Raw genomic sequence first — 288,358 nt, forward strand, 5'->3', positions numbered from 1 at the left:
TCATCTTTCCATATACCAGGTTGATTCTTTCGTCCAAGGTGCTATTTAAGAAGCCAAGGAAATGTTAGCAGTGGAAACTGCAAACATTTCCATCTCAGGTGGAGAAATAGAACACGGTTTGACTGAAGGAGTAATCTGGAAAATTCTCCAAAGGGACCAGCTCACACTCCCCATGGTATCATAAGAGCAATAAGATGGTAATAGTCTCTAAACATGGCTCTGCCTCTCCCCACTTTGCCTTTGTCCGCAAAGGGCTAACATGCATTCAGGACTTCGGGTCCTGTTGAGAGCTTGCGATGATTATGACGCAGTAACTGAGGTCCCCTGCTCCTGGGACCAAGGTTCTCAGGTGTTTCCCCCTCCCTCCAGAAAAGAAGAACATATAAGAATGGACCTCTGGCGTAGGAGCCTCCTGCTTTCCTGGGATGGCAAGCCCTATGGCTGGCCAACAGGAAAAGGCCATCTCCAGCTTTCCCTGTCCTAGCAATTGGCCTCCTCTAGAAGCAAGCCCAGCTCCCAGAGTTACAGCCCTGGAAACACCAAAAGCCAAGCTTTCCAACCCCAGTTCTTTGGCTCTGGGAATATATTACAAATGTGGGAATATTTGTGTATATGTGTGTGTGTTTTTTTCTCAGAAAATAAATGTGGTTTTGTTCCAAGAAAATTGGACAGCCCAAGGAATGTTTCTTAGCTGTGTTAGAAGGACCCCTTTCTACCTCACTCCCCTTCCCAGATCTGGGCTCTCATTACGTCCCCTGCCTCTCAATGCAGGCACAGTTGGCAAGACTTCTGACTGAGCCCCTTGCTCTGCTATTGACTGGGTTATGCTGAAAGGTCAAACCACCTCCCTGAGTCCAGTGCCTTTCACAATGAAAAAGGCCTATTCACTGTTCTCTGAATATATTTTATGTTCATCATTGCGTAACATTTTTCTCCCTCTTTGGAATTCTGTTCCCACTTTAGTCCTTCTGACTCTTTTCTCCAAATCCTAAATTCTTCAAGGCCAGATTAACCGGCCCCTTCTTCACAAAGTCTTCCCTGCCTACCCCAGCCCACAGCATCTTTCCCTTCTTCAGTATCTCTCATCCATTGCATGACACTTTGTATACACTATATGACGGGTGGGTTCTGGTCATTTGTGCTCAGGTTTTACCTTCTCTATGGAGCTAAGAATTCCTGGAGGACCCAGACTGTGTCTTACTGTTCTCCTTCTTGTCCTAGAAAAGGAAAATTAGTGGATTCTCGGAATAGAAGTAGCCTGCTATGGTGGGGAAGTGGGAAAAGAGTCTCTGAGTTTAAATTCCCTGTATAATTCCTGACTTAGAATTTGTCTAGCCTTCAGTAAACTACCTAGTGTCTCCGGACTCAGTTTCCTGGTGTGAATAATAAGATAGCTAATCTGTAATCATAGATAGATAACTAGAAGAAAGCTGAGATTTCAACTCCCCTCTCAACAAATGAAGAAACTGAGAGCAGAGGAAGTTGAACATTTTCCCCAATGTTATTCTGACATTATTAGAAGATAGAGCTGGAATTTGAACCCAGGTCCTTTACAATTCCATATGATCTGATGAAATGCCTGTTGAATGAAAGAATAAATGAGCAAAGTGGATTGAGATGGTGATTCTGGGCTCACAGTGAGCAGAGGGAGTTTCTACTGCTGAGAGAAGCCCCCAAAGTTTGTTTTTTGGACTGTTTTACAGAGTAGTCACGAAGCCTGAGCTCTTTCAGGAGGGATGGAAAAACCATTCTCTGTAAGATGACATCAGTTTGTAAAAATGCATGCCTGGTGTTGCCGAGCAAACCCCAAGAGGAGAGGGGGAAGTGACTCCAGCAAGAGAAGGGGGAGAGAGAGAGAGAGAGAGAGAGAGAGAGAGAGAGAGAGAGAGAGAGAGAGAGAGAGAGAGAGGAGAGACAAAAAAGGAAGGGGGGAGTGGACTCTAGCCATGATGGGAAGGAGGGGAAGAAGTACAGGAAGAGTAAAAGGAAAAAGAAAAGTAAGGAAAGAAGAAGGGAATGAGAAGGAGGGGAAGAAAAAGGAAGGACAAGGAGGGGAAAGAAGAGGAGGAGGAAAAAGAAAAAGAAAGAGAAAGGTAAAGGAGAGAGGGAAGAGTGAGAGAGAAGAAGGGGGAGTGGATTCTAACCATGGTGGGGAGAAGGGGGAAGCACAAGAAAAGTAAAAAGAGAAAGAAAAGTAAGGAAAGAAGGAGAAAGAGGAAAAGGGAGAAAAAGAGACAAAAAAAGAATATGAAATGGGGAAGAGGAAGAGGGGGGAAAGTGAGAGGGAAAGGAGAAGGGAAAAGAGGGTGAGAGAAAAGGAGAGAAAAAGGAGGGAGGGAGTGAAAAGAGAGAGAAAGAAGAAAGAGAGCAGGAGAGAAGAATAGTGAAAGAAAAAAGAACAAAGCATATCATGATAAGTTCCAGGAGGCATCCTGAGCTTGAGAGGGTCCCTTAGTGGGACAGGAGGGGGGAAGGCTGATCTCTTAGAGAAGGAATCATCCAAGAGGAAGCCATGATGTCAGAAAACCTAGATTCAGCTCTTGCCTTTGCCATGAGCTAAGGATAACATGATAAAATGCAAAAAGTACTTTATGAACTAAGTGACCCTAGGCACTAAACTTCAGTTTCTTTATTTATAAAACGGGGATTAAAAATAGTTATACTTCCCAATTCACAGTATTGTTGTGAATGTAAAACTTAGTGTTACAGGAATAGTCTCTTGGTCACCAGATGATACTAGTTCTGATGATATCAGTTCCAGGGGTCAGGGCTTAGATAAAGCTTTTTTCCCTCTTGTGGGTTCTAACAAAGGTTAATCCATCTACTTTTCCCTATTTTTATTTTAAACCTCAATACAAGCCCATTTAACTTGATACAAAACGTAATCCCCAAAATGCTCAAGACCTTCATTCCTTTAAGTAAGTTGAACATGTAAAGCCAGCCTAAGGACTCTTCATAGCCCCAAGTTTTCAGGATCTCTCTTGGGTACTTTTTAGGTGTCTTTTGTTCGCATATACTGAATCTCATAGTGCTTTAGGATCAGTAATTACTCCTGGAAGAAGTTTGAGCCAAAGGAAGTCTTAGGGGCTAACAATTGGCCTGATTCTAGTGACAATAGGGAATTGGGGGTCGAGGGGAATCGACTTTCCTGAACAGAGCAGCAAAAAATTGCTTTCTGTGACTCAGGAGATCAGTATTTTTGTCCCAGGATTTAGTCCTATTATCTGTGTGACTTTGGTCAGGTTCTCCCTCTTGGGATCTTTGTTTTTTCCAACATAAAATAACAGTTTTGGATTAAGTAGAAAAGAACAAATCCTAGAGCCAAAAGGCCCGCGTTCAAATTCTGGGTATCTCTCACTGCCCATGTGCCATTGATCAAGTCACTTTGATCCAATATTTATCAAGCTCCTAATATTTTTAAGGCACTGCTCTGTTCTAGGTGCTAGAAATACAACAGTGAGAAGAATTCTAAAAGAGTTCGCCATCAAATGAGGAAGAGGGAAGGAGATAAAGAAGACACAGAGAAGAAGGGGAGAGGGACAACAGATGGGATATAGTCCTCACAAAGTTCTCTAGGGGAGTTTGAGGTAGGAGAGAAAAAATGGACTGGTGAGTAACTAAGGCCTTTTAGAGCGCTAAAATGCAGAGGAAATAAATAAAGTACATGGTTTTCTCCCTCTTCTCCCAAATAGGTAGCTTTTTAGCACTATGCATTTACACAGTAAACCTTCTGTTCAGAAATTTAATTTCACCTCTCTTTAACAATGAGATGATTCAAACCACTTCCAAATGTTCAGTGTTGAAGAGAGTCATCTACACCCAGAGAAAGGACTGTGGGAACTGAGTGTGGCTCACAACATAACCTTCTCACTTTTTTTTGTTGTTGTTTGCTTGTATTTTATTTTGCTTCTTTTTTTTACTGGTTTGATTTGATTTTTCTTATGCAACATGATCATTGTATAAATATGTATGCATATATTGGATTTAACATATATTTCTACCATATTTAACATATATTGGACTACGTGCCATTTAGGGGAGAGTATGGGGAAAGGAAAGGAAAATTGGAACACAAGATTTTGCAAGGGCTAATGTTGAAGAATTGTCCATGCATATGTTTTGAAAAATAAAAAGTTTTAATTAAAAAAAAGAAATTAAATTTCACCTTGGCTGCTTTCAAAATGGTCCCTAGTTTCAAATGAGTCTTTTATTGCTCATTAAAAAAAAAAATTTTCACAGTTTTCAAAACACTTTTAAATTCAGTAATTATATCTGTAAAAATACCAAGGTATACCAAAGCTTGATTTTGAATAAGCCCACAAGATGTGCCTAGATCTTAGTTTCTTTAGCTGTAAAAATGGTAGACAGTTGGACTCAAAGCTTCTTAAACTGTGGGTTGCAACTCCATATGGGGTCTCATAACTGATTGTGAGGGTCATGAAATTATGGGTTTTTTTATTATCAATAAATGTTTAATTTACTCATGTTTATATACTCATATACCTGAGGTCACATAAACATTTCTCAGGTGAAAATAGTCACAAATGGAAAAAGTTTAAGAGGCCCTGGACTAGATAGTCCCTAAAAATGCCTTTCAGTCCTAAATCTATGATCAGTTCACTAGACTGGGAGCTGCATAGGACAGAAGCCATGTCTTAGTCAAACTTTGCACTTCTTGTCTTTTTTTTTTTTAAGTTACTTGGAGTTAACTGACTTGTCCAGGGTCACACAGCTATTGCCTGAGCCTGGATTTGAATTCAGGACTTCCTAATTCCAAGGCCAGTACTCTGTCCACTGCACCCTTGCATTTATTTTTATTTCTCAATACTGTAAAAGTCTGATAAATGTTTGTTAGATAAACGAATGAAACATAACCGCACTTGATTTTTACAAAAGTTCTCTGAAGTAGACAGCGTAGAGAGTATTTGTCCCACTTTATAGATAAGAAAGCTAAAGCTCATATAGGAAATTTAATTCCTAAATGCTGAGATGCTTACTTTAGGCTGGAAGAGCCTATAAAGTACGCATCTTTGCATTCTGCTAGCAGCATTACTAGAGTGTTTCACTTTCTTCAAGATTCTTTCCTAATTCCTTCCACTGTGAGTGACCAACTTTCGAATCACTTTTCATTTGGCGTATACCCTAGATTTGCCTAAGAACACGTTGTACTTCCCTGACCCAACCCCAGGAGAAGGTAATCTCTTTGAGAGCAGGTATTGTCTTGACTTTAGATTAGTATCTCTCAGGGCCTGGATCTGTATAGGATGCAGTATTACTAGATTATTAGGTATTAAAGCTTTTAGCTATAAGCTAATAAAGGTGCAGTATCACTAGTATAACCAGGTATTACGACTTCAAGCTATAAGCTAATAAAGTATGAGATTTCACTGAGACTTTGGGGCCAGCCAGTATAGAAAACGGCAGGAGCGATCTTCCTCTGCCAATGTAGTCAGAGGTTTCACAACTTGAAGTCTTAGAGATTTGTGTAGATTGCAGCGCTTCTTAAGCTTTTTCCACTTGTGACCCTTTTTGCCCAAGAACTGTTTACATGACCCTGAATATTAAGCACATAAAACAAGTATATAAATCAAACATTTACGCTTAACAAACCGTAATTTTGTAAGCCGCACATTCAATTGCAAGACGCTATATGAGGTTGTGCCCATAGTTTTAGAAGCTGGGGTCTAGAGCTTTAGATGGGCAGCAGGGGGGTGTAGTGGGTGGAGCTGTGGGCTGGGGATCAGGAACACTCATCTTCCTGAGTGTGAATCTGGCTTCAGACACCTGTTAGCTGAATGATCCTAGTCAAGTCACTAACCCCGTCTGCCTCAGTTTCTTCATCTATAAAATGAACTGGAGAAGGAAATGGCAATGACCTATTTGCCAAGAAAACCCCAAATGGGGTCATGAGTTATAGAGGAAGTTAAACATGGCAGTATGAATCAGAGACTGAACTTGAGCCCAACCTTTGTCTCCTTAACTTTACCTGGCATTTAGTGGGTGTTTGTTTAGACTGAATATTAATTAACTCATGGGGAAAGATCGGAGAGAGGAGACTTTCCCCGCCTGCTCCTCCTGACACAGGGAGGGAGGGTCCCAGCACTAAGTCGGGTGCAGGGTTATTGGAGGGGATGTTGAGATTTGAGGGAGTGGACAAGGATTCTCCTGAGCCAAAGCTTGAGGGACACTCTCTGCTGAGGCAAGCAGGGGGAAAAAGTTTTCCTTCTAGAAGGGAGAGAGGAGATTTTTATTTCTGTCCAGGAGAGCAGGGAAAGGAAAAGCTGAGCCTGAAAATAGAAAGCAGGAAACCATGATTCAGCCTGGGCAACGCTGGCTTGCGGCTTGGCAAAGCAATTTGGCCATCGGGGCCAAGTGTAATAGGAGCCTCAGAGGCCAGTGAGAAAGGTTCTTCCTCTGAGGCCGCTCCCCCAGCCAGGCGTTCACTGTCCTGGTGCCAGGAGGCCGCCACAGGGCAGGCACTTGTCAGGGACCCACCCAGCCCTGCACACCTACCCTCATGCCCCTTCCCCAAGGCCCCAGGAGCAATGCCAGGACCTATCAGTTCCACCCTCTCCCGGCTCCACGGGACAACAGTGCTCAGGCCAGGACTTCTGGCTCCTGCTGCCATGGGGCTCTCAGGCCAGGAGGAGCTGAGCTGGATGCTTCTCGTCCCATTGCCCCTCCTATTCAGAATCATGGAATCAAAGATCTAGAGCTGGCAGAAGGAACCTCAGAAGCCATGGGAGTCTGTCCATCTCATTTTACAGATGGCAAAACTGAGGCTCAATAGACTAACAATACCCATAATGCTTATACTCACAGAGCAATTTACTACTTACCTTATTGCTTATTTATTTTTACCATTTATTATGTCAGGAACAACAGGACTTAAAATATGGCTTTAAGAAAGATAGGCTTTACATTTTTGATTTCCTTCCCAGGCTAATTGTGCACTATTTCAAAGTCTGATTCTTCTTGTGCAGCAAAATAACTGTTTGGATATGTATACTTATGTTGTGTTTAATTTATACTTTAACATATTTAACATGTATTGGTCAACCTGCCATCTGGGGGAGGGGGTGGGGGGAAGGAGGGGAAAAAGTTGGAACAAAAGGTTTTGCAATTGTCAATGCTGAAAAATTACCCATGCATATATCTTATAAATAAAAAGCTATAATAATAATTTTTAAAAAGATAGGCTTTTCTCTCTGGATTACCAGCATCATTTGCAGAGAAAGAAAACTGAGGTCCATTTAGGCAATTGATTAAGACAAGATCACACAGTGAGTTAGCAGCAGAGGCAGGACCAAAATTACTCTCAGATTATATGCCCCAAACTCTAAACTCATTCCCAGCCTTCAAGATCTACTAGTGAAGAGGGTCACAGACAGTGACCTTCAGCCCAGAGGGAACCTGCTGACAAAGTCTGGTTTGGCTTTCCAACTCCCCTTGGGGGGTCTCACTCTTCCAGAGAAGTCAGGGAAGGACTTGTATTCTGCTTGAAGCAAGGGAGACTTACAATAAGAGGCATTTACATTTCAACAGCGGGGTGCTTATAGCACTTGCACAGTGGGATGTGGTGATGTAATGGTTCTCTAGTTGGCACATGCTCAGTGTGCTGTATGATGTAATCGTACTAAGGTATTTAGGGGCTGAGAGGACTTGAAATAAACGGACTCCATCTTTGACCATCCTCATGGGTCTCCTGCCTCATCACTCCTCCACTTAGACCAAGGATTCGGGCTGGTCCCAAGAGTCTCCAGAGAGCTAGTCCGGATGGTATATTTTTGGCACCCCAGTGTGGGGGCTCTAGAAAGCATAACACATTTTGGCACTCCAATTTAGGGCTCTAGAAAGTACACTACATACTAGGATACCACAAATCCCCTTTTTATTCTGGTTTTACCAACAAAATTACACCATTTCCCATGGTCCTTCTTCCTACTTCTCAGAGCTGTCCCATCTCCTCCTTCCTACATTTTAAGTTGGGGGCCAGGAAATAGGAAGAGAAAGGGCAATATTATAATAACTCCTATTTTTATGATGCTTTTCGTAACAGCTCGGTGAGGTAAGGATTTTTTCCTTCCCATTTTACAGTTGAGAAAAGTGTAGTCCTAAGAAGTAGAATAATTATCCCTTGGTCACAACTGCAAAGTGTTGGAGGCTAGAGTAAAACAAGTTGTTTTTGAAGCTTTCCTAAGTTCTAGGGAACCACCTTTTCCACACTGCAAACAACCAGAAATGTTTGCTTTGTGCATTTCTTGTTATCTCTGGGAACACGAGGGTTTCTGTGTCCTAGCCCAGCTTGACATTATGTCTTCTCAGGGCACTGGGCACATCTGGCAGCCTCACTCCCAGTTCAGGGGGAAGCACAACCCTCATTCCAGCAAGGAACAGGAACGTACGAAAAACAAGGCATTGCGAAGTCCTATGTTTCATGGAAGAATATCAAGATCACAGATTCAGAGCCAAAAGGAACCTCAGGGACCATCTAATCTGCTGTCCCAGTTGGGACTCCAGAATAATGGATGACTCAGAGCCTGGGGTAAAGATTTGCAATTTCTTTAATAAAAACATATTAAGCAATCTCCATGTCAAAGCAATCCAAAAGGTAGTCAAAACAACTGTATAGATGGTGCCTGGAATATAGCAGGTCCCCTAATTAATACTTGTTGATCGGTTAAAGAGGAACATATAGTGAAAAAAAGCAGAAGCCAGAGAACATTATCTTCAATGACTACAGTAATGTCACCGAAAGCACCATCAAGAGACAGCTGAACTCAGAATAAAAACTTAACCTTGGTCCTGGAGGACAATGTGAAACATACTTCTCTCCTTTTGGGATAGAGGCAGGGGACTACAGGTGCATATGCTTTTAGACATGGCTACTTTGTCGTCTGGGTTGTGTTTAGCCTTTTCTTTATTACAAAAGAAAGTTGGGTTTGAGGAGGCAGATTGAGAACTGGAAAAACATCAGTAAGCAGTACAACTTCTGATGGAGGGAATCCCAAAAACAGTGAAGTTTCCTGGAGCTTCTGTGCATCCCACCCCAGCATCCTAGAACTGTCTTTCTACTCCCTGCCCATGTAGCCCACAGCTAAGTCCCAGATCAATCCCCCTGGAACAAGGTTAAGACAGACTGCTGTTCCCTCCCACCCTTCATAGCTCTTTCCTCACAAGATCTAAGTGTTTTGGTGATAGTAAGAATAGGGGATTAATTCAAACTGCCACAGTTCCAATAAAGACCAGGCCCACAAACTATGGCAATTCACATACGGGGAAACTAATAGGCTCCAGTGAAGTGATCTGCCTATGGTCACAAGTAGTATGTAGTAAAGCAAACCTATGAACCCAGTTCCCTCAGAATCCAGATCCAGTCTTCCATCCACTGCATCCCTCTGCCTCCAAGGAACAACCTCCCCAGGGAGAAGGACAGATGAATGGACAGTACATAGAAACTTCTCCCGATGCTCAGTATCCTCTCAAAGCTTGGAGAACAAGGAATGAAAAAGCAATACAAGGGATCCCTCTGGGAAATCCCTGTTAGAGAAACTTAGGGAAATACTAAGTGCCATGCTATAAATAGGACTCTGGGGCCCAGAGAGGTCAATGCTTTCTCCAAAGACACACTGGAAGGGAGGCATCTTGGCTATGTCAGGATAGTCAAACAAATGGTCAGGAGGCCAAATCCCTGAGCTGTGCTAGGTCATAAATACAAAATATTCCATGCATATTATTGTTCTGTAAGAAATGACCAGCAGGATGATGTCAGAGAGGCCTGGAGAGACCTACACAAACTGATGCTGAATGAAATGAGCAGGGCCAGGAGATCATTATATACTTCAACAACAATACCATATGATGATCAATTCTGATGGACCTGGCCATCTTCAATAATGAGAAACCAAACCAGTTCCAATGGAGCAGTAATGAATTGAACCAGCTACACCCAGAGAAAGAACTCTGGGAGATGACTATGAACCACTACATAGAATTCCTAATCCCTCTATTTTGTCCGCCTGCATTTTTTATTTCCTTCACAGGTTAATTGTACACTGTTTCAAAGTCTGATTCTTTTTGTACAGCAAAATAACTGTATGGACATATATACTTATATTGTATTTAGCTTATACTTTAACGTATTTAACATGTATTGGTCAACCTGCCATCTAGGGGAGGAGGTGGGGGGAAGGAGGGAAAAAGTTGGAACAAAAGGTTTTGCAGTTGTCAATGCTGATAAATTACCCATGCATATAACTTGTAAATGAAAAGCTATAATAAAAAAATATATATTCCATGCAGGTCTCCTTCAAACAGTTCCTTATCTCCCTAAGGAACTTAAATATTTGTCTATAGACTATTCATTAATGGTGGGGAAAAGAAATTAAGGAAAGAAGGAGTCACCGAGTTGTTATGGGTATAAAAGGAGGGAAAAATCAAACAAGGGAATGGGACATGGTCCATCTCTATCATAATCACCATGGTCCCAGGATGACAATGATCTTAGGACCTTAGATATGACCTAGAATCAGAAAAGCCTTTTCTGACCCCCTCAACAGCTAGTGTCTTCTTTGTCCTTACACACTTTATATTAATTTTCCTTATATTTACATACATTCTTGTATGTCTCCCCCTTAAGAATGTAAGATCTTTGTGAACAGGAATTGTTTTATTCATTGCATCTGTTATCTCCAGTGCCTTGTACATAGTACCTACTATGTTTGATTGGAAAGAGCATTAGATTGAAATCAGAATCTGGTTTGAAATCTGAACTTTGTAACTCCTTACCTGTGTGCTTCAGTTTCTTCATCTGTAAAAAGAGGGGATTGGACTGGTTAATTAGCTTCCATGAACGGTCCATCCCTCTCATTTTACAGAGAAACACAGACTGTCAGAAAAGAGTATTCAATTGTTGTCTGTAAGAAATGACCGACAGGATGATTTCAGAAAGGCCTGGAATGACTTACAGGAACTGATGCTGAGTGGAATGAATAGAACCAAGAGAACATTGTGCACGGCAACAAGAAGATTATGTATGATCAATTCTGATGGATGTGGCTTTTTTAACAGTAAGGGTGATTCAACCAATGGTGTAGTAATGAAGAGAGCACTCAGAGAGAGCACTGTGGGAACTGAGTGTGGATCACACCACATTAGCATTTTCACTCTTTTTGTTGTTGGCTTGTTTTTGTTTTCTTTTTCATTTTTTTTCTTTTTGATTTGATTTTTCTTGTGCAGCAAAATAATTGTGGAAGTATGTACAGAGGAATTGCACATGTTTAATATATTGGATTACTTGCTGTCTAAGGGAGGGGGTAAGGAAAAGGGAGGGAAGAAAAAACATTTGGAATACAAAGTTTTACAAGAGTGAATGTTGAAAACTATGCAAGTTTTGAAAAGAAAAAAGGCAAAAAAGAGTATTCATACAACCTTAAAGATAATCAGATCTAACTCTTCACTTTATAGATGAAGAAATTGAGATTCAGAGAAGGAAGGGGCTCACTTTAAGTCTTCCAATGAGTTGGTTCACCCTGCCCCTACATGGTCTTCACAAGTAAACAGGAGTTTATTTTCTAGTGAGTTGGCACAGTCCGAGGTCTGTGGTTCCAAAGGCCAACAGTTTGCTCAATGGACTTCACTGGGGATAATTTCACCCAGTACCCACTTTGAGACCTTCATTAATATTGTTTTCTCTTGATCAACAATTTGGCTGGAGCATGTGGAAGACTTTAATAGGGGCATGTGTGAAGGGGTCATATGATTGCAATTGGTTTTGATTGAACAGAAGCTCAAAAAAAAAACCTGAATATTTTTAGGGGAAGGGGAAAAAGAAACTTTTTTTATCTCTGTCCCAACAACAATGACTCAAAATGAGGCTTCTTGCCAACCCTCTACTTTCTTTTTGGGAGTAGATGCCCAAGAAGGAACATTTCTTGGTAAATATGGTACTTTGGTGGAAGTTGATGAGATCATGCAAACAGCAGCAAGAACAGATAGGCATGCATGAAACCCATGAAAGCACATGATTCTGACATCAATTAGGAAATAATTAAGAAAAGTAAAGAACAATGAAAATTCAATGGAGAACTTAGAAATGTAGACTCATAAAATGTTAGGCCTACAAGAGCTCTTAGCACATAAAAAGTTAAAAAATGGAAGGGACCTTAGGGACCACCTCATTCAGGCACAAAGGGGTCAAATTTGTCCAAAGTCAAATTTTGAGTGAGGAGAAAGCTGGGATTAGGACAGAAGTCTTGCCTCCCCATCCAGCATTCTCATGTTGGCATCATGTGTGGAGTTAATAACTTATAGCCTTTATTAACTTCTCCTCCAGATAACAAGCATTTGAGTAGGAATAGAGTGTATAAAGTTTTGGATTTGGAATGTAAAAGACTTGAGTTAGAATTTTACTATCAGCAAGACTATAGGCAAGTTACTTAAGTTTTTTGGGTCTTGATTTCCTCTTCTGTAAAATGGGAATAGTATTGTCTACAGTATAAGGTTGTTGTGGGGAACAAATGAAATAGTAATATACACAAAGCACTTTGCAAACCTTCAATGCTATATAAATGCCAACTGATTTTACCTGCTGGATACAGCAACAAGAGATGAACACTTCCCTTAAAGAAGTTAACAATGTATTTGGAAAGATAAAACTAAGTCTTAAAGGACAATGTGGGAATCTTTGAGGGAGGCAGTAAGTAAGGCTGCTGGAGTAGACCTGGAACTATCTCCCAGCCTTGCCATCTCTTTGCTCCTGTGGACTGTTTTGGGGAAGAACTGGTATTTCTGGGCTCTGTGGCTAGAATCCAAAGTACCTTCCTCTCTCTCTGATCCATTTCTCTCAGTGCTGCTTCCTTCCTTACCAGCTTTGTCACAGAGGGACAGATCAGGAACAGAGAATGGGAAAACCTCCAGTTGCATTCTGCCCTTCCGGGGAAGTTTAGGAAGCTTGGACCCCCGACGAAGGGAAGATGTGTTTGTTGGGGGTCACTGGGAGTTACAGCAGCAACTTTAGTTAAAATGAGATCGTCTCCCTTTTCAGCAAGCAATCCTAAAGAAAAGGAAACCCCAAGCCTATGCCCATGGGTTTCTAGAAAGCAGTCAGAGGCACTTCCCCAGAGCAGATCGGAGAGGGAGAATTGTGGAGGGTAGCCATAGGCTTGGGCCATCACAGAACCCCCGTCCTGGCCTTGCTCCAGTGACTGGGGACATGAACTTTAGCCGAGGCTCCCTCTCTGGGGGCTGCTGGACAGCCTGTTTGCCTAGGCAGGATTCAAGGCAGCAGAGCCTGCCTAAGTGCTGCTGACATGACAGGCTGACCTTGTGATTCTGGGACATTACTGTAGCACAAGAAGGGACTGCGGAGGTCAGTCCTCTCGTGTCAGAAATGAAGAAGCCCGAGGGACCCATCTAACCCAAATCAGAACTTATCGTTAACAGCAGTTCCCCACCCCCCAAAGACAGTAGTTTTGTCCAAAGGGACACATCAGGTTAACAGCTAAACTAGGATTGCCAACTTTCCTCTGTGCTGTGAGGAATAGGGCTGGGAAATAGGAACGGAGCCGCTATGGGTGAAGAATTTTCACACTAGGTGGGACAGTATCATGAGGTGGGAGTGGGGTGGAGAGAGGGAAGGGAGAGCTAGCCAGTGCAGGGAGCAGGGCAGGGTCCCGAGACTAGGAAGCAATATGGAGCCTGGGCCTTAGATCTGAGACAAGCTACACTTTGAGACCAGAGTACTCGAATCTGCAGAACCCATGCCTGAGTTTGAGTTCAGGACTGTGGTCACCAGCTTAGCACTCACCAGTCCTCCTCATTCCTGACTCAGCTTCCCATGAGCCAGACTAGCACCTGGGCTCCTCAAGGCTCCCACCGTCGCAGGAAATCCAGGAACAAAGGGTTGGGACAGAAACCTTCCTGCGACTCAGCTGGAATTTCATTCATCTTTTCCTCCAGCATACTATATAGGCGCATCAGCATCTAATCTGCAGAGAATTGGCCCTTTCTTTGAACTGTCCCTGAATAAGCTGGTCTTCATATGATCATTCCTTTCTATCTCTGGACCTCAGTCCCCCAGAATACTCTGTGGGATCATTGTTCTCCCTTCTGCTTTCAATGAGAAACATTCTGCCCAGAGGCCAGGAGTGCTGGGAACTGGGCTCTCCCTCAGCTAAAAATAACCCCAGCCAGCCACAATTGTTTGGTTCTTGCTCCCTTATCTGTCCCCCTGGAGGTCAGAAGCCAACTTCAGCCCAGAGCAAAAAGTGCCGTCCCTGACTCTCTGGGCAAAGACATTCCACTGCACTGTTGAATTACATAGCCCCAGTCCCAGGCTCCAGCCTGTTCCCAGCTAGGAGAAAGGCAGCTGGCTCTGGAGTTGAATATCATCTCCTGTGAATATCACTGATGTGGGCCAAGTCACTTTCCCTGTCCAAACATCTTATGAAAATTATTTCTTTCTAATGAATATCCTCCTTCTCTATAATCCCCTCTGCACGCCCCCCCCCCATACACACCCATTGAGAAAACAAGAAAAACAAAATTCTTATTACAAATATGTTTGGTCAAGCGAAAAACTTTTTTTTTTCATTGACCATGTCCAAAAAAAATAAGCTAAGAACTAAGATTATTTCATTCTCTAAAGATTAAGGGGATCGGACTGGAGATAATTTAAACAGTGTCTGGCACATAGTGAGTGCTTACTAAATGTTTATTGACCATTTCATTTCATTTTTCATTTTCCTTCAAATTACTCTTAAGGGAAACTGACGTCCAAGATAGTATATATAACTCAGCCAGCTCCAGGATTCTAAGGTACCAAGACATTATTGAATGCCCCTTTTCAGGAAATGGATTTCATTTTAACAGGGTCTTTTTGGAGACCATTCTTTAAACTTAAAGCTGAGACCCCAGGGAGGTCAGGCCTCTCCCTTCCCTCAATTGCAACTGGAGGTCCAGTCCTGGTAGCATGACACGTACCTTCCAATATCACACTTCAGATTTACTACAGTCAGGGTCTTTAAATGAGGAATGCTATTAAGAAAGAACTGGGTTTTTTTTTTCCATTTCTCAAAAGTTCTTTATTTTCTTTGAGTAACCTAAAGCCAGAGGCCCCGTGGTTAAAAATAACCTGGAACAGCACTAAATTGATGGAATCAGAATTACAGAGTTGGGGGAGGAGGGGCAATGTCAGATATGATCTCATCCAAGCTCTACCCAAAACATGAATCCTGCCTATATTCCCCCTGACATCCAGATGAAATGACAGGAAATGCACCAACAAAGTTCCATTTGGGGGAAGGTTTTAAAAATCAGGGCAGAATTTCCTTCTTTTTAAAAGTTAGGAGCTAAAATCTCCACTACACTCTAATCCCTTCTCCTTCTTTCCCCATCCCCTCCTTACTCTGCAAATTCCATCCATTGACCCCTTATGGCACTTACTCTCCAGGACCACGAAAGCAATGAATTTCTCTTCCACGGGACCTTTCACACATCTGAACACAGCAATTTTCCCTGTTTCTGCTAATTAAGGCTTCTGTTTTAAACTGGCCCTGTTATGGCGTGGTTTTAAGATTCCTTTCCATCCTTCCTTGGAAATGCTCTACCCTGTCATGTCTTCCTGAAATGCTGCACCCAGAAATGGACATGCTGTTCTCTCTGATTTGGCCAGGCCAAGAACAATGGGATGATCACCTCCCTTGCAATGGCTGCTGGACTGCTATTAATGCAGCCCGAGATGCTTTTCTGACATCGCCCCGCTGGTCTGTATTGATTTGACACCACTAAGCTCCCAAGGATATTCAAGCCAGAAGGGACTTCAGAGCCCATCCCCTTCATCTTACAGTGAAGGCCCAGAGGGGGCTGATGTTATCCAACCTCACAGTGGTTCAGTGGCAGAGCAGGAGCTAGAATCCACACGTCCTGATTTGGGGCTAGTGCTCCGTTATCTCACCGTCTCAGGATGGCAGCTATTTCAAAAAAACAATAAAAATCAAAACTCAAACCAATTACCTCCCCACCACTTACATTTGCTGAACAATCCTGATAAAGAGCCATCCTGAGGGTGGGAACGAAGGGGGAGGGAGGAGAAGAAAGGACGAGTGAGTGCACTACATGCTTCTCTTTGGGGACTGTTTTTAATTTCATTCCTCCCTTCCCCTGAATTGTCCAAGGACCAGCTGGGGCCGAAAGCCTAACAGAAGCAGGGCTTGACCCTTTGGTTTGAGCTGATGAAAGGAATGGGGAGCTGGAGGGAGGCTGATGGGCACATGCATAGAGGGCCATGAAGGATGAATCAGAGCGGGCTCAAGGAGCATTTGTGTACGGAGTGATCTCATTTCAATGCCCTGAAGCATGAATGACAGCAAGGCTGCGGGCAGATGTAGGGAAAGAACCCGCTTAGGTGGGTCCTAAAGGCCCTCATTGAGCTTGATTCTGAAGGAACCAAGCCAAGATAGTTCTGCAAGTGAGGGAGGCTGAGCAGGACAGAGTGGACGGGAGTGGAAGGGGAAGAGTTAGGAATGACAGCGCTGTAGCCGGAGAATGGCATGAAGCTGGAGCTAGAGCCCGGGAAGAACAATGCTCAGAGCCAGGCCAGGGCCCACTAGGCCCTAGCTGGAATCTCCTCACCCATCCCCCCAAATCATAGGAACTCAGGCTGTGATACAGGTGTTTGGAGCTGAAGGTACACAGACAACGAGCTGAAAACATAGAATATCAACAATAAAAAGCACCTCAGATCACTGAATGCTAGAACACAGAACCGTGGAATCTCAGAACGAGCTTGTCTAAGGTGTAGAATCGATCTAGATTCCCTGCCCTCCACTACACCTGACCCGTACTGCTCCCCTCCTGTGCTCCCAGACTGCCCCAGCTGGGCTGCTCCCCCCCCAGGCCTGAGGGGGCCACGAAGAGAGCCAAAGATGGGACCTCGAGAGCAGTGTCCTCACAAGGACATCCTGAGCCCTAACCGCCTCAGTCTTCTCTCATTAACAGCTAAACTTTCACCTTCCTAGGCCTGCAGAGTGTGGGCAAAGAGGTGCCGCTCGATTGCCAGACATACTCATCCTCACAATAATTGAATCTGCCGAGCCCTCTGTTAAGACAAAGTTCTTTCCTATGGGGTCTTGTCTCACACAACCCAGGGAGGCAGCAATATTCCCAGTTTACAGACAAGGAAACCGAGACCCGATGAGATTGTGTCTCCCAGCTGGCCCGTGACAGAGCCCGGGACCATGACCAATGGCTCCCAGCTCCCAAGCCGGCATTCCTTCTCCCAGCCACACTTCCTTCTGGAATTTCAAAGTTGCCTCTCCAAACCTGCATAGTCTGAAGGCCGGCCTGGAAACTAGTATCTTTCTCCTAACAAGTCCCTGGGGATGTGGGACAAACAATGAGATCCGCTCTTCCCCCTTATTGGGGTCAGAGGACACAGTATCTGCCTCCTTTAAACTCACTCAAAGGTGGCCTCCCCCTGCCCATTCCCAACCCCCACCCTGACCATCCACGGTTGACCTTTAGGTTCCCATGGAAACAAACCCCAAAGGGAATATAAAGCCAAAGCAGTCAGAATTCAATTTCTTTGAAGCCAGCTGCCCCAGTTCCATTAATCCCACCCTGATTTCTTTCGAGATGCTGTGTGGAGAACCAGAGATAATATTTTATAATGCTTTGTTCGTGCCCTCTCAGGTGTAAATCGGTCATGTACGTAAGAGGCATCAGGATGCAGAAGAGAATTTATAGCAGCCAGTTACACCAGGCAGAGGAGGCCTGGCTCCTGTTCCCAGCTCTGCCACTGACCCAGCGACCTTGGAGCTCTATGGCCTCGGCTGCTGCTCTGTAAAAATGAAGACCTTGCACTGGGTGACCTTTAAGTCTAGAATTCAAAGTTCTAAGGGGACTAACTTCAGAATTGTCTATCCCCAATTTTCGACAAGTTCTCTGGTTCTGAAGCTACCTCTCTAAAGTGTGGCCTCCTTGGGGAGCAGAGAGAATGTTTCTCCTTGTCTTTTTCTGCCTACATTCCCTTCCCAGAGCTTACAAGTGGAAATTGTCTGGAGAGGAAGCAAAGAATTGGATCAAGAAACCCTACTTCCTGGTTTCCTGGAGGGGCCAAGGCACATGATCCCAATTAGAAGCTGCTTTCCCTCAATCAGCGGTAACTGGGATGTTGCTCCAGAACAAAGCTCATGCATACATTCTCTGTCCTACAGCTGACTGTGATTCGGGCTCAGGAGGCAGGGAGTGTGAGATTCACCTCCTCTGCTTATATTTTCAACACTATTAATTCAGCAATCGTTTATTAAAGTTCCTATTATGTACTAGGCACTGTGCTGTTAAGGAATATCCCCAGTAGAATAAAAGGTCCTTGAGGGCAAGTTTTATTTTTCACTGTCTTATTTTTCACTAATTTAATATTAGGTGATTTAATAAGCATTTATTGGATTGGATTGGATTCTTAAGACAGTCAAGTCCCAGGGGACAGAGACAGATCCAGGCCAAAATACTAGTCCCTGATGGGAAGTCAGAGGGCATGTGGAAAATAAGTCTGTCACTGGTCATCTAGCAATGGGATATGTAACAAGTTTCTGAGCACTACTGTCTGCTGACTGAATACAAAAGTTTTGTATTCTTTTCAAGACCCTGGTCTCTGAAAAACCCTGTACCAAAACCTAGAAAAGCCTCCTGGAAGATGGGACTTTTGAAGAAAAGGTCAGGTGGGAAGAAGGGGACAGGAGACATTAATAGGAGCGAGAAAGGGAAAAATCCAAGGGTCTCACTGCAGGGGAGCAGCAGTCAGACAAAGAATCTAACCCACAGAGTTTCATTGCTTCCTGCCCAAAAGACAGGCCTAGGACTCCCACTAAAGGAGGATACAGGGTAACTCCATATGATGGAAGGTGATACCTGGGTCCTCACTATCCCCTAGTTACAAGTAAAGTCTTCAGGACTTGGAGAGAGTGATTGGGGGAGGGGGGGAGGTGGAGGGGGGGTAGCCTGTTAAAGAGTCATCCATCTTACAGCTGAGACGAAGCTCTGCCTCTTATAGGAAGCTTCCCAGATAAGTCTTACCCACAATGTTCAAGTCTAAGATTCAGTACTGCACAGGTTAGCTCTGAATAGTTCTCAGACTTTTCTCTCCTTTAAATGCAGACTTTTCTCTCCTAGGAGGCAAGGAAGCAGCCGAGGTGGGGAGAGGTGAAGGGAAGGTCCTGTGCTGAGTGGTCTCATCCACAAGGCCCAAGCAGAGGCTGCTTCCTAAGGATCCTATTCTGACCCAGGAGAGTTAGTTTACAGAATTAGACCTGGAAGGGCTTTGGGGCCACATCACATAGGATCAGTGCAAAGTAGCAAGGGCCAAGCCCTTCATTCTGTGGATGACTTCCAAGATCTTGAAGACCCCCTGGACCACACTGAGTTGGCTTTGGGCCCCACTGCCCTTTGGACTCTCCCAAGCAGCCTCTCTCACTAACTAGCTGTGACCTCATGCAAGTCACCCCCACTTCATCGGGCAGTTTAACCAGTGATGCTTGGGTTCCTTTCAGGTCTGTGAAGGCTCTGAATTCTTACAGTCCCCGTTATCTAATAAGATTCTTAGTAAGATTAAAGGGTTAATCCTGGAAGTGACAGCTTAAAGGAGCCAGACAAAAAAGACAGCAACCATCAATAGAAGTCCCATGGGCCTTTTATTCATTCCATCACCCGGCTATGTGGATAGTTTGGGAACCACAGAAATGGCTCTCAAGGACCAAATGTGCTGTCCCAGAGCCAGGTGGGCCCCTTCAGAGACACTGTCCCTCTGCTCTGAGGGTCAGCCTTGCACGGCACTTTGTTCATATTATCCAATTTAAGATTTTCAACATATGTACATCCAGGGGCCCCAGCTGCCTGCTGCCAGGGCCCCTTGGGCAAAAACCAACCCTCCCTCCCACCCCAACTTATAAAAGTGTGTACACCTTCTTAAAATAGAACGGTCATTCTGCTTTGTAGCTTCCCACGAAAACATATTTAAAATATTGCACTTGTAAATTAAGAAAATAAAGAGGCAAGGATTTCCTATTACAGAACAATGCATCAAGCATTCGGCTACAGTGTTGAAATAAATAAAATCCTGAGGCCAGGGCCCAGGGTGGGGGACATCAGGGCACTGAGCACTAGGGCCCCAAGGGATGGCACCTGGAGGTCAAAACCTACAGGACAAGCCGCCTGAGCACTTGCCACCTGGCCTGGGGGATACCTTCCCCGTTCCCACCTTCTGCTACCCAGTTCTTTCAGGGCCTCCATCAGCGAGAAGTGACCCAGAAGGGGGAGCAGGCCTGTGCTGGGGAATGCTTGGTGGAGCTCCCAAGTGAGAGGTAAGGTTCTGTACTGGTTGGTCCCCTGTGCCCCCAGCTTCCCCCCTTCCCTGGCTACCTGCTGCCTGGACAAGACCCTTTCAGCCTGTACCAAAGCCCTGCCTAGGGGCCACGCCCGTAGGCCCAATCCTGGGGCAGGCGTCGTCGTACCACAGTGGCACTGGGGAGGGGGCGGGGTGCCAAGACACCTAGCACCAGCCCACTGGCTTCTGGAGTCCCCAGGGACCCCGAGGCCTCAGACTTCTTCTATGTCCACGGGCCAGTCCAACAGAGACGTGGCTTCGAGGAGGCCCCGGTAAGAATGGCCCATCCTCTCGGCCATCCTCTGGAGAGCGGGGAGGGAGAGAGCAGGCCATCGCTGGGCGGGCTCCATGTAAACATTCGTCTCTCCCGGGCTGCCCGGAGAGGGGAGGGGAGCACTCCTACAATGGAGGGCTCAGCTTCTTCTGGTTAATGAGGTCTAAGTAGAGCTCTGAGCGGAGGAAACGAGGATAGGAGTCTTTCTCCATAAGCCCATAGATTCGCTTCTGAGCCAGGTCAAAGCAGCCCCTGGTGACATTCTGTAGGTTGTCCTTGGTGTGTTCCCGTGTGTAGGAGTCCAGGTTCACCTGGGGGGAGAAGCAGATACAAGATCAAGTCCTTGACCTGAAAAATGGCTGGTGAGCCCTCAAGGTGGAAGGCACCCAGGAGACCAGCGCCGGTCAAGGACTGCCCTTTCTCACCAGAGTGTTTCGAAAGCTAAGTCTGCACTGGTATATTCACTCATCTCCAAGCCCCTGGAGACACAAGAGCTACCTCTTTGGCTCTGCTATCTCTCCATCTTGGGGAATTGGTCTAATCAGAACCCCAATGCGACTTGTTTAATTTCCTGTCAATTCCCAATGTTTTCAGTTCATGTTGCTGGGGACAAAAGACTAACTTTCTCTCCTTCCAGTCTCCCAACTGTAACAAGGCAATAAAGACATATGCCTCCCTTTAACTCCTATAACCCCCATTAACCAGTAAGGCAGAGCAGTGAGGGAGGATCCTATGAGAAAGAACTAACAACTCAAGATGAAGTACTGGGGGGTTCCAAGAGCAACCTGACTTAAGGCCTGGGGGGGATCACTCCTATAGTAGGGTCAATCAACCAACCAGTAAGCATTGTAGGAGTAAAACTCCTACAAAGTGCCAGACACTGTGTGAGGTGTCGGAGATACAAAGACAGAAACAAAGTAGACCCTGTCCTCAAGGAGCTGATGTTTTCCCAGAATGAAGAAGCAGGTCCGCTCCTAAGTGACAGTGCCCTAAACCATAGCACTGGGCTACAATCCAATCCTACATTAATGTTATGAGCTCCTACTATAAAATGGGCTGATCAAGTTTCTATCCATAATGTTGCTCCAATGGAACTACCTTCCCCTGGAAAGTTGTTTTGCCTACAGCTGTTTTCACATAAGCAGTTATTGACACTGGGTTAGGGAATACGCAGTCATACATAAATGGGTTACCTCTTTACACGCCTGGATGGCAATATATTCTGAAAAGATCTTCTTTGCCTTGGATGCCATCTTAGATTGCGACTTGACTTTCTTGAAGTCCTCACATGCCAGCCAAAATTCTAAGTTCTCTTCACTGAACTCTGTTCGGAGGAAGGCACGAAACACTGCTAGTCCATCTGTCAGAAGACAAAGAGGTCAGGTTACATTGAGAAGGGATAGCCTAGCACCAGACTGAGATCCCTCCCAGCCCCATCGTAGGCCCCATCATGAAGAAGAGAACAGAACAAACCTCAGAAACCTCCTCAGACTCTGCCCCGAGACTGTCCCAGAAAGCCAAGGAATAGCTTGGTATAGCAGAGCACTCACAGGGCTGGGGGTCAGAACAACTCATCGTACTATCATAGGCAAGCTAATTCACCATGCCCAACCTCAGTTTTCCATCCATTAAATGAAAGAGTTGGATAAGATCACCTTTAAGGGTCCTTTCCAGTTCTCTGAAAATTTGCTGTAAGACTCAATTCAATCCAAGAAACATGTATTAAATCTACTAAGTCTATAATACAAGGCACTGTTCCAAATATTGGGCATACAAAGGCAAAAACAGTGATTGTTCTCAAAGCTGCCCTCTCTCTTATCTGTCTCTTGCTGGTTGTGGGAGAGACCCATCTTGGCTTAATGCCTGGCTGTTGCGGGTACAAAGGTACAGCTAAAAAAGATTCCATCCCTCCTACCCTTTTTTGGGGGGCTCCCAGTTTCTCTGTCAATCAGAACTTCAGAGGAACATATAAATCCCCATCTGATCAGAGACCTCCACATTAGACTTTTGAAACAGCAATTCCCCAGGAGGGTATGTTGGGGGAGTCTGACATTCATCATAGAATGATGTGGGGTATTTCTCCTGCTTCCTCCTAGTGCCTGAGGGAGGACTTAAAACCCCCTGGAGATTGAGGACAAGGTTTGGGGCTGGGGCTGCCCAGAAAACAAAATCCTTTTCTTATAAACTCTAAGGGGAAGAATGCTACACAAGTACCTAAGCTGAAGACTGAAAAGGAGGTAGGAGAGAGAGACTGTGGGACTAATGGGAGGGGGGGAGAAATGGACCTCACAATACACATACTCACATTTGTGCAACAGCAGTTTCTCCAGAGACTCTCCCCACTTGAGTGCCTCCTCAGAGGTGGGCCTGCCAACAAACAGGAGAGACATGATGTGAACTCGGGCTGTGCCAAGGCTAGTGCCACCTGTCTGATTTGCTAAGAAGTAGCAACAGCTGCGCCCATCCAGGAACACAAGGGTGGTGGGAGCTGTGCTCCCTTGCCCTCAGGCTGGCCCTCGGGTCTGGGACTCTCCAGTAGATGGTCAAAGTTAACCAGCAAAGTCTTCGGATGCCTCCACCACCACTCCAGGGTGAAGGGGCTATAGGAAAATAATAGATTCCAGATCCCTGAACTGTCGGTGGGGGGAGGGAGGGGGAAGAGGGGGGTTGACCACAGCTGGCAAAAGTTCCCACTATTTCTGACTCGCTGCCAGGGGAGCAAGGATCTTCCAAAAAGAGCCCAGGTGTGGGTTAATGGTAAGGAGACAGGAAATGTGGGGGTAGAAGCAGATCTACTCAGGGTCCAGAGAAGAACTCACTTCAGGGACTTCATCCCTTTGTCTGCCTTGCCAGCCACGTTGCCCCCAGGAGAGTCATTTCTTCTCCGGAAAATCCCCAATCTGTTCTTCATATCTTTGGCCCTGAGAAAGAAAAGAAAGAGAAATCTTTAGTCTCAAGAAAGAAAAAGACAACCAAGCAGCAAGGAAGTGCCAGCTGGAGCCCATGGTCCAAAGATTTCTTGCTCCTGAAAGGGGGGTTCAGTCGCACGTACTCTTTCATCGTGTGTCTCCGCTGCAGGTTCCCACTCCGCGTTCGGTACATGCTGAGGAGCATCTCTGAGTGGAACTCTAGAGGCCCTGGCTTAGACAGATCTCGGAAAAAGGGCATGGCCCCGGAATCAAGTTGGTCCAATCTGGAGGGCCTCTTCGGGCAGACGAGAAGCAAACCACCCCCACAAAGCTCCTTCCACAACCCTGCCCTCGAGCCTGGACAGGCTCAAGCTGCCCTCACAGAAAACTCAGCCGGGCAAGGAGGCAGGAGCCAGGCTGGGTCAGTGTCCACTCAGAGCAGCGGGAATTCAGTGTCTGGGCTCCGAGCAGAGTCTGAAGCTGGGATTCAGACAGGAGGAGTCAGGAAGTAGGAGGGGCTGGGAAAGCAAACGAACAGAAAAAACACAAGCCAAGCCTAACAGCTAGTGAAAGAGGCATGTGTCTTCCACTGGGCTGGCCCGCTCCCACTGAGGCCCAGCCCCCACACTCCAGCCCCTCCGTGGGGCTGAGGCAGGAAGCTGCTCTGAGCTATTTGTGACCAGGCCTCCTCCGTTGCCATGACAGCAAGGGAAGGGAGAAAGAAAATAAGTCAGCAAATACCAGGGATGGGCATCAACACGTCCTGCCAGGATGGCAGTAATGGTTATTTTTAGAACACACTCATTTTTAGCACTTTCCCCCCAGAATGTCATTGGAAAAGGGAATGGCAGATTTCAAGATGGGGTACCCTTCTGGGGGAAAAACGGTATAAAAACAGCTGGCAGGGAAGGTTAGATAGACCATAGCCATTACTGCTACTTAGCCCAACTCTTACTCCCACCCCGAGCCTTGGCCCTTGGGATTAGGGGACTGGCCAAACTTGGGAGTGCCAAGAGATGGGTGCTAGATATAAGCATCTGTCTGAAAACTTTGCCCCCTCTGGGCTCTGGTTTCAATCAGCAGCACTGGAAGACTCCCAGGATCCAGCCATGCCCATGCACAAAGGTGCAAAACTAACAAACAAGGCAGCCAAGCCCTGTCGGCTCAAAGCAGAAGACTGGATTTGGGGCCCTATGGAAGGCTCAGCCCCAGACACATTGAAGCCCAGCCCAAGCAGTGCCAACCAAGTGAAATAACATAGGGTAGGAAAGCTCTAATCACAACGCAGAAAACAATCATTAGGACAGGGAGTGGGCCAGTGGCTTAGGAAGAGTGGTGAGCATTTCCTCTGCTGTTTACCTTCAGACACTTGGCTCTCAGGAGCTGCGGTGGGAAGGTGGGGAGGAAGGAGACTTTCATCTCAAGGAAAGATTTCAGATTTAGAGAGTCTAGAAACCCCCAATTAATAGTCTGCATCTTTAACCCTAGGTCCTAATTATGGATTTGATGTTTCAAAGATTAAATACTGGCAAAGTCATCTAACCCAACTCCCACATTTTTCAGATAGGAAAACTGAGGCCCTGAAAATAGGGAAATGGATATCCCTAAAATCATACAACTCTTCCAACTACCAATGCTTTTCCTACCATATCTTATCACTGGAACTTGAAGATACATACACAAATGACAGACAATTCCCAAAACCACTGAAAGTTGTGAACCTAAATCTCTTCCTCATCCTTTACCTAACATGTAAGCAGCAATTAACTGCACAAATATGGACAGCTGTTATTCTCCTATGGTAAAATAGTGATATTCATATTTGTTAGGAGGTTTTTTTTTCCTTTTTTCTGAGGGAGGGGAGGGAATGAGAGTGAGAAACAATTGTTTAATTCAAAAGAAATTAAATTGCAAAAAAAAAATTACTAAATGAGTTTTCCCTCTGTTCTCTCCTTCCCTTGCTCTCCTCAAGACTACTGTTCTAGACTAATTCTGCTCCTGGAATAAAGAAAGAGAAGGAATAGCCCTGCTGCAATTATTCATTCTCTGGAATGAATGAGCCCTGGCCCTTGGATAATTAAGAGATAACGCTACTGTTCTGGGCCTGTCACCAAGTGCCTACAGATAGAAGCCTGAATACTCTGCTGACCGTCTCAGAGGTCAAGAAGTATGCCAGCACCTAGAGATGCTGTCATTAAAGCACGGATTAGTGGCTCTTGACTCTCTGCCCAACCCCTGTGTCCCTTTCATCATATTACAGTTTCTCCTCGGCTATGTGACAGGTGATTATTCCTTCCATTCCCAATCAGAATGGAGTTGGATCTCCTTTTTGCTTCCAAAGTGGGAATGAAGCCAATAATATCTGCTCAGAGTGGGACATGGTGAAGGACAGAGCTTATAACCTGAGAAGAGACCTTAAGAGACCTTCTAATATAATCTATTCATTTTACAGTCAAGGAAATTGAAAACCAAACGGGTTAAGCCTCTTATGCCTAAGGTCACAAATGTAAGGCAATAGAAAGCCAGCTGCCTACCCACCCAGGGGACCTAGGCTTTATACCTTCTCTATCCCTGCCTCTAATGGGAAACAAGCCTCCCCTTTCCAATCCACTACTTTTACTCTGACAATGCTCTTCTCCCTCTTCCCCAGGTTCCTCTTTCTATCCTGGTAAGTGAAAGTATTGGGAATCCTGTGGGAAGGAAGGAGTCTGGAGCAAGGACAGAGGCTTCTGTTTCTAAGTCTTCCATTAGGTTGACCAATAAAAATCACGTTCTCTTCTTGGGCCAGAATTCATGTTCATTTTTGTTAATTCTCTCTCTCTCTCTCTCTCTCTCTCTCTCTCTCTCTCTCTCTCTCTCTTTCTCCCTCCCTCCCTTCCTTCCTCCCTCTCTCTCTTGCTGGCTCTCTCTGGCTCTCGCTCTCGTTCTGGCTCTTTCTCTCTGTAAAGGAAAGGTTAATGGGGTAAAGGGTTTTGAATTCCCAGGTTAGGTGTTAGGCCAGACCAGTAGAGCGGTTATTCCCTAATGTAAAGACAACATTAAGGATAAACTCCTTGACCCATGAACAATCAATATATATTCCCCCTTGGCTTGCTCCCATAGTAACCCCTCCTTTCCCCCCATACATCAACTTCTTTTTGAGTTTACAAGGACTTGGTATTTTTCTGCAACTCCAGAGCAGAATCTAGAACCACAAACTATGCTAAATATAGAGGAATATTGTAGCTCCAAAGTATATCCAAGTCTGTTCATATCCTAAGGTGTCTCTGCAGTCAACCTCAAATACCTAGCAGCCATCCTTCCAAACACACATTTGACCAAATGCTTGTCTTTAAGGAATGTCAAGATTCTCCCCCTCCAACCTGCCCCCATCCCAAATGCAGATTTAGTAAATTTTATGTCCCTTTCACCCACTACACTCCCTACTTTCTTGAAACTAATTAAAATCTTTTTTTAACCCAGAACTTAGGGCTGTTTATTTTTCTTTCATTTTTCAATTTAATTTAAAAGTTTATATATATGTGTGTGTGTGTGTGTGTGTGTGTGTGTGCACGCGCATGTGTATGTGCATGCGTGTGTGTGGAGATATATATATATATATATATATATATATATATATATATATAGCATTTTCATTTCCAAATATATCCTTCCCCAAAGTATAATCCCTTGTATAATAAATCATGAAAAATGACAAAAAAAAAAGTTGTTCAGACATACTAAACAGTAAATAAACCTAGTCTGGACATTTTATCAGCATATACAATATTCCACCCTAAAGTCCCCCAGCTCTGCAAAAAACAAAGAGAGGCATTTTACAATTGTTTTGTCAAAGAAAAAAAGGGAAGGGGGAAAATGTATGACACTGCCCCAGTTTATAAACAGTTAAAAATGATGTGGGCTTGGGTTGTACACTGTTTTTCCCTCCTGGAAAATCCAAATCGTTCCAGGCTGTCCATAGTGAAGAGCTTCCCCAATCTTTGCAGAAAACTGGAGAGAAAAAGAGGAAGGCCTGGATAGAACACGAAAGGACTGAAAAAAGCAGGGGCATCTTATAGCTGTGAAATTCTGGAAAACAGTGTATTGCCCACAAGCGTCCAATAAAGGCCTCCAGGTGATAAACAACCTTAGGTTAAGGGAGAAAAAACAGGGAAATGCTGCGGGCGCACCTTTAGGAAAAGCCCTCCCAAGCCCAGCTTCTTGCTCTCTTGTCCCTACCCCTCACACATCTGGCTTATCCACAGAGGTAAAATCACAAACTGAGGTCCTACCTTTCCAGATACTTTTCAGAAAAGTCGACCATAGTGTGGTACATTGGGGAGAAAGCGGTCAGTTAGAAGCAATGGGCCGGGCGCTGCACAAAAGTCGACAGGCTCCAAGCACAATAAATACTCCGAGGAGGCTGCCGGCAACCAAGCCCCTGCAGTCAGCCAATGGGAGGGCGCTCAGTCCCCAGGCTCCCCCGGGGAGGCCGGGAAGGCCTCCTGCTAACCGCCGGCAGGGCAGGGATGTTAAGGCAGTCCCACCTCTCCCCCACACCAGCTCCACAGTCATCCAGTGGATCTCATCTGAAAGACTATGTTGGGGGAGAAGGAAGGAAAAAATCTGATAAAGGCATCCTTAGTGCTGGGAACTTTCAGCGTGTTTTTTGCAAATATGATAACTACAAGGGTCCCGTTAAATCGAAGCTACTTTAAAAACCTAATATTGGGGGAGGGAGAACAGAATTGAAAAGGGGGAGGAGGGAAGGCACTTAAAAAAACGTTAATCAAGATGGGCTTTTGGTCTAGCCGCGCCACCTGGTGGCGATATTTAGGTAACTGATTTTGCAAAAAATTCTGGTTTGCACAAAGCTCTAATATTACGGATCTAGAACGGGAAAGAGCCTTTAGGGGTAATCTAGTTGACTCATTTTACAAATGAGCCATACACAGGCTAAGCCATAAATTGCCCAAGTTCATGCAAAGTGGTATAGCCAGATTTTAAATGCGTCTCAACTACCCCCACATAACTCCAGGGCCGGCCTCCCTCCGACCACAGGATTCAGAGTTTGGTGGGAGAGCAGAAATCATCTCTACCAACCCTTTCACTTTGCATGTAGCGAAACCGAGGAACAGAAATGTCAGGTGATTTACCTAGCGCTATGTAAAGTAATAAGAAAACTCTACGCATCTTCTTCTTCTCTCATTCTCCTCTAAAACGCTGGCTTCCGCCGCCCTCACCCTTCCCCTGAACCTGATCCCTTAATTGTCAGCTCTGAGGGACATTTCCCAGCCTCATCCTTCACGACCTCGCTTTCTCCTCTCTAGGACGGCCCGGTACTCTCCTGCCGTCTCTCTCCGGCTCCTATTCAGGCTCCACTAGATTGTCATTCCAGTCCTGTCCACTATAATACAGGGCCCCATGGGTCTGTCTCGGACCCTCTTCTAAACTATATGTGCTTTCTCACTTGGTGATCTCATCAGCGCGCATGGTTTCAATTTTTACTCTATGCAAATCATCTTCAGATGTATTTATCCAAGCCCTGATCTCTCCTAAATCTACTCTCACATCAACAACTGCCTACTGGACATATAGTATAGGCTTAAACTCAACACATCCAGAACAAAACTCAGACCCTTCCCCCGGGCTTTTCCCCCTTCTGAATTTGCCCCTTACATCAGGTTCACCATCACCTTGCCACCTGCTCAGGCTAGTAACCTCAATGACACTTCAACTCCTCACTAGTTCTAATCCCACAAATCCAATCTGTCACCAAGTCCTGTCACTTCACTCTTCAGACATGTCTTACACACAGGCTCCCCACCCCACCCCACCCCCCGAGGCCCAGCTGACCCACAGATGCAGGCCCTCATTGCCTCCCAATCCGACTATTTCAGTGGTTTACTCCAGTCTGTCTTCTACTCAGCTCCAAAGTGACCCTCTCAGCTCTGGCCATATTACCAGTTCCCCACCCTTTGCTCCCCTTCATTAAACTTCAGTGGGTCCCACTACCTCCAGGATAAAATACAAACTCTTCAGCTTTTTAACTCCTTCACAATTCGATCCCTGCTTGCCTCTCCAGTCTTTCATTTTTGTTCCTTTCATGTATGATGAATCTAGCAACACGGGCTTCTTTGTTCTTTGAACTGTTCATCTCTTTAACTCCACACTTTTTCACTGGTTGCCCCAGATACCTGTAGCACTCTACCAGAGCACTGTTGAAACTAGCCTGAATCAGCTCCAGAGAGCCAATTGTTAAATTTTAGTGTACACATTTATGCCCTGAAAATTGGCAAATAATAATATATCAACCCCAAATTTGTTTATGTATCTATATAAATTTTTTATATTTATATAATAAAAATGTTATTTTATTAATTGACTTAACAGATGGAAAAAATGTTAATAATACAGATTAATCTTTAAAATGTACCATTCTTTTCAGACAGACAGTGGTTAAATATTTACCAACATATACTGGCTTTCCTTCTTCATGTCTCCTCCCCCAGGCTTCCTGGTTTCCATCAAGATTGAGCTCAAATCCCAGGATTTCTGAGAAGCCTTTCCTAAATCCCTTCTTTTCCATCATCCCTGTTCCACTCCTATCCTCCATTAGTGCTTTGTCACTGAGATTTATGTTATATTGAATTATAGTACATACCATATTTAACACATTACTTAGTCATAAATACAGAGTTGGTTGCATTAGAATGTGGGTTCTTTTGGAGCAGGAACAATCTTTTCTCTTTTGTATCCCCAGCACTTAACACAGTGCTAGGCACAAAGCCTTTAATCAGTGCTTGTTGATGATGAAGTACAGAATTTAAACCTAAGCTTCTAAGACCCCTGGTGAAAAGATTACCTCACTCTACTGTATGCTGCTATTCTGGTCGAATCTTAAATGAAAAGGGCTCAGGTTGTATCAAGGACCATTGACTGACATGATGGAGCTAGGAGTGGACTTGTTCCTGTTTGCTGGCTGGGTATAAGATCAGCATTACAGAGGGGCTAAGCATAAGAGACTTAAAGAGCACCAGAAGGGTCCCCTTGTCTCCAAATCCTTAATAAAATCAGTAGAGTCATCTCACCTCATCTGAAAAATAGCTTATCCAACAAAAATCCTGCCAATTTCTCTCCATATTCCATATTCCTACTCTCTCTTCCTACTATCTTGTCTCATCTGAAGGGAAGATCCTTCATCTTAATCTCTCCACCTGTCTCTAAATGACCTAGCTCCATCAATCATCCCTTCCCTTCCATGAATCTTCAATTTCTCTTTCTACTGGTCATTTCCCTAAGGCTTACAAAACTACCCAGGTCACCTTTAGCCCCACGTGCTTTCCCTTCTCCTGCTGGGCCCTCCAGATTTCTCTTTCTTTTTACTCCTAAACTTCCAGAAACTAGAAGCCTAAACCACTGCCTCCAACTTCATTGAACAACCTTTAGCAAAGCCTTACATTAAGCATGGTACTAGGTGATACAGGAAGAAAAAACAAAAACACAGGGACTTTGTCCTCCACAAAACTTGGAGTCTACTGGAGGAAACAACACTTACAGAGATAAGTTATGTAAAAAATAACGAGGAGAGAAATGCAAACAATGAGGGAGATCAAGAAAGGTGTCCCATAGGCAATGACACTAAAGCTGAACCTTGACATTTAGAATTTTTAAGATGCTTTATTGATTCTCTTTTATTCATATCACTTTAAAACTTTCCACTAGCTCCAACAGTACAACCCTGCCTTATATATATTGGCCACGTGTGGACAGGCATGCTTGCACAGCTGTTGTATACATCTATGCTATAATGCAACATCTCTCTTTATGGAGGGGGGAAGTCATGAAGCTAAGAACTGTAAGAAGCAGAAGTGAGGAGGAAGTGTGTTCTACACATGGAGGGACAGCCTGTTGGAAGCACAAAGCCAGGAGATGGGATGTAGTTTGGTTCAGATGGAGACTAAGATATAACAATTTGAGAAAACTCAAGTTAAAATGTAGATGGCTTAAAATGCTAAGCCAAGGAATTAGTATTTTCTTTTGAAAGGAATGGGGATCCACCAAAGCTTTTTGGGCAGGGCAATGACAGATGTGTGCCTAAAGCAAACTGTTTTGTCAACAATGTGGAGAATGAACTAGAAGAGTGAGAAAAGCAGCAAGAGATTAACAAGAAGGTCACCACAACAATCCACACAAGCAGAAATATGGCACTGGTATATGTTAATGGCCAAGTAAACGAAGGGAATGCATAAAAAAGTTGCTGCAAAGAATCTCCAAGACATGAAAACCAATCCAATGTGAAAGGGCATAGGCAAGAGAAGTGTCAAGGCTGACTTTAAAGTTGCAGACCTGGGTGACTTCATTCCTTGTCACAGAAAGTCAGTGATCTTGGCTTTCTGTAAATTCCATTCAAAATCTTCCTTTCTGCGGGGACCTTCTTAATTCCAATGCCTGTTCATTTTTTATTTATCTTACGTATAGTTTGTTTTGTACCTATTTGTTTGCATGTTGTCTTCCCTATTAGAATGTAAGCTTCTCAAGGGCAAGGGTTCTATTTTGCCTCTTTTTGTATCCCCAGCACTTAGCACAGTGCCTGGGACATAGTGGATGCTTAATAAATTTTAGTGATTAACTACAGGAAGATGGCTGTGTCATTTACAGAAATAAGGAAATCCTGGAAGAGGAACAGATATAGGGGAGAAAATCATGAATTTTATTCATATTGAATTTGAGAGCTGATGGGAATATCCAGGTGAAAGTGAACAGTAGAAAGCTGATGATGTAGGCCTATAGATAATAACAGTAACTGATACAAGGTGCTTTATAATTTACAGTACACTTTACAAGATCTCTTTTAGCTTTATAATAACCTATTAAGGTAAATATTACAGGTATCATTATCCTCATTTCACATATGAAAAAGTTGAAGCTTTTTCCAGTGCCGCTAGTGGCTTTCCAGTGACCTAGAAACTACTCCCAGTCTAACATATTGTATTGCATACATCATGCTATCTCCTAAGGAACAGACAAAAGCCAGAAGAGAGAGATTTGAGAGTCTTCTGCATGGAGATGCAGGAGACAGATGAGCTCTTCAAGAGGTTAAGAGGAGAAAGGATTAGAAGGCATAGGGCAGCACTTAGGCAATACCAGTACTTAGGACAGGTAGCAGTGAGACCCGTTACTTATCCTAAGTCTGTTTCTGAGGTAAAAGATAAGAATTCGGATCTAAGATGGCCTCTAGGATCCCATTCTGAAAGGAGTGATAAGTTAGGTAAAATAGTCCCTTCATAAGAGCCAGGGAAGGAGAGAGCACTTTTAATAGTGCTTTTAATAATCAGAAGACAGATGCAAAGGATTTAGGAATGAGTGGGATGTAAAGAAGCAAAAGCCAGGACTACATAAAACTTTTTTCTAAAAGTCTGACTATAAAGGGAAGAAAAATATAGGAGGAGAGCTAGAGGGGATAACAGAGCCAGTGAAGCTCTTTAAGGCTGACAGAGACCTGGAAATATTTATCAGCAGTATAGCTAGAGCTGCAGTTAGTTAGAGTTTGAAAATAGGGGAGAAAGTGAATGATTGAAGAAGAAACTTCTAAAGGAAATGGGAAAAGAACATAATGGGGACACACGTAGGAGAGATAGATTTGGCAAGAAGAGTCCCTTCTTCCTCAGAGACTGGAACAAAAGAGGAGAGAATGGTGGGAGAGAGGCAGAGAAGACAATATGGGGGAGAAAGGAAGGGGGAACTCAGCAGCATTTTTCCTGGTAAAATATGAAGTGAGGTCATCTATTAAGGAGAGAAGGGAAAAGTGCTGATGGGACTCAAGGAAAGGAGAGATTTGAAATAGCCATTTTAGGGAGCGTGATAGTCATTCAGGTGGTGAAAAGCATCAGTCACCTCTTGATGATGAACAATAGGTATAGAATGGGGCACATATTTTCAGATGCAGCCACTGTAGATTTGTTTTGCTTGACTGTGCTTATATACTCCAAACAAAGATTCTACAGTGTGTGCATGTGATGGGGGAGGTCAAAGAAAAGTGAATAACATGGTTAAAAAAAAAGCATCAATTAAACTTTTTTCAGAAAAAAAAACAATTAGGGGAGATAAAAACATTATTGTGCAGCATTAGGACACATCTGAGATTATACTACATAAATTTGTAGGGGATCCAACTGAAAAAAGCTGTGTGACATTAGTGGCATTCAGTAGTATTTGAGTAGACTCAGAGAAAGTGGAAGAAGGCCCAGGACCAAGGTCTAAATTGGCTTGGACAATGATAAAACAAAAGGGCAATGGTGGAGCACAATGTTAATTGACTTGTCTAAGTAGGGAACTGAGAAAGGAATAGAAATAAAGGTAGGATTAGGGATGGAGACAGAAAAAGGAATAGAGATGGGGCTGGCAACAGGTTAAGGGTGGGCATAGGAAAAGGGATGGAAATAGGATCAGGAATGAGGATATGGTTAAGGATGGGGATTGGGTTAAAGATGGGATTAGAAATAGGGATAGGGATAGGAATGGGGCTAGGGCCAGAGACAAGATTTGGGACAGAGTTAGGGATAGGGATGGGCATGGAAACAGGTATAGGGGTTAGCAATAGGAATAGTGGATGAATAGATAGGGGGTAGGGATAGGGAAAGATATTGGACTGGATCTTTAATTTCTTATAAGGAACTTCTGATTAAGGAAACTCTTTCTACCCAGGAAGGCTGACACTACCTCTACAACAGCATGGGAGCCCTGGGAGCAATTTAATGACTTGCATGCCCAGAGTCACATAATTAATGTAGGTTCTAAACAGAACTTGAACCCAGTTCTTACTGACTCTGAGGTCAACTCCCTATCCATGAAAAAAACTAAAACAGAGAAACAGAAGTAGTGGAGGTCATTGTGAAGGTCAAAGAATAATTTTTGGAAGGGAAGAAGGAAACAAGCATTTATTAACTTAACTTACCATGTACCAGGCAGTGTTTTAAATGATTTATAATTATCTCATTTAATCCTCACAATAACCTTGGGAAGTAGGTGTCATTATAATCCCCATTTTATAGTTGAGGAAATTGAAACAGAATTAAAGGAGTTAGACAAAAATTGTGAGTGGTAGGTAGACAAAAATACCTTCTATCAAAAACAATGTCCTAGGCACCTATTCATTGCTCAAAACTTTGGCAAGATGGTTTCCATCCCCTAAGGTCACATTTGACTTTAGCATCAAATGAAGTGACATTTTTCCTGTCCTCATACTCCTTAACCTCTCTGTGACATAAGACTCTATGAACCACCCTCTTTCCTTGGTTTTCATGACATTCATTCTTTTTTTTTCCCTGAGGCAACTGGGGTTAAGTGACTTGCCCAGGGTCACACACTAGGCAATGTTAAGTGTCTGATCCAGATTTGAATTCAGGTCCTCCTGACTTCAATCCACTGTACCATCTAGCTGTCCTGACATTCATTCTTTATAATTCATCTCTTATTCTCTGAGTAATTTCTTCTCTATCTCCTTATGTACGTGTATGCTCTATCCCTAAAGTCCTTCTCTCTGTATATTCTGGCCCTTTCATGATCTCACCCACTTCAATCATCACGCTTCTAGCTAATCATTTGATACCTAGCAGCAGGCTGAAAGTAGGGACTGCAAAAGCAGAAAACCTGACCCAAGTGCCTAAAAGAGGAGTAAGGCCAGTAGAATAAGGGAAATACTGAAGTGCTAATGATTACTGAATGATCAGTTGATTGGAAAGTACAGGAGACATCCCTGAAACAGTTACTGGATATGACTAGACATGTCTGAAGTTTCTAAACAGGCCAAATGAGGAACTGCTTTCTATGTAGAGGTTCAGTTACCTTTGTTCTAAAGACACCGTGATCTGTGATAACTATGAAGTGTTCCTCTCAAAACAACTATTCAAGTGTGCCTCCTGAGACTCCATCACCAGCAGAATTATATGTCTTATCTTTCATATCCAGGGAACTGGTGCTTCTAAATCAATGTTCTGGGCAAGTCTTTGATCTATATCTGAAAAAAAATCAAGTCGTTTTTGACATTTTTCCCCCTCTTTCCTAAAATCAGATGGTCATCTGAATCAGCAATTAGATAAATAGATGTATCTATTTTATGCCTATTATTTGTGTTCTTCTATGTATTTGTTTATATTTGATGTTGTACACCTCCAAAGAAATATGATTGTGGCATACTATTGATCTTTGTCTCTCTGTCCTTTCTTCCAATCTTTTTCATATCACCTTGCACAAAATGACTTAATATGGAAATGTTTTATATGATTGCATATGTATAACCTATATCAGATTGCTTTACCATCTCAAGAATAAATAGAATTTGGAACTCAAAACTTTTTTAAAAAATGAATGTCCAAAAAATGTTTTTTACATGTAACTAAGAGAAAACAAATGTTTAAAAAAAACTCCAGGTAAAACATTAGGGAATACCAACTTTGCAAAAGATAAATGTTTTTTTGGTTTTTTCAAAGACTTTGGGAAATGGAAGAACCTCAAAGATCACATAGTTCAATCCCCCTCATTCCACAGATGAAGAAACAGGCTCTGAGTCACTGTCGTTTTCAAAACTGTCTCTGAACACATCAGTGCACAGCAAATTAAGGTGCAATAGCTCTAAGGAATTTATTTTCTAAACCTTACAACATAAAGATATTTTTAAAAGCATAAGTATTTCCACTATGAAATAAGCAAAGGATTAAATCTAATACCATGATGAAGGAAGAAAAGACCCATGGGAGCTGTATGTCATGGGAATTACTGTGACTCTCAAAGTTAAGTGGGAAAAGCTTTTTGGAGCAGTTGCAATTTCAAGAAGTGTCTGAATGATGAGAGGGAATTTAGCAAGGGGAATTATGGAATCATGCTATAACTACTGCATAGGAAGAAAGTAATAGGAGCAGGAATCAAAAGGAAATGAAAGGCCAGCAACAGGAGTTCCTGGTGTATAGGAGCTGAAGAGAAAAGGACAAAAAGGCAAAACGGAGGAGGGGAGCAATTCTCAGACCTTAGATGAAATTTCTTATACTAATAAATTGACAGTTAGGATTTCTTCTCCAATCCCTCCATATGCTTTCATTTGGTTGATCTTATCAGCTCCCATGGATTCAATTATTAGCTCTATGCTAATGATTCTTAAATATACTTATCTAACCCTAATTTCACTGATGACCTCAAATCTCACATCTCCAGTGCCGAATGGATATCTTGCTCAGATTGTCATTGTTAACCAAACAAAACGGGATTCATTATCTTCTCCCCACAACTATTCCTCCTTCTGAATGTTCCTATCACTGGAGTAGCCCTGATGTTTCAGTGGACAGAATACCGGGCCTGGAGTCAGGAAGACTATAGAGATTCAACTTTGGCCTTTGAAATTTTACCAACTGTGTGACCTAGAGAAAGTCATTTAACCCGTTTATCTCAGTTAAAAGTCCCTGCCTCCCAGAATTGTTGTAAAGATAAAATGAAATACTCATAGCAGAGTGCTTAGCACACAGCCCAGCACATCATAGGCATTATGTAAATGTTAGCTACTATTAGCTCTGACTGTTGAGTACTGCCACCCTACCAGTTAGCCAGGCTTGGCTAGAACCCATGAATCATCTCTATCATTCTTCCATGGCCAAACTGTCGCTGAGACCTGGTGATTTTGTCTTCTCTCTTCTAATATTGTCACCATATTGGTACAGGCTGCCTCACCACTTCATGCTAGAACTACTGCATAAGCCTGCTTGTGGGTCTGCCTGCCTCAAGCCTTTCTTCATCCCAACTGATGTTCCTAAAGTGCAGGTCTGACCATGTCTCTGTCTCTGTTTCCCTCTCTCTCTTGTCTGTCTCTGTGTGTCTCTCTCTGTCTTTCTCTGTGTTTCTCTGTATCTATGTCTCTCTCTGTCTCTCTGTGTCTGTCTCTGTCTCTCTGTCTCTCTGTCTCTGTCTCTCTTTGTCTCTGTCTCTCTGTCTCTGTCTCTCTTTGTCTTTGTCTGTCTCTCTGTCTCTCTCTGTGTGTCTGTGTTTCTGTGTGTCTCTCTGTATGTCTCTGTCTGTCTCTGTCTCTGTGTATTTGTCTCTATCTCTCTCTGTCTCTGTGTCTCTGTGTCTGTTTCTCTTTGTCTCTGTGTCTGTATCTCTCTCGGTCTTTGTGTATTTGTCTCTGTCTTTGTATGTCTGTGTCTGTTTCTCTCTGTGTGTCTCTCTGTATGTCTCTGTGTCTGTTTCTGTCTCTGTGTCTCTCTGTCTGTCTCTGTCTCTGTTTCTCTCTATGTGTCTGTGTCTGTGTTTCTCTCTGTGTATCTCTCTGTATGTCTGTGTCTGTTTCTCTCTGTCTCTGTGTCTCTCTGTCTCTGTCTCTGTCTCTGTGTCTGTCTGTCTCTGTCTCTGTTTCTCTCTATGTGTCTGTGTCTCTCTTTGTGTGTCTCTCTGTATGTCTGTGTCTGTTTCTCTCTCTCTGTCTCTGTCTCTGTGTCTGTCTGTCTCTGTCTCTGTCTCTGTCTCTGTGTGTCTGTGTCTGGTTTCTCTCTGTATGTCTGTGTCTGTCTCTGTCTCTCTCTGTATCAGTGTATCTGTCTCTGACTCTGTGTATTTGTCTCTGTCTCTATCTCTGTGTGTCTGTGTCTGTTTCTCTCTCTGTCTCTCTAAGTCTCTCTGTCTGTCTCTGTCTCTGTCTCTGTCTCTGTCTCTCTCTCTCTCACACACACACACACACACACACACACACACACACCCCCTTCTCTCTGCTTCTCAATCTCTGTCCCCACAATTCAGTGACACCGGCTTCCTTATTCCTTGAAGGAGACAATATCTTTTGACTGCAACTTCAATGGCTCATCTTCTAATAGCTACCTAACAATAGCCCTGACTTCTTTCAAGTTTTAGCTAAAATTTCACCTTCTGCTAAATGCTTTTCCCAATTCCCCTTAATGAGATTGCCTTTTCTGCTGATTACTTTCAATTTATGATAGACAGAATGATAGCTTAGATATATAGAGAAAGAGATAGACATCTTTGTGCACAGCTGTTTTCATGCAGTCTCCCCCGTTAGGCTATGAACTCTGAGATCAAGGTTTGTCTGTTACTTGCCTTTGTAACCTCAGCACAGTGCCCAACACATAATAGGTCCTTTAGAATTGCTTCTTAATTGACAGCTATTCTATTCTAGTGTGATTTCAAGTCCTTTCATCCTATGGACATTAATAGCAAAAACGAAAACCAATCACTAATTGCCTACTGTGCACAAGTCACTCTACCAGATCTGGTCTATGGTCACATTTTATAAATAACCAATGCTTGCCTGAGAGGTTTGAAAAAACAGTTATGGGCTAGAATGGAGCCTTAACAGCAGATACTGTTCCCTCTGCTTCTAGGAAATGGACCGGAGTTCTCCTTTTTTCAGCTCCATGTCTGCACCGGCACATGTAAAGTTCCTAACCAAGACTTTTTCCTTCTTTATGTCAGCAAAAATATAAACATCTGACCCTGCTGACTCTAAAATGGCATATTATGAGCTGAATATCAGCTATAAATTAGTCTATAAGAGACACTAAAAATAGTTGGTCCTATTACCAAAAACAGGTGAGAATTTCAGAGGGTGACTGCACAAGCAGCAAAGGCTGGGGAAAAGGGGAAAAAGCACAAGTTCTTGGCCTGGTATCAGAAGACATGGGTTCAAATCTCTCAGACACAGAGAGAGACAGAGACAAAAAGACAGAGAGACAGACAGACATATATCTTGGGGCCTTGATTTCCTCATCTGTAAAAGGGGGTCAAACTGAATGGTCTCAATGGCCTTTTCTATCTCTTGATCCCCCATTCCTCTGCAGGTAAACTCCTAAATAGCTCTTTCCACCTCCCCCTCCCTCTCTGCCAGGTTTTCAGCTCTCTGCCTATCTGCTGACTCTCTCCATTAGAGGTTTTATCTACAAACTTAGATTATCTAAAGCTGTGCTCACCAGCTTTCCTCCACAACGGCTGCTCCCTTCTCCAACCTCCTACCCACCCTTCCAGGGTTGTAATCTTGGAGTCTTCCCACTCTCACCCCACACATTCAATCAATTGCCAATTTTTTATCATTTCTATCTTCCCAATCTCTAATCTCTTTGATATTTGGCCCCTTCTCTGAGCTCTCCTTGAAATTATCTTAAGCTCACTCTAAGAGCCCTCAATCCCGTTTTCCTGCCTTCAGTCTACCCTCTCCCCTCTTCAACGCAGCCTTCATACTATCAACTAAAGCAATATTCCTAAAGCAACGTCACCCCTCTACTGAAGCGACTACCAAATAAATTATAAATTCCCATCCTTGGCATTCACGGCCCTCAACAATTTGGTTCCAAACAATTTTCCCACTACTCACACTCATCACTTTTCACTATACTACTCTCCCCGCCCCCACACTTGTTCTGTCCTTATCCACCCCCCTGTCTTTGTTCACAACATCCTCTATGTTACAATGGACATCCTATCTCCACATGTTGAGATGCTTTCTTTCTGGGCCAAATCAGTTCCCACCTCCTCCTTGAAGACTTCCCTGCTCCTCTTCAATGAAAAGTGATCTCTCCCATCTCAAATTTTTCATATTATTTTGTTTCATCTGTTTCATTCTCTCTCATATCACAGCAACATATACTTGCCCTCCTCCTCCTCTCCATGAGCCTCTAAGCCCCTTGGCATCAGAGCCCATGTTGTGTCTATATTTGTATGCCTCATGCACTGCAGGCATTTAAGAGATGTCTATTGAAACAAAGTCAGATGATTTTAGAGCTGGAAATATCCGAGATCTAGATCAACATCCTTATTTTGCAGATGAGGAAATTGAGGCATATAATGGGGAAATGACTAAAACAAAGTTTCCTGTTAATTTAATAGTAAAAACCTGGACTTGACCCCAGCCTCCTTACTCCCAGTCCCCTGTTCTTTCCACTGTGCCATGAGTCTAAGCACCTCCATATGTCAATAAGAAAACTAAGATCTAAAAACGGGATCTCAGACGGTCTCCAAGCAAAGCCAGTCACTGGGCCAGGCCATAGGTTGTGTTGTCAGGTAACCAGCATTATAATGCCCTTTCCATCTCGACCTCGGGCAGAGGTGCAGATAATGGGCTGAGAGGACTGATCTGGAAAGGAATTCAGTGAAAAGGAAAGCACCCCCACCCCCAAGTGGAAGAAATCTGAAAGGAAATGGAGAGGAGAGCTCCAAGGCCAGCCAGTCAGAAGCCAGGCCCTGCGCAGGGGGCCAGGTCCTTTTCCACTTACAGTTTTGTGCTCCTCTTCTGAGATGCCTCAGCGCCGTCCTCACAGCTCACCTCAGTGCCGCTCAGCTGGGGAGACAGGAAGATGCTCTGTTTATGCTGAGGACATAGAGCTAGGGCAGGGGAAGCCCAGAGGCCCAGCAATCTGGGGTGTTATTGCCCAGCCCAGCTCTCCCGCCCTGGTCCTAAGTCCATGGGGAAGGGGTATGTCTATAGGTCCCTACCAATGAAGTGATGCTTTGGGGACCAAGGCCAGCTTAGGAAGTAGAAAAACAGTTGGAAGGTAGGGGTGGGCACAGACTGCTTCAGCAGGCAGAGGACCTCGGGCTGAGGAGCCCACCTCCAGCTCCGAGTTCCCATGCCAAAAGAGGCACAGCCTGGGCTGCAGCCAAGATTGTGAAGCAAGGGCTAACTTGGAGGAATTTGTGATTGCTTTGGTCCCTATTGAAACTCTGACCTTAGTATCAAAGGTCACAGAATATATATGATAATGAAAGAAGTAGGGACTAGAACCCAGGGCTCCTGACCAGTCCAGCTGCAGTCACTCTACAATAGTGTTTGGCTTTTTTCTTTGGCCTTAAATTCATAATGGTTTCCCCAACCCTGCCTATCTAGTGGCATCTTGCTCTCCTCCTCATAAAGTTCATAGAATCATAGGATCTTTGATTTTAAATTGGAAGATACCTTGGAAGTTTATCCAGTCCAACCCCCTTGTTTTCCAGATGAGAAAGTGAGATTCACAGATGGCGACTGATTTGCTCATGGTCACACGGGTAGGAAGGAGCATTCTCCCACTACAGCACATCTATTTTTCCAGCCAGGCTACTCACGTCACAGTTCTAGCACGTGCCATATTCCCACCTTCTCACTTGTGCTTGTGGCTTCTGCCCCTCCTTTTTATCTAAACAATGTTGTCTGTTATCCTTTCCACCTAAATAAACCCTGCCCATCCTTTCAGGCCTTGCCCAGGCTCAGGCCCTCTCTTCCAGCCTTCCCGGCTCCCCTATAATGCTTACCTTTGTACTACACAGTTTAACATTTGATCAGATTCCATCCTGCACTGCTCTCTGACTGTGAAAACAATTACTCTTATCTCTCCAACTAGAACGTAAGCTTTTCTAAGGCACCAACTGTGTTTTCTTGTATTTCCCACAGCACTGGGCACAAAGTAAGGATACTTAATGAAAGCTTGTTGACTGACTGGCTGCAGAAGTAAATGTTCTGTACCTCTAGGATGGGTTCATATGCCAATCAGGTGGGCTGGTATTTTATCACTGAAGCTAGCTGATTCTTACAAATGTGTGGGTTATAGTATTTTTCTTTTCTTTTTTAATCTTGAGGAAAATAACTACACACATTAGTTTGTAGTCATGCTCTCCTTTGGATACAACTCAGTCCCCAGCCCGTCCATCAGGCATCCCCCCGCCCGTGGGAACGAGCACCTCTAGTCCCTCAGCCTGGCGCTGGGCTTCCTTCCATTATAACCTTAAGCTTCCGCAGTTTATCAGCCCAGCACAATGGTACTTTTGAGTCCCTCCCACTCCCCCTCCTCCCTCTACAGGAGTTGGGGAAATCAAAGCAGTTCAAACATGGGAAGAAACTTCCTTCCATTGTTGGGCAGGACTTGTCTAGATTCTAGTGTCTGCTGGGATCTGTCAGTCCCAACCACGATCATCACTCCCCAAGCAGAGCCTCAGACTCCTGAGGCTGGCCCTCACGAAAGCGGCCAGGACTCAAAGTCATCGTCAGAGCTGTTATTCCAACTCACTCCTTTGTACAAAAGGTCAGAGGCACCCTGATGGCAGAAGGGCACTGTCCAAGGTTGTACAGCAGGCTTCGAAGCTCAGTACTGTCTCCTCAACCTGGCCTAGATATAATCAACAGATTTATATAATCAACAGATTTGCTGAAGTTACTGGTACTTTGGACATGAACCTCAGAGCGCCTGACTCCCAGGCAAACAATCTTTCCATTCAACAAACTGGAATTTAGACAGGCCCAGGACTTTGGGAGTGGGAGAGGGAGGCAGAGATAAAGGGAAAGAACCCTGGAGAGGGAAAAAATATCACTTGTTACTCTACTCTATAGGTAGATAAAGAGAGGGGCTATAAATTGAAGTTATGCACCTAAAAATGATTCCGGCAGTCCAGATTCCCAATTCAACATCAAATGGAAATGAACTGAATCCCAGTCCAGCTTAATGAAAAGGTCTTGGCAATAAGCAATAGTTTACCCCACCCTGCCTCTCTTTTCCTGGCTCCAACACCATTCTTGAGTGCAAGGAGTGAAGCCTAGTCAAGGCTGCAATCTTCCCCAGAGCAAAAGTCTAAGACTGGGAGAGCCACAGGAAGGTTAGCAGGACAAGCTAGGGACAGGTGCAGAAACTACCTCGGCTCAAGGTGGGGCTAGAAAATCATTAGTGAGTGGAAGGGAATGACTTCCCATGTTAAGAGCCAGGTAGACATAGCAGAGTTTAATGATTCTTACCATCCTCACCTATAAAGGACTGAGCATCTTTCAGGCCTGGCCACGGACTGATCACTAAGAGAGACTCAGCAGAGCCTAGACAAGGAAGCTAAAAGCAAGAAAGAAGACAAGCTGCCATGGAGGGGTTGCCAGGGGAGCATGGTGCAGTGGAAAGACAGAATCTGGGGTCTCAAGACCTGGTATGGCAGAAAGAGTACTGGCTTGTGGACAAAGCATTTAGCCTCAGTTTTCTCATTTGTAAGCCTCATGTTATTTCACAGTGTCATTGTGAAAAATCAAGTTAAAACAACGTCTTCAAAAACACTTTGTTATTCATCTGTCATTTTAACATCTTTCTGCCTCAGTTTCTATATCTGCAAAATGGGGATAATAACTCAAAGGGTAGTCATAAGGCTCAAATGAGAAACAATATGTAAAGGGCTTTGCAGGTACCTTACTCTGGCCTTCAAAACTGGGCTCAAATCTTACCATCTGCAGCATGACTTTCTGGGTAGTCTTCTTGCCTCTTCCTGCTCCCTCTTCCCTCCCCCTTCCTCCCACTGGAGACTAACTTCCATTTCCTTTCTGTGTATCTTGTCTGCACATAGTTTTTCCATGTTTTCCCCCATCAGAATGTAAGGACAAAGACAGTTATTTTTGCTTTTCTTTTGCTTTTCCAGCAGTCGACACATGCCTGATTGTGGTAGGCATATAACAAATGCTTGTTGACTCACTGATCACAAATCATCATGAATAAGTTATTATTGTTGTTGATAATAAAAATCTAGACCTTACTTCTACTCAAGGGAGGATCTGATAAAGGAAAATCTGTGGGAAAGAGATCATTTGAAAGGTGAATATATTGATACAGAATTTTTTTCTATGCACAATAAAGAGTAGATCTAGGAAATCTATTCAGAAGTGTAGCTTATAGAAATTTTAAAAGAGAACTAACTTCTGTGCATACTTGGGCATGAAGGAAGGCAGGACTGAGAATCAGGAAACTTGAGTTTTAAAGTCCTGGCTTTTTCACTAACTTGCTTTGTGTTGATTTCCTTGAAGAAATCAATCACTCCCTGCTCCTCCCTTGCCACATAAAAGGTATTTTTTTAGGGTCCCTTCCAGTATCAATATTGTATAGTTCTAAGATAATCAGATTGTTTTCTTCTTGGCTAAAGGCATGTAAATTGAGGAAGTAGAATTCCTTTTTTGGAGAGGAAAGAACAGAAAAAAGGAAGGAAGGAGAGAGGAAAGATTTTAATGCATAGAGTACTTTGAAGTAATGGACAGTTAGGTGGTATAGTGGATTGCATGCCAGGCCTGGAGTCAAGCAGACTCATCTTCTTGAGTTCAAATGTAGCCTCAGATAATTATTAATAACTATGTGACCCTGGACAAGTCATTACATCCTGTTTGCCTCAATTTTTTCAAACTATAAAATGAGCTGGAGAAAGAAATGGCAAACTGCTCTGATATTTTTGTCAAGAAAGCCCCAAATGGGGTCAAAAAGTCAGATATCACTTTAAACGAGTGAATAACAATCACCTTTTGAAGAAGGGTTGATCTATTTGCCACTGTAGGTCAGTAAACAGACCATGAGTAAGGTTCACCCTAAGTTAGATTTGAGAGCTGGAAAACTAGGGACCCGGAAGACCATGATCTCTTTACTTCCATGGAACTGAAAAAAACAATCTGTCTCAGAAGCTCTGGCTGGGCCTCTCTCCACTAGAGGGCAGGGGTGATCCAGCTCTAGACCTATGTTCCCCAGATCCCGTTAATGAGCTTTCACTGTCGGGAGCCAACATTTCACTCAAAACCTAACAAATTCTTGGACCTGAAAGCTTTAAGGATTAATGTAAGCAATCCAATTCTCCCTGTGCAGCGGGAGAACTGTTCGGTTTTGCAAATGTGTATTGTATCTAGGATATATTGCAACATATTTAACATATATAGGACTGCTTGCCATCTTGGGGGGGGGGGGAGGAGGGAGGGAGGGGAAAAAACGAAACATAAGTGATTGCAAGGGATAATGCTGTGTAAAAATTATCCTGGCATGGATTCTGTCAATACAAAGTTATTATTAAATAAAATTAAATTAAAAAAAAAAAAGGATTAATGTAAGCATGGGCCCCACCCCCAAGTCTAGTTCTAACCTTAACCCATTCAATTTCACAAGCTTGTATTAAACGCCTGGTGTGAGAAAGGTGCTCGTTGTCATCTTCCAATCCCTGTGTGACTTGAGGTAAGTGCCCGCCCCTCCCTGGGCATCAAGTGTGCCACTCATCAGAGTGACCTCCCTCAGCTCCCAACCAAGTCTAGAAATACATGCTCATCAAAGCTTGGGGGCCAAGGCGTTACTCTGTTTTGCTTAGCTGCAGATCTCTGTTTTGAAAAGGGTACAAAGTGAGAGCCCCATAGAAAAAAAGTATGTCAATAAAATACAGATTTAACTCTAAATAAAATATCTCTGTAAGGCTTGAAACTCAGGATGCAGAGGGTAGAGTTTCTGTACTTCCTCAAGTTTGATCCCTCTCCACAAATCCTCAGCCTCAAATTCTCCTAAAGAAAATATTCCTTAAATTATGCCCAAAAGCAGCTACACCCAAAGAAAGAACACTGGGAAATGAATGCAAACTGCTTGCATTTTTGTTTTTCTTCCCCAGTTATTTTTACCTTCTGAATCCAATTCTCCCTGTGCGACAAGAGAACTGTTTGGTTCTACATCCAGCCATTCTGGAGAACAGTTTGGAACTATGCTCAAAAAGTTATCAAGCTGTGCATACCCTTTGATCCAGCAGTGTTTCTACTGGGCTTATACCCCAAACAAATACTAAAGAAGGGAAAGGGACCTGTATGTGCCAAAATGTTTGTGGCAGCCCTGTTTGTAGTGGCCAGAAGCTGGAAAATGAATGGATGCCCATCAACTGGAGAATGGTTGAGTAAATTGTGGTATATGAATGTTATGGAATATTATTGTTCTGTAAGGAATGACCAGCAGGATGAATACAGAGAGGCTTGGAGAGACTTACATGAACTGATGCTGAGTGAAATGAGCAGAACCAAGAGATCATTATATACCTCAACAACGATATTGTTTGAGGATGCATTCTGATGGAAGTGGATCTCTTCGACAAAGAGACTTAACTCAGCTTCAATTGGTTAAGGATGGACAGAAGCAGCTACACCCAGAGAAAGAACACTGGAAATGAATATAAACTGCTTGCATTTTTGTTTTTCTTCCCGGGTTATTTATACCTTCTGAATCCAATTCTCCCTGTGCAACAAGAAAACTGTTCGGTTCTGCACACATATATTGTATGTAGGATATACTGTAACCTAATTTAACATGTATAGGACTGCTTGCCATCTGGGGGAGGGGGTGGAGAGAGGGAGGGGAAAAATCGGAACAGAAGTGAGTGTAAGGGATAATGTTGTAAAAAAAAAAAAAATTACCCTGGCATGGGTTCTGTCAATAAAAAGTTATTTTAAAAATAAATAAATAAATAACAGATCCATTTCAAGGAACTCAACATGGGGGAAAAAAAAAAGAGAGAACTGTTCGGTTCTGCACACATATATTGTATCTAGGATATACTGTGACATATTTAACATGTACAGGACCTGCTTGCCATCTGGGGGAGGGGGTGGAGGGAGGGAGGGGAAAAATCGGAACAGAAGCAAGTGCAAGGGATAATGTTGTAAAAAAAAAAAATTACCCTGGCATGGGTTCTATCAATAAAAAGTTATAATAAAAAAATAGAAAGTATTCCTTAGACCAAAGATGACTAGAGAGAGAAAATGGGCCTTCTTTTCTGACATTTCTAGCACCAAGTCTAATGCTAATCACTCTACCTCTCTAGGCTCAGCCAAAGTCTACTCATTGTCTCTAAAACAAACCTGCCCTAGAGGCCTCTCTTCCTTTCTTCACATTATTTCTCTTTGCTCTGCTTTAGGGCCAATTTTTAACTGTCCTTCAAGGCCCTATTCATCTTCACTTCCCTAGAAAAATCTCAGCCTATTCCAAGCCACAGGGATTCAAGGGCCATCATCCTCTGAAAGCCCACAGTTTTCTGTAACACAAACTTGGAATTCAGCATCTGCTACTCTGGTACAGCTCACTGTTGTACTGATCATTTAATTTTCTAAGTATGCTTTGTTTCCTTAACTAAGTTTTAAGTGCTATGTGTGAAAACAAGGACTATTGTTTTAAACTTTCTCATTAGCCCCAGCAGTCCTATTTCTTCAGCCTCATAATCTAGGGCCCCTCCTGCTCTAACCCCTCTGCCCCTAAGCTCTGGCTGAAGGTGGGGTCCAGGCCACCTCGGGGATCACACAAAGGGCTGCTTGTCAGTTAAGGGAGGGGCCCGAGAGCCTGTAACTTCTCTGCGGGCACTTCCTCTTGAGGACACTCACTGGCAGGAAGCCCAGGCTCCTCAGGTGCCCATTGGCCACCCCCTCAGCGGGCAGAGCTCCCCTTGGCTTGGATCATTCTCAGTCTTCCTTGTTCCTAGACAAGTTTCCTACTCCTGCCTCTTACGGTCCTGCAGGAACATCTGACTTCAAACCCAGCCTCAGGCATTCCCCAGCTGTGTGATCCTGGGCAATCACTTAACCCAGTCTGCCTCTCTTCCCACTGTGTATCTCTGCCCAGAAACCCCAAACGGGGCTCAAGGCCAGGCCTGCCTCTGCTACCTCTCACCCACCACTCTGGGCCGGTCCCTTAAGCTCTCTGTGCCTCAGCCCCCTCCCAAAGGTGAGACTGGGTCTGCTCTGAATGCTGAGCCCGCTGCTTGGCGACCCCGAGGAGAGCACCCCCCAGCCCCCAGCCCCGCGGCGCCCGCACCTACCTTTCTGTGCCCTGTGAAGAACAGAGAGAGCTGGTGCATGGAGCCCCCGTTGCGGGCCAGCTCCTTCTTCACTGTGCAGGGGGAGGCCAGGCCCCAGCCACTCTTGCTGCCCTCGCCGTCCGAGCAGTTGAGGGTGGTGTCCGAGGTGAAGCAGTGGCTCTTGGTCTCCTGCAGGAGGCTGCCCTCGCTGTGGGTGCGGCGCCGCAGGGAGCTCTGCACCGTCAGCATGAAGGCCCCCGGCGGGCCCGAGGTCTCGATCATGCTGCACCGCTTGGGCTCGTTCCGCTCCAGGTAGCTGTCGTCGCTCTCCTCGTCCTCATCCTCGTACCCCTCCTCGCCCTCGCCTTCCTCCTCCTCTTCTTCAGCCTCATCGTCCAGGGCCCCATCCTGCTCTACCCCCTCTGCTCCTGGACTCTGGCTGAAGGTGGCGTCCAGGCGGACCTCGGGGATCACAAAGGGCTGCTTGTCACTTAACGGAGCCGCCTCTGTGGGCACTTCTTGAGGACACTCACTGGCAGGAGGCTCCGGCACTTCAGGTGCCCCATTGGCCACTCCCTCAGCAGACTGGGCAACCTCTGCACCCGGGGCCTGCCCTGCAGAGGCCTCCACTTGGGATGCGTGGTCTTCAAGAGGTTTATGCTCCTCAGGTGCCTCACTGGCCACCCCCTCCAGGCCTGCGGTCTTCCCTGCAAGTGCCTCCTTTTGGGAACAGATACTCTCAGGAGGCCTCGGTTCCTCAGGTGCTCCACTAGCCCCCATCTCAGTAGGAGGAGGTACCTCCTCCTCTGAAGGCATCTCTTTTTTTTCATCCACGTCTGTCTCAAGCATCTAGAGAGAAAAAGGAGAAGGGGGAGAGAGAGAGAGAGAGAGAGAGAGAGAGAGAGAGAGAGAGAGAGAGAGGGAGGGAGGGAGAGAGAGAGAAAGAGAGAGAGAAAAAAAGAAGAAGAAGAGGAAGAGGAGGAGGAGGAAGAGGAGGAGGAGGAGGAGGAGGAGGAAGAAAGGAAGAGGAGGAGAAGGAGAAGGAGAAGAGGGAGAAGAAGAAGGAGAAGAAGAAAAGAAGAAGAAGAAGAAGAAGAAGAAGAAGAAGAAGAAGAAGAAGAAGAAGAAGAAGAAGAAGAGAAGAAGAAGAAAGAAGAAGAAGAAGAAGAAGAAGAAGAAGAAGAAGAAGAAGAAAGAAGAAGAAGAAGAAGAAGAAAAGAAGAAAAGAAGAAGAAAAGAAGAAGAAGAAGAGGAGGAGGAGGAGGAGAGGAGGAGGAGAAAGAGGAGGAGGAGGAGAAAAAGGAGGAGGAGGAGAAAGAGGAGGAGGAGGAGGAGGAGAGGAGGAGGAGAAGAAGAGGGAGAAGAAGGAAAGGGAGAGAAGAAGGACAGAAGGAGAGAAGGAGGAGGGAAGGAGAGAGTACACAAGATCAGGTGAGGTTAAAGAACATCAAATTGTGAAAAAGTCCCAGAAGTCTTAGCTCATATATTTTGGGCTAATGGCCATAAGACCATTTTTTAAAAATTTATTTTAATTGAAAGAGCTTTTAGAGATTATCCAGATCCTCACAGTGATTTGCCTGTAGTAACAAAGGTATTAAGTAGCAGAGCTGGGATCTGAACTCAAGTCCACTAGAAATCCAAATGAAAAATTCTTCCTCTGGTCCTTCCAACCTGTCCACATCTCAAATGATAACTTGTTACCTGGACATTGATTTCCTACCCTTGAGAGAGCCCCATAGCTAGAGACCCCTAGAGCCAATACAAAAAGCCAATGCTAAGCATGGGAATCGCATTCACCAGGAGGCCCTTCAGATGTATGTAACAACAGTAGCTACCTTCCTAGCCCTGAATTGCATCTACCCATCTCATATGGCAGATTCTGACTGAGTCTGGCAGAGGACCGAGACAATACCATCATGTGAGATATAGGAAAAGAAAGAACAATAAAGTGAAAAGTAAAAGAGATATTTGACCAGTACCAACATTCTGGAGGACATTATTATGCCAGCCCCTTGGAGAGCCAAGAAGGATCAGTGTGTTAATTTTATGTTTGCCCTCTATGCATCAGGTTCCAGGGGCAACAAACCAGGGAGACCAATTCTACTTCCTAAGCCCTAGTGCCTCGGTACATAGATACACAGGAGTTAGTACCCTTAGTTGAATCTAGACCAGGGCTAGAAGACACTAGAATTAAGTCATCCCTGCTCAATTCTTACTTGGAGCTGGGACCAGGCTGTGAGTTGGGGAAGCTCTAGAATACCATCTGTATGAGCAATGACCAGCAAGAAAAATTCAAACTGGCTTCTGGAAAACACAACCGGTGAGACTCTCCCTACACAGGATGAAGTCTAGTAGCCCACAGACAAAGAGATCCATCACTCCCTCCCGCCAAAGCTAACACTGTCTCCTTGAGAATGTGACCCCCTTGCTCTTATGTCAGAATGTCTTTGTCAAAACCTGGAATGACAATTCTACCTTGACAATCGACAAGAATGTCACCAACTTCTTTGCACAGCTCTGAGCCATCCCTCTCCATCTCTCTGCTCAGACACTCTTTGCACTAGGTCCCAAGTTCTCCCTTTCTCAGGATTGTGGGTTAGTGGAAAAGGCATTGCAGCAGGAGGAAGAAAATCTGAGTTCAAAATCACACCTCTACCAATTTATTGATGTACAGGATTCATGAGGATTCATGAGATTCTCTCAAATAATACTCATGAAAGAACGAAGAAAACTTTCAGAGGCCAGACGCAGACAGGGAGATAAATGGAATCTCTTCCCCAGTTAAACCCCTCCCAATGCCTGAGAACTGAAGCCTCTGGCCCAGCGCCTCCTCCCCTGGCCACCCAGCACACACACTCACCCCGAACAGTGCCCAGGCTGAGAAACAAAGAGCTGGGCTTCACCTCGGCAGTTGGGGCTTTCCTACTGTCCCTTAAATGTGACTAAGACTGCTGCACCCGGAGAAGCGAGCTCATCACTCCCAGGTTTCAAATCCTGGCTTGCCATGTCACCCACCAAAGAAGTTCAGCAGCAAACCAGAATCCCCACTCTCCCAGACAATTCTCTACCTACTTCCTTGTGCCTCAGCAGAAAAAATGGTGGCAAACCGCCCCACGGTTCTCATCGGTAGCCAGTGCCACCACTGGCACTGCACCCCCAGATCTGCCTCTCCAGGGAAGTGACTAGCTCTGAATTTCCCCTTTCCTGGGGTGGCCTGGGGTGGGGTTCAGGAGGAGGGGTAGGAGTGGCTCTGGCCTGCCCAGTGGGTGACTCCTTCACCAACGCCCTGGTGGGCTGGGGGGCTGGAAAATACAGTGACAGACCCAGAACCAGAAATGCAAGTCAGGCAGCTCAGACCATTCCCACTGGCAGATTAGAGCAAAAACAAACAATGCTGAAAAAGGGGAAGTGCCTCCTAATCACCTCGGCCTCCTCCATCAAGGGGCAGGTTCTTCTTGGTTTCACCACAGGGGATTTCTATGAGAGATTTCCTAGCCAAAGGGCCTATTTAAGAGTCAATGGATGTCAGGGCAAGAAAAGGAATTAAAAGTCAGTCAAGTCCAAGCACCTCATTTTTAGAAAGGGAAGCTGAGGCCCACACAGAGAGAAAATCATAGGCTCAAGGGGACCCTTCTAGTCCAAGGTTTCCTCCTCTGACCACATGGTCACTTCTTCCCTGCTCCCAGTGCTGGCCCGCCCTTTCAGCTATGGGATCACTGGGGTTTTGCCTGGAAGTTTCATGCTGCCAGAGAGGCACCCTCACCAGGAGGCCAGAGCGCAGCCCTTTGGCCCAAGACTGGAAACTCCTGATCTTCTCCAAGGGGATGGGAGAGGCAACATGAGCTACAGCATCTGGCAGCTGCTACAAGCCAATTAGTCCCAGTCCTTCATTGTACAAAGGTTCTACGAGCCCCACTCTGATTCCCAGCCCAGTATTCTTTCTACTGTGCCAGACTGCCTTATAATACATACATACTTGTGGAGCTCTGAGAAATCCTAGAGGAAGGAGAACAGACTGAGACAACGTGTACACAATCCAATCACTTTCAAAAGGATCACAAATAATTCCTCACTTGCCCTTGGAGAGAGTCCTGGGCCTCCTAAATTCACTCCTACCTGGGAGGAAGGTTGGATTGGAGACACCCTGTTCCCAAGCCTCAGCTCAGCTGGACACGCCATTCTACTGGTCCCTGGTCCCTGAGCAGAGTTTGAAGACCTAGCAGGGAAGACAACCTTAAGTGGTATTAGAAGAAATTGGACAGCACCTTCTTATTCATTCTAAGCCTAGCATTTTCAGACACCTGGTTTTTCTCTCCTTCCAGGAAAATTTCTAGAACTACTCCTATCTTTTAACTTGGCTTAGCTGTAGCTTCATTTAATTCTGCCCAGTGCCCACATCAGATAACAGAGGAGCAGGAAATGAACCAAAAGGAGGCTCATTTTAGTATTTCATTAAATCCTCTACCAAAGTCAATCCAGGGTTTTAGGGCTGCAACAGAGTGAACAGCAGATAGGAAACCCAAAGCTTATCAGGAACTATCATATTTAACTTCTGACTTGCCCAGACTACAAGAGACACAGGCAAGCCTGGGTTTTTGAAGGATTGGTTAAGGCACTGGGATATACTGCCATGGCACCAGAGATTGAGCAGGTACTGGGGTAAGAGAAACATGGCAGAAGGATGACTTCTTGGTCTAAAAACTGAGACTCCTTCAGAGAAAGGAGAAACCCACTAAAGTATGAGTTTTTAGAGAATCTGGTAAGGGTATTTCTAGACTATACACTCTTTGAGGCAAGGGAAAGACCTGCTTTTCTTTCCCTCACAATACTTAACACACAAGTTTAGGAATACTAGTTGTAAGTGATTGATACTGAATAAATGAATGAGTAGTTGAGAATTTGGAAAGGCAACCCTTCTAGCCAGCACTCTTAAATGTAAATCTTATTTGCTATGGTGGACAAACAATTAAAAACAATCCATCCAGGAAAGCTGGTTGTGAGGTTGAAAAATTAGTTTTGACAGCCCAAAAAGAGTTAGAATCAAGTTCACTTTTTCATTTCTCAGTTCAATGACTCTGTGTAAAGGGTGGTTCCTCCCTTCTCTAAAAGAGAGGTTTGGACAAAATGAACAGTATGGTCTAAGATCTCAGCTCATACATTCTAAGTTTCCAGTGGACAAGATAAGATTTCAGCAATTGTATGGTTCTGTGAAAGCTGTCTTTTATAGTTTTACATAACCAGAAAACATGGTTTCTTCTATGTTCTTTCAGAATGAGTGCCTCCAGAAGGTTTGCCTACAGCAATATTTTAAATGTTTACTTACCCTTGTGTCGTACAACAAAAAGCCTCAAATTTAGAAAAGTTTCAACTATGGCAATGTAATTCAAACATGCCTAGGAAGAAATAGGCAAACATTCCCTTTTCTATTCACGTGCTCTCTACCTCCAAATCTCCCATTTCATGTCTACCTCCAGGAGGCAAATATCATTAAATGTTTCCCTCCTTTAGCTTTGGTAAGAGTCTTCAAAGAGACCCTCATTCTCTCTCATTTATTAGGAATATCCCCACATTCTAACATCTCAGAGCAGGAAAATTTTTGTATAGAGGAAATCCCTAAAAGAGGGATGGAACTAGGGGTGTGTGCTAGAACCAGCTCTCACCAGCCAGTAAGAACAATTTTAAATTTTCATTGTAAATTGATTTATTGTTTTGTCAATTGTCTGGACTTAATAAAATGATGGAGAAAATGTCAATAGTACAGATGAAACTTTAAAATTTGGCACTTTTTCAGAAACCCTGTTATTAAACATTTATTAGCATGCCCCTAGATGGAACCAGCAGACCAAACAAATGAGAGTGGGAAGTTGTGGAGAGTACATTAGGCCATATGACCTGGTCTGCAGATCTTGAATTTAGTCAGGCCCAGGGATGCTGATCCCTTCATCTCAATCTGAGATGCATGCCCAAGTATATAATCAGTGCAGCTCTTATCCCATAGATTGCTCACAAGAATCTACCCACAGTCAAAGGTCATCAAAACAAAGGCAGACATTTTCCATATATACATACATATAGGCCCTAACCATCAACCCACATAAACTATTTTCTTGCCCTGGCAGGAAATATATAAGGAACAACCCAGATCAAACTCTTCTTACATAGATATTAAGGTTTCTCCTATATGGAATCTGTAGGGCTCTTTACTCATCCTACCTATCTGGATTTTGGATCCTTTACCTACCTTAAGTTCAGTTCTGTTCCTCCTGAGGTTGGTGAATCCCCTGTTACTATTATAATGGGCTTACTCATCACTTTTTGTCACTACAGATTCCCTGGCCCTTCTAGACAACTGGATTCAGGTTTCAGAGTTCAGGTTTGCCTCCCACAAGTCCCAGCCATCATCTGAGTCTCCTAGTCCTATTCTCTAACTTGATGTGACACAATAACAAATTAACTTAGTCTTAAGTCAGGAACTCCCAGGATCCTAGAGATATGTATTATCCACCCTCATTCACCCTGTGTCAGCTTATCCAAGGGAAACCATCACATTCCTGTTATATGTCATGAACAGCTTTCCAAAAGAAATTGATGATGGAGTTAATGGATGTATTCTCAGAATAAAAGTAACAACAATGTAAAATTCTTAGAGTTGACAAAGTACTTTCCTCATATTAGCATTACAAAGTAAATAGTTTATTATTATTATTCCTGTATTAAGAGAAAGCTAAGGCTCAAATTCACAGAGAACGCTATGGGTCACCTGGGGACCAGAATCCTGACTCCAAGTTTATCACGCTGGAAAAAAAAAACCAATCCATTTCTTTTGGTCCTAATTCCTAGTTGTTCCTTCTCAGTATCCCTACTTGGATTTCCCAATAGAGAAAAGAGGAAGACATTACAAAACTACAGCTCTCCTCCACTTAGGGGAATTCCCCAGTGTCAAATGCCCAGAATCCTCACTCTTACTGGTAATACCCCTTGGCAAGGGTAAACTTTGTTCAGAGGGAACCCTCTCAGGTTCTCTCCAAGCCCTGGGGCAAGGACTACATCAAGAGCTCTCTTTGATCCAGTTTACACTTGAAAGACCTGAGGTCCATCATTAAGGCCCAGGCCATTCTGAAAGGAATGTATGATCAACATCAGAACACAAGAGAGGGAGTTAGAAAGGGTGTAAAAGCAATGCAAATATTACTATCACTGTCCTTCACTTATTATCACACATTTGCATCCTTTCTTAAAGGAAAACCCTAACATAGAAGAACTTGGTGGAATTCGGACATGACAGTCCAAGGGTCACATCTCCTATATATTTGAAGAAAAACACCACTTCTTATCTAGAGTATTAAGGATCCCAAATCGTGGCTATCATAATGAGGAAAATGGGCAAAAGAAAAAGGACTTGCACTAAACCCTACCAAGAGAATGTTGAAGATTTAGGGAGGAAGAAAAACAAATGAAATCTACTTTCACTTTTCTTTTCTTCCTTTAGGAAACTCATTGGCTGAAATTGTTAGAGGGGGAATATTATTTACTGAGGACCCCCAGTAGAAGGCTAGCCTTTGGAATCCCCATTTCAGTAGAATTCCCAAGGGAGTGATCTTACGAACTCCTGCGTGACCCATGGTCTCTGGACACTATCAGTCCCAGCCTAAGTGCCCTCAGAGGTTCAGAGCATTACAGGTAATCATAGTCACAAAGCAGGAACTTTCACATCACTCCTGGGGACAGGAAGCAAAATACTACGAATGATCCTGTGGCTCAGGAAAGCAGAAACAAGGGACCTTATGCACCTTCGGCATGAAAGTTAAAACTCCTCCCCACTCCCTGTGGTCAAATACCAACCATCACCAGGGATCACCAATGGAAATGAAGAAGCTGTCTGAGGACCCTTTGATATCAGGACTTCTATTCCTCCCTCCACAGAATCAAAATGTGAAGAAGAGTCAATAAGGAGCCACATTGAAAGAATGTGGCAGGTTAGGGCACTATCAGGACAGGAGACAGCATGGTGTAGTGGAAGGATTTGTTCTATTCCTGGCTTTACCTCTTACTATCAGTGTGAACTCAGACAAGCCAATTCATCTTTTTGTGCCTCAGTCTCCTCATCTATAAAATAAGAGGATGAAGTTAATGACACTTTAGCTCCCTTCTAGTTGTAAATCTATTTTCTTGTAATCCCAGATGCTGTGGGAAATTAAAAATAAAAAACAAAACAGAGCCAGTCCCTACCTTTAAGAAGTTTACAGCCAAGTAAAAGAAACAAAAAAGGGACAGGCCCCATAATTCACAATAGAATATGACAAAGGTATGAGAGAGACCTGAGATGCCAAGGAAAGCATCCATGTGGAGGGATTCAAAGGCAGCTTCATAAAGAGATCTTCCCAATTACATAAGTATCTCTGTTTCCTACATGTGGAGATAGGAGGAGCATCAGCTCCCAAAGCCAGCCCATGAAGCAGCTGATTGCTTAAAAACTCCATCAATCACTTATAAATTCCCCAGATTCTGCTTTAGACTCCCTTCCCTAGCCATTTCAGTACCACCAAATCCAAAACCAGAACAAAGCAAGTGGGGAATAGGCAAAGTTCAAAGTTGCTTTTCAGCACCCTGCCTTCCCTTCTTCTCACTTCACAGTCTTGGAAGGACCCATAAAACAAAAAATGTTATAGCACAAAATGTTGAAGAGGTAGGGCATTTAAAAATCTGGTTCAACTCCCTCATTTTACAAATCAAGAAATTGAGTCCCAGAAGGAGAAATTATTCCCTCACTCAAAAAGCTTTTAAGTAAAAGAACCTGAACCAGAATTGGGCCTACAGATTTTCAATCTAATGCAGTCTCTGCTAAGATCGTTTTTTGGGCCTGTGCAAAGAAATAACTCTAGTTAATGGAGGGCAATTTCATAGTGAACTCCTCAACTGAAACAGCTCAACGACTCAGCCAAGACTAAGTGGGTTAGAGATACCAAGAACACTAAGAGTTTAAGTGACTTGCCCAGAGTCCCACAGCTAGAATGTGGCTAAGGCAGAACTTGAACCCAGGTTTTCCTTGCCCTGAGTCCTCTCCACTGTGTCAATCTATCTAGTGCTAGCTAATTATCACCCTAAAGATAAGAGGTTCTGTTGAACAGAAAGTCTTGGGCTTAAGACCTGATATACGAATGGTACCTACAGCCCAAAGCCTGGCGGTTGTCACACAGCTAGAAATGTTAAGTGTCCAAGGCTGGATTTGAACTCCCATCCTCCTGCCTCCAGGAGTCACCATCTAGCTGCCCTCATATCAGGGCTTTTTCACCTCAGATCCAAAGGGTCCATGCATTTAGATGCAGGAAAATTCCATCTTTAGTTTTCCTTGTGATTTTTTTCCCCTGAGACAATTGGGGTTAAGTGACTTTCCCAGGGTCACGCAGCCAAGAAGTGTTTAGTGTCTGAGACCAGATCTGAACACCTCAGGTCCTCCTGACTTCAGGGTGGTGCTCTGTCCATTGTACCCCCTAGCTGCCCTCTCCCTTGTGATCTTATGTGTTTTATTTTATGCAGTTAAAAACATTATCTAGAAGGATTCACAGGCTTCACCAGAAAGCCAAAGGGGCTCAGGACACAAAGAAGGTTGCAAATCTTTGGTCTAAACCTCCCCTTTAATGGTTCTGCAAAGCTTTCTTGATTTGGGATTCTCCATCTGCTCTTCTCTCAAAAGCTGATAGGGTTCCCGCTTTGGGTCTGCATGGCTCAGGGCCAGCATTAGCACTCTTCCAACTACATTTTGGACTCAATAGGTCTTTGTGGGCTGGCTCAGGGACCTAGCCACCACGTACCACTGTTTCTAAAGGAAAATGTGCTCTGTAACCAAGATAGTTCACTTACAGAGGAACTTTTGGAATAGAACCTGTACTCAAATTGAACATCAGAAAAGGGCAAACTTTGAAGCTGTGTGCCAAGGCAGTATGCAAGGTCAATCTCAGGGAGAAGAGATGAATGCCATGGGAAGGACGTTCATGACATCTGGGTGAGATAAATTGTGCTCTCCCCCTTATCCACACATTCCACCTGATCCAGCACTCTCTGCTGTTGGAGTAAAGCTCTAAGACCCTTGTTAGGGAGCTCTCGTGTCCCCAAGGGCCCTGGACACATGGCTCAAGTTTTCTGCCACTTCTACATCTAGGCCCGCTGCAGCTGTACCCTGCTGGCAAACCAGAACTCTTTTCCTTGGAGAAGAAGCTGGATCTGAGGAACAAGGCAAGTCGCTAGCTCACCCAGACCCACCCCCGGGGAGAGGCGCCAGCCTCTCCCTACTCCCTGGGACTGAACTGTAAACAAGCTTGTTTATTCCTGGGAGGAATAATAGCTTTCTCTGGAGTGATGACATCTTGGAAACAGCATAGCTTCACAAACAACAAACAACCTCTGGCCGCTTGGGCTTTCTCACAAAAGCTAGGGAAGGTTTTCCAATGAGAACTATTTGTCAGGCTCCAAAGAACTAAGAAGGGAATAGGGGCAGTTTCTGGATATGTACAGTTAAGGCTTCTATCTGCAATGGGTATCCCATTCTCTACCCACATCACCAGGGAGAGGGGGACAGAAGAGAATTCATAGTGGACCCTGATACTGTTCAAGCTGAAAGAAATATGAGAGCATAGAATGTTGTAGTCAGAACCTTAGAAAACATCCTGTCCGACACCTTCATTTTACAGAAAAGAAAACTGAGGCCAGGGGAGGTAAAGTAAATAGTGTCAAGTCACATAGTTCACCTTACTTTCCTATGCGGTAGCTATCTTCCTCAAGCTGCTCCTATCATATCCCTCACACCCTTCTCACCCAAGTTCTAGAAAAAAGCTGTCTCTCTGGATTGCCTCCATTTCCTCTCCTCTTCCTTACAAGAAGGCTTCCAACTTCTTTGCTCAAATTAACATACTCTTTCCTAATCTACTTATCATTAATTGCAAAATCTGGGAGTCTTTTCTCAGCCCTCATCCTTCTTCATTTCTCTGAAGCCACTGACTTTCTCCTGGAAACTCTCTCTTCTCTCAGTTTTCATGATAGCACATTTTCTATTTTTTCTCCTCCTTGTCTAACTATCCCTCAAGTTTCCATTAATGGATTATCCCCCTGCCTTAAACTCTCTTCTCTTTTCTTTCTAAACTCTTGGTGGTCTTATCAGTTCCCATGGGTCCAACTGCCATCTCTAAACAGATCACTCCCAGATCTATACACCTATAGACCCAACCTTAATCTCTCTCTTGAGTTCCAATTCCACATCAACTAAATTTTCAAAAATTTTCTATTTCATTTTCAACTTAAAATCCTATAGATATCTCAAACTCAACATACTCAAATAGGATTCATTATTCATCCCAAAAAAACAACTCAACTCCTCTTATTAACATCCTGTTTCTGTGGAAATAAGCTACATCCTTCATTTCAGAGATGACAAGAGTGTTGGGTCTGGACTTTAGAAAATCTGAATTCTGGACAAATCACTTAAGATCCATTTGCCTCAGTCTCCTCAAATGTAAAATGGAGATATAGCAGCATTCGCTTCATAAAGTTGCTGTGAAAAACAAATGAGGTAATATTTGTGTAAAAAAATTTTGTTTGGCACAGTTCCTGATACAAAGTAGATGCTATATAAATGCTTATTCCATTCCATCACTCAGGTTTAACAACTTTGACTTCTCCCTATCCCCCATGTCCAATCAGTTGCCAAGTCTTGATTCTCCCTCTATTTTTCTCCTATCCAGCCTCACTTCTCTATTCATATGCCCACCATCCTATTTTAAGCCATTAAACACTTCTTGCAAGAACTTCCTATTTAGCTTCCCTGCCTCGTGTTTCTTCTTTCCCTGTCATCCTCCAAACAGCTACTAAAGTGATATTTCTACACTTAGAATATGATCAGACCACACTGCTCCCTAGATATACATTATTCCCCTTTACAGTGTACCCAAACCATCCTCAATTCATTATTCTATCTCCAGTGTTGAACACCTCATACAATGCATGCCACAAAGCAAGCACTTAATAAATGCTTATTAACATAATAATAACTGATTAGCTGTTACAGCTAATTTGACACCAGGGTTTCTTTTTTCTAGGACTCAGTTTCCTTATTAGTAAAACAAGTAAATGAATAATCTCAAAAATCCCTTCCAAGTCTGCTAGTCTATTTTAAGTAACATTACTGATGTTCTCTGATGGAAGAAGCAAGAAGTGGAAAATTCTCAGCTACTGGGAGGTACAACTGAGAGTATCTGCAGCTTGGCATTCCAAGAAGCCAATTTCCTTCTGTCCCCCTGTCTTTCCACCTCATGTCCTTAACTAAAACTTTTAATTAATAAATGCCACTAAGTTGCTTTCTTCACAAAACATTAAACAAAATACATGTTTTACATCTAAAATATCAACACTCACTAGTCCAGTTGAATGTCCGTTGCTTTAGGAGCTGTGACAAGAAGCTAAAGCTTCAGTTAACAAGTCAGCAAGCATTTATTAAGTGCTTCCTATATGCTCCAGGCACTGTGCTAAATTCTAGGGATACAAAGAAAGGCAAAAAACAGGACAAAACAAAACCCTGTCCTCTTAAAACTTAGATTCTAAAGGAGGATATAATATGTAAACAACAAAGCACTTCTTACAAGTTTTATCCAGGCGAGCTTCCTACAACTCTGACCTACATGCAATAATATCACATCTGTCTGAGGGGCTGGAAGCACAACCATTACCCTGGGGCCCAGGAAATATGTGCAGTACCAACGATCAGTGTCTAGGCCACCTGGATTAGATAACATGATGAGCTACTAACAAAGAACATTGAATTTGTTTCACTTATTACTTCATCTGGGTTCCAAGAAACCAACAAATATACACATACACCAACACATTTTCAGGTCTCACTTGAATGCACCAAAAAGAACCTCCTCATAGACACAAGACTAACTAACGTATTTCTTCTCAATGGAATAAACACCACTAATGGCCATCAGAGAAGTCCTCATGTCTCCCTCCCCCACCATAAAGAACCGGAATTTCTCAGTTCTCAGCTCCCCATCCTGCCTAAAAACACTCCCCTCGTTCTGTAAATAGTTATGATAGAAAGCTGCTCTGGGTGGTATCTATAGACACTTACGTTCTGAAATCTCTTAACTTCTTGCAGGAACATGATCTCAATATATTGTCTAAAGCCAACAACTGCCTCCTTCCTACCAAGAGGAGACCCATCAAATGTCAATAGAGCCACCCCAGACAACCAGAGAACTGGCTGCCCGGTCTCAAAAGCTGTCCCACCTCTGGGAGATTTTCTTTGTTATAAATTGGCAAGGGGAAATGTAGGAGAAAAGGGAAGAGAACTTCCCTAACCCCTACCACACCTAAGTCCAATGTGCACTATGAAGTTGCGCAGCAAGTCCAGTGAAGCAAATACTTCTGAATGACTTTTCAGACACTTAAAGAGTTGGTGGCTTAACTGCAATCATTTTCTTTTTTCTTGTCAAGTTAAGGCACATTACGTGGAGAAAGCAAGTCATCCCCGGTAACCTGAAGTCACTGCTGGCTCTTGCAACAGCTTGGTAAGAGATTTATTCTTTGGCTTTTTCCTTCCTTCTAAGGTCCCTGAGTCTGGATAACTTAAGTGAGACAGCCCCACCCCTTGCAGAGTTCAGTTTGGAGTGGCCCTTCTAAAAGGCTGTCTCTTAAGAGAGGAATTAGAGAGGGAACTGTCTTAGAAGTGGGTTTGGGGAGGATCTGGCACATTTCATAAGTGACCCTGAGAACAGAGTGCAGAACAAGCTGCCCTCAACCTTAATACTTTACAAGTAGCTCATTATACATTTCAACAGAAGCAAAGTCTCCTGTTTAAAAGCCCATAGTTTGGTCATCACATATATTCACATTCACATACTTAAAATTGCCTAATCTCAGAAGTCTTTCTGCCCTCAAAACAAAGAGTTGTAACAGTTTGAAAGCGGCACTCAGCAGCATCACTGATGAAACCACAAATCCTCTTATTTACTGCCAGCTGGATCCCAACTTTCCATTCAAAGCTGCTGCTTTTAACCAAATAAGCCTGTTTGATTCCTACAGTCACAGGACACATTCTCTACACATTCCAACTCCTTTCCTCCCTCCCCCACCCCCAAAAATGACATGCCTAGTAATAAGTCAGAGACAGAGGCTGGGAAGCAACGAAGACTGAAACAGAATCTTAGATTCTCAAGAGCTTTTCTCCCTTTCCCCTCTTCTTCCTTTTCCCCAGAATTCATTCTCATTCTCATTCTCATTCTCTTTCTCTCTCTCTCTCTCTCTCTCTTTCTCTCTCTCTCTCTCTCTCTCTCTCTCTCTCTCTCTCTCTCTCTCTCTCTCTCCTCTCTTTTCCTTCCTCCTTTCCCTTCCCTCACACCCAGTCTTTTTCTTTTTCTCTACTTCACCTACTCTCCCCCCAGCCCATCCCAGTATCCAATACCACACCCAGCCAACTCACAGCAATATACACCATTCTCTCGGATTGCAACATCTGCATCAATGGCTGCCTTAGAGGAGATTTTTAAAAAGAAAAAGCACTTGGAATAGAATGGAGAGTAGCTCTCCCCAAAGCACCTACCCAGCACTCTGACGGGAATGAGCTGAGTTTCAAGCACAATGAGATCAATCAGCCCAGCTCCAGCTGCAATGATCCTGCAACAACAGGATCCCCAGGAACTAACGGCATGGGCACCCAGATCAAGCCTGAACCAGGATCCTCCAGCAGGCAAGCAGCTCCCAGGCAGGGCTGCAGCACTTATTAGTGGTCCGCGTCAAGTGGCTGCCCGAGACATGTGAAAGACTCTCCCCAGACAGAGTGCCTTTGTGTCAGCCGGGCTATTTATGGCACTGCCCAACTTCCCCGGGGGGACCATTACCTGCCGATAGAAGGAAAACCAAAAGACCGGCTTTCTGCTACACTCATCCGTGTCGCTGAATCCTTGAATCAGCTTTTCTCCTCCCCTTCTCTTTTTCTCTCCAAACTGTACCTCCCATCCTGTCTTTGGCAACAGAAGATGAGCGGTAAGAGGGGCTTAGTTGCTCCCACAAATAGAAAACTCTGCTAATTGCTAAACCACTCTTGCCTGTCTCTTGGACATAAGACCTCAATCCAAGGCTTCTCTGTCCTTGGCAATTATTGTACTTCCCAGCTCACCAGGACTGTGCATTACTTCTATCTAATCTTGGGACTCTCCAAGAGCCATAGAGGACAGCTGGGGAATCCCATTTTCCCTTCCCATAATGAAAGAGATTAAACTTCTTAAAAATTTCCAAACTTACAAACCCAGGTTCAGCTTCAGCTTCTCCAAATTTAGATCCCATGACAGAGCCCAGCCAATTTCTCTCTAAGGCTGGCTTAGGAGTTCCTCTTGACCCAGCTGGTAGGCAGCACAGGACACTACTCCATAGAAAGAGGTATCCATCCATTTTTTCACTCAACTGTCACCTGGAACATGATTAACTATTCCCAACCAGAATTAATTAGGCTCCAAAATTTCAGTACATCCTAGAAGGGCTCTGCTGGTCTGAGACAAGGTGAATAAGGAAGTATAAAGTCCCCTTCCCAGAGAAAGATCCAATCAACTTTGTATCCTTATCAACTACTCTCCTCCCCCATCCCACCATCCTACCCCTCAGTAATCTTGTTGGCAGAACATGCTGAACTCATTCCAGACTAAGAATACAGCCATCTCTAGGGTGTGACAGAAGAGGCCTTTCAACATCCTCAAAGCAATACAATTGAACAGTTTAGGACTCCTGTACTAAAAGAAAACGTGTAAATGGAATCTATGGGATGAGGAAGGAAGAGAGAGGCAGATAACAGTAACTCAAAGAGGTATCTTTCTAAAATCCTGAGTTGGGCCCAATGACTATACCATATTGGACCTCCTCCACTATGATGTAGACACAATTCCATTTAGCAAACATCTAGTAAGCACCTCTGGGCATACAAAGTCTGGCTGAGGGTTGGCTACAACAAAAATAAATAGAAGTATTTACCCTAGGATCTACAGTCATTTATTCACTTACAGGCTACATAGGAGAAAAGAGGCTGGTGTTAAATTAAGTGTTAGCTTCATACAGAAAAAAAGACTTAACTAAACAGTGACAATTGCTAGGATTATCCAAGAGGCTTCCTCAAACACATTAGCTATTCACAAATGCTTATTAATCCCTTGTCTTGTCATTAGAAGGCAGACCAAGAAATCATTTGTAGAGCCCAAAAGAGAATTAGCATTGGCCTAGCATGGACCAATTCTTAAAGGCAATTTGCTATGGCACCCTGCCCAGGATCAATAGGACCAGAGTCACCAACTTTCCTAGTTTGCTTAGGTCTCTCTCAGCAATTGGGAACAGTTATCTGTTAGTCACCCAGGGAGCAAGGTCTCTGCCTTTGGCTTAGGAGGTTAAAGTCAGTAAGACTTCTGGGAAAATGTCTCAAAATGATTTTTTTCTTGATGTTTGTTTGAGAAGATAAAAGGCAACACTCAAAAGTGAAGCTGAAGAGTCAAGTGACTGATGTTTAGTCTCTGGTTTTGGTATGTTCCTTGAGCTTGTTTAGCCAATGACTAAAGGTCCCTGACTCTAGTCCATTATGGCCAAACCTCCAGCTCATGTACTAATACAGTTATATGATATATTGAGTTTCTGATATTAATTCAACAGCATCTCTGATAAAACTGCATGGCCCAAGGTCATTAGGATCATAATTCTTGTAGAGCTTGTAAGAGATTTCAAAGATCATTTAATCCAATAGCTGCATTTTATAAACAAGGAAACCGAAGCCAAGGGAAATAAAATGTTTTGCCCAATATTATAAATATAGTAAAGGTCAAAAGTAGGATTTGAATTCAGGTTCTCTGAGTGCAGAACCAGAACTCTTTCTACCACACCACAACAAATTAAAGTTGCTCACAAGGCTGAAGAGAATCTCTTCTGTCTTGGGGAAAGGTCCTCTGAAGGGACCTAGCAGATGGAGATGGATAAAAGATGAAGCAGCATATCTGTGGGCTCCTGCTGGACCACTGACTGTAGAAGAGGCTGTTCCTTGAGCCCAGTGCTTGCACTAAAGCAATATTCTATCGTCTTTATTCAATAACAGTGAATTAAGTAAGTTAAGTCTGTGCCAGAAACCAGCCAACTCCAATGATCTTCATGGCTCCAGATGACAATCAATCAGCAAATGAGCAGGCAATGTTTTCTCTGTCTGTCTCTGTGTCTGTCTGTCTGTCTGTCTCTCTCTCTCTCTCTCTCTCTCTCTCTCGTCTCTGTCTCTGAATCTGTCTCTGTCTCCCTCCCTGTCTCCCTCACTCTCACACACACACACACACACACACACACACACACACACACACACACTCACACTCACTCTCTCTCTCTCTCTCTCTCTCTCTCTCTCTCTCTCAATAAATTCCAATAGCTTTCTATTGCCTCCCCAATACAAAAATGTTCTGTCTGCTATTCAAAATCCTTCATAAATTAATCCCCTCCTACCTTTCTAGTCTTTTTGCATCTTATTCACCAACACATACTAGTCTCCTGGTTGTTCTATAAACAAAACATTCCCTTGGCTCTGGGAATTTTCTCTGGTTGTTTCCCATGTCTGGAATGTATTCCCTCTTCTGATCTGACTATTCACCTCCCTGGCTTTCTTTAAGTCCTAATTGAAATCCAAACTACTACAGTAAAGCCTTCCCTCTGTTATTATTTCTTATTTATACTGCACATAGCTTATAGAATATATATTTACCCACATGCTGTCTCACATAACTTCTTTAAGGGCAAAAATTGTCTTTTGCCTCTTTATTTATCGCCAGAATTTAGTACAGTATCTGGCACAACATAAGTAATTAATAAAAGTGGAGTGGTTGATTGACTTGTGAAGCTTCTACAGCTAAGTACTTAACTCCATAAAATATACAGAAAACATAGAGAGGGGCAATTAAGGAAAAAAGACGAGATTGTTGAATGTCAAAAATTGTTGATATGAAAGCTGAAATCTTATTTTAGTAATCTAATAGAAATTAAATCTACTCAAAACCATAAACTAAGAAAAGCTCCAAATGTATTCATAATCTAGATGTAAAAGGTCACATCATTTAAAAAAAAAATTAGAAGTGCAGCCTGGAGTCAAGAGGACCTGAGTTGAAATCTCTCAGATACTTACTAGCTGTATGACCCTAAGTAAGTCACTTAACCTCAATTGCTTCCTCACAAAAAAAATAATAAATTCGAAGAATAAGGAAAAGTTTACCATTCAGATTTATGTAGAGAGAGGATCGTACAAAATAAAACCAATATTTTTGATTATGTCAAGTTGTAAAGATTTCAAATAATCTAATTTAGTAAAAACCAGATGGAAAACAGGTAACTGAAAGGAAATCTGTGCAACAAGTTTTGCTGATAAAGGTTCATTTCCAAGAAACATAAGGAACTAATTCAAATTTATAAGCCAAAAAGCTTCTTCCCAATAAATAGTTATGTGGTCAAAGGATATGAACAACAGGAAGGAATCTAAACCATCAACAATCATGTAAAAATGTTTTTATTCACTATTAGAGAAATGTAAATTAAAACAGTTGTGAGACTATTTCATACCTATCAGATGGACAAAGATGAAAAAAATGACAAATATGGGAGATGCTGCAAGAAAATAGGAAAACTGTGCACTGTGAGTGGAACTATGAATCAATTACTAGGCCTGACATTCTGAAAAGCATTTTGGAACTATGCCCAGAAAGTTACCAAACTGAACTTACCCTTTTAATATTACTAGGCCTAAATCTCATAAAATTCTTTTTAATTTATTTTTTTAATAACTTTTTATTGACAGAACCCATGCCAGGGTAATTTTTTACAGCATTATCCCTTGCACTCACTTCTGTTCCGATTTTTCTCCTCCCTCCCTCCATCCCCTCCCTCAGATGACAAGCAGTCCTTTACATGTTAAATAGGTTACAGTATATCCTAGATACAATATATGTGTGCAGAACTGAACAGTTCTCTTGTTGCACAGGGAGAATTGGATTCAGAAGGTATAAATAACCCAGCAAGAAAAACAAAAATTCAAGCAGTTTATATTCATCTCCCAGTGTTCTTTCTTTGGGTGTAGCTGCTTCTGTCCATCTTTGATCAATTAAGGCTCTCTTTATCGAAGAGGTCCACTTCCATCAGAATACATCCTCGAACAGTATCATTGTTGAGGTATATAATGATCTCCTGGTTCTGCTCATTTCACTTAGCATCAGTTCATGTAAGTTTCTCCAAGCCTCTCTGTATTCATCCTGCTGGTCATTTCTTACAGAATAATAATATTCCATAACATTCATATACCACAGTTTACTCAACCATTCTCCAATTGATGGGCATCCATTCATTTTCCACCTTCTAGACTAGGCCTAACTCTCAAAAAAATATATAAAGATGAACTATAACTAGCTTAATGATTTTTAGGTATAGTCAAAATAGCTATTTTATACCACTTTATTGGGGAGACACAATTAGGAGCATTGGATTCCAGGTAGGGTTCAAGGAAGGAAGCGGAAAGGAAAAAGAAAGAAGAAAAAGAGGGAGAGAGGAGAAAGGAACTAAGAAAAGTAATGGAAAGAAAGGAAAGGAAAAATGGGAGAGAGAAGAAAAGGAAGGAAAGGGAGAGGTGGGAAGAGGGAGGGATATTTGGTAAAGAAAACTTCTCAACAATTCCACCAAGTAGGATGCTAAGAAATTAAGGGATCCTTTTCACTAGAAGTCTTCAAGTAAAGGGTTGATGACTATGTGGTATATATGCTATTAGTCAGAACCAAACTCTGAGATTCTATGATTGTCTGAATGTCTATCATATGTTCCCATTACCTCAGAACATTTGTTTAATATCATTTCAAAATGGAATACAAGAAGGTAATATAAAATAGGCAGAAGTTACAATCTTCTTGTTTTTCTAGGCCTCAGATCAGCTTGAAAAGCATTTACAAAGAGATTTAGTAAGGATCATTAGAAAAAAATTGAATAAATATTATTGTCATGATTCTAAATGACTGTAATAATTCTGACAACTCAGATTACTGGTAAAAGACCATGACAAATCTCAATTCAAAAGCTCTCTTTTCCCTTAGAAACTGGAGCCAAAGTTTTGGCCACTGCATAATCAACTTTCCCATTTAAATCCAAGGACTGCACCATAGTTACCTGCCTAGCTTATAGTGGTTTACTTAGCTCACACCAGACAATTGTGGTTTCAATTTCCTAAATAGCAGGTGATTCTTTCACAGTCCCAGATTGCTTATCTAACCCCTAGTAGCTGTCTTGCACAGATATGCTAATAGTCACATAAAGATAGTAAGTAAAGGGGCAGCTAGGTGGCACAGTGGATAGCGCACCAGCCCTGAAGTCAGGAGGACCCGAGTTCAAATCTGATCTCAGACACTGTCTAGCTGTGTGACCCTCGGCAAGTCACTTAACCCCAATTGCCTCAGGGAAAAAAAAAAAAAAAAAGATAGTAAGTAAAGACTTGGGATAGATTCCAATGCATATGATCCAGTACCAATTACCATCATAGGAATTCAATAAATACTGGATCATTGGTATAAACTCCATTCACATTACTAGAGAAACAACTTCAAAAGATTGTAAATGGGACCATTTCCATAAACAAAGACCTAACCATTCTTCACAGTATCACCTAATAGGTTGATTGTAACTAGAATAGTACTACACAAGCTCTCAAAAACTCCTTGATAGGATGATTAGTCTTCTGGCCAAGAGTAAAAAAGCCAACCCCAAATGGAGCTATAATAGGGTTCATTTGCACAGTCCATTTACTGCAAGCTTTGTAAGGGCAGAAATCACATCTACTTACTTCAATCTCCCCCCATCACATTCACCAAAGGTTCAGTCCATGTTTGTTTATACCAAAGCTTGTACTGTTGTTAAGTGATTGATCTCCACTAAAGAATCAAAAGCCCACTATCTAGCTGAAGGAAAGAGAAAAAACTCAGGGGTAGGGGAGGGATATGTTCTTCCCATTTCTGGCTTAGGAGCCAAAAAAACTCCTGGGAACAAACCCAGGATGTGAATAGCAGAAAGATGGGGTAGCCATGCTAACCATAATCCTACCAGACTGCAAATGCTTAGAAAATGTATAACCCTTAGTCAGATTTTTCCCTAGTTCTCTGCAAAGGATTTTGAGGTAGAATTGCAGCAATGTCGAATGCCTGCCAGCCTGTATGTGCTTATTCAAACTCTTTAGAAACAAAGTGTATTCCTTGGTTAGATAGACTGCTATTATTTTTTTAATTAAATTTTATTTTCCCCCCAAATATCTGCCTTTCCCACACCCCATTAAGGAAGCAAGAAAAACAAAATTCCCCTGTTACAAACACAGTATCATTGAATAAAAACATTCCTGTATTGGCCACTTCAATCTTTTTAAATGTATCTCCATATTTGTCATTCTGTACAAGAAAAATCATACCAGAAAAGGAAAAAACATTAAAAAAAAAAGCAAGCAAATAAACAAAAGGTGAAAATGCTATGCTTTTTTTTTTTGAAAATTTAATTTTATTTAATAATAACTTTGTATTGACAGAATCCATGCCAGGATAATTTTTACAAAATGCTATGCTTTGATGCACATACAGTCTCCATAATACTCTGAGTGTGGATAGCATTTTCCATCCCACATCTTTTGGAATTGTCTTGATCACAGCATTGTTGAGAAGAGCCAAGTTTTCCATCACCAACCACATAATGTTGTTGCTATGTGCTATGTGGTCCTGCTCACTTTACTCAGCATCAGGTCATGTCTCTCCAAACTTTTCTGAAATCATCCTGTTGATCATTTCTTATAATATTCCATAACATCCTTATACCTTATATGAATAAGTTATCTTATTCAGCCATTCCCCATTTGATGGGCACCCACTCAATTTCCAATTCCCTGCCTTTTCTTCTTTCTTTGATTTTCTTTCAAGGCATATGTACTGGCATATATTGGCACCACCAGTCAAAGGGCATACATGTCCTAATACAATGCCCTCCAAAATGGCTAGACAACAGATCTACAAACATGCAACAATGTATCTGTATTCCCACAAACCCTGCAGTATCTGTCATTTTCACTTTTTTTTATCAACTCTTGTTAATATGGTGAGATAGAATTTAATTTATGTTTAATATAATTAGTGATTTAAAGCATTTTTATATGGTTTTTGATAGCTTACATTTTTTCCTATGGAAACTACCTATTCAGATCCACTGGCTATTAGGGAATGATTTGTATTTCTAGAAACTTGAATCCATTCCCTATTTATCTTTGAAATGAAACCTTAATCAGAAAAGCTGATTTTGAAAAGTCAGTAAAGATCTTTTCCCATGTACCTACTTTTCTTATTTTGGCTGCATTAGTTTTGCTTGTGCAAAAATGTTTAAATTTTTTATCATCAAAATTGTTCATTTTGTGTTCTGTTACCTTCCCAATCTTATTTTTTGTCAGGAAACTCTTTTCCTATCCATTGATCTGACACATAATTTCTTCCTTGTTTCTCTAATTTATGATGTCGCCCTTTCTCAGTCATGTACTCATCTGAAGTTTATCATAACATAAAATGTAAAAAATTGGCTCACGACACCTACTTTCTTCTGACTGCTTTCAAGTTTTCTTGACAGTTTTTGTTGAATAATGAATTCTTACCTTAATAGATAATAACTTTGAGTTTATCAGACAGTAAGTTACTATGCCCATTTGTATATTGTGTACCTATATTGTTCCACTGATTAATATCTATGTTTTTATAGTAGTATATATTGTATATGTGTTTATGTGTGTGTCTGATTTCTAATTTTTTAGTATTATTTGAGATTTATTGTTACCAGTCCTTTTCTCCTTTCTGCTTTTTTCAGTAATTCCCATGAGATTCTTGACCTTTCATTCTTCCAGATGAATTTTGTTATTTTTTTTAGCTCCTTACATTTTTGGTAGTTTAATTGGTATGGTTTTGAATAAGTAGATTAATTTAGGTAGTATTGTCATTTTTTTAATGGCTAAGCCTACCTATGAACAGATATTCCTCCTGTGATAAAGATTTTATTTGTTCAAAGAGTATTTTGTAATTGTTTCCTGTAGTTCCTATATGTATGACATGGCAGTAGACTCCCAACTATTTTATATTTTCTATAATTTTTAAAAATGGGATTTCTCTATCCCTGATAATTTTTTTTTCCTTTTTGGTCATATACAGAAATGCTAAAGGTATGTGTAAACTTTTTTTATATCCTGTTACTTTTGCTAAAGATATTGTTTTAATTTTTTAGTTGATCTATCCTACTAGCTGCAAAAGAAAGTCATTGTTTCCTTTTTTCTATGCTCATTGTCTTTTTGCTATAGCTAGCATTACTCATACCATATTTGATAATGGCATCCTTGCCATCTAATCTTTTTAGAAAGAATTCCAGTTTATTCCCAAGTTAGTTCTTGGTTCTAGAAAGATACTATTCATTGTATTTAGGAAAAATTTGTTTATTCCTATGCTTTATAGTGTTTTTAATAGGAATGGGTGTTTTATATCAGCAAAAATCTTTTCTAAATCAAGTGATTTTTTTTGTTCTTACCATTAACATGGACAACTATGCTTACAGTTTTTCTAATATTGGACCAGTCCTGTATCCTGGTATAAATTCATTCTGTTTATAGTTACTGAAGTCTCTATTCTTTTATCAAAATTTTTGTTATCAATATTCAATGGGGACATTGATCTACAATTTCTTTTGCAGTTTTGACTTTCAGAATAAAGACTATAATTATATCATAAAAGAAATTCCTTAGGATATATTATTTTCTAATTTTTTTCAGTTTATGTATTATCAGAACTGTTCTTTAAATGTTTGGTAGACTTCACTTTTAGTTCATTTGATTCTAGATTTTTTTTCTTTTGGTAGTTCCTTTTATGTATTATTCAATTTCTTTTTCTGAGAATGGGTTAAGTCCTATATGTCCAGTTTCTTAAACTGTGGTTCACAACTCTATATGGTATATGGGGGTCATGAAATTATGATTTATAATCAATAAACATTTGATTTATCTATTTCATATGCCTATATACCCAGGATCGCATAAAAATTTCTGAGGCAAAAAAAAGATGGTAAGTAGAAAAAGTTTAAGAAGCCTTGTTCTATGCCATGTTCTATTAATCTGGGCATTTTACGTTTTTATAAATAGTTCATTTAGAGTGGCATATAATTAGGGGAAATAGTTATTTGATCTCCAATTAATTTTAATTGTTTTTAAATGGCCCTTAATTGAATACAATTTTTATTGTACTGTTGTGCATAAAATATATGTTTAATATTTTGGCTCATGTTTATGGATTTAATGCTTTAAATAAATAATGGTTGATTCCCATTCAGTTATCTCCAGAATTCTATCATGTTTGATTTTTCTAAAATTCAGTTCAGGTCCTTCACTCCTAATTTGTTTGGTTTGAATCTGAACCTGAAAGAAGTGAATCCCCCACTATATAAGTATTGCTATTTCCCTTGTCATTCAATTAACATTGGCATTACGTATTTAAAAACAATGCTACTTGGCAATTTTCTATTGTTTTGTCTGAGATCATGACTTTTTTTTTTCTTCAGCTAAAGCTTAATAAATTTTGCTCCCTCTCTTCATTTTAACCGTGTGGACATCCTGCTATCTCAAATTATGTTTAAAAAACAATCTATTATTGGCTCAGCCTTTCTAACGAATTCTACCATCCTCTTCCATTTTGCAGGTATTACCATTCACATCCATGGTTGAGATTATTAACTATTATTACTTTTTATTACTTTTATTTATTACTATTATTTTTATTATATTACTTTATTACTTTTCCTTCTCTTTATTTCCTACTCCCCTCTTTATAAAGAATAAGTGGGAGGTTAAAAAGGGGGGTAAATTCAGCACCAGTGCTCTAGACTTAAGTGTAATCTGCTTCTGTGACCCTGTTCCTTTTCTTTCCTTCATCCAATAACTAGTACTAACCCAAGAGTGCTTATCCTTCCATTATTTTCTTTTAAATCCCTCTTTAGAGTTTGTCTTGCTTAGATAAATCCCTTCTTTACTCTATCCTATTCATTATTCCTACCCTCTCCCTATTTTCCTTTCTTTCTTGTTTCTCTGTTGAAATGCATTTCTATATACAAATCTGTATAAATTCCTGGGAGTTTCCATTTTGGACTTTCAGGCAGTAACTGATGGGATTCTTTATATTTCAACTTTGCCCTTTTGTAAAGGCATTCTGTAAGAGACATGAGCAGTTTTCTTTATTTTTTGTTTCAAGGAGTCATTAGCTTGTGTTTGGTCAAATCCAATTTTCAGGAAGTTTTTTACCCATTAAGTAAGGTTTTGTACCTCTTATTCCAGGCTGTTAATTCCTTTTTCCAAATTATTCTTCCATAGCTCTCATTTCTTTTCTCACTTTTTCCTCTAGTGCCTTCAGTTGATTTTTAAAATAATTAAAAAAAATTTTTTTTTAATTTTCTTCATTTTTTTCCAGGAATTCTGGTTGGATAGATGTCCATACTGTTTCCTCCTTTGAAGCTTTTCTTTGGAGTCATTCTCTTCTAAATTTATGTCTTAGGTTTTCTTCACTATAATAGCTATCAATGGTAGAATTTTATTTTTGTTTTTTCATTCTTCCAGCCTTCTTGGCTTCAGACTTTTTGTTAGGTCCAGACTTAAGTCACTTTCCGAGAAGAATGTCTGAGCTTTTGTCACCTTGGAGGTCCTGGAGCCATAGCCACACCACTTCTGTTTCTGAATTTGCTGCTTGCTTAGTACATAACCAACAGCACAGCTACCTCCCCCTGGCACACCATCTGCAAGCCAGTCTGGAGTAGCAAGTATCAAAGTTAGCCCCAGGACCTGAAGGACAGGATCCCCCCCCAGGATCTATAACCTCTTTTGGGCCTGGTCCACAGCCTTGGTTCTCCTTTTAGTTCCTATGGGCTAGAAGGCTCAATGCAGGATACTTCTGAACATATCCTCTCCTCAGGGTTCACAAGTATTTGGTCTACTTATTCTGACCTTGGTTTTTTTTTGTATTAATTATTAATTTCTGTATCAGAACCTGATCTGCTGTACTATGAGAAAGAGCTCAGCAGACAGGTAGGTGGCATAGTGGATAGAGCACCGGTCCTGAAGTCAGGACAACCTGAGTTCAAATCTGACTGCAGACACTTCACACTTCCTAGCTGTGTGACCCTGGGCAAGTCACTTATCCCCAATGGCCTCAGCCAAAAAAAAAAGAAAAAGAGAGAGAAGAGAGCTCAGCTGTCCTTCCTGCTATTCCACCATCTAGCCTCTACACCATGATACTATGATTTTCCTGCAAACTGCCATCAAAAAAGTTTCCTTCAATTTAACTTATTTTAATAAATAAATGGACCATGCTTCACTGGGGCAAAAGGATAAATAGAATTTCAACTTACCACAGAGTAAAAACTGCACCTGTATGTCTAGACATTTGGGGATAAGCATGAGGAGGTGAAAGCTCTTCATGGCTATAAAACCCAATAGTCTACTTTAAACCCATAATGGCAGGTCCTTAGAAAGGCTAATCCTGATGTAGCTCCAGTTAAGAGAATTCCACAGCTTCACCAGAATACCTTCTGTAGCAAGAGTCTGGCCTAGTGCTCAATTCCTAATTAATGAGATTTCCACCCTAGTCCCTAGAGAGTTCATTTCATAATCCAATTGTCTTCATCACCACTAGGAAAATGTGCCAGATAATCAGCTTGAGCTTTCCTTTAATTCTGTCCCAGAGCTCCTAGCTGTCCCAACTTGTACCCTACTAAATTAATGGTGAATGTGCCTCCAAGCTGCTACCAAAGGTTTTATTTGATCATACTATTCACAAGACAAATGTCTTGTTTTGCTATACACCTTTCAATCAATCAAATATTCATGGAAATCCTACATACAATATTACAGTCAGGTAAATCACAGTCTCCCCTCCTCTTAATTTCCTAAAAATAAAAGTGTTTGACTAGATCAGCAAAGGTCCTTCCAGCTCTAATAGTCTATAATTAATTCCCAGTGAAACACTATCCTAGGTAATAAGACATTCAAAGAAGAAAAGTACCATTATTGTCCTAAAGGAACTTACATTCTATTTGTGGGTGAGAAAACCTAAGCTGTGCATCATTAACTTATCATGTTATTTTCATATGAATGGATGGATCCCAAGCTGACTCCAGTTCTCAGAGCACTGATTTCCATCAAAGTCTCTAGGAACTCACCAAATAAAATCATTCTTATTTTCAAGCAGGCTAACCCTAGCACCGAAAAACCTGAAAAATTCTTAGGCTCTCATAGTTCACTGTTACATTATCAAAACAGTTCAGTTTTGTTCATTTGCTCATTTAGGATTTTACAGCTTACAAATGCCTGGTATTACATTAGAATTCTCATCTTTCAGTAAGGAATTGATAAGATCAACAGCAAGGTGAGGAAAAGTGGAAAATGACAATATGAATCTGGCTACAGAAGGAAGGAGGGGTAGAAGAGGGAAGTTATTAAATGCCAGAGGACTCTATAAACCTTAAAAATTAACATTCTTTGGGTAGCCCAAACCTGAGATTTCATATTGTGGGATCCAGAAGAGAAGCCTCCTGCTGATGCTACTAGATAAGACTATATCAAAGAGATATTAATGTTAACTCAAGAATATAAATTTCAAGGTCTGATCTCTCTCTTCATCTAACTTCATCTCAATTTTGTTGTGTGATGCTTCTTTTTAAGCAGCAGAAGGAAACGGAAAAGATTTAGTCTTCTCCTTCCCCAAAAAAACTTGTTCCCACTAAAAGCCAACATGTGACAAAGAACAATTAGAAAGCTGAAAAGGAAGTCTTTAAGCCTAGAAAAGGCCACTAGATTTCTCCCCAAGTTCCCACCAGATATTAGTCCCATCAAAGACTAATCTTCTTCCTCTCTCCTGATCCTAAAGCCTAGAGATGAAACAAGGCTCATCTAGGTAGAAGCACTATTTCCAAAAGCAAGTGAGCATAACTGGAAAGAAGGAGTTGAGCAGAAGTCAAGGCCAAAAGGACACTAGCCAGAGAACTAGGAGTCTGAAAGGCGACTCAAAGGAAGTATCTTCCCATCCGGCCCCCTGGAATTCCCAGGCTCTGTTTTTGTCCAGGGTCAATAAGAGACCCCACAAAGGAGTCTGCGTTCACCCTAATTGGGAAAAAAAACCAGGAAAAAACGTTTTTAAAAAAATTCTAATTCTTCCCTTCATTCTGCCAGGTCCCTTCTGGATAGCACTGGGGTACAGAGGGAATAGATTACAGTTCAGATAAAGGGATTTTCCAGGCAAGCTTCTGTGTATTCTAACCATGACCGAAGCAAAAGGGGCAGGAAGAGATTGAAAAGCCACTGCTCTTCCCAGGCAGGGCTCCACCTCCTCCTTAGAATTTTTCTATGATTGAAAACTATTTTTAGGGCAAACTTCACAGGGTGCTTCTTCACTAGTCCCATGTTTTCAAGGTCCAGGTGATTCATCTGGGTCCCACTCATTCTGTTCCAGCAAAAGCAGCCAGGAATTTATAAGTAAGCTAGTCAGCTAGGCCAACTCTTCCAGATTTGTTAGCTGATTTCTTATTATTTCCATTACAGCCTGAAATGGTAACTTAAATTTCCCAACAACATACTGGAATGCTGAGATGAGAAAGTAAAAAATTTATGTGACACTATTTATCCCTTCCACTCTGCCTGGCAAAGCTTTCAAAAATTATCAGTGACGGAGAGACAATGACGTATAGCAGAAAGAGCGCAGGAATGGTACAATAGTCCAAAAACTTGCATTATACAGATGCAGCTCTGCTGTATACCTGGTTATGTGACTTTGAGTAAGTCATTTTCTGCCCCTCACCCCCCAACTCTTCAACAATTATAAAATCAGGGCATTAAGACTAAACATTCTCTAAATTTTTTTCCAGTTCTAAAATTGTACAAATATACGTTGCACACCTCATATCTCACCACTTCCCCACAAGGCAATGGAGAATGAATGACTGAAAAGAAACATTTATTGAGCACTTACTATGTGTAAACACTATGCAAGGATAAAAACTACCCCTTCTCCCATTACTACTTCCCATTCATCTCAGTCCAAATCCCAATCCAGTTTTGCTTTCCTCTTTCATTGCAATTCTAACAATGTTCTCCCATTAACAAACTCCCCCTTCATCTTAAAACTCTTCCTTTTGTGCTATTATTATCTTCTGGTAGTCATAGGGACCTGGTTCTCCCCATAAGATACGGCTTCCCTGCTGATTCTCTCTCATGCCCTTTCCCCCTTCTGCAAGATAAACTGTTCCCCATTCTCCTTCCACATTCTCCCTCTGCCACCACCAGACAACCACCTCACCTCCTTATATCCTATCCATTCTATCTAGATACATTATTCTGTCCAGATCCTGATGGCATTTATCTAACGCTCCTCTAAATCACTGGCCATTCTTCAAGGAATTATTTCCCCTGCATCCTAATCCCTGCTCTTAACCTAGAAGATTTCAACATAGACAAAAATGTTTACTAAAACACTCTGCCCTTCCAACTCCTTTTAAAAAAATCTCAACTCCTACAACATATTCTTTCACTCCACCTTAGTCATACACAGGAATAGTCACAATATTGATCTCCCTATTATCTATAACTATCTCACTCCCATAAGCAAGAATTCTGAAATTTTTCCTGTCTTCCATCTTTCCATCTCTCCCTCTGTCTTGCTCCTCCATAGCCCATTATGTATCTTCACCATGACCTCTAATCTCTCCACTCCTCAGTAGTCTTCCAAGCCCCTCACCGTTCTAGCTTTACTTTCTTCACCATCTTAAACCCATAGTTAATTGATGAAGTTCAACTTCATGCTGTCTTTTTTCTTATCCCTCACACCACCTTGTACTATCCTCATTCATATCTTCCCAAACCTCATCTCTAAAGTATTTCACCCAACTTTCTTCTCTACTTCTGCTAATATAGAACTAAAAAGTCATGCTACTTATGCTGCCTAAGTCTCTAATAAGTTTATGGTTTCCTAACATGGTCCTCAACGATACAAAGCAAGGCTTTCTCACTCCCTAATTTTCTAATATATTTCCCCACACCAGCTGTTCCAAATTTTTCCTTCTTTCCTCCATTCTCCCATTATCAATATCTTCCCTGCCCCCTTTTAGAAGAGCACTTTCTTATTTTACTGAAAAAATATTCACCAGATTCACCATAAGCTCCCTTCTATCCCCTTCTAATAGATCTCAAAATCCCTTAAAATTATGACCTATTACCTCCACTTTTACTCTAGCCCTTTTTGTTGCCAAGACCACCTCTTTTATTTGCATCCCTGATCCCATTCCTTCTCATCTTCTCCAGCGGATTGTCCCCATGACCATCCCTACCCTCTCTTCCTCTTATCTTCAATCTCTTCCTATGTACTGGCTTCTTCCTTCTGCCTACAAATATTCCCAGCTCTCCTCTATCCTTTAAAAAAAAAAAAAAACTGTCACATGATCGTGCCGTCTCCTCAAACTAACATCCTATTTCTCAACTCCTTTTCATAGCCAAATTCCTAGAAAAAGCTAGGTACAGTCATTGCCACTACTTCTTTTTCTTTTCATTCACTTCTTAGCCCTTTGCAAACTAGCTTTTAACTTTATCACTCAACTCAAACTGCTCTCCAAAGTTGTCAGTGTCTTACTTGCTAAATGTACTGGCTTCTTCTCAATCATCATCCTTCTTGCTTCATCTTCTTTGTAGGATTTGACATGGTTGATCACCTTTTCCTTTGGTTACTCTCTCTTCTGTAGATTTTGCAATTCTGCTCTCTCATAATATCCTACCTATCAGGCCATGCCATATCAGTATCCTCTCTTAAATTATCATCTGTGTTCCATTCCTTAACCTTGAATGTTCCCTTAACATTGTCCAGTATCCTCGTCTTTCCCTATATTCTCTCTCTTTCCAATAATGAAAAAATATTGGTATTAAAAAGATGAACTTTCCTTTCAGTGAGAAGCTTCCTTTCAAGAACAAGTTATTAAATAGGCTTTGCAGTTTCTTATAGGAAATCCAGCTTGTTTTTCTCCTCTTACCTAATTTTGGGACTAATTCTCTGTCTCTTTACATGGACAATCCAAGGAATATATCTTGATAGACAAGTTCTATAAGTTGTTCATCAAACTGCATGTGACTCTAAACCAGGGCTTATTAAACTTTTTCCATTCGTGATTTCTTTCCACTTGAAAAATTTTTATATAACCTCAGTATATAGGTATATAAAATAGGTATGCAAAGCAACCATTTATTGATAATAAATCATAATTTCATGAATTCCACATTCAGTTACATGGCTCCTTAAGTTTAAGAAGCTTTGGTATAAAAATTAAGAAATGTTTTACCTACTTAAGTTTTTGCTGTGTGAACTGTATAATCTCTAAATCTGATCTCCTCTGATAAGTCTCCCTGGACCAAGCATGTGCCCCTTGTATATTCAGTTGCCCTAAATACACATACACACTCACACATTATCTGTTTATGTGTACAAGTTCCCAATCTAGAAATGAATTGTATTCTAAAACATTGTCAGATATTTTCCTACAGAAAATCAAGCCCATTTACCATATTACCCCACAATTCAAATCCTTAACTGTCCTCCTTTGCTCCAATTTTTGAAGAAAATATCTTTCTCCTTGCCAAGATCAATGTATCTATCTGTATCTTTAAGCAGATTCTTTCTCCCATATCCTCAAGAAGCTGAACCCATGGATCATTCATATTCTTTCTCATTTTTAATCTCTCCCTAACTACGAGTTCTTTTTTGCCTGAAAGCATACCCAGGTCTCATCTTAAAAGCTCTTCCATCAGATCTTTACTTCCTTTTCATTACTAAACACCTAAAATTATCTATAGTCACTATTTATACCTCTTTACCATTTACTTTTTAACTCCTAGGAATTTTGGGTCTCAACATCATCACTTAATTGAAACTATTCTTGCCAAGGTTATCAGAGGTTTCTGATGGGCTTTAGTTAATCTTTTATCTTCCTTGATTTCTCTGCATTTTTTGGATACAACTGATCTCCTAGACAATGCCCTCTCCTGAAGTATTTTCTACCTGTTTTAGCTATTCCTTTTATGTTTCTGTTACTTTAAGTATGGTTATCTTCCAAAGATCCATCCTGAGATCCTTTCTCTGTATATTTTCTCCTTTGATTTTATCAGCTTCTATAGGGTTTAATTTAATTTAATCTATATAGATTAAAGCTTTATCTCCTGTCCTAATCTCTCATTTAAAATCAAGTCCCACATCACCAACTTGCAATAGCTACCTAGATGCTTTGTCATCATCCCAAAATTATGATAGCTGTAACAGAACTGATTGTCTTATCTAAATCTGCTGCTAGCTGGCTAGAAACTGGAAAATGAATGGATGCCCATCAATTGGAGAATGGCTGGGTAAATTGTGGTATATGAATGTTATGGAATATTATTGCTCTGTAAGGAATGACCAGCAGGATGAATACAGAGAGGACTGGCGAGACTTACATGAGCTGATGCTAAGTGAGATGAGCAGAACCAGGAGATCATTATACACTTCGACAACGATATTGTATGAGGATGTATTCTGATGGAAGTGGATTTCTCTGACAAAGAGACTTAACTGAGTTTCATTGGATAAATGATGGACAGAAACAGCTACACCCAAAGAAGGAATACTGGGAAATGAATGTGAACTATTTGATTTTTGATTTTCTTCCCGAGTTATTTTTACCTTCTGAATTCAACTCTCCCTGTGCAGTGGGAGAACTGTTCGGTTCTGCAAATATGTATTGTATCTAGGATATACTGCTACATATTTAACATATATAGGACTGCTTGCCATCTTGGGGGGGGGAGGAGGGAGGGAGGGGAAAAAACAAAACATAAGTGATTGCAAGGGATAATGCTGTGTAAAAATTATCCTGGCATGGATTCTGTCAATACAAAGTTATTATTAAATAAATAAAAAAAATAAAATAAAATAAATCTGCTGCTAGCCCTCCTGTTGCTAAAATCCTCCTCAGGCCTATGCTAACCTGGCTGTTATTCCTTTCTGCTCCCAAACTTTCAGTATCAACCCACCCCTAACCTAACTCTAGACTATCTTCTACCTTTACTTCAAAACATTGCCTTTCACATACTCTCATTCCAGTCAAACTTCACATAGGCCACACCCCACTTCAGCAAAGTACTTTTTTCTTAGCTCTATTTTTTGGAATCTCTATTTTCCTTTGAGAATCCATTCAGGTACCACCTCTTCCTTGATTTAATTTAGTGATTGTTCATGTTCTCTTCCCTCCTCATATGTTCCTGTTTTCACTTATCTACACATAATTTTCTAAAATACATTTAATACATATCTTACATATCATGGTTGCATCCATATCTTATTTTTCTACTAAGCTGAAAATTACTCAATGACAAGGTTTATATATAAAGTTTCACCTTTGAATCCCTAGCACTGACCACTAGATAAATACTTAATGCTTGCTGAATTAATTGAACATATAATTTTACTCACATTTAACTCAAGAAATAACTTGGCTTTTCTTGACAAAAGTATCTAATACCATTCATTTATATCAGAATTAGGATACGGTCTGGAGGGGAAAGAATCACAAATGGAACAAAGGAGGACAAAAAAAAAATTTGCTCAAAAAAGATTTTCTTAATAAGAGATAAAAGAAATCAGAGTAAAGGAGTATATATTTATATGTATGAATATATATATACACACAATGTATATGGATGTATGAGAGCAAAATTAAGAAAATTATTGAGCTATGATTAGTGAAAGAAGAAAAAGATTAGGGGGAAGAGGGAATAACAACATACATACAGTATCTTGAAAAGGAAGAAAATAAATGATGGAAGAGCCCTTAGATTAGAAGCTCTAAATTAAGTAGTAGGTACTATCTTCATTTCAAGACTATTCAACTGCTGTCCAAGAGTTGGTTATCAGGAAGGAGAGATAATGAAGAAACTATCTTTTATACATATGATAAATGCATAAATTCAAAAAGTTTACAATCCAGGGTTCAATTTTACCTAAATGTTTATTTTTGTTGATAGTTATTCAGTTTAGAATAAAAAAAGAATTGCATTCAGTTATTCCCTAAGGACCACAAAATAAAAGAAACTTACTTGGGAAAAAATATCATGTTAAATGAAATGACCCAACAGGATGATTTCAGAAAGGCCTGGAGAGACTTACACAAACTGATGCTGAGTGAAATGAGCAGGGCCAGGAGATCATTATATACTTCGACAACAATACTATATGATGATCAATTCTGATGGACCTGACCATCCTCAGCAATGAGATGAACCAAATCAGTTCCAATGGAGCAGTAATGAACTGAACCAGCTACACCCAGCGAAAGAACTCTGGGCAATGATTCAATTACATTGAATTTCCCATCTCTATATTTTTGCCTGCCTGCATTTTTGATTTCTTTCACAGGCTAATTGTACAATATTTCAGAGTCTGATTCTTTTTGTATAGCAAAATAATGGTTTGGACATGTGTACTTATTTTGTATTTAATTTATACTTTAACATATTTAACATATATTGGTCAACCTGCCATCTAGGGGAGGGGGTAGGGGGAAGGAAGGAAAAATTGGAACAAAAGGTTGGCAAATGTCAATGCTGTAAAATTACCAATGCATATAACTTGTAAATAAAAAGCTATTAAAAATTTTTTAAAATGTCAATTGTATATTTCTGGTTGGGGCAACCTGTTATACAGAGTATTGATGAACACATATAGGTTATGGATATATACTGAGTATACAGAATTATTTGTGTAGTTTAGTCCCTCTCCAATGACAAATCTTTTTGTACCAGTGTCAACACTGGAATGTTTTTCAAGAATGTTGTCAGAGAGCTTTAATCTAGTTTTCTAAAAATCTTTAGAGCACACAAGTATGATTAGAAATGCTCAAATGCTTGTAAGTTGATTTCCTTTTTTTTTTTTTTTTTTTTTTTTTTTTTTTTTTTGCTGAGGCAACTGGGGGTTAAGTGACTTGCCCAGGGTCACATAGCTAGAAAGTATTAAATGTCTGAGGCTGGATTTGAACTCAGGTCCTCCTGACTTCCGGCTGGTGCTCTATAGACTGCGCCATCTTGCTGCACCTTGATTTCTTTTTGATAAACTGGATCAAATTCTTTCATCCCTAAATTTTTGTGGAAAGGAGAATTTTTATTTTCTTGAAGTCTTAAGGTCACTAGCTAGGCAAGAAACAGAAAGGAAATGCTCACAGAAATCTATAAGAAAATGGGGAACTATCCAAAAATTACAGGGAAGGACTGCAAACCCAACATCAAAAATGACCATGAGGATGGAAAGAGCTGTGGCTACTGCCTCAAACTATGCAGGTATGTTTTGAGATGAGACATCTGAAGACTCCTACCCAATACTCCCTCAATTGAGGGGTCTTATATATCTGCAGAAATGCTTTTAGAAGCCAAAACTTCCATTTGACATGGAAAGGTGATGGGAGAAGAAAAAAGGACAGGACTGGGGGAAAGAAGAGGTTTCTTTTTCTAGAACTGCAAAGCAAGCAACAAGACATCTACAACTGGAGGTAGGATCAACAATATCTAGGATTAAATTTCTGAAGTAATCTGTAACTTTACCCCAAATTCTACAAATACTTCTTCTCTATGCACTGAATTGGGAATGAATTTGGACTGGGAGCAAAATTTGGCAGAGCAAAAGGCTCTTCTTTAGATATTTCTAGATCCTTACTTTCTACAGCTCTAGAGGAGAATGCCAGCAGTACTTAATGCTTTTCAGGAAAATATTTCTACTTCCTTAGATGGAAATCTAAAATTCAGTTTGATTAAACTGACATTAGCTTGGCCATTTAGCGATACTTCTAAGAATTCTAGTGGTAACCATGACTGACAATTAAAATCTAAGCACAAAGAACAGGAAGAGCAGAGAACCTTCCATCACACTGAGCAAGGCTACTTTTTAAAAAGCCTTCTTTATGAGATTTCTGCTAAGTGCCATATACATATGAAATCAGAAGCCTTTTTTTTCCCTGCTTCTAACCAACATCAGAATATCAGAATCCTGCCCATCCAGTCCAGGACTTGTTCCTATAAAGAAGCAGAGAGAAGGAAATACTTGTCTCCTGTAACCAGGACCTAAACATTACTTAACATTTTTAAGATCCCACTATGAAGCTGCCATCCACAAATTTTTTTCAACTTTTTCAAAAGTTAGTTTTATCTTGAATTTCGATTTCTTCTTAGAATTAGGAGTTCTAGATTCCTCTTTCTTTTACTTTACCTAACTTTATTTATTTCAGGCTTTTAGGAAGGTCTCATGTCCCCACATCTGGTAAGTCTGGAAGAAGTTTCTCTTGCTCATAAAATACTTGATTAATTAACCAATCTGTTTGTTCTTTGTGATTGTCCTTTTAGAATAAAGAGTCCCGATTAATCACAAATAACATCTTTAATTTGTGCTGAAGAATCTTTTTCTTTTTCAGGTCCAGCCTTGTAATTTCACTGATGTAAAGGTTTCCAGATGAGCAGTGTGTCAGAGGTAGGACTAGAACCCAAATTTTCTCCACTCAGAGGCCAGGCCAGCCCTCTAGGCACTACTGTATATGAGCCATAGAGACTTTCTTGGCAGGATTTTCTTTTAAAAACACCCACAAAGATCAAACAGACAATTATAAAGAGAAGTCAAATGTTCTCCAAATACCCAGAAAAGAGCAAAACAACAAATAACCCAGTCATTACTGTCTATAGAAAAGGTAAAAAGTAACACTGTGAAAAGCCTGGCATCTGCTTACACATGAAAACCTTATCAAGTGCTTATCAGCGTGCCAGGGACTAAAATAATCACTTTGTGTTCAAACAGCACAAATAACCTCAACAACAAATGGTTGTGTTCTCTTCATCTTAACTATTAGGATTTAAGACACTGAACTAAGACAATTGACCAACTAGTAAAGATGCTGCTATGGAGCCTTTAAATGATTAATGGAGAAGAGAGGGGGTTGGTTCTTTGTTATGATTATGAATTTTAAATGTAATCCATTTTGATAGACTACATATCATGTCTAGACATTTGTGGTAGACTGAGATGATGAACAGCAAAGAATACCAGGTCATCTTTCCTCTTCCACAGCAAATGAAACAAGCAAGATTGGTTCATTGATTTTTGAGAGAGAACAGGGATGGTCTCTGCAGTTCTTGTATTTGGCCTTAACTACTAAACCCCTACTTTATTAGGAAGCCTCTCGTGTTCCCCTCTAGTCATTCAGCATGAGACAGCAGAATAAGCAACAAATCTGGAGAAGACCCAAGTTCAAATCTCATCTCCTCTGCTACTTCTTCTGTTTGACTTTTGGGAACTCATGCTCACTGGGCCCCGTGCACCTCATCTAACAAATGAGGGAGTTGCACTAGAATTGCACTGGCCACCAAGATGCCTTCCCATTCTTGATCTATGATGCTCTGATCCAATTAATCAGAACTACATGGAAAAGTTTCATGCCCCAGCTCAGTTGTGGCGAGGAATGAGGACACCAAACCTGGGGGTCCTGGAATATGCTCCCTTATTTTTCCAAGTCCTGACCAAGTCCTATGCCCAATGCTCATGAAGATTTTCTAGAAGGCCTCCACTGAGAAGCAAAGAGAAGTCATGGGGAGGCAGCCTGCTCCCTGCTTTCCCAGAAATACAATTCTCCTGAGTCTTACTCATTCCCTTTAATGTCATTTCTGCGCAGAATTAAATCAAAAAGCATCTTACTGTCTGTGCAGATCCTGCAAAACTTCTTTTAGAGATTTCACTGTTCAGTCATTCACCTGAAGCAGCTTAGCATTAACCCTGAACAGCTGGTCACTGGCAAGAGCTGGCTTTAATTTCTTCCCTGAGCCCATGGATCGACATTAACTTAGGCCCTAGTTCCCCAGAACAAGATCCTTATTATAATTCACTTTGTTCTTTCTTAGGAGATCAATCTCTCCTCCACTGTCACTGGGATTCCAACAGATACACTCATTTGAGCAAAGCAGCCCAAAGTTTAAAAAATAAATCAGGCAATAAACTAAGTAGAATCCTACAAAGAATGGACAACACAGGGCCAGCATTGTGCTGCATCATACAGAGAGAGCCAGGGATAATGTAATGGGTTGACAAAATGACATGCAGACAAATCACTTTATTTGATCTAAAACTTACAGGTTTATGAACCCTAATCAGATGGTTTGTGTATTTAAGTCCCAGAGACGCAGATTTTCTTTCCTGCTTTCCTCTGAGTTCTGGCCAGATAATTACAGTGAAATGCAAACAATAAATAGTTCCCCCAAATTTCATTAGCATTTTGAATAAGATAAAGGACAGCAGCAGGAGAGATGTCAGAGGCCATTATGGAAAAACACTCTTCTTAAAATATACCTATAAGGTAAATTGTTCTCCAAACTCAAAAGACTAACAACCAAAGCCTATAGCAAGGCATCTACAATCTGTGGAGCGTTTAAGTCCACTCATGATAGATAACTGAACCTTTCTTAATCCAAAAGGAAGCAAAGAGCTTCCCTGAAGTAGTTCCTGACCTCAACTACTCTACAAATGCTGCCATTTGTTTTTCTTTCTAAAATTCACTTTAATGACAATGGGAAAAAATAACTTCCTGCTAAGGCCTTCCTAAGGATAAATCACTCTCTCTTGAATATGAATAGATTAATTCAGTTCAGAGAACTTAAATGCACTTGAACTAAGTCAGCATATTTCCTACCTTCCATGACACTGACCATATTCTTTGTCAAAATATGGAAGGTTCAAAGAAAAATCCAAAAACCCTCTTGATCCATCTGCTGGTTGGAAACTGGGAGAGATATTTAATCTCTTCTGATCCAGAAGTCTCTACAATTTTCAATGCTTACATGATTTTTTCCCATATATCTAAATCCAGGCATTCAGAAAATGGTAAGCTTCCTAGAAGCTAACTACTCTGGATTATAAAGACACTAGCCATTTCCTGCCCTTCCAATAGAGAAGGAGATATCACAGGGAATGAGGAAGGATAGATGAGATTTTATTCATTTCTTCCTCATCAGAAAGCGCTCCATCAAGTCTCCTCTGAGTCTCCTCTGTTGTGGACCATTAGGTACCAATCTGCACAGTGCTTTGGAGGCCCTCTCTTGGAATAGCCCTGCACACCATCGAGGCCACATCTTAGTACTCCACATTGAGAAGACGTTATTGTGAAATGGAGGAATCTCAAGTGGAGGATACCCAAAAAAGGGTCAAGTTGTTAGAAGCAGAGTCCTGCCCTTGGGTTTGATCATCCAATGAGAGTTTGTCCTGGTGATGTAAAGCTTCTATGCTGAGTTTCACAGGTTGAGCTGGCTTGCGCTGTCTCCTGCTGGAAAGAGCTGTGAGGGTGGAGTTTCTGTGGAACCAGACAGAACTGGAATTAGCTTTCCGTCTACTTCAGTGAGTTCACTTCATCCCATCTGAATTTGCCTTTCTTGCTGATCTCGATTTTCTACAAATTTGTAACTAATAAGACTACTAAACATAAGCAGAAGGATCTGAGTAATTAGATAACAGTTATCATTCTCAATTTTCTCTTCCCTAGCTGCTGCAGGAGAATGACAAGATAATAATAGCCTCTTGATCAGACTAACTCAGAGGAAAATGAAATCAAGCCCTAGTATTCTATGTAGTTCAGTATCCTGTTTTGACATCGTGCATTCTCAGTTTCTCCACTTTTATCCAGATACTCAAAGATAATGATGCAGTGCAACAGGAAAAACATGGAGCTATCTATCCTTTTATTTCTGGGTTCAGGCTTTACCACAAATGTCTTCCCCAAATTAATCTTCTTATAGTGTCCTTTCAGCATGCTCAGAAATTCTCAAGACCCCTTGCTGCCTCTAAGAGCAAGCCCAAATTCTTTTGCCTGTCATTCCAGGTTATCTATAATCTGGTCACAATCCACCTTTTCCAGTAATATCTGTTTCCTAGTACTTCTATGTACACATTCACTATTTCAGCTAAATTAGATTTTGCCTAGTCATGCCTCTTATCATCCCAGCCATCTTCCTCTTCCAAAGTAGCCTCTCTCCTGGCCTAGCCTTCCAAGATCAACTCAAATCTTGCTTCCTCTATAAGATCATCTCTGATTTTTTTTCCCTCTTTTTAGCTTTTTTTAAAAAAAAACACTCATTATCTTTTCCAATTTATATGATACTTGTTATACACTGTTTTATCTCATTAGTTATCTTTTCACATTAACATCTCCCTAAATTATAAAGCTCTTTAATGCAGAATCCAAATTAGATTTCTTTTGTAATTCACATAATATCTGGAATAGCACCTTACATAGCATAAAAACAACTATCTGGTGACTGTCCAAAATAACAAATACTTTTCTATACTCACTTTACATTAAATCTTAAATTGATGGAGGGCAGGAAACTTTTTTGGGCAAAGAATTCCAGAGCAGTGATATCAAATTCAAATAGGAACAGAACCCACTAAACCTTACATAAGAAACCCCAGAGGTCACATACTAACTTGGAAAACCATACATATTTATTTATATAATTTCATTTTTCGTGAATACAATAAATTCCAAAAGGAACTGCAAGATTCATGCCACATTCAGAAACATGATGGGCTGCATTTCTGACATTTCTGTTCGAAGGAATATTGTACCAAGCATCATGAACATATGGGAATTTTATATGAGTTTTTCAAGAAAGAAAACGACATTTTCCAATAATAAGGTAAAAGAAAAAGTATAAAGGAGTTTAATGAGAGAACTGTGAAGAGAAGAGACTAGAACAGAAGGAAAAAAAAGCAAGGAAAAAAAAAAAAACTTACCCCAAACTATTAAGCAACTCCTTAACAAAGTACTAAATCAGAACCTGAGAAAAAGAATTAAGCCTCCTGAGGAAAGAGTCCCAGAGCTACCTAGGAAACGGGTATAGCACAATAACCTTGCACAGAGCTCCCCTTTGACTTTCCTCTCTTGCAGCCTCCCTAGATGATATGCTTTGTCATATCATCACACATCAATCATTTTTAAACATTTCCAAAAGGGAATGTAGCTTACAACCATTTGTTAAAACTGAGGCAGTTGACTCTAAACCTTTATGGAGACTCCTTTAAGCCTAATTTAGAGTCACTGTGTAGATCTAGAAAAGTACCTCCTAAGATCATCTAGTTCAATCCCTTCTTTTTACAAATGTTTATGATACGGAAATTTGTGACTAAAACTCAGACCTCATGACACTGACACTGCTATTTCCTTAAGTTTCACTGGCTCCCTTTGATTGATTCTTTTAATTTTAAGTTAATTTTTGCCATTGCCCTGTCTGAAATCATAAGGCCTACTTCTCTGCTTGTGTTCAACTGAGGCAAAATAGATTTTGATCCAACATCTTTAACTCTGTTAATCTTTATGTTTCTTTTTTTTTTTCATTTATAATTTTTTAATAGCCTTTTATTTACAGGTTATATGTATGGGTAACTTTACTAGTCTTCATGTTTCAAGTATGTTTTTTGTAAAATGACTTATCATTGGATTTTGCTCAGTTATGACAGTTATTTATTTCCTTCTTATTCTTACTTTTTTCTTCTCTGCTTTGCTCTATTTATTTCAAATTGTTATTTTTTTTTCTTTTAAGCTTCTCTTCACTATCCCCTCTCTGTTTTGTTTTTGATTAATTTCTCCTTGAATGTTATCTTCCTTCTACTACTTCTTTTCCCTCTTTTTGTTCCTATCTATATCCCTATAGGCCTATTGAGTGAATATATTTCTAAGCTAAATTCTTGTGTTATTTGCATTCTGTACTTTGAACCTGTTCATATGAAAGTAGTGATGCCTCTTCCCCCTTCTCATTCCTTCTATGTTCACATATATATATTCTACTCATTTGTATATTATGTGTTAAAAAGTTCCTCCATCTTTTCTCCCATTTTTTCCTATTGCATCCGCCTCCCCTTCTCTCATTTTCTTTTTCTTATAGCATCTTCAAAACATAAAAAATTAATAAAAATGTATAATTTCTTCTGATATTAGGATTCTGAAAGAACCCATTTAAAATCCCCCATAAATTAGAATGTAACAGTTCACTCTTATAAAGAACTTTCTGGTTGTCCACTTGTATTTACATTTTTTTTTCCTTTAAACTCCTGTATTTGTATTTCAGCATTTTCCTTTTCAGTTCCATTTTTTTTTCAGTCAGGAATATTTGAAAGTCTTCCATTTCACTAATGTTCTGTTTTTTCTTTCCTTGTAGGATTCCTTCATTGGATAAAATTATTCTTGGTTATATATCTTTTTTTTTTTTTTTGGCCTTTTGGAAAGTCATTCTTACTCCATGTTCTCTGCTCTTTTAAAGGCATAGCTATCAAATCTTGTATGATCTTGACTGTGGCTCTTTTTGAATATTTGCATTGTTGCTTTCTGACTGTTCTGACTGCATTATTTTTTCTTTTGTCTTGGAAGCTCTGAATTTTGGCAATGAAATTTCTGAGTTTTTATTTTGGTGTTTCTTTTAGGAGAATAGTGCTTTCTATATTCTATATTTTAACATATCTGTCATTTTTTGTTTAATAATTTCTTGAAATATGATATTCACAAAGGGGGTTTTTATTTATTTTTAAGGAGTTTGTTACCAGGATAAGATTTTTGTACCTCTTCTATTAAGCTGCTGATCCTTTTTTCAAAATCATTTTTACATATTTTTTTAAATTCTTTAATCATTTCATCAAAGAATTCTAATTTTTCTTGTGGGCAAGTTTTTTTTCCTTTTTTTTTTTTTTTTTTTGAGATTTTAATTGTGGGTAGTAATTTGAAGTTATTCTCTTCTGGGCTCATTTCTGGCATCATAAAATTTGTCCTTTATTCTTTTTTGCTTTGTTCATTTTTGTGGTTGAGGCCTCAAGAGTTTAATTCTAGATCTCCCAAGTCTGGGGAGATCTTACTTTCTTTAGAGTAGGATTTCAAACTAGATCTTTTCCTTTAAGAAATTACCAAAGTTCTCCCCTCCTAATCAGTCTTAGGTGAAGCCCTTTAGATGGGCTTTAGATGAGGAGAGAAAGGAAGGAGAGGCCTTTTCTTTAAAACTCAGTTAAATCCAAGGTTGCCCTCCTCTGGTAGAATAATCTAGTTGAAGCCTTTTCCACGAGGAATAGGAAATAGAAACTTTTTTCTTTATCTTGGAATATTAAGATCTACAACACACTAAGGATCATCCATTCCCCAACCCCCATCCCTTTTTTTTTCCTTCTCTGAAAAACAACTGGCAGACTGCATAAAAGCTCCCCCCCCCTTCAAAATAATAGAGCCTTTTTCCGTGTTAGTATAGTAGGAGATTTGAGAGTTTTTTATTTGCTTTTACCTTGGCTGAAGTCTTTCACTTTCATTTTTGTCTCTTCTTGGATACTGACCAGGGGCTTCTTTTTCCCTCCTCTTCATCCCCAATCCCCTTGACATTTCATTTGCTGTTTTTCTCTAGTCTCTAATAATAAAAGCAGTTCTCCTTCTCCATAAGACCAACCCCTTTACAGGTACTCTTGATCCTGTCTCTCTTGTCTTTACCACCAGACTGCAAGTTCAATCACCTCCCACCTCCAATCTTCAAACTCTGTCTACTGGTTCATTTCCTCCTGTCTTCAAACATGCCCAAATGGTCCCCATACATAAAGATGGGGGATTAGATCTATCATTCCTTCAAGCTATCATTCATCCATACCATTCACCCTTTTCTCACCTTTTTTCAATTAAGCTCTTAGATAAAGCTGTCTTTCTTCAATGTTTCTACTTTCTTATCAACTCTTTACAATTTGGCTTCTGACCTAATCACTCAACTGAGAGTGCTTTCCCTAACTCATCATCAATTTTTTAAGTACTAAATCTAATGGTCTTTTCCCACTGATCTCTCTGCAACATCTAATACTTTGATGACCATCCTATATATTCTCTCTTCTCTGGATTTTGGAGACACTACTTTTTCCTGGTTCTCCTCCTATCTGTACAACCACTTCCTCCCCAAGTCTCCTTTGCTGGATCATCATCCATGTCATCCCTCCTAACTATAGGTGTTCCCTAAAGCTCCCTCCTCTCTCTACACTTTCTCTCTTGTTGAATTAATCAGCTTCCAAAGATTTGTTGTTGTTCAATCATCTCAGTCATATCCAACCTTTCATGACCCCATTTGGGGTTTTCTTGGTTTGTCATTTCCTTTTCCAGCTCATTTTACAATGATCAAACTGAAACAAATGGAGTTAAGTGACCTACCCAGGCTCACACAGCTAGTAAGAGTGTCAAGGCACTTACTCCAAATATCCAGTTAGATCCCAAACCTTGTCATTTCTACTTCCACAACATTTCTTACATATGCCCCTTTCTCTTTATTCAAGTATCTAAGAGTCTTTCTGACTCTTATGACAGCAGGCCCAGCACTCTACTCTCTCTACTACATGACCTAACTATCATCTTTAGGCATATGTTTCAAAGAGCTACATATCCAGACCTTCTCTGTTGCCTAAGTTCCAGTTTCACATTACTAACTTATAGACATTTCAAATTACAGACATCTCAAATTCCATAATTCCAAAGCAGAATTCATTATCTACCCCCTCAACTGCACACCTCAACCAAATTTCCAGTTTCTATCAAAAGTACCACCATTCTTTCAAGCTCCCACATTCATAACTTCAACATCACCCTTAACTCTTCCCTTACCCCAAATATCCAATCAGTTCCCAAATCTTGCTGTTTCTACTTTCATAATATTTCTTACATATGCCTTTTTCTCTTTCCTGCCAGAGCCACCATCTTAGCTCACCCTTTCTGAACCACTGCAATGACTTCACACTGGTTTCCCTGTCTCACCCCAAACATTGTCCTACTAGCTGCCAAAGTGATTTTCCTTAAGATCCAACATGCCCACCCCTCTATTCAATACTACAGTAAAACTATTACTATTGTCTCCAGGATAAAATATAAAGTCTTCTATGTGGCTCTTAAAAGTTCTTCACATCCTGGTCCCAACCTATCTTTCCAATTTTATTACATAGGTTGTTGTTTAACTGTTTCAGTCATATCTGATTCTTTGTAACCCCATTTGGGATTTTCTTGACAGAAATACTGAAATGGCTTGCCATTTTCTTCTCCAGTTCATTTTACAGATATAGAAACCAAGATAAATTAGGCTAAACTGTATGCTCAGGATCATACAACTAGTAATTTCAACTCAGGCCTTCATGATTCCAGGTCTAGGACTCTTTCCGCTGTTCTACCTAACTTCCTTTATATCAGTTCCTTTTTCTGTACCCCATAATACAACTAAACTAGCCTTCTGTTTGTTCCTCACATATATGGTACTCAATCTCTCATCTCTATGCCTTTTCAATGACTATTTCCCTTGTCTAAAATATATTCCCTTCCTCACTTCCATCTCAAAGAATTCCTCATTTCCTTTAAGACAGAACTCAACCATCATCTTCTAGATGAAATTTTTTTCTATCCCTTCCTATTCAAGACTTCTCTTGATTTTATTCTGTATATGCTAATTCTACATATACTTGTATATATACATATTAACACCCCCAAAAGAATGTAATCTTCAAGAGTAAAAATTATTTCATTTTTTTTTGTCTTTGTTTCCTCAATACTTAGCTATCATTGTTCTTGACACATAGTAGGAACCTGATAAATATTTAATTGATTAATTCCCATGATAACTGGTTTGCTATATCTGAAGGGTCATGAGGTGGAAGTAGAGACAAACTTGTCCCGTGAGGCTCCAGAAACAAGAACTAAGACCAATGGGAGTTAAAGTTTGGTGGATTTTAACTCAATATAATGAAGAATTTTCTCACACTTAAAGCTATCTCCAAACAGACAGACAGGATACCAAGGGAGATAGTATGATCCTAATTCCTGATGGGCATCCAAGTAGTTGTTTGATGACTACCTTTCAGGGATGATGTAGGAAGGATTCCTAAACTGGATAAAAGGCTGGACTAGATGACATGAGAATGACATTACACAGAATTATAAAATGTCCGAACCAGAAGGGACCCCAGAAATTATCAAATTTAATTCCCTCATGTTATATATGAAGAAACTAAGACCATAGGAGCTAAGTGGCTTATCCAATATGAAAGTGGCACAACAAAGATGAGAATCAACAATTCCTGGCCTTTAGAGTCCCTTCTAATGTTGAGATTTTATGATTTTATAACTCCATAAGAGAAATTCTCAAGAAGTTGAATAACAGTTCTTTCCATACCCTGCTAGCTCTAGCCACGGTCACCTTCTAGGCAAGGTTTCCTATCAGATAGCCATGTCCTCATTATCACAGCCCTTTTTAGCATCCTACAGTTCTGCTGCCATGTGTATCTAATAGCTCAGAATGAGGCCAAGAGGACAACCTGTTAGCACTGGGACAATAAGGGCGGATAAGGAGATGGGAAGAGGGAGCCAGTGGAACTCTTGGGTGTTTTACCCAACTTGTCTCTTCACACAATTGCATCCTGCTGTCCTGTCCACGTGCCATCATCCTGGTAGGATGCCACTTTCTGACCAGCACAAGGCAAGTTAAAAAGTAGTTTTAGTCACATTTTGAAAGAAATGAGAAAAGGCTGATTTAGGAGAAGGGAGGTAAACTCCCTTGGATCTTTGAGGCATGTCAGTTAAGATGGCGCTTTTCACCAGCCTGGGAAAAAAAATCCTCCTATGGTAATTTTCCTTGTTTGTAATCACAAGCAAAATCCCCAGGATTAGTGGAAAAATTTGAGGCACAAACTGTATTAGAACTTAAAGGCTCTGGTTTCCTACACTGATAACTTGTCACAGAACACTCCTGTTTAAAACCAAAAACATTCACTACCCACTAGCTGGTGCATAAAAGCTCTACACTATAGCCTCTTTCTTTCAAGATTTCAAACCCTGTTAAGATATAGATCTTACTGAAAAGATATTACTGTAAAATACCATCAGACAGAAAGGAAGAGGAATGCTATACTCCTCTTAGGAGATGGGACAGAGGAAGAGATGCTACTCTAAGAGACAGAAACTCATTACACCATGAACAAAGAACATTATTCTACAGACTTGCTAGGGGCTATATTTTCAAGATTAATTGTTCAGACCAATAGTGTTCAGACCTTGTACCAGCTTCCTGTCCTTTCCAAGTCAAATGGCCTAGAAAAACCAGATCTGCTATGTTAACTATAATTATCATCAAGTGGACCAGGATAATCCAAAACAACCTCATGTATTTTTTCTTGTTTGTCTTTAACCCATGTTTGTCTTTAAATTATGTAATTTATTTTGTCACTGATTTATTCTTCAAATTACATTTGATGTAGATTAATATTACTTATTAAAATATGCTTTTCTGAAGATCCTCCTAAATACTGTTGAGTGAATGACCATGCAGTAACTGATGACAAAGAGAAGATGCATGCTTTTTTGGGAGGAGGTAAGGGGAGGAAATAGCAGAGGAAGTGGAGGAATGGGAAGGAAGGGAACAGAGGGAATCATCCCAGTTTAAATTCTGTACTAGATAATATACGTAATGAACAGAAAATTATTCCACTGTTTCCACACTGCACTTGCCACTTTGGGTCCACTAGAGAGTAGTGGGTTCAAACTTCTTGTGTGTAAGCATAGATAATCCCCTTCAACTGACTAATAAACCCCTAAGGGGGAAAAAAAACAATGAAAGCATCTATGCCAGAAACTAGTTTGGCAGATGTAAATAAATCCTGGAGCTCTGATCAGTTCTCCCACAAACTCAATGCTCTGGTTCTGAGAACTTCACAGTTAGATCAAGTACTTACCAATCTGTGACCAAGGCCATATCACTGCCCTGTGAAAGATGAGACAGCTGGGGAAAAGTAAAGTGAGGCATCCTTACCTTGCTCTCCTGTGGCGCTGCTGCCAGCTGTTGCTGCTTGGCAATGTTCTTGGACAAGCACCAACACACCCTCTTCTTCTGCTCTTGAGAGTAGGCTTCCAAAGTTAATAAGCACTCCGCCTTCTGACGTCAAGGAAAACAGAGAGAAGATCATCACTAATGCCCCGTTGCTGTTTAGTTCTTAGCATCTTAGACCCAGCACCCATCTCAGAGAGAGAATAGCAAGTGTCCGTTAAAAGCCATAAATGCACATTAATCTTAGTTGACCCAGAGGCTGGGAAGAGGAGTGGGGAAGCTCACTGATTCAGTGGCCAGCTGGCAAGTCCCTAGAAAAGGCTGGGGAAGGGGGAGAGGAGGGACAGCAGGGGGGAAGGGCTTTTCAGTTCCCCAGAGAGAAAAGCCGTATAATGAGGTAGAGAGCAAATGTCAATGAGGTCATACCATGTGACAGGGAGCACAATGGAGAAGGCTGCTAGAGCAAAATCTGAAGAATAAAAGTGCTTGGGTATTTTGTACCAATGTCATGAAAGGCTAGCCCCACCCCAGCCCAACAGGGATCTTTCTTGGTTCCTATAGAAGCCTGCTGTAATGAAAAGCCCAGAATCAGAAGCCAGATAGCCAGGATTCTAATTTCAGCCAACTATCTGTGTGACCTTAGGCAAATCAATGAACCTCTGAGAGCCTCCATTTCCTCACCCTCAACACAGATAATATCATCTAACTCACAGGTTGTTGTAAGGAATCAATGAAATCTACAGGAAAATATTATTTTGTAAACCATAAAGCACTATTCAAGTAAGGTTATTGTTCATCTTGCAACTTGTACATATTGTTATCACTATTTCATAGTTATGTTCTAATTACACTTTTCACAAATTATATATTTCTTTATCCCATTTCCTATCCCATTTCCAGCTCCTAATGTCAACTGATACCCTGCCCAATTAGGAACAAGGATGGACTGTGATGGCAACTGACTGAGAAGAAAACTTTTGAAATCTACAATGTAGATCCTAAGAAAAGAAGTTGGGAATCAGAGAAAAGGACAGAATCCTTCCTGTCTTTCAGCGTATCCTCTACTGTCTTCCACAGTATCCTTCCCTGACTGGATGTGACCTAACACCTAACATCTGATCTCCCCCATTTCCCTCTTGAGAACTAGTGCTCCCTTTTTTAAAAATTGCCTGCCAGAATTTCATGCAACTCTTCAAAATCCATTAAGCCTTCATTTACTGGGCAGTGCTAATATTCCTTACAGACTAGACCCTAAAGGGTAGCAGGAACTCAAATCATTTAAAAGAAAAATCAATAGAATCTAATAGGCTTAAGAACAAATGTAGAGTCACCTGGAGGGTTGTTGATAGTTTCATGCACAACTGCTCTCTAGCAACAAGTACCTGGCAGTTCCTTTTTTAGGGATGATATTGGATAACATTTCCTGGTCTCTCACAATAAGAATGAGTTTTATCCATTCTCTTGTACTTAATCAAAATGTATGTTCCAGTACTTGGAATGTAAACTATTAATTCAGGGAAACTATAAACTACTATTGCTCAGTGCTATGTTAATATGGTCTCCTTAAGATCCCACCTTCCAGGTCCATTCCTTGAAAATGCTATTTCTTCTGCTAAAGTCAAACCTGGAACATTAATTGAATTAAGTAATGTCCCTAATTCAAAATAATTCCAATACAATACAGTTCACTGTTACATTGTCTTTGATGGATAATATGACCAAATAATAAATGCATAAAGTTAAATCCTGTTATGACACATTTAGCCTATGATCTTAATCCAGCTACTGACACTAGCTTTGTAAAGAAGTTCCACTATATTCCTAAAGACATATGCAAAGGATTGGCCTTGCTCCCTTTGAATTGACAGGTTTTTTTTTTTAAGTATGTTCTGTATTTTTCAAGAACAAGAGAAAACTCCTAGAATTTTCCCTGGCTCAGGAGCAGAAGCTGCATTTTGAGTCTTAATGAAAACGTCCATCTCAATATGTGGGCCCTTCAAGCATGGCCATTCACAACTTGCTCAATTCATTGCTTAGATAAGGGAAATTAGAAGAATCTGAAAAGTCTCCAATCCCACTCCGACCCCACTGTTCCCAGATACAGGGGGACTCTTATCCTACAGAAAATGGGACAAGTGGTACTTAGTTGCAAAGCCTGGCAAGGGAAGAATCTGAATTTAATTCTGCTCTCAAGGACTCTTTTCTTCTGATGTACCATTAAAATCAAATATAATTTACTGAGATCCTAAAAATAGGCTAGAAATCATGCCATCAGGCAAGAAAAGTGAAGAATATATAAGAAAACATAAGAAAGAAGGAATTTATCACTACATACACACACACACACACACACGTAAGATTTTTACACAAATAAAATTAATGTAAAAGAAAAGCTATGGGTATGAAAAAAAATCTTTGCATTAAATATCTCTAAAGGTCAGACATCCAAAATCTATGGGAAATTGAAACATATTTGAAATATGAAGGACAATTTTCTAATATATGAGTATACAAGTAGGTCTAAAATATGATCAAAATGTTCTCAGAAGAAGAAATACAAACTATTAATAACCATTTGAAAAATTGTTCAAAATAATGAATAAAAATGCAAATTAGGGTCAATCTGAATATTCACAACCTTTGGAATATGCCAGAAAAAATATCAAATTAATCATCTCTTTGATGCACAGATTGCACTCTGGGACTATACTCCAAGAAGTTCTATCTATCCAACAAAAAACAAAACCAAAAAAATCATTCATAATAGTTTTATCATTACTACAAAATGGAAACAAAATATATATCCAATGATTTAGCAATATGTGAGCAAGAGTATGTGAATATAATGAAAAAGTACTAAAAATCAATTTCACAAAGAGTGGGTAAAATGTGAATAACTATCTCTCTTTTAAAAATTGGAGAGTTTTGGACTACATGCTCAAAAATAATTTAGTAATAAAATGTAACATACAAGAAAAGAGAAATAGTTTCCAGAAATAAGGAGACAATAGTTCCCCGTTCTCTGCTCAGTCAAGCAGAAATAGTAAGAATTGAAGGAAAACCAACAAACTAAACAGAAGGCTAGAAAAAAAGCTTACTGAAAGTAATTTTTTTTTCATTTTAGAAATTGAGAAAAAGCAAGTCTGTAAAAAATTAGAAAACATGGAATATGTTACCAAGTAAACAAAAACTCATTTTAACTTATAAGACTAGTTAAAGCAAGAATTCTTAATCTAGAGTCTGCATTTGTTTTTTAAATATTTTAATTATTATAATTTGTTTCTTTTGTAATTCTATGTATTTAATTTTATGCATTTAAACAGAAGCATGTACATCTTAGAAAAGAAACATCATAAAGGATTCTACATAGTAAAAAATGGGGTTCCTTCCTTTCAAAACACTCATCAGTGACAAACTGGGCATAAAGTTTAAAAAAATACACCTGTTCCAAAGGCAATATTATGATATTGTAGTGAATGCAAAACTTTTCCAAATCATTTCCTTGGTGAAAAAGGAACACTGATAAAAGATAAGACATTTTGTTGGGTCCACTTCAGTCTCCAACTACAAACAACAAATTCTATTGTTTGGAATTCTGAAGGTGGCAACAGCTTTGGTTGCCAGTATGTGTAATGAAACAAGTTGCAATTATTAAATACTGAAGAGGAGGATGCACATGATGCTAAGGGGACATCACCCATTTACCATTAGATAAAATGGTCAGTCACCAGGATTTCTCCCAGGTGTTCTATACTTGAGACTGTGTGCGTTTTTCAAAAACATGTTTTCCTAGAAACCTTCTCAATAAGATTAGAGATAAAGAAAGGAAGTCATTATCATCACTATTATTCAATATGGTATTAGAAATGCTAGAATTGAGACTAAAAGAACATTACACATTACATAATAGCAACGTTGTGATGATGATCAACTGTTAAAGACTTAGCTATTCTCACTGAAACAATGGTCCAATTCAAAAGGACCCATGATTAAAAAAAAAAAAAGTTATGCACCTCCAGAGACAGAACTAATGATTGCAGATTTTTTCACTTCTTGTTTTTATATGTGTTTTCTTTTGTAATATGGCTAATATGGAAATATGTTTTACATGATTTCACATATATAAGTGATATAATACTGCTTGCCTTCTCAAACAGAAAGATAGAGAAAAGGGAAAGGAAAAAATCTGGAACTCACAATTTTAAAAAATGAATGTTTAGGACAATTAGGTCCTATTAGGACCCAATTCCTTTTAGAATTAGCCCACCAGTCAATGCATAGTTTCTCTCCCAGAATAAGGCCATTTTTCCCCCTATCAAATATGACAGAATCTGCTTTCTACCAAATCATCATCATCAAGGAGCAATAACTCTTCATTTCCAGGGGCTCAGAAGGCTTCATATTCTCAAGTTAATAAAGCATTGGCTTTACAAACCTATAAATACTGCAAATTCTATGCCCATTTTACACGTGAGAAAAGTGAGGCTCAGGGGTGGTTTGTAAAACCTTGGCGCCAAGTTACACAATGAACAAATAGTGAAAACAGGACTTAAGCTCCCACTTCGGGTTTTCTAACTCCATGGGCAATGTTTTCCCCATTCTTTCCTTTGAGCACATTTTATCACTTTGGTAGTCAGTGTAATTCATCTTTATGGGCAACTCATTGTTGAGAAATTTCAGTTATGCTCTACTCTTTGTGACCCCATTTGGGGTATTCTTGGAAAAAAATACTGATAATGGTTTGCCATTTCCTTCTCCAATTCATTTTATAGATGAGGAAAATGAGACAAAAGAGGGTTAATTACCTGCCCAGGGTCACACAGATAGTAAGTGTCTGAGGCTAGATTTGAACTAGTGAAGATGTTCAGCTTGGTACTCTAGTCATTGTGCCACCTGGCCCCCCTTTAATTTAGTCTAATTCTCTCTTGTTCTGTCTTCCATAAAAATGAGACAACTGAGACTGAGGACATAGAGACTAGCTCTTTAGCATTCTATCCAATCAAACAATTTCAGGCAGAAGGGACCTTAGAGAGTATCTGGTCTAATGCTCTCATTCACCAGTGAAGAAACTAAGGCCCAGAGAGGGAAAGGAGCACCCAGGGTCACAATATTAAGTAGGAGATAAAGTAAAAATAATGCTTCCCAGTTCTTACTTTTCACAGTCTTTCTAGCATATCCTAAACTTCATCAGTTCTTTCCACAATTGCTTAGGAGTGACCCATTTTTAATAATAAGCAAATGAGACGACGTGTTTTAAACCAGAACAACATATGGTCATTGCATATTGTCCTAGGGAGTTAGTCTTATGATTAGTACTTATCAGAGACCAAAACATTCTTTCAGCCTTCTTGCAATCTGAAGCACTGTCAGTTTTGGGATTTTTTTTGTTTTTGTTTGTTTGAGGGAAGGGAGAGGGTTTTTTGTTTTTTGTTTTTTTCTATCTTGTTGCCATAGCTCTGAAGGTCACCAGTCGTGACATATTAAAAGAAAGTACTAACCTTACTCTGAGTTGGAACCCAAAATCCAACCACAGCATCTCTGACCAACTTCAATGAATGTATATGTATTATGGTCTACTAAAATTGGGCATAAAATTTTGCTTGTTTCCTGGGCTTGTGATGGCTAAAAAATATTTCTCCAATAGATCAAGACACAGGTACCTAAAGCACATTCAGGAGACTTCAACATACAACTTCTTGACTAGTAACAACTATCTTTGCCTCATACTAACATAAGTAGAATCTAATCATTTATTTCCATAATGGAAAAACATAGAATTTTATCTGTTTGACAGATAAAACTTCCAGTTTCTTCTACAAAAAATTAATCAATAAGCACTTAATTACTACCTACTATATTGCCTATTATACTAAGTAATGTAGATTCAAAGAAAAAACAATACTACCCTCAAGAATCTCATATTCTAACAGAGAAAACAATGTATACATAATATATATTAATATAATTACCAACACCAATTATGTTTATAATATGTACATTATATTAATAACAACATAATTTGCATATTATGTGTAGTAATTTATAATATATAGTACATAACATAGTACACACACAGAAAATACACACAAAGTAGATTACAAGGTAACCTTAAAGGAGAAGACACTGGCAGCATATTTATTACGAGAAGGTAGAGAAAAGGAGGGAAATTTCTTAATTGTCACTCTATGATAATATGTATGGCCACTTAAAACTACTATATAGACTAATTTGTAGGACTCTCAATGTAATTCACTTAATGGAAACTCTTCCTGGAAAATCCCAAGCAATTCATATGAGAGAGAGAGAGAGAGAGAGAGAGAGAGAGAGAGAGAGAGAGAGAGAGAGAGAGAGAGAGAGAAAGTGTGTGTTTGCCTCTTTCCCTTCCTTCCTCTTCCCTTTCACTCCCCCCTCCAAGTTCTCTCCCCTCCTTTTCTCTTTCTCTTTTCCTTCCCATCATTCTACCCTTCCCCTTTATTATAATTACTATTCCATTAAGAGAAAAGAGATTATTCTTCAGTCATTACAAAATTTCCATCCCTAATCCTTCTGTATCAGATCAGCAAAAATGCTTTCTGTACATCAGTGAAGAGAAAGGCCAAAACTAATATGCACTCATCAATCATTACCAGAGTGGCAGGCTACAGGCTCCTAGAGATCAATGACCCAAGGAAAAGTGTTTTTCTTTGTGAAAAACAAATTGAGTCCAACAGAATGGAATTTTGCTGACCATTAAAGAAATTAAGAATCTCTGTCCAGATGCTATCCAGGAGACTTAGAATTACAAAATCATAGAGCTGGAAGGAACCTTGAGAGGTATCTAGTCAAATCTACTAACTTCAAAAGAAAGTAATTCTCTAAACCACCCAGGAAGAATGGCTATCTTGAAGCTCTCCAGGGAAAGATTCTACACCCTCCCTTCACTATTTTATTGCTATTACCAAGCCATTAAAGAAATACACCATTTGGTATGACCCAAATCTCTCCTTTTTCATTTTAAGAACATTTCCTCTTAGAATCACAGATGTTAAAGCTCAAAGGCACAGTTAGAAGTAAAAGGCATAATGCAAAGAATGCCACTGGACTGGGAGTCAGGAAGACACCAGTTAAAATCCTGCCTCAGAAACTAGCTATGTGACCCTGTTCAAGTCATTTAACCCCTCTCAGCCTCAGTTTCCTTGCCTATAAAAGGGGAATAATAATAGCATCTACCTCATAGGGCTGTTGTCAGAATCAAATGAAATAACATACAAAAAGTGCTTTGTAAACCACAAGGCACTACATTAAAGCTAGCTATAATAATAGTTATTACTTACTATCAATTATTATCATCTTTAAAGGGACCTTCGAAAATATCTAGTTAAAGCCCTTTCTTTATAGAAACAGAAAATGACACCAAGAGAAGTGAAATTATTTGTTCAGTCATACATGCTTGATAGAAGCCAGAACTATCCAATTAACTAAAAACTAAAAACAATATAAATCAAGTCCAATAAATCAAGTATTTATTAAGCACTTACTATGTACCTGGCATTATTCTGTCCTTATATCTGAACATCATTAGACTTTTGAAACAATTTGACATCTATTATTATTTTATCCTATTATCACTTCTACTAGGAAGGCAAAGATTATTATGCCTTTAAAAAAAAAACTGAGGCCACAGAGGTTATACATCTTACTCATTCTTTGTATGTTTCTAAAGTGCTCTTCACCCTGCCTTTGAGTTAATGGAACTTTACAAGTTAAAAAAACAAACCCAAAAGCTCCAAAAAGGGAGAGACTTGTCTGTGAATGTCACAAAGGTAGGTCACACTGGGATTCAAACTCCTATCTCTTGTTCTACATTTAGTTCCTTTTCCACTGAACCATATTGCCTCACAAACATGCTGTGATAGCAGAACTGATGGGTCTGACTAAGATCCTGCAAATCAAAGGCACAGGCCACCCCACCATCATTGAAAAATAAAGGGCACTACTAACACGTTCCTGTTGCTCAAGAGAATGACCCCAAATAAAAAATACTTACCTCTGCCAAATAGAGTACACAGAATTTCAAGTCTTCTGCCAAACCTTTAGAGAGAAAAAAGAAAAGCTCTATGTTAGATGCCACTTAAGGATGCTATTATTTTTCCTTAAGGCAACAACGTCCCACAGCCTACAATGGGCAGCATTCTCCTTGTGTGCTTATGGTATATATAACTTTCAGTTGCCCAGATTTTCAGAGGAATAGCACTATGAGTGCCAAATGAACTATACCACAACATGCAATACCCATACCCCCTAAAACTAAAATGACATAATTTGGTCAAAGAAGAAAAACCAAAGGGAAGACAAAGGATATTATAAGTAGAAGAGGAAAAAAGAAACAGAAAAGACAACTACAGAGAGCAGAGAATGGCTATTAAGACATCTAAGTGTAAGGGTCTGACTTAAAAATTAAATAACAGACAAGATAAACTAAAGATCATAAAGGAACTCTTTGGAGACAACAGGAACACATATACCAGACCTGAGACTATTAGGACCATAGGGTTAATCCTTGAATCCAAGAAAAGGAGAGCTGACATAGTGGAGCATGTCAAGATGGCAACAAGATGGCCAAGGGAGAGATAGACAAGGAAACTGAGGCTGAGAGGGATTAACTGAACTCAAAAAGGTCCTCTTCTTTTGACAAAAATAATTCTGGAGAATGGAGGGGCATAAATTTTTAGGGGAGGATTAAAATGCTATTTGAGAACATCTAATTCCTTTCATTCTGAGTCAATTTTAACAACTTTCTGAACTGTCATTCAGATTTCCTGAATGTGCTGGCCCACCAAAAAGAATGTCTTATGCAGAATATTAGTCACAATTTGTAGAGATATACCCAACTATAAATTAGTGAGCTATCTTTCTGATACAACTGACTCTCATGAAAGAATGATTCAAAAACCTTTAATAAGTCTGTATTTGGAATAGGATTCAAGACCCTTCATAATCTGGTCCCTAGCTGCTTACAGGAACTCAACTCCATGCAGACTGATCTCTTCACTCTCCTGGGGTGGTCTTCCTACCTTTGTTTCATCTTTTCTTTGTACATTGTGTCTCTTCTCTATCAAAATCTAATCACCCTTCAAAACCCAATTCAAATCTAACTTCTGTGAAACCTTTCCTAATCACTTTGCCCATCATGTATTGTTCTTTCTTGTAAAATACCATGACACTCTCATCTCACACATAAGCTTCCCTGGTTTTTTTTTATTTTATTTTAATATGCTTTTGCCTTTATGTCTCCAACTAGACACAATCAGACAATAGTCATCTTGAGGGCAGGACTACGTCTTGTCTTTCTTTTTTATCACTAAATCTAACACAGGGAGAGAAAACATGGTATAATGGAAAGGGCACCAGCTTTGAGTCAGGAGTCAGTGAGCTTTGAGTTTGAATCTGTATTCAAACACCACATCAGATGCTTACTATGTAAAGATATGCAAATCACAACTTCTAAGGATCTTATTTTCTTCTACTGTAAAGCAAAGACAATAATACAAACAGTTGTAAGGGGGAAATTTTTAAGATCTTAAAAGTGCTTTTATATAAATGAGTTGTACATTAGTATTATATAAGTTAGACAAAAGAATTTTTAAAAACTTATTAAAGAGGATGACTTGTCTGTTACCCTCACCCCAGGAGAGTACCCAAGGAGGTAATCCTAGCCTAGCCTTTGAAAGTCCCAATCTTGGAAGGAGACAGAGAAATGGGCAAAGTAATAGGTGCTACACCTCAGAGATTCCAAGAGGTTGAAACTTGAGCCAAGTTCCCAGGCTTGAGCCCCTTTCTCCCCCCTAAACACACACATATACTCCCCCCTCCATGGGTGGAGCTCCAAAGAAACAGCTGGAAATTTCCCAGCCCTGTCCTAAGAAAATAGAAGCTCCATTCAAAGAAGCAACATTGGGGGAGGGGGAACAGAAAAAGTGGGGGCAGGGAAACATGGGTCAGCTCAGTCAGGCCTTAGAGACAGGAACACAGTGCATTGTGAGACAGATTTGCTCCAGCAACTGGTGTAGAGCACTGCAGAGACAGGAAACGTCACAATGGCTCTTTGAGAACCGGAGATGTCTCAATTGTTAGAGCCAGTCCTCCGCCTGTTCCCATTACAGCACTGCTCAGTCACTCAGAAGTCCAGGAGAAAGTGCTTGCCAAGTGAGACAGAAAGGTTGGACTAATGCTAGTGAAGACCAAAGTAACAAATGGCTCAAAGTTCAACTGAGCCCCATCTTCTTTTAACTCTCCTGCATATTCCCCCTTAAAGTAGTCAATCTGAAAGAGCAAGCGCCTCCAGATAGCCAGTAGGGCTAAGTGTATTTAGCAGAAAAACAATTAGCCAAAAATCTTCACTAAAACCTTTGGTCACTGGATTTCCTTTCCCTCTCACCCCTCCCTTCCAGTAGAAGGAAAAGCTCCATCTTAACAGCAAGGAGACTGGGTGTGGTATTCATCATCTTCACTGTATAATAAGTATTTTTAAAACAGATGAATAATTTGACCTTGTAATCCCAAGACTGGACTAATACACCAAGGATGTAAAATCAAGACCTTTCATACAAAACAAGATAGGAGCAGCATCAAGATACCCACTGATGAGGGAATGGCTGAACAAATTGTGACATACAAATTTAATAAATTTTGCACAGGAAGCAATCTGAAAGATGAGAAAGTCAAAAGAAACAGAAAAACTGCTATGTATGAAGTGATGAAGAAGGAAAAAAAACAGAAACAGAAAAACTGCTATGTATGAAGTGATGAAGAGGAAAAAAAAAAGTAGAACCAGAAGAATATCCACAATGAAATAAAAATGCCAATACAAGTCAATGAAACTCAGAATTGTTTCAAAGATCAATCCTAAAACCCGGAGAACAGATACTGGAACACATTTTCCCCATCTTGGGGAAGAGACTTGCATTTACGGAAACAAATATTTTATTTGCCACCTATGGCAGTTATTTTGTTAACTGTTTTTCTTTGTTCCAAAAGAGGATTCTATGGAAGGAAATATATTGGCAAATGACCATGAGGGCAAAAACATTTCCTTTTATGTTTGAATCCCCAACTCTGAACTTGGTGCCTGGCACAAAATCAGTGAATATTTGTTGAATTGAATTTAAAATGAACTGAGGTCAAGTGAAGTTAGGAAAGCAATTTATAGGGTAACAACAATATGTTAAAGAAAATCGACTTTGGAAGACTTAAGGACTCTAATCAATGTGATCAATGATCAACCACAATTCCCAAAGAGATAAGACTACTATTTGCTCCCTAACTTGAGAGGACCAAGATGCTAACTCAGACAAAGCCAAAGTAGAAATGTTTTGTTTGACTATGTGTATTTGTGACAAGGGCTTTCTTTTTCTTTTTTAAGGGAGGGAACAGATTGCTAAGGTAAGAGGGAATGGGGACAGAATATCCAAAAAGAGAGAGAGAGAGAGAGAGAGAGTGTCAGAGTCAGTCTGATGTACCTTTAAAAATGCAGAGAATGGAAAGAAGGTCAGAAAACACAAAGCAAAACAAGGGGTATGAAATATCTGCAGTTTCAAGTACAATTCTCTTCTGTTTTACCATATACATGCAACTGCCCATTTTATTTGGTGCTCATTGCAAAATAAATTGTGCAAATAGAGCAAAAATAGTACAAAATAAAACATTTTTTAAAACATGAACTGAACTGGAAAAAAGAGAGATGAAGGGAAAAAATCTAGTTTTGAGCAATATTAAATCAAGGAACAATTCTACCAATGTTTGTTTTTGCTTGAATGATACCGCAACAGCTCTGTATTAGGAAATTATCTCCTAAGTCTCTGCAGGGTACACTAACAGCTCCTGAGGTGAAATGGAGCAAGAAGGAAGAGGATACTGGAACTTGAGAGCCTGGTTCCTGATTCTCCTTCGTGGTTTTCAGGAAATGAGATGAGTGGAGTTCCTAGTGTCTCTGGACTTATTGCACCAGTCTCAGGAGATGTAGAGAAGGGGGAGGCAGTGATATTGACCAAAGACTGAACAGCAACATGAGAAATATTAACTATTAAGTGCTACATAAATGTTTAGTATCATCAAGTCATTTCCTCAGCTTTTAACTACTCCCCATCCCTCTAAGAGGCACTTTTCTAGTGTTTGATAAATGAAAGACTAAAGTGGGGCAGGATTCTTTGTCCAAACACAACCATGTTAAGATCTAATCTACTGTGTGCGAGCATGCACATGTGTGCACAAACACATACACATCACACTTCATGTGCTAAAATACTCTGTTGTTTATTCCTCCAGCTTCATACTATAGATTGACAAATTTACCTCTGAATCAAGCAGCCCTCTGAAACTTACCTCTACCTACCCTCACCTATAGGAAAAGGAAGTGGTCTCTAACCAAAAAGAGAAGTTACACATGCAAAGGTCACTTGAATTTACTTAGAATAGTGAAGGAAATGAAACCTCTCTCAGAAAGTGTTTCTTCTATCATGAATGTGTGAAACCCTCTTATCTCTCCCTTTCACCCCCAATACTTATGGGGTATATAATTACCAGATATTCCAATGATAGTTTTTATAACTAACACCTTTCATATTCAGCTTGAACCCAATTTTAGCCCTAAAGACTAAAAAGGCCATTAAAAGCAGCTATCACTGAACTTACATTGGCCCACTCAGGTTTTACAAAATAAATCCCTTTTAAAGAGAGATTGTCATAGAAGTGAACCAAGTTGAAACTTCCATCTACAATCTCCACCTCTGTCCTAGTGCAAGTCTGACCAATTTCTAAATAATTCTACTACTCCTACATGCTATCAGGCTAAAAGGATGGGAATAGGGCTAGGAGATAAAGTATGTCAAATGGGTTCAGCTCTGTAACCTACAAACAAAATTTATACCACTATGGTACATTCTTGAAATTCAGAAGTTCCAGTTGTAGGATTGAGTTTCTTGAAATTAATGATTGTCATACTTCTATTAACCAAGCTCCCACACTGGTCATTACTTACTCTTTGAATAACAGAACACCCAAAATGCCTCACCAATTCAATTACCAGTACAAAGGCCTCAATAAAAGAAACTCCAATTTCTTTCTTCTCTTCTCCTCCTAGGACTACATGGACTCCAAAGGAAAGGGTTAAAGGCCTGGGACTAGAGAGTTCTCTGCATCCTTTCAGTGGTGAATTGTGTCCCTCTCAGCTCTGGAGTGTGCATGATATATCAAGAACAGTTTGCCATTCTGTCTTACAATATCCAAATCTTATTCTGCAGCAAAGATCAACACCTAGTTAGAAACTACTAAGACAACTGATAATTGTCCTATATTGCAGATAGATTTTTTTTTACAATTCCAATTCAATGTCTACTTAATAAACAATAATTAAACTATATCAAAAACAGAAAATATGAAAAGACCACTAACAAAAATTAAATTAAAGCAATTCTTAGAGCTATTTGGTCCAATTACATGACAATAAATTTAACAATTTAAGTGAAATGGAAGAATACTTACAAAAATATAAACTGCCCAGATTAACAGAAGAGGAAATAGAATATCTAAATAAACTTATTTTAGAAAAACAAATTGAAAAGGCCATAAGTAAGATTCCTAAGGGAAAAAAATCAGGACCAGATAGATTTACAAGTGAATTCTACCAAACATTTAAAGATCAACTAATTACATTATTAAATAAATTATTTGGAATAATAGTCAAAGAAGGAATCATACCAAATTCCTTTTATGAAACAAATATGATGCTGCTATCTAAACCAGGAAAAACAAAAACAGAAAAAGAAAATTATAGATCAATTTTGCTAATGAATACTAATGCAAAAACCCGAAATAAAATACTAACTTAAAAGTCTATACCAATATAGCACAAAGATTATACATTGTGATCAAGTGGGATTTAAACTAGTAATGTAAGTTTGGTTCAATATAAGGAAAACTATTAACATAATTCATTATACTAATAATCAAATCAAAAAAATCATATGATTACATTGAGTCAGAAAAGGCTTTTGACAAAATACAACACTCATTCCTATTAAAAACATAAACATAAGTGGATTTTTCCTTAAAATGACAAGCTGCATCTATATAAAACTATCAGCAAGCATGGATAAAATTAGAAGCCTCTCTAATAAGAGTGAAACAAGGTTGCCTGTTATCACCAATATTATTCAGTTTTGTACTAAAAATACTAGCCTAGAATTAAGAGAAAAGAAATTGAAGGAATCAGAATAAGCAATGAAAACAATAAGACCATGTCTTTTTGCAGACAAGATGAAGTATACTTAGAAAATAGAGATACAACTAAAATGTTAGTTGAAAAAATTTATCTGAGCAAAGTCTCAGGATATAAAATAAACTTATTTAAATCATCAGCATTTCTATATATCAATAACAAAAAGCCCTTCAAGGAGAAATAAAGAGATATTTCATTTAAAATAATCATAGACAATATAAAATACCTGGGAGTAAAGCAGTACCAGATCTTAAACTGTATCATAAGGTGGTAATTATCAAAACTATCTGCTACTGGCAAAGAAATAGAATGGTATACAATATGTAAGAATAAATGATAATAAACTTTGTTACTTTGATAAACACAAAGATGTAAGCTTTTAGAATAAGAACTCACTATTTGGTTAAAAAATTGTTGGGAAAACTGGAAAGGGGTTTAGCAGAAACCAAGAATAGACTGCTATCGTATAACATTTATCAAGATATGGTTAAAATGATACATGAGTTGGACATAAAGGGAGATATAAGTAAATTACAAGAGCATGGAATCTATTACCTATCAAATTTATGGATGAGAAAAAATTTATGAATAAAAGATAGACCTTGTGGGAAGTAAAAAGGATAATTCTGATTACATTAAATTAAAAAGGTTTTGTATAAATAAAACCAATGTAGCCAAGATTAAAAGGAAACCAGAAAATTGAGGGGGTAGGGGGAATTTATAGCCAGTTTCTCAGATAAAGATCTTATATCTAAAATATATAGAGAACTATGCCAAATTTACAAGAAGATGAGTCACTCCCCAATTAATATAATAGTCAAAGAATATGAACAGACAGTTTCTGGAAGAAATCAAAAGTCATATATAATTATATTTTTAAAATGCTCTAAATCAGAAATGTAGAGAAATATAAATTAAAAACTCTGACTGTCATCTCACATCTATTAAGTTGGCTAAAATGATAAATGCTGGAGGGGATATGGAAAAATTAGGATACTAATACACTGTTGGTGGAATTATGAACCGATTTAATTCCTTTGGAGACCAATTTGGAATTATGTTATACAACTGCACAGACTCTGACCCAGCAATAACTATTAGATCTGTTTTCTAAGGTAATGAGAGAAAAAGGAAAATACCTATATGTTTCAAAATATTTGCAGTAGCTCTCTTTGTGGTGGCAAAGAACAGGAAATGAGAAGATACCCATAAATTGGGAAGTGGTTGTATAAGTTGTAGTATATGATTGTATTATTCGTCCTTCATTCTCTAAGAGGACCATGGCACCAGGGAGGTGATCCCATGGCTGTGTCTATGAACTGTATTTCAGGGAGGGAGGGCTGGGCAAGGTGACCAGCCTCACTTTTCCCTCTGGAGCCATCTGGGTCCAGTGTCAAGATATAGATCAAGACAACTGGAGATGGCCTCTTCGTGTGCTCTGAGAAACAATGAGCAGATTGGTTTTAGAAAAACATGGAAAGACTTGCATGAAATAGTACATTTTGTATGGTTCTAAATATATATGTGTGTGTGTGTGTATATATATATAGATATAGATATATATATATAGATATATATATATATCCAAATCAAATACTGGTCTTCTCTAATGTGGAGTTGAAGGGAGATAATTCAGAACTCAAAAGGTAACAAAAAATAAAAATAAAAACAATTTTTAAAACCTATTATAGGGGCAGCCAAGTGGCACAGTAGATAAGAGCACTGACTCTAAATTAGTCGGGATGATCTGAGTTCAAATCTAGCTCAAACGCTTGACACTAGCTGTGTGACTCTGGGCAAGTCACAAACACAACTGCCTCATTAAACAACAACAACAACAATTGTACTATGTCTGAATTTAATGACAATCCTAAATGAGTAGGCACAGACTCATTCCTCCTAGTCCTACCATTAGTTTGGGAAACTATTTGTCCAAAGTTTCCTTCTTCCTAATGTAGAGACCAGAAAAGAAACTGGTTTCCCCAAGAAAGAAATGGGATGGGGTAGAGGAAGGATACAAGAAAATGTGTAGAAAGAGCTTTGCTAGGAGAAGAAATTCTCTGGCTTTAGATAATTAGTTCTTGAATAACTGAGAGGATTCTATGAAAGATTCTTACAATCTGTGAGCAAATATTGGTGTCGTAGTGTCATGGTACTTTACAAAGTAATCAAATAAGGAAAAAATGTCCAAAAGAAGTGAAGCTGGTGACTTTTCACAGCCTTCCCTCACTTAAATCAAATTCACTCGCATGTCATGGCATCACCTCCCTGATATCACAGGGCATCTATGTCCTGGAAATCAACAAAGCTGAAAGTTCTCTGGCCAAGACAGCACATGTATTTGATTATTTAGAATTTAAGAGACTGAATGCAGTGATGGGAATCGTGGCCAAGAAAGGGGGAATGTCTATTCCAGATACAATTTAACTGAGGGAAAAGTTAAATCTCAAAGATTAAAAGAAAACTACATTATATTCTTCAAGGAACACCAAAAGCAGTGATAGGCACTGCCTAGGTGCCTGGGACAATAGGCAGAAGAAAGTCAAGGGAAGAAGAAAGACTACTTTCTTTCAAAGAAATATAAGTAGATTTTCCACACATTGACTGTATAGCTAAGGAGCAAAAAAACCTCAATCAACAACTACACAGGATGGGCTAACAAATATCCAGGAAGTTTTCCTGTAGCAACAACCATCAAAACAAAATTATTTTCACTTGGTAATATTTTCCTCCCATCTCTTGCCACTCTTATACAAACAAGTTTGTTGGTTTGGGGTGTTTTTTTTCTTTTAAATAATATGAAAGAGGAAATCAAGCCTCTTTACAGCAGAGACCTCAGGTGCCAAACTAAACTCAAAAGATATTCCCAGCTGGATCCAAGTTCCCAGATTATAGAAGGATATGATGGAAAGGTTGAACTTAATATCCATTTCACAGCCTCACACACTCACATCTCATTCCCCTCTTTTTCTGTTTCTCTCTCCCTGCCTTTAACTCTCTGTCTCTTCCATTTCTTCCTTCTCTCCACCCCTCCTCCCCCTTCTCCTATGGATCTTGGGACATGCCCACAGGAGAACAAGCCACAGCTTCTTTTCCCTCTCTTCTTCTCTCCTATAGTCCTCCTCTCATTAGAAACCACTAAACAGGCAGCCCTCTTTGTAGTGGCCAGAAACTGGAAACTGAATGGATGCCCATCAACTGGAGAATGGCTGAAGAAATTGTGGTATAGGAATGTTATGGAATATTATTGTTATGTAAGAAATGACCAACAGGATGATTTCAGAAAGGCCTGGAGAGACTTGCACAAACTGATGCTGAGTGAAACGAGCAGGACCAGGAGATCATTATATACTTCAACAACAATACTATATGATGATCAATTCTGGTGGACATGGCCCTCTTCAGCAATGAGATGAACCAAATCAGTTCCAATGAAGCAGTAATGAACTGAACCAGCTACACCCAGTGAAAGAACCCTGGGAGATGACTAAGAACCATTACATTGAATTCTTAATCCCTATATTTTTGCCTACCTGCATTTTTTTTATTTCCTTCACAGGCTAATTGTACAATATTTCAGAGTCTGATTCTTTTTATACAGCAAAATAACAGTTTGGACATGTATACATATTTTGTATTTATCTTATACTTTAATATATTTAACATGTATTGGTCATCTTGCCATCTAGGGGAGGTGGGAGGAAGGAGGGGAAAAACTGGAACAAAAGTTTTGGCAATTGTCAAGGCTGTAAAATTACCCATGCATATAACCTGTAAATAAAAAGCTATAATAAAAGAGAGAGAGAGAAATTAATATTTAAAAAAAGAAATCACTAAACAAAGCTCAAGGGAAGATGGGGCAGAGTAGGTAGATGGGCAGGTATAAAGGAAAGCTCATATAGAAGAAAATGAAATGATGAACCATCCAGTTTGAGAATTGTAAACTGCACCATTGACAGTTACCAGTGTGTACTTAGGAAGACAGACCCAAATGGCCCAAACTAAATTTTGTATTCATTGGTGCAACTATGCTCCCTGGCAGAAGAAAAAGAGAAAAGAAAAGTAGAGGAGGACTTCTCCCACACTTACCTTCCTGCAGTTTTATACTCTGGAGGTACAGTGGATTTCTCAGGACATTGCATCGTCCTGGCTCATCCTCCTTAGTGAAGAGCAACAGATCAGAATACACAAATAATGTCACCTGAGCAGGGAAAAGAACCACACAGGATAAGATGAAGAACTGTGGAAAGCACTTGCCAATAAGCAAAATCTCAGAAGGCCTTCTCAGTTACGAGGACAGGGACTGAGTCATATAAATTTTGTATACCTTTAGTACCTCATACAGTATTCTGAACACAGTAGGCATTTTATGTGGGCTGACTGAATTACTAACTTGTTGAACAGACGAGTGAATAAAAGTCATAATCTGACTTACTAGATTTGTTTCATCTAATTGAACAAAAGAGAAAAGTACAATCTCTTCAGCACTGTTATAAGCTGCTAACTATGAGATCACTATCCCTCTTCTCAATCCCTGGGCCCACTAATTATGATACCAGGGACAAGATACAGGTCTCTGATTCCTCTAACACCTCAAAGCATAAAACAGAGAAACCTTCCCTAATTCCAGGCCTTTTACCAGGTCATTTCTTCTATTCTGATAACCATGTCCACTGCCATGACAACCAAACTCCTCCAGCTGAGTGACAATATCAGAATATCAGAACTCCTGCGCTAAAGGAGCTTTACTATTATCTTTTATTTTGATCTACGCTATCTAGAGCTAAGCTAGAAGTCTCTCAGAAACAATTTTAACTAGCATTCATGCAAGAACACTTCTAGAAAAGCAATGGTATTCATCTGCTACATATGCATATTTCTTTTCAATCTGTGACACTCTTTCATATATATCATCTCATTTGATTTTCCAATAACCCTGTAGAAAAAGGCAGAAGAGAGGGTATTAGTTCTATTTTTACAGACAATGAAACAGAAGTTCAAGGAGGTCACCCAGCTGTGTCTCCAAAGACTTGGAACTCCCAGGACTATCCAAAACTAGTACAGTGTACTTTCCACTATCTTAGGTCTCTGGTTGCCATTTCAATTATTTACAGTCTAACAAAAACATGCATGTCACTTAGTTTCTTTTTGTAATGTTCACTTCAAAAATCAGCCCTCAAATTACATCACAATTAAACTGACTCAGCAATATATTTGATGGTTCTTTCTTATTAATCATTTTTGAAAGATTTAATTCTGAAAGTCACTCTAACCAGCCACATGCAAGATTAGGCTGCATATGACCTTTTCTTCTTTGGCCCAAAGCAACAAAATGTAACTAACCTAAGACCCTGGAATGAAAGCATTACTCATCACTGTGTGATGATACTCTGCCCCTCTAGTACTTGAACTTCTAGAGACTCTTCTAGGAACTCTAAAAACTGCAGGATTTACTCTCAATTATTAGTGCTTAAGAGACACATGAGCTGGTATTAGTAATATCTTGAACACATATATAATATTTTATAAATTTTATAGTTTATAGTATTATATTGGATCTTATTACAATTATCCAGAGGTCAGAGTTATCATCCCTAATTTAAAGATGGGGAAACTGAGGTTTGGTGAGGTTAAGTAGCTGCCCAAGGGCACACAGTCAATAGCAAATCTAAACCTAGACCACAGGATTTTTGACTCTTGGATATTCTGTGCTATGAGGATCCTTCTGTTTATCCTAATCATTTTCGCTAACATCCTAGTTCTCTACCATCTTAATCTTTACTTTTTTACTTTTACTTCTTAATCTTTTTTGAGTCCTGTTCTCCTTAGGCAACTGTCTAGTGATAGCTATAAGCCCCTTCTCAGAATAATGTTCATTTCCTGCATTCCTAATTGGAAGAAAAGCTAAATTTCAGTTAGAAACTAATAAAAGTAAACATTTCATTTCTGCCCCTTCCAAGTTCACAGACCCACTATGAATCTATTCATAGGTGCTTCTGGACCATGAATTCAAGGTTAAAACCTGCTTATCTGTAGCCATCTCTTTATTATTAAAAGACAAGAGCTTGGACTTAACCAGGTTTTCTAATCCAATGTGTTTACATCTATACCACCCTATTTCTGTTCAACCTAGCAGCAGCAAAAGAATCACATGATTATAGCCTTTTATAAGGCTATAACTTGTAAGGTTATGGTGGCAGAGGAAGTGGAAAAAATGATGAATATCATGAGTGAAGGAGGAGTATGAAAAGACAAGAAAACACACATGAATATAAAAAAAGATTTAGGATGAGAGGTGGGATGGAAGCAAGAGGTTAAGTTCCTTACATTTGAGGGTTTTTTCTGTTTTCTTTTTCCTCTGAGGCAATTGGGGTTAGGTGACTTGCCCAGGATCACACAGCTAGGAGGTGTTAAGTGTCTGAGGCTGGATTTGAACTCAGGTTCTCCTGATTTCAGGGCTGGTGCTCTATCCACTGCTCCACCTAATTTCCCAGGTTAGTTACATTTGAAAAAAATCCAACACACAGACACACAGACACAGACACAGACACACAGACACACAGACACACAGACACACACACACACACACACACACACACACACACACACACACCACCTCAATCCTTTCTCTCTCCTCTCAATCCAAGCCACAAATAGGCAGCAGTGGGTGATGGGTAGGATTAAAACACCTTCTGCAAGCCAAAAAAGTCATAGAAGAATAGAAGTGGACAGCAAATGAGGAAAAGACAGCAGGGAGATGAAGAGAGCTCAAAATTAGTTTATGAACTCTCCAGAGCCTCAAATTGGAAAAACATGGTTTTAAGAAAAATGTTAAAATTGTTAAAACAGGAATCACAGTATAGTCTAGACAGGAAATGATTAAGGACTGAATAAAGAATTTCCCCAAAGGTCAGGTCAGGGAAAAAGACAGAGCTGGCAAAAGTCTAGATATGGTGACAGAGAATGAAACAGTAGAAATAGAGTCCTTAATCTCACTTTCATCTGGCTAGTCTTGGTTGAAACCCCACCAAGGAGCCTCTGAAAAAAAGATCCAGGAAGAGACATAACAGACCTACCTTCAACCAAGCAAACTCTAGTACCTACCTCTAAGGAACATTAAGAAATACAACATTGCAACTTTTAAATAAGTCTTGACAAGATCTCCTTCCCCAAGGATCACAATGAGCTACAATTTCTTGTGTTCCCCCACCACTATTGCATCAAGAAAACATCTATTTACCTAATAAATAACTACAATTTTGTAAAGGAATGCTCTCGAAACTTAGGGATACACCCAGAATATCCCAACCTTCTCCTTGACCTTCACTACAAATCCATCATCTAAAAATTTATCTTAAGTTTTTCTCAAGTCGTTTTTATTTTAAATTTTGCAACTTCTTCCAAATTAATAAGTTCCATATATTTCCTACTTTGAATTTAAGCATATACTTTTTTCTTTTATATCTCAGTTAATCTTTTACAGGGGCCTTAATAACTCAGCATTTTTTAAAATTATTTTTAAAAATGACACTGGCAATGGAGTGAGAAGCTCTCGGTATATCAACAGTCTTTGAAAGTATGTTAAATTGACAGAAATCCTTAACAAAGGAATCGCCATAAAAGTAATGAGACTGGCAGTGTAGTCCGAAAAATAATGACATGAGAACCAAAAGGTTGAGGTTCTCATCTCTAACATTAGCTCACTGTATAACCCTGCTTTTCCCTTCTCTGAGTCTCAATTTCCACATCTGTAAAATGAAAAGGTTAGACTCGATTCTGAACAAAAAAAGACAACAACAATAAAATGCTCTAATTCCACAAAGATGAGGATAAGGATGGGACCAAGGGCACCACCATTCTTCCAGTTCCCTAGGCTCACAATATTAGTGTCATTCCTGACTCTCACCCCTATACATTCAATTCATTAGCAAATCTTTTTGCTTACAGAAAACATCTTTTTGGGATTAGCTAGGTGGCACAATAGATAGAGCACCAGCCCTGAAGTCAGGAGGACCTGAGTTCAAATTTGATCTCAGACACATGACACTTCCTAGCTGTGTGATCCTGGGCAAGTCACTTAACCCAATTCAATTGCCTCAGAGGGGAAAAAAAACTTTTTCTCTTCTGACACTCTTATCACTTTGATCCAGGGCTGGACTATTGCACATAACCTGTTGGTGGGTCTGCCAGGACCTAGTCTCTCTCTTCTCTAGCTCATCCTAACTCAGCTGCCCAGGTGACCATCCTTTAACTCAGGGCTGACCGTGTCACTCTCCAACTCAATGAGCTCCAACAGCTCCCTACCACTTCCAGAAGCAAAAATGAACTCTTCTGCTTAGTACTGAAAACACTTCCTAGTTCCTCAATCTTTTTCAGCTTCACTTCCCTCCTCCTATAAAGCACTGCATCTCATGGGCCTGTCTCTATACCTCTGCACTATTTGTGCCCCAGGACCAAATACTCTCCTTCCTCACCTTGGCCTCTTAGTTCTCCTGGCCTTTTGCAAAAGGCCATTCCTGCTCTCCTAAGATGCTGCTGCCTTCCTCTCTATAGCTGCCTTCCATCTAGTCTACATATATCTACATATGTACATATATACATACATGTATATCATATATTACATATACATATAAGTAGGTAGGGACTTATTTATGTGCTATTTGCCCCAACAAAATGTGAGCTCCTCAACAGCAGAGACTTGGCCTCCCTTTGTGGTACACAATAAGATCTTAATAAATGCTTATTAACAAACTAAAGGCCTGAACCTGAGATTTTTTTGGTATAAGAAACTACAAGATGAAAACGACTCCTTTTATCAATTCAAGTCAGCAGCTTCTCTGTAACTTATGGTCTTAGTTGCTTAGAGTGGAAGTGTCCGACATCTCTGCCCCCAAACCAGACTAAAATGTGAGCAAGCTGGAATCTTCATGTTGGCTTAGTAGACCCGGCTTCTATTTGAGTTTGACAAACTCAGGCCAGTTTGGCCTAGAGAACTGAGAAATTAAGTGAATTGCTCAGGATCACATAGCTAGCCAATTATGTGTCAGGGATGGGACTTGAACTCAGATTTTCCTAGCTTCAAGACCAGCTCTTTTTTTACTGATTCTATATACAGCTTATACATTCCAATAAATGCTGTCCTTCAAAGTAATTACCCAGAAGTTAGAGAAAAAAATGTACACTTAGTACAATAACACAGCCAATTTTTTTTCAAATATTTCTATATTCTTACTTTGGATACTGTAAGCTTGTCACACCTCATTTTTAAGACTAAGATAAACTGCTTGTCTTCTCAGGGAGGGGGGACTAAAAAACAGGGAGGACAAAAAATGTGAAACTCAAAATCTTGTAAAAAATGAATTTTCTATACACATAATTTGAAAAAATGCCATTTAAAAAACTAAAATAATACACCCCATTCTAATCTGACATTACTCACTAAAGTCAGCTCCAAATGAATTAAAAAAAAAAACACAAAATATTAGAGATGGTAAGTACCTTAGAGATTATCTAGTTTAATGCCCAATTTTATCTAGTCCATTTTCATCATTTTTAAAATGAGGAAACTGAAGCCTTAGCTTAAGACCATTTCCAAAAATCAAATCTATAGTCAAAGATTTTTTCACTGAAGGCATTCAAAATAGTGTTCTTCAGACCATAAAAGCCATTCCTAAAGAGCAATGCCCAAAATGTTCTAATGAAATTCATTACTAGGATGCATATTTTCCAAAATGGCCAATCCGAGAGGAGCAACATTCATTTGAATAGGCTATTTCGTTTTGTTTTTTCTTAATCTATTTTTACCTGAATAACACCAAAGGAAATACACAGAATAATAACCTCCCTTCACCAAAGAAAGTATGGCTAAAGTCCATCTCTAATTCCAGGAATGAAAACCTAATTGGTCCAGCAGCAAAGTCAAGCTCAAGATTTAATGCATGATGTAATGGGGCCAGAGTAGCTCAAAGGCTAAATGAGTCCCAAATTCACTGGTAAATAGACAAAAAACTTCCAACTCCCAGAAAAGCTCTCTTCTGGTAGCCATGATCAAGCTAAGCTTGATCTTGAGGCAAAAATGGAACAAGCTTCTAGAAATGAAACTTGCTATGCCCAATAGCATTCTAGGGATTTCCCTTTTAGAGAATTATCACTAATTGTGTTAGCTGGAAGTGATCCAGAAAATTGTGTAAAACAAGTAGAAATAACCGTTCAGCTATGGAGGATGAGAAGGACAAGCCAGTGTTGTGAATTTTATCTTGGCAGAACTAGAGCCCAACAGAAGTCAGAATCTACAAACATAGAGCAGATTCTAGATTTGTGCTAATATGGACAAGAGAAGTCTAGATAACCATTCTCTACATAAGCTAAAAACTCCATTTCAATTAATTGATAACTTCGATTTCTCCCCTCCTCCCAAACTTCTCAACAGAGTCAGTCTCAGTTTGTCCTCTTTTCTCTGTTTATGGAGATACCCCAAGTCTAGCAATGATGAGGGGGACAATCAGGCACCTCAATGGTTTACAAGAGAACTCACTTAAGTACCTTACCTTGGAAGTTTTGTTTCTCCCTTCATAAAGCATAAGCTCCTCAGCCAGCAGCAGAGTCCGAGCTGTGTTACAGAGATCTAGAGGCTGAAAACAAAGTAGAGTTTGAATTCACAGGGTAGGGATGAAGAATCCCAATGGGGACTGGGGAAGAAGGGAACCCCAGAGTCATGCTGCCCCACGGGAGCCTGGGAAAGATATGAGCCAGCTAAACCACCTGGGGACTCAATTCTTATCAGGAGGAGCGCTTGCTGACCAGTTGGCTGGAACGGAAGAGGGGAGAAACCACTCACTTGTGCTCAACGCTTACACAGCCCCACAGCCTCAAAAGAGAAGAAAAAATATAACCGCTGTCCTCGTGGGAAGCAGCCTGACAGACAGCCTAGAGCCAACTCTAATGAGGCTGCTTTCTTTGGGCAGGAAGCAAAACCACACAGCATGGGTCCTTTTGAGGTCCAGCCCCCTCCCATAGCCTGCCCGTTGCTTTGCCAGAAACACCATCAATGGCTTCGTGCCACATATAGTCCTACCCTCTTCACCCCATACAGGGAGAATCACAATGAGGATCTCTCTGGGAGTTAGATTAGCTCCTTCCACAAACTGACTGCTGGCAGTGTGTAATACCTACTGGGTTCTTTTATCCTCACATCTCCTGATCACAATCCAACAGATTCTTACTCCACTAGTTACTAGCTTTCATCCAAGAAGCCCTTTCTTGTACTCCCTGCACTTTCTTGATCAAACTGATTGATTCTCACAGGACTTCCCAGAGCATTCTCAGCCCTCTAGGTCAATGCATCACTGTGCTAACCACAGCTATCATACTTCCCCACCATGTCTCCTCTTAAGTCCTCTTCTTTATCCAGCCCAAATGAAGCTACATATGATAGGGACAATATATGTACTCATACTCATATAGCAATATTTATTGAGGCTTATCAATAGATGCTTAGTACTGGGGCGAGATTCTTAAAGAAAAACATAGGTTAACCCTAACATATTTATACCTTCCAGTCTAAAACAGATACTTCAGTATATTGAAACAGACATTTAGAAATGAAAAAAGAACATTCAGCCATATATAAAGATATATTTGAGGCTGATAAAGTTCAACGGACAGATGTAGACTATATGCTGTCAAAATGTGTTTGCATCCTAAGGTATATTAGACAGTACAGTACTAGGTCCAAAATAGATAACCAACAGGCCTGGAGAAATCTCGGTCAGAGGCAAGGGCAAGTAAGACTACAATCTAACAATGTCTAAGGAAAATGGCTAGACCCCATGTAAGACAATTTTAATCATAAAGTGGAGAAGCCAGGGGATCAGCTCAAATGAGAAGAGCAAAGTAGGAATCGCATTATGAAAGATCTCAAGGCTCCTAACTCAGTAATTTTCTAAAAGACAAATTACCCGTGCTCAGCACAGAAGCCAGAAGAATGAGAACCTTTAACATTTACAATGAGAAACATATGAAAGAACTGGCTCCCAAATAAGCATGAAATCATACTCTGCCTTTAAATACAATTGCTGGGCAAAAATAAAAATCCCCAGAGAAGAGGAATAGAGGCCACACATGTTGTTGCACACCGGCAAGCCCTGCTAAGGTTGGTGAATGGCTTGAAGATCCCTAAATTAGATTGGGCTAGGCTCATCAGGTGTCTGCACTAAGCCTGATACCAGGATAATGAGTTCCCAGATTCATCTGGCCCCCTGGTCCAAGTCAGAAACTGAGCAAGATAAAGCTCCTATGCTGATCAGCAATGGGATTCTGCCCATCAATAGCAACTTCATTTCCAACCTAGTTTAGATAGGGATATCTAGGTTTAAAAAAAGACATGCAGAAACAGATCTCCCAAAGAAATCATAAAAAAAGAAAAGAACTCACATGTACAGCAGACAAAACAGATAAGACAGTTTCCCTTTAGCAGTCAAAGTCCAATTCTCCCCACCTAATATCTCTTGCTTCTTTCCTTACACCCATAATAATATGAGCATTTCAATAAAGAAAAACTCATTTTATTTCCCCCATAAGGTACTTGAAATCGTTGGGGGTATTTGGATGAGAGTATCCAGTCCAATGCAGAATCTTCACTCACTAGTTATTATAGCCTTACACCACAATTTCATCCTTTTCAAAATGGAATTCTCAGGGACAATTCAGACCAAACTTCCAGACTGTACACACCAGTCCTCCAGGAGCCACCATCTCACCTGTACGAAAACCGGAAAGACCAGGACTTTGGGAGCCAGTGTCACATAGGTGCCATAGTTTGAGTGTGGGCTGTGGGGCTTCATGATGGTACAATTCTGGTAGTTACCACAGCCTTTTACAGTCTGCACTGTCTTCATCAGTCTGGATTTCTTCCCCAGGCCTGTGTGGGATTTTCCTTTGCTAGTGTTTCCTGTATCTGCAGGAACAAAGAGGGAACGAATGAGAAGGATATGAAACCTAAGATTCTATACAAAATTTACAAAGTATGGATAACAAAGTGAACTAGAGATCATAACATAAAGGCAATTTTGATGCCCCAGGTCTTAGTAAGATCTACTAGGATGAGAACCATGATAGGAATATGGCTCTGGAAAGGTGGCATGTCCTATTCAAAAGGAAAAGGTCAAAGGTAGGGAGAATTAGTTAACTTTGTATGTTAAGAAGATAAGACTTGTCCTATATCAAGATAAAGCTGAAATAGATATATAATTTAAACATAAAGGGTGATAATAATATAAGCTAATTAGGAGAACAAGCAATAGCTTGTTCAAATATTTACAAAAGGGAGGAATTCATGGCTAAACAAGACATAGAGAACATTATGAAATGCAAAACTGAAAGTCTTGATTACATTAAATTTAAAATTTTTTGCACCAAAAAACCCAATACAACTAAGAGAAACAGAAAGCTGGGAAACAATTTAACAAAGATCTGAATGCAGATTACAGCATACTATTTTTCACTTTCTGTACTTTTTTCCTTTAAGTTTATGTCTTCTTTTACAACATGACTAATATGGCAAAATATTTTGTATGACAAAAAACATATAACCTATATCAAATTGCTTATCATCTCAGGGAGGAGGAAAGTAAAGGAGGGAAAGATAAAATTTGGAATTCAAGATTTTTTTTTAAATGTGAAAGACTATCTTTACATGTAACTGAGGGGGAAAAAATTTTAAGAAGTGATAAGACTTGTGAGAAAATCTATGAACCAGTAAAGGAAGCATAATAAAGCTCAAAGATCATTTTGAATGTAAATCAGCAGAGACATAAACAAAAGTGATATTGTCATTTGAGCTTTGAGCTTACCACAAACCTTCTAGACAAGAAAAGGGCATAAATGAGGAGTTCAAGAAATAGAGCACAATTATCATCTCAGGGAGGAGGAAAGTAAAGGAGGGAAAGATAAAATTTGGAATTCAAGATTTTTTTTTAAATGTGAAAGACTATCTTTACATGTAACTGAGGGGGAAAAAATTTTAAGAAGTGATAAGACTTGTGAGAAAATCTATGAACCAGTAAAGGAAGCATAATAAAGCTCAAAGATCATTTTGAATGTAAATCAGCAGAGACATAAACAAAAGTGATATTGTCATTTGAGCTTTGAGCTTACCACAAACCTTCTAGACAAGAAAAGGGCATAAATGAGGAGTTCAAGAAATAGAGCACAACCTTGACACAGAAGCCTGATCTAGAAGTGATAGGAAACTTCAATTATCCAGATGTCTGCTGAACTTCAATTATCCAGTTATCTCTGCCAAAAGCAAATGATTTCTTGACTTGCTAAGGTAAGTAATAATTTCATCCTCAAAAGGTAGAGTAATCAACAAAAGAAATACCTATTTTGAATGTAGCTCTTATTAACAAGCTGGTTGCTAAAGTAGGAGTAATCAACACTCGAAAGGAAACTAACTATTCCTTAAATTTTGTGATAGAGAATAGGAAATCCAGTTGTGATTGTTGTTTGTCCTTTTTCAAAGGACCATGACATCAGGAAGGTGATACCATTGACATGCAAGTGAATTGGATTTTACTGAGGGAGGCTGTGCAAGGTCACCAGCCTCACTTTCCCCTCCAGAGACCTCAGGATCCAATGGCAAGATGTAGATCAAGATGCCTGGAGATGGCCCTGGATGCAAAGGGAAACCTTGGCCTTTTTAAACTAAGGCTTTCAACAGCTCTCAATTTAACTGAGTCCACACCATTCAGTAATTAAGGCTAAGTAACAATTGAGGCAAAAAATCTCTCTTTCACCTTGTCCAAAAGAAAAAAAAAATCTAAATAAATAAATGAGTGAATGAATCTGGGAGTAGAAGATCCTCAGGGTTTCTGGCCAAAGAAAGGATAATCACACATACACCCTAGATTTTGAGAGAACAGATTTCAAAGGGTTCAAAGATAGATGGGGATAAAATGGACCCAAAAAAAATTCTCTTGGGGAAGTTAAGTCTAGGAGGGATTTAGAAGTTCTTAAAGAAGGAAATTCTGGTCACAAAAGGAACCAATTCCAATGAAAAAGAAAGGAATGATTGCCTTACGTATGGATACAGAGGAAACCCACCAATTAATTTGCTTTTTAGAAAGATACCTACAAAAAATGGAAAAAAAGGACAAGTAACAAAATAAATGACAAAATGTGGTATATATCTGTTAGAATAGTGTCAGGAGTGCTCAAAATGAACTGAGGTTGAAAAGGAAAACTGAAACTAAACAATCTGCAAGTATTTATTGAATGCCTATTGTACTACATACAATGGATGCTGAGGATTCAAATACAAAGAATAAAACCATCCCTACTTACAATAAGTGTACATTCTTTAAGTCCCAACTAATATCCCAACTTCTACAGGAAGCCTTCCCAAATCCCTCCTAATTCTTTCATGTTGTCTTTCCCCTTAGCCTGTAAGCTCTTTAAGGGCAGGAATTCCCTTTTGCTTCTTTTTGTATCCCCAGGGCTTAGTACAGTGACTGGCACATAACAGTTATTTAATTTTTTTTATTGATTGATTGATTCTAATAGGGGATATAAGTACATATAAAAATACAGCATAAATACAAAGCTAATAAATACATACATGTATCTACACAAAGTTGTTAAAAACAAGATGGAAGAGGGCATTAGCAGTGGTAGGATCAGGAAAAGCTTCACACAGAAGATGGTTCTTCAACTGAATCTTAAAAAGAGATGGACTATTAAACAGAGGTAAGGAGAAAAGGCATTCCAGCCATGGAGATGGAACACAGGAGTTGCATGAGAGAACATTGAGAGAAGGCCTTTTTGGCTAGATAGCAGTGTGTGGGAGAAGTAATGTTCAATGAGGCTGGAAAAGAAGGCTGGGGGGCACGCTGTATAAGGCTTTAAGACCTAAACATATTTTACCCTAGAGGCAATAGGAAGTCACCATAGTTAGTTCAATAAGAGAGTAACTCGTTCAGACACATACTTAAGGAAAATGGACTGCACTGAGGAGGAGCTTGAAGAAGAGACCCCAGTTAGGAGTTTTCTAATCATCTAGCAAGAGGTAATAAGGGCCTGAATTTAGGTTCAGGAATGGAGAGAAATCTAAGCTGTTGAGCCAAATCCTATGAGAGAAAATTTAATATGGACTGATGTTGAGTTTTATATTCAAATTCAAAGTAACAGCTTCATAACTAGCCTAACAACAACTTATCTGGAAAAGATCACTGGGTTTGGGGGGATATAAAAAGCTCAATATTTTTCAATGTCTTATATGGCAGCAATCTTAGGCTTCACTGAGAGGCACAATGTCCAAAGCTTGAGATATGAGCAGTGATAACCTGGGCAGCATGCAGAGAGAGCTACCAGAATGATAAAGTGAAGGACCCTGAGGTCATGCCATAGAGGAACTAGTGGAATGTATACCATCACATACCTACTAGTTTTAATGCTCTCCCTTACCTCCACCTCCTGGAATTCTTAGCTTCCTTGGAGGTTCAGTTTCAGTACCACCTCCTATTGAAAGACTTTTCTTATTTAATTATTATCCTCTTTAATTAATATCCTCTTTCTCCTCGAATTATTTTGTATTTACTTATTGCAGTACATGTTGTATCCTACTGACCCATTCCATGCTCCAGTGTAAACTCCTTGTCAGATGAAATTATTTGTCTTTTTACTCTTGATCCCTAGTAGGTGTATAATAAATGTTTGTGAAACTGGACTGGATTATTGATCTTTTTTTAATATCTTGGGCATAGGAAATGGGAGGGACAGGAAGTGGGAGGAACATGACAGAAGAGGGATTAGACTTATTCTGCTTGGCCCACAGAGCAAAATTAGAATCAGTGAGTGGAAGTTACAAAGAGGCAAAATTAGATTTGATGTAAGGAAAAAGTTGATATAACCACAAAGGCATGGAAACATGCAATAGGCTGTCTCTTCATGGAGTCATTTAATCAAAAATTAAATTTGAAGATGTGAAGAAGATGATTTCTGTATATGGATCATACTATTTCATGTCTAAGAAACTTTCCACTTAAAATTGTGTTCTTTTCCTTATAGATATCACCTTTCAATGGCATTCTCCCTAGAAAGAGACAAAGAGCCCTAAATATAAAAAAAAGACTAGAATAACCTCCCAATAGTACAGTAGAATCTAAATTAATGTCCAGGGGAGTAAAGGCAGGAACTTGCCTAATCTCTCCTCCATACTGCTCCAAATTCCTTTAAATAATGACTTTTTATAAACAAATTTTAGAGCACCAGAACACTCAAAAAGAAGTAGAACATTTTCCAACTGAAGACAACTTAGAAGCTCAGCAGAAAAGGTTTGTGATATGGTGTGGCCCTGGACTCAGCCCTAGCCCCAGCAGGCTCAACCAATGAATCAGCAGCAGTGCCAGTGGCTTCCAGACCTCTCAGCTCAGAGACACCAAGGAGAACTTAGAAGGTCAGCATAAAAGATCTGAGGAACCAGGCCTAGTGCCTAATCCCAGCACAGACTTTCCCACCCCAGACCCAGCCTCAGCTGGACCCCAGAATCAGCCAGACCTCTGAATTGACAGCACTTCCAGACCTCTTGGCCGGGGAACACCATGGACGATCGAAAGGTCAGTGGAGACAGTCTGTGCTAATGGAGTAGGACTTTGGTGTGCAGTCCCAGCACAGCTTAGGCACACTCAATCTTACAGCTACGGTGGGGCAAGGACCTAACAATTTCAGGACAGAAAAGAGGGCTTGCAGTCAAATTCCTATAAAGATTTCTGAAAACAACTACACAAAATCCCTGAAGCCTGGGACAGTATACCTTACACCCTGGAAACAGAGCCCTACTTTAACAAAGAGTTAAAAGCTGAGTAATAAACTAGGAAAATGAAGAGAAAACAAAAAGGTTTTGACCACTGAAAGTTATTATGGTGACAAGGAAGATCAAAATGCACATTAAGAAGATAACAAAATCAAAGCTCCTATATCCAAAGCCTCCAAGAAAAATAAGAATTGGACTCAGGCCATGGAAGAGCTCAAACAGGACTTTGATCATCAAGTAAAAGGGATAGAGGAAAAATTAGGAAAAGAATTGAGATTGGCACAAAAGGAAACGCAAAAAGCTAATGAGAAGAATGCCTTAAAAAGCAAATAATGTCCAGAATGAAGTTGTGGTTACTGCTTGCTCTGGTTCTATCAGAAAAACAATGAATTTGGAATCTAAATACAACTGGATTTGAATCCTCTGGCTCTCTTAAATTACTTTCTTTGGTCCAGTAATTTCACTTCTCTGGACCATGGCAGCTTCATCTATAAAATGAGGGAGTTAATGAGATGACCTCTGAGGTCCCTTCAAATAACTCTCCACATCAAGTAATAAGGCAGAAAAAATAGGCCAGAAATTTCTTAGGAAGAAATTCCTAGTAGTACAAACTGCTAACCAACTGCCACCAGCAAGCATACAAGAAGAATAAGAGCGCTCACAGCTATCATCTGGGGAAATAATTTGTGTGAAAAAAGGGCCAATCCCCCTACCAAATGCTACATAGGTAAGCCAGCCGAACTGAAGCAACCAAGCACTCTGAGGGTAAGACAGCAGGCAGTATATGCCAGAAAAGTCAAACCACTATTACTCACCACCTTGACCATCTACTTCACAGCAATGTTAAGAGGATAAAATGAGATGATTATAAAATACTTGGCAAATCTTGAAGTCTACATAAATGCTAACTCTTATTATCATGACCTTAATTCCTCATTTCTACTCAGTGGTCAAGTTTTGCCAATTATACAATCACAGTGAATTTCAAATTCATACCTTCCACTCCATTCATGTGATCATTTGCCCTAAGTTCTGATCCTCATCATTCTTTTCTTGGTTCTACTGCAGTACCCTCTGAATTGGTCTTCCTTCATGCTCTCTGTCTCTTGCTGCTAAGACAAAATGCAAACACTTCTGCTTGGCTACTAAAATCCTTTAAATCTTACTCCAGCCTCCATTTCAGACTTACTGAATACATTCTAAGATTTGCTTCCCATTCCCTATATACAACATTCTATTCTCTCATCCTTGTTCTTTGTGAAAATTGTCTCCCTTGTCAGAGATGTTTCTCCCTTCTCCTCGCTTCCATCTCAAAGAATCCCTTGCTTCCTCCAAAGCTCAGACCAAGCACCATTTTCTACAGGGTACTTTCCCCCTCCCTAAAATTACTACATACAGAGTTTTAATTTAATTGTCTATGTGTGTGTTGTCTTGAGTAGAATTGAAAATTGAATAGAATTCTCTTGAGGTTAGGGTCGCTTTCATTTTTGTCTTTATATTTCTAGCACATATCACAGTTCCTGGCATAAGGTAGGTACTTCATAAGTACTTATTAAATCATGGCTGAATGAATAAAAAGGGGTTGGCTCATAGCTTTCAATTCCCTGATTCTAAAAGAAAACATGTCTGGCTGGAAAAAAAAGTTTGAGAAGTCCTATAAGCATTCAATGCTCCACCTTGACCAAGGATAAGTATTCTCATTTTCATTTTACAAATGAAGTACCTGAAGTCCAAAGAGGCTGCATAATTTGACCAAGTCACCCAGTGAATAAAGAGTCCAACTTTAGAGGAGGAAGGATGCTGTCATCCATTTATCCCAACAAAAAACACCATTTTTCATTTTTAAATCTTGGCATTATCAAATTAAAAAGCCTTTGTACAAACAGAACGAATGCAAACAAGATTAGTAGGGAAGTAACAAACTGGGAAAACATCTTTACAATTAAAGGTTCTGATAAAGGCCTCATTTCCAAAATATATAGAGAACTGACTCAAATTTATAAAAAATCAAGCTATTCTCCAATTGATAAATGGTCAAAGGATATGAACAGACAATTTTCAGATGAAGAAATTGAAACTATTACCACTCACATGAAAGAGTGTTCCAAATCACTTTTGATCAGAGAAATGCAAATTAAGACAACTCTGAGATATCACTACACACCTGTCAGATTGGCTAAGATGACAGGAAAAAATAATGATGAATGTTGGAGGGGATGCGGGAAAACGGGGACACTGATGCATTGTTGGTGGAGTTGTGAACGAATCCAACCATTCTGGAGAGCAATCTGGAATTATGCCCAAAAAGTTATCAAACTGTGCATACCCTTTGATCCAGCAGTGTTTCTATTGGGCTTATACCCCAAAGAGATACTAAAAAAGGGAAGGGGACCTGTATGTGCCAAAATGTTTGTAGCAGCCCTGTTTGTAGTGGCTAGAAACTGGAAAATGAATGGATGCCCATCCATTGGAGAATGGCTGGATAAATTGTGGTATATGAATGTTATGGAATATTATTGTTCTGTAAGGAATGACCAGCAGGATGAATACAGAGAGGCTTGGAGAGACCTACATGGACTGATGCTAAGTGAGATGAGCAGAACCAGGAGATCATTATACACTTCGACAACGATATTGTATGAGGATGTATTCTGATGGAAGTGGATTTCTCTGACAAAGAGACTTAACTGAGTTTCATTGGAGAAATGATGGACAGAAACAGCTACACCCAAAGAAGGAATACTGGGAAATGAATGTGAACTATTTGCATTTTTGATTTTCTTCCCGAGTTATTTTTACCTTCTGAATCCAATTCTCCCTGTACAGCGGGAGAACTGTTCGGTTCTGCAAATATGTATTGTATCTAAGATATACTGCAACATATCCAACATATATAGGACTGCTTGCCATCTTGGGGGGGGAGGAGGAAGGGAGGGGAAAAAACGAAACATAAGTGATTGCAAGGGATAATGTCGTGTAAAAATTATCCTGGCATGGATTCTGTCAATACAAAGTTATTATTAAATAAAATAAAATTAAAAAAAAAATCTTGGCATACCAGAACCAAGAGCCACATGCATACAAAGCTTTAAAACTTTTAGTTTGAAGTTTGATTTTTGTCTGTATGTGTTTTTAAACAGCAGCACTTTTCAACTACAGCTATCCAGCCTCTTCCACTTAGTGTACTCAACTCCTACTCAGTCTCTTTTCGCTGTAGAAATCTCTAGCTCTTTCCCTAAAACCCCAGATTACAAAAAGACTTTATTTCTCATCACCTGCTCCACTGGTCATATACAGTAATTACACTTCTCTCCTGCTGCTTCTGAATCTGACCTTGGCAGCAATACTAAATCACGTGTTGGGAACCTCAAACCAGGCATTTTCAGGTTAGCAGACAATGCTGAGGGTATGTTGCTACTCTTCTCCCTCCTGTACCCAGAAAACATAACCAAACAGCATGTTGTCCATGTGCCATGGAACAATTTGGGACTCTGTTCATCCCAAGAAATCTCTCACCACTGTATTCTAAATTAGCATTCACAAGAATGTGGAATGACCTAACTGGAAGACTGTAGATCTAGCTTTCAGGAACTTATTTATCAGTTCAAGCCTCAAGATGGAATATTTGGGCCCACTTCCAAATTCTATGCCTCAGTTTCCCCCAATCTATAAAATGAATCAAGGGCAAAAAAAAATTTGTTGTCCCTCAGGGTTCTATATTAGTAAGATTAATTCTGTCAAATATCCTGAAACTGCTCATATAAAAGGTATATAGAATGGGAAAGGACTGGTTCCCTGCCTACAAAGGTCCCCCTTAAAGAAACTAATTATAGATTTAGAATTGAAAGAGGCCCTAAAGATCATCTGGCCCAGCCACCTCATCTTACATAAGAAACAGGTTTGGAAAGATTCTATGACTTGCCCTGGATCAAGCAGGCAGAAAGCACAGCTAGGATTCACTCCCAAGGCCTCTAACTACACTTTCAGCCCCCTTATAAACTTGGGAGATCTATGACCTCATTGCTATAGGGACACACTAAGGACAAGATCCTTGTGTTCTACTCTTTTGTGATTACTGTCCATGCACTCCCACAGATCCTTCAGAAAGGATTACCCAACTTTCTGGAAGCCTTCTAGGCTTTTATGAATTTTCTGGGTTTCAGGGAGAACTCTCAGGTTGGACGTTTCATCCCCCATTCTCTTTTTCTAGTCAAATATTTTTCCAAAGGCCTTTGTACCACCAGATTTGTGCCACAGCCAGTTTGTAACCACTATGTATTTCTATATTTCCTTGTGGGTCATCAGTAACTTTTGATTCTTTGGATTATATTAACATAGATATTTAGAAGAAGGAACACAAGCCCCCTCAGGACAAGAAAACTATGGTCCAGAGAAGATGAGACTTGCCTAAGGGATTCTGTTGCTACTGCAAGATTCACATGTGAAGTTTCCAAAATGCAACCCTCCTCTGTTCTCTCCTATTCGATTCTGGATTCAGCTTATTTTCCATCTGCAATGCCTCTCCCAGATATATGCGCTAGTAGACCAACACAATGGAACAGCTGTTCAACAATACATCATAATCTGAACAATAGACAATTTTCATCCATTTAGTTTTTCCCATACAGAATGATAGGCCAATCACCTCTTAGAAATAATGGATCTCACTGAGTACCTCTAGGACCTAATGCATTCAGAACACTATCATCTGCAAACAGTAGCATCTGGACGACTTACTCCTAGAGGAAATTTCTCTTCCACTTGGATCTTACGCAAGACATCCTTTATAACAGTGCTCAACACACATCTCCCTGATACATGCTTCATTTGGCAATACTCAAAAAAGTTGCTCAACAGAACGGCTGTATTTATCAAGGAATCACTATTGGTCTTAATTTGTGCATGACAGACTCTATTGATACAAATATCTTTTGGCAAGCAATAAATATAACATTCTTGTATTTTCTGAACCTTTCAAATAATTTCATAAATATAGAAATGTGATCAGCTATAGAGAATTGATTGCAAAAGCCTGTCTTCTATTTTCATCAGATTATTCTCATAAAAATAACATGGTGAAAACTGGTGACATTTTAAGTTGGCAGTTATGTCTGTGATTTTTTTCCCCATTCCTTTGGTATCTTCCACTCTCCTAAGACACTTTGCTAAATGATCCCTCAATGCTTTCAAGACTATATCATCTCTGGCTCAGATGTCTTTAGTGGGTACTTAGTCTGATCTCAGGACTCACTGCTCTTCCTAACTTCATCAACTTAAGTGGTGTTTTTAACTTCTTGTAAGCTACATTAAGAACTGAGGTTCTGAAGATTCCACTGTCACTGCTGATGAAAATAGAAACACTGACAAATTTGTTCCGTTTGTTATTCTCCTGCCAGTTTCATCTATGAATGCTCTTCCAATGATGTGGCTCACTTGAATTTCATGCCAACTTTTCTATAAATTTCTTTTTGCTTCTACTACTTTTTGCTATTCTTAAATGGATACTTCTCATAATTTTCTTCTACCTTATTCTATAATGTTTTACAAATAAGTGTGAAATTCTATGTTGATTTTACCCTTTAGTGGATGATATGATTGCAAACAGAGGGCTAATATTTATATGACTTGCATTATCAGTAACTCTTCACTTCTTATCTGTTAAGATGCAGTCAGTTTCATTTCTACCATACTGCTTAGGGTTCATCAGGTCTAGCATCAAGACTCTTCTAGAAGAAAATTAATGATATATAGTTGTGAAGTCTATAATAATCCTTTGGCCTCTTTTTTTTCAAGTTTCTACCACTTTTTTAACATATCATTCTCCATCCTTCCCTGTGCTCACCTTCATATGTAAGGTCTCCGAGTATCAAAGGATACATTGGTTTGACTTACCAACTTCTTAAGTGATTTTATCAAATTCTTCACATATTTCTCTTTGCCGTCAGTCTTTGCAACAGATGTTAGTAGACAACATTATCCTATTTAGGGTACCTCCAATTAAGACCTTTACAAGCAATTTAAAAACTATATGACTCTTAGAACTTTCTTCTTTCTTTTCTACCATTCCACCCTTTTCCTACAGAAGCACAAAGAAGCCACACATGACTAAAGTTCATTTCTTGTTTTATTTCATGGATTACCAAATCCAAAGAAATCATTACCTTGTGATAGGCCTTCTAATGACAAACCTCTGAGCCCAAAGTCAAATTAGTCCTCAAATACTTAGATTCACTCATTCATAAAACCTTTCTAGCATAATGGATTGGCAAAAGCTAAAAAGAACTTTAAAGATCATCTAGTCCAACTCTCACTTTTCAAAAGAAACTGAAGTCCAATAAATTAACTTGTCCAAGATCATACACAACTTGGTGGCAAATTTGGAATTTCCTAATGCAATGGACTAGGAGCATTATAATATAACTTAATCATGAGCTGATCTGGCCAGGGAATTTGGAATTCCACTAACCCAGATCCAGAGTAAACATGAATTAACCATCACACAATCATATCTGCTCCTAGCAATAGGAGCTAAGACTTGGAAGGCTTTTACTTCAAGCATTAGCAACATCATCAATAAACTATTTGTATTCTTTGATATTTAGTATCCTTCCCAAGGCAAAAATTGTGTTTCATTTTCCATGCAAGTTAGGGAAAGGAAGTAAACCTAGGTACAGTCACTAAGTTGTCAGCTAATAGCCAAACCAAAACTAGAACCCAGGAGTTCTCATTTCAGTTGTAATTCAATATATACCTAGTTTCTTCCCTAATACTTCATTCATATTTATTACTTTCCAGTTAATCAAGTGGCTTATTTTCAGGAGGGAATTAAATTATGGTGAGCTGTATGTTGATGGCCTCCTAAAGAGATTTATGTGACTGGGGCTGGGGGAAAGGGGAGAGGGAAACAATATCTCTGGGATCTTCCTCTGAAACTCTTCAACTGCTTCACTTCTCTATCACACAGTGTCAAGCCACAATAGTCATCCCCACAGCACAATGACCCTATTGTGCTGAAAGGAGAAGACTTTTCTCTTGCTTTGCTCAATTTCAAACCAAGATTCTTTCTCCTTTCTGGTAAAATATAAGTTCCTTCAAGGAAGATATTGCTTCATCCCAATGACTAGCAGAGGGCCTTATACATATCAGGCATTAAAATTCTGAAATTTGCTACTCAAAACTTTTAAATCTTTTCAATTCAAAATGTACATCTTACTCCTCTCCTACATCTAACAAAAATTCATTCCTCTTACAAATTCAGGCTCATAGTGGCACCATCTTAGAAGGAAATGACATTTTCTGCTGAGTGATCAACTATGAAAGTTGGTTCTTCTCAGTGGTTCAGTGATCCAAAGCAATCCCAATAGACTTTGGATAGAAAATGCCATCTGCATCCAGAAAAAGAACTATGGAGATTGAATGTAAATCAACATATGCTGCATTCATTTCTTTTTGCTGTTTTTTTTTCCTCTTCCATGGTTTTCCCTTTTGCTCTGATTTTTCTCTTCCAACATGATTCATATATACATACATAAAGTAATGTGTATTAAAACATTAATTTTAAAAAAGAAAAAAAAAAGGAAGTGGCATTTCCCCTCATTCCAAAGACAGGTAATGTCTACTGTTATCTTTTCATGTCCAGTGAACCAAGGGAGTTTTTGCTTGCTGAACTGAACCAAATCAAACTGGGACCCTTAGATCTTCTATGGAACTTGAATTCATTAGCTGATTCCTGCCTTTGTTGATTGGGTCTTTCAACAAAGAACAATATCAGTTAATAGCACACAGGGGATGAGCTTTATATTGACCTAGCTAGCACCTTTCACCCATAAAATGGGAAAAGATTTTCCAATTGTTACCTAGAAATAAGTATTGTCTTCTTTTATAGGTAGAAGAGAAAAAGGCAGTAACATTGACAAAAAAGATAAAGGCACCTCCGAAAAAGGACAAAGGTCATTGTGAAGCTCTCAACATTTCAAATTCATTCCATGGGGTTAAATCTCCAAATTGTGAGTACTTTCTACTGTATTTAGGGATTCCCTTCCCAAAGTAATATAAGAAAGGATCAACCCTCTCAATAGGCTATAAGTCAATGACCTCTGCTGGAATCCCTGGACCTGAGCTTTTAGCCAAATTCTTCACCATATAAGAGCTGATATCTTAGGCTTCCTGGAAAAAGCAATTGTTTTCATAATACAGCAAACAAGTCCAAATTTGTCCTTTTGGATCCAATTCAGTAAGTAACATGATACCAGAAGGCCTTAGTTCTACTTCTATGGTAGGGAAAAGAAAGCCCAATTTTAAAAGATCCTCAGCTAGTAGCCAAATACAAAAATAATAATAATAATAATAATCACTCCCTTAAAAGTGTTTGTCAAATGATCTATTTGAAGAAATGAAGTGATTTACCAGCTCACAATAGTATATCACAACAGGACTTTATACTCGAAGAAAAAGCCAGCATGGTGCAATAGAGAGAAAACAAGACTAGAAGTCAGAAAGACTATTTGGCAAACAAGAAGATTTCTACTCTGCTTCCTGACTTTTTCAAATTGGCCAGAAGGAGCTTGATAGTCACTATAATAATTATCCAAATGGAAGGCTAGATAAGAAACCACATGATTCCCTTCTCTGTCAAGTTCCTGGCAGAAGTGTGGTATACATACAAACACATACACACACACACACACACACACACACACACACACACACCTATTTCTGCTCATATTCTTGCTATATTAAGCACAAAGGAAAATCTGAGCCTAGCATCTAGTTCAGAGGGTTCCAGATTCGGCTTTCGCACAATTCATCTATTTCAGGAGAGCAAGATAAACTTGAGAAGGGAATTTCTGCTTGCCAGTGTAGAAAGGACTCCACATTTTCTTCAGTTGGGAATGACGTCTGCTGAGTAAGCTCAGAAGAGAGCTAAGTGTCCATGAAAGCTCCGTGACATTCCCTGGCCAAAAGCAAAACTCATCAGGAGCTATTCTCCTCAGAATCTAGACAGTTATGAGGAAATTTGAGGTCAAGTCATGTGCATGTTTTCATCAAAGAACCTATGAAGTCAGAGCTAGAAGAAGCAGGGATCTTAAAAATTATCTAATCCCTATCTCTGCAATGGGTAAATGGAGAAACTGAAGCCCAGAGACACACCACTACTTCTAGTACTTCTAGTAGGACATATTGCTATTTAGCAACAGTCAGATCCAAAACTGAGGTCCCTCCCTCCTCCTCCAGTGCTCTACCCATACCATAGTACTTCTCCATGTCATAACCTGCATTGTCAGGGGAGTTTACCCAACTGCAGTGGAAGCCATTAATTTGGACAATTCCCTGAAGCAGTTCCTAGTCCTAGGATCAACCTGACATTCTTTATTCCTGTACTGTGCTTGTTCACATGTAAGGAAAAAGGCCTCAACACTTCCCAGAGGGACCTGCATATCCAACCATGGCCAGGTAAATAACACTTGAGAACTCAATGGTTCCAGAAACTGGACTTGAAGATACTAACTGGGAATGACTCCAGGCTTCCCAGGAGCAGCTGGTTCAACAAACCAGAGTCAAATTCAAGACTTCACCCCAGCATTGTCCTGATTCTTTCCTCTCACTCCATAGAGCAAAGGTTCAAAACGTTTTATGTTATAGAGCACAGCACCACACTTAAAGATAGTAAAAGATCTATCTTTTATGAAGGAAAATAAGTGGCTTCAGTCTGCAATGTTTCAAACCTTGAAGTTGCAGTCTCTTGGGAGGTCACCATTAACTGTTGTCCCAACAAAGGATTCAGATAGAAGCCTCCTCTGTATGAGGAAAAAGAACTGTCTTTGGAGAAGATATCTATTTCAATATGATTGGGAGAATTTACAAAGAAACAACAAAAATCTAGTAACTATGATTGGGCAAGGTGTAAAGACTAAATTATTCTAAATTTTTTTGTCACTTTCATTTACCCAAACTCCATTACGGTTGGTTAGTCTATTAGAGCTTAGTGGAAGTGAAGAGAAAGTCCCAGAAAGCTTTGTTCTTCATACTGCAACTATAAGAATTACAGAGAGGAAGTCACTAAGCCAGGACAAAGAAATAGTCCCATTTCTTTCCAGGGACCTTTATGGTAATAGAAACTGGCAGAAAACACTTACCCTCTGGGATACTGTCCTCTTGATACAAGGGCCTCAGAAGCTAAAAGGAAAAAACAAAACAGCACAGAATCACCAGCTTAACTATTGAAGCAAGACTTCCTGACTCCACCTCTACCTTTAACATCTTTTCCATCTCTTCCCTCCTCTCTTTCCCCATCCCCTAGCATCACTTTCTCTGGTCTATTACAATCACTTCTCACAGGTGTTCTAAGCTCTGTGTTTTCTTTCCACTCACCCCAAACCTAACCTGTTCTTCATAACATTACCAGGAAATCTTTCTGGTGCATAAAATCATATCTTTTGCTTTAAAGAAAAAGGCTTCAGGAACTGTTATTCAACTGTTAACTGAGTAAAATTCAAACTCTTTAGCTAGACATTCATTCTGTCTCCCTAAGCCATTTGTCACCCAATTGTCTTTCCAGCATTCTCCCACATTATCTCCTTCCTATTACTGTAAGTTAGAGCCAGGTACTACCACACAACCCTTTACCCCTTTAAACATTCCCAGGCCCTCCAGCTTCCATGCCTTTGTTCACATTTTCCCCCATGCCTAAAAAGCCTTTCCTTGCCTTTTCACCTGTTGAATTCCTACCCATTCTTTTAAGTTAAGCACAAAGTAGTTGCTACATCAACTAGGTAGACTTCCCTGATGCCTTCAGTCTTACAGTTAAAAACTTTCCTCCATAGACCCTACATAATATTGCATTGTACTCATCTCACTCACTTATCATGTGTCTTCTATTGTCTATGTTTGTATCCATTATATTTAAATTTCACAAGAGTAGGAACTCAAATCTTATCTAAACTATGCATCTCTGCTAGGACTAACACAATTTTCTGCACCTAATAAGCACTTAATAAAATATTTGTGGAACACATTAATGAGAAGAGAAGTGTCAATCAAGGTCTTGAAAGAAGATTCTCTAGGGTAAAAGTTTCAAAGAGAAAAAGACACCCCCTAAAACACCAAATAACTTGGTCAAGGGAAGAGAAACAAGATGGGTCAAATAATCAAAAGTAATTGGGATCCCAAGATGTGAAGAAAATAGATCTCATTACATAAAAAAAAGGGACAGGAAAAGAAATCTGACCCCAGAATCGAGGACCGGTACTCAAATCCTGTCTCTGAGGGTACCAATGTGCTCTGAAACAGTTCATTCATCCTGAGCTTCAGTTTCCTGTGTGTAAAATGAGGAATGAGTGGAGATGCCCTCTGAGGTCACTTCCAGCTCTAGATCCACAATCTATGCTATAACCTGGCCCTAACTCAGTGTGCAGCCCAAGTTTTCCTCTCTCTTCTCAACTCTTCTCTGGGACATAGCATCCCTATCAGGTAAAAGACATCTTCAGACCCTTCTTCCCACCCTCCTAATTGCAGTAGCAGCAGTACACACTCCTACCTGGCTCCCAGGGTTCAAAGGGGCTAAGATGATGTAGTTGGGGTCAAGAGGAGCTGAAGGCCGGGACAGTGGTGGCAAAGTGTGCTGGGCCCGTTTCCCCACTTCACTATAGCGCTCCCAGCCGCCCACAAGCAGCCCGTCAGAGCTGTCACACACCAGGTGACAGCTGCGGCGCTGCTCAGGTCTGGTCCCCAGACCACTGTTCTTCTCCCGTTTATTTGGGGGTGACTGGAGGTCATGAGTTGACTTGCACGAGGCCCTGCGCAGGACACCACCATCAGGCCCAGGTTTGATCTGAGGGATAATGCGCCACACTAGCAAGATGATCTCACCAGGGCAGTTCCTGAAAGAGGAGTTAAGGAAACAAGGGAGAGGGAGGAGATGCCAATTAGCTCTGATTTGCCAATAACCCAAGGAAGAACAAAAGCATTTGAGGGCATAGGAGTAGGCAGTGGGGTCAGATAGGCCAACGTGGGATAAGACAAAGGGATCGGGGAAGGCTTAAACAGTCTTCAAGCGCTTGGGGTCTTGTCCCCTTGCTCCCCAGTCACCTGATCTCATGGGCCAGCTCCACGCATTTCCAGTGTTCCACAGGCTGCTCATTCAACTGTAGCACCGTGTCTAGCTGCTGCAGCCCTGCCCGCTCTGCAGGGCCCCCTGCCAGGAGAGACCACCCCCACCACCACTCAGTTACCTGAAGGAAACTGTCAAGTCCCACATCTCTCTAGTCTACAGACACAAGTATGGCCTCCAACACCTGCAAGTGCTAAGCCTCAAGTTTCTGGCTCCAGATCCATGAGCTATCCTCTGACTTCAACCAAACCGGGGGTCTGACCCAAGCTTCCTTTCCCTTTTCTCTCCTTCTCTGGGATGGTCCAGTAAAGATGTCACTCAATACTTACCTGGCCTCCCTTCACTCCCCAACCACCCCTGCCTGTCTAGACCCATCCTCATTCCCCTGCTATCCCCCTCTCCCGAGCTTCTGCCCCACAGAGGCCATGGCATCTCTGCCTGCCTACTTTCACCACCTATTTCCTCAGAGAAAAGGGAACAGTTGCATGGAGAAAGAGGACAAGTTTGATTCTGTCAACAACTTGCTATGGGATTTCATAAGTTGTTAAACCTTGTTTTCCTCTGTCATAAAATGAGGAGGCTAAGTTAAATGATTGCTGAAGTACCTTGAAGCTCTAAAATTCTATAATTTATTTCATCTCTGAGCTCCTTAGAGAGAGCTTGTAAACAAATTGAATTTTGATGAGGTTAAATTCTGAAAATATTTCTAATAAACTAAATAAGCTTAGTTTTACTTCAAATTGGTCCCCTAATTTTTTTTCCAAGAAATTTTTGTTTTGCTTGCAATTCTTTTTTTTAAGTAAATGGTTAACTCCGGGTTTAAAACATTTTAGCTTTTGTTTCAACTATTCAGGATCCTATTTGCAGTCTATACAAGGTAACAAAACCATGGAGTTAAAAGCTTGGATCTTAAGAGCCTAAAGCCAAAAAGCTGCATCAGAATCATTTACTTACCAGAATCTACAGCTTGAACTCGAACGGGAGAGTCACAGCAGATGGTGAAACCAAAGCCGTCCCTTCCCCTCGGGATGGTAATCTACAACATATGCCCAAAACCCATTATTTCCAGAAGCCCATTCCCTGGAGAAGGGGTATGGAGTCCTCAGACTCCTCAGTCCTCAGTCCTCAGACAAAGTAGAAAGAGCAGCTCCAGATTTATAGAAAGTGAGTCTCGAATGCCAGGCAAAGTTTCAAATTGTCAGGGAGAACTCAACTTGCCAACCAGCTCTCAGTGGGGAGCTGAGCTTATGTGCTCTCCTAATATTCTTACAAATTGTACAAGGTAATTAGTCAATGCTCCAAGCTGACAAATTGCAGTACTTGGCTAACACTTCTGAACATAGTTTACAGGTTAAAGAAACCACAATTTTGTTGCCAGGACACAATCTATAGTAACAATATATTCCACCCCTATCAGCCCCTTTCCATACGCCAGGTTCTTTGACAGAGTGATGGAGTATACTCTGCCTCTCTTATCCAGAAACCTCAGGTGTGGACTGGGATCAAAGAGCTAATAAATGCTCAAATGGTATTCCTTACAGGAAGGTCTCTCTAACAAGAAAGCATGTGTCTGTACACAAATGTAGCAAATACAAAAAATTTTTATTGAACATCCCCTTTATATGCCCACCTCTATGCTAAATGCTCCAGAAGATATAAAAGACACAGTCTCAGAGAACTTAGAACCTAGCTGTGGAAACAAAACACACATAAACACACATTCTTCATTTCCCACCTCATTGGTATTATTTTTCATTTCTCCCAAAAGCCCTCTCCCATCTCATCAGGAACTTTGGCACAGTGGATAGAGCACCAGCCTCAGCACCTTGGTTCATCAGTTCCCTCTGCTCCTTTGTTGGAGATAGCGAATGAAAGGAAGAGATCCATTTAGGAAGGGCAGTCCTGGCCAGGGCCAGCCATTTCTATTCTTCTCATGAACTGAGCCAAGTCCCGTCTCCTTTCTGCTTCCTTTTATGTGTCGTCTCTTCAATCTGTCAGCTCCTCGAGAGCAGGGTCTGGTTTTCTTTTTCATATGAGTAACCCCAGCACTTAGCACAGTGGCTGGCACCTCATAGGCATTTAAATGTTTACTGATTTTCACACACCAATGGTTAAATAGTAAGCAATTTAAGACTATATAGAACTAAATGCCAAGTGAACAATATCAGACAAGCTATTGAAGTTAAGCAAAAAGAAAGATCAGCATAGATTGGAGGTTAGGGAAGGCTTTATAAAGAAGGTAAAATGTAATTAATCATATTTCTACATTACTCATGCTGTGAAACAACCAGGACAAAAGGGAAAATAGTATGCTTTGATCTGCATTTAGACTCCATAGTTTTTTCTCTGGATGTGCACAGCATTTTCCATCATGAGCCTTTTGGAATTATCTTGAATCACTGTATGGCTGAGAAGAGCTAACTAAATTAAACATTGTACGAGGAAACTGTATACAATATTTTCCTGGTTCTGCTCACTTCATTTGGCAACAGTTCATGTAGGTCTTTCCCAGGTTTTTCTGAAATCCACAAGCTCATCATTTAAAAATGAGCATTTTCTTATATAAAGCCCTACTTGCACTATTTTAACTTAACCAAAGACTTAGTTTTTTGTTAATATTAGCTCACTGGAAATGGTCTTTCAGAAAATTCCAATGCTTGAGGATTTTTTAAAAATAGACAATGAAAGCAGTTCTTTAGAAATAAAAATGAAACCATATTATAGAAATATGAACTAACCTGGAAGACCAGTCTGAAATTACATTTTCAAAGGAATTAAGGTTGATTATAGAAATACAGAAAGTAAATTCAGATAACTTAAATTGTTCTTTTATTGCTTAATATAAGTCCTGTTTTGATGTATGATAAACTTATAATAGTTGTTATTATTGTTGTTTTAAAAAAAAAAAAAGAAAAAGAAGAAGGTAAAATGGGCCCTAGAGAATGGTTAGGTTCTAGATGGATAACTGGTAGGGCATTCTAGACAAGTTGAAAAAATTGGCCTACCTGAAACCTAAGGTGCATATTGGATTTAAAGTTGGCTAGGAGGCAAATTGTGGAAAGCCTTAAAAGTGAGTCAGATTCACACAAAGTAAAATTTGATCCCCCAACTGGCTAGCCCCAGCCCCTTCACTCTGGGTAAAAGTTTTTCATTTACATAGAAACTACCTCAAGGCTGGGATTGAATCAGTGCATCTGAAAGAAACTAGTCTGAGTTCCCAAGACCTGTGAGGAGGATCACTGGTTGGCCTTGCTGCTACAGCTCAGGAGATTCTGTTTCCTATGAGCCCTGGAATGCAATTCAAAGCAAGTTTATAAAACAGGAAATCTGACAGACAAGAAGGGAGGGGTGATGTGATGGGGAACCCTAGTCCCATAAGAATTCTGGGAAAATACATAGCCAAAGCAGGAAAAAAAAAGAAAAAGAAAAACAAACCAGCAAAGAACACACACACACACACACACACACACACACACACACACACACAGATACTGCCCATGTCCAAGCTCCAAAGGCAAGCCCAATAAGATTCCGGAAGTTATGTACTGCACCAGAAGACAAACACATCCTGATATTGATGGGGATGAGGGGAATGGAAGGGAAAAAAAAGATGCAAGTCAACTGGTTCTCATGAGAATCTGTACCTACCAAAAGCAGAGTCTAATAACAATAGTGTTGTTCTATCATACCTTAAGCTATAAAGATAAAAACAGAAGGCACTAGGTCTAATGTTTCTCTTGCTATATCCTGACAATATTAAAATCCAAAAGAATTATTTTTAGTGTCTAGAAAATATTGAGCACTAAAAATTCCCAATCAGAAAATAATATTTTAAAATATATTTTATATAATACTAAGCACATTTCTTACCTATTATTCATTCATATTTTGTAGATAGGCAAAGTGAGGCCCAGAGAGGTAAAATACCTTATGCTCACATTTCCAGATGTCAAAATCAGCCCTTATCTCTTACCTCATATTCCAACACTTTACTATACTTACCATCTTCCCTAATGGGATTTTGCTATTCACATCAACAGACCCTACATCCAGAGTTGGAGAGACTATTTAAGATCATGGAATCCAAACGTCTCAATAAATATCTGGATATACTAAGGCCTGAAAAAATAAATGGCCTGGCCCAAGAGCACAGGAAAAGCCATGACAGAAATGGCTAGAACAGAAACAGAAAAGCATGGCTTGGGCAAGGCTTCATCTCAACAGAAAACATCTCAACATCTTCATGTCTGAGTTGAAATTCTTCTCAAGGATGCCTCTTGCTACTGTCTCTTGGTCTTATTTTGTTTGTTACCAGTTTCATTCCTTTGGCTCCACAAGCCAATATGCTCACCTATTTTTAAATGCAAGATTTGATTTCAGCTTTTAAGCCCTCATCAGGTATGCCCATTCTCAACCTCTATTTTGCCCAAATTTTCCTGGTTCCAGCGTCCCACCCTATCTGTATGAGTCACTTCTGCTCCCAATTCCTAAACCAACTCCTGATCTAGTATCATGTTAACTATACGGCCACCCAATAATCCAGCTATGCTGAGTGTCCAATACATGTTGACTCATATATTTCCAAGAATGGGTACGGGCCAAAAAAAGAAGGTAAGTGAGAGAGAACTGGATGCAGAGCAAAAAGCCAAAAACTACTGATCTAAGAGGTGTTGCAGAAGATATAGGAACACTACCGTTTAAATTTCTGCTCAGAAGCTAAACACCCAAGTTACCTTAAGGCAATGGTTCCCCCCCCCCTTCCAGCCCATAGGCAGTGAGCAACAAATGGAAGTGCTGTCACTTGTTTTTCCTCCTGCCAAAGAAGCCACAGAGGATTCAAAGAACATGAGGAACAAATCAAGTCTTCCTCAGAGAGAGGAGATACCGTAAGTAGGATAAGATTCTCCTTGCTTTCATACTATCACTACCTTCTTTTGGGGGGAAAAAAAACCTTCATCTCCTAGCCTTTGACCACCATCCCCCAAAGACCCAAATATCAATCCTCTTTACTTCAAAAGTTTGCCTGGATCATATCTGCCACCTAAGACTGAAATGTAAGGATCTATCCCTCATTCAGAAAAGTTCCAGGGTTCATCAATAATCTTGTATCATTCCAAAATAACTCTGCTCGGGGAAGAAAAGGATGCCTCTCATTATTTCTGGGTAATGTTGTCACCTTACTTCTAGAGGCCTCAGGTTTCCCATCTACAAAATGAGGGAAATGGACAAAGCCAGCGCTAAATCCCTTCTAATTCTAAAGTCTAGTATCCTAACCCCTGAAAGCTGAGGGTTATATAAGCCTTTAAAATTCACAAAGCATTATTTCAACAAACCCTCACAACAACTCAAAGAGGTGAGAACTATAGTTCATTTTGGCAGATGAAGAAGCTGAGGGTTACAATAGTTAAGTCCTTAGTCACCAAACTAGGAAAGCCAGAGACGGGATTTGAAGCCAGATCAGTCCTCACTCCAAACCCAGTGTGCTTTCTACTACACTACCCTATGTCACTCTCAGAGCTGGAATTGCCCTTTATGAAAAATCCTTTAAAATAACTTTTAAAGGGTCATGGAAAAGAGGAAGAAAATAACAATGATTTTTTTAAAAAAGGAAAATCAGTAGTTAGAATCAAAAATGTGTATTTTTAAGATAAGAGAGGTATTTTAACAATGAGGAGAGGACAGAAGAAGTAAGATCCTTTGGATTCTTTGAATCCCTTAGGTTCTTAGGAAAATTCTCAACCTACCCTCTTCTCTCTCCCCCTTCATTGAGGTCAAAGAGAAATATGCCAAACAGGTGTAGAAGATAAAGTCAGGGCACAGAGAGGAAGGGGATACATAACAGTAATACCAAATAGTCATTACCAGTCCACCCCCAATGCCCTTACATTTCCAGAAATTGAGTTTCCACCCACCTGTCGATAACGCCTCTCGGAACACACTTTGCAGAGCCCATTGAAGCGATTCATAGCTACAGGTCCCAACTCAGCTGTTAGCCCATGAAAACTCAATTCCCCAAAGCAGTGGGAGTCCTAGTCACCCTGCAGCACGACAGCTTGGACTGAGCCACAGTTAACTGGCATAACCGCCCATGGGAACCCAGCTCCACAGAAGAATGGCAGGAAATCACCTTTCACCTCCCCAAGCCCTGTCTGAGCTGTATGCCTCTTTACGATAAGCCCTAGGGCTTCCTGAAACCTCTGAATGACAAGGAAGAGAGAGTTTTATATTAAAATTCCTGTCAACTATTTAGTATTCCCTAGCCCCTGCACTATTGATGTGGCTTTTGTTCTGGCTGCATTCTTGAGCATGGAGCACTTTGTTATTGCAGTGTTCTCACAAACACTGCCTAGGATGGGAAGCCTAGGCAGAAAACACAGTTCTCCTCTATCGCAACCACTCCCCCTCCCATCTAGCACAGAGTCTGCCCAGTCTGGGATAAGGAGGAAGAGCAGGGCTTGGGGAATCCAAGAAGGGCCCACAGTTGTTTGTATCATGACATCCCATCCTGTTTGTGTTCAACACAAAATACAATTGTGTAAAAAACCTACCCCAAGGGATCGAAAACAAATAATGTATGTGCTTTCCTAACCCTATCATTTCTATTTGTGTGAAATCTGCTCAAAATGAGCAGCTTGGAACAGGAATAAAGAGAACAGTCACAAAAGGGCAACATGAAAACTTGAAGACTGGATAAGAGGTCAGGGAGATTTACCAGAAAGGCACACCCAGTGTAGCAGAAAGAACCCAGAATTTAGAATAAGGGGAATGAGACTGAAATCCTGGCTCTACCCTAATAGACCCAAAACTTTAAAACATGCTTCATTCACTCCTTTAAGTATTAGTTTTTTCATCTGTGCAACCAGACTCTGAATTTCCAAAAAATGATCATAATCTTTATGCTTTAATAATCTTTAGGGAAACACTTTGTAAAATATTACATTAGTAAGAATCCATTCTAATCATCATGACATGATTAGCTTTGGTGCCTCTTTGTCCAGCTATCAGTTTCCAAAGCAGCTTGGAAAACCACTAGATTTTGGTACATACTTTTCTTAAAGACAAGTCCAATGGACAAAATAAAAGCAAGCCAAATGAGACTGGTGGGGTTTGCTACTAAAGCCCTGAGTCTTTATCAAGCAGATAGAAATTTGACTTGATTCTATATAATACACATAAATTTTCAAAGACATTCTCTGATTTATGGTACAACCTTGTGTTAGGATAGAGAAAGGAAAAATTATTCTTTATAATTCCTCCAACAAAGTTGGAAAAAAAGTTTTAAGTCCCAGTCCATCTAGACAAAAGACATCTGAGTTATTAAAGACCTGATAAGTTGTTTCTAACATGATTAAGTTGCTACTTGTCATTGGTCCTGATCATCCTTCCCAATGTTCCCTGCTTACCTTAGCTCTCCCATTCCTCATTTCATTAGCCTAAACAAATATACCTGATTTAGGGTCTGCAGTTGTAGTTATAGAGAAAACAGTACTAAAGATTCAAAAGCCAAGGAGATAATCCTATTGGACTATTAGCTATGTTACTCATAGGATGCATAAGGGGCATTTATGGGCAAAGCAATAAAGAAGTGTAGCTCCACCTCTAAAGCTCTGTTTTAGTACTTGAATCATAAAGTCCATATTCAGAGTTAAAAAGGACTTTAAATATCCTTTCAAATGGTAGGTAATTAATAAATGTTTGCTGAATCGAACTATCCTAATCATAGCAGCATACAATTCAGAATTGAAAATACTTTTATAAATAATGACAACCCTTTCCATTTACAGAAGTGGAAAGTGAGGACCTAAACAGGGGAAATGATTTGGTCTTGATCACACAGCAAAGCCAGGGCCAGAGAATAAATCTCCTGACTTTCCATCGCACCATCATGTTTGTCTCTCTGGGAGATAAAAAATATGGCCCTCACTAGAAGCCAGAGAGGCAATGGTAGCAGTAGCACCCCAAGCCTGTCCCCCTGGATGAAGCCCAGGGAGATGAGGAAGGAATAGTCACACTGAGTGGACCCTCCCACCTCTGAAACTCAAACATCTCTAAGCTGCAAACAGACTTGCTGTCTCCCACCCAGATACAGTCCCAAAGGAACCAAAATGAAAGGAAATTGAGAAGAGGCACAGATCCAATTCCATTTCCATTAAAACTTGGAGACATGGGCTAGTATTATAATCTATCTAAAGATCCCAATACAAGAAGTCATCAACTTTGTCACTTTTGCTGGCTTTCCCATTAATAAGCTGTGCTCAACCCAAAAGAGAAGTAAAAGGGAGATAACTTAGCTCCCAATCCCAATTGCTGTGATGGTTGGGAACACTACAAATTCATGCCATGTAATTTCAACTAAGCCCTAAAGCTACACACCAAATACTTTAATTCTTCCATAAATGACTCCCTATCTCATTCTCTTGAAGCATGTTCAAAGTTTCTCTCTTCCCTTCCCTCTCAGAAGACCGAATTTATCTTAACACTTCACTGGGGAAAAAAAAAAAAAGCCTCCCTCTTCTGCATGCAGGATAGAAAAGATGGCACTGCTGTGGCTACTTTGAAGCACAATTCCTTCTGTGTGTTGGGATTCCAGATGACCAGAGTCAGTCTATAGGGAAAGAGGGCCCTCAGATTTAGAAGGAGTTTAAAGAGCTACTGCTGCTTTAATGCTGCTCTCTGGGTAATACTACATAAAAGTGCAGACTGACTAACCCGGGAGCTTTCAGAGCCAGTTTTGATTGTGTGAAAGGAAGGGAGGGGAGAACAGGTCCTGGATTTGTTTGCCTGGCAAAACCCTACAGATTCAAACAAATAAGTAAAAATGTAGCCAAAGGAAAGCAGCCAAACAGAATTGAATGCTGATAAATCACTGGCCTTGTTGAGTCTGATTTTCTATTGGGGTCCAATGTTGTGTAGCTACTCCCTATCTAGGATCATTCATATATATCAAAGAAAATTGACCCCATATCAGAGGATCCCACTCCAAATCCCAGACCTGCTCTCACATGAGGGCAGACAGCAGTACCTCTTAACAAATGAGGTATCCAAATCAAAAGACAACCTTCTCTTTAGCCTTACATGGCTATAGAACAGACAGCTCCTTAATTCTCCTTTAACAGTTCCCCAAAGTTACAAACCACAATCCCTATTCATTCAGAATTCTTTGCAGAGGGGAAATTAAGTTTTTAGGACAGAAGCCCAGGCTAAGTTTTTGTATTACAGCTACCCTATGGGATTTCTCCTTTAGCCTGAGAACAGATTCAAGATATGTGGCTGCCAGCCAGCTGTGTCCCAGGATAGGCAGACCTGCTCTAAGGCAACCCAGATACTGGCACCAGCATATATCATAGGTCAGGGCCTCATGTATCTACTTCTCCGCAACCAGTTAGCTTCTGGAACTTGGCTGGAAGAGGCCCAAAGTCTCTGTGGGCTAAAGAAGAGATGTCTAGGGCTTGAGTGAAGTGAGCAGAACCAGGAAAACACTATGCACAGTAACAGCAAGGCTGTATGATGATCAACTCGCTCTTCTTCACAATACATGATCTAAGACAATTCCATAGACTTGGGATCTGCATCAGGGATAGAACTATAGAAATTGAATGCAGATTGAAACATACTATTTTTCACCTTTTTGTTTTGTTTTGTTCTTTTTTCTTATTTTTTCTTTTGCTCTGAGTTTTCTTTCCCAACATGTGACTCATATAGAAATATGTTTAAAATGACATACATGTATAATCTCTATCAGATTGCTTGCTGTCTTGGGAAGGATGGAAGTAAGAAAGGAGGGAGAAAAACAATTTGGAACTCAAAATCTTACAGAAATGAATGTTGAAAATTATCTTTATGTATAACTTGAAAATAATATACTATTAAAATAATTTTCCCCCCTGAGGTAATTGGGGTTAAGTGACTTGCCCAGGGTCACACAGCTAAGGAGTGTTAAGTATCTGAGATCAGATTTGAACTCAAGTCCTCCTGACTTCAGGGCTGGTGCTCTATCTACTTTGCCACCTAGCTCCTCTAAAGTAAAGTTAAAAATAAAAAAACAAGAGGCATCAAAAACCTACAGTAATATCAATGCCAACACTGCCAAAATAAAAACCCTGAGGGAATTTAAAAAAAAAAAGTTGTTTGACATTGTCCAAGTCATTTAATTTCTCTGGCTTCAGAAGCCTCATCTCTAAATTGGGTATACTAATTTACCTGATTACAGGATCATGATTAAATTAGATCATCTTTAAAAATTCCTCTCCTTGACAAACAGACCTGAGTTTCAATGGATAAATGATGGACAGAAACAGCTACACCCAAAGAAGGAACACTGGGAAACGAATGTGAACTATTTGCATTTTTGATTTTCTTCCCAAGTTATTTTTACCTTCTGAATCCAATTCTCCCTGTGCAACAGGAGAACTGTTCGGTTCTGCAAATATGTATTGTATCTAGGATATACTGCAACATATTTAACATATATAGGACTGCTTGCCATCTTGGGGGGGGGGGTGTGGAGGGAGGGAGGGGAAAAAACGAAACATAAGCGAGTGCAAGGGATAATGTTGTAAAAAAAATTATCCTGGCATGGATTCTGTCAACACAAAGTTATTATTAAATAAAATAAAATTAAAATTAAAAAAAATTAAAATCCCTCTCCTTGTTCTAATATTATTGTGGCTCTTGTGCTCTCAGCATCAGTTCATTCTCTCTGGGAATAGGACCAAAGAGGAGCAGCAATATATGTTTTAGCTCACCCAATTCATCCAAATGGGCAGAGAAGTGAGAAGCTTGTGTCTTTATTCAAAGAGAAGGGAAATATTTATGTCTAAAGTGAAAGGTATTGCTCTTCCTTTTATGACTCCAAATGTACTTGTTAGTTTTATTCATATATTTAGTCTTTATTATACAGAGTTTCCTAAAAGTTTTGATGTACTTTTAAACTTCTAAGAGCTTATAACTGCCCCAAGACTAGGGCACTCTATATATGGTCTTATTCTCACACTGACTTTTGTCTTAATTTCCTGGCTAGACTATATATAGAAGTTCCTAGTGGGCCTATACTTCCTCTGTTCAATGCTTGAGTACAGTGCTGGGCATAAGCAAATCCTCATCCATGACCTACTAATTACTACATTTCCAATAATATACTCTGTAAGAAAAAGACAAAATTTCAGAAATCCTTCCCACATTCCCATGTCTCCTAGATAAGACTTCTGTGCACCTAACCAATGAAATATTATCCAGTTTCAGATCCAAGAACAACAAAATCAGCAGCTGCCAACCTCCTAAGATGTTACAATAATCTGACTTTTGGAATGACGGGGCACATTCAGCTACTGGTGCAAATTAAGTGTGATGGGGAAGCTTATGAGAGGAAAGGAAAGGTTTCCAATGCTATAAAAATCCTCAAAAATATGTTTCTTCCCATTCTCTTAGTGTTGAGACTAAGGCATTGACTGAGAGGGAAGAAAGGCTGAATAATGGGAAGAAAGCACTTAGCTCATAAGGAAGAGATATAGTAAAGGCAAAAAATAATAAGCAACTTAATAAACTCAAAAAGCTGCTACTTGCTGAGTCTTCACCAATCCTATTGTCCTGAAGTGCTCCTTGGAAAATATGGAAGAATGAAATTACAGCCTCATAGCATTTGGAGGTAGAAGGTCCCAAGAAGTCATCCAGTCCAAACCTTACCACTTTACAAAGGAGGAAATTGAGGCCCACAGATGATCAGTGAGTAGCAGGGCAGGGATTCAAATTCAGCCTCTCTGACTTGCAAAATTATCAAATCACAGAGTTAGGAGGAGGCACGTAGCTTAGTCTAAACCTAAAAATGAATCCCTCCTAATACACACACACACACACACACACACACACACACACACACACACACACACAGTGATTATCCAGCCTTTGCCCAAAGGTCTCCAGAGAGGAAGACATATCACATTCTGGGGCAACTTGTTCCATTTTTGGATAATTCTAATTGATCTGCCTCTGAAATTTCTACCCATTAATTCTAATTTTATATTCTGGGGCCAAATAGAAGCATAATTAGGCTTTCTTCTACAATTAAGACTTTAAAGTATTGATGACAACTATCATATATCCAGCCTCCAGGTTAAACATCTCCAGTTCCGTCAACCTATCTTCAATTAATTGGTCTTAATTGCCCTATTTCTGTTGTTGTTCATCCTTCATTTTCAAAGGGGACCAATGACAACTTGAGGTGATGGTTTGATTTATGTGTGAATTGTATTTGGTGTTCTCCAACTAAGAGTTCAATTCTTTATTCTACCTTTATCCATCATATCCCAATTAGTTGCCAAGTCTTGCAGATTCTACCCCCTACAACACCTCTCAGCTTTGTCCCCTTCTCTTTATATTTCCATTCAGTCATTACCTTAATTCAGAGCCTCCTCTCCTCCTCTAACCTGGATTATTGTAATAGTCTCCTAATCAAGTCACTTCATAAGGAAGGCCTTTCCTGATCCACTACCCCTTGTCTAGGAGAAAGAGTCTCCCACTTGAAATTACCTTATATTGACTTAATATTTTATTTGTATTTGCTCTATGTTTTTTATTTCAATAGAATACATGCATCTTAAAAGCAGTTTTTTCAGTTTTGAATCTGAAACCCCAACTTCTGACACATAGAGAGTACTTAATATTTGTTGCACCATCTTGATTGCATTCCCCCTGAAACTCCCCTTGATTGCTAGCAAGGGGAAGTTTTGAGCTACTTCCAAGGCAGCTCTGTATCCTTCCTTTCGGGATTCATCTCCCCTCCAACACATCTGACTCCACTTTTCAGATTTTCTGTATATATTGTGCTCCTCCATTAGGATATAAACTTTCTTGAGGGGAATTGTCTTTTTTGCTTTTATTTGTATTCCCAGCACTTAGTGCCATGTCTGGCAGTACTAAGTGCTTAATAAATGCTTACTGATTTGACTTGATGACTCTAAAAGCTCTCCCTTCAGCTCTGCAATGCCCTTCTTAAAAATATGATGCCCAGGACTGAAAATGAGATTTCAAATGTAATCTAACTACCACAAATTCAGCAGATCTATCAATCACCTCCTTACTCCTCAAAGTTATACATGCCTGTCTTAATGTAGCCCAATAAAGCATTCACTTTTTTTATTGCACTATCATGCTGTTGACTCATATTGAGCTTGTAGTCCACTAAAACTCCTAAATCTTCTTAAGATAAACTATACTTCTTTCTTTCTGTTTTGTACTTTCACAATTAATTTCTTGGACCAAAGCTTAACACTCTTTTATTGCAGTGGCTGTCCCAGTTTTTTCAGTCATGTCTAACTCTTCCTGATCCCATTTTGGGGATTTTCTTGGCCAAGATACTGGAGTAGTTTGCCATTTTTTTCTCTAGCTAATCTTACAGATGAGGAACTGAGGTAAACAGGGTTAATACAACTAGCATATATTTCAATCTGGCTTTGGACATAGGAAGATGAGTCTTCTTAACTTCAAGCCTAGTACTCTATCCATTGTGTCCTAAAACTTTACCCTATGCCTATTAAATTCAATACTATAATAAAACCAAGTTACTTCTCCAATTCATGTGATAAATATCTTTTCTGCATTACCACAAGCAATGGTTTTTGATACCTATCACTATAACAGGAACTTTGAGAATTTCAAGAGTGGAATTTGACTATTTCCACCAATGAAAAGCTAAACCAATAGAAAGGAGGGGAATCTAAAGCCAACATAGATTATTGCTCCAAAAGGCAACTTGGAAAAGTATCTAGTACAAGGCAGAATGCTTATTCTCAAATCTATTCCTTTGCACTAGAAATCCTCCATGCCTCCAGCATTCTCTCTCACCAACAAGCTGCAAGTGGAAGCTAGTATCAGACTTGGCAGGGATAGATGAGGTAGAGGAATCTAACTCAAAACAGGGCAGAGGAGGGGGGTTAGTGGCAGCTCAGAGATCCTAGTGGGAACAAAGGATTAAGGTTGGGCAGTAGACAAAGATCCTCACAAAAGCCCTTGGACCCTAAAGATACTTAAGTCAATATTTCAAGGAGCTATATTAGTCAAAGGAGCACAGACACAGATGACAGAGAGCTGCCTAAAACTCAAAGATTAAATGACGTATTCATGATCACATGACTAGCAAGTGTCAGAGTTAGGTCTTGACCATAAACTATCCTCTAAAACTAAGTCTAGAATTCTTTTAAATGCACCATGCTGTCTCAGGTCCTGATTATTCGGAGTTTCCACTCCTCTAGGGAAGTGACTCTATTTTGTTCCCAAATCTAGCAAAAATCTCTAAGCAAAGTCTCAGTTGATGTTGCATATTAACTCCTAATTCTTAAATAATTGTAACCAGCCAGGTTTCCAAACTATCCATTTTCCAGAGCTTCACAAAGTTCTGTTTTAAGTAATAAATATGGTACTTAAAAAACAGCCACAATTATGCGAATTACAGCAGATTTCCTATTGATTTTAAGGTACCTTATAAAGTGATTCTACTAGACATACATTAATGGATGTCCAGCAAGCTACAGACAATAAAACCTTGAGAAGTGTTCTGATGGTCGACAGCTGTTCTCATTATCAGTTGGTATCCAGGTCTCCCATTCACCCACCTTTAATTGCATGTTTTCACTGTCCACATGTTTCAGTGCTAGATCAGGTTTTCTCAGTAATGCATCTAAAAGATAATCAAGAGAAGCAAGTCATCAATAGGGATATGCAATTAATTTCTATCTATTGTCTACTGTTTAGCCCCAGATCACCTACACGAAAGGGATGAACTTCAAGAAAAGCTCCCTAAGAAATTTCATTCTCAGTGTGATTACAGGGTCCACTTCTGCCCCTAAGCTTATATAACACACATAGCCAATAACACCCTCTTCTCCAAAAGAAAACTCAATCAAAAAAAATAAGAGTCAATATAAAAGGTCAATTTTTTTGTTTTGTTTTTTGTTTTTAAACTTTTTATCGACAGAACCCATGCCAGGGTAATTTTTTACAGCATTATTCCTTGCACTCACTTCTGTTCCGATTTTTCCCCCTCCCTCCCTCCACCCCCTCCCCCAGATGGCAAGCAGTCCTTTACATGTTAAATAGGTTACAGTATATCCTAGATACAATATATGTTTGCAGAACCGAACGGTTCTCTTGTTGCACAGGGAGAATTGGATTCAGAAGGTATAAATAACCCGGGAAGAAAAACAAAAATGCAGTTTATATTCATTTTAAAAGGTCAGTTTTGAAGAACTTAACATGGACAAATTTTAAATGTTTTTTCATTTTTTTAAATATTTATTTTGTTTACACACACACACACACACGTATGTATACAAGATTCACATCAACAATAGGATAGCTCAAAAGAAAGTTAAGTTAAAGTTAAGATAGTTAAGGTAAAAATAGCTATCATGTCATACAAATGAGGTGCAGAGGAAAAATAGACACAGAAGCATTAGAGGAAGGTCTCAAAGCTTTCCTGCCTAGAAAAATTGCCCCTTCTGCCTAAGGTGAGCAAATCATTAATACCAGGTCAGTAAAGAGAGTAACCTCTTGAAATTATTCACTTTTATCAAAATATAGGGTTAACAGGCTTTAATACAAACATAGGAATAGAACCGTCTAGATCCCTGGAAGAAGGTGGAAGCAGGGAAAGTATTGAAGGAATGCCATTAGTGTGGTCTCCAAATAAAACTCTTTTATAATCAGAGCTTGAAACTATGGAAAACATACCTCTGCTCTTTTTCAACCGCCGAGTTGCCACCTTAAGATGTTTCGTGAGGCCTAGGTCCTGTCCCAGAAGATAATACCAGCCACTGATCTCCTATGGCAAGAAGAACATTAGTAGGATGAGGAAGGAAGGCGGACATTTTTAGAATTAAGTTAACAAAATCACTTGGAAGGAGGAGCAGTGTGGCAAAGACACCATTATCGGATCTGGCCGCCATTACCAAGTGTCTATGATGTACAGTCTACTGTTAAAACAATGAGAAACTTGGTCTATTTAGACAGTTCTCTCATAGAGAGAACATGGAGGAGGACGGGGCTGCTGTTGCTGTGGCTAATAGAGAAGAAATGAATATAAGACTCCTGAAGAAAAGAAAACATCCCTAATTCTGAGAGAAAGGACTCAAGTCTACCACTTTAGCCTGAACAGAAATATCTCTCTCAAACTATTTCTGCTTTAAATGAAACCACCAGAAGAAGTCGGCCTCCTGACGTCCTCAGTGCCTCTGATAAGTGAGAAGCCAAACAAGCAGCATAAACAGCAGCTCCCTCTTCATCCTCTGAAATTCTGGACTCTGAAAATATTTTGAAGCCAGTTTAAAAAAAAAAAAAGTCTCATCACTGCTTCTCTAACACTCTCAATGAGTAGAATGTAAGCTCCCTGAAGGCAGAAATGGCTTCATTAGCACAATATCAGGTAAATGGGAGATGCTTCATAAACCTTGGTTAAACTTTTAAATTCCACTACCAGTTTATGATGCAAAAGTTCATGAAATCTGTCACCTCCTAATCCATGGTGTATCTACTGCCATCTTAAGGTTGCACAATTCAGATTATTCCTTCACTTTAAAAGTCTTTGAGGCTTCCCATTGCCTGTGGACAAAGGTCAAACAGTGGGCCCTCCGGGCCTTTTTCAAGGTCAGTGTAGCTCATGCTTATTTTGTCAGCCTCAAATCACACTCCCCCATCTGCACATCCCATCTCCCACCAAAGGGGCCTCCTTGCCATGTTTTCCTACTTCTCTACTCTTATCTCCACTTAATGAACCACCAGTGCTCCAAATTCTAGTTCAGATTTCATCTTTCCTGTGAGGCCTCCCCCTTACTAAGGCAGATGAGAAGCAGAGGGCAGCAGGGGATCGGGAGTTCAGCAAAAGAAATAAAATAACAGCAAAATGCACATTTAGTTAACATTTTGAGAACAGGTTAAGAGAATTTAATAACTACCACAAAAGAAAGTATTTAATAATCTTCACCCTATAAGAACATTTTGAAAGTTTCCTATATCTAAAAATATAAAAGTTACTGTGAGAAGCAAATGAGATAATAGATATATTTCTTTATGTATCTCAATAATTATATAGAAATATGAACTACTTTTGTTTTAACTTTTTCCTCTCCTTTTCTACTGTCTAGAGTCCCCAGTATACTGATTTGTCCTTTTTCTTTTTTTTGGTGAGGCAATTGGGGTTAAGTGACTTGCCCAGGGTCACGTGGCTAGGACGTGTTAAGTGACTGAGGTCAAATTTGAACTCAATTCTTCCTGACTTCAGTCAGGGCTGGTGCTCTCTCTACTGCGCCACCTAGCTGCCCCCTCATTGGTTTGTCCCTCAATTGGTATACTCAAAACTTGCTGAGCCTTGTTCCAGTCAGTTCATCTTATGAAAAAAATCTCTAAAGAAGAAAATGGCAGCCGAGGAGATGGATTTACTCCCTTTGTGAAAGTCAGAAAGTCCTGGATTTGGAGTCAGGAGAAATGTGAGTAACACCCAGCAATATGACCTTGAAGAAGTCAATTAAGACTTTTTTTTTTATCTGCAAAATACAAACAATAATATCTGCACTATCTACTTCACATCAGCCACAATAATGTACACAAGGGGTGACAGTAATTTTATATCTTAGTCCTTTCTATGCACCAAAGACCTTCTTTTTAAACAACATCCCTTTCCCAAAATTCTGCTCCTTTTGGAAGAGTTCTGAGCCAGTGGTTTTAGATATGGAACAGTAAAAGGGGATGGTTCTAGCTCAATCAGACTTGGTAACAAAAGTCATTCCACTGACCCAATTACAAATAATAATATTTATATAGTGCTTTAATGTTTATAAAGTGCTTTACACATGCCATTTCATTTGATTCTCATATCATAAGGGAAACTCATCTCCCTCAGTTCATAGATGAAGAAACTGAGATTGAAAGAGACTAAAAAATTAGTCCAGGATTACAAAGCTATTAAGTATCTGAAGTAGGAGTTGAATTCAGATTTTCTGATTCTTAAGTTTAATACTCTATCCATCATATCATCTAACTGCCTCTTTGTGGGACAGGCAGAGTCTAAGTCAGGGACTTTATCACCTCCCCTGAAAGTTTTCAGAGAAAATTTCCCAGGACTGCACCACTTTCAGAGTCATGATTATCACCAGACCTCTCCTGGGGACTTACCTTGTCAGGGGCCAGAAGAGACTTCACCCCAAAGCTCATGCAGCCAATGAGTTGATTCTGTCTAGATAAAAAACAGAACTTTAATCAGTATCCGGACCAAAATGGGGAAAAAATGGACTGACTAGGCTTTTGAGAAACTTTAACTAAGCAGGAGGTAGATTTGGAGCCAAATCCACATATCAAAGAAAATCCAAGATAGACTGGAATTGCTTGTTATGAAGCTCTACTGATTCAGGAGGGATATCTGGCCACTTATTCAAGAGGTAATCTATTACCAGTGGGATATGAATACTGGAACAAACTGCAGTTAATAAGAAGAAAGTGGAATTATTATTGGTCCCATAATCCAAAATGTCTGAACTGGCCATTTTCCAACTTCTCCATTATCTTCCCCGTACTCCCTTAGGTCCTCTCTTCAGTTACAAAACCTCAAAGTGGAAATGAAGATGTGATGAGATCACTGTGCACTGTTACAGCTTTTAACATTCAAAATCTTTTCCCATCCACATTTTGATTTCATCCTCACAGCTTTCCCGTACGGCAGACAAGGCAGGTATTGCTCTCCCTGTGTTATAGAGGATGTGACTGAAGCACAAAGACAGAAACCTGCCTGAAGTCATCCAATTCTTCTACATCCTTGCCCGTACTCTCTGCATTCCTAACTGGAGCAAAGAGACTAACAAAAAAATGAGTGGGATGTTTAACAGCTCTACTGTTAATCATTATCTTCCCAGTAAGCTCATCATGAGGGATAGGAATACTGTGTCCATAGGGATGATGGAGCATGGAAAGAAGTGATCAGTCACAGGCTCCACAAGAAAATGTCTCCATAGTGATCCACATTACAGAGACACTTTCAAATGTACTAAGATAGAAATTAATCATGGAAACCCAAGGTCAACCAAGAAAAACACAACTTCTAGAATCAATTGTGTAGGTAGGTGGTACAGTAAATAGAGCGCTGGGCCTAGAGTCAGGAAGACTAAATTCAAATCCAGCCTCAGACATTACAAGTTATATGACCTCATCTGAGTCACTTAATCAGTTTGCCTTGCTTCCTCAATTGCATCATGGGTATAATAAAAGTACCTACCTCCCAGAATTATTATTAAGGATCAAATGAGATACTCATAAAGTACTTAGCACAGTGCCCAGTACATAGCAGCACTATATGATTGGTAGTTCTCATCACCATAATCTTTAATGAATAACACTAGTGTTGTAAAGTTAATATGGGCAACATAAAACTTAAAGACTAGAGGGAGCATCTGACTAGTCCTAAACAATTAGTATTCAAAATCTATTAAAGTCCTTGTATTTAGGACTTTCTTTCACAGATGGTAGCTCTCAATCTGGCATTCAAAGCAAAAGGTTAATTTACACTGGCAAAGATTCCCTTTCCTCTGCAGAGGTGACAAGCGGGTACATCAAGGCAGTTTTCATGATACCAAATCAAAAGATAAAGTGTCAAGAGCACTAGTTGTCTGTGAATTGATCCAACCATTCTGAAGAATAATTTGAAACTGGGCCCAAAAGGCTATAAAACTGTGCTAATTCTTTTACCAGCAGTATCATTCCCAGGTCTACACTCGAAAGAGATCAAAGAAAAAGAAAAAGGACTCATACATACAAAAAGATTTTTAGAAGCTCTTTTTGATATAGCATAAAAATAGAAATTGATGGGATGCCTATCAACTGGGGAATGGCTAAACAAGTTGTTGAATATTATGATAACAGAATACTACTATGCTATAAGAAATAATAAGGGGAGTGATTTCAGAAAAACCTGGAAAGATTGATATGAATTGATATAAAGGAATGTGGGAAGAACCAAGAGAACATTGTACACAGTAATATTATTATAATAATAATCAACTGTGAACTACTTAGCTTTTCTGATCAATACAATAATCCACAACAATTCCAAAGAATTTAAGATTAAAAATGCTATCTGCCTCCAGAGAACTGATGAATTTTCAATACAGAGTGAAGCATACTTTTTTCTCTTTGTTTTTTTCCCCAAAACATGGCTAACATAAAAATGTTTTGTACAATTTCATATTATAATAGTGCAATATTTAAGGTAAATATGAAATTTAAGGTAAACTGAGAGACAGTAGTCTGAATATAATCAATTTATTAGTTAGTCTAATAAATTGTAAATTGGATCAACAAGCTCTTTCAATGACAAAAGACAAGGTGGAACTTACTAGCTTTCACATAGTTTTGGAAAATACAAGAGAACAAAGAACAGAGTTAGGTAGTTAGGGAAAACAATGCAATTGGTTACAGAATAGACAGCATCATGGGGATGGGGACAACTTGAGTGGCTAGAAATTGTGAATGAAAGATTAGCAACAAGACCCTTCCTGTCTGTGATTAAAAAATGTTCACTGCAAAATTAGAGATAGTGACTACACCTCTCTAAATAACAGATGAGACATCCTTAAAGGACAGCATGATGATATAAAGATTCTAAACTCCTTAGGGTCCACCTGCCTTTTTCAAGGGTAATATATTTCCTTGACATAAGAATAGAACAGTAATAAAAAAGGGAATTGATTTCTAAATTTGACTCATTACGGGACAGCTGAATTTCCAAACTAAGTTCAGAGGCAAGAAATCATGACTTGGATAATTACAAGACAAAATTAACTGTAAATATGATTAATTTTTTAAAAAACAACCTGATTTTGTCAATTAGCATTATACTTCTTGCCTTCTTAATAAATGGGGGAGAAATAAGAAGAGAATTCAGAACTGAAGTTTTTTTTAATTGTAAAGGTTTTTGGAGGTTTTGTTTTGTTTTTTTTGTAAGCAGTAGCTATCCTGTCCTATATATCCTATATATCAGGAGACATAATAATGACTCTACAGCAAAGGACAATAAATTTTAAGGTCACTGTTCTTTCCCACATACACACATCCTAATCCCTTTTTCCTTTACATCTTGGTTATTTTTTCCACTTATTAAATTATTAAATGTTCCCTAGACTCTTTACCTTCATTTTCATATGCTGTCCTCTCTTCATGCTCAATTCTCCAAATAAACAACCATACCAATAATCTATTCACATTTGCGAATGCTCTCAGTTCCTAAAATACTAAATTCTCAATTCCTAAATCCATAGCCAAAAATATATACCATTCTTGGTACAGAGAAGAGACATATATAATAGAAACAGACAAGTAATTGGGATACTTGGATGGAAAACAATGAACTCTCCTCATTGGCTTAGTTTTTGTTCTGATTCAAATTTATTTGCATGCCAAGCAGAAAAGGATCTTGGGAGATTAGGAAAACCAATGGATCTCTGGAGGAAAGAGGACTATCAGACCCTTGGTGATTTGTTTAAAATGAAGTTTCCCAAAATCATGCTGAGGGAGTGTGGACTGGCAATAAGAAGGGCTGCAAGGTCAGATTTTACCCTCTTTGTGTTAGGTATGTGAAGGTCCTGATACTCCCCCCAAAACTGGCGGCAAAGCTTCTAGATTCTAAGCTAAAAAAAGACTTGTCCTCGGATGAAGAAGAGCTAACACTTCAGGCGAGGGCTCCAACTGAAGTCAGAGCTGAGAACAGAGACTGCCCAACCACATCACAAGCTAAGCCACAAAACCAGCAAAGCTCCGTCTGATGGATATGCGAGGACATACAATGTGCCCACCACACCAGCAAGGGGCAGCCCAGGAGAAGCACCCAACAGGCACTATCATCCGTTATCAGTCATGTCCGGCTTATGCTCTCCCCCATTAGCCATTCCTAGACCATGCCCCCAGCGCTCAGGCCTTCTCCATCCTCCCATCAGAATGATCCTGGGCTCAGGAGCTTTCCCTTTCTGTCATCCCAGACTAACCAACCACATCACTTCCAGACCATTTCAAGCCCTGATGTCCTTTCTTGATCCACATACCACCTTGGTAACCCTGGCTATCCTTCATGAGTCTTTTTCCCCAATTAGAAACTAAGCTCCTTGATAGCAAATGCTTGCCTTTTATCTTCAGTATTTAGCACAGTGCTGGCACACAGTAAGTACTTAATAACTGTTTTTTTTTTTTAATTCATGAATGAAAAAAATGTTTCTCTTATGTGCACTACTCTATAAGTGTTCTCTAACCCACACTTTCCCACACGTGTTCCCTTTCTTCCCATTGATGGTATGTGAGACAGCATGTCCCAGATTTGTGGAAGAAAATGTTAGGGTGCTACTTTTCTTACTATGAAATTTCATTAAATGACTGTTTTGAACTAATTGGGTCCTCTGGCTTACTAGTAAAAAGCAAACATACTGGTAGGTGCTCACAAACAATGATTGTAAATAAATGCCAACACAAAATAACACCACAATTATTAGCTTTTCTGGGACCTGACATCTGAGAGTTCGAGATGCCCTGGATACTACAGAGTTTCTGCCATCATTAAAGTTAAAGCAGCCATCATAACATCTATAAGGCTGACCTAAAATGTTACTCTAGAAAACCAAACAGCCTCTGTGAAAGTCTTGTAAACCTGTTTACATTAGTATTTAACATCTTGAGACATGTTTAACAATAAATGGCAACCCATTCAAAAGAAATCTGATATTTGGATACACAAAGTATTCTACTGTACTAGTTGAATCTTGGTATACTATATATATGCTATAGTATTATAAATTTTACACTTCTATATTTCTACAAGAATAATTCCTTGACCTAAAAAATACAGCTTCTGTAATATTCTTTGATAAGTAAAATTCACATTCCACAGGAACTGAAAGTACTAAACTGTTAATAACTTTCCCACAGCTTTGCTTCCTACTCAGGCGCCAATGATTTCATAATCATTCAGGTACAGTAAATTGTCACAATTAATACTCATAAGTAGAAGTCACTTAAGTGCTTTGTTATTTATGGTACTTAAAGCTATTAAAAAAATTTTATATGTAATGTGAATATGGCTCAGGGTATAGGTCAATAAATAATACCAAAAATACTAACCCAAAACTTATACTTAATTCACAAATTGTGCTCCTACTATGTGCAACAAATTCCAGATGTAATTGTTCAAGTTGATTATATGTGTCAGCAAAATGAGAAACACATGAAAAGCTAAGTAATAATACAAGAGTTTTTAAACAGTTCAAGATGAAACAACAGAAGCTTTATGGCATGGCAGAAAAAGGATAAGACTGGGAAAGAAGATTCAGATGTACGTCTAGCCTCAGCTCTGCCAGTAATTAACCTTAACCATAACCTATCACAAGTTTTCTCATTTATAAAATAAAGAAGTTAAATTACATGATCTCCAAGGTTTCTTACAGTTGTAACAATCTATTTTCTAACATTCCATGCTCTATATTCACCTCTTGCTCCAAGTTTGTGATTTCAAATCTTACAAGACCCAAAAAAATAGAACAGATCATATTTGTGAAAGCCATCTGAGGAAAAATTGTCAAAGCATTAGAAAGAGAGGGCTCAAGAAAGAGAGTGGGTTTGGGCCAAACTTTGGAGGACAGGCAAAATTTGAATAAACAGATGTGGAGACAACAGACAGGGTAGCCTCTGAGAAGAAACCCTAGAAAGATTCTCAGACCCCAACAGTGTACGCACAAGAAAGAGGCGAGTCCATGCAAGGCAATATTAGGAAACCAGTATGGCTAATGTAAAAAGCTATCAAAAATGATCAAACCTAACTATATTCTTTTGAAATCCTGATATAAATTCAATAAATTTTCTTTTCAAATTGACTAATGACCATACTTAAGAAAAAATGCTTTGATTTAAGAACACATGCAGTCTGGGCAGTATTTTCATACTATTTTCCTTTCACAGATTATGTAGCTATAAAGGCATTCTCTCTTAGAAAGATAGATCAGTGACACATTTCAGGATTATTAATCAAGTTTGTGTTCAATATCTTGAGTCACATCAATGAGAACTGATGTGCTCTTTATTAACAACAACTCAATGTTTTGTTTTGTTTTGTTTTTAGTAAGGCTGTCAACACAATTCAAAGCAATTTGAGAAAGTTACATCTATATGTCTCTTTGTATTCTTTTTTTTTTTTTGACTGCCTATTATGGATTTTTTGAATAGGGAATCATACTTTCCCAAAAATAGGCAAGAATGTGAGAAACATCTCTTAGTACATTGTCGTATTGCTTCAACTTGATGCTGACTCATTCGCTCCAACATAACTGTGCCTTTCTTTGCCAATAACTTGAATTAACATTAATCACTCATTCTTAAACTACACTTTGCTTAATTTATTCTACTGTCATGAAATTCTAGTTGTAAAATAGAGAGGTGAGTGGCTGTATCTCCAAGAGTTCTCGTAATATATCAATCGGTACAGTAAAATAACTTTAGATTACATGCTCTTCTACTCATATACATATCTGCATCTAACCTATCCTGGACAAATTAAGTTTTCTAGGATATGTCTCTATTCAAATGTTAAGTATATACTGAACAAATACCATAGAGAAATAAGTTAGTTCCAGGACACTATTTTACATACCACTATGACAACATACAGATTTTTCAAGAATATACTACTTTTAAAAAACATTCCAATTTGTTAAACTTTAGGGTACAGGAACAAAAATTCTAACTTAGGGTTATTCCCTGGTTTTAAATACACAGAATTTTCATCTGATATTGAATTAGATAAATCTATATTCTTATGACACTTGCCTTCTAGTATTTGATTCAGATAAGGAAGGATATAGTAAGAGAAGGAATAATTTATTATGTGCCTGCTCTGGGCCACACATTGTGCTAAGTGCTTTACAAACATTCTCCCACTACAGTAAGGTCACTTGTAGTTGCCTTGGCAGGACTATATCAAATGATTTTAAAGGCTTTTTACAGCCTGTGGACTGAACATTCCCCAACACAGCTTTATGTTAACATCTTACTTTACCCAAAACTGTTCTGCTATTTAATGTCCCTGTGTGGTTATATTTGTTATCTCATTTTACATGTCTAGAATGCTCTCCCCGTCCCATTTCTCCAAATCTTCCCATTGCTTCAGAACCCAAATTAAATCAAATTCCAAGTCTCTAGGAAGCTTTCCTTGAAAACACCAGTCCACAGACCTTCTTCCCCTCCTCTTACAGGTAATAAATACAAATTTGGTATTTATTACACACATTCCATTACTGACCCTAAAACTAAGGTTTTATGTATCAAATCAACAAATCAAACAACAGGCATTTACTAAGCACCTGCTAAAGTCCATGAGGTTTCTCAATTTGTTTTGCAACACTACCCACCAGAACCTAAACTGTGCCTAATCTTTCTATTTGCCACAAAACAAAATTCTTCTTTATAGAGAGTCTCACCCAATTAAAATCTAAGCTTTGTAAAAGTAAGAACTACTTCAATTTTCTATCTGTATCACTAAACATAGTGTTTGCATACATAATCAGTCAGCATTTAATAAATGCTTTTCCATTCCATCCCACTCTCTATGTGCCAGCCCCTGTGTTAGGTACTAGGGATTCAATAATGCAAACAAAAGGAGCTTACCACTTGTGGAAATACAATGTGTACATAAAGGTCTGTACAAAAGAGATACAAGGTAAATTGGACCAGAAAGACACTTGTTGCTTGGAAGTCAAGCAAAGGGAAGTATTGAAAGTGGTTTAACCTTAAAGGAAATTAGGGATTTTGCATAATGAATAGGGAAAGAGATGGAGATGGGGCAATCTCTTGTCACAACTTAATTATTAACTCTTTAAAGGCAAAACCCCATGACCTCTCTGCATCTCTAGTAACAGGTTGTAACATAGGAGAGTCCCTGAAAATAAGGTAGGAGGGAGAGTAGAGAGCCCTGACTTCTCTTGTTTGGAAAAGAAATGGAGTTTTGTATTGGCATCAGATGTCCCTCACCATTTCTATCCAAAGACCATGGGGAAGTGGGAGAGGTAGGGGAGGCTGCCACATTTCTATCTAGGAAACCCTTCTTACCTATTGTCTCTTTCTCTGTTCCACACAGCAACCAGAAGCCGCTTCTGCTCATCTGCCTCTTGGATGGGACTGGAAAGTAAATCAAAGGCATCAAGAGTCTTCATGGTTGACACAGGACCCCAAGTTGAATCAAATAAATATTATCATTAAGTCATCTTTATACACATGGTCCAATTATAGCCATCTGCTAAGAAACTCTGAGTAAAAATCCTTTGTCTTTGAAAACCAGCCATTATACAACAAACTTTTCTTCCCAAGTTATCCACACTATAAGCTTAGAGAGGGAACACCAGCCTCCTGCCTTGATTAATTCTGACTCCAGAGATAAAAGATTTTGGCAAAGGATAGATTCCCCCTCACACTACTTCCCACTTGCCCCCGCCACCCCAGAAAAGGGAGCAACTCAACCTGAATAAATTGCTGGTAAATTAATTAACTTGTATGGTTAAAAACCCTGATGAGGTGTGTGGGGGTGTGTGTGTGTGTGTGTGTGTGTGTGTGTGTGTGTGTGTGTGTATACACACTCCAGTTTGTCCAAGAAGGATGTTCCATCACAAAACAGAGCTCTTAACGTTTCCTTCACCTAATTACAAGTGCCCAGAAATCAAAACAGGGAGAAAAGGTATCTCATTCTATATGCTCTTTATACACCAAAAGGCCACCAAAGAACATCCTAACTTGAAAGATTTCTTCATGGTTAACAAAGGAAGCATATGCAATTTTGGGGCCAGTGCTCCTTCAAGCAAAATTTAGTCTTAAAGCCCTTACTTCAGCCTACCAGACTTAGAAGTGTGCTCATTCTGTACCTCTAGGGCTCCCTCCCTCCAAGAGGCTAAAAATGGCTAAGCTTCTAATTCTAGTCCTAAGGCATTTCAATTATGAAAAGTAGATAAATCACATTAAGCACATTGATTTTATTGCCATATATCAGATCTGGCTACATGAAAAAAAAAAAAGCAGGGGAAAAAAGTGGCTTTTGGAAATAAGCGTGTTTTCAATAGAAATGGTTATCTTACATAACAAAACTATCTCTGAGGCAAAAACCTCTTTTCCACCAAAAAAGAGAAAAACAGAGTAGGATAGAATTATACTACAATAGATTCACTTACAAGAAAAAACGTTCATGGAAAGCTGGATTTTTACAGTCTGGGATAGTCTGAGTCTTCTGCCTTCGTTTTCGATCATTATCAGGTACCACAGACACCTTGAAATGGAGACAAACTTGTATTAGCTAATCATACCCACTCTCAATCAGAGGCAGTTTGTTACCAACCACTGTAATTATCATTAATCAGCTTTGTTCATCAGTTCATGCTCAAAAAAAAAAAATTCAAACAGCAGCCAAATACCAAAAGCCTTCCCAGTGGTACCTCTTATGTCTGTCAACAAGTGACTTTCACCATCGAGCAATTCAAAAAATACATAAAATATCAACTTCTTAAAGGTAGCTCTCAGAAGAGGCAGTACAGGGCCTTAGAATGTTATGAGAAAAGAGGCCTAAGCTAAGCTAAAAACAATTGTTCCCCAACAATAGACATGACTTCTGGATTCCTAGTTAAGCCTTCAGGCAAAGTTGACTTTTTCATGGAAAATATGATTCTCTATTTTCACTATTCATAATCATTCAACTAAAGGAACGCATAAGTCAGGATGGCTCCTCAAAAGGTTTCAAGTCAAAGAGAAGTCTGAGATGAATCAGGATGATCTTGACTCTCAGTTTAAAATGCTTTTTAGTCTCCTTAAACAGACCAAGATAAATGAAGTTCTTGCTCTGCTCTCTAGACTTTCCAACATGGGATAAAATCCTCAAATGTTACAACCATCCAAAGCAAAAATGAACAGTCAGAAAACATACCAGTGTCTATCCCCATTTTGTCTATTGCCTTATTCAAGGACCAGGCCTCTACTTATTCCTGAGTTCTGATTAATAATTTGAGCTATGAAGTAATTCAATACTCTTTTTAATCTTTATCATTATGGGTACTCATTTTACCAACCCAGACGACAATCTCTGCATCCCTCAGTAGACAATTCACAAGTAGCCAAAACATACATCATCAGATGGTTCAACTTCCTTCCTAGTAATGAGAACTTCATGCAGCTGGTCCTGAAGTGACGATCATTGTTACACCCAGATCCAAAGTACTTCTAGCTTTGTAGAACCTGTAGGAGATTTCACTCCCTGATAGGACCTAGAAAAGTTTGCCCTCCAGTGGTACAGCCTTCAAGAACTGAAGTCACCTCTGCACCACAACATGTCATCATAGTGGAACCTTAATGGACAAATTCTCTAATGGGAAAAACGGAGAAGGGGCTACCACTAGACATCCCTGGAAAAGGCAAGCACCTGCATCTGGCAGACCCCACCCTAGTTCAGCAGCTAACAGGAACCACAACCTACCATTCTCCCCAATGCTCTGATCCTTAAAATAAGCTAACAGCTACCTAATTGAAGGATCAAATCTATGGCCAACTCAGCTTCCTCTGCAACATCTATTAAAAGACTGAGCTACTCTACCCACTTAGTCCACTATTTCCCTTACAGCATTTGTTGTTTCTCTCCCTATCCTTGTAAGGATTATTTAAGAGAAAAGTGTTCCCAGCCCCTTGCTCATCTTATTTCATCCCCATCCCCCTCAATATTCCCACCTATATCCCACCCCAAACCTTACCCATTCCTTACATTGTGCCTTTTGTTCCCTAAAGAACTCCTCTTCATCCCGAACTTATCATATTCTTTCCATGTTTAGCCCTGAGACCTGGGCCACCCCCCTCCCAATGATACTATATCTTTACCTAGCTATCATCTCCAATGTACCTTCTCACATCTATTGTCACCCTTATCTTTTAAGGAGAGATCAGAATATTCCTTGTTTGCCACTGGCACTTTCAGACTCTCCCTTTACCTCCTTTCTCAGTGGTCCTTCCTCCTTTGAAGTCCACCAAATCAAAATTTCCCACTCAGTCAAAATTATGTTCTTATGCGGTATATAGCACCTGGCTCACAATCTGCCTTACTCCCCAACACCTGCTTCATATAACAAGGCTTTCAGTGTTTCTACTGGGTTTATATCCCAAAGAGATCTTAAAGAAGGGAAAGGACTCACATGTGCAAAAATGTTTGTGGCAGCCCTCTTTGTAGTGGCAAGAAATTGGAAACTGAGTGAATGCCCATCAACTGGAGAATGGCTGAATAAGTTATGGTATGTAATGTAAGAGAATATTATTGTTCTATAAGAAATGATTAGCAGGATGATTTCAGAAAGGCCTGGCGATACTTACATGAACTGATGCTAAGTGAAGTGAGCAGAAGCAGGAGATCATTATATACTTCAACAATAATACAATATGATGATCAATTCTGATGGACGTGGCTCTCTTTAACATTTGAGATGATGAAAACCAGTTCCAATTGTTCAATGATGAAGAGAGCCATCTATATCCAGAGTGAGAACTAGGGGAAATGAGTGTGGAGCACCATATAGCATTCTCACTCTTGCTGTTGTTATTTGCTTGCATTTTGTTTTCTTTCTCAGTTTTTTTTTCCTTTTCTGCCTTCTTGATCTGATTTTTCTTGTGCAACTGCATAAATATGTTTACATATATTGGATCTAACATGAATTTCAACAGAGGGTGGGGAGAAGGAGGGGAAAATTTGCAACAAAAGGTTATGTAAGGATCAATGTTGGAAAAATTACCCATGCATATGCTTTGTAAATAAAAAGCTTTTATTAAAAAAATTTTTTAAATATAACAAGGCTAATTTACTCTGCATGTAGATGTCCCTCAACTACATTCTGTCTCATGACATATTCCTTCAGTCCACTTCAAGTCACTGAGGATGACATAAGTCCCTCTGCTCCTTTCTCTTCCTCTCTTTTCATAAAAAAAAAACCCTTGACATTACCTCCCCCCTCTTCTCTCCTCCTTTGCTCTAGACTCTCTTTGCCCAAACCAATCTTTCTATATGTATGATTTTATTCTCTCCTGTCTTCTCTATAGGATTATATTTTTAATCATTCCCTTCTTTTAAATCTCCAATTTCTCTTAAGTGGTTCCTTCCTTTTAAATGCATATTTATTTTCCTATTCTTTAAAAAAAAAAAAAAGTTCACTAGAATCTACCACCCCCTCAAATTGTCTCCTCCATTTCTCAGCCAGATTCCTTGAAAGATTGACGTCCCTTCCTCTCCTCTCATTCACTCCTTTATCCGTGGTAGTCCAGCCTGCAAGCTTATCATTCAACTGAAACTACTCTCTCCAAAATTACTAATGAACACAATTCTCACCACCACCTAGTGATCTTTTCTCAGTCCTCATCCTTAATCTGCTGCATTTGCCTCTGCTGACCACCCTTCTCCTCTAGGTTTCTGTAACACTGCTCTCTTCTGGTTTGCCTTCTATTTGTCTGACCACTCCTTTTACATCTCCTTTGCTGACCCATCATCCACCTCACCTCTCTTTTTGTTTGTTTCATAAGATTCTGTCTTAGGCCTTCTGTATTTTTTCTCTTGGTGACTTTCTCAAGTCTTATTACTTTAATTATGCTTACAGATGAGTCCAAGATCTATATCTAACCTTTGAACATCACCAATTGCCTATGGATATCTCTAATTGTATTTCCTGGAGACAGCTTAAACTCAACATTATCTTTTTTCCTAATCACTCCTCTTCCAATTTTGCCTCTTTCTGTCAAAAGAACCATTCTTCTTCTACTCTCCAAAGTTTGCAATTTTGACATTATACTGGACTCCTTACTCTCCCCTTCAACCTCCACATCCAAATAGTTGTAAAAAATTTTCCATTTCTACCTTTACAACATTTCCCTCATAAGTCCCTACACAACTACCATCTTAGGTCAAGGTCCTCATCACCTCCCACCTAGATAGCTGAAAGAGATTCTTATTTGTTCTCCCTTCCTCAAGTCCCTCTCCACAACTACAGTCCACTCTACACATTGCTGCCAAAATAATTTTTCTTAAAGTACGATCTGACCATGATTTTCCACCTTAACCAACTTCAGTAACGTCTTATTGTCACTAGGTTAAGCTATAAACCCATCTTTTGGGTTTTTTAAGTCCACCACCTGGCCCCAAACCTGTTGCCAACTTCACTAGACATTACTCCACTTGTACACTCAGCCATCTGACCAAACTAACCTTCTCTTTTTTCCTCAAACACAAAACACTCCATCATCTTCTGTCTCTCTGCCCTTCAACTGGGCATCTCCTATGTCTGGAATGTACTCTCTTCTTACTTCTGCCTAACATTTCCTCTCTTTAAGATAGTGCTGAAGTGTTTCTATTGGGCTTATATCCCAAAGAAATACTAAAGAAGGGAAAGGGACCGGTATGTGCCAAAATGTTTGTAGCAGCCCTATTTGTAGTGGCTAGAAACTGGAAAATGAATGGATGCCCATCAATTGGAGAATGGCTGGGTAAATTGTGGTATATGAATGTTATGGAATATTATTGTTCTGTAAGAAATGACCAGCAGGATGAATACAGAGAGGACTGGCGAGACTTACATGAACTGATGCTAAGTGAAATGAGCAGAACCAGGAGATCATTATACACTTCGACAACGATATTGTATGAGGACATATTTTGATGGAAGTAGATTTCTTTGACAAAGAGACCTAACTAAGTTTCAATTGATAAATGACGGACATAAGCAGCTACACCAAAAGAACGAACACTGGGAAACAAATGTGAACTATCTGCATTTTAGTTTTTCTTCCCGGGTTATTTATACCTTCTGAATTCAATTCTCCCTATGCAACAAGAGAACTGTTCGGTTCTGCAAACATATATTGTATCTAGGATATACTGCAACATATCCAACATATAAAGGACTGCTTGCCATCTAGGGGAGGGGGTGGAGGGAGGGAGAGGGAAAAAAAATTGGAAAATAAACGAGTGCAAGGAATAATGTTGTCATTATAAAGTAATCATTAAATAAAAAAAAAAGAAATTACTTGAAAAAATAAAAAAATAAAAAATAAAAAAAATAAGATACTGCTGAAACACCACATTCTTCATGAAACCTTCTGAACTTGCCAAATGATAATGCCCTCCTCCCTCCTAAACTAGTATTTAACCATTTTGAATATATTTGTATTTGCTAACTTTACATTAATGTTCTATGATGTTATTAATAAAGTACAAGATTTATTTTAAATTAAATGTACTCTTATTCAAATATAAGCTAATTAAGAATAGGATTCATTCTTTGAACTTGTATTCCCAATACCTAGAACAGTGCCTGGCATATAGTAAGTCTGAAGAAATATCTGATTAATCGCTCAATTGAAAGAGAGGGTTGAAGAAGAGAAAGATGAGACAAGAGACCAATTAATCAACAAGAAATTTGTTAACTGTATTGCACTTCTGTCAGACACAAAGGATATAAATCTAATACATGTTAACAATCCTTACTCACAAGGAGCTTTTATTCTAATGGAAGAACACAAAGACATATATAAGCAAGATGAAGTAAGTTTCATCTTGAAGGAGAAAAAGAGATTCTGTGAAGCAGAAGTTAAAAAGAAGTTATACTCCAAGGATGGAGGACATCATAGTAGTCCAGGTAAAAGGTGATAAAAGCCTCAACAAAAGTGGTGGTTATGTAAATTTAAAAAGGACAAATGCAAGAAATGTCGTAAAGAGATAAATAACAAGAGTTGGCAATTGACTGGAAATTCAAAGGGAGAGATAGTAAAGAAGGAATGGTAGGGGCAGCTAGGTGGCACAGTGGATAGAGCACCAACCTGAAGTCAGGAGGCCTTGAGTTCAAATCTGCCTCAGACACTTACCACTTCCTAGCTGTGTATTAAGCTAGTCACTTAACCCCAATTGCCTCAACCAAAAAAAAAAAAAAATCACTGTTAATACTGAAATTGTAAGCCTGGGTGACTATAAGGATGGTCATATCTTTGAAAAGAGAGAAATATTAAATAGGATTGAGCTCAAAGGGAAAGATAATGTAAAGAAATAATCTACTCATACTTGTTCATCTTGTGCAACTCATTCTGTCCCACTCAAAAAAAAAAAAAAAAGACTCACTGATCACCACTGTGATCACAGAGCCCACCAATGGAAAGGGCACTTGCCACAAGCATGAGGTGATCTGGGGACAAAGGCAGTTTTCCTTGAGGAGAAGATAACTTTTCCAATGGCATCTATACAGCTGCTGCTGTGAGTACTCAGCTATCACTTGAGTCATATATACCTGGAGAGGTTGAGGCTCAGTTCAAAAGGGAAGAAGCTGGAAGTTCTCATTGTAAAGGGAGGGGGCTGATTTAAGGACTGTTAAGACTAGGACAAGGGTGGGTGTGATTATATTGGAGACAAACTCTCCAGGTGACTGTCACAAGAAAGGTGGAATGTACAACCCATCTTGCCACCTTCCATGGCTGATCACATATTCTTTTGGGTCAGGGCCATGTTCTCAGTTTTGAAAACCACTAAGCTAAGAATTCTCCTCTTCTCTCCTAAATTTTAGCTAGTTTGAACTGTTACTTTTAGTTAAATATTTGATGGGATTATAACTGAAACTGCTAAAGATAAGTCCAATTAAATGTGAATTTCAAATATCCATATTATACCTATTATTCATTAATAATCTATTAATGTAAAACCATTCTCTAACTATATAAAGTACTATATAAATGGAAGCCATGTCTGTTGACATAATGGGATGGCAACCAGTGAAGATGGAGAAAATGGAGATTTCCTAGCACAAGGTACAATATACAATAGGTACTCAATAAATACTTGTGTTGACTAAACCCTAATATTTATAGCAGAAAGAGATTCCATTTTTAAATGTGCTAGGGGCATTTCCCACCCTACCCCACCATTACATACCTTCACATAAGCATCACAAGGTCGAGAGTCTTTGATCATGAGATCTTTGGCTTCTATGACTAAAGAAAAGTACATAGTTGATAGAAGGATTAATCGTGGAAAATGCATGTGCCCCTTTATCTCAAAAGATTCCCTCCTTTCTTTTGTGATATTATCCCTTCCTCAAATCTGTCACAGTCCTCCTTTCCCTTCCTTGGGACTACCCATATTAAATCATAATAAAATGAAGAAGCAAAAACTAAGCAGACAAAGCTAACATTGTCCAGCAATCACATATGAACCAGAGTATAAGGAGAGGCAGAGGCAGTCATGGAAGCAAGCACTAGCTTTTGTAGCTAAAGCCTAAAAGAAATCAGATAGTAAATCTCAAGTAATCAGAATCTATTTTGCTCTTCTTTTTCATTCTCTTTGATTTTAACTAAATCAAGGGATTTAGTTGGCACAGCTAGGTGGCACAGTGGATGGAGCACCAGTCCTGAAGTCAGGAGGACTTGAGTTCAAATCTGATCTCAGGCACTTAACGCTTCCTATTATGTGACCCGGGTGGGGGGGGGGGGGGGGGAGGAGGAAGAGGGGAGAAAGCTAAAGAAACTCTGCATGAGTTTATTGCAGACTGGGCCTTATGCTCCTAGCTTAAGGTCTTAAAGCAAAACAAAGGAGAAGGAATGACCATTTTTTTCCCTTTGGTTCCACTTATATTTAAAAAATTCTAATACAAATAAAGTGATAGTCTTGAGGTCAACTAACTTTAAAAAAAAAAAAAACTATTTGCACAGAATGGAGTCCATGATGGAAAAAAACATTTCCCCTCGTCCTTAAGGACACACATAAATAGACTGTCAAGAAATCCAGAGAGTGAGAGGCCAAGAAGAGACCCTTTTACTGTATGCTTGCTTAGGGAATTACAAAATATCGCAGGCGGAGAGCACTGCTTCCTGGGGTGTAAAGCTGATCTGGTTGGACAAAATGGCCTGGGATATGAACCCAATACATGCATGAGACAGAAGCAGAGAAATTGCCTTACAAAAGGTCTCACGTAAAAGCCACACTTCTTAAAAACCAACAGAACATTTGACAAAGAAAAGGATAATTGAAATCAGTTTGAATGTAATTGAAATGATCTGTGTCTAGCCCTTACTGAATGAGATGTGCAAAAACATACTTACTATAAAGAAGCAAAACCCGGTCTTGTTTATCTATTGAGAGTTTCAACTGACCTAAGGAAAAAAACACAAGCAATCCATTTTATCCCATGTATAAATCAAAAATCTAATGGCTTGTCATAGATGTGATTTATTTTTATGAAACAGTTCTAAAGAACAAAGCATCCAAGAAACCATGACCCCCATAAGACTTTCTAAGCAGTTCCCACTGCAGACATCTACACCAAGGGATAGCAGTAATAAGACAAAATCAAAGAAAAAACTTAATCTCACAACTACAGCAAAAGTAATATAAGGAAGCAGTGTTGCAAAAGGTCACATCAACTAGCTATGAAATGAAGCCCTTTTTGCACCTTGATTCCATGAGTTGGGTTCTAGCCTATCTAGCCTATCTACATGCCCCTGAGAAATGTTCAGATTACAGATCCTCTACTTGTTATATATGAAGACAATATCATCTTCCATTGTAGGATGTGAGTGCAAAAGTTACAGCCAAAAACAAGGTTTTTTTGCAACTGCTAAACTCAATGAGCCTGGAACCCTTGGAGTTAAAGCCAAAGACTGATAGTTTCTTAACCCCTCCATGTTAGACATGCCTCCCATTAGAAGAACAAAGTACAATCCTGTATAGTTGATAACTGATAAATGTTGAATGAACAAATGGAAGAATCTATGCTTTCAAACTTCAGTCCTAGCATATTCTGAATGTAGCAAATCTTATATTCAGCTCTCAAATCAATCTAATTTCCCTGGGACTCTGTGGCTCATGACATTCCAGGACCAGTATGATCTAAAATGTTCCCGGTCTCAGTAATAGCTCTAGAAAAAGTGGCAAGGAGCAATCCCAAGGACTCTACTACTCACTCACCTAATGGTCCAATCTATTCCTCTCTGACCCTCAATTTCTACCAGTATATAATAGAGATAATAATACTGGTAATTTAACCCCAGGAGATTAGTCAGATAATACTAGGAGGTACTTTAAACTTTTTGGATGAAAGATATCACAAAAATCCATGGTATCATTATCTGAAGTTACAGGCAATTATTATTTCCCACAGCCATGACCCTTCATTCACTTAACAAGGACAGAGCAAAAACACATTGTTTTTCATACCCCATTGTACTAAGGTACAATGCTTGCTAGTGCTACCATTCTGAGCTATGAGAATGGGGGACATCTATGCCTTTATCCCTTCAATTTCATCCTCACCATTCAAGGATAGACTTAGAGTTAACTGGGTGGGAAATAGTAAGTCAGGGGGTAGGGAAAAAGAGAAGAGAAAGAAATGGATTTCCTTCTGCTGTAGAGGAGCTATGAGGCTGTGTTCTATACTTAAAACATGCTTGTTGACTAGCTTCCTATCCTGCTCCTTAGTCAGTTACTGATGCTTGACAAGTAGTCACAGACACCAATGATGTAAGGATACCTCAGCTGGGCCCTTCCACAGTCTCATATAGGCTCCTTCACCAAAACAGATGGGATAAAGCTTCATTATGTCAGGGCCTCAAACAGCATTTCCAGAGGTGGCAACGATTGCTCCCTTTTCCCTCACATTGTCCCTAGTGAAGAGGAATAGTTACCTGGCAGGCCCACCAAGTAAATATCTAATTGTCCAAGGAAAGCTCCATGCTAAATGCCCAACAAGACCAGTATATTACCATGGTATTGCTCCCTAACCCCAAGGGCTTCATGTTGATCCTGTACTTTGTTGAAACCATTCATTTAACTCCAAATATTACAACTTACCAAGATTCTAGGGACAGATTTTGTCAGGAAAAAATAGATGCAATCAAAAAATAAGGGTAAGAGTCATCTGAGATATCTAGGATCTATCTATGGAATATTCCCACACATCCTTCCTTCCAAGATCATAAGCTTACTGAGAAAAATTCTCTCCCAAAAAGTCTCATGAGTTTAGGAAGAAAAGTAACTTATTTTCAGAAATCATCAACTGGATCTTCTTAGTTCTCATGGTCTTGTCTAGTACAGAAAATGTTCCCAAAACATTAGCAACATAAACCCAGCCCCTAACTTGAACACATTTAAATTTACCGAGAGGGGAACCATTTAAGTTATAAATTAATTAGCACCTAATAATATTTATAAGAAATAAAAATGGGGCCTACTACACCAAATATAAGGACCTCTGCAGACTGCATATTATATTGATTTAGAAAACCACGTATATTTATATTTTTCATTAATATATTGATATGCTAAAATTAGATAGCAACTTCATTTTAATATGATTCAAGCCATATTCAAGAGTATTGTAGGCTACATATAATCCCTAAGCCACATGTTTGATACCTCTGTTTCTAGATAATGGGAAACACAGCTACTATCCTAACTTTTTTTTTTAAGAAAATAGAAAATTTCGATTACATCAAATTAAAAAGCCTTTGTACAAATAAAACTAATGCAAACAAGATTAGAAGGGAAGCAACAAACTGGGAAAACATTTTCACAGTTAAAGGTTCTGATAAAGGCCTCATTTCCAAAATATATAGAGAACTGACTCAAATTTATAAGAAATCAAGCCATTCTCCAATTGATAAATGGTCAAAGGATATGAACAGACAATTTTCAGAGGATGAAATTGAAACTATTACCACTCATATGAAAGAGTGTTCCAAATCATTATTGATCAGAGAAATGCAAATTAAGACAACTCTGAGATACCACTACACACCTGTCAGATTGGCTAAGATGACAGGAAAAAATAATGATGAATGTTGGAGGGGATGCGGGAAAACTGGGACACTGATGCATTGTTGGTGGAGTTGTGAACGAATCCAACCATTCTGGAGAGCAATCTGGAATTATGCCCAAAAAATTATCAAATTGTGCATACCCTTTGATCCAGCAGTGTTTCTCTTGGGCTTATATCCCAAAGAAATACTAAAGAAGGGAAAGGGGCCTGTATGTGCCAAAATGTTTGTAGCAGCCCTGTTTGTAGTGGCTAGAAACTGGAAAATGAATGGATGCCCATCAATTGGAGAATGGCTGGGTAAATTATGGTATATGAATGTTATGGAATATTATTGTTCTGTAAGAAATGACCAGCAGGATGAATACAGAGAGGACTGGCGAGACTTACATGAACTGATGCTAAGTGAAATGAGCAGAACCAGGAGATCATTATACACTTCGACAACGATATTGTATGAGGACATATTTTGATGGAAGGGGATTTCTTTGACAAAGAGACCTGAGTTTCAATTGATAAATGACAGACAAAAGCAGCTACACCCAAAGAAAGAACACTGGGAAACGAATGTGAACTATCTGCATTTTTGTTTTTCTTCCCGGGTTATTTATACCTTCTGAATCCAATTCTCCCTATGCAACAAGAGAACTGTTCGGTTCTGCAAACATATATTGTATCTAGGATATACTGCAACATATCCAACATATAAAGGACTGCTTGCCATCTAGGGGAGGGGGTGGAGGGAGGGAGGGAAAAAAATTGGAACAGAAACGAGTGTCAATATAAAGTAATTATTAAATAAAAATTAAAAAAAAAAGGTGCTGAAAGAAATGAAAAAACTGAACCCACTGGCTTTTGAAAAATTGATAACATCCAATTTAATTGCTATGATATGTTTTCAGAAGATAAATTTTGAAATTTTTAAAATAGCATTTTAAAGCTGCCTTTTATGAAAATTATGTAGTGGTTTCATTTCTCTTAAAAGGTTCAATATTGCTTTGCTTAAGAGCTTGCTGATTTACTGGATTCTTTGATGAATAACTTCTATCATTAATTTCTCAATGCAACTAAGTTAGTCCAAAGCTACACATCTCCAAGTCCAGATTAGTCTTACCTATGGAATATCTTTCCAGGAATATTATTACATGTTTAAAAAAAAAAGTCCATTATTGTTGAAGTCCGTTATTGTCACTGAGGATTGATAACATATTAAGAGGAATATCCTAGGATTGAAATCTGAAAAGACCTAGATTAGAATCCCTAACTTTTTTTATTTATTGAATAAAATAAGCATTTCCATAGTATAATAAAAAAAAAAGATTGCACATGAAATTGCAAATCCATTATATACAATTTGTTTTTCCTTTTAAATATATAATCAAGTTATGTAAATTTATTTTTTCTTCCCTCCCACTCCCCACTATAGAAATGGCTAGCATTAGAGACAAATAAGCACATACATTTAAAATTATTCTCTATATAACTCTATCAGTTCTTTCCTGGATATAAATAGTGTCTTTTTTCATATGTCCTTTATAGTTACTTTGGGTATTTATAATAGTCAAAATGATTTACATGCCTCAAATCATTCTTAAAACAATATTGCTAGGGGCAGCTAGGTAGTGCAGTGCACCAGCCCTGAAGTAAGAAAGACCTGAGTTCAAATCCAACCTCAGACACTTAACACTGCCTGGCTGTGTGGCCCTGGGCAAGTCATTTGATCCCAATTGCCTCAGCCAAAAACAAACAAACAAACAATATTGCTGTTGCTATATATGATATTTTTCTGGTTCTGTTTATTATTTCATGCAAGTTTTCCAAGGGTTTTTTTTTTTGTTTTTGTTTGTTTGTTTGTTTTTGGTGAGGCAATTAGGGTTAAGTGACTTACCTAGGGTCATAAAACTAGAAAGTGTGTTAAGCGTCTGGAGTCAGATTTGATTTCCATGTCTTTCTAAAATCGCTGAGTTTACTATTTCTTATAGCATAATAGCATTCCATAATAATCCATACACTACAACTTGTTCAGCAATTCCCCACTTGATGGGCATTCTTGCAATTTTCAATTCTTTGCCACCACAAAGAGAACTGCCACCAATATTCTAGAACATAAAGAATATTTTTCCCTAATCATCTTTGAAAACAGACCTAGAAATGGTCTTGCTGAGCCAGAGAGGCTGATTAATAACTCTTATATAGTTACAGACCACTCTTTAAAATGGCTACATCAGTTCACAACTCCAGCAACAATGAATTAGTGTACCAATTTTTCCCTATTTTCTCCAATACTTGTATCCTTCCTCTTGCAATCATTTTAAGCAATCTAGTAGGTATAAAATGATATCTCAAAATTATTTTAATTTGCATCTCTTCAATCAATATTGACCTAGGGTAATATAACTATAAATTGTTTTGATTTCTTCATTGGAAAATGATTTGTTCATATTCCTTGACCATTTATGTATTGGAAAATGACTCGTATTCTCATAAATTTGACAAAGTTATTTATATAGTTGAGATATGAAACCTTTAACTGAGAAACTGTCTAAAAATTTTAAAAATTTTTCTCCAATTTTCTATTCTCCTGATTTTGACTACATTTGTTTTATTTATACAAAACCTTTTTAATTTGATACAATCTAAATTATTCCTTTTCTACCTAACTTTGCTATCTTATAACTTGAACAAGTTTAATAGGCAATATGTTCCATGTTCTTCCAATTTTTAAAAATATCTCTATATATCTGAGCTATGTATCCATTTTAATATCTTTTCTTGGTAAATAACGTAAGATATTGGTTTATGCTAAGTTTCTGCCATACTGACTTCTAGTTTTCTCAACAATTTTTACCAAATTATGAAGTATAAAGATTTATTTTTTAATAAGAATTCATTATTTAAATTCCTCCTCTAATAAAAGCCACGTAATCAAGAGGCTAAAACAGGAATAATAATAATACTATAATTACCTGCCTTCAAGAATTTACAATCTAATAGAAGAATTTACATAGTTCTCTAGTTTTTGCTCTACAATTGCCAGATTAGGAACATTTTACAAGTTATTCAAAAAGCAATTTTGTATTTTAAAACCTCTCTCTATGTTTATATGTCATAATGATTTTGGCCTGTTAAATGTTTAATGATGACTTTGTGATTAATTAGAAAGGACTTCATTTTTAAAATGATTATTTTTCCATTATTTTCCAAAGAAAACTAAAATCAGATGAGTTATTTCAATATTCTGTTTTTATTATTTATTTTTGCTCTAAAATTGACATTTCTGGGGAACAAAGTCTACCACTCATTATACTGTGAAAGAGTTAATGGAATAATGGAATGCAATAAGAAGTGACAAATAAATAGGGAGCCACAGAATCAAAAAAATCTGAGCTCAAGATCTACCTTTGACACAAACTGAGACTAAGTTTCTCAGTGCCCCCATTTTCTATAATTGGCAGAAAAGGTGTCAACAATGGTTGTACCAAAGAAGTCCAGAGCCATCTAGGTTGAAACAGGGTAGTAAGAGCAGAAATTTGCAGAGTCTCTTACATACTAGGGCCATCAGTGTACATCTGCTCAGGATACTGGCTTTTTTAAAAACCCTGAAAGCTGGGTTATTATAAAGGGTAGTAGAGTTTCTAACTCCATGAGGAATAACCCTAAGGCTCTGCTCTATCCACTAGGACAATCACAATCATAACTTCTAGGGAAAGCCAATCTCACTGGTCAACCGACTCAGTCTATATATATTTATTAGGCACCTATAATGTTCCAGGCAATATGCCATCTTTGTCTACACTCCAATAATCAGTTGTTGCCCTATCCCAGTGATTCTCAAACCATGTGTTAGTCTCAAGATCCCTTTACACTATTAAAAACTATTGAAGACCCCATAGAGCTTTTATTTATATTTACCATGTTAAGTATTAAAATATCTTAGTAGTATTATGAAAATAGTTTTGAACTACTGTTCTACACTTAACTAGGGCAACTGTTCAATCTCAGAGAACACCAATTCCCCAGGCCCAGAAGAAAGATCCAGTACATGGTCCTTTCAACCATCTTCCAAATAGATTATTATTTCCAAACTCTCTGCTTCAGGACAAGCCACTGACAGTAAACTGTATCTCCATGTTAAATGATGTCCAAGTCCACTTTTCAAGGTTATTTCAAACTTAAGATTATCAAAAATAAAGCTCCACCCCTTTTCAGCATCCATCAATATTATTTTGCTCTGATGCTTCTGACAAAGTCACTATCTCCATAAGTAGCAAAAACTGGCTCTCTGCAGTGATTATCAGGGCTGGAATTAAATGCTGAAGACTCAGAGTCCTCCATCTCCTAAATCTATTACTGTTTAAAAAGGCTAAATGTTGCTCACAAAGTAGGCTAGTAAATTCCAGGAAATCAAGTCACTCACCAATTCCAGGGGCTTAATCCTCTGTTTAGGAATTGTAAAAGGCCCCAAGTCCTACATGAGGTCTTGTTAAAGAAAAAGAGCAAATTTAGCCTGGAGTAGATGCAGGAGGAGCATGTGAACTAACTTTAAGAATTTGAAGGGGGATTAAACTTGTTCTACTTGGTCACCAAGAACACAACTGGGATTAATGACTCGAGCTGCAGAACAAAATGTATGCTTAATGTAAGGAAAAACTTATTAACAGTAAAAAAGACCTATTTATAAATGAGATGGGCTGCCTCAGGAGGCAAGGAGTCACCACACTTCCCTGATTGGAAGTTTCCAAAATAAGGCATGAAAACTTCTTGATGGGAGAGCAGCTTCCTTCTCTAGTACTGACCACGGAGATTGCTTTCCAATTCTGAAACTCTGCATATGTCTGTTATTTCCCCACTGCATAGATGGAAAGGGGACAAATTATACCCACACCCCACAAATGTCCAACTGCCCTCTAGGAATTAAGCTCTAATGCACTAGCATTTTTCAAATGACTAGTGTCCTACTTGTTCTGTTTTGGTTTTTTGGTTTTAGTTTGGTTTTTTTTTTTTTACCCTATGGGCAAAAGTGGAAAGGCCTCTCAGCACTTTACTAATAATCTCAAACTATCTTCAGAGACAGACATTTTTTATTGGCCTCAACTAGCCCCTTCCCCTGCCTGAAATAGTCCCCAAACCAGCTGGCCAAACCAACAAAGCCCTTCTCCTGTGCCACATTGTGAGCTATAACTTCCAAAATAGCTGATTCTACCTCCCTGACCACCTATTCCCTCAAATCTAGGCAAAGTCAAGAAATCCCCCAAGTGGGTCAGGAAACCTTGTGTTTTTTCATCTCTTTTAACCCTAAATTTCCCATGAACTGACAGTTAATAAAGAACATTCTGTATAGCAAATCTGAACTCTGAAAGACTGAACATTGTGTAATTATTCCAGCCTAGTGAGGCAGAATTAACCAGACGTGGTACTAATAGCAGGAGAGCAGCTGATTCTCAACAGTTCAGAATGCCTGTATGTGTACAATCTGAGCCCCTTTCCACAGGAAGCAGCTCAGGAATCACTGAGAGGGGGGCGTTAAGTAGAGGGGAAACTAATGAAATTGGGAGCAAGTTACCTGTCTCAAGGCTTGGGAATCAGAATGGGAAAAGGTTCACTTTCACGGGGTATGGGCCCAATGTGACATGGACTCAGGATCTTTTCTGGGAGTCTGAGGAGAGCACTCACCAAAGCTCGTGAGGTAGAAAGAGGAGTCCCAGTGGGCATCTCTACTAAGAAGGGAGACTCGGTGGATGTTGTCTGGCTCCATAGCTGTTCCTTCTCCTAAGGAGTCTGTAATTGGAGTCCTCTGTGTTGCTCTCCAGTAACCTAAGCAGCCGTTAAATCAGTGCCCCCGCCCCTGCTTCTCCGCCATCCCCCAGGATACACACACAGCAAGGCTTTGGGGAAAGGCAAGCCAGCTGTAACCGCCATTCATTTGAATAGGGTACAAGAGGCCCAGAATGTGATTGGCCATGACATTGTTTGAATGGTAATGATTTCTACCTGACTGGGCAAACAAGTTTCCACCCAGAGAGGAGGAGGAGGGGCCATGCCCCTTCTGAACTGCACAAATGTTGCTCCCTCCCCTCAAGGTACCTGTTCAGACCATAGCACCTGTGAAAAGGCCACACCCAGGGGCCCCAACCTACAGAAACCCTCTACAACTGGCTTTTCCTGCTCATTAACCCAGTCACTGACTGCCAGAACTGCCTCTAGTCAATCCTTCTGCATCAAGGGGACCGAAAACACCAGCAGAATTAAGTGGACACTATTATTGCTAGGAATCTTCATTATTTAAGATGATCATTTCTTCCTCTCTATTAAAGCAAAGCATTTTGAGGAAGCTCCATACTTGTACTAGATAGTAGTTCCTTTAAGAAAATGAGAGGGATTTTTAATCCCTAGAGAACCTTTAGCATGTATCCCAAGGATCTGACAACATCAAAGACTCTCAGAACTAAAGTAGATGGATGGAACACAATAAATATATCCTCTTTTCCCCCATTCCTTAGAATAAAGAAACTAAAATAAGAAGGACATGCCCTTTGTGAATAAACACTCGAGTCACTAAAACTCCAGGGAGCAATCTCACACTATAACATCTGATCATCAAACTTCAAGTTATTAAAGACTGCTAAAAAAAAATAAATTAAGTCTTGCCTTCTGAGGATCCATATGATATTCCCTCAATGTTACTAACAAATGCCTTTCCTTTGAGATGGATCCAAGAAGAGTTCCTCTCTCAAGAAAAAGTCCAGAGCAGGAGGACAACTAAGACTCACAATTATAGAATTTGAGAATTGGAAGAGCTCTCAGTAATCATCTAGTTCTACCCATACATGAAGGGGACCCCTATTAGAACATCCCTGACTAGTATTCATCCAACTTCTAACTGCAAGATTTACGAGGAAGAATTCACCATCTCTTGAGGAAATTCAACTTTTCCAAATCAAATAAGCCCAATATGGCAATGGAAAAAATAAAGTCATAGATCGTGATTATTTCCCACAAGGGAAAAAAAGCAGAGATTAGGGAATTTTACTAAATTTTGACATTAAATTTCATATAATCTGAGGTTTTATCAAGGAATCAACTAGTATAGTTGCCTACTGCCAGATGTTTCACGTGTTAGTATCCTCAAAGGATGCAGACTGAAGGCCCTTTAAAACCTGGCTGTTGTTGTTAGACAATCTCCATGTCTTCCTTAAACCTTGGGGCTCTGTGTACCCCTGGTGCTCACTTGGCACACTGTAAGTACTCTCTCAGTCATTCCTGAGAGACACCAGAAATCTCATCCCATCTCAGCCAGGCTGGTCCCAAGAACTATTACAAGAGAACAATAGAGCACACATGAATGCAGCATCTTTTCCAGGCTGGACTGGACTCCGACCCGCTGCAGTAATAGAATGAGTATAAGTCAGATTCTTAAGAGAAAGAGTATAGGCTATGGAATGTAATTTATTTGGCTCTTATGATTAAGTTTAAATGCTAAAACATGCATAATGAGATGCAAATTATCTTCAAGTTAAATAATCAGGCTTTGTAATAACAGACTTAGATTAGAGCTAGAATAAAAGAAAACTTTACTGAATGGAGACTGCCTGAGTCCCGCCCTTCTCACCCACCGTGGGCATGGCTAGCTTTTAAAGGACTGCTTTCTGCTCAGCATCCCCAGGAAGACAGTAAGTGTACCTGCACCCTCAACTTGCAAGTGGCTGATCCTCCTCTTGGTGCTGCTCTCCGGCTCTATCCTCTCCGGGAGGAGAGGAAGGACCTGATCCTGTTCCATTCTCCCAGGTCCCTTGTGGCCTTCAGATAGTTGCTCTTCCTCCCTTCGGTCCAACTGAGCCATCTCCCTAGGAAGAAACTTGGAGTCTGCAGCAAAATTGGCACTGTAACCAGAAAAGACTTCCCAACCTGCAGGAACAGGTAGAATAAAGAGTGGTCATGCACCAGATGAAGGGGCTTACATATGCTTCCCTCTCCCAGGTGCTACGGTGTTCATTACCAACAATTTCTGGCCTTCTCCATATTATCTGCTTTTCTCTAACAATAGAGGAAACCTAAGCTTCATGAGGGCATGGCGAATCTGAAGGGAGGAAGGCAAAAAGAAGCACAGAATCCAAGAGGAAGGGGTGGGTTAAAAAAGTTTGCTGCTTTGGTCAAGAGTTAGGGCTGGTAAGAGTCAGCATGCTGTTTAGTTTCCAGAATAGTTCCAGAATTGCTGTGGGTCCTCAAGAGTAAGTTGCCAGTCAGGCTAAGTAAAGAGAAACCCTGTTGACAACTTTTCTCTCTTCTCAGACTACAAGGCCGAGGACAGCTCAGAAGCCTAAATATGCTATATTGGAAGTCAATTCAGTCAAGTCCAGGAGCCAGGACAGGGCCATGGAATGCAGGGGATCTTCGTTGTTTATTTCTTGTGGTTTGTACAGCTAGATAGAAGAAAGAAGACAGTAGCCATAGCCAAGACCTAAGAAAGTACATTTCACTGCTGTAAAGTAACCAAACCAAAGTATCCCAGCCCAAAACACACACACACTATCCTAGCAGCTCCCTCAAACCTACCAACCTTTATTTATTTGCTCTTTCCCCTAAACCCAAAGGAAGTCACACTATTTATCTTGCTGGTCTTTAATCCCTAGTACAAGAGAAACTCAAATCTTGCTATTTCCCTTCTTCAATCTTCACCTCACAATTCTATTGCTTTTGGGAACCTTATTCCCAGGCAGCTACCAAGAGGATCACTCTTCAGGATCCCCAAAGGTCATTCTGATTCTATGGAATCATCTTGTAATTTACTTGATTAAAAGAAATCAAATGGTATTTGTGCTTATCTGGTAAAAAGAAGCCTTGCAGCTCTGTTTGTAGTGGCTAGAAGCTGGAAAATGAATGTATGCCCATCAATTGGAAAATGGTTGAGTAAATTGTGGTATATGAACGTTATGGAATATTATTGTTCTGTAAGGAATGACCAGCAGGATGAATACAGAGAGGACTGGCGAGACTTACATGAACTGATGCTAAGTGAAATGAGCAGAACCAGGAGATCATTATATACCTCAACAACGATACTGTATGAGGATGTATTCTGATGGAAGTGGATCTCTTCGATAAAGAGAGCTAATTCAGTTTCATTTGATTAAGGATGGACAGAAGCAGCTACGCCCAAAGAAAGAACACTGGGAAATGAATATAAACTGCTTGCATTTTTGTTTTTCTTCCCGGGTTATTTATACCTTCTGAATCCAATTCTCCCTGTGCAACAAGAAAACTGTTCCGTTCTGCACACATATATTGTATCTAGGATATACTGTAACCTATTCAACATGTAAAGGACTGCTTGCCATCTGGGGGAGGGGGTAGAGGGAGGGAGAGGAAAAATCGGAACAGAAGCGAGTGCAAGGGATAATGCTGTAAAAAATTACCCTGGCATGGGTTTTATCAATAAAAAGTTATTTTTAAAAAATAATAATAAAAATAATAATAATAATAAACAAAAAGAAGTCTTGGAGAGATTTGCGAGTAAAGTTCCTGTGACTAGGAGGCTCAATGGATAGAATGCCAAAACCCAGAGTCAGGAAAACTCATCTTCCTAAATTTAAATCTGGTCTCAGACACTTGCTAGCCATGTAATTCTGAGCAAGCCATTGAACCCTGTTTGCCTCAGTTTTCTCATTTGTAAAAGTGAGCTGGAGAAGGAAATGACAAACTATTCCAGTATCTTTGCCAAGAAAACTCCAAATGGGATCACAAAGAATCAAATAAACCTGAAAAATGACTATAATAACACATGGCAATAAGGATCCAGGTAAACTTTGAGGACCTCTAAATTTCTAGAGTTCCTTTCCGTCCACCAAAGTAGACTCTAAAGATGGTCAGCCATCAGATACCCTTATAAGCACTCAAATTCACAAGGCATAGAACCAATTCTATTTACTCTAGAGAGAATATAGACCTCACATCCAGGTGAGGGCCCTTTTCTCTCTGAAAAATGATCACTTTTCCCCATCCCAGAAATTTGTATAGTTGATATACCTCAAAGCATTGCGCTGAATCAAGTTTCACTGAAGGAAAGATCAAGATAGTACCCCCTAGTGCTCACCCTGGTGTCTCCTCTCTTGACAAGCATCCAGCACTCTACCTTATCATGGTCATTGCTCCCTATTCCTAATCAGCATTACAGTTGTCCTCTTCAATGTTGCTGGGCTCATTCCTAGTAAGCAAAATACCTAACGTTCTACCTGACAGTTTCATACCTCCAAGGCCAGAATGATTTTCAACTATTGACTCATTTTCGTCCTTTTGCAGTAGGTCTCATCACCTAATAAACAAAAGATCTCTTCAGATGTTCTCAACCTACTCAATCAAGTCCTTGTTTCCTATTCCTATCCAAGTTAAGATTAATCCATCTCATTTATCTTCCCCAAAAGTCCAGGAAGTATGATTCCCCACTTGATTCAATACTACTTACTAAGTCTTAAAGAGTACACAGTAATACAGTAGCTCACTTTCCATATATCAGTTTATTCCTATCTTCCTCCAGAAAAGCAGATCCAGAGTTATGGAAAATAAATCAGGAAGGAACTATTCTGCCCCTGAAAAGAAGCTGGCAAAGATTCATCTGAATCTCATCTAAGACTTAATGGTAACAAAGAGAAGGCAACTTAAAAACCTAGGCATGATTTGGTAAGGATGCTCATTAGGATGAAAGCAGTAGGAATGGAAAAGATGAGACAGACTGAAAAGGAAGAGGAAGATCTGATGTTTCACACTGAAAACATGGCAGCAATATTAGGCTATTTTTTAATATCAATAATCCTCCAAAAAGAGAGCATTTGGGATAGAAAACCAGTACGATTAGCGCCAATAATATTTGCCGATCTCAATCAAATACTGGGAAGAATCTCAACATGAATTTAAAAAATTGTATAGAATTCACTGCCACACAAAAATATTCCAGGCCCAAAGCCAAGGAATATTCTTGGACTGGATTTTTTAAGAACCCTAAATTTAAGTAGCTAGAATTATTTTTTAGTAATATTTTACTTAACCTCTTAAATGAAGGACTTGCCTTTTACTAAGATATTTTCATTTCATTTTAATGGCATAGAGAACAGTGTCCATAGGTCAGTAATTCTTCACTGAAACATTTATATCTTGCCATGGTCTGAGAAGCTTTAATATGCCAAACAGCATCAAGACGATCTGAAGTCCTAAATCAGTGTGCAGGGTCTGCATAGGAAATAAAAGTAGAAATACAAGCCTTCAAACTTGGGAAATTTTGCTCAGAAGTATCAAATCCATACCATCTCTACCAAAGTAAATCACTTCCTCTCGCTAGGTATCAGTTTCTAACATTCTACTACCCCATGAGTAAAGGCCAGCAAAAAAAAAAAAAAAAAAAAACGTGTTTTTTTAGAATATTTTGGGGAACTGCAGTGTTTGATATCAATTGCACATGCTCACATGCTTTGTGAAGCTAGCCCATACTTAATATGTTCTGGTGTCATTTATATCACAAATATCATCTCCTCCAATATTATATCAACATGACAAAGATCTCATATTTATTGTACCATTGGCTAAAGAAATTTGTAAATGGTCTAAAAACTCTGATTCTTAGAACCATCTGCTCTCTCTTCTGCTGCTGTCCTGTCACCATCACTGCCAAAGCAGAGGGAAACTATGCTGTTTTAAACATACTGTTGTATGTTTTTCTTTCTTTTCTGGGTCACAATGACCAAAAAAAATTATCACTTGGGAGCTAACCTTCTGGCAATAAGCCTAGTCATACTCAGTCTCATTCCCTGCCCAGTTACAACCTACTACTGGAACAATATTTTAAACCTTTCTCAGATAGGTAGAATATGCCAAAGTGTACCCTCAAATACTTTGAGAATCCTAGGTTAATTCCATATCATGGTGAAACATCATAGTGGAGTTTTTGTGTGGGAATGATAAACACATAACACACATACACACACACAAGTATATATGTATATACTTACACATTATAAGAAAGTTGGACTGTACAGATGAACCTGGTCAAATAATTATTAAAAGAATTTCATTCTAGGAGGTGACACAATTTTAAAGGTTTTTAAGGATCAATTGTCAAAACATCTTAAGATTACAAGATACTAAGAATAAATGGACTTTTCTTTAAAATAATCAGTAGCATCTATTTAAAACCATCAGTAAGCATCATATGTAATAGGGACAAACTACAACCATTCCCAATAAGATCAGGAGTGAAACAAGGTTGCCCACTATCACCATTACTATTTAATATTGTATTAGAAATGCTAATTTCTGTCTCATCCTACTGCTTTCATCCTAATGAGTATCCTTATCAACTTGGCAATAAGAGTTGAGAAAGAGATTAAAGGAATTAGAATAGGCAATGAGGAAACCAAATTATCACTCTTTGCTGATGATATGATGGTATATTTAGAGAATCCCAGAGATTCTACTAAAAAGTTATTAGAAATAATCCACATCTTTAGCAAAGTTGCAGTATACAAAATAAATCCACATAAGTCATCAGCATTCTTATATATCACTAATAAAATCTAACAGAGTTACAAAGAGAAATTCCATTTAAAGTAACTACTGATACTGTAAAATATTTAGGAATCTATCTGCCAAGGGAAAATCAGAAACTTTATGAGCAAAACTACAAAACACTTTCCACACAAATTAAGTCTGATCTAACCAAATGGAAAAATAGTAAATGCTCTTGGATAGGGCAACCAAATATAATAAAGATGACAATACTACCTAAACTAATCTATTTATTTAGCACTATATCAATCAGATTCCCAAAAAACTATTTTAATGACCTAGAAAAAAATAACAACAAACTTCATTTGGAAAAACAAAAGGTCAAGAATTTCAAGGGAATTAATGAAAAAAAAAATCAAATTAAGGTGGCCTAGCTGTACCAGATCTAAAATTATATTATAAAGCAGCAGTTACCAAAACCATTTGGTATTGATCAATGGAATAGGTTAGGTTCAAAGAACAAAATAGCCAATAACTTTAATAATCTAGTTTTTGACAAACCCAAATTCCCCAGTTTGGGGAATAAGAATTCACTATTTGACAAAAAATTGCTGGGAAAATTGGAAATTAGTATGGCAGAAACTAGGCATTGACCCACACTTAACACCATATACCAAGATAAGGTCAAAATGACCTAGGCATAAGGAATGAGATTATAAATAAATTGGAAGAGCATAGGATAGTTTACCTTTCAAACCTGTGGAAGAGAAAGAAATTTATGACCAAAGAAGAACTAGAGATCATTATTGATCACAAAATAGAAAATTTTGATTATATCAAGTTGGAGTTTTTGTACAAACAAAAGTAATGCAGACAAGATTAGAAGGGAAGCAATAAACTGGGAAAACATTTTTACAGTCAAAGGTTCTGATAAAGGCCTCATTTCTAAAATATAGAGAATTGACTCTATAAGAAATCAAGCCATTCTTCAATTGATAAATGGTCAAAGGATATGAACAGACAATTCTCAGATGAAGAAATTGAAACTATTTCTAGCCATATGAAAAAATGCTCCAAGTCATTATCAGAGAAATGCAAATTAAAACAATTCTGAGCTACCATTACACACCTGTTAGATTGGCTAGAATGACAGGGAAAGATAATGTGGAATGTTGGAAAACAGGGATACTAATACATTGTTGGTGGAATTGTAAACACATCCAGCCATTCTGGAGAGCAATTTGGAACTATGCTCAAAAAGTTATCAAATTGTGCATACCCTTTGATCCAACAGTGTTTCTACTGGGCTAATATCCCAAAGAAATCTTAAAGAAGGGAAAGGAACCTGTATGTGCACAAATGTTTGTGGCAAGTTTCTTTGTAGTGGCAGAAACTGGAAACTGAGTGGATACCCATCAATCGGAGAATGGCTGAATAAATTGTGGTATATGAATATTTTGGAATATTATTGTTTGGTAAGAAATGACCAGCAGGAGGATTTCAGAAAGGCCTGGAGTGACCTACATGAACTGATGCTGAATGAAATGAGCAGGACCAGAAAATCATTATATACTTCAACAACAATACTATATGATGAACAATTCTGATGGACTTGGCCATCTTCAGTAATGAGATGAACCAAACCAGTTCCAATAGAGCAGTAATGAATTGAACCAGCTACACCCAGCTAAAGAACTCTGGGAAATGACTATGAACCATTACATAGAATCCCCAATCCCTCTATTTTTGTCTACCTGCATTTTTTATTTCCTTTGCATGCTAATAGTATTTCAAACTCTGATTCTTTTTGTACAGCAAAATAACTGTTAGGACATATATGCTTTAACATACTAGCATGTACTGGTCAACCTGCCATTAGGGGAAAGGGATAGGGGGAAGGAGGGGAAATTTGAACAAAAGGTTTGGCAATTCTTAATGCTGTAAAATTATTCATGCATTTAACTTGTAAATAAAAAGCTATAATAAAAAAAAAAGATTACAAGATACTTGTAAAAACTGGTACTATTACCCAAAAAAAAAGATCAAAATCACACCAACTACCAGCTACTATGATTTTTCTCATTAATCTAAAATCTTCAAGCATAATGCTTTATGCATATATTTATGGCAAAAATTTAAAGGACATAGGTTGGTGGGGAAGGGAATGCAGAAATGATCTACAACAGATCACAAAATCATACACAATCAAAAAATGACACAAAGAAGTCAGGAAATCCCATTGTTTACACTTTGTTGCCTGAAAAAAGGCATGACTTTAAATTGTCTCATGACTTGTCTCCCATATTACAAAATAACTTAATAGATACAACCATAATCTACTACTACCAAACAAGATATAAAAAAAGAGAACATACATTTGTCAAAGGCATTTGCCAGTATCATGGAAAGTATCAAATAGAAGAGAAATTCCCCACTGATCGTAAAGTTCCTCTGGATCCTCCAGTTTATGGATGACATTGATCTGATTGCATGAGGACCAAAACATTACAGGATCACTTTGACAAGCACAACACTAGTTGAAAAAGCTTTCAGAAATCATCTAGGTCAAACCACACCTATGAATCTCTTCTACAACATGCCCAACAAATGATTAATCAACCTTTGCCTGAAGAATTTCTGTGGATAATTCTACTAGGAAGCCTCAATTTTCCTTCAACTTCTACCCATTATTCTAAGTTCTTTCTTCAAACATAGGCAAAATCTAATTCCTTTTTCACTTCAAATACCTGAAGAAAACATTTTCCCCATCATCACTAAGTCTTTTCTACTCCAAACTATCCCCATTTCCTTCAATTAGTCCTTATGTGGCATGATCTCATCAAAGGAGATAAACCTAGTAATTAACAAAGTAAAACTATAGAATATTTATTGCCTAAATTATGAAAAATAGCTTAGCCCATTGAGTTAGTCCAAATACTGTAAATGATCAATAATCCAGCATTGAATAGGAAGAAGAAGAGACTAGACTGCATTTAGGAAATTAAAAAGTGTTTTCAGTAATACAAAGCTGCGGTCTATTGCAAAAGCTCACCTTTTAAATACTAATATCCTTCCCCTAATAGTTGCAAATCATTCAATATTCTCACTCTTGGAAGAATCAAAATTGCCCTTTCCATAAAGAACCACATAAAGATATATAATGTAAGTGAGATTCAATATATCACCAACAATTATAAGTAGAGTGACATATAAGATAACATCAATGATAGAAAAGGGATTGGGCCAGTCATGAATAAGGAATTTTGGATAGCTTTACTGCTATTCGCAAAATATTTAAAAACCTAGAAGAAATCATCAGATTAGTGTTCCTCTATGGAATACTTAAGGTAAGTAAGACATGAACAAAATGACAAGATGAAAAGGCATGGATACATACAATCTGCACTGATGGAAGGAGTAGTCACACCAATAAAATAAAAAATCCAGTGAAGTCCCCAAGTATCCTTTTTTTGCTGAGGCAGTTGGGGTTAAGTGACTTGCCCAGGGTCACACAATTTGGAAGTATCATGTGTCTGAGACCAGATTTGAACTCTGGTCCTGCTGACTTCAGGGCTGGTGCTCTATCTACTGCACCACCTAGCTGCCCCCCAAGTATCCCTTTTAAGAAAGGCCAAGTAACTTTTTCCCAGGGTTTATATTTACCTGGTCTCTAACCTGAGTTTGACTGTGGATAAGTTTTTTACCTTAAATATCAAATCCAGGATAAGAATCAACTAAACTTAAAAATACTTTAGAGCTCTGTGCTTATTAGCACAAACTATAATACTTTGTCAAAACGAAATTTCAGGGAAGCTATTAACAATTTAGTATTTGCTATTTGCTGTTTCCACTTACAGAAATTATGGAAATGCTTACTATAAACTCAAGAGTACTGAATCAGAGGGGTTGGGCTGCTCAGCTCTCAACTTTGTTATATACCAAACTTAAATATAGATGTAGGAGGCAAGCACCACTCTAAATCAGTTTCCTGTGCATGCGGTGGCCATTTAGAGTCCTTAATAGCATAAAGGGAAAAAAATAGAAGTGATATGGGGGAAAAACATGAGCATCTCAAACTAGCCCTAGTTCACTCAGGAAATGTTATGCTATGCTTTTGAAGTTCTTGATTGCTTTGGTACAAATGTATTCAGAAGAATAATTTTATACCTTTCCACTCCCATCTTCTCCTCACTTATTTTTAACTCCTTGAAATCTGATTTTCATCACAACTGTATCTATTCCTTTACTAGTCTCCTAATTACCAAATCCAATGACTTGTTTATCTTAGTCCCCAATCAATATTCTCAGACCTGACTTGACTCCTAAACTCTAGTCCCAAATTTACAACTACCTGCTAAGACTTTTTATATCTTATTATTCCATTAACACCTCAAATTCAACATATCTAATTGAAATGAACCCCTCAAAGCTGTTTCCTCCGAGTTGTTTCTGATCATTTCCCTCTATAAACCTAGCTTAAAATCCTCCATCTTTATTCTACTCTAGTCCTGTTGTTTCACCATGAGAGGTTCTCTGGATTCATTCTCTAATCAATATGTCTTATAGATGTCTCTACTCCTAGCTCCACTACGATCATTCTAACAAAAGTTCTTGTTACCATGGGCTTTGATTTTCAAATGACTATCACTAACAGCTAAATGAGATCAGTCTCTGTTCTAATCCATCCTTCACACTCCACTTGATTAATGCTCAAGTACTACTTCCATGTCATTCCCACTACTCCTTCCCTCCCCACCATTCAAAAATCTTTAGTCCCTGATTGTCTTCCAGTAAACTCCAAACTATTTAGCCTGAAATTAAAGGCCCCAAATAAGACAGTAATTTCTTTCCTGTATTATTCTCTATCAGAACACTGAATTTTAGCAATTATTCACCATTCTCTAATTCAACAAACCTTTAGAAACCATTAGTTACATGATGCAAGGCATTGTTTTAGATTCTAGAGATACAAAAATTCAAATATTTCCTGCCCTCAAAAGACCTTGTATTTTCCTGCCTCCATGTTCATGCTATTCTTTCCAACTCGATGTCTTCTCCACCCTCAATCCCATTTATAATCTGAACCACCTAAACTTTAATGATCTCACTTATACCTTCAACTTCCAAAGCACCTTTGGCTGGGCTGTTCCACTCATAAGGCAATTTGCCTGATAGGGCCTTTTAATATTGACATGAGTCTAATATTTTAGCTAATTCTATCCAATTTCCAATATAAGAAACTAGAGGGCAGGATCCAAAATTTTTGTATTCCCCACAAAACTAAGGAAGAGATAAATAAGCATTTGTTGAATAAACATGTTGAACAAATGAATGAACAGACAATTGGATGATAGGTAAAGTCCCTTCTAGCTATAGGATTCTATCCTAGAGTTAAGGTCCTAAAAGTAACTAGAGACCTCAAGAGATTTAGAGAACCTTGAAGTGCCAGCATGAGAAACTTCCTTCCAGTAGTGTAGGATCACCATCTAGTGGTTAATGATCAGTTTGACCTGTTGCTTTTACCAAAAAAAAAAAAAAAAAAAAAAAAAAAAAAAAAACTAACTACTGATATGGGCCCACATTTATCAGGACCATCCACAAAAATCTCTACTTTTCTTACCTTACCAAGCCCTAGTACCTTCTAGGACCTGTGTATTCATCCCCTGAAAATAGATTAAACAAGGTCTGGTGCCTGAAAGTGAAAACTACATGTAGATTCTTTCCCAGATTCTTTCTGACTTCATAGAGCCCCGCATACCTCAACTAGTTCCATCCCAAAGTCATAAGGCATTTTATTTTAGCACAGGCTGGGTTGAAACAACTTTAGAATCGTTTAACCAAATCATTTGGTTTTTAAAACATAAGAGTTTCTTCCACCAAGAACAAATGCAACTCCCAAGAGAAACAAATAAGTACCGCCACAACCACCACTGATCAAACCCCACCTCAGATGTTAATGCTAACCTCAAAACTAAGGATGTAGAACCAATTAGATGCAGCCCATCAGTACCAAAAAACAAGGTCAGCAAACTAGAGTAATCCATTTGTGGCAAATATCCTGAAGCAGCAAGAGTCATACTGGAAAACTAGGAGCTTAGGTGTATGTATATGGTGACCAGGCCAGTTCCCAACCAGACTAAGTCATCTAAGTGTCTTAAAGAAAGCTGAGACCATTTGACTAGACTTCTTGTAATCCTGACCTTTAAGGACTCACTTCCCTGGCCCTAAAACAGCCTAGTGTCTGTCTCACTGGCTCTTAACTTGCTGTAATGAGAACAGTGGCAGTTAGTGACAGTTACCTTGTTCCTCCTCTCAGAACACTAGAGGCATGTTCCCCACCAGAAAGGTTGGGGGAGGGGTGTGCTGGGGCCTCCAGTAAATCTTTCTCCACCTGTGTATTTCAGGGGTAGCCTTGGGAATATATCAGGACAACTGCCCACATAAAACTTCATTTTCCTAATCCATGAATATTCAATTAAATGTAATTGATTCTTCAATACAGTTGAAAAGTGGCACAAATAATGAAAAATCCTTTTGGTATGACTTTGCAATGTAATAGCATGGGCAGGCAGGGAGAAAGGAAGTGATAAATGTACCTTCCTATTTGTATTTGTTTTAGGCTGGTACTGTTATTCCAATTGGGACATACCCCAATTAATGACCAGGAAAGATCACTCATAAGTAGAGATGGGATAAGGAGACCATTCCAGCTGGAGGAAAGCCAAACTTAGATGAAAACATGTGCCATGGCTAATTGTGAAAGGACATCATTCAGTAGAAATATCATGGGCAAAGAGGCCAGTGGACTGGGCCCTGTGGTATAGCAGAAAGGGCACTGAACCTGGAGGATAGGACATGCGTTCAATTACTGGCTCTGCCACTTACTACCTGTGTGACTTAGATAAACCACTCCTCTGAGGCTCAGTCTCCTCATATACAAAATAAGAGGGGGCCAGCAGGTGGTAATTTACCACCAACTTCTCTGGACCTAATAGATCATCTCTAAGATAAGGGGCCAAAGAGCAAGGAGTCAAGATTTCTCAAACTTTCACTTCATGCTTTGGGAGAATTCAGGGAATCATAACCTTCTCCATCCTCCAGCTTTTAAGTAAAATTCATCCTAAATATTAAAGTCTCTAACATTTTCTCAAATCTAAAATTTTACACAGACTTGATTTGAAACTCAATATATTTTCCTATAAATTCAAACACATCAGAAACTGTAGCTCTTTCTCTATCATTATCATATAACATTTTTCTTAATTGCCCTTTTGAAGCTTACAATGAGTTTTATATATAACTCATCTGCATTTCACAATAATCCTATAAAATAGATACTACCTGTGTTGTTCCCATTTTGTAGAGTAGGAAACTGAGACTGAGGTTCAGACAGATTAAATAAATGACTTGCCCATAATCACATAGCTAGTTTCAAAAGATCTGAATTCCAGCCTTCCTGAAGAATCCTAGTTCAGTGCTCTACTATAACATGTTTAGTTTAGTGTCAAACAAATTAATAATTATTTGATAACGATCCCCCTCCCATTTGGGAATGCATACAGAGAGTCAGTGAAGCCTCACTGGTGGACAAGCTTACAAATCAAATATCTACTCTGCGCTGTGGCCTCCACCTGTGAAACATTCTAGATTTCCAACAAGGAAAGGAGAAGGATCTTCACTCAACTCCAAAATGTTAATGCAGAAGAGTGAATAAAAGACATAAAATGGTATTTCTACAGGAAATATTTTTGCCTGTGTTCCTGCTCACATGCTGAACCAAACCCCCACCAGAACAGACACATGAATCTTCTGAATGAAAATGACTATTTTAATCATTACATCAGAACCACTTGAGAACAATAATCCAGATCTGATTAACACAACCTTCTTAGGCTCAAAGGAACCTATTTTTCAATCCCCTTTTTCTTAAGCCCTTAAATCCTTTTCTTAACACCTAGCCAGAGACCAGAAACAGGTAGAAAGGGAGAGAAGGTAAACAGACACAGTACAGGCCTGACTAAGAGCTCCAAAGAGAAACTCATTTTCCCAATGGAAAAGTGGAGGAGTCAACCTTATCCTGAGAGGACTGACTACCCTCTTGGATGGAGCTGACAAGTACGACTGACATCTTCAATATTCTATTCTCATTCTCGGCTAGTTGGTGGGGTGGGTGGTTCATCCTCTTGCTCTTCAGAAGCCTGAGGAATCTGTATGGAGTCTGAAGGTTCCTCCTTTAACTTCTTTTCATCAACAGCCAAGGGAACCTCAGAACTTTCCTCTGTTTTCACATTCTGAGCTTTAGGCTTCTGCACTTGTGCCTTGTCAGCAACAACACTGTGTTTCTGGATCTGCTCTTCCTTTGCTGAGACAATACCTGAAAGAAAAATCAAGCTTCAACTGGTGCTTTTTGGCTTTTCCTAAATTCTCATAAGCAGCAGAGATAGAGTAGAGGTCCTAGGGAAATTCTATCTAGACAAGGGAGGTCCCATCCTGGGTCCTCATGGCTCAATTTCTCCCACCCTCTGCCACTTACAGTCTCATCCCAACCAATCACTTATTGTCTCTCAATATATATATATACATACACACACACACACATATATATATTGCATGTAAAATACGTGCAAAGATCCTTTTCAACATTCAACACTGCAAAACTTTGTGTTCCAATTTTTTCTCCCTCTCTCCTCACCTCCCTCTTCCCCTAGACAGCAAATAATCTGATATAGGTTAAATATGTGTAATTCTTCTAAACAGATTTTCATATTATCATGTTGCACAAAAAAAATCAGATCAAAAGGGGGAAAATGAGAAAGAAAACAAGCAAGCAGACAACCACCCAAAAAAAAATGAAAATACTATGTTGTGATCCACTATTCAGTCCCTATATTCCTCTTTCTGGATGCAGATCACTGTCTCCATCCCAAGTCTATTGAAATTGGTCTGAATCACCTCATTGTTGAAAAGAGCCAAGTCCATCAGAATTGATCATCCTATAATAATCTTGTTGCTGTGCACAGTGTTCTCTTGGTTCTACTCACTTCAGTTAGCATCAATGAATGTAAGCCTGCTGATTGCTTCTTATAGAATCACTTACTGTCTTTTTGAGGCAGAAAGTTGCGAGTGAGAGAAACTCGATTTAACGCCAAAAATTCCTTTTTCTTCTTTGATTCCTTGAGCTCCTGAAATTCATGATTCAATAGGTTGATAAGTACATAAGCTCACATGTATGTGACTGTGTGTCTGTGTGTAATATGAAAATGAGAAAGAAAAAAGCACTTGAAAGATTCTTGGCTATTAAAATGACTTCTCAAACTCAGCATCTAAGATAAGACCCAGAAAAATTTAAGAGACTGTGGAGCATCTTACCATCTGTACTAAATATCCTGAGTACTTAAGAGTATCCACCTTTCCTTGATAATTCTACTTGTCTGCACTAAGGACAGGACCAAACCTTCCATTACACAGCAACTTGAGAGAGGCACCTAGGACTCATCTTCAACCCAGGGCACCTTCACCATCACTCACCATCTCTGAACTTTGTGGTTTCTCATTCTTTGAAAGGCCTGGCTCTCTGGCAGCTCTGTCACTTTTCTGCATTGGAATCTTGAGACCTAATGAGCAAAAAGTCAAACTATTCTTCTTCTGTCAATTTACATTTCATTCCTAAGCTCCCATTTTACCCCATATTAATAACTGATCCTCCCTTCGCTCAGAGGAGAATATTATTAAGATGGCAGCCTAGTAGAGGGTAGGGTAAAGTCCTATTCAAAACTCTGCATGATTATTCATCTAGGACTATTATCTTCTCCTGCCTTCCCCACCCTTACCTCATTCCTCCACAACACACCATGGGCAACCAGGACAATGGATGGGAAGTGACTCTGGACAATTCTGTGGGGCCAAAGTGGCCTATCCCTTTATCCGAGAGCAGATCCTCTTAACTCTACCTTTTTTCTTTATTGGAATTGTTCTGGCCGTTCTAGAATGTAATTCTTTCATATTTGCTGGATATCTCAACACTGGGCTCTGAGGAAACATAAGAAAAGCTCCCATTTAAATGAACTCTTTTGCTTTAATACTTAGACCCAACTCTTCCCAAATGATTTCCTTCAACAAATATGCCCTAGGATCCACACCTAACTATGTCCATATTTCAATACCTGAAAGATCTGTGATTTTGTCCGTGTAGTGCTCCCTGAACAGAGAATTTAACAAGTCTTACGACAATCTGATGATGAGTAAGTCTCTCCAAACTTCACAGAGGCTAGTTGGTCCTCAGAAAAAAAAAAGACACTTAGCCCATCATAGAGCCCAAACACCAAACTTTCCAGTCTGGTAGTGCCTGGCAGAGTTGGGCCAGCACTGACAGTCTTCCAGCACCCACAGTCACCTCTTCACCAGGATGAGATCGCAAAGAAGGACTGGGCAGTACACTACACTACTAGGCATTATCATGTAAGGGTGGCAGAAAGTACGCAGAAGAAATAGAAGGCACTGTTCCTACTATGAAGGATTATATTTGTAGGGGAAAAAACATTGCTTTTCTTAAGACTCTTACCCACCTGAATTTTGCTGATTCACTTTTCCTCCTTCTTCTATATCATTCTACCACAGAAAAGTTAAACTTTTTGGGAAAAGGATGCTAATTGTGCCCTTTTCTTATCCAAGATCAACTATAGACATTTACTCTGATCTTACAGGTCATCCTTCATAGGAGTGATAGATGTCCTCAGTTTCTATTGGTACTTTGGACTGAAAGTGTATAGCCAAAAATACAGCACCTTGGAGTTGGTCCTCACAACATACTCCTTGGGTTTTCTTAATGACCTTGGCCAAATAAGTGTTCAGGATATTAATAAGTAGACTACTCCAGATAGATCAGGTCCCACTCATTGCCTTGAGTAAAAGAATTTAAGTAGCATCTCAATTCCAAGAGTAAACCATGCTAGAGTCAGCATATAATGCTGTCAGTATAAATGGAAAGAGCTGGACTGCGAGTCAGATTTCTAGTCTAAGCTAAGCCACTAATTAGTTATGTGACTTTAGCCAAATCACTTCTTCCTGGCTTTGGTTTCTTCTCTCCTATAAATGAAGAATTTGCAATCCATAATCTATAAAATCTCTTTGGAGATTAAAAACTCTAAATATTTAGTAGCAATATGTGCTTAATGCTGTGCACTAAAGGCAGATAACAATGAACACTTTAAAAACCACAGATTTAAAAAAAAGCAAAATTCTATTAAAATTTTAATATCAGAAAATGAGGACAGCTCCAACATTACAGATTTTTCATGCTACAATGACCAAAAAAACTGTTATCTGCTGTTATGTTATATACAAGATCCATGATGTATGACCAAGAGCATAACTTCTAAATTTCCAAGCCATTTTATGTGTATGTTTTATCTACAAAAATGAATTCTAAGGTTCTTAAGGGCAAACACTTTTAGAGACTGAATACAGGGCATCACTAACCTATGGTCTGCTTAAAGAATGCATAGCCTTCCTGCTGTTAATCCTCCCCTGAGAAGACACTTCCTAATATCAGTTCTGACAACAAGGTTACCAGTGTTTTGGACTTCAGTACTCATCCTCTGAGCTCGTGGAGTGAAAAAACACCTTCCCCTTAAAACCTCCTTGCTCTTACCTGAAGGTTTATTCTGTGCACAGCCAGAATCATCTTTGTCTTGGACAATTTAAATTGATGCCTTTTGTGAAAAAGGCTCTCTTCATCTATTACATCCAATTGGTCCATCTTTGCAATTGCTTTCTCTTCATTAGACAAAGAGCTGAAAAGAAGGATAAACAGAGAGGAAATAGTTTTATTCTGAAAGAATATGAATAAATGGTTAAAAATGGTGAAAGGATCAGTGAAATTTCACTATCCAGACCATGAAAGAGGTTTGCACAAATCAATACTCTGCTGTAAAAACATTTAGAGATACTCATCCAGAGATAATTGCCCATCTGTGCCCAAATATGAGCTTAAGGCAAGAGTAGAAACAGATTGGGAGGAGGGGCATTCACTCCACTTCTTGACTCAGAAAGAAGCAGGTTCATCTTTTGGTATTCACAGAGAAGAGCAAGGGAAAAGAGTAGGAACAAAAGGAAGAGTACTTAGGGGAGGAGAAAGGGAGAAAGAAGGTAAGGAAGACTAAGAGAGAAAGGGAAACAGAAGAGAAGAACTCAACACTGAAATCAGTTTTAGGGCTTGCAAAGTGTTTTCCATACTTAATATCATTCAATTCTGCCAATAATCCTATGAGACAGGTGTGTCTTTTATTTATCTTCATTGTACAAGGAAAAAACCAAGGCCAGAAAGAGGCTATGATCCTAAGGTCAAAGAGCTAATAAGTATCAGAAAGATAATTCAAACCCAAGTCATTCTGATTGCTGTGCTCTAAGGAATGCTGCTCACCTCATTAATGACTTCTTGGGGAATGTGAAATCCCAGGAAGAAAGGGATCCCATATTCGAAGGCATGGTGACTGGTGATGGTGGGAGCACCTTTAGCCATCGATGTATCAATTGGGCAGAACAGGGTTGCCCACCAGTAGGGACTTGTGTTGTTTTCTTTTTCTTGAAGAGAAACAAATAGGAAAAACAATTCCCTCATTTTCCTGTCACCACCTTAGGGTTCTTACTTTTTCCAGTTAAGACACTAGCTTTATAACACTACTTCTAACTTGTCCCTTACTTTCTTCCAAGCACAATTCCTGCTTTATTTTGCACAACTTCTCTGTATAACACCATTCTTGTTCCATTTCCTTTCCAGAAGGTCCCTGACACCACTCTAGTAGCCAGCTAATCCTATGTTGTCTTACCCAGTACTCAATTAAGGGTGTCTCCTTTAGAAAGATGTACAAAAAAGTTTTTTTCCATAAATGGATAAACATAAAGGAAAATATTTTTGGAATGGAAAGACGTTTGGTGACTCTACCTGGAAGAGGATCTCTCTTGGATTCTTTCCTTAATTGGGAGTTGAGGAGAACTGGTAGGAAAAAAAAATCTACCTAACAGAACAAAAACATCAACACTTTGATCGGTGAAATTAAACAAAGAGTTTACAACCTTCTGAGCTGCTCTTTTGCTGATCCTTTCCGAGCTTGGTATAGCTTTGTTATTCTTCAAAGGTACTGGGCTCAATCTATGGAAAATAAAGCATGAAAAGGCTTATAAATTACAAACTGTCCCAGGATTTCTCTACCTACTTCCAGATACTTTATATACAATAAACAATGATTAATCCGAAAATTATAAGGCCTCATCTGTAATATCTGTAATTCTGTAAAATCTGTTAAGAATGATGGTGATATGTGGTATTGGCTAAGAAATAGATTAGTTGATCAGTGGAAAAGGATAGGTTCACAAGACAGAATAGTCAACTATAGCAATCTAGTGTTTGACAAACCCAAAGATCCTAACTTTTGGAATAAGAATTCATTATTTGATAAAAACTGCCGGGATAACTGGAAATTAGTATGGCAGAAATTAGGCATGGACTCACACTTAACACCATATACCAAGACAAGATCAAAATGGGTCCATGACCTAGGCATATAGAACAAGATTATAAATAAATTAGAGGAACATAGGATAGTTTATCTCTCAGATTTATGGAGGAGAAAGAAATTTGTGACCAAAGATGAACTAGAGACCATTACTGATCACAAAATAGAAAATTTTGATTATATCAAATTAAAAAGCCTTTGTACAAACAAAACTAATGCAAACAAGATTAGAAGGGAAGCAACAAACTGGGAAAACATCTTCACAGTTAAAGTTTCTGATAAAGGCCTCATTTCCAAAATATATAGAGAACTGACTCTAATTTATAAGAAATCAAGCCATTCTCCAATTGATAAATGGTCAAAGGATATGAACAGACAATTTTCAGATGATGAAATTGAAACTATTACCACTCATATGAAAGAGTGTTCCAAATCATTATTGATCAGAGAAATGCAAATTAAGACAACTCTGAGATACCACTACACACCTCTCAGATTGGCTAAGATGATAGGAAAAAATAATGATGAATATTGGAGGGGATGTGGGAAAACTGGGACACTGATGCATTGTTGGTGGAGTGGTGAACAAATCCAACCATTCTGGAGAGCAATCTGGAATTATGCCCAAAAAGTTATCAAACTGTGCATACCCTTTGATCCAGCAGTGCTACTACTGGGCTTATACCCCAAAGAGATACTAAAGAAGGGAAAGGGACCTGTATGTGCCAAAATGTTTGTGGCAGCCCTGTGTGTAGTGGCCAGAAACTGGAAATTGAATGGATGTCCATCCATTGGAGAATGACTGGGTAAATTGTGGCATATGAATGTTATGGAATATTATTGTTCTGTAAGGAACAACCAGCAGGATGAATACAAAGAGGCTTGGAGAGACTTACATGAACTGATGCTAAGTGAAATGAGCAAAACCAGGAGATCATTATACACTTCAGCAAAGATACTGTAAGAAGATGTATTCTGATGGAAGTGGATTTCTTTGACAAAGAGACCTAACTCAGTTTCAATTGATAAATGATGGACAGAAGCAGCTACACCTAAAGAAAGAACACTGGGAAACGAATGTGAACTATTTGCATTTTTGTTTTTCTTCCCAGGTTATTTTTACCTTCTGAATCCAATTCTCCCTGTGCGACAAGAGAACTGTTCGATTCTGCAAACATATATTGTATCTAGAATATACTGCAACATATCTAACATATATAGGACTGCTTGCCATCTGGGGAGGGAGTGGAAGGAGGGAGGGGAAAAATCGGAACAGAAACGAGTGCAAGGGATAATGTTGTAAAAAAAAATTACCCTGGCATGGATTCTGTCAATATAAAGTTATTATTAAATAAAATAAAATAAAATAAATTATTAAAAAAAAAAAAGAATGATGGTGATTTCCTCTCTCACACCAGCCATTCAACTGAGTTGGGGGGCAATTCTAATTTCTGTTATGAAAAATCGTTACCAGAGAAAAACCTAGAGGTGGAGAATCTCTAGGAGTTTCATATAGGTATAAAATCTAAGAAATACCAAAGTTAGGAATAATGCTCACTTTGTCCTACATTTCTGGTCAGGTCTCTTATATTTCACAGGTTCATCTGGGATCCATACCATAACTAAATTCCCACCATCTGGAGATTTTGGAATATATGTTGAATTCAAATTCAGCACTGGGAGCTATAACAAAAAAATGAAAAGATATGAAAACAATGCTAATTTATGTGGGTTTATTTGACCCAAATACTCAGTTCAAAATAAGTACCCAAGTGGCACATAAGTCAGGGAAATCGATAATAACAATGATAACAGCTGACATTTATATAGTGCTTTATACTTTATGGTTTACAGAGCAATATATGTATGTATATGTGTATAAATAAATTGAACATATACTCATTGGAACCTCATAATATATTTTTTTCCTCATTGGAACCTCACAACAAGCCTATGACAAAGAATTATTATCATTTTTATAAATCAGAAAACTGAAGCTGAGTGAGGCTACACAACTGATATCGCTGATATCTAAACCAGGAAGGGCCAGGGCCAAAAGAGAAAAAGGAAATTATAAACCAATTTTCCTAATAAATATTGATGCAAAAAAAATCTTTTAAAAATATTATCAAAGAGATTACAGCAACTTGTAAACAGGATAATACACTATGATCAAGTAGAATTTATACCAAGAATGCTGGGCTGGTTTAGTATCAGGAAAACTATCAACATAATTGACCATATAAATAACAAAACTAACTGAAATCATATGATTACCTCTGTAGATGCAGAAAAAGCATTTGACAAAATACACTACCATTCCTAATAAAAACACTAGAGTGTACAGGAATAAATGAAGTTTTCCCTAAAATGATAAGTAGCATCTATCTAAAACCATCAACAAGCATTATATATAATGGGGTAAACCAAAAACATTCCCAGTAAGATCGGGAATGAAACAAGGTTGTCTATCATCATAAGAAATGTTAGCATTAGCAATAAGAGAAGAAAAAGAAATTGAGAAAGCAATGAGGAAACAAAATTATCGTTTTTTGCAGATAAGATGGTATATTTAGAGAATCAACTAAAAAATTACTTAAAACAATTAACAACTTTAACAGAGTTGCAGGATATCAAATAAACCCACATAAAACATTAGCATTTCTATATGTAACCAAGAAAGCCCAACAGCAAAAGATAGAAAAAGAAATCCCATTTAAAATTACTATAAATAATATAAAATATCTGGCAATCTACCTGAGAGGAACTATATGAACACAATCACAAAACATTTTCACACAAAGTTAGAGCTAAACAACTGGAAGAATATCAGTTGCTCATGAGTAAGCTGAGCTAACACAATAAAAATGACAATTCCACCTAAATCTGCTTATTCATTGCCATACCAATCAAACTACCAAATATTTACTTTATAGGGCTAGAAAAAATAATAATAAAATTCATCTGGAAGAACAAAAGAACAAAAATATCAAGGAAATTAATGGGGGAAAATGCAAAGAAAGATAGCATAGTAGTACCAGACCTAAAACTATATTATAAGGCAGCAATCATCAAAACATTTGCTATTGACTAAGAAAAAGAGTAGTGGATCAGTGGGATAAGTTTGTTACACAAGACAATAGTGACTACAGTAATCTAGTATTTGATAAACCCCAAAACTCCAGTTTCTGGGATAAGAATTTATTTTTTGTCAAAAATTGCTGGAAAATTGGAAAATAGTATGGCAGAAACTAGACACAGACCAACATCTCATATTCTATACCAAGATAGGGTCAAAATGGGTTCATAACTTAGACATAAAGAATGATACTATAAGTAAATTAGTCAAGCAAAGGATAGTCTACCTATCAGATATGTGAAAGGGAGGAATTTATGGCCAAAGAAGAACTAGAGAACATTAAAAAATGCAAAATGGGCAACTTTTTTTTACATTAAATTAAAAAGTTTTTACACACACAAAAAAAAACAATGCAGCAAAAATTAAAAGTTAAGTAGAAAAGTGGGGGAGAAAGTTTTCATAGGCAGGATTTATGATAAAGGCCTCATTCCTAAATAGAGACAAGTCGAATTTATAAGAATACAAGTCATTCCCCAATTCATGAATGGTCAAAAGATATGAACAGACAATTTTCAGATGAAAACATTAAAGCCACTTATGGTCATATGGAAAAATGTTTTAAATTACTAGAGAAATTGATTAGAAAAATATGAATTATTACAACTCTGAAGTAACACTTCACACATCTCACATGGGCTAAGATAACAGGAAAAGATAAGTGTTAGAAGGGATGTGGGAAAACGTGGGATGCTGATGCATTGTTGGTGGATCTGTGAAATGATCTAACTGCTCTGAAGAACAATAAGTCTTCTGGAGAAAATTGAATGGTGAAAAAAAAGAACATGCCCTTTTCTCAAAGGCAAATAGCACCTACACAAAAACTGATCAAGTATTAGGGTATAAAAACCTCACAATCAAATACAGAAAGGCAGAAATGTTAAGTGCATTCTTTTCAGATCATGATGCAATAAAAATTACATGCAATAAAGAGTCATGAAAAGGTAGACCAAAAACTAATTAAAAATTAAACAATTTAACGGAAAAGTCATGTAAAGATAAATTAAAAACTAATTGGAAATTAAACAATTTAACCCTAAAGAATGAGTTGGTCAAATAACAAATCATAGAAACAAGCATTTCATCCAAAAGATAATGAGACAATATACCAAAACTTTGGGAATGCAGCCAAAGCAATTCTTAAGAGGAAATTTTATATCTCTAAATGCTTGCATGAATAAAATAAAGAGCAGATCAATGAATTAGGCATGCAACTAAAAAAGATAGAAAAAGAACAAAGTAAAACCCCAATTAAATATCAAATTAAAAATTCTGAAAATCAAAGGCGAGATTAACAAAATTGAAAATAAAAAACTTCTGAACTCATAAATAAAACTAGAGTTGATTTTATGAAAAAAAAATCAATAAAATAGATAAACCTTTAATTTGATTAGAAAAAGAAAAGAAAATCAAATTACCAATGTCAAAAACAAAAAGAATGAACTTACCATAAATGAAAAGGAAATTAAAGGAAAATAAATTTTGCCTAATCACGTGACAATAAATCTGATGATATAAATCAAACAGATAAATATTCATAAAAAATATAAATTGCCCAGTTTAACAGAAGCAGAAATAAAATACCTAATGACCCCAGTTCAGGGGAAAAAATTGAACAAGTCAACAATGAACTCGCTAAGAAAAAACCTTCAGAGCCAGATGGTTTTACAGGTGAATTCTACCAAACATTTAAAGAACAATTAATTCTAATACTATGTAAATTATTTTGAAAAATAGGTACAGAAGGAATTCTATCAAATTCCTTTTGTGACACAAATAATGATATTGATACCTAAACCAGGAAGGGCCAAGGCCAAAACAGAGAAAGAAAATTATAGACCAATCTTCCTAATAAATATTGATGCAAAAATCTTAAGTATTAACAAAGAGATTAACAGCAATCAATCACTAGGATAATATACCATGAACAAATAAGATTTGTACCAGGAATTCTGGGATGGTTCAACATCAGGAAAAATACTAGCATAACTGACCATCTCAAATAACAAAACTAACAGAAATCATATGATTATCTCACTAGATGCAGAAAAAGCATTTGACAAAATGCAGCACCCATTTCTATTTAAAAACACTAGAGGGCATAGGAATAAATGGAGTTTTCCTTAAAATGATAAGCAGCAGCCATCTAAAATCATCAACAAGCATTATATGTAATAGAGATAAACTAGAAGCACTCCTAATAAGATCAAATATGAAACAAGGATGTGCAATATCATTACTATTATTCAATATCATACTAGAAATGTTAGCTTTAGCAGTAGGAGAAGAAAAAGAAACTAAAAGAATTAGAGTAGGCAATGAGGAAACAAAATTATCACTATCTGCAGATGAAATGATGGTATACCTGGAGAATCCTAGAGAATCAAGTAAAGAATTGAAACAATTAACAACTTTAGCGAAGTTGTAGGATATAAAATAAACCCACATAAATCATTGATATTTTTTTAAGTTTATTTTATTTGGAAAAAAAGGAAGGAATCATAGGCTAACTGTACAATATATCGGAGTCCGATTCTTTTTGTACAGCAAAATAATGGTTTGGACATGTATACTTATTTTGTATTTAATTTATCCTTTAATATATTTAACATGTATTGGTCATACTGCCCATCTAGGGGAGGGAGTGGGGGGAAGGAAGGGAAAAATTGGAACAAAAGGTTTGGCAATTGTCAATGCTGTAAAATTACCCATGCATATAACTTGTAAATAAAAAGCTATTAAAAAAAAGTTTTTATAGTAAGGGGGATAAAAAAGAAAAACAGAAAAGTAATATAAAACAAAAGAAAAGAGAACACAATCATATGCTGAGCAGAATATCAGGGAGAATTCAAAATACATAACAAATTACCAGATCAAGAAAGTATATATATAAATAGAAGAAATTATATTCATGAGCATCCATTTTCTCTATACTTCCTTGTAAATTGCTCTTTGGTTCTCTGCTGCACACCTTACTTTTTTCTTTTTTTCTCTCTTTCATCTCCTCTCACCACCCCCAAGCAAGCTACAGTTAAGATATATTTATGTATATATGTGTAGATATATACATATATACCATAGATACATATTTCTTTCCTATCCATGCTGACTCTTTAATTAAATTCTGTTCCATAATTTGGCTTCCTATTAATTAATCTCCCTTAATTAACCTAATAGAAGGTCCTATTAAACAACCTCCAGATGTCTTCCCCATCTGCTCATCATTCCCCCTTATTTCTTCATAGATTTTGGAGGACACTATACCATTCATGGTATACATGTAGCTTTTCCTCTTGAATGCATTCTGGATGTGAGCAGGTTTTCAGAGCTACAAGCCTTCCTCCCTCCTATAATGCTTCTGTATTTATTCTTCCTTTGTACCTCATTTGTATAATATGATTACTATTTTTACCTTAACTCTGCCAATCTTTGTGACCTTGTTGTTGATGTGAATCTTAAACATATAAGTTTACATTCCCCATGTAAAAAAAATTTGTCCATGTTTAAACAATTTGTCCACGTTGAATTCCTTAAAATTTATATCTGATATTGGCTCTTACATTTAAATTTTCTGTTAAATTCAGGTTTGGTTGATAGAAAGTTCTGAAAATCTTCCAAGTTCATTAAATGTCCATTTTTTCTCATTCAAAATTATAATTTTTGCTAGATATATTTTTGGCTGTAGACCTAGTTCTTTTGATTGTTAATAGATATGATTCCAGGAAGTATAGTCTTTTACTGTGGCTGCTATTAAGTCTTATACAATTCTAATTGTAGTTCCAGTTTATTTGAATTGTAAAACAATTCAAATAAACTGGAACTACTTTGATCTGGGGATTTTGAAATTTGGCAATTTGTGTGGTTTCCACAAAAAAGCTCTTTGAGGTAGTAATAAATGAATTTTTTTCTATTTCTACTTTCTCTTTCACTTTCTCCCTTACTTTCTATCACTCCAGGATAATTTTCTAGGATTATTTCCTGCATTAATGTGTCAAAGTTCTCTTTTTGGTCACAACTCTTTGGCAGTCCAAATTATGAAACAGAATTTAATTAAAGAGTCAGCATGGATAGGAAAGTCATATGTATCTATGTATGTATGTATGTATATATCTACACATGTATACATAAATATATCTTAACTGTAGGCTTGCTTGGGGGTGGTGAGAGGGGATGAACTTCAGACAAGTATCCCTAGTCTGAGGTCTTTCTTCAGATCTTCTTGGGTTGTAACTGGACCCCCCACTGTTCTTGGGGATCCCTCAAGTCTTGATTTTTCACCAGTTTATGTTCGCCTGAAGCACACACTTGTGGGGAAAATTTGGAGAGCCTGAAATTTACCAACCTACCCACCATCTTCCCAGAATTCTACCCTTAGTATTTCTACATGTTACCAACAAAATCCAACAGCAAGAGACAGAAAGAGAAATACTATTTAAAATAATTGCAGACAATATTTTGGGGGAATCTACTTCCCAAGACAAAGCTAGAAACTATATAAACACAATTGCAAAATACTTTTCACATAAAGTCAGATCAAATATGGAAAAATGTTTAAAAGAATTGCACATATTTAACCACTATCAAGTTGACTGCTCTCAGTGTTACTATTGGGCTTATATCCCAAAAAGAGCTTAAAGGAGGGAAAGGGACCCACATGTGACAAGAAACTTTGTAGTGGCAAGAAACTGGAAACTGAATTGATGCCTATCAATTGAAGAACGGCTGAATAAGTTATGGTATATGAATGTTATGGAATATTATTGTTCTATAAGAAATAATCAGGAGGATGATTTCAGAAAGGCCTGCAGAGACTTACATGAACTGATGCTAAGTGAAATGAGCAGAACCAGGAGATCATTATACACTTCAACAACAATAATAATAACAATACTATATAAGGATCAATTCTGATGGATGTGGCTCTCTTCAACAATAAAATGATTCAAATCAGTCCCAATTGTTCAGTAATGAAGAGAACCAGCTACATCCAGAGAGAGAACTATGAGAAATGAGTGTGGACCACAACATAACATTTCCACTCTTTCTGTTACTGTTTGCTTGCATTTTTGTTTTCCTTCTCAGGTTTTTTCTTTCTTGCTAGGTCCAATTTTTCTTGGGCAGCAAGATAACTGTATAAATATGTATACATATATTGGATTTAACATATATCTTAACATATTTAATGTGTATTGAACTACTTGCCATCTAGGGGAGCAGAGTAGGGGGGAAGAAAGGGAAAATTTGAAACAGAAGATTTTGCAAGGGTCAATGTTGAAAAATTACCCATGCATATATTTTGTAAATAAAAAGTTATAAAAATAAATTTTTTTAAAAAGAAAAAAATTGATTGCTATCTTGAGGAGGAAGGACAGAAGGGAGAAAAAGAGAAAAATTTGAAGCACAAAGTCTTACAAAAATGAATGTTAAAACTATCTTCACATATATTTTAAAAATAAAATACTATTGAAAATTAAAAAAAATAAAGTCGAATCTAAAATATTGGGAAAATATTAATTGCTTCTAAGTAGGTTAATGTAATAAAAATAACAATTCTATCTAAATTGATCTGCTTATTCAGAGCCATACCAATCAAACTGCCAAAACAAAAATTACTTTATAGAGCTAGAAAAAATAATAACAAAATTCACCTGGAAGAACAAAAGGTCAAGAATTTAAAGGGAATTAATGAAAAAAATGCAAACAAAGGTGGTCTGGCCATACCAGGTCTAAAACTATTATAAAGCAATAGTCATCAAAACCATTTATTACTGGCTAAGAAAGAGTGGTGGATCAAGTGGGATAGATTAGGTACACAAGACACAATAGTCAATGTTTTGTAAATAAAAAATTTTAATTAAAAAATGAAAAAAATAAAAGTAAAATTAAAAACAAATCTATTTAATCTATTAATCTATTTATAAAATCTATTTACAGTAATCTATTTACAAAACATACGCATGGGTAATTTTTCAACATTAACCCTTGCAAAACCTGTGCTCCAAATTTTCCCCTCTTTCCCACCTCCTCCCCTAGATGGCAAGTAATCTAATACATGTTAAATATGTTTAAATATATGTTAAATTCAATATATGTATACATATTGTTGTCTTGCTGCCCAAGAAAAATTGGATCAATAAGGAAAAAAAAACTGAGAAAGAAAACAGAATGCAAGCAAACAGCAAAAAGAGTGAGAATGTTATGTTGTCATCCATGCTCAATTCCCACAGGTCTCTTTCTGGATGCAGATAGCTCTCTTCATCACTGGTTTGAATAATCTCATTGTTGAAGAGAGCCACAGTCCATCAAAACAGATCATCGTAGTCTTCTTGTTGCTGTATATAATGATGAACTAGTTCTGCTCATTTCACTCAACATCAGTTCATGTAAGTCTCTGAACTTTGTTTTAAAATAACTGAATATTTATACACACACACACACACACACACACACACACACACACATTTTATCACTGAACTTCCCAAATTTATTCTATACTTCTGAGATTACGGCTTTCTTCAATCATGAAACAACAGACACTACCCAAGAATATTGCTGTGTAGTCGTTTCAGTCAAAACCAGCTCTTCATGACCCCATTTGGGTTTTCTTGTGAAGATACTGGAATTGTCTACCATTTTCTTCTCCAGCTCACTTTATCAGATGAGGAAACTGAGTCAAACAGGGTTAATGACTTGCCCAGAGTCACACAACTAGTTAAGTATCCAGATCTGAATTAAGGAAAATGAGTTTTTCTGACTCTAAACCCAGCACCATGCACTATGGTACCACCTGGAGTCCTACCCAAGAATACAGGTTATATAAAGGAAACATTTTATTCTGTGCTATTCAGCTCACCTGGAAAGATACACTATATTACAAACGTGGATTAATTTTCTTTGCTTACTTTGGCAGGTTTTCGACGATTCTGGCCAAAATCCCTACCATGGAAGTCTCTCAGAGATCTGAAGCCTAACAAAGGTTCTTCCACACTGAAATAGGAACATAAAAGGATTATTAGGAAAAGTGAAAGGAAAATAAAGGCTGGTAAAGTCTAGGAGTAACCCTTCCTCATGCTTATGGCAGTAATGCTTCTACATAATTCTCCTCACTATTGTATAGTTCCCCTTTTTAATTTCTGCTTCCCAATATGGTGGTAAAGAAATTCATCATGATCAACAGACAAGTGTGAAACATCTACTATGTGGAGGACACATGGAAGTATGAGATGCAGTCCCTGTCTTCAAGAGATTTATACTAGTTGGGAAGATAGGAATTGTACAATGCGTCAGGTGTTAGCTATATAATGAGTTGTTTTTCAACCATTTTCAATTATGTTCAGCTCTTCATGAATTCATTTGAAGTTTTTTTTGTTAAAGATATTGGAGAGGCTTGTCATTTTCTTCTCCAGCTCATTTTATAAACAAGGAAACTAAGGCAAATTTATAAATAAGGAAACTAAGGATAGGGTTACTTTCCCAGAGTCACATAAATGGTAAGTGTCTGCTACTAGATTTGAATTTAGGAAGATGAGTCTTGGAAGGATGAGTCTTCCTGACTCCATGCACCACGCCACCTAGCTGCTTTAGGAGTTCTGAGAAAGCAGCAAGACTAATCCCTCTTTTTTTTTTTTTTTTTTTTTTTTTTTTTAAAGGAGGCAATTGGGGTTAAGTGACTTGACCAGGGTCACACTGCTAGGACGTGTTAAGTGTCTAAGACCAGATTTGAACTTAGGTCCTCCTGACTTCAGGGCTGGTGTTCCATCCACTGCACCACCCAGCTGCCCCCAACCAATCCCTCTTAAAAGAAAAAAATCTGGTTAAATTTCATGAAGACAGGAGAACTTGAGTTGGTCCTAGAAAGACAATCCAGTAAGGTGGAGAGAATGTCAGACAGACACTGCATGAGTGATCTTGGGGCAAACACTTCTCCTTTTTTAGACTTAAATTCCCTCATATAGAAAATGGAAATATTTAAAATGTCTCCCTCATAGGTCTGACATTTAGAAAGGGTTTTATAAGTGTTAAAACAAAAAGTAAATATGATGTGTAGACTAGTTTAGATAAAGGGTAAGGTTCCTGTAGAACAATAGGAAATAAAGTGGGAAAGGGAATGAAGAGGCTGGAATAACAAACCTAAGTTTTGGCTTTATTCTGTAAGCAAAGAAAAGCCTATGAAAATTTTGGTAGGAGGGAAGACATACTAATTAGTGCTTTAAGAAAACCAGTCTGGTATACAAGTTGGACTGAAAGAAGAGGCAGAGACCTGTTAGGAGGTTATCGACACAAGCTAGGTATGAGTTTGTACCTTCATGGGTCTGAATACAGCAGCCACAGAAATGGAAAGTAAGGGCTAGAAAAGATATATATTAATATAGCTGAATTGAAAGGACTGACTTGCTATAGCAGTTCCCCATCAATTGCACTATAGCTTTAAGCCAGGAGAAAAGTGTGAATGCCTGCCAATCATATGTCCACTTTCACACCATAAAAAGGCAGTTTTCCATTCTTTTCTCCAAAGCATGAAAATGATCTTACCCTTTGCTCAGTTTCACCCTCTCTCATCAAGCCACATTGAACAGGAAAAACATCACTAAAAAGTATGTAAAAGGGTCCAACACTTGTACCTTGACTCCAAGATGATCCACTTTTCGATCCAAGTATTTATTGCACACTTATTTAACTATGTGCTGGTTACTATAGTACATCCAAGAAAGCAAAAACCACCCCTCTGCCTCTCAGAGTTTGCAATATAGTTTCAAGCACGAAGCAATTAAGAGTAATCCAAGCAATTAATATCTGAAAAAAATTTAATCTACTTGCAGCAATGACCAGGTACATTTCATTTAGCAGGTCTATTGGAACCCAATAATGGAAATATTTCTTTCCCCTTCCTCAACATCTACTCAACACTTCATTTCATTAGTGGGAGATAACTCTTTCTTCTCAGGTAAACCTATTGTGATAAAGCAATTGTTTCTTTTTTTAACCTGGCATGCTAAATTCTGGAGCACTGGCTCTAAAAAATAACACCTGAGATTCTGAGGCATATGATTTCCAGGGTTTCCATGATGATTCAGATGATTCACCTGCTTTGTAAATCTGACTCAAGTTTAGAGTCTCCACTCAAAGAAGGCGGATGCTTGAAAAATGGGACCGAATCACTGATTCTCTTGGCCAAAATAAAAGAATCAGGTAAAGATAAGTCCACTATCTTGAGAGTTGGCAGTTCATCTAGAAATGCAGACCAGAATAAAAATTGGTCAGAAAGGAGGCTAAATATACCAAACATATGGTTCTTAGTACACATGTGATAGGGCCTTGTCCATTCACCTTCACTTTTCTTAGGAGGTCTGGAAATTGGTTGAAGAATTCGAGGATGGCCTCTTTGAAGCCTTCGGATTGCTGCCCAACAGTGTGGATGCTGGCAAACAAGCTGTGAGCAGGTGGTCTCATCCAACTGACTGAGATCTGGCAATCTGATATTTATCACAGGTTGACTATAGAAATCAACCTCAAGATCATTAGCCATCTAGGGAAACAAGAATTGAATAAGATAGGGAACATTACATAATATTGATAGTTATATCTGCATGGCAACATGTAGCCCATGTTTTAATTTGATTGTGAATACCTATATCACCTCAAAAAAAAAAAAAAGGCATTAGAATGGGGACCAACAGGGAGGTGGTTCAGATATCATTAGTGAAATTAAAGAAAAGTGTTAATTCCATATTACAAACACAGACAATAAACTAATACAATCCTGATGCAGAGGCAGATAAAAATGGTGATTGAAAAGAATACTGAATGTGGAGTCAGAGGATGGGGATTTGAAGGAGGAATCTGATAGTGAATCTGTGACCTAGGACAAGCAATTTCTCTTTTCCACCTGCTTCCTTATATCTAATGAAATGGTCAAATGATGATCTATAAATTCTCTTCTGATTACGAATCCCATTATCCTATGAAATGAGTAAAAAATATATAATTATCTTGCATTTATATGGCACTTCTATTTTTCAATACACTTTCACATATATTACTTCATTTTTCCTCACAACACCAGCCTATTAGTATACTATCAATAATGGTACTACTACTAATTATGTATTATTTAAAACATTTAAAAAACATCTCTAATGGAAAGTTAAAAGAGCTAAAGAAAGCAGAAGCCTAGCCTTGAGATTCTTTTAGGAAGGGAGCAAAATCTGGAAATCAAAGAAGCTTAAAGAAAAAAAGGATTCAGGAATTTTGGGAAGCCAAACAAAAGCCCAGGAGGAGGGCACAAGAAAATTAGAGACCGTTATTAGAAGATGAGTCGGAGGCAGCAATTACGGATAGTGAGCAAACAGAAAGCAGAAGGATTCAAATCCTGCCTCTAACACACAGGGCTGCATGACTGGCTAGCTAAGATTGGAAACCGCTGAGAAATCGCAATTCTGCTCCGGGAGAGGTAGCTCCTCACCGAGAGCTCCTCACACCAATGAATCACCGCTGCGGCCCAAACTGGTGACTGGGACAGGTCACAGTGAAACACAAAACAAGACAAGCAGGACTAAGTACAGGGGTCACGGCAAACGTGGGGGTGCGCTGCAGAGGTGGGGACCAAAGCAGAGCAGACACAAGAGTGGATGGCGGAGTTGAGGGATGTTGGGACAGAGCTGAGAAGGAATGAGACGGAGGGCAGTAAGGGTCAGGCGGGGCATAAGGAGGTACAGAACCACCGAGGGAGATTAGGGCGGGGACACGAAGACAATGATGGGGAAACAGGACCTGGGAGTCAGGATAAAGCAACACGCCAGGGACAACGAGCACTGCCAAGCCGGAGGGCTGGCGGAAGGACGCGGAGGACGCCCGCTAAGAGGGACGCGAAAACGCGGTTTTGAGGGGATCCCTGCCCCGCATTGAAGCGAGCAGAACTTTCCCAGTGCAGACCTTTCATTCCAGCCCAACAGATATATGTTCATTCAGCCTCCACTAAGTCTGCGCGACACAGAGAGAATTAAAGAAGTCTCTAGGCAACCGCGCGCTGCACCATGGGGGACCACCGGGAAGGGCGGGGCTTTCAGGTTTCCCGGCTGGGCCAAAGGGCCCTTGGATTGGCCGAAACCCGTCGGGGGAAGTCGCTAGTTGTGAGAGCACGAGGCTGGCGCTGCTCTCGGTCGGCGTGGAACGCGCTGGGACGGAGAGGCGGGTGTACGAACGGAAGCCCAGGCAGGACACGCGGTCGGGGGCGGGAAGTACGGACGCCAGAGCGGCGCCTTGGGCGAGAAACGAGACCGGCGTAGGTCCGGGGTGCAACTGCCGCCTTGTGCTGGAGGCCAGCGGCGGCATTGTTGCGACTTTCCCGAGGGAAACGAAGGGCGAGGCGACCATGGCGGAAAGGCCAGAGGACTTGAACCTTCCGAATGCCGTCATTACCAGGATCATCAAGGAGGCGGTGAGCGGAGTCGGGCCGGGGCCGGGGCCTGGGCTGGGCCCGGGGCGCAGCCACTAATCCCGATGCCGTCTCCCTTGCAGCTCCCCGACGGCGTCAACATTTCCAAAGAGGCTCGAAGTGCCATCTCTAGGGCTGCCAGCGTGTTCGTGCTGTACGCCACGTCCTGGTGAGAGGCCGAGACTCCAGGAGCTCCCCAGGCGGGTCGCTCGTCGGAGCCCAGCGGGGCTGCTTACCCTCCCTCACCCCGGGCTCCCGGCGTCTCCCCCAAATCCCTTGGTGCTCGGAATGTAGCTTATCTAAATCTCCAGCTGTCCTCCAGGCATCGGCCACGTCCTCCCCTGTTATCCCTTATCTGTTTGAGGTTTTTTTTGTATTTATGAATCTGTTCATATTTGGTATTTCCTCCGTAGAAATGTTAGCTCTGAGGGCAGGACTTTGTATCCCCAGAAACCCACTTGACTCTCTTGGAGAGAGAGCCAGACACCAGGAAGACCTGTGTTCAAAAGCAGCTTCTGATCCTTAATTTAGCATTTGACACTTGACAAGTCCCTTAATTCTCCCTCAGTGCCTCAGGCGTTGAGTTTCTGAGGAGGGGTAGGCTGTTTTCGGAGAAAGTTTACCTTTATTGAGAGTATTCCATTCCAGTAAAATCAGTGTCCAGTGAAAGTTCCTCTCAAGTCCCTATCTCAGTCCTACACATTTAATATGCTTAAGAAATGTAGATTAACTTGTGCTTTGAGATAATCTAGTACAGTTTCCTCATTCTCAAATTTACCTCACCAAGACTGACAGATGAGGTTTCACAACAAATTAACAGAATTAGGACTTGAACCCAGATCGCCTTACTCTTTCTCCAGCTCTGGTACTCCTTCCACGAAGCCATGCTGCCTTCTTCAGGAAGTGAGCTTGGCCATGGAGCAGAGTTATAACTGGCTATCAATGTTTAGTGTATGAGAAATTTAAATGTGTTAGTATTATGAACCCTTATGGACCCTCTGAAATGATCTAAGAGAAGAATTACTAGTCTGATCTCAAAAGTCAGCTCTTTCTTTTTTACATTAGTAAAATAAGGCATTCAGAATAATAATTATATCAAACATTTACAAAAGGCTTCCTGCAACAGAATCTTTGGGGTAGCTAGCCCTTCGAGTTCCACATGGCCTAAAACTGCTGCACCTGATCTTTCACACTTTCTTTCCTTCCTTTACCAGATTAATTGTGTTTTGTAATTACTGACTAAAGTTTGGAGCAATAGTACTTTTCCTAGATGTAAGCTTGGTCAGGCAATCAGATTTGCTTATACATTCCTGTCTTTAAATGTCTTGAAAACAGGGGTTGGCCAAAATAATTTCTTTCTTCTTTTTTTTTTCCTAAGTGCAAACAACTTTGCAATGAAAGGAAAGCGGAAGACCCTAAATGCTGGTGATGTACTGTCAGCTATGGAAGAGATGGAATTTCAGCGATTCATTTCTCCTTTGAAAGAAGCATTAGATGGTAACAACCCCTGTATTATCTTGGGCTGTAGACATGGATCCTTGGTACAGTGTTAGCTATATGATTTAACCAGTTGGACTTAATATAGTATTGAGTATTGGCAGCATCTTCATTTGAACTTGTCTCAGATGCTTTAGTGTCTCTACTTTTGAAATGGAATAAGCTATTAGAGTGAGATAATTTGGTTCTGTTCGTTTAGCTTTGCCTTATTATAGCCACCTTCTATTTCTAGCATATAGACGTGAACAAAAAGGTAAGAAGGAAGCTTCAGAACAAAAGAAGAAGGATAAAGACAAAAGAACAGATTCTGAAGAACAAGACAAAAGCCGGGAAGATGATAATGAAGATTATGATGAAAGAATGGAAGAGGAGGAGCAGAATGATGAAGAAGAAGTTGATAATTGAGTTTCGTGGAGAGAACACAGAATCAGATGATAAGAAATTGGATCTTCAACACTGTTGCCTCCATTGTACTGTTTGAAAGAATTGTGGCCTTTTCCTCCACTGCTAAGAATGCTTATATTTGAGGACCTAAGAATACTTCTTGAATAACCCCCAAACCAGAGTTTTTATGAATGAGATCTTTCCAATTTTGTTTTATACACAATCCATAAATTTTGACCTTTTGACAAGGTAGGTTATAAACTGCCACTTAATCAGATTTTTATAGGAAAAATGTGTAAAAGAGTCATATATTTCACTCCCTATTTTATGACCCATAGTTCATAAAATTTAGGGATTGTAGAGGGAGCTAAAAATTGGAGGGGTTTGAACTCTGAGTTTGAGTTAACCTATGAGAGATTGAATATATCTTATAAAAAGAGTAACTGAGGCACTCTGGATTTGGGGGAGCTATCCAAAAAGTTTGGGGTAAAGAAAGAAATTGTCATCCCTTAGAAAGTAACTTTCATCAAAGTTCTGCTTTCTTTGGTTTGTAACTGATTATCTTCTCTTCCTGAGTCTTCCTTCCCCTAGTCTCTTGCTGAGTTTGGAGCTTGGTCCCCGTTTACCACACTCTATATAGCACTTTGTATGTTTTGAGGTTTGTACTTCACTATATTAGTGGAGTATTGGGTCTAGTGAAATGTCTAATGTAAAGTAGGCGTTTCTCTTCTAAATTGTCTTCCTTTTCACCTGCCACCTGAACATAAGTTTGAAAATAAATTTTCTAATATATGTAGTATATGACCTTTTCAGGTGTCTCATCCTTTTTGTGCTTGTCTTTTTTATTTAACAAGTGACAAGCTCTAAAATTCATTTCTTCCCAGTACCACTCTCCAGTCTAATCTTAGCTTTGCTAACTTATGATCTTCAGTCCAGTTTAATTGAACAAATGTAAAGTTTTCTTCCAATCCCAGAAAGGATTTGTCTTTTAAGGATAACTTGATGGAATAACTTAATAAAATCTAATAATGCTTAGTAATATAATTCTCATAAACTACCCTTCTAAAGTGGTTTTGATAGGTCTTTCATTTTTTGTTAGACTCCCTGTTTACTCCCAAAAGTGGTTATTTCTGAAGATTGGAAGCTGCCAGAAGACCTTTGTCTCTATGGCCAAAAAAATCTGTGTTTAACTAGAGGGGACTCCCTCAGAGACCACATTCAGTCCTTCTGATAATGCTACCTTGAGAATTGGGAATGAAGATTCTTGTCAACCTTTCTCCCTATTTAGCTTTAATTTTTTTGGTCTATAAAATAATAATAGTGACCCCATTCCAATTGGAGTATTACAGGTGAAAAATGTAATCTGCTAACATTTACTTATTATTGGATTATAAGGACAAGTTTGTTAATAAATGAGGAAGGAATTTCATCTTATTCTATATTTGGGGGAGGGAAATGGGATGGTTTGTATAAATAAAAAATGTTGTTTAAAAATCGTTACCTTTTATTTCCACATCTGTGACTATATGGAAAGAACTAACTTCCTCTTCATTGTGTCTTCTGTATTTTGCTATATGGGAACCATAGAAAAACCTGTAATGCCCTGTATAGCCAGCAGGTGTTCTTCAAGTACCAGAAAAATAATAGCTCAGCAGTTCTTTTCTTCATGACACTGCTTTCATCAATTAAATATTTTCATATCTTAAAAATTAGCTCTGAAAGTCCCTGCCCATTAATCATACACCCTTGTTAATTCTTCTTTAACAAATACATTCTTTGCCTTCTGGGTCATGTTATTAATGAACATATTTGTTTCTCTCTCCCCTTCCCCCCCCAGCCTGAAATGACTAAGGGGAAGGAGAAGATAGGATTGCTGGTCTTAAAAATACCAGAAGAGCTGTTGTGAAAAAGAGAACAGCCTTAGTTTTATTACGTTCCAGAGGAGAAAAGTAGGATCCAATTAATGGTTGTTACAGGAAAGCAACTGCCAGTTTATTATACAAAGGAAACTTTTTCTAGGAACTAGAATAGAAAAGGTTGTTTTGTGAGAAACTGAGTATCTTTCTGAAAATATTCAAGAATCTAGATGATCACCTGAAACAGGAAAGGGAATGGCTTTTGAGTTTGTGTTTTATTGTAAAGTGGCATATAAATGTTAACTTCTTAATCAAAACAAATTCTCACATTATCCAAAATATGTGTACCTCATTCTGCATCTTGAATCCATCACCATAGTCAGGTGATGTTCACCCTTCTGGATTCATAGTTGAATTTTTTTTTTTAAGTTTTTCAAAATTGTTTTGGTTTTGCAGTATTGTTATATACAGAGTGTACTATTCCCAAATTTCTTTGGACCCATACCTTTAGTATTCTTAAGGCACAGTAATTGAATTCAGTCATTCCCCAGTTGATTGACATCCCCTTAGTTTTCAATTCTTTGCCACAACAAATGAGCTACTCCAAATATTTTTATGTGTATGAGTTCTTTTTCTCTGATCCCTTTGGGTATAGACCTGGCAGAGGTTATTACTGAGTCAAAGGGTAGATATGTAGTTCAGAACCTTTGAGGTCAGAATTCCAAGTTGCTTTCCACAATGGAACTACCGATTCATAGGTCCATTAATAGTGTACTACTGTAGCTGTTTTTCTTCTTTGCCAATGTGATGGGTGTAAGGTGGAACCAAAGAACTGCTCTAATTTGTATTAGTGACTTGAAGCATTTTTTCAGATAACTTGGATGCAAAATTTTGCTCAATTTACTTAGAGTTTGGACTAGCTAACTTCTAAGATTGAGACCTGTCACACTTGAATTACTGCACTTGCCTCTCAGATAATTTTCCTTCTAGTCTTCAATCTCTCAAAACCATTTTAAATGTAAATTTCTAAGTCCCAACTGCACTCAGGCATCCAAGGCACTCCATAAATGTGGCCCCAAGTTAGTTGAGTTCGTTCCCCTTAACATACTTGTGTCAATTTCCAGTGTCCTTTCAGATCCTACTTTGTGAAAGCAGTCTCAAGACTCCCTGCCACTCACTTGATTCTAATTCTTCTCGAAGACTCCCTGCACTGGTCACACTCTTGACCATTCGAGTCTTCTGTTCACATTGTGTACTGTAAACAGGCCAGGAATGTCTTCGTCATCTTTTATCAGCCAGCGTGGTCCCTCTTGGAAGCTCAGTAAATGCTTAATGTCTGTGCTCCTTACTGAAATCATAAACCACAATCTTCCCCTTCCCACCAACCATTCAGCTGGATATCCTGGGCCGATTCACGTGGGACTTTCATCTCAGCAGGGGGCCCTGCTTCCTGGCTGTCCCCACCTTCTTGGACCGCCTTCTGGTTACTCTACGAAGTTGAACTGAGTAACGTGGGCTGGCGGGCACCCGCGATCCAAGCATAGAGGGGAGGGACGATGACTCGGAGTCGAGCCAGCCAGTGCAGGGACAGCATACGACTCCGGGGGCGGAGCCTAGCCGAGAGAAGCTGCTTCCGGGTGATTCCGCCCCACCCCCACGTGGGCTTACTTAGACCCACGGTGGCACCTCCGAGAGCAACCGCGATTTCTGCATCTCTGTTGCAGCTCCTGGTAAGCCGGGACCTGGGTTACGGGGTTACGAATTACTGGGCCGGGAGAAGCGGGCTGGGGAGCTGGGGCGCCGGGAGACCGAGCGTCTCCGCGATCTGTCCTCCCGAGGGAACGTGCGCGCAGCCGACCCTGAGGGTCAGACAGGGCAATACTGGCTGGAGGGTCTCCTCCCTCCCAGACCCCTACGGACAATTATTGCCCGAGCTCCTCCCCCCCATCTGAGGGCTCCCCTCTCCGTGGAGCGCAGGGCGGAGCGGGAAGCCTGTATGAGACATCCCAGTTCATAAACCACGGGATGTTGGAGTTGTTTTTACCTAGGAAATAGACTAAAAGAGGACAATTGACTTGCCCAAGGTCATGATGTCAGTCAGTGGCTCTGTTTTTCTGGCTCTTCTGGCCCCGTAGATTCATTTCTAAACTCGCTGGCTTCCTATTTCTGCTTCAAAAGAGCCATCCTTCCCCTTGTTGCAACCCCCTGGATGAAACTTCTCCACGGATTGGTGCTGACCCCAGGCACAAGCCCCCTTGGCCCTTCTGTTGGTTGCCCTCTGACTTGGGTCGGGGAGCCTGCTTTGCCTATCGCTCCGTCCCGGGGGATTTAAATGTCTCGGATTGAGGCCGAGGTCTTTTCCTTTGACTGCTACAATAATTGCACATCTGTGAGGCCCCTGCGGATATGGAAAGCCGAGTGTCAGGGCCGGGAGCCAGGGCTGGGGTCACATGGCCTGCCCTTGAGTATACCTTGGGGGCCGGACCCAAACTCACCAACCAGCTGGAGCCCTTTAAGAATTGACCCTAGAACTTTTTACCTTTTCTCCCTACTCCCAGGACCAGTACTTCCCAATATCAAGCTCACTCCATCTGAAAGCTATCAGGGCAAATACTGCCCGTGTAGGGAAGTGAGAGTCTAATGTCCTTTTTCTGACCGAGTAATTTCATTTCTCAGGCCAGACGTATCTCCTCTTCCCTCCTCCCCTCCCACCCTCCTTGGCAAGGAGACTGTTTTCCAGCCTGTAAGCTTGAGGAATTTTTTTTGCTTCTGCCTGGCTGGCTGTGCCATTGTCTGCTCCTTTCATGCCCCTCTAGATTCTAGTTGTTTAATGTGATGGCATTAACAATCGCACCCTTTTCCCTTGTACGTCTTATAACCTAGCACCTTCAGGAGTGTGTGCTGAGCCTAGCATCCAGAAACTTTACCATTCTTTTGTTGAAACAACTTTTGTTGTTGGTGCCCACTTGTTGCTGACCAAGGGAGAATTCTTCTCCCAGTCTTTTTTTTTTTTTAATAAAGACAAAATTTACTAGTGTTAGATGTGTTATTGAAGAAAGTGTTTGGATAGGGAGTAGTCTAATTCTGGCATTACTACTAACTGTGACTTTTCCTGTTCTCCACATCAATTTCCTCTGAAAACTGAAGGAGTAGGTTCCTTCTAGCTTTAATATCTTAAGACTATAATAATTTCTCCAAAACTGAGCCATTCCCATTTCCTGGTATGTAGCACCTGGATCTTTTTGTCTAGTTCCCTGAATATTAGTTGCGGCTGGTGGCAAACTGTGATCTCAAACTCTTTCACTGAATCACTAGTGAAATGATAAGATGGCGTAGTATTTGACAAGTAAACCTATTTTTGAAAGATTTTCCTTTCCTCAGTATCTTCCAAAGCTCCTAAAATATAGAACAAATCCTTCTCAGTCTATAACCTTGCCTAGGATCTGACAGTGTAAAGAAGTCAGGTCTTGTGAAACATTAGCAGCTTTGGCTGAAGGTGTGGTAGAAGTTGAAATGGTTGACTCTAATGAGGTGACCGAATTACGGGGGAATTTTACCTATCCAAGACTAGCCCTATTGCCATATGATGATGTCCAAGAACTGGTTGTTCTTATGATTGCTTAAGGGACCTTCCTATTGAATGCTAATCTTGAACTTGCTAAGGGGGAGAAAAGGGAAAGGGTTGATATTGATTCAGAATACCTGGAAGAAAGTGTTCTCACAAGATTTGACCTTCAGAAGTCAAAGAATGGGGACCAGTATTAGTTATCTGCCCCCCCTCCATTGTCCTGTGGGTTCCCTTGCACCTCAGAAGTGTAAAGTTGTCAGAACTGGAAGAGACCATCAAGATCTTTTCAGTACAACCTTATTTTACAGATGAGGAGCCTGGAAAGGTCTGGTATCCTCTTCACATACAATCTATAAACCTGTAGCTCACCTCTGTCCCAGTTGTGACCTCTCATGAAGTGTTTGTGGCCCCAAGATATGCTTTTGGAGAGAAATAAAGGATTAAGTGTATATACTGGGGAAGGTGGGAATATCTGAGGAATAAGCATCCAGGGATTGTAGGGAAGGGGAAGGAACATGTTGGGGGTGGGGGAGACAGTGTGCTGGCCCTGGGGTGTGGCAAGAGGCTGAACTTGTGTTTCTAGTGATAACTTCTAACCGGTATTGAGCCTTGAAAATTAAGATAAGGCTTTTAGGTTGACTAAGAAAGGAGCCAGAAACTGCCCAGTGCCAGAGTTTGTCTGTAATGGGTTAAGCAGCAGGAGCTCCAACTCTCCTGGTCACAATAAGACTGTAGGAGGCCCAATCTAGGATAAACCAGCCTGGAGAACTCAGCTGCCTGTACAATCAGTCCTCCCACTTATCTGCCTGCTAGAATTCTTGTTAGTACCTCAAAATTAACAGGTTTTAAAACTGAACTCCTCTCTCTATTCTTCTGGCCCAAAATTGTTACACGAGCCTTTTAATGCAGTGTCTTCCCTTTTTTAGTCCATGCTAGGTCTGCTGCCAGATTCAGTTTCCAGAGGCACAGCAGATTGTCACTTAACTCCTTTGCTTCCCTGTTCCCTTCAGGGTAAAAAGTTTGAGCTCCCCAGCCTGGTCATCAAGGCTGTTTTGTCCCTACTTGCTTTTTCATGTTGTGTATTTGTTCTCTGTGTTGTATCTGTATGTATATACATATATATGCTTATACATTTGTATCTTTTTTTTCTTCAGTGAAACTGTAAGATCCTTGGGAGCAGGAACTATCTTGGTCCAAGCCTTTTGTCTTGTTAAAGCCCCTGGCACAGGGCTGACTATGGGGCCTTTAGTAAATATTTCTTTGCTTGTCTCCAGAACCCCTGCTGAGCCCCAATCATGCAGCCTGAATCCTTGCTTCACAGCGGCTACTTCCACCCCTTGTTACGAAACTGGCAGGCAGCAGCCAGCATCTTCGATGCCTCCAACCTTATCTACCCCATCTTTGTCACGTAAGTTCATGGGACTGTGTCCAACTTCAGCCTGCTTATGCGGTTTGAGAGCAGTAAGAGAGGTCTTCAGGGGTCTGCTGAGTGTTTCTTGTACCAAATTGATCCGATGAGGATGTCTGGGGAGTGAAGCAGGGTCAGCTGGTTGCCTCTTCTCTCCCATACTATAAGCCATATTTAGGAATTACCTGCTCCTGACTCTCCCTGTTTTACCAACTTGGGCAAATAACTTTCCCCCTCTGAGCTTATGCTTTGTCTATAAAATGGATATAGTAATCCTTCTCCAAAGCTCACAAATACAATGATCAGATAGTTAGCAAAGTACTTTGAAAATCATAAAGCTTTCACAAAGTTATAAAATTTAATTGTGAAGTATTATTATTATTATTGTGGGGATTGGTGATGCATTTAAGAGATGATGAAAAAGAGGCCGAGTGGCTGTGCAGGCCACTTGAGTCCTGGTGTAAGCACGATGGGACAAACATCTGGTCATAAATTTCGCTGGGGTTCAGAAAGTTTATTTTGTTATTTTAACCAGAGATAATTAGACTATGGAGGGTCTTTTCACGCCAGTAAGAAATACAACATTTACAAAGCTCATGTATTAATCAACAATGTGAGTTGTGGCTGTTCCTGGTACAGATTACTGGTCTGTCCAGGACACACCCCTATACCCTTCTGGGTAGGAACCAACTTCTAATTCAGAGGATTATTCAAAGGCACTTGATTCTCCATTTTTATTTCTATTCAGCCCTCAAAATCATCTTTCCCCCTTATCCTTTACCCCATCCTCCCACAGCTTACCCCCTCTGCTTCCTTCAGGGACATTCCTGATGCTGTGCAACCAATCGACAGCCTCCCTGGCATTTCCAGGTAAGAGAAGCTCCTGGGAGATCTCTAGAGGAAAGAAAGAATGGATATGGTTAAAAGGATTCTGGGTTGGAATTCAGGAGATCTGGGATCTAATCTAGGCTCCCCCATTCACTGTGCGACCATCAAAGGGAGTCACTTCAAACTCCTTGGCCTTCACTGCCACATGAGAATGACTCAATCTGCCCTACATATTCCATGGAGTTATTGTGATGATTAAATGAGAGAATGGATGCAAAACCACTTTGGGAAGTAGAAAACGTAATGTAAAGCCCCCCCCACCCTATAATATCCCCATGCCCTGTCACTCCTGCCTTGATCATACTTTTATTAAACAGCTATACATGCAATTCCTTTACAAGAGAGTGACCCAGAGAGGTCCAACCTCTCTTGCCCTGCCCAGCCTCAGTCTGAAACCCTAAGTTAAGGTCCTAGCCCAGGGTTCAAGCTGGCCTCTGTGTTTCCCAGGTATGGTGTCAATAAGCTGGAAGAGATGCTGCGGCCCTTAGTAGCCAAGGGCCTACAATGTGTCCTGATCTTTGGGGTACCCAGCAGAGTCACCAAGGTGAGGACATGGGTAGCGAGGTGTGACGGGGTGAAGAAAGGAGAGGCTAGAGTGTCGGGGAAGAGGAGGACGAGGGCGTGAGTAGAATGGGCTGAGAGCAGAGGATGTGCATCTGAGAGGATGCCTGGGTGTCTGTGATAAAGCCATCCTTGCTCACCCAGGATGAGTTGGGCTCAGGAGCTGACACAGAAGATACCCCCGCCATTCAGGCAATTCGTCTGCTGCGCAAGGTGTTTCCCAGCCTCCTGGTGGCCTGTGATGTGTGCCTGTGTCCCTACACCTCACATGGTCACTGTGGTGAGTCCTGAGCTCCCCGATCCTACCGAGGAGCTCTTTCCTCCACTACTGGTAACAAGGCTAAGCCTTGGTGAAGTAATGGCAGAGTTTCCCTGCATTGGGAGGCAGAGGGGAGATCCCCGAGCCTTTCCTAAGTCCCGCTGGTTTCCTGCAGGACTCCTGAGAGAAGATGGCTCGTTCCGGGCTGAGGAGAGCAGCAGGAGGTTGGCAGAAGTTGCTCTAGCCTATGCGAAGGCAGGTGAGTACTACACAACCTGGGATGGAAGGGGAAGAGAAAGAGCATGTTCTGGGTATTTGAAGGCCCGATTAGTTCTGGGAGACAAACAAAATGCAGAGTCAGACTACATCATCTACAGAGTCAGACACGATTAGAGCTCATGGAAACCTTGGCAAGGGTCTAGTTCAGTCCCCTCCCATCTTCTAACTCTTCCTCCAGGCTGCCAGGTCGTGGCTCCATCAGACATGATGGATGGGCGAATTGCTGCCATCAAGGAGGCATTGATCGCCCATGGGCTTGGCAACAAGGTAAGAGGACAAGAAGTCAAGGTAGTGCATTGGAAGAGGTGGGAAATGAGAAGGGGGTGGTTGCCAGGGACTGGAAGCCTATCCCCTCTCCAACCCATTCTTAGAATCCACAGGTTTATTAGCTCCTAGGATATAGAGCTGTAAAGTCCTTCTGCCTCATTTTATAGATGAGGAAACGGGCTCAAAAAAGGTAGGGGATTTATCCAGAATCACAAGGGCAGTGATTAAAGTTGGAACCTTCTGGGGCTCCTGATCCCAAATTTAGAGCTCTTTTGGCAGAATACTCAGCCCAAGGAACTATCTCCCAACAGGTATCAGTGATGAGCTACAGTGCCAAGTTTGCTTCTTGTTTCTATGGTCCTTTCCGGTGAGTGAAAATTGGAGGGCATGAGAGTTAGCGGCCCCAGGTAGTCCTGGTAGTCCCAATCTGTGGGAAGACCCAGGCACAATCTGTTGCTCCCCTTCTTATGACCTGGCTTTTCTCCACAGGGATGCAGCACATTCTAGCCCAGCTTTTGGTGACCGACGTTGTTACCAGCTGCCTCCTGGGGCTCGGGGCCTGGCTCTTCGAGCTGTGGTGTGTAAAAGGGACTTCCCCTTCCCAGCCATTCCTTTGGAGATCCTTTCTTTCCACTCTCCCTTCCTTCCCTAAGAAGTCCTCCCTTCAACCCCAGAATTTCCTACAGTCTTCCCTGAAAATGGGTTTGAGAAAAGAGTTTCAGGAGTCACATTCTCTATCCCATGTACCTTAGGATCGAGATGTCCGGGAAGGAGCCGATATTCTGATGGTTAAGCCAGGGTTGCCATACTTGGACATTGTAAGAGAAGTAAAGAACAAGGTGAGTCAAGGGCAAAATCAAAAGCAGAATTGAGAGAGAAGGATTCTGCAGAATTTCAGAATCAGAATGAGTGAGAAGGCCACATTTAGTCATTTATGATCCAGTAGCAATCCCCTTCTGTATCCTCTCTGACAGATCATTCAGCTTCTTAGATAGTTCACCACCCCAGAATAAAGTTAGTCAATCTTGTGTTATTAGTCCCAGAGTTTGACAGATAAAAGTCAGCTTGCTCAGGCTTGATCAGAATGGGGCGAGTCAGAGTTGGAGAGATGGGAACATGCTTCCTTAGGGGCACCATCAGCCACTCCCGGTAACTTAGCTCATTCCCCTCTCCAGCACTCTGTCCTGCCTCTTGCTGTATATCATGTTTCTGGGGAGTTCGCCATGCTGTGGCACGGGGCCCGAGCTGGGGCCTTTGACCTCAAGACTGCTGTTATAGAGGCCATGACAGCCTTCCGAAGAGCAGGTACGTATGACAGGGATGGGGAAGGACTTGGAAGGAGTGGAGAGGACCTTCCTCTTTCACTTCTGTTCTTCTGCCAGCTAGGATACTGGAATAAAGAGTGAGTCAATATTATGTGTCTGGACTCTGATGGGATTGGAAGTTTTAGCTTCAGTTGAGAAAACAGACTCATAGTAAGGATGTGGTAGCAGCTTAATACCAAGACTTTAAGATTCACTAAATTATTTCCTCCCAACAGTCTTATAAGGTAAATAATAGAAGTATTATGCCCATCTTACAGATGTGGAAACTGAGGCTCTAAGAAACAACGGATTTGCCAAGCTTGGATGTGTGAGAGGCAGGGTCAATTAGGCAATCATTTATTAAGCACCAAGCACTAAGCTAAAGGCTGGGTTTGAGCCAGGTCCCTCTCTAGCCTCGTGATGCTTTTCTGGTGACTGCAGATAGAGCAGAGGTCCCAGGCAGTGCCCTTTGCTCCTGAGAGTGGGCAGCATACACAGACCAGCTGGAACCCTCTATGCCAGCCTCCACACTCCCGTCCCTTTTTGTTTCCCCTAAATACAGGTGCTGACATCATCATCACCTATTACACACCTCAACTCTTACAGTGGCTAAAGGAGCCATGATGGATGGATAGTGCAAGAACTAAGAAATTTTTTTAAATTAAAAAAAAAAAAAAAAAAAAGAAGCCATAGAGAAGTGGAAAGTTCTCTAAAAGAGATGATTCAGACTGTCCCCTTCTCCCTTCTTGCTGGATCCTGTACTCGGGGCTCCTGGCACCCACCTTCTTCATCCTGGAAACATGTAGTACCTTGGGGCTTTCCAGGAGGGCCCTCGGGGCCACCGCCTCCTCGGGGCACCTCTGCTTTCTGTGATCCTGTGGAGAAGACCCCGTTGCTCCTCTGGCTGTTCCAGATCCACCCTGCTCCTCTCACCTGGACGCTTCTCTCTAGTTTCTCTTAGAAAATCTTTAGCTCCTCGAATGTCTTGACCTGCTGAGATCAGGGAGATCTTATCTTCTCCCAGAATTATTTCAAGCCAACAAAAACCATCCAGCAATAAGTAAACAAGGAGCGAGGGTCCCTCAGAAGAGGGACATTGGACAAAGCAAAATCTCTGAGAATGAAGTGACAGCAGCGATTGGGTACCGGACATGGGATGAGGCCTCCAGCAGAATGCTTGCCGACGTCAAGTAGCAGAAAGAGCATTAGACCCGGAGGCCGGACACCAGGATTCATCACTGCCCCTTTGTGGACCTCAGTTTTCCTTCTGTATGTGAAATGGGGGTCTTAGTACTTGTACTATTGCCTCACAGAAGTGACAAGCACCTTATGCTATGAAAATGTGAATCATTGTGGTTATTATAATCTCCAGGGCTGAAGTTTCTCAAAAGTGGAGGTCTTGGGCTATTGCTGCTGCTTTATGTGAAGGGTAGATTCTGTGATTCTCATAGGCCAGTGCTGTTCTCTGTGCTTGATACCATGGGCCTTACTGTCCCCTGCCTACAAAGAGCAAGGAAGGGGGGTTGTGTTAGAAGCCACAGCCACCTAGTGTGTCAGACTAGGTTTTATCCGCCATTTCCAAGTTAATTTGTGAAAGTTTTCTCCTCTTTAGGCCTCAGTTTCCTCATCTGTAAAATGAGGGGATTATATCTCTGAGGTCCCCCAAATCTAATGTTCAGTGGACCACAGGCTGGCAGATAAGAGCTTTTGCTGAAGAACAGATTTGATTCAATTTTCCTGAAAGACAAATTCAATTTAAATAACTCAGCATCATAGAATTTTGAAAACTAAAGGGATCTTAAGGATGTTAAAAATGTAATAAGTTATATTTTTAAAACATAGCTTTATTCAGTTCAAGGACAAGTATTTGCTTTTCAGCTCAAGTTTGTTTCAGTTTGATTACATTTTCTGCCCCGAATCAAGCTTGCTATGTTCATCAGATTCACCAGAAAGGGTAGACCCCTTTCTGTACATTGACATAGTACTTAACTGCGGCTGTACTATCTGCCTCACTGCAAACTTGTGGAGCAAATACTGTAAATGCTATATTATACCCATTTAAAGGAGGAAACTGAGCCTGAGGGGAAGTAACTCTTCTTCCCCCTTTCCCCTTCCCCCCCACTCCCCGCCTGCCGCAATCATAGAGCCAGTCAGCACTGGGAATGGATTGCAAACCTTAGACTCTTGTTTCATGTAGTCATTTTTCTTATATAATTTGATGCATCTGCTCCCATCATCAAAGGATACCTGAGTTTGTTGGAGAGGAGTTTTGTTTTATTTTTTCTGTTAATGGGATGGATTATACTAAGTGTCCAGCTCCCTATCCCATATATTCCGGGGAGTAGCTAAAGTCTAGTATGGGGAGAGAAGAGCATGTGGGAGGCTCTTCCCCACAGCTTCATTGATCTTTTTATCCAAGTGTTTTAACCAGACTAACTATTTAAACTGGGAGAGGTGGGACATCAGCATAAAAAGACAGCAAGCAGCATTGGGAATTGTAGGCTGGCTGCCCATTGAGTGGGACAGTTCCAAAGTGTTGGAGGATTTGGGTTGGGTTTGGTTGAACCAAGGGTTTGGGTGAACCAAGAGGAGGAGAAAGAGGGAATGCTTCCAGCCATACAAAGGTGTGAGCAAAGGCATGGAGCAGGAAAAGAGCATAAAGGGAAAGGAAAAGGTCCCTATAAAAGGACCTATGAGTTCATTGAGGGAGAGAACTAATGGAAAGAAAAAAGTGGACAAATTCAATGGAATCAGATAAAAGACAGCTTTCAGTGTTTTGCTGAGAGTTTGGATTTTAAATAAAGGAAAATCATGGAAGGTTCATGAGCCAAGGATGCCGTATGAAATCATGTTTGTAAAGTGTTTTTGTCAATTTTAAAGCTCCCTATAAATGTCAGCTATTTAATAATATTTAGAGAAATCTGAAAAATGGGTACAAGAATCCCATCTCTGCCAGGTTTTTTTTAAGGGTATTAATGAGATCATGTATAGAAAACTGCTCTGTAAATCTTAACAAGTGATATATATGAATGTAAACTTGCCATCTTTGTTGGACAGAAGAGAACCCAATCAATAAATATTTATTAAGTACTTATTTCGAGCCAGACACTGTGCTAAGTGCTGAGGATACAAGAAGAACAAAATACAGTCCCAGCCCACAAAGACCTTATTATCTAATGGGGGAGGCTACATACAAACAAAGCAAACAATAAACATGATAAATAAGAAATTCAAAGAGAGAATGCTTCCTGTGGAAGGGGGAATTTTAGTTTAGTTAAAGGAAACCTGGGGAGGTCTATAGTTGGAGCAGAAGAGGGAGAGTGTTCCAGGCCAGGGAACATGAGAAATAGTGTCTTGTTCACAATGACTGGGAAGCCAGAGTGATGTGTGGAGAGTGAGATATAAGAAGGGTAGGTGAGTTTTGAATGCCAAATAGTATTTTGTATTTGAACCTTGGAGGTGATAGGAAGCCTGTGCTTTAGGAAAATTATTATTGGCCCAATCAGGATGGATTAGAGTGGGGAGAGACTTGAGGTAGGTAGAGCTCTCAATAGATAATCTAGGCTTGAGGGGATGAGATGAGGCTTTTACTAACAACACTGGCATTTCCCTGGAGCATTTCTTCCCTAGACCTCCCCACCTTCTGCCTCTCAGGAGTCTGACTCACTCTCAGGATCTTAAATCTTCTACCTCCTCTTCCTAACACCTCCCTATCACCCCAGGAAAGGGAAGAACCCCCAGAAGGTGCCTTCCCCATTCACAGGTTGCAGATGGGTTTTCATCCCTTCTTTTGCCAAATCGCATTTTCCAACATGTTTTGGTGAATGACTTTACACTGGCGGTTTACTTCGTTCCTATTTTGCAGACCCAGACACAAAAAACAAAGGGTTTAAGCGAGTGACCTAAACACCCAAGTCCAGTGACAGCTGGGACTGACTGGAGCTTGGACTTGAAGGTTTCCAGATCGTTCCAGCCCTTTCTATTGGCTACACTGTCTCCTTTAGGAGGTGAAGAATCTAACCTGCTTAATTCTTCATGGAGCTCACATTCACTGCTACACCCTTTTATCTGAACTCGCTGTTCTTCAGCTAGTTCCTCGGTAGAGTTCTTCTGCCCAAGTCTTCTTTGGGGTTTTATTCAGCTGGCCCAAAAGGTCAAACCACCGAAATCTCAAGCTTGAGAGAAAAAGCTATGGTTTCCTCAGGATTCATACTGCCTCCAAAAATGCAGACAGCAGCCCATCCTGCACTCCTTGGCCTCCATGACCCAGCAGCAGTACACTAGAGGCCTCCCTTCAAGGTTTCTTGATATTGTACAGATACCAATGGCTTGTTGAGGTTGGAAAGGGGGGGCCCCAAAAGTTTGGGTTCCAGACTGGTGCTGCAGGGTGTCTCAAAAGAATTTGCAGACTTGAACCCGTCTCCTTAGCCAAGGGGCAAAGCTTTATTGTAAGTAAGGCCATTCCAAAGTGGGATGAATTGTAAGCAGAGAAACCCAAGCAAGGAGACACTTTTACCCAGCTTTCAATCAGAGATAAGCTAATTGTGGCTCATGGGTAGGAAAGAGTGGTCTCCAGAACTTGGTTCTCTTGGACAGATTATTACTGACCAGATTACCAGTCAGCAACGAATTGAGCAGTGGTCTATTCACTACTACCTCGGTAGTTTGATCTATGGGAGCTTCCTGAAGCCAGAAGTTAAAAGACTGAGGAGTGGTCTATTCAGAATCAGACAGATTGGGCCTGAAAGTTTCCTGAGGCAGATTCCAAAACTAGAAGATTTAGGACTACTGACTTATTGTTAGAACAGAATCCCCCCAAGGTCAGGGGACCCCAAAACCACTGCTATATTTCCCTAGGAGCTTTATCATAACAGGCTGACTCAGCCTCCCTCACTATGTGACCAATTATGCATTTGTTCTCCTGTCATTCCGCTCTCTGATATCATCCTTATTTTTCTGATACATTCTGATAACATTGTCTGCTCTGGCCCATCCTGCATCTTTGTCATTTTGTTGACTAACTCTTCAGAAACAATAATCTTGTTATTCTGTGACTTGCAGCTACATATCACTAGAATATTTTTAAAACGAAAAAATTATACTTCACTTTGCACTTAGAGTTTGTCAATTATGTCTCCAGAGGTGGATATCATTTTTCCATCAGGAGTCCTTTGGAATTGCCATCGATCATTATGTTGATCAGAATAGCTATGTCTTTCACAATTGGTCATCATTGCAACATTTCTGTAACTGTATATAACAATGTTCTCATTCTATTTACTTCATTCTTCACCAATTCATATACATCTTCCCAGGTTTTTCTAAAACCAACCTGCTAATCATTTCTCATAGCACAAGACTGTTCCATCACAATTATATACAACTTGTTCAGCATTCCCCAATTGATGAGCATCCCTGCAATTTCTAATTCTTTGCTACCACATAAAATGGCTATAAATATTTTTTGAACATATAGATCCTTTTCCTTTGATCTCTTCTGGGTTGCAGACCTAGTAATGTTATTGCTGAGTCAAAGGATATACAAAGTTTTATAGTTCTTTGGGCATAGTTCCAAATTGTTCTGCTGAATGGTTGAACTAGTTCACAATTCCATCAAAGGTACGTGACCATAATATTGGTGTTAAAGGGTGAAATGGGGGCAAGTTACTTAGCTTATCAGGACCCCAATTTCTATATCTCTAAAATGAGAATCTGACTCAACCCCTAAACCCTTCTACTTCTAAATCTGTGATTTCAAGGGCCTAACCTTGTTTCAAGGAAAGTATGGGAATGTTAAAAGCGCTGGTAATTTCCCAAAGACATTTCAATCTCTCCACTTTAGCTCTGGGTTCAGCTTACTGTCTTCAGATGCCCCGTTAGACTTTTGGAAATGCAAGGAAAAGGCTGAACAGGCAAGCTTCAGTATCGGGGTCTTCACTTCTTAATTCTAATGCCTAAAGTGTGGGTGGGACTGGGGCTGGTCTGAGAGGGAAAGAAAGAGAATCTGAGTCTTTGTCATTCTAATCAGTTCTCACTTCACCCTGAAAATTTAAGCCACAGAGCTAGTCAGTATTTATTTAGGCAATAAGGTGGCATATGGGATAGAGCCCAAAGTAACTAAAAGGCAGGAAGACCTGAGTTCAAATACCACATTACCTCTTCCTAGGTGGGTGGCCCTGAGCAAGTTGTCTGACCTTTCTCTGCCTCAGTTTCTTCATCCATAAAATGGGGATAAAAGTGCCTACCCTCTAGGGTTGTTATGAGAATGAATAAAATAACATTTAGCAAAGCACTTTGCAAACCTTAAAGCCCTATGTAAATGGAAATTTTTATTCCATTTCCCATTCCTACCACATTACTCCAAGCAAAGAGACTTTTTTCATGTGCTGCCTATGATGAAAGATCATAGATCAAGAGGTGGAAAGACTTTGGGGACCATTTATTCCACCCCCACTCCCCCATGTTTTATAGATGAGAAAATAGGCCTAACTGGGTAAATTGTGGTATATGAATGTTATGGAATATTATTGTTCTGTAAGGGATGACCAGCAGGATGAATACAGAGAGGCTTGGAGAAACTTACATGAACTGATGCTAAGTGAAATGAGCAGAACCAGGAGATCATTATACACTTCGACAATGATATTGTATGAGGATGTATTCTGATGGAAGTGGATTTCTTTGAGAAAGAGACCTGAGTTTCAATGGATAAATGATGGACAGAAACGGCTACACCCAAAGAAAGAACAATGGGAAACGAATGTGAACTATCTGCATTTTTGTTTTTCTTCCCGGGTTATTTTTACCTTCTGAATCCAGTTCTCCCTGTGCAACAAGAGAACTGTTCAGTTCTGCAAACATATATTGTATCTAGGATATACTGTAACATATCTAACATATATAGGACTGCTTGCCATCTAGGGGAGTGGGTGGAGGGAGGGAGGGGAAAAATCTGAACAGAAACGAGTGCAAGGGATAATGTTGTAAAAAAAATTACCCTGGCATGGATTCTGTCAATATAATTATTATTAATAAAAATTTAAAAAAAAAAAAAGAAAAAAAAACCAACAAAAAAAAAAAAAAAAAGGAAGAAAGAAAGAAAGAAAGAAAGAAAGAAAATAGGCCTAAGATCACACAAATAGTAGGCGAGCATTGGAGACAAGATAACATCCAAATCTTCTGGCTCCAAAATTAATGTTCTTTCCAATATCTCATGTTTTAAAACTTATAATTTCTGTGGCTCAGTAGGTTAAGGGTTTTTGCAGCAAAATGGTACAGTAGAGGAATTGGAATCAAAGAGACCTGAATTCAAATCCTATCTCAGACTCTTCTAGCTATGTGACCCTTAAGATCACCACTTCTTTTACACTGGTTTTTCTCATCTATAAAATGAGTGGTTTGGGCTTGATGCCCTGTTATATCCCTTCTACCTCTAGATCTATGATTCAAGAATACTGCCACAAGAAAAGTTAACAAGAACTTTAGTAAGCCCCTTCTGTATGCCAAGTACTGGGGATGTGAAGAAAGGCAAAAAATCCTCAAGGGACTCCCATTCTAATGGGGCAACAACGTGCAAACCGCTATACCTATGCAGGATACAGACAGTGTAAAAAAGAAGCAATCTCAGAGAATAATCTTGGCAGTGGGGCTCCTATTTTTTTAAATAGTATTTTATTTTTCCAAATACATGTAAAGGTAGTGTTCAACATTCATTGTTTTAAGACTGTGTTCCAAATTATTTTCCCTCCCTTTCCCCTGGACAGCAATCTAATATAAATTAAACATGCAATTCTAAACAAAGGAAATAGGTTTTAAAGAATTTCACCTATATAACCTTCATCAGATTGTTCCATGTCTTGAGGAAGCGGGAGGTAAGGGAAGGAGGAAGAACAACTTGGAACACAAAGTCTTACAAAACTGAATGTTGAACACTATCTTTGCATGTATTTGAAATACTATTTTTAAAATTTTTCCATATTTGTCATATTGAGCAAGAAAAATCAGACCAAAAGGGGGTGGGAGGAAACATGAGAAACAAAAGTGAAAATACTTCTGGGTAAAAGGGCAGCAGTTTAAGTTGGCAAATTAGAGGACTGTAAAATAGGGTGGGGCCAGAGCATGGAAGGGTTTTGAAAAGGCTAGCAGAATTTTCCCCAAGTGTCAACGGACAAGGAAAAAGTCATTAGAAGCCTTTGCACAGAAGAGAGGTCGACCAGAAGACAAGTCTGCTAACAGGTGTGTTAAGAGGTCAATTAAGAAAGGGAGTTAGAACAAGTCAGGTTAAGGTTTTATTAAGAGCATTACATGCAAATAAAATCCCTACCCTCAGGAACCAAAAAGACTTTTGGCACCACCCACCTATCCCTAAACTTATAATTAGAATTTCAGAATCTTTAAGGTCATCAAGTGAAAGGGTAAATTAACTACAATGGAAAGTAAACTTTAATTGTTAATGAACTCCCCCCTCAAATGATCATATTCTGTATATATTTCTATATTTACATATTATATCACACACAGACACACACCCTATACTAGAATTATGCTTCTTAAGGTCAAGGGGCCATTTTTTTGTTGTGTCTTTGTACCCCAACACCTAGCCCAGAGCCCAGCACATAACTGCAAGAAGAAGAACTGACATATGTAATGTTATCAAAACACTTTATAGGAATTATGTCATTTGATCTCATAATAACCCTGGGAGGTGGCGAGTAACCCATCTTATACTTGGAACACTGCAGCAGTATAAGAAGCCCATATCAGGTTGCGTACCACCTTTAGTCAGCCCACAGAAAAGGCACTTCCATTATGTAAGCAGTAAGAGAATATAATATATTTTTTTTCCCATCAGATGACATTCTATTCTGGTCCCATCAAGGTCTCTCGGACACATAAGCAGAGATAGTTTCTCATTTCCCATACACAAAACTCACTCTACCATGACAAAAGGCTTCAAACAAGTGAACAAGAAAAAACCTCAAGAATAAGTTTTGACTGGGACACTGATACATTATTGGTGGAATAATGAACCGATCCAGCCATTCTGAAGAGCAATTTGGAGATATGCTCAGAAAGTTATCAAATTGTGCAAACCCTTTGATCCAGCAGTGTTATTACTCAGCTTATATTCCAAAGAAATATTAAAGAAGGGAAAGGGACCCACATGTGCAAAAGTGCAAAAGTCCTTTTTGTAGTGGTAAGGGACTGGAAAACTGAGTGGATGCCCATCAATTGGAGAATAGTTGGGTATATTGTGGTATATGAATGTTATGGAATATTATTGTTCTGTAAGAAATGCCAGCAGGTGGATTTCAGAAAGGCCTGGAGAGACTTACATGAACTGATGTTGAGTGAAGTGAGCAGAACCAAGAGAACATTGTACAGGGCAACAACAAGATTATACGATGATCAATTCTGATAGACATGACTCTTCTCAACAGTGAAGTGATTCAGGCCAGTTCCAATGATCTTGTGCTAGTGAGAGCCATCTGCACCCAGAGAGAGGGTTGTAGGGACTGAGTGTGGATCACAATGTGTATTTTCACCTTTTTTTCTGTTATTTGATTGCATTTTGTTTACTTTCTCATTTTTTTACTTTTTGATCTGATTTTTCTTATATAGGATGATCATTGTGGAAATATGTATAGAAGAATAGCACATATTTAACATATATTGAATTACTTGCTGTTTAGGGGGAAGGGAGAGAAAAAAAATTTGGAACACAAGGTTTTACAAGGGTGAATGTTGAAAATTATCTATGCATATGTTTTGAAAATAAAAAGCTTTTTAAAAAGAAAGATAGGTTTTGATGACATAGTCTGAATTTTAGCCTGGCAACTAAAATAGTATTCATGATTATGAAGTAGGAAAATCTATATAGCTCTAAAAAACCTAGCTCATAGTTGGTAAATTTTCTGGCTCAACTCTCTATATTACACATGCAATAAATTTTCTGTAGCCACATGGTTTATTTGACATAAAGATGTAAGGAAAAGTTTCAGCTATATATACATTCTGTCCAACCATATCCCAGCCCCTCTTTCCACACAGAGAATTCAAAGAAAGGTGATAAAGAGATTAGTGGGGTCATTTGGATATTTGGATGCTTAAGTTTCACAGATCTTCCCCAATAGATGATAAATGACTACTTGGTGGACTGTATTGAATTCCAATACTGTCAAATCACAAAAGTTGATCTTTTTTTTTTCATGAGTGAGACTATCTTTACTACTTGCTACCAAAAAAAAAAAAAAAAAAAAACGGTTTAATAAAGAATAAGGACAATGTCCTGAAATTAAGGAAAACTACATGGGGAAAGAGGAATAGGAAGGGAACTATTCAACATGACAACATGCTAAATATTTTCCAAAGGAACTTAATTTATCACTTCCCTAATCAGAAAACCAGTGGGGCAGAGTATGTCCAGGTCCAAAAATCCAAGAGGGCTTATTTACTTATCCTATTTATGCCTAGTCTGAATTAAGATCTTTGTACAAGAATGGGCCCATTTGACAGTCACTGCCCTGGGAACTATTGCTTATTTACCTTTATGACCTGGCCAACTCATATCCTCACACAGAACCTGTTTCATCATTTTAAAATGAAGGAATTGGATTAGATGATTTTTAACTTCTCTGGTTACTTCTTTCTTTCTCTCATTTTTTTTTTCTTTCCTTCCTTTTTACAGGATCTATAGTTTCATCAGTGTAGGGAATTTCTTGTGAGAAAACTCCTATCACCGATGCAAATCAGCAGCCCTTGTGCAATTTGTAATTCCAGAGAGATTCTGGAACATTGAGAAATTAAATAACTTGCCTCAGGGTGACATAGCCAGTGTGTATCAGAAGTGGTCTTCCCACTTCTGACTCTTCATCCACTATACTTCACTGCCTATCTTATTAAAGTAAATTTATTATTTTGTTGCATTATTAAAAAAAAAAAGTCATGTTGACTTTCTGTGGCAGTGTGAGACAAACTAATGGGACCTATGACAAATAATCAGTTTTAACCTAAAATAATTTAATACTATTCCATTCAACATTTATTAAACCCTACCACTAAGTAGTTCCTGCCCTCAAAGTGCTTATAAAAAGCTTCCAGAAGGAGGGAAAGGGGAAGTGACGAAGTGATGAAAAGTGATGAGAGAAAGAATGATAGCAACTGCAAGAATTAGAATTGAGCTTCAACAGAAGACAAAGCTTCTAAGATGTAGAGATGAGGAGGGAGTGCTTTATAAGGAACAGGACATGGAGGGTGCAAATAATAGATGGAGGGTAGATATGAGTATTACACTTAAAAATATTTCATTTTTCAATCATGTCTGACTCTTCATGACACCATATTGAACTTTTCTTGGCAAAGATCCTGGAGTGGTTCACCATTTCCTTTTCCAGCTCATTTTACAAGTGAGAAAACTGAGGCACACAGGGTGAAGTGACTTGCCTAGGCTTACACAGAGTTGAGTTTGGGGAGAGGAATCTTCCTGACTCCCAAGCCTGCACTCTCTTCATTATGCCATCTAGCTCCCCATATTCAGTTCCGTTTGACTAAAACTCAGAGCTTATGAGAGTAGTATAAAATAAGTATAAAGAGATAAATGGAAATCAGAGCGAGAAAAGACCAACTGCCAGTTTAAGTTTATTGTCTCAAGGCAATAGATTTTATTTGATTGTTTTTTTTTTTTTTAATTGAAGAATGGTATGATAAGACTTGGTGGTGCAGTAGATAGAGCACCTGGCCTGGAGTTAGAAATATCTGAGTACAAATCTGGTATCTGATACTTATCACTATGTGGCTTCATACAAGTCATTTAACCCTTAATTGCCTCAGTTTCTTCATATATAAAATTATTGGGATAATAATGGCACCTACCTCCCAGAGTTGTTGGGAATAATTAGGTGATACAGTGGATAAACACCTGAAATCAGGAAAATTGAGTTCAAATCTGGCCTCAAGATGCTTATTAGCTGTGTGACCCTGAACAGTCCAGCTGCCTCAGTTTCCTCTTCTGTAAAATTATTATAATAATGGCATCTCCATCCAAGGGTAGTTGTGAGGATCAAATAAAATCATATTTGTAAAGTGCTTTGCAAGCCTTAAAGTAGTATAAAAATACTAGCTGTTATTATTAACAAAAATAGAAAAATTAAAATGTGCTTATCAAGATTCCATTATCAGAATTTAGAAGAACAAGAAAATCCAGTTGGTGACACTTTTCTCTTTTTTCTTCACTAGAAAGAAAGCTAAAATGAAAATAAAGTGAAATCCACGATGTTGTAACAGTTGGATGATCTTAAATAAGGTACCGAAGTCACAATGGCACATTAGGAAAAAACATTGACTCTAGTCTCAGAAAGTCTTCGTTTGTATCCCACTTCTGTGACACAACTGTGACGGGTGGGGAGGAGTGGAGGGGATTTGAGTCAGTTGCCTCAGAGATCTGCTGTATATCTAGGATCCTCTTTCTCTATGGGACTTCCCTTTTTTCCTCTGTACAGTGTAGTGGACTGGACCAGATAATCTCGAATATTCTACCAAAAACTAATCTTTCATGAGCTTCTGGCTTATCTTCTCCTCAAAACATTTGCGGCCCCCACCCCCAGTCCTTCCCACACCCACTTCTGAGAAATTGAAATTCTTAGACAAAACCTGTTCTACAGGGTTGTCTTCTCCAATTTCTTGAGATTGCATTACCTCCTCTTAATACCCTTGTGACATAGCAGTTTTTTAATCTTCCAACTTTGGGGGGACGGTGGGGATTATAATTGAAAAAACCAAGAATAGACTGATACTTTAAGCTTTTAAGGAGTCATTCCAGGCAATTTTTTTCTTAGCATGTCAGGTGGCTGGAGCTGGGAGGGACCTTGGAGAGCAGCCAGCCTTTCCATTTTACTGAGGGGCAAAGTAGAATCAAAGGGAGAGTTGTCCATGGTCTCGCTGTCAATGAGAGAGACAAAATTATAACTCTACGCTTCTGAGCTCTTTGTTCAAGGCTATTTGCTAAACCAGGTTCCTACTGAATCAGGAAATCAGCGCATCCTATGGAGTCAGAGGATCTGGCTTCAAATCCCAACAGTGCTGTTTACTGTTTGACTTAGGAAAAATTACGTTGCGTCTCTCGGCCTCAGTTTTCTCCCTGTAAGTTGAACTCTAAGGTCTCTTTCAGCTCCAACTCCTACGCGAGCTATATTCAGCCTTCGTTTTGAGCCACCATTGCCATCCCCCGAACCAATCAGGAGCCCTTGCCCGCTGACCAACTTTCTCCCGGTGTAATGAAGCAGCGCCCGGGAAGAGTGGGAGCAAAGGAGGTACCGAGCCTGTTCTAGGAAGAAAACAGAATGCAGCAGTTCCCCCGTTGCTGTCTTGGGGGCCACAGCCTGGATTACATCGGCGCAGGCCAAGAGAGCTCTCCCTGCATGTGAGGAAGAGGAGATGCACAGAGACCGCTCGGAGGTCCCAGGGGATCCCAATTCAGCGCGTAATTTACAGCCTCCGTCGCCGCTCTCTAAGGTGGCAAGCAGCTTCAGGTCGGGCCAATGATCGAACAATGCTGCCTCTTTGTGGCTGTAGCCTGAACCTCACCCCACTACTCACTCCTCTCTTTGCCCCAATTTACACTTTTCCCCACCAACCTGCCTGTTTTAGTACTTGCTCAGATTGCAAAGCACCAGTCGGGGCATCAGGCCTTAAAGGATCAAAACTCAGAGCTTCCGAAAGAAGCTATTATTTACGCTTTAGGAGAAGGAAGCCCTTTGCGATAGAAAGATGCAGAAGGAAGTGCTGGAAATCATACTATAACTTACTGCCAAAATATGTAGGTTACACTGTCTGAGGAATAGCTGACTCTATTACCAAAAGCTTGAGTATTTTGGGGGATGTCCTTAAACTCCTATTTGACACAAACCTATTGTATGGCGGATTAAAGGATGGTTAAAAATTGTTCTTTTCTCCTTAGGCCACTGCCCCTAGACAGACCTTTCTCTTTTAGCCTCTATTAAACCTTATCATAATCACTTTCCCTGAAGAAAACTGGAGATGGAGAATGAGAGTGTGGGAAAGAGGAAATTAGGGAGGGGAAAGGAGCAAGACTCCTATAATTTGTAAAAACAATAGTTCTGAATTATCATAATACTTTAAAATAGTAAAGTAACTGCTTCTAGTAATATGAATGATTCCTGTCTTGGAAAGAAAGATTGCAGCCAAACTGAAATGTTTTTAACTGCTTAGCTGAGGAATCAACTTCTTAGACTAGAATCAGTGGAAACTTTTGGAGCAAAGTCAAAGATTCCATTGATAGTAATATAGCTCTAGAACTAGTGGGGATGTTGGAGGTCCAGGGAAGCTGTTTCTTGCCAAAGATCCTTCCATTCTTATACCCCAAAGAGATACTAAAGAAGGGAAAGGGACCTGTATATGCCAAAATGTTTGTGGCAGCCCTGTTTGTAGTGGCCAGAAACTGGAAAATGAATGGATGCCCATCAATTGGAGAATGGGTAAATGGTGGCATATGAAGGTTATGGAATATTATTGTTCTGTAAGAAATGACCAGCAGGATGAATTCAGAGAGGACTGGCGAGACTTACATGAACTGATGCTGAGTGAAATGAGCAAAGCCATGAGATCAATATATATATACCTCAACAACGATACTGTTTGAGGATGTATTCTGATGGAAGTGGATTTCTTCGACAAAGAGATCTAACTTAGTTTCAATTGATCAAAGACGGACAGAAGCAGCTACACCCAAAGAAAGAACACTGGGAAATGAATATAAATTGCTTGCATTTTTGTTTTTCCTCCCGGGTTATTTATACCTTCTGAATCTAATTCTCCCTGTGCAACAAGAGAACTGTTCGGTTCTGCACACATATATTGTATCTAGGATATACTGTAACCTATTTAACATATAAAGGACTGCTTGCCATCTGGGGGAGGGGATGGAAGGAGGGAAGGGAAAAATCGGAACAGAAGAGAGTGTAAGGGATAATGTTGTAAAAAATTACCCTGGCATGGGTTCTGTCAATAAGAAGTTATTTAAAGAAAAAAAAAGATACTCTCATTTCAGAGTTGGGCCACAATATGTGATATTTGGGCCACTTCTCTCCCCTGGGCCACAGTATGTGAATTTAAAAGGGAAAAGTTGGAAGCAGGGGAGACTAATTAGGATCCTATCCTAATAGTCCAGGCAAGAAGGAGACCAAGGTAAAGAGGGGAGCGAGCAGTGGGATACAATTCAGGCTACAAGCTACCTAGAAATAGCTAGCTTTTCTCTAGTTCTTTTAGATTTGCAAAACACTTTCCATATGTTATCTTACTTGTTCCTTGCTACCAGTCTGTAAAAAGCTATTATTATGCCTGTTTTGCAAGGTCACAATACACACAATACACAATACAGCTGGTAAGTATTGAACTCAGGACTTATTCCAAGTCTAGCAGGCTACCCACCATTCCATCTAATTGCCATGCTTACTTTGCTCTTCCTATATAGGTTCTGAGTTCAAGACTCCTCCAAACTTAATTCCTGTTTAAATGTGGGAATAAGTCCCAGCTCCCCAAGTTTGACAGGGAGGTCACAGGAGTAGACACTGGGGCAAGAACCTTGGTATTCACCTGAGTGTTTCATGCTCATGAAAGTCAGAGGCATTTTTCCCCAGGTAGTTTTGTAAAGGGAAGTAACATCACAGAGCTCTGCATTAGCTAGAGATGAGGTGGATTCAGATGAGTGATGCCCACTCTCTCTCTCTGGAGCATCTCTGTGTCAGCTGGCTCTTCTCTACCCCTGGGATAAGGAGAGTTTGGAAATAGGAAGACTAACACAGTTCTCCTATGGATAGGAGGAAATTCTACACTAAATTTGGAAGGGAAAACCCCAGAGCACCTTCCCTGCCTCTTGCCTCTCTAACAAAACCTACAACTAGCTTGGTTAGCCAAGATCAGGCCCTTTCCAGATCCTGACTCAGTAATGAATTGTGCTCCCATCTCTCAGAGGAAAGCCCCTTCTCAGTCCCTCAGCCTTCCTTCTTTTTTTTTTTAATAACTTTTTTATTGACAGAACCCATGCCAGGGTAATTTTTTACAACATTATCCCTTGCACTCACTTCTGTTCCGATTTTTCCCCTCCCTCCCTCCACCCTCTCCCCCAGATGGCAAGCAGTCCTTTACATGTTAAATAGGTTACAGTATATCCTAGATACTGTGCAGTATCCAAACAGTTCTCTTGTTGCACAGGGAGAATTGGATTCAGAAGGTATAAATAACCCAGGAAGAAAAACAAAAATGCAAACAGTTTACATTCATTTCCCAATGTTCTTTCTTTGGGTGTAGCTGTTTCTGTCCATCCTTGATCAATTGAAGCTGAGTTAGATCTTCTCTTCGTTGAAGAAATCCACTTCCATCAGAATACATCCTCATACAGTATCATTGTTGAGGTATATAATGATCTCCTGGTTCTGCTCATTTCACTTAGCATCAGTTCATGTAAGTCTCTCCAAGCCTCTCTGTATTCATCCTGCTGGTCATTTCTTACAGAACAATAATATTTCATAACATTCATATACCACAATTTACCCAGCCATTCTCCAATTGATGGACATCCTTTCATTTTCCAGTTTCTGGCCACTACAAACAGGGCTGCTACAAACATTTTGGCACATACAGGTCCCTTTCCCGTCTTTAGTATCTCTTTGGGGTATAAGCCCAGTAGTAGCACTGCTGGATCAAAGGGTATGCACAGTTTGATAACTTTTTGGGCATAATTCCAGATTCAGCCTTCCTTCTTGATGCAGATCTCTTTGCTCTGGGCCCTACCCATGGGGCTTTCTAGCTTACTTACTGGAGGTAGGACATGGGGAGGGCCATAGAACAAACAAAGAATACTCCTTTCTTACACGTTTCATAAATCCAACCTGGGTGAGCCAGCCAACCTCGAAAAGGTAATAATTAAACAAAGCATGAAGTGGTACCGACTTTAAAAACTATTATGTCAATAAATAACTCCTGGAAAAAACGCAAATTGATTATTCCTATCTCCCATGTCTAAAGGCTCAAACATAATTCCTTGAGATCTTTTAAGAAACATATATCTATGTTCTATGGGAGTGAATCTAATATACTTTAGCCTAGTCTGATGATCTTGTTATATAGGAGGAGAGTTTTCTCTTACAAATATAAGGAGCATTCCTTGATCAAGAGTCTTGGGAACAAGTCAGAACCAAAGGAGGAGAGATAAGTAGTTTATTTTAGAACTATTAATCTTCCCTATCTTATCCTATTTATATATATATAAATGTATATATATATAGGATATGCATATATCTTATATATCCTAGGACAGAACCAGGGAGAATGTAGGTGTGAATATTAGAAAGTAGAAAGGGGAAAGAACCAATATTTATTAAGTACTTAATATGTGCCAGGCTCTATGCTAAGCATTTTACAAAAATTACCTCAGTCATCTTCACAATGACTCTACTAGGTAAATATTATCCTTATTTTACCATTGAGAAAACTGAAGTACACAGAGATTAAATGATTTGTCCAGTAAGTGCCTGAGACTGAATTTGAATTATTATTAAGCACCTGAGCACCTCAGCACCTGCCCAAAGAACTTACATGCTACTAGAGGAATATGACACTAATATAAATATCAAACAAGAAAAATTGAGAAGGAAGAGAGTACTACTAAGTAAGTAGGTCAGTCAGGAGATGCTTCACAGTGGAGGTGGCACCTGACAGAGTTCTTGTCTGTCAATAGTTTGTCAATAGGGAGGAAATATCTCATTTGAAATGGAAGTGAGCTAGTCATGTAGCAAGAGTGAAGGGTGAACAGCCCAAGACCTGGATCTGGGCTCACAAAATGTATGATGATTTAAAAAGAAATCTTTAGTATATGAAATAGCTTTTCGGTACAGAGTTTACAGGATAGCAGGAACACAAATCACATAGGAGAGAAAGTATGGGTGGATCTCAATTCCAACTAATGAAGGCAATACCAGTATGGATGAGGTCACAGAACTAGGTATAATAGTTATAATAATTGCATATTATAGCATATGTTAAATATTGACTTCATATATAATAACTATAATAATTAAAACTCCTCAGTGTTTAATTCTATATTCCACTGTGAAAGTGGATTATATTACTATAAAAACAATAAATTAAACTTCAGGGGCAGCTAGGTGGCACTGTAGTTGGAGCCCTACAGAAAAGCTGAGTTCAAATTCAGACTCAGACTTTTCTGTGTAACTGAGCAAATTACTTAATCTCTTGTCTCAGTTTCTCTACTGGTAAAGTGGAAAAATAATAATATTTCCCTCTTAGAGTTGTTGTGAGGATAAAATGAAATAATATGTATAAAGCACTTTGTAAACCTCCTCAAAGCTCTTTAATAAACATGAGGTATAATTATATTATTTAGTTCAGAGATGAGAAATACTTCCTTGAGCTTGAGAAAGCACATTGGCGTTTGTTTCTTCTGAAAGCCATCCTGACATATTCCTTTTTTCCTTTAGGTTGTTGTCCAACTCTTCTGGCTTCTAGGTTTTGGGTCATGATGGTATTTTCAGTATTTGCCATGCAATGAAAAAATTGGTAATTATATCATTCTGATTATTTTATTTCAAAGAGAATGGGGAATTAGAATCATTAAATCAATTAATCAATAAAGTACCTGTGCTAAGTCCTGGGGAAATAAGGGAGGGAATTTTATTATTGTATTGTATTGTATTATTGCATTGTATTATTTTAGATGTCACCTATAATTATAATATACTATGTAAATGCATTATATGTATAATTGTAATATACTACATAAATATATCATATCAATATTTGTGTTATTATTATTAATAATAGTAAATATAACCTTATTGATATAAATTATAATTATATATTACTGGTAGTATATTACATATTTATTGTATTTCTATTTTTATATATACATACATGCATGCATGCATGTGTGTGTGTATTTTTAATGTATTCTATGTGTCAGGCATGGTACTAAAAACTTTTTACAAATCTAATACTATTTGATCCTCACAACAATACAGCTACTTTTGAAGTAGCTGCTGTTATTATCACTATTTTACAGGTGAGAGACAAAGTTTAAATGATTTACCCCAATGTACTAAAAATATTTCTGGAGAATGCAAAGAACTGAATGAGGAAAAATATAAAAAATTTTCAAAAAATATTTGTAAGTGGCTGGTTCTAGGGCACATAGTCTGAAGTTGGATTTTAATTCGTCTTCCTGATTCCAAACCCATCTCTAGATCCACTGCCAGCTGCCTTAGGAGACACAGGTATAAAAATAAGAGATCCCTGCGCTCAAGAATTACAGTATCTACTGGGATTCTTAAATTGAGAACATGAACTTGTAAAACATATTTTGATAACCTTATTTAATATAATGATTTCCTTTGTAATCTTATGTATTTTCTTTTATGAATTTAAAAATATTATGAAAAGGGGTCTTCTATATCCCTTGAACACAAAAAAAGTTACAGTTTGTAATTTTGTATCCACAAAACAAAAAAGCCAAGAATTTCTGGACTCATAATGAATAAATACAGGAGATACATGCTTGCACACATACATACACACAAACACATCCACATATAGCGATGAGAAGGGAGATGCTGCCACCAGGAGGAATAAAGAAAGGCTTTTAAACGAGGTCTGTAATAAATTGTTCTCCTCATGAAGTTTCTTTCTCTCTGTAAAGTCTCTGGAAATTGGTAACTCTGGAAGTTCAGAGAAGTTGTGAGTGGAAAAGGGAAAGGGACAGGTTGTCGAAAGTGGCCAAGGCTAATAGATCACTTGAATGCTGGTATTCTGAATTACAGTGGGTTAAACCAATTGAGTTTCTGCTCATCAATATAGGAAAGAAAAGAGGGGCTACCATATTGTCTGGGGAGGTAAAACCAGTTCAGGTCAAATCAGAACAAGCCCTAGCTACCATGGTTATAGGGGCTACTAAACAAGCAATGCTTCTTTTAATTGGATCTGTACCATCCAAATCATTCACTGTAATACCAAGAGTGGCAAAAACTAGAACCTTTGCTTTCCCAACTTATAGATCCCCCTCACCAATTTTCCAGTTAGATGAGCCATGTCAATGACCACTTTCTTTCTTCAGGAGTGAATAATATTAAAGAAATTCTCTTCTCTCTCTAAAAGGTCTGATCCTAGAATTCCAGAACTTGGGAACTCTTAAACAGTAATCATTGGATGAAATATTTGAACCTAATTCTTCTGATTCCAGAAGAAACAGTGCTCTAAAGCATGAATTCAATCAAAATCCTTAGAAATTATTTCCAAGACTTACATGAACTACTGCAAAGTGAAGTGAGCAGAACCAAGAGAACAATTTATGTAATAACAACTTTGTAAAGATAATCAACTATGAAGTGACTAATCAATACAATGGCCAACCACAATTCTAGAGGACTTTAAAAAAATCACTTTCTATCTCCAGATAGAGAAGTTAAGGGACTTATAAAGTATATCAAAACATGTTTTCTTTCCTTTCTTTCTTTCCTACTTATCTTCTTTCTTTCTTTTTTTCTTGACAAGAATAATGCAGGAATTTGCATGATTGTCACATTTATATTGCCTTTTTCTCTCTGTCTTCTCAGTGGGTAAAGAAAAAAGGAGAGGAAGAGAATTTTGAACTAAAAAAAAAAAAGAATTAAAAAAAAAACTATTGTTAGTGCCATACCCTCTCCAGTCTTTACTTGGCACCATTTTGTAGATGGAGTCCCCAGTGAATAACGAGTTCCAGATTTCAAGGTATCCTGCAGATCCACATCTACAATTCTTTTTTTTTTTCACACCTACAATTCTTGTTCCTCCACTGGTGCATTCATCTTTTAAAAATGGTTCAGTAAATATAATTAGCTCAAAAATAGCACTCTTATCACAAATCTGGGACACACTCTCCCACAAAATCAGTCAGAAGAGCAGAGTAGAATGAGTAAGTACATTGCTAGTGAAAAGCACACAGGGAACTCATGTGACTAAAGCACCTTATTTTTCCGTGAACACAAGATCCCAGTGTTCTTTTTCTTCTTGGGGTAGCCTTCCTGGGTTCAGTGACTCTGTTGAGCTTAACCAGATTCCCTAAGCCTTCTCTTAGAAGTTAAACTCCCAACTGCCAATGTTAATTCTTCTTCCAAGGCTTTTTTAGATAAAAAGGCAGATAGCCTCCAGAGATTATACTTCTTGGAGCTGCTTTCATTCATTCATTCATGTATTCTTTGTAGTCTCTGAGTGACTCTGTCTGTCTCTTTTACTATCTCTGTCTTTGTTGCTCTCCTTCTCTACCTCCCACGCAGTTACTTGTAGGTAAGTAGATCTGCTGCAAAATACCATGGCCAACAAAGGACATGAACGGACAATTAAATTTTAAAACTTTTGTACAAACAAAACCAATGCAGCCAAGATTAGAAGGAAAGCAGAAAGCTGGGGGCAGGGGGAAAGTTTTACATGCAATGTTCCTGATAAAGGCCTCATTTGTAAATTGACTCAAATTTATAAGAATACAAACTATTACCCTATTGATAAATGGTCAAAGGATATGAATAGACTATCTTCAGATGAAAATTAAAGCCATTTCTAGTCATATGAAAAAATGCTCTAAATCACTATTAGATTAGAGAAATACAAATTAAAACAATCCTAAAGTACCACTTTACACCTATCAGATTGTCTAAAATGACAGGAAAAGAGAATGATAAATGCTGAAGGAGATATGGGAAAACTGGGATACTGATGTCTTGTTGGTAGAGCTGTGAAATGATCCAATCATTCTGGAGAGCAATTTGGAACTATGCCCAAAGGGCTATAAAATTGTGTATACCCTTTGGTCCAGCAGTGTCACTACTAGGTCTGTATCTCAAAAAGATCATAAAAGAGGGGAAAGGACCCACATGTGCAAAAATGTTTATAGCAGCCCTTTTTGCAGTGGCAAGAAACTGGAAATTGAATGGATGCCCATCAGTTGTGGAATGGCTAAATAAGTTATGGTATATGAATGTAATGAAATATTATTGTTTTATAAGAAATGATGAGCAGGTTGATTTCAAAAAACCTTGGAAGATTTACATTAATCGATGCTGAGTGCAGTGACAGAATCAAGAGAATGCTATGCATAGTAACAACAAAATTATATGATGATCAACTGTGATGGCCCTGGCTCTTCTCAACAATGCAGTGATTCAAGGCAATTCCCATAGACTTGGTATGGAAAATGCCACCCACATTCACTACTATGGAGATTGAATGTGGATCAAAGCATAGTATTTTTATCATTTTTTGATTATTGGTTTTTTTTTATCTTTCTTGTGTTTTTTTTTTTTCTCTTTGGGTCTAATTTTTCTTGTACAACATGACAAATACAGAAATTTGTTTAAATGAATTGCACATATTTAACTTATATCAGATTGCTTGCTGTCTTGGGGAGGGAGGAAGTAAATAAGGGAAAAAGAAAAATTTGGAACACAAAATCTTATAAATATGAATGTTGAAAACTATCTTTACGTGTATTTGAAAAAATAAAATACTATTGAAAAAAGATTTTAGGAGCCAATGAGATGTGTATTTCTGCCTATAGAAGTAGAGATGAATGACAGATCAAGGGGAAAAAAGCCAAGAAAAGAATATTATAGACAAATTTCATTAATGAATATGGATACAAAAATCCTGAACAAAATATTAGCTAAAAGATTAAAAAATAATATATTACAAAGATTAGACATTATGACTAAGTGGGATTTATGCCAAGAGTCCAGTGACAGTTTAATAGAAGGAAAATTATTAACATAAGTTATTATATCAACAATTTTTAAATCATATAATTATGTCAATAGATGCAGAAAACCTTTTGATAAAGTTCAACACTTATTTTTATTTTTTTAATCATTTGGGAAAAAAATACCATGAGCAATAGAGGTGGGGGAAAAGGAGAGAGATTCTTTCTTCCCCTGTATTCAGGGAGTAGCTTTGACTCCCTATATTTCCAGTCTTTTCTTTTTTTTAATTATTATTTTAAACCATCAAGGATATGGCCTGTTCTTGGCAGGCCATTAGCTAACTGTTTTCTAAATTCATCAAAGAGAACTTCATAGACTTTACAAACGAGTTATAAATTAACTTCCCACCAAAAAATTTAATTTAATTTAAAGAGCAAATTAATACCTCATTACCTGTCTTTTTTTTTTTTAATTTCAAAAACTGTGCTGGGATGTGAGGAAGGAATTCCTATCCTATGAAATAGAATTTATGGTTGGTAGAAAGATACTCTAAAGAACCACAATAAATGTGTCCCCAGATTTAGTTTACATTTTGTCGTTTCCCTATTACCATTTGTATTATTCCTGTCTTGTTTATTTTAAAACTTATAGTTTGCCACTACTGACTGAACTCTTTAAATCATTTCATAGTACATCCCATGTACTATGGCCCAAGAAATATTATCTGGGAAAAACAAATATAGCTCCCTTACTCCCCAAACATAGAGTAAAAAAAGTATTTCCAAGTATTTCTATTTCAAGTTATTGTTTGTAAATTATATTTTTAAATCCCAACTATAATCCCACCTTCTACCAGAATTTTTCCTCAAATTATCTTAATTCTAAATTCTAGCCTTCCCTCTACTAATTGTCTCATTTAGCTTGGTTGTACATATTTGTTTGCTTGTTGTCTCCCCTCTAAGTCTGCATGTCCCATAAAGGGCAGGGACTGTGTTTTGTCTCTTAGTACTGCTGGCACTTAGCACAGTGCATGATAATGTAGCAAGCATCTGATAAATATTGACTGACTGATTAACCTTTTATCCATGTTGTATTTCTGAACAGAAATTCCTTAAAGATAGGAAGGAGGTTTTATACCCAAGTCAAGTGCCCTGAATATAAAAGACTAGTAAATGCTTGTTGGATTGTTTAACTGAACTTATTTCTACTCACACGTTTTAAAAATGAGAAAACTGAGGAAGAAGGAAGGAAGCAAACAAGCACCTACAATGTGCCAGATACTTTACTAAGCACTTTACAAATATTAACTCATTTTATCTTCAGAGCAACTTTGGGAGGTAGGTGCTATGATTATCACCTCTATTTTACAGTAGAGGAAACTGAGGCAAAAGTTGAGGGATTTACCAGCCACGTAACTAGTAAATTTCTAAGGCTTGATTTGACCTTCACTTTTTCCTGATTCTAGACCCAGTTATCTTTCCACTCCTAGCTGCCTTTCACTCCTTCATTTCCAAGAGAAGCCAAAGCTCTCTATTAAAGTCAAATGGGTAATAAGTATTAGAGATGAGCTTTAAACCCAGGTCCTTTGGTAGCATTGTGAAACAAGATCTGTTCTAAGAGTCAGGAAATTCAGAGATCAATTCTTCTTCAGACTCTTATGTAGCTATATGACTTAGCAAGTTTATTAACCCTGTTTCAGCCTTAGTTTTCTCATTTGTAAAATGGGGATAATAAGAGCACCGACTTCACAGTCAGTTGTATCCAGTGAAATAATTTACATAATATTATTTGCAAGCCTCAAAGTGCTTTAGGAAGGTTATTTATGTTGCCATTACATTTTTATTTTTTTATTTTTTTTAAATAATTTTTTATTGATAGAACGCATGCCAGGGTAATTTTTTATAGCATTAACCCTTGCATTCATTTCTGTTCTGATTTTTCCCCTCCCTCCCTCCACCCCTTTCCCCAGATGGCAAGAGTCCTTTACATGTTGAATGGGTTGCAGTATATCCTAGATACAATATATGTGTGCAGAACCGAACAGTTTTCTTGTTGCACAGGGAGAATTGAATTCAGAAGGTATAAATAACCCGGGAGGAAAAACATAAATGCAAGCAGTTTATATTCATTTCCAGTGTTCTTTCTCTGGGTGTAGCTGCTTCTGTCCATCTTTGCTCAATTAAGGCTCTCTTTATCAAAGAGGTCCACTTCCATCAGAATACATCCTCAAACAGTATTATTGTTGAGGTATATAATGATCTTCTGGTTCTGCTCATTTCACTCAGCATCAGTTCATGTAAGTCTCGCCAGTCCTCTCTGTATTCATCCTGCTGGTCGTTCCTTACAGAACAATAATATTCCATAATGTTCATATACCACAATTTACTCAACCATTCTCCAATTGATGGACATCCTTTCATTTTCCAGCTTCTAGCCACTACAAACAGGGCTGCCACAAACATTTTGCCATTACATTTTTAAAGACTAGCATGAGAAAACCATGGCCTGCAGTATTCCAGTCTCCAAGGTCTGATTTTCCTTATGAATCTCCTCCTTCATTTGCCTTCCACAGACATAAAAAAGAAATCGTTTTAACAGATGTATATTTATACAGATTTGCATATTTATACTATCATAGAACTAACTACCTCCCAAAGATCTCTGAATATAAAGTTGTTGGCAAATTGAATCAATCAATAAGCATCTATTAAGTGTTTACTGTGTATTAAGAACTATATTAGACACTAAAGATATGAGGAGAATAAAGGGGAGAGCAAAAGTACTTCATTGAAATCAAGGAGTTTACAATTTAATTGGAGAAGCAACATATAAATATGGCAAGGGCTGTATCAAATACGTAGCCTGGGGTGTCATTGTGTGGTTTGAAGGGAAGCAGAACAGACATCTCTAGCCTCTTCTCCCTCCCCCTAAAACACCACTACCTTCTCCAAAGACTAAAGTGGAAACAGAGTCCCTATATTCAGATAACTTAGATTCAATTGGGTAAGATAACATGTATATTCTCATTAATGTACAATATAAGAACAAAGTAAAATTTGTTGGGAAGGGCACTAACAGTCCAGAGCAGCAGTAAAAGCTTCATGTAGAAGATGTTGCTTGAGCAGTTTTGTTTTTTTTAGTTTTTTTTTTTTTTTAAATTGAAGCCTTTTATTTTCAAAACATATGTAGGATAATTTTTCAACATTGTCCCTTGTGAAACCTTGTGTTCCAGTTCCCCCTCTTTCTCTCTCTCCCCTCCCCTACATGGCAAGTAATCCAATATATGTTAAACATGGTAAAAATATATGTAAATCCAATATAGTCATACATATTTATACAATTACCTTGCTTGAGCAGAATTTTGAAGGAAATGAGGGAGTCTAAGAGGCAGAGGAGCTAGTTATGCATTCCAGACCTAGGAAGTAGCCAACACAAAGACACAGAAATGGAAGATGGAGTGTTGCGTGTGAGCAACAAGACCAGTTTGTCTGGACCACTGAGTGCAGGAAAAGGAGTAAATAAGTTAAAATTTATAAGAAGAAGTAAAAAGTTTAAAATAATAATGTTAAGTGGTAGATTGGGGCCAAGTTGTAAAGGATCAAATTTTTTGCTTTGTTTTAGTTGACTGGTTGGTTTTAGCATAAAAAGTAGTTTTATTTTCCTTTATATAGTACTTTGCAATGACAAGGTCAAATGGATGCCAGGAGTAAAGAGCACCAAGTAAGGAGGCAGAAAGAGTCTTGTGTGACCAAATGTATGGATGACTATATATACTTCATCCCATGAAGAAAATAAAGGATTCTCTGACACCTATTGCAAAACAGATTCACTGTCAGTAGTCATCTAGAGTGGGAAATTACTTGTAAAAAATTTAAGACTGAAAATATTGAGGCTGGTAGCAAGTTTAAGAATATTTTTATGGTAAATAATGATTAGAGAAATACAAATTAAGACAGCTTTGAGGTACCATAATATATAAAGGTAATGGAATATTATTGTTCTGTAAGAAATAATGAGCAAGTTGATTTCAGAAAGAGCTTGAAAGACTTAAGATGAATTGAAGCTGAGTGAAGAGAGCAGAACCAGGAAAACACAGTTAATAACAAGATTAAGATTATGTGATAATCAACTGGGAGGGACTTGGTTCTTCTCAACAATGGGGTGTTTCAAGGCAATTCTGATAGACTTGTGACAGAAAGTGCTATCCACATCCAGAGAGAAAACTATGGAGACTGAATGTGGATCAAAGCATAGTATTTTCGCCTTTTTTTAAATTGTTGTTTGTTTTCTTTCTCATGAGTTTTGGGTTTTTTGGTCTGATTTTTTTTCACAACACGACAAATGTAGAAATATGTTTAAAAGGAGTACATACATGTTTACCATATATTGGATTACTTGCCATCTAGGGGAAGGAGTAGAGGAAAAGGAGGGGAAAAAATTGGAACATAAGATTTTACAAGGGAGAATGCTGAAAATTATCTATGCATGTGTTTTGAAAACAAAAAGCTTTAATAAAAAAATTAAACATGAATGTATATATCTAATCTATATCAGATTGCTTACTATCTTAGGGAGGGGGAAGGTAAAAGTGGGAGAGAGAAAAATTGAGAAGACTAACGTTTTGTATGTTAAAGGTATGTTGAAAACTTTCGTGTATTTGAAAAATAATACTACTGGGGAAAAAAAAGAATAGTTTTATTGGAATTTGGCATCTGGAAGGAAAGAAAGAAAGGAAGGGAGGAAGAAAGAAAGAAAGAAAAGAGAGAGGAAAAAAAGAAAAAATGAAAGAAAGAGAGAGAGGAAATAAGAGAGAGAGAAAGAGAGGACAGAAAGAAGAAAGGGAGGGAGGGAGGAAGAAAGGAAAGAAAGAAAGAAGGAAGAAAGAAACAGAAAGAAAAAAGAAAGAAGAAAAAAGGAAGGAAAGAAAAAAGAAAGAAGAAAGAAACCAGCAGCAAAGAGTAGTTATGTGTTTTGATAAGCCTCAGGATCTTTGTCATGGCTTGAATGCATGACGAGAAAACAACAGACTTCCTTACTAGTGTCTTCATGTAGACAAATAACCACCTCAGTATCCCTCAGCAGAGAATCATCCACAACTACAATCATTTTCTTCCCCTGATCTCACCAAATGATCTTTCATGGGATCATATTGATGGAGCTGCTTTATCATTTCCTGGAGAAGCAGCTGCTTCCTCTTTATAGCTCATGGCCCCTCCTCATCAAAGTCTCAAATCTGATTATTAGCTCCAAATATTCAGGAGTCTTTTCCCTCTTCCTTTGAATGTCAACTTTCTCTTCTTCAGTTTTCTGGTACAGTGGAAAGGAGTTTCTGGAGTCTGAGGAACCAGGTTCAAACTCGGCCTCTGATACTCACTTAATGTGTGACCTTGGGCAAGGACAAATCAGGGCTTTCCTTTCTATCAAGTGCGTTAAAATAGTATCTTGTTCTGGTCTGCCTGACTGCTGCCCCACTCCCTTTCTAGTCTGTAGAGTATAGTAAGTTTATAAATAGCCAGTATAGAGGAGCAATAGCAGGAATTAGACTTGCAAAAGGGAATCTGGAAGTTAAGTACATACTGTCCCAAAGATCAAAGTAGCATAATTTATAAATTGTATTATACATTAATCAAAATTCACATCCTGATAATTTGTCAAATCAACAGAAGCCATCTAAGTATCACTGATCTCACATAAATTCCAGACAATTCCAAAAATACTGATAACTTTGAGATGATTTGGATATGTTAATGAACTAACCCCAAGTTGATCTGTTTCTCCCAAAAAATAAAACTCAAAAGTCTCCCTCTTGCCAAGCACTCTTTCATCTTCTCAGGGTCTATGATGCTCTGGTGCTGCCAACTAATCCCCAATTATATAATCGATTCATGCCCTCGCCATCCCATTTTCCACACTGTCTGCCTTTACCCCATGCCCTATCCCAGGTCACTGTCTGCCTTCATCTCACTATCTACTCTTTATTACCTTTTTGGCTTTTAGGGACTTTTTTGACCCCATACACTCTGTGTTTAATGAACGTGTGATTTTTGCCTTATTTCCCACTGCCAACTGTGATTTTTCCCAACTGGCATCAAAATACCAGGTGTACCTGCCCCCATTTCATAATTTTGTAAATTAATAATCAGTGCAAGAAGACTTGAACTTTTCCAGTTAACTTAATTCACCATGGCAGCTAGGAAGCTCAGGCCTGGACTCAGGAAGACATCTTTATGAGTTCAAATCTGACCTCAGATACTTATTGGCAGTGTGACCCTGAGTAAGTCACTTAACCCTTTCAGTTTCCTCAAATGTAAACTGAGCTGGAGAAAAAAATGGCAAACCACTCTAGTGTTTTTGCCAAGAAAACCCCAAATAGGGTCAGGGAGTACACTGCTTAGTTTGACTCCTACAACTTCATGCCTCCACTGTTTCCCCAAAATAAACTCATCCCTTAAATCTTGTCAAATTGGAGATTGACTCAGTTGCTATTTGATATCTCCTCAACACCCTCTCACCTCATTGGAGCCTTAGAGGGCAGAGCAATGAACTCTTGCCAAGTTCTTCTTTTATAAAGAAATCAGTTTTGTGGTAGCAAAGAATTGGAAAAGGAATGGATGTCCATCAATTGGGGAATGGCTGAACAAGTTGTGGTACATGAAGGTAATGAAATATTATTATTCTACAAAAAAATATGAACAAGCCGATTTTAGAAAGGCCTGGAAAGATTTACACAAACTGATGCTGAGCAAAACAAGCAGAGCTAGGAATATATTAGACACAATAACAGCAAAGATGGGCGATGATCAACTATGAAAGGCTTGATTCTTCTCAATGGTTCAGTGATCCAAAGGAATCCCAACAGACTTTGAACAGAAAATGCTACCTGGAACCAGAGAAAGAACTAAGGAGACCGAATGTAAATCAACACATGTTATGTTCACTTCTTTTTTCTGTTTTTTTTTTTTCCCATATCTCCCATGGTTTTTCCCATTTGCTCTGATTTTCCTCTCCCAATATGATTCACAAAACAATGTATATTAAAAAATAAATAAATAAACTCATAGAGAAAAAAATTTTGCCTCAGACACTTATAAAAAAAAAAAAGAAAGAAAGAAAGAAAGAAAGAAAAATCAGACTTTTCCAGCCAACCTCTTTAACTATCAACTGATCTAGGTGGAATTGACTCCAGAAACATCATCCTCCCAAGGGAAGGTCCTTTCCTGCTTTAACTGTGTGATCTAAGGGTCCGGATATCCTATAGACTCTGAAGATCCATTTTTATCTATCTTTCCTTTCACATTGAGGATTTTCTTTAGGTTTTGATAAAGGAACATGGGCATGGTCCCTATTTACCCATAGTGAAGAGACTCCCCAAGGCCATTTCCTTTTTTCTCTAGGACACCATCTTTTTAGTCTCTCTATTCCTATCTGTCCAGAGTTCCCTTGTGAAATTCAAGCCTGTACTATTCTAAGGTGTCAAATGTTTCCTTCAGCACCTTCTGAATGAGATGTCAGGGAAACAAGCCAGATTCCAGCATTCCTTCCTTACCCTCCCAGGCCTCAACCTTTTCCTTAACAGGCATCAAATGAATGACCATTTATTTTCTGTCAGAGTTCAAACGCATTATAGGAATTCTTTTTTTTTTTCCTTTAGCTGCTCAAAAGCAGAATGGCTAAGGGCCTGCCAAGAAGGAAAAAAAGTTCCTCTTTTGCAGAAATGTAAATCATGCAGAAATTTATCAGCTTCCTCATATCTTCCTAGAGGAATATTACTAATAAGCTCTGGTCTGGATCTAATTATGTAAAAAGCAAGTTATTAACTATTTTGTTTAAAATTTTTACAAGGTGTTTTAAACATTTTATTGACATCTTTATTTTTACATGATCCTCGTTTCCAAATACATGCTACCTCCTTCCCTTCTCAGGAATCTATCCCTTATAATAAAGAAACAAAAATGAACGTCCAACTAACCCACCAAGGAATTTTGCCTGATAATATATGCAATATCCCATTCTAATAATTCCCCCATCTTGGTTAAAAATAGAAGGAAAAGAGGAAAGATTTTCTTATCTCTTCTCTGGGACAGACTTGAACATTATAATGATAAAAGCTAGCATTTATAAATCAATATAAGGTGTTCTATCTCATTTGATCCTCATAACAACCTTTATTTTGTAAATGAGTAAATTAAGATTGATAGAGGAAGTTAAGTAAATTGTATGGGCTGAAACAGCTAGTCTGAAGCAGAAGTCAAACCTATAATTTCTTTTTTTTTCCTCTTTATTTATTTATTTATAATAACTTTTTTATTGACAGAACCCATGCCAGGGTAACTTTTTACAACATTATCCCTTGCACTCTCTTCTGTTCCGGTTTTTCCCTTCCCTCCTTCCATCCCCTCCCCCAGATGGCAAGCAGTCCTATATATATTAAATATGTCGCAATATATCCTAGATACAATATATGTGTGCAGAACCAAATAGTTCTCTTGTTGCACAGGGAGAATTAGATTCAGAAAGTAGGAATAACCCGGGAAGAAAAACAAAAATGCAAGCAGTTTATATTCATTTCCCAGTGTTCTTTCTTTGGGTGTAGCTGCTTCTGTCCATCATTTATCAATTGAAATTGAGTTAGGTTTCTTTGTCAAAGAAATCCACTTCCATCAGAATACATCCTCATACACTATCATTGTTGAAGTCCATAATGGTTCTTCTGGTTCTGCTCATTTCACTTATCATCAGTTCATGTAAGTCTCTCCAAAGCCTCTCTGTATTCATCCTGCTGGTCATTTCTTACAAACCTATAATTTCTTGATTTACATTGCACCCTCATTTTCCTCTGCCTCATTTCATGCTTCTTATGCCTCTTTGAATTCTTCATATTTGTCCTTAATACCATAAATACTTTCTTTAAGACTGAAGTTAGGTGGAAAATAGTATGGCAGAAACTAGGCATTGACCAACATCTAATACCCTTAAACTAAGATAAGGTCAAAATAGATTCATGATTTAGACCTAACGGGTGAATACTATAAGCAAATTAGGACAACAAGGTCATAGTTTATCTCTCAGATCTGTGGAGAAAGGAGGAATTTATGGCCAAGAAAAACTAGAAAATATTCTAACTTATTAATAATTGGACAAATGCAAATTTCTCTGAGATACCATCTCATACATATTAGATTAACTAATGGACCAGAAAAGGAAAATGACAAATGTTGGAGGGAATGTGGGGAAAATGGGACATTAATGTATTGTTGGTGGAATTGTGAACTGATTCAAACATTTTGTAAAACAATTTAGAACTCTTCATAAAGGGTATGCCCTTTGACCTAACAAAACCCTTACTAAGCATGCAAAGAGTTTAAAAAAAAGAAAAAGAAAGAAAAAGAAAAAGGCCCTAGAAAAATATTTATGGCAGCTTTTTTCAGGATAAAGATTGGAAATTGAAGGGATACCCATCAATTGGGGAATGGCTAAATGAATTGTAATATGTGATTATGATGGAATACTATTGTTTTATTAGAAATAATGAGCAGGATGACCTCAGAAACACCTGAAAAGACATCCATGAGCTCATAAAAAATGAAATGTACTGTATACAAATAGCAATATTGTGATATGATCAACTTTGAATGACTTTGCTGTTCTTAGCAATACAATAATCCAAAAATACTTGAAGGACTCATGAAAAATATTATCCATACCCAGAGAAAGAACTGGTTGTATCTGAATACAGATTAAAACATACCTTTAAAAAAAAAAAAAAAAGATGGGTGGGACCCATTCACATCAAAAATAAATAAATAACTAAAATAAAGATAATACATATAATGTCTGTTCCACTGACCTAGTTGAGAAGATATAATCTCTCAGATAAAATATTGAAGAAAGGCATAGACAGTTCTGAGGATCTGAAAGAAAACTGCCCTTCAGTTATGTGTCATGAGGACCTATTTGAAGGCAGACCATTCATTGAGAAAAAATACAGGGTTCCATGATCCATCCAATCATTTACATATATGACTGTCTTCAAAGTCTGGAAGGTTATAACTGAGAAATTATAATGTAATTATTTTTGATCTGTGGAGCAATTATAGAAGGATTGTTGGAACCATACCTCACAAAAAGGAATTTTCAAGTTTCCACAAAAGTTTCCTCCTTCTGTCTAAGGAGGCCTGATTTGTGGCATTGGGAGATGAGGAGATTGTGTTCCAAAGAAGATAGAATCAGAAGAACCTAAGCATATGTCAGTCACAGAAGATGAATGGAAATGTTTATAGAAGACAAAATATAAAAGTTGACTAAAGTGGAAAGGAGTCTGACTTTGCAGCTATTTTTCTGGAAAAGGTGCTTATTAGAATAAAGGTATTTCTTTATTGAGAACTGATTGGAGAAAGACAGACTCGCTACTTAGCACTTTCTAGAACATGAGACAGAAGAGACCCCTCAAGGATTTCCTATATAATGTCCTTCAATGTCCTATCAGAAGGGAAGACAGTCTTTGCTTCTGCTTTGCTATTAGATGAGACATGGCTTTGTTGAGAGGTGGTTCAAAAAAACCAGAATGCCCTTTTTTTTTTGAAGAGCCAAGGCCAGAGTCTTGGGTCTTGTATTCTGCTTTTATTTTATTTCTTCTTTGAGTGTAAGTGACCAAAAGACCCTACAAAGATGAACTTGCAAATCTTGGAGACAAATATATGAGTTTCAGAGTTCTGGAGCTTTGGGGACCTGAGTAGGAACTGTCTTTCACAGCAGAGTTTCTTTCTTATACAGAATGATCACCAACCCTGTGCTTGCTAAAAGTTAAGGACCTAGAAAAAATTATTTGGAGAGTGTATAGCTAAAGTTACATGTGAAATATTTCTTCAGTGGTCCCGACAATTGCATCATATTCTAATTGATGGCTTTTAGTCTCAATGTTCTAGGAGAATACAACAGTAGTTTTAAGTTATTCAATCCAATTTTAAGTCCCTATCCATATGTGCTTCTGAATCTTTCTATTTATCTTTTTTTTTTTTTATGAAGGAAATAAATAGCTGATTCACCAAATATTTTATGCTCCCTCTCTTTTAGGGGAAATCTTAGAACATAAGCCAATCCTAAATAATTTTCTCTGGGGTGGAAGTGTAAAGACCTAGAATATGAGAAAAAAAGAAATCTAACCCATTGAAATAGAAGATAGTTTAATAGATAGAAGGCACCCCACCATCAATCCAAAACAATAGTGCTCCTTAGTGGAAAGGGAGAAGGCATAGCATCTCAGGCCCTAAGGCTCTGAAGCAGTTATGGTTGTTAGAAAAGTAAATGCCTGTGTAGGGAGTGATTAAACTAGTACATGTGGTAATGAAATGCTAATGCACTAAGAGGAAATTTTAATATGAAGAAATTAAAGGAGCATGACTTATAGAAAATGACACATACTGAAGTAAGCAGAACCAGGAAATCAATATACGCACTATAACAATGTAAAAAAGAAGAAATTCGTAAAATGGAACTGAAAATCATGTGATTGTAATAACCAAATTTGGCACAGGAGCAGTGAAAAACTATTTGTTGTGTAGTCCTCAATTTCTAACTAGTCTTAATCACTGGATAAGTATAACCTCAATCAAATTGAGACCTGTAGAAGACCTTAACTTTAAAAGGTCCAGGTCTCCTACTGCATCCAGGGCCATCTCCAATCGATCTGTATCGGCCACTGGACCCAGATGGCTCTGGAGGGGAAAGTGAGGCAGGTGACCTTGCACAGCCCTCCCTCACTTACATCCAATTTACTTACATCCATCACCTCCCTGAGGTCATGATCTTCTTAGAGTAGGAAGGAAAACAGCAACAACCGTATACAATGTCAGACTTGATTGATGGATTCTTCTACTGAAGTATTTTTAATACTCTTTCTAAAATGTTATATGGAATGGTTCTCTAAACAAGGGAGGAAATCAAGTAATATTTTAAAAATCAATAAAAATGTTTGAATGTTTTCCATACTTTCAAGTACGTTGGACGCCACTAAGTTTTCAGCAATTAAAAGGTGGTGTAGACAGTAACCAAGTGGAATCTCTTTAGTTTATAATCGTCAGGACAGAGTTCAGTGCCCAATTACTTAGCTACCTTTGTCCCAGTTGTAGAATTTCCAAAAGACTGGGGGAGGAGGGACAGCTCAATATCTGCTGAAGCTTAACAATCATTGACTAGGGCCTTTCTATCTGCGTCTAGTCTATTTTTGTTGTTTTCATAGACGAGGAAACCAAAACCCAGAAATAAAATAACATGCCCAAGGTCCAAGTCTCCTGGCTTTTAAGCTTTTATCACACCCACAGCAGAAAGGCCAACACCCCCATCCTACAAGGGACTCAAGGCTGAAGTTATAAAAGAGGGGAGGGGTGGAACCCTGCAGCACAAAGATCCCACCCCAAATCTGGCCTCAGATCTAAAGGCAAAGCTCTCAGATTTACAGCTGGGGGAAAGGCTGGAAGAAAGAAACCTGAAATGAGGGCCACTCAGATGTCCTCATGTCTTTCCTAATCCCTCCCGAGCTTTTAAGGCACTTCCTCCCCAAACTACTTTATCTGCCTTAAATCTATCTAGTTCAGATATATAGAGAAAAAATACAAGTTTATTTCATGTAATACCTATACATTAAATATATAGCTATCTAACTGTATCTATATATTAAATATATAGCAAAGCTGGGGTATATAGCATACTGATGTGATCCCGTCCTGTAGTAATAACAGACAGGCAACTCGGCCTTGGGAATGATGCAGCAGAAACCCCAACAGCAGTAGAGACGCCAAGACTTTCCAAGCCTCTGGAATGATGTACTCCTTTTCAGAACGTAGCTATTGGGAGGGATATGGCCCAACCTCAGAGAACATGTGGGAAAGAAAGGGAGTTGGGCCTGAGATCTCTATTGCGCTAAGAAGTCTGGCTTCTCATCCAAGTCTGGGCAGCTATGTGGCACGTGGACTCAGACAAGGAGCACGTCTTTGTTTCATGAAAGGGGGTCGGGGGCTTTAACTGGTGTGACGATTATGATCAAACTTTGCCTCTTGCCTTATCCAGGCTTCCAAATTCTTTGGGAGCACGGGCGACGTCTGTGTTGTGCTTCAAAGGAGAACCCAAAACGCTGGGGTTCCAGACCAGTCCCACCAGATGTCCAAGAATCGCAGGCTCCGACCGGTCCCCAAGTCGAGGGACAAAGTGTGCTGTACCTGTAACGCCAATTACATACAGCAGGCTAAGTTCCAAAAGGACTTAGCAAAGAACCAGGAGCAAGCAGATAACCTGGAGAAGTGCTTCCTGTCACTCCTATGCTAAGTTTAGGAGGGTGGGTTTGAGGAACGGTCTGCTCTGCCTCGTTACTGTCTCGGAAAGTGTTATTATTGGCTTCCTGACAGCCACATTTGTAGAACTAGAACACTGCCAGGGCCAGGCCAGGGGACCTTCGGGTTACTGCTACAGCTCTCCTAGAAGCTGCACCCCATCCCCCAGAACCCCGACACATTTTGAGGACCCTCCTGCACCCCAGCAACGGTATGTGGTTAACTATTCAATTTTATATAGGAATATTTATAGACGTCACGTGGTACGCCCACACGCGTTCCCCACCAGAGTGCAAGCTCCTCGCGGGCCGGGGTGCTTTACTTTTGTCCGGGTACTTCCGGCCCCATGGAAGAGCCCGGCACACGGTGGACATTTAATAAATCCTTGCTGTTCAGCTGAATGACTGACTCGAGCCTTGTTTCAAAGCCAGCTCTTACTGCCTGTACTACGCGGACCTCAGTTTTCCCGGCAGAAAATTAAGGGGGCTGCATTTAGAGCGGCCTAAGGACCCCTAGAGCCGCAGGCCTCCAGGTTAATCCCACTGCCCGGGATTCCGGGAACACTGGTAGCGCAGCGACCCGCGAGGCGGGCGTGACGCTCCGAGAGAAAGGAGGGGGAGGGGAGGCGGAAGCGCAGCTCCCCGCCCTCCTCCGAGGTTGGGAGTTCAGGGAGTCCCCGCCTTCCGGGAGTCGCGCCTGCGCGCTGCTAGTCCCGACGGTGCGCCTGCCTCCCGGAGTGTTCTAGGTAAGGTTGTTCTCTTCCTAAGCCGGTGTCCGCGACGTGCGGGTGCAGGGGGGAACCGCAGGATCCCCCGGCCTGCACTCCCTCCCACATCCACATCTTCCTTCCCCAGCTCTGCCCGACCCACGGGGGTCTTTGGGGCCGCCTGAAAGGGATTCGGACCCCGGCGCCTGAAGACCCCTTTTTCTCCGACCTCCCTCTCCGCCCTGGGACTCCCAGCCAAGCCGGGCCTGCAAGCCCCGCTACCCCGGGGATTGCAGCTGTACGTTCAGATACCACCCCCCTCCCGCCCCGAGGCTCGCGAGGGGAGTGCTTTGAGATCTGAGAAGAGGTCGGGAGAAAGTCAGGTCTGTCGGACCCTGTGGCAGAAAAGTATGGAGCCCAGACTTCTAGCCCTGGCCTTGGCCCTTATTCACTGGGGATCTTGGAAAAGACCCTTTCCTCCTTAGCCAACGATTTTTTCGTCTATAAACAGAATCGATGCTACTAGAGCATCTCTAAGGCCTTAAATTTGAGATTTTGTCCCCCAATTATTCGCCCCCACTTCTTCCGTCAGCGTTAGCCCCCGAGGTGTTCCTTTCTTACCCAGCAGTCCTTTAGAAATCGACACCTGGGGCTCAGATACCTAAATAATTAACTCTAGGAGCTGGACTCTGCCCTTCTGAGGAAGATTTGTTAGGTGAAAACTGGCTCTGGAATTGGGGAGCATTTATTTATCAGAGGGCCAGGCGGACCCTTTGGAAGGTTGTACCAGACAGTAATGAGTACTTCTCCCTGTTAAAGCAGTGTGGCCAGTGGAGTGGAGCAGTCCAAGGGGACTCCAGCTCTCAGGGCAATGGAGATGAGGCTTGGGGAAGCGGTGCAGGCTTGTCTGGGCCTAGCTATTAGGTTTCTAGCTATTGCTAATCCTATATGATGCACATACCTTTCTGACTGTCCCTAGCTCTTAGAGTAGTTTTTGTGAAATCCAAGTAAGAGAATTTTAATTAAGAAATTTTTCCTGAGGGTTTCCCTCTGTGAAAACCTGGTTTGCTGGGTTTAAAAGAAAAACAGGAAAAGGGACTGGTTAGGGCAGTTTTTGAACCTTGATCCCCTTAGCCCCAAGTCTGAGGAGGAAGAGGTAGACTACATCTGACTTTCTGTCCGTTGCTGGGCTTCCATCTCTTAGGCCAATGGCCCCCCGGCTGCGGCTGCTGACCTGGGATGTGAAGGACACTTTGCTTCGACTCCGCCATCCAGTGGGGGAAGAATACGCAGCCCAGGCTCGGGCTCATGGGCTGCAGGTGGAGGCAGCAGCTCTTGGATCAGCTTTCCATCAGGCATACAAGGCCCAGAATCAGAAGTTCCCCAACTATGGGCTAAGCAAAGGCTTCACCTCCAGACAGTGGTGGCTCGATGTGGTCTTGCAGACATTCCGCCTGGCGGGAGTGCAGAACTCCAACATCCTCAATGCCATCGCCGACAAACTCTACCAGAACTTCAGCAGTGCCGAGACCTGGCAGATGCTGGAAGGGGCCGAATCCACTCTGCAGCAGTGCCGAGACCGGGGCCTGCAGCTAGGTGTCATTTCCAACTTTGACCGGAGGTTGGAGGACATCCTGGCTCACTGTGGTCTCCGCAAGCACTTCGATTTTATTCTGACATCTGAGTCAGCTGGCAGGGCCAAACCTGACCCACAGATCTTCTATCAGGCCCTGCGGCTTGCTGATGTAGAGCCCACCCAGGCTGCCCACATCGGAGACCATTACCTGAATGATTACCAGGCCCCGCGGGAGGTGGGCATGCACAGCTTCCTGCTGGTGGGTACCAAGCGCCAGGACCCCTTCCCGGGAAAGGTCCCTAAGGAGCACATCCTGCCTTCCCTTCCCCACGTTCTGGTTGCCCTCAACCACCTGGAGGGCTCAGCTCCAAAGCACTGAAAATTGGTGGGGAAGGGAAGGTGGTAAAATCCCTGCAAGCTGAGCCTACTAGGTGGGAGAAGGCAATGAAAATCTCAAGTAGTAGCACCTACTGTTGGAAACTGACCCCTTCTTCCCATGTGGCCAGAGTGGGAGCTGTTCTCCCCTCAGCTTCAGTAGCAGCCTACCATAAAGTCAATGACCATAAACTATTGTGATTCCTTGTTTCTTCTTAGAAATTGGATCAAAGAATATAGAACTGGAAAAAGTCTCAAAACCTGTTGTTGTTTGTGGAAAAAGCACCAAAGCTGAGTTGAGCTAATCTGGATCCTAATCCTATCCCTGCTACTTGTGTGATCTTGGGCAAAATACCCTGGTCTTTTCATTCTCTGAGGTGTTTATCAACTAAATCACCTATCAACCTCTTCTCATCTACCCTCTTTGGCAATCTGATATAAACTATAGACTATAGTGTATAGTTTTTACATATATATATATAGAGAGAGTTTATTTTTTCAAAATGTTTTTAAATCCATAAAATGTATAAGATTACAAATGAAACAAATTACTTCAAAATAATTATTTTAGAAAACAAAATTCATGGAACCTCAGTTAAGACTCTCTAAACTAGATAATTTCTACCTGATCTTGTCTAACCCCATCATAAAGAGGAAATCCTAGATCTAGAGATAGAAGTGACCTCAGATCATCCAATGCAATTCTCATTTAACAGGTGAGGAAGCTGAAATCCAGGAAGGTTACCCAAGGCCATAGAAGTGTTAGAATTGAGATTTTAATCTAGGTCTTCTGACTACTAATCCAAGGTCATTCACACTACACTTCCATGTTTCCTCTTACACAGTCTAGGTGCTGTGGGGTAAGGCTTCACTCCAGGCACTTCTAATTCAGCTAGGAAAACCTGAGCATCCAACAGACCACAATACAAAGTACTACAGGATTAGTCTTAAGTGAGGATCGGAAGCTGGAAGCACTGCAGCAGCTCTACAAGAGAGCTTTGTGTGGACCTGAACAGTCAGGGAAAGCCCCAAGGAGGTATGGGATTTGGGAGAGGAGGAAGACCATAGGTATGGGAAGAGAGGAATAGAATAAGGATCCTAAGAACAGGTAGGAGGGGGGCAGGTGAAAGTGACAATGAATGAAGGCCTGGCTGAGTTTAGACTTGATTTGAGACAAAAGAGCCACTGGGGTTTGAGTTTGGGGGTGGGGATGAACCTTAGAGTTGAGGGCAGCAGGAGGGGCAAAAAGGGAGGCAGACACCTTGGAGAAGGAAGGGCAGCCTGTTATTCTGGCTTGGCCACACCTGATGTCAACTTCCTGGATTCTTTTCCTGAGATTTAATTTCTTTGCTATTGAGGACATAACTCATCAACTCAGTTCTGCTATGGGCTCCCCAGTCTTTGAAACCAAACATTCCCTGTGACCTGTTATGCCTTGGCTGGCCTAAGAACCATTTCAAATGATTGGAAGGGCAGTGAGCGGCAAAAAAAAAAAAAAAAAAACCCTGGCCTTGCTAGTCAGAAAACCTGGGTCCAGATACCAACTCTGACATTAGCCATGTGCTGTGCTGCTGGGCAAATCTTTTAATTCTGAGCCTTGGTTTCCTTATTTGTGAAAAGGAGAGAATAGTTGTGCTATACTTCTTAGCTTACAAAGCCAGAGAGGTTTGTAAACTTTACAAATACTAAATACAACAATTTAAAAATACGTATTTTTTGTTGTTCAGTCTTTTCAGACATATCTGAGTCATGACCCCATTTGGGATTTTCTTGGCAGAGATATGAAGTGCTTTGCCATTTCCTTCTCCAGCTCATTTATCTGAAGCTGGATTTGAACTCAGGGAGATAAGTTTTCCCCAACTGCAGGCCTGGTGCTCTATCCATTGCCCAAACTCAAAGATAAATTATTTCATTATAAAACAAAAAAAGATTCTTTTGCCAAATGTAATTCCACATTAGTTGTGAACGAATCCAGCCATTCTGGAGAGCGATCTGGAATTATGCCCAAAAAGTTATCAAACTGTGCATACCCTTTGATCCAACAGTGTTTCTATTGGGCTTATACCCCAAAGAGATACTAAAAAAGGGAAGGGGACCTGTATGTGCCAAAATGTTTGTAGCAGCCCTGTTTGTAGTGGCTAGAAACTGGAAAATGAATGGATGCCCATCAATTGGAGAATGGCTGGGTAAATTGTGGTATATGAATGTTATGGAATATTATTGCTCTGTAAGGAATGACCAGCAGGATGAATACAGAGAGGCTTGGAGAGACCTACATGGACTGATGCTAAGTGAGATGAGCAGAACCAGGAGATCATTATACACTTCAACAACGATATTGTATGAGGATGTATTCTGATGGAAGTGGATTTCTCTGACAAAGAGACTTAACTGAGTTTCATTGGAGAAATGATGGACAGAAACAGCTACACCCAAAGAAGGAATACTGGGAAATGAATGTGAACTATTTGCATTTTTGATTTTCTTCCCGAGTTATTTTTACCTTCTGAATCCAATTCTCCCTGTGCAACAAGAGAACTGTTTGGTTCTGCAAATATGTATTGTATCTAGGATATACTGCAACATGTTTAGCATATATAGGACTGCTTGCCGTCCTGGGGGCGGGAGGAGGGAGGGAGGGGGAAAAAACGAAACATAAGTGTTTGCAAGGGATAATGTCGTGTAGAAATTATCCTGGCATGGATTCGGTCAATGCGAAGTTATTATTAAATAAAAATAAAATTTATTATAAAAAAAAAAAAAAAAAAAAAAAAAAAATGTAATTCCACATTGTTGAAGGTTAGATCAGTCAGTAGTTGAGATTTTGTAGATATTGCCATGGTGAAACCAAAGAATGGCCCAGCTAGGACCTCTGCATCCCTTCCTCCTTTCACTTGTGAATGGGGAAACAGGGCAGTAATTGAATGAGGTGACTAGCTCACGGACAACACGTGTAGCTGATGGCACAACTAGAACCCAAACTTCCTAGGTCCCAGCCCAATGTTTTTCCCATTCCCTCTTCCAGTTTTGGGAGGAATATATAGGTGAAGACATGAGTTTTCTCGCACACAAGTCCAATCAGCTTCCAGAGATAGGGCCCAATAAGGCATCATGAAGTGTGTGGGGGGGGGGGGGGGAGGGGGAGAGGAGAGGGAAGAGGGGGAAGATTTGTCAGCACATGGAGGTCAATTATCAGCAAAGGACAGAGACAAAGGAAACAAGGCATTTAACTTTTTTTTTCCCAAAATCTTTTAATAATTTAAATGTTTCCCACAGCCAGGCACCTCATCATGAGTCTACCCTGCCATCAGGCATCCATGCTTCCATCCTCTGCTCAAGGTTCATGTGCTCAAACCCTAGCCTTAGAGAATAGGTAGCTACCAGAAACTTTCACAAAACTGGCCCAGAACTCCAGCTAAAGTTAGCACCTGGTAGAGAGCCTGCTTAACTGAGCCTAGGATGGAGCAGTCTAAGGAGTACCCTGTATCCCAGAAGGCAAGAGAGCGGACCCTGGGGGTTGCCAAACAGAAGAAAAGAGTTAGAAACACAGACTTGGCAGCCAAGGGAACTGGAAACAGTAATTGCCAGGGAATTCTGTACATGGAATGTGAGAGCGAGTGCTCGCTCAGCTCATCTGCCCTCACAAATGAGGAAACTGATGTCCAAAGAGATCAAACAACTTGTTCAGAATCTCAAAATAAGTTGGTGGGAGAGCCAAGACCAGACCCCAGGCGTTTTGACTCCCTGTCCAGTTTTCTTTCCACTGCTTGCCTTAATCACCTTTCCTAGTCCTCCCATATCAGGTACTTAAAGAATAGAAGGAAAAGAGACCTGCGACATAGAGGGGCGAGGGCTCCTCACCAACATCCACGAGTATCTGAGAGGTAGAACTTAGACTGCAAACCCATCTCAGTCCCATCTTCCCACCACTATGTGCCTCAGGTGATGGCTACTGAGCATGCACAATGGGGAAACCCGGCACCAGAAGGTGGGGAGGGAGAAGGAACCTCGAGCCCATCATTGAACAATGGAGATGTTCTGGTCAGCCACAGCAAAGACAGGAAAGATGGGGCCCTCAAACTGGGTGTGGTGGGAGCACAGGAGGGCACCTGAGGTGGGCTCATAGAACAAGAGCTCACCTGCTGCCAAGTCCAACAAGACCCCAATACGGTCTGGACAGCGCAACAAGGCCAAAGGCTGGTGCTGGCCACAGTGCAGGAACCGAAATTCCTGGTCATAGCGGGAGAAGACCCAGGAGAAAGCGTTGTAGCCCAGGCGCGTATCGCTGCCAGAACCCTTTCGAGGCAGCTGGCTCGAGGAGACCCCCACCTTGTAAGCACAGCTATTCTCTACATTCACCATCCAGGCATGGAGCCCACTCTGGAAGGAGGTGGAGGCCAGGGCGTTGGGCCAGTGGTCAAAGCGTTCTGGGCCATCTGCATAGGCCTTGGACTTCTTGGGGTTGAAGGTAAGGGTCTTCCTATCCTCTGACAGCTGGAGAAAGGGACTGATGGTCCTCTCATCCACACAAATGTCCTCAGTACCTGTTGGAAAAGTAGTTTTTCAGGAACAGTCCTAAATCTTTATGAGCTCCCCAACTCTAACTAACTCCCAACCAAGAGTTCTCATCCAAGCCTCCAAGTTTTTCAGAAACTCAGTAACAGTAACAAAGATACCATATATTAACTGTCACCTGATCCCAACAACAATCCCATGAGATGTTCAGTTGTTCTTACTTATGCATATATTGTTATGTTTATCTCTTCTGATAGAATGTTAGCTCCTCCAGGGCAGGTCTGTTCTGTTTTTGACTTTGCACCCTTAGTGCTTAGCATAGTGCCTAAGGTCAAATATGGGGTTTAATAAATGTTTGATCCATTTTATAAATGGGGAAACCAAGGCTAACAGGTGAAGTTGCTCAACTGAAGGCATAGAGCCAGCAAGTGGGAAATCCAAGATGAGAGCCCAGATTTTTTCCCAATATATGGTTCTTCTCACTAGACCACTTCACCTGATTTAGGCACAGTCCTCTATTGAAATGCTAGTATTCCATGAAGAAATAATATCAAATCTGTCAACACATAACTCCTTAAGGTATATTAATTTATCCTACCTTTTGCAATGACAGTTTTTTAAGACTGAAGGTTTTCAGAAGGAAAGGGTTAGTAGAGGGACGGATAGGTTCAGACCAAGGATTGTGTCAGGAGAGGGCTCAATGATCAAAGATGGGGAACAATGTGGTTGGATGGGAAAGACCATATTGATTTAATATATCTGCCTTCCCCCAGACACAAGTTTACAAACCCAGAAAGTCAAGCCCTCTGGCAAGTCAGCCACAAAATCCTCCTTAACATATTAACCATGAAACACATTGATTTCTAGTCATAGTTCTGAGTGCTTTTGACTTTGGCAAAATCCTGACCTGACAGACAGCAGAGAACAGCTGATGCCCAAAGCTGGGTCAGTAATGGGCTCCGCACACATTTCTGATTAAAATTTAACTTCTCAGATTCCTGGGGATCCAAGATTCCCTCAGCTTCTTCAGTCCTAATGGAAGAAAACACAAGATTTTCTGAAATTTCTATCTTAGTGTATGTTAATTTATTTAGATCACTTCTTGACTAGCTGAAATAATGAATTGTATGATTAGGAGATTTGACAATGTGTGTAAATAAGGGAGAGGAAGAAAAAGAATTTGGAAGCAAAAGATGGGGATTTATCTCAGACCTTCCCATACTGTTTAGTCCAAAGGACACTCCCCATTGAAATGAACTCAATTGCTTCATAGCCCCTTGCCCCACATCACACTGCCAAATTGGAACTATTGACTAAAAACAGTCAATCCTGACAGCGCCGTTCCTCAATTTTTACAGTTCCCTGTTCTAATCCATCCCAACACTAACCAGCTGAGAGAACTTTAGCAAGCCACTTAACCTCTTTGAGCTTCAGTTTTCTCAAATACAAAAAGGAGAGGGGAAGGGATGCACCAAAAATTTCTCATAGGCCTCTCTTTGGATTCCTCCTTTACATTGCCACTCAAATTTGTATTCTAATTATGCATGTCCAACTCCTCTCTCTCCTACTAAATTATAATTTCATTTTATTTTATATCTTTCTATCCCCAAAATTACTAGAACACAGTTCCTTGCACATAGCTGGTGCCTAATAAAAAGTCTGTTGAATTAATTAGGGTTACCCTAGTTTTGAAGGGGCCTCACGGTTTAATGGCCATAGATCAAATAGCCTGGAAGAAATTGATTTCAAAAAGAGAATCACACATGGGAAAATGAAGTCACCAAAAAAGAAATAAAGCAACAAGAGCCCTAGATAATTACAAAGCTAGCTTTCCTGCTGAGTCTCTGACCAACAAAGCCTCTTTGTAATAAAAGACAAGAGAGGAACTGTGTCTCCTCCTGACAGTGCTGCATCTCCAATTAGCTGCCCATCCCAAGCAGGGCCCTCTAGTTGGAGATGGGGGCAGGGATAGATCTTGTGTTCAAATCCCTTTCAGAGCCCTCAATCCTTCAAGAGAGAAGCTGTCACTCCAGATGAATGAGGTATCAGTGGGGAGGGACAGATGTTAGACACAGCAAGTGTCTAGTGAACTTTTGCTTGGGTGGGGGAAAAAATAATAGATAGTTGGACATGTCTGTTTTAGGTCATAGCCTAGGCCTGTCAGAAAATGAGAGACATCAATTTATCCTCCCCACCTGCCCACAACAGATGACACTTCTCAGTTTGACAAGCAGGTTTCCACCAAGTCACTTGAAGACTTCTGAAAGCTGCTGCTTTTTCACACTCACCCAATAGATGACATTAAGGTACCAAAAGAAATCCAGTCCAAAGCAATCCCAATAAGCTTTGGATAGAAAATACCATTTGCATCCGGAAAAAGAACTATGGAAATTGAATATAAATCAATATATGCTATGCTTGCTTCTTTTTTTTCCTCTCCAATGGTTTTCCCTTTTGTTCTGATTTTTCTCTCCCAACATGATACATAAAGAAATGTGTACTAAAAAGAAAAAAAAAAGAAAAAAGAAAAGAAACCCAGGTTCATATTGACATATTCCCTACCGTTGTGGGGAAAGTATCTGAATCTCTCAACCCCACTCCAACTACCCATGTGGCAAACAGCAAAAGGAGGCATGGGTAATGCTGTGGGTAAGGGACACAGAGATACTTGTCCCAAGGCTCAGAATCATTATCATAAACCACAAACTTCTATTGGGATTTTGCCTAGAATCCTTAAACTGAAAAACAAGTCTCTCCCAAACAATTGGAAGTCTTGAACTGAGTGTATGAAAGAGACTCAAGGACAATCTTGGCCCCAGAGAAGAAAAAGAGGCATGCCTTTCCCCTGCCCTTCTTGTAACACAGGTGAAGGACTATAGAATGATCACATATGGCCTCTTGGCTGTCTTTGTTACAAGAGAGTCACTGGGCAATGGATTGGGGGTGGAGGAGATTTCCTATCTGGGAATGACAAAGATAAAAACAAAAATACTGTTTTAAAACCAGTGCCCTGAAGGAAAAAGCAATCTCACAGGATTTGAGACTGGAGAATACAAATCATTTAGTCTGACATTTTTCTCATATTCATAGAATTAGGAACTGGAACGGACCTTAGTGTTCATTTACCCATTTTAGAGAGGAGAAAACCAAGGCTGTCAAATAAGTGACTTGCTCAGTATTAAAACAAAGTAATTACAAGGTAAAAACTGGATCTTGCAATGGTCATTCTTCCTACTCTGACCCACACTGACCCACCTGACTCCAGGTTTACACAGGCTCAGGGTAAAAAAATCACTGACTCACCTCTCAAAAATCTCCCGCTCTGACTGCTGTAACAGAAAAAACATTTAGCAAGTTAGACATTGAAAAACCTGCATTTTGTCATGAACTAAATACATTAACGTCAGTTTGGGGCAAAAAGGAAATGAGTGATCCTACTTGCCTGAATCATTTGCCTGTCAATTGTCATGGAACTCAGACCTCAGAAGGGACCTTGACAAGGGCAACAGAAAGAAGAGGTCCCAGGAGGAGGACTGCAGAGTCCCTGTTTCTGGCTATAGTGGTCAAATGTACCTCCAATAACCTACTATTACCCACAGTATAAGATTTTACTCTTCAGTCTAGCCTTTCACAATCTGATCTTCCCTTTTACTATTCCCCTAACCAAGCAAACGCCTGTGCTCTAAACTCACTGTTCCCCAAATACACTTTATCTCTACTGCTTTCAGGCCTTTGTCTGCTCCCCCACCCCTATGCCTTTCCCACTCCTCTCTACATATTGACTCCTACCTATCCCTCCAGTCCCACTTCTTCCAGGCATTTTCTTCCCACCACCTCCCCTGCTCTCAGCCCAGTGATCTCATCCTTCTCTCAGCTCCTATAAGAATCACTGTCTGTACCCATCTTGTACTACTTAATATGCATTGCCCTGTATTACTCATTATCTTTTCCTGTAGCTAGTTATCACCAACTAGACTAAACTTTTTCAGGGCAGAGATGGTATTTTGTATGTCTCCTACCCTTTCAAGCCCAACTCAGATGACAACTGCATCAAAAATCTTTCCTCAATTCCCTTTATCAATAGCATTTTCCCTCAAACCTCATCAAGAATCATTTTACATCTCTCCTAGGCATTTATCAAGTAATTCTGTGTCTTATATTCATCTTAGCATCTTATTCCTCTTACTGGACAGTAAGTTCCATGAGAATAGAGATTGGTTTTTAACTTTTTACCCCTCTAGCGCCTAACATGATTCTTTTTCCACAACAGATTTTGTTGAATGAAACAGATGTCTGTATCCACCATATCACCAGAACAATGCCATCAACTCATGTATATTTGTTAACTGAATGATTACATCAACTACTGTCCACTAACTACGAGAAATATTTCCCAAACCTTCAAGTCATGATCTAAGCAGTCATCTTCATTGCTGCCCTTTCCTTAAGTCTATACTTCGGGCCATACTTTTTTCCTCTTAGGCCCATGTCTAAACAAATTTCACTTATGCTCATCCCTTCTTTCTTCCTGTCTATTTTTCTTCCTACAGGAAGCTTCCAGTGGGGAAAAAGTAAAAGTTCTTTCTTCCAAAGGAAAGGATGGACATAAATCTATACTCTTCCAGGAAAAAATGTCAGTTGCCCCCTGCAATGGTCCCAACTAAAGATTTAAAAGCCTGGTCAAGAAAATAAACCTAGAAAAAATATTTTTTGAATGGTTTAAAAAAAGGGGGGGGGAGGAAATCAGGGGATGTTGAGTAGATAAATTAAGATAAATTACTAAAACAAAAACGCTTCCTCCAAAATTTCCTAGATTTTTTCTGAGCCTTTATACCTGATCCTCACTCTTGTATGTAGCACAGTACTTGGCACACAGTACTTAATGCCTTTTCATTCATTCATCTATAACAAACATAATTTTAAGAACACACCAAGCTATGTATTTATGATATGATTCACTCCATTCAATCTGCACAAGGCCCTAGAATACACCCCCCATCTCTTCCTTCTGCCCGCCCACCCCCCTCCCTGAAGGACCACAGACAGCGCCCCTGGCTTACGTACAATCAGGCTGTGGTCGTCGAGGTCGGTGAGCATAGCCACGAGCTTGGTGCGGAGGGTGCCCAGCTTCTGCAAGGCCTCCGCCCAGTGGGACCGCTGGGTCAGGATGCTCTGATGGGCCCGCTCCTCCTCCGCGTGCACCTGCTCCAGCAGCCGCTGTTCCTCGCTCTCACACACGGTGCGCACCAGGCCCAGCCGCTGGATCACCACCTCACGGGCCCCACTGGCCATGGTCTGGGCAAGATGGGACACAAAAGGAGAGCTTTCAAAAAGCCCAAAGGACTCCCAGCAAGTCACAGGCAGAAAGACCGGCTGGCCGCAAGGAAACTAGGCCCCTTCTCACTTGCTCATGGGCACCCCCCTCTACTTTACATGCTGTCTTCTTCCGTTAGAGGGTGAGCTTCTCAAGGGCTGTCTTAGGTAAACACTCTGTCTATGATCTCAGTGTAACCACAGACAAGTCGCTCCTGAACCTCTATTTCCTCATTGATGGGGGGGCTTTGAAGAGAAAGAAGTACTAGAGCCCCTTCCTGTGCTAACATTCTGTGCTCTGAGGTTTCTTCCCCTGCTACCACTCCATGAGTCTACCCTCCCCTGCCTGAATGAGGGTATCCTTAGAAGGGGAAAGAGCAGAGAGGGCAGCTATCTCACTGACAATCTGTTCCCACTACCTGGGACACAATTCAGAGTGCATAACCTATTGCAACCTTAACAGAGAATAAGATGAAAGAAGAGGAAGTGATTTTGAGGGGCACGTAGGATAAAAAAAGTTTGTGGGGAAGAAGCGTTAGCAAAATGCATGAGTCTGGGGGAATTATCTGTGATTTCTAGGTATTCATACTTTAAATATCTGAAGCTCTATCATCGAGATAATTAAAAACAATGTTTTATAGCCATTGACTCTTGACCTCTGTATGGAATTAGAGGCTAGCTTCCTAAAACAGATAGGAAAGAAAGCCAAGGCTCAGGTTGGGCAGGGATATCTGGATCTGTTCAATAGTAAAGGTGCCAAGTACCCACATTAGGTGGGTAGAAGTGAAGCCCAGGGGCTCGGGCTTCTTGTGGCAGGGAAAGCACCATCTGGGCCCAGGGACCAGGGAACGAGAGGGAAGTTACCGCTGCATTTTGGTTTTTCCGAGGCAAGACTTCAGCCATGTATTTGGTGATACCAGCGCTCTGTAGCTGCAGCTTCTCACACTGATCCACTATCTTGTTCTGAAAAAAGAGGCAGCAGCTGGGATCTGGACAGAGGCTTCCACAACACTGTTTATTAAACCTTTCCTCAGAGGAGACAGGAGACAGCCTTGCCTTGGTCCCAAATTCTCCCTCCCTCCAAGCTCTGCCAGGACCCCCTCCCTTCTTTAATCCCTTTCTATCTGCAGCACATTCGCCATCTGAAATCTGTGCAGAAATGCCAGTCAACAAAGGAAGCCAGGCCCTGAACCTTTATCAGCTACTGACAAGTCAAGATGATTGATGGGAGTGGGCCCTGAGCCCCTGAGGGCCCTGCCCTGGGAGGGCAAGAGGGAGTAGGGGAGGATGCTGAAGGACTTCAGAGATGAAGTTTGATCTCTTTCCAATCAGTTTTACCGAGACCAATTCCTGGCACCTTCTGTGATGAGTGCTGTGGTGGGTTCCAAAGTAAAAGACAGTATTTCTCTAAAAAAGCTTAAAGTCTAGTCATGGGGAAAAGAAACAGAAACGTCAAAGCCTTCACAATCCAGTTCCAACCAGTCTTTGCAGGATAATTCCACACCCCTCCCCCTCACATATTGGTTTCCTTTCAAACCTACTTATTTGCTATTCCTCATATATAACATTCCATTTCCTGCCCAAGTACCTTTGCCCAGGTACCTGTCCACTCCTGGTATGGAAGGCACTCCTTAATTGTTTCTACCTCTAGGGATCCCTGAGTATTCTTCAAGTCTCAGTCCAAGGGCCATCCCTTGGAAGAAGCCTTTCCCGATCAGAACCCCCAATTGAGGGCAGATACATAGAGCAATGCATAGGGTGCAGAGACTAGAGTAAGGAAAACCCAAGTTCAAATCTAGCCTCAGACACTTCCTAGCCTTGTGACCTAGCAAGTCACTTAACCCTGTTTGCCTCAGTTTCCTCCTCAGGAAAACAAAGGAAATGGCAAACTAGTCCAGTACCTAGGCCAAGAAAACAGAGATACCAAAACCAGAAAAGACTGAACCACAAGAATTGCTAATGCCCCTCCCATATACATTAACATACACTGGTGTATGTCCTTTGACTCTCCATCCAACATTAACCACTATTAAAAAAAAAAAAAAACTTACTGAAGGTAAGAGCAGGTTTCTGTTTTGTCTTGGTATTCCCAGCATTTACCCCCAAGAAGGTGCTTAATAAAGGCATTGTGCACAAAATAAATTTATTTCTTTTTTCTTGGAACAGAAAGACCAAATCAGGACCAAGGATTGCCTGGTGCAGGATATGATAAAAAGATGGTCAGGATTTTTATCTTAATAGGTCCTATATCCGAAGAGGTAGCAACAAGTACAATCAGGATTAGACTTAAATTCATCTGGCTCCAGAGGATTTTAGCTCAACAATTGCAGAAGGTTAAGAAAAATTCCTGTTCTCCACTGAAAACATTTGAACTGAAGCTGGGTGACCTTATCAACAAAGATTTTTTCTTATCTTGGGAGGGGGATCTGGTAGGCCTCCAAGCCATTTCCCAGCTGCCTCCAGTACAGCCATCACCTCCCCATTCCCCTTACCCCCTTATGGTAACCCAGACTTAGCTCTTGGAAATTTGCCTCTTAGGTCAGGTCATCCTTTGCCTTACATGGCAGAGGCCCAGCCTCCAAAACCTCCCCACCTGGTCCACTCCAAAGGCCTACTTCTCAATCCCCTTCCCAGCTCTCTTGACATATAGTATTCCTCTGTTAGACTGTAAATTCCTTGAAAACAGCCACTCTAGCTTGCTTATATTTCTGTTTTTAAACAAATACTCTCTCTCCAGCCAATCCATACTCAGACAATGATCACAATTCCCCAGTCCCTTCCCTAAACAATGGGAAGTTGGACTACTAAATAATTCCCAGATTCCTAGTCCTACCAATATTCATTAGTGCATTTCCTTCTCATCTATACTTTTTTTCTCTTCCTTCAAGGTCCAATTCAGATATAACTCCTTCAGAGACACTAACAGATTTGCCTCAATCTCCTTAATTAAAAGTGATCTTTCTCCTTCCTTTCCCATTTTGATTTGCTGTATTGTTTCATGACACCATCTTGAGTTTTCTTGGCCAAGCTACTGGAATGGCTTACCATTTCCTCTTCGTTTTACACATGAAAAACTGAGGTAAACTGGGCTAAGTGACTTACTCATGGTCACACAGCTATTAAGTGTCTGCAGTCACATTTGAACTTGGGAAGATGAGTCTTCCTAGTTTCAAGGCAAAGTGCTCTATCCAAATATGCTATCTAGTTGTTCATACCCATTTTGATTAGGCCTCCCCTTTAGAATCTATAAAGTGATCAACTGCAAGAATAGGTTTAATAAAAATGGCCATTAAGCCTCCCCTTGCCATTGATCATTTTATGGGTTATATCACACTTATCTTTCCCAAATCTCTTTTCTTTCTCCTCTATTATTAAACTGTAAACTCCTAGATTAGGGATTTACTTGTATTTTTTCTCAGTCTTTGAAACTCATGTAATAGCATATTCAATTGATCAAATTAGCTACCATAAAGTGAAGTGGGTAGGTATTTGCTAATTCAACCAATCCCAGAGGAGTAAAATCCAATCATGTAATATTATTGAGCCAATAAACATGAAGAATTCAGAGAAAATTAGAAAAACCTGTATGCACTGATGCAAAGAAAATAGAAAAACAAATTGCATAATGACCACACCAATGTGACAAACCTGAAAGTCTTCAGGATTCTAACCAATTCAGTGACAAATTGTGACTTTGGAGGACATATAAGTATACTTCCTTCATCTCTAGAATAGGGGTTCCTGACCTGGGGTAAATGATTCTGTTCCAAAGTCCATGAAGTCGGATGGGAAAAAATTTCTTTACTTTCTTCAAATGTTGGTTTCCTTTGAGATCCTATGTGTTGTGCACATTAACAAGATTATTCTGAGGAGGGGATCATAGCCTTCATCAGACTGCCAAAGAGGTCCACGACATACAGAACCTTAGGGTGGGGGTAGCTTCAGCGACCATGATCTTTAACTAAAGGTCGGAAGGACTGCCATGAAGAGGAAACAGGTTTGTTTTGCTTGGCCTTAGACAAGAGAACTTGGATCAATGAGACTAGGGAGGAAGTTAGAGAGAAAACTCCAAAAGAAAAAACCTCCTACCACTTACTACATGTAACAACTCCAATAACATAAGCACTTTGGAGATTCCTGGCCACCCTCTTCAGGACAATCCTGCATTGCTATGCAAATGAAAATGGGCTGCCTCCAGAGAACTGACCTCCCAGTCATTGCAGGTCTTCAGAACACAGGTTAGAAGGCCTTGGTAGAGGCCCCTTCCATATTCCATGCAATCCTACATCCCTAGCTGTTTAAGCAAGAACTTAACCTTGGTCTCCAGAGACTGCTCCCAGTGCAGGAGGGCTGGACTAAGAAAAACCCTTAGTCAGACTGTAAGGAAATCCCCTGACATTAGAGATAAGGGAACAGTGAGCTGAGGGGTGAGTAGCTAATTTTTGATGCCATTTATATACTCTGGACTTGCCTCTTTGATTTTCCATAGCAGCTAGTGGGAAGAGTGAACGAAAAAACTTTTAAAATAAGGGTTTATTTTCCAGGTGCAGTCTTAATGCTCCAGCACTCTGAGGCCTGAGAGATCAAGCCAGAGACTACCTGGACCCAGAGGATACCTGTTGTGGTCCTATTATAAAGCTAATGTAAAGGAGGGGATTAAAAAATTAGTTTCCCTCTTGATCATTCAAATCTCTCATGCCGTCACAATAAACAAGTTGGCTATTATCCCTAATAGGGTAGGAGCGGCCCAATACCAATTACATTCTGTCCTACCAAGTTGATCCAAGTGAAATCTAGTTAAAACCAACACCCACAGCAGCCAAGCAAAGATAAATGAGTCTCCAATGGCAACAGGAAACCTCTGCACTACACTGTCCAGAGGTTTCAATCCACCTTTGCCAAATGTGAGTCACTTCAGCTCTGAACCTCATTTTCCTTATGTTTAAAATTAAAGGATTGGTATCAATACAATTCATTAAATAGTTATTAAATATTACTAAGGATTAGGAATACAAGAAGAAAAGATAGGCCCTGCCCTCAAGAAGCTTACGATCTAATGGGCAGGACAACAGCAAACCAAAACATACAAAGCAAACTATATACAAGTAGGGCAAAAATTACAAGAGAAAAAACACTGCAATGAAGAGGGGTTAGTAAAGGTTTCTCCGTAGAAGGTGAAATTTTAATTGGAACTTAAAGGAAGATGGGCAGCTGGTAGGGCAATGGATAGAGTGCTGGGGCAGAGAGTAGGGAACACTAACACTCCCTCTTTCCGAATTCAAATCTGGTCTCAGACACTTCCTAGCTGTGTGACTCTGGTCAAGTCGCTTAATTCTGTTTGCCTCAGTTTCCTCATCTGTAAAACGAGATGGAGAAGGAAACAGCAAACCACTGCAGTATCTCTGCCAAGGAAATCCCAAATGGGGTCATGAAGAGTCATCACAGCTGAACGATAAAGGAAGATGATTTTTTAATTCCCTTGAATATTTTGAATAATTCTATCTCTACGTGGAAGTGAGAAACAGTTTTGCTTTGGGTTTGCTTGTGTATCAGCCTCAGGTCTTTTTCAGCATCATTTGGAAGAACTTTCCCTGCTGCCTCCCTGAGCTCAGGCTGACCAACAGCAGCTCCAACCAAGCTCTGCCTCCGTCACCCCCATTTCTCAACTCCCCCCTACTGTTCCCACCTACCCCCTCTCCAGTTACCTGACTCTCACAGTTAGCTGCCCAGCTCCAGCCTCCCAGGCTCTGCCCGCACCTTTCCCCAACCCCCCCATGCCCCAGCATCTCCCCGCCCCACTCACAGATGTCCCTTCCCCAGCCGAGGGCGGAATATGGAGGAGACCGACACCCACCGCCGGGGAGCTACGGGGAACAGGAGTGGAGGGGACCGGCCTCGGCCCTCCTGAGCCAGCGCCGCGCCTTCAGCCCCCAATCCACCTGCCCTGATGCTTCCCCAAGCCTTGCACCACCTGCTCCCGCAGCACCTCCCACAGTCCCATTCCGGAGAGACCGAGTCCCCGGCTTCCAGGCTGGCCGCGCGGGCTGCGGAGCGCCCAGCCCCCGGAGCTCTCCCACGCACTGCCCCACTCCTTCCATCGAGCCCCGACGCGCTCACCCGCAGCTCCTCAGCCCGCTCCTCGGCCCTCCGGACTTGGTGCTCGCGGCACGGGCCCCCCGGCCCCTTGCAGCCTCCGCACACGAGCCGCCGCTCGGCTATGCAGAACCATTTCAGCTCCTGGGAGTGCAGCGGGCAAAGCGGCGCCGACTCCGCCGGGGGCCCGAGCTCCAGGTCCGGCTCCTTCTGGGACATGACTCCTGCAGCCACTCCGGCGACTCCACCTGTCTCAGGTGGCGAGGGCGGAGGGAGGGCGGGACCCGGGCCCTGTGCCCGCGACCCGCCCCGTCCTAGGGCCCAGCCTCGGGACCGCCCCATTCTCCCCGGGCTGCGGGATTCGGGCCGAGCCGAGTGACACCAGGGGCTGACTAGTCCCGCCCCGGCCGCCCACCCTCGGGGGAAAAACCCCTCCCACGGGAAAAGCTCCTTCGCGTCCCCCAGCAGGCTGTGGCCTCAAGGCCCTAGCCCCGAGAGCTCCACCCAGCCCCCCTGTTACGGACCGCCGGCCAAAAAACTACACTCTTGACCCTTGCAGTTTCGCCCGTTTATCCTTCCAGGTCAGGGGTTTTACCCTAGAATTGTATAAGTGTTCCATTTCGTGAGAACTTTAAAGATTGTCTTGTCCTGTCTCCTGATTTTGCACATTAGAAACCCAAGGACCAAAAATGGGAAAGGTTCTAGTACTATTCAGAACCTGCTGAAGTTGGGCAGGGACCCCAAAAGGTCAGCAGTCTCCCCTAGAAGCTATATTCCATCAAACCTAGACCTCCTGACACCCAGTCTGGGGTTACTTCTATTCCCCTGTTGTGCTTGTTCCTGAAGCCGGCCTCCACTCACTTCCCCAAGATCCCGGAAATCTAAGGGACAGTTGGGGTTGGACCCCCAAAGGGTCATTGTGTCTCATCGTTGCTCTCCACCCCTACTCTCCGTGGTTCTTCCTGTAAAGTCTTCCAAAATTGACCTTAAGTATAAGTTCCTGTCTAGGTTTCCCCAAATTTCCCCAAATCTTTAAAAGAATGGTTCTCCACTCTTTTAAAAATATATTCAAAGTACACTCTGGATATCAGGTATTGCATCGCTTTTATTCCATCTACCACATTAAACAGAGCCTCTAAACAAATGCGGAGTGGCAACTAGGTGGCACAAGTGACAGAGCTTGGGAGTCAGGAATGTCGGAGTTCAAATTTGACCTCAGCCAGACTCCTACTAGCTGCGTGATCCTGAGTAAGTCATTTAACCCGGTTTGCCTCAGTTTCCTCACCTGTAAAATGAACTGGAGAAGGAAATGGTAAGTCACTCCTGTATCTTTGCCAAAAAAAAAAAAAAACCACCACTCCAAATAGACCAAGGATTAAAATAAATTAAAAAAAAACTAATACATAAATATGTATCACTGAATAGTCCATTAAATTCCTCTGAGGGGAGAAAAAGGCTCTCTTTACAAATTACTCTCTCTTCACCTTCCATCAACTAACTCATTATTATAACAAGGAGCAAGGTATCATTCTACCCCCTTTGCCTTCTAACTTGGCTGGAGTCTTCCAATCCTAACAGCTATCTTGGGGGTCCTCTACTCCAGAGAGCACATTCCCTTTTCCTCCCTAGTCTTACTGAACTATTCACTCTTTCCTCCCCTCAGTCCAGAAGGTGGAGATTGATCCCAAGGCAAGGCCCTACTCAGGGTAGATTGAGATCATCTCATTAGGAGATAGGAATTGCTAGTGTAGCAGGGGAAAGTCCTGACCACAGGGAAGTCCTATCTAAGTCTAATGGGGAAGGAAAATGCCTCAGAATGCCCTAGAACAGAATTGGGTCCTTTCCAGCTTGTATAACCATATGTTGGATTATTCTTCCAACAAAAGTTTTTCTCCACTTTTCTCTCAACAACCTATACCAGAGTGATCACTGAGATTCCTCAGAGGCTCAAGACCCTTTCAAAGAGTCCACAAAGTCAAAACTCCTTTCATAATAGTAATAAGATATTTGCTTATTTAAATACTTCTCCTTTTTCCAACTACATATTGTATGAGGCCAGATTTTCTTCATATTTTTCACACAGCAACATATCACAACAGATTGAATACAGCAGCAGATATGACAATTCTATTCTCTTTTATTAAACTAGACATTAAAGGGATTTGCAAAGATATGTAAAATAATGCTTCTCTTCTCACTAATTTTTCTTTTTTGGAAAATATGTTTACTTTTCATTAAAAGTATGTTAACATATGGATTTGCTATGTTTTTAGAAAGTATTAAGTGTCTGAGATCAGATGTAAACTCAGGTCCTCCTGATTTCAGGGATGATGCTCTATCCACAGCAACACCTAGCTACACCTACATATTTTATGCATGTATTTTTACATACTTGTTCTTTATATTTCTTATTTAAGTATGTAAAATTTAATCAGTTTTAATATTTAATACAGTAAATATGAAAAGTTATAAACCACATAAACAAAAGTTCTTTGAGGTTCTCAACAACTTTTTGAAATGTAAAGGGATCCTTAGGTTAAAAAGTTTTGAGAATTCCTGATGTGTTGTCTTGGAGGCACAAGGAACCAATTAGAGGAGTCACCTGAACAAGATCTACCTCTAAGAGAGGTACATTCAGACAAAGATATATTCCCTTTCAACTCATCAAGTTGATTAAATGGTTGAATGAGAAGATACTCATCGAATTGACCCTGAACTT

At 39.6% G+C, this 288,358-nt stretch overlaps 6 protein-coding genes across 18 annotated transcripts; 3 read left to right on the top strand and 3 right to left on the bottom strand.

The window, feature by feature from the left end:
- Positions 1–19,669: 19,669 nt before the first annotated feature.
- Positions 19,670–196,478, bottom strand: RGS3 (regulator of G protein signaling 3). 10 transcript variants are annotated; one of them, XM_051979981.1, is made up of 25 exons: positions 196,248–196,463; positions 189,195–189,355; positions 185,816–186,040; positions 175,425–175,475; positions 174,259–174,317; positions 167,501–167,595; positions 166,392–166,460; positions 158,439–158,499; positions 156,003–156,093; positions 154,886–154,950; positions 141,234–141,315; positions 140,258–140,363; positions 139,707–140,049; positions 138,307–138,346; positions 123,120–123,316; positions 120,909–120,992; positions 114,451–114,562; positions 104,134–104,177; positions 96,093–96,215; positions 48,116–48,943; positions 40,807–40,871; positions 23,474–23,575; positions 22,960–23,021; positions 21,848–22,014; positions 19,670–20,965 (listed from the first exon to the last, which is right to left on the bottom strand). In XM_051979981.1, the coding sequence occupies exons 3-25, from the start codon at positions 185,973–185,975 to the stop codon at positions 20,780–20,782; spliced, it is 3,192 nt and encodes a 1,063-aa protein (XP_051835941.1). In that variant the 5' UTR covers positions 185,976–186,040; positions 189,195–189,355; positions 196,248–196,463; the 3' UTR covers positions 19,670–20,779. The 10 variants fall into 10 exon arrangements, with proteins under 10 accessions (XP_051835941.1, XP_051835942.1, XP_051835943.1 ...); XM_051979982.1 differs by lacking the exon at positions 196,248–196,463 and adding an exon at positions 190,132–190,511; XM_051979985.1 differs by lacking the exons at positions 19,670–20,965; positions 21,848–22,014; positions 22,960–23,021; ... (1 more) ...; positions 40,807–40,871; positions 48,116–48,943 and adding an exon at positions 86,351–87,598 and having other exon boundaries at positions 196,248–196,478.
- A 1,956-nt stretch (positions 196,479–198,434) lies between these two features.
- C2H9orf43 (chromosome 2 C9orf43 homolog) lies at positions 198,435–218,373 on the bottom strand. Its single transcript, XM_051979992.1, has 12 exons — positions 218,210–218,373; positions 216,605–216,803; positions 216,361–216,505; positions 214,180–214,264; positions 205,700–205,824; positions 203,702–203,777; positions 203,049–203,209; positions 202,278–202,419; positions 200,578–200,656; positions 200,156–200,241; positions 199,725–199,809; positions 198,435–199,001 (listed from the first exon to the last, which is right to left on the bottom strand). Exons 2-12 carry the CDS (start codon positions 216,801–216,803, stop codon positions 198,772–198,774), a joined length of 1,413 nt encoding a protein of 470 aa, XP_051835952.1. The 5' UTR covers positions 218,210–218,373; the 3' UTR covers positions 198,435–198,771.
- A 136-nt stretch (positions 218,374–218,509) lies between these two features.
- Positions 218,510–222,086, top strand: POLE3 (DNA polymerase epsilon 3, accessory subunit). The gene is made up of 4 exons (XM_051979995.1): positions 218,510–218,714; positions 218,795–218,880; positions 220,090–220,208; positions 220,441–222,086. The coding sequence occupies exons 1-4, from the start codon at positions 218,649–218,651 to the stop codon at positions 220,611–220,613; spliced, it is 444 nt and encodes a 147-aa protein (XP_051835955.1). The 5' UTR covers positions 218,510–218,648; the 3' UTR covers positions 220,614–222,086.
- A 1,977-nt stretch (positions 222,087–224,063) lies between these two features.
- ALAD (aminolevulinate dehydratase) lies at positions 224,064–234,076 on the top strand. Of its 2 annotated transcripts, none has more exons than XM_051979993.1 (12): positions 224,064–224,178; positions 227,291–227,424; positions 228,244–228,294; positions 228,760–228,856; positions 229,018–229,153; positions 229,308–229,391; positions 229,590–229,678; positions 229,990–230,045; positions 230,168–230,255; positions 230,431–230,517; positions 230,854–230,983; positions 231,545–234,076. In XM_051979993.1, the coding sequence occupies exons 2-12, from the start codon at positions 227,312–227,314 to the stop codon at positions 231,604–231,606; spliced, it is 993 nt and encodes a 330-aa protein (XP_051835953.1). In that variant the 5' UTR covers positions 224,064–224,178; positions 227,291–227,311; the 3' UTR covers positions 231,607–234,076. The 2 variants fall into 2 exon arrangements, with proteins under 2 accessions (XP_051835953.1, XP_051835954.1); XM_051979994.1 differs by lacking the exon at positions 224,064–224,178 and adding an exon at positions 226,677–226,836.
- Positions 234,077–266,981: 32,905 nt separating this feature from the next.
- On the top strand, positions 266,982–269,978 carry HDHD3 (haloacid dehalogenase like hydrolase domain containing 3). 3 transcript variants are annotated; one of them, XM_051979999.1, is made up of 3 exons: positions 267,738–267,806; positions 267,916–268,150; positions 268,972–269,978. In XM_051979999.1, the coding sequence occupies exon 3, from the start codon at positions 268,976–268,978 to the stop codon at positions 269,720–269,722; it is 747 nt and encodes a 248-aa protein (XP_051835959.1). In that variant the 5' UTR covers positions 267,738–267,806; positions 267,916–268,150; positions 268,972–268,975; the 3' UTR covers positions 269,723–269,978. The 3 variants fall into 3 exon arrangements, with proteins under 3 accessions (XP_051835958.1, XP_051835957.1, XP_051835959.1); XM_051979998.1 differs by lacking the exons at positions 267,738–267,806; positions 267,916–268,150 and adding an exon at positions 266,982–267,272; XM_051979997.1 differs by lacking the exon at positions 267,916–268,150 and having other exon boundaries at positions 267,706–267,806.
- A 2,965-nt stretch (positions 269,979–272,943) lies between these two features.
- Positions 272,944–286,207, bottom strand: BSPRY (B-box and SPRY domain containing). The gene is made up of 6 exons (XM_051979996.1): positions 285,664–286,207; positions 280,411–280,509; positions 279,298–279,528; positions 277,537–277,562; positions 275,141–275,265; positions 272,944–274,262 (listed from the first exon to the last, which is right to left on the bottom strand). Exons 1-6 carry the CDS (start codon positions 285,979–285,981, stop codon positions 273,736–273,738), a joined length of 1,326 nt encoding a protein of 441 aa, XP_051835956.1. The 5' UTR covers positions 285,982–286,207; the 3' UTR covers positions 272,944–273,735.
- Positions 286,208–288,358: the final 2,151 nt, after the last annotated feature.

The sequence above is a fragment of the Antechinus flavipes genome, chromosome 2 (genome assembly GCF_016432865.1).
Source record: "Antechinus flavipes isolate AdamAnt ecotype Samford, QLD, Australia chromosome 2, AdamAnt_v2, whole genome shotgun sequence".
Lineage (NCBI taxonomy): Eukaryota > Metazoa > Chordata > Mammalia > Dasyuromorphia > Dasyuridae > Antechinus > Antechinus flavipes.

Bases quoted from the DNA above. Each gene is read 5' to 3' on its own strand.
- RGS3 (XM_051979981.1), bottom strand. From the start codon at position 185,975: ATGGCTCAGTTGGACCGAAGGGAGGAAGAGCAACTATCTGAAGGCCAC. The intron at 158,500-166,391 runs GTAAGAAGGGTT...TTTTTTATCTAG, and splicing joins AACAGAGAAAGAGACAATAG to ACAGAATCAACTCATTGGCT. The intron at 154,951-156,002 runs GTATGTTTTCCA...ATTATCTTTTAG, and splicing joins GCGGTTGAAAAAGAGCAGAG to ATGCATTACTGAGAAAACCT.
- HDHD3 (XM_051979998.1), top strand. From the start codon at position 268,976: ATGGCCCCCCGGCTGCGGCTGCTGACCTGGGATGTGAAGGACACTTTG.
- C2H9orf43 (XM_051979992.1), bottom strand. From the start codon at position 216,803: ATGGCTAATGATCTTGAGGTTGATTTCTATAGTCAACCTGTGATAAAT. The intron at 203,210-203,701 runs GTTGTAAACTCT...TTTCTCTTCAAG, and splicing joins GCAAAAGAGCAGCTCAGAAG to AAAAAGAAAACAACACAAGT. The intron at 199,810-200,155 runs GTGAGTGATGGT...CATGAATTTCAG, and splicing joins AACCACAAAGTTCAGAGATG to GAGCTCAAGGAATCAAAGAA.
- POLE3 (XM_051979995.1), top strand. From the start codon at position 218,649: ATGGCGGAAAGGCCAGAGGACTTGAACCTTCCGAATGCCGTCATTACC. The intron at 218,881-220,089 runs GTGAGAGGCCGA...TTTTTTCCTAAG, and splicing joins GTGCTGTACGCCACGTCCTG to TGCAAACAACTTTGCAATGA. The intron at 220,209-220,440 runs GTAACAACCCCT...TTCTATTTCTAG, and splicing joins TTTGAAAGAAGCATTAGATG to CATATAGACGTGAACAAAAA.
- BSPRY (XM_051979996.1), bottom strand. From the start codon at position 285,981: ATGGGGCGGTCCCGAGGCTGGGCCCTAGGACGGGGCGGGTCGCGGGCA. The intron at 277,563-279,297 runs GTACGTAAGCCA...TTTCTGTTACAG, and splicing joins TCGACGACCACAGCCTGATT to CAGTCAGAGCGGGAGATTTT. The intron at 275,266-277,536 runs GTGAGTCAGTGA...TTCTTCCATTAG, and splicing joins GAGCGGGAGATTTTTGAGAG to GACTGAAGAAGCTGAGGGAA.
- ALAD (XM_051979993.1), top strand. From the start codon at position 227,312: ATGCAGCCTGAATCCTTGCTTCACAGCGGCTACTTCCACCCCTTGTTA. The intron at 227,425-228,243 runs GTAAGTTCATGG...TGCTTCCTTCAG, and splicing joins ATCTACCCCATCTTTGTCAC to GGACATTCCTGATGCTGTGC. The intron at 228,857-229,017 runs GTGAGGACATGG...TTGCTCACCCAG, and splicing joins TACCCAGCAGAGTCACCAAG to GATGAGTTGGGCTCAGGAGC.